The 288,358-nt window shown below is 41.5% G+C and overlaps 2 protein-coding genes and 1 non-coding gene across 5 annotated transcripts; all 3 read left to right on the top strand.

The window, feature by feature from the left end:
- Positions 1 to 20,854: 20,854 nt before the first annotated feature.
- On the top strand, positions 20,855 to 199,029 carry CDC14A (cell division cycle 14A). 3 transcript variants are annotated; one of them, XM_058659647.1, is made up of 16 exons: positions 28,483 to 28,624; positions 29,398 to 29,488; positions 47,796 to 47,871; positions 62,179 to 62,271; positions 94,237 to 94,316; positions 111,035 to 111,101; positions 117,352 to 117,414; positions 128,082 to 128,169; positions 135,663 to 135,893; positions 141,892 to 142,030; positions 163,098 to 163,257; positions 172,698 to 172,813; positions 174,684 to 174,731; positions 180,078 to 180,200; positions 180,908 to 181,241; positions 198,888 to 199,029. In XM_058659647.1, the coding sequence occupies exons 1-16, from the start codon at positions 28,576 to 28,578 to the stop codon at positions 198,915 to 198,917; spliced, it is 1,788 nt and encodes a 595-aa protein (XP_058515630.1). In that variant the 5' UTR covers positions 28,483 to 28,575; the 3' UTR covers positions 198,918 to 199,029. The 3 variants fall into 3 exon arrangements, with proteins under 3 accessions (XP_058515637.1, XP_058515630.1, XP_036350549.2); XM_058659654.1 differs by lacking the exons at positions 28,483 to 28,624; positions 198,888 to 199,029 and adding an exon at positions 20,855 to 20,991 and having other exon boundaries at positions 180,908 to 181,438; XM_036494656.2 differs by lacking the exon at positions 198,888 to 199,029 and having other exon boundaries at positions 180,908 to 181,438.
- On the top strand, positions 184,593 to 184,704 carry LOC118758666 (U6 spliceosomal RNA). Its single transcript, XR_004995767.2, has one exon. It is a non-coding gene; the product is annotated as a U6 spliceosomal RNA (small nuclear RNA).
- A 20,446-nt stretch (positions 199,030 to 219,475) lies between the features above and the next one.
- GPR88 (G protein-coupled receptor 88) lies at positions 219,476 to 222,663 on the top strand. Its single transcript, XM_004582006.2, has one exon. The coding sequence runs from the start codon at positions 219,604 to 219,606 to the stop codon at positions 220,756 to 220,758; it is 1,155 nt and encodes a 384-aa protein (XP_004582063.1). The 5' UTR covers positions 219,476 to 219,603; the 3' UTR covers positions 220,759 to 222,663.
- The last annotated feature ends 65,695 nt before the right edge of the window (positions 222,664 to 288,358 follow it).

Below are 288,358 nucleotides of genomic sequence, written 5' to 3' on the forward strand. Positions count from 1 at the left end.
AGCCTTCCAGAAATTTTCTAGCAGTTTATAAAGACATATAATTATTTTTTTTTTAAAGATTTTATTATTACTGGAAAGCCAGATATACAGAGAGGAGGAGAGACAGAGAGGAAGATCTTCCATCCGATGATTCACTCCCCAAGTGAGCCGCAACTGGCCGGTACGTGCCAATCCGATGCCGGGACCAGGAACCTCTTCCGGGTCTCCCACGTGGGTGCAGGGTCCCAAGCCTTTGGGCCATCCTCTCCTGCTTTCCCAGCCCACAAGCAGGGAGCTGGATGGGAAGTGGAGCTGCCGGGATTAGAACCGGCATCCATATGGGATCCCGGGGCTTTCAAGGCGAGGACTTTAGCCGCTAGGCCACGCCACCGGGCCCAAGTAAAGACATATCATTATAATAGAAAAGCAAATAAGCTTAATTTTTTTTCTTTACCTTCAAGGTTCAATGTCCAGGCTATTCCAAAATCCTATTTCAAAAGAGATGAATTTCACCATCCTTCTCCATTTCATCATGATTGCATTAGCATCTTGTGTCCTTGATTCTACTCAAGAATGGAGAGCCTTTCCACATAGTTATACAAGTAATAGCTTCTGCTGTTGCAAAATCCATTTGGAAGTATATCACCTATGGTCGTAGTATAGATGTATTACGCATACTACCTTAGTCTGTTACGGCTACTGTAATGATGTACCTGAAGTGAAGTAACAGATAAACAAAAATGGGCACTGGTAGCTGTCTTAGATCCCCAATGCCAGCACTACTCTAGCCCTTTGAGCTCCAATTGCAGAAGTGGATAAGCAGCATGGCTCAAGGAAAGCCAACTGCAAAGCATCCAGGAAGCAACAGTTCAAAGGCACCTGCGCCCTCTGCTGGAGAAGTGAAGAAACCTCAGCGCTGCAGGTCTGGGACTGTGGCACCCTATGGAAGTATAGGTTATCCAAGTCTGTTGAGATTCTGATTCACAAACTCTTCCCAGCATCTGGTGCAAGAATTTTCCCAATATTTTGAAACAGATCTGCACTTCTAGAGGCAAGCTACTGGTGCGTGCAGTAGGCAAGTGCTGCCTGTCTGGTAGGTCTGTGTCAAGATATCAACCTGTAAAAAAAAAAAATCAACGTGTGTGCTATCCATGCTAAATGTGTCACAATCACGTCAGGAGACACCCGGCTGGCACACCATGTATGTGGAAAACATGCTAGGAATCCAGTATGATGGGAAACACTGAATTTTCAATTTTTTTCTGTTCTTCCTTGTTAATGGTAGTATAATGCTATTTATCTTCCCCCCCCTCATCCCATGAGGTTTATGATTGCAGGTGGAAAAATAGGGGACAAACATCAGGTGTCTACAGTTTGATGCTTTCATTTCTGTGTTGGTTTGTTTTAATATAAATACAAGTACATAAAGCATAATGCAAGCCAATTGTCTCAGTGAACAAGTGTGAGAAGTTCAACTTTATCTCAATTATAAGTAAACCTGTTTTATTTCTCTGGACCATGTCTGCATTTGAAATTTTTAAAAGATTTATTTATTATTCCCTTGAAAAGCAGAGTTAGAGACAGAAAGAGAGAATCCTCCATCCACAGGTTCACCCCTAAATGGGAGCCTTGGTTAGAGCTGGGCCCCCGAACTGGGAGTTTCTTCTGAGTCTCCCAGGTAAGGAGCAGGAACCCAAACACTCCGGCTGTCTTTCGCTGTTTTCCCAGGCCAAAATACGAACAGGCACTTGTACGGGATGCTGGTGCCTCAGCTGGAGGCCCAGCCTACCGCGCCATGGTGCTGGCCCCAAGACCTGAAATTCTTAATTTCAGGAAGGAAGTCATCTACATTTTTAACAGTAACCCTATAAATTAGAAAGCCTTCCAAACTTCTGCCTACCTATATATATGTACACACACATATATACACATAGACAATTCATCATATACATTTCTCACACATATGCGATTTATTTCATTTTAACAAAATCCTTTTTACTTGTGATCATTTTATTTGAGAGGCACACACACACGGGGCGAGGGAGAGAGATTTTGTTTGTTGTTTCACTCCCCAGATGACAGCAACAGGCAGGGGCTGGATGAGTTAGGCCAAAGTCAGGAGCTTCATCTAGGTTTCCCAGTTGGATGGCAGGGACCCACGTACTTAGGCCATCTTCTACTGCTTTCACTTTCCCAGGCCATAAGTGAGGAGCTAGATTGGTAATGGAGATGCTGGGCTGTGATACAAAATGTTGCTAAACTAAATGCCTGCTCAATATATAATGCAATTTTTTATCTGTTTTATGTATAGGGTGCCTCATTTCACTAAGTGTTTGATGAGACTTACAATTAGCACTGACCATAAAACAGCAAGGAAATAAAGAATAAAAGAAATAAGGAATTAAAAATGAGGACTAGAGAAATGGACACTCGAGTAGAAAGTCATGTCCAGGCACAAAAATGGAGCACAAATGAACCACCAGAATTGAGTTCCTTGTTTGGGTTAGAGTTCCCAGTGGAAGTGAAAAGGGAAACATGATATGTAACCTTTTAGATACTGCCCACTCACCCCATACTGAACTCCCACAAACAGCCATTTCCATATGGGAAGTATATAGCTTTCCATCAAACATGATCCTAGCAGAAATTTCTGTCATGAGACTGTAAGTTTTGATTATCACTGCTTGCACATACCTTTGCATGATAAAAGCACAAATAAACTAAATGGAATCAAAATTTGAGTGAATCATTAACTTGTGCAAGGTTATGAAGGAAACAAGCAAGTGTGACTGGGACATGGCTTGAGAGAGCTTCGTATTTGTTTACTGGATTATGTCTTGGTAGCAAATGTCTAGGGGTTTAAGAATCTTCATTTGTGTGCTTTGTAAATCCGCAATCGCTTTATGCAATTGCATCACTTTTTGGTTGATAGGAAAATGGTTGATGTTTATGTAAGAATTCTGTTTGCCAACTTTGTGATTTATGTGTTATTTCATGGTGCATTTAAGTTGCTTCTTACATAATTAAATACCTTAATGTGAAGGGCCGCTGGGGAGGTAATTGGCCCCTGGGGAAAAGTTTTGTTCAGGGTATTTACCACTGAGCTGAAGGAAGAAAGAGTGCATTGATTAAAACCATAATAGCAGGATTGGAAGTGTGTGTGTGTGTGTGTGTGTGTGTGTGTGTGTGTGTGTAGGGCATTTGGTCTGACAGTTAAGCTGCCAGCTAGAATGTCTGCATCCCACAGCAGAGTGTCAGGGCTCCAGCCCCAGCCTGGCTCGTTATTGGAGCTTGCTGCTATGACACGCCCTGGGAGGTAGTAGATATGGTTCTGTAATTACGGTCCTGCCACTGTCCTAGTGGGCACTGCTGGCTCGGGCCCCAGGCCTGGCCTGGCTGTTGAAGGCATGTGCGGATAAAACCGACAGATGTCTGTCTCTGTCTCTCTCTTTTTTAAAATTTTTAAAAAGATTTATTTGTTTTTATTGGAAAGGCAGATATACAGAGAGGAGGAGAGACAGAGAGAAATATCTTCCATCCACTGTTTCACTCCCCAAGTGGCCGCTACAGCTAGAGCAGAGCCAATCCAAAGCCAGGAGCCAGGAACTTCCGAGTCTCCCATGTGGGCTCAGGGTCCCAAGGTTTTGGACCATCCTTGGCTGCTTTTCCAGGCCACAAGCAGGGAGCTGGATGGGAAATGGAGCAGCCCGGACTCAAACTGGTGCCCATATGGGATCATGGTTTATGCAAGATGATGATTTAGACACTAGGCTACCGTGCCGGGCCCTCTCTGTTTCTCAAATGAATAAATAGATGTTTTAAAAAAAAACTATAATGAAAGGAAACTTGGAAATATCAGTTCAAATACTGGATTTCATTGCATCTTGGGCTCTTTAATGAGCATGTACCCAGTTGTCTGAGACATGTTTAAGTCCAACCAGATGCATAACTGCCTGTCTATGGGATTTCTCTGGCCACTTCCTGTCCCAAGTCTCTGCTTTTGGCTTTGCCCCATGATGCTTCTGGCTCTGCCCTTATCATCCCAGGATGGGCCAATGTCCCCTTATCCACTGACCCACCTCTCCTGCGAGGTCAGTGGAGACAATTGATGCTGTACCTCTTTTTTTTAATTTAAGATTTATTTAACTTTATTGAAAACGCAGATTTTACAGAGAAAAGGAGATATAAACAGAAAGATCTTCTGTCTGCTGGTTCACTCCCCTGGTGGCCACAATAGCTGGAGCTGAGCCGATCTGAAGCCAGGAGCCAGGAGTTTTTCCAGATCTCCCACATGGATACAGGGTCCCAAGGTTTTGGGCCATCCTTGTCTGCTCCCCTAGGCCACAAACAGGGAGTTGGATGTGAAGTGGAACAGCCAGGATATGAACCAGAGTGGGGGGGACATGCAAGGCAAGGATTTAGCCACTGAGCCATTGAGCTGGGCCCCAGCTGTGCCTCTTACTCCTGTCCCTGAAGCTCTTTGGAAAACTTGCTCTTCTGCCTTCCCCTGCCTCCCTAAGCTCATCTCCCAGAGCTCCCTCAGGGGATGTGCGTGTGCGCACTGTGACTAGTCTCTGCCTCCATGGTGTGGTAACCAGAGTGAGAGAATGAGGAGACCGAGCTACTACTCAGACTTGTTAACCTAAACCGAGAGGCTCCATGGTCTGTTCACTCAATCACTGTCCCCTGTGTGTCAGGACTGGGAACACGGAAGGAATCAGGGCAGACACTGTCTGTCTTCATAGCACTGAAACAATGGCAAGAGACAAAGTGAGCCAAAAAAGCTTTATGACAAACACGATGCTCTCTAACAGTAGCTCTAACTTGTTCTGCACATGATTCTCAAACTGGAGTGACACAGCCATCGTACCCGCCTCCTACCCTGCTGTGGACACTGGGCAGTCCGGAGATAGTTTAGGGTGTCACACTGGAAAGTATTGCCTGGTGCCTGGAAGCCAGGTGTGCTGCTCCAGCTCCTTCAATGCACAGTGCAGTCCCCCAGGACAAAGACTGAGTTTAAAATGTCGGAAGTGCAGAGATGCAGAGACGCAGAGTCCTGGATTGGAGCAGGTGTGAATCCAAACGTTTCTGCAGCATTTGAGCAGCTGTTGAGAAAGTCTTCTGTAGCTTGGTTGAAGCTACTTTCCATGGCCTCCTGGACGATCCCAAGGTGAGGCGAAGGAGGGAAGATCACCGGAGAAAGGAGAGGCCCAGGAGTCAATGAACTGATCTGTTTGTTGAGTCTGCTAGTGAAGCTTATATGCAGAGTGATAACCAGGAAGCCCAGAGCATTAGTAACAGTGGCCTGATTGACTCCCCCTCCCCCATAGCCACCAATCAACTTAAAGGTCAGTTTTAGATACAATCCTTTCTTAGGAGAGCAATGTGCAAGCCTGAGTTGACCCCCAGCCCCTAATTGGTTCTCCCATTACCACTGCAAGGTGGGGTCCTTCCAAACAGAGGAAAACTGGGTATGTGTGTTGGTTCCTGGGCCACCTGTCAGCCATCAGTCAAAGCAAGGTCTCTCGGGCCCGGCGGCGTGGCCTAGCGGCTAAAGTCCTCGCCTTGAAAGCCCCGGGATCCCATATGGGCGCCGGTTCTAGTCCCGGCAGCTCCACTTCCCATCCAGCTCCCTGCTTGTGGCCTGGGAAAGCAGTTGAGGACGGCCCAATGCATTGGGATACTGCACCCGCGTGGGAGACCTGGAAGAGGTTCCAGGTTCCCGGCTTCGGATCGGCGCGCATCGGCCCGTTGCGGCTCACTTGGGGAGTGAATCATCGGACGGAAGATCTTCCTCTCTGTCTCTCCTCTCTATATATCTGGCTGTTATAAAATGAATAAATCTTTAAAAAAAAAAAAAAAAAAAAAAAGCAAGGTCTCAGTTTGCCAAGCCCCCTGCTGGTTTCCCAGGGGTGCAGTGTGCTGTGCTCTCATGACATCCTGTATAGGCCAGGAAGGCCCGGATCCACGGATGACTACCCACACTTGGTGTTTCTTGCTGTTACTATTAACTGATGGCTATTAGGCACTTTTCTGTATACCAGGCATTACAGTAAATACTTTCAGCACTTTAAAGTTGTTATCTTGTTTCATTATCAAAAACCTCAAGGGTGGGTGAGGGTGAGTGCTTTTACTAGCTATGTTTTAGAGATGGAGAAACAGGTTAGGTAGGGTTGAGATCTTGCCCAAGATCTTTTCTTTGCTAATAAATAGCACATCATGGAGCTAAGTCCAGGACGTCTGGCTCCTCATTCTTTAACCACCTACCGTCAGCATTTCTTACTCAGGTGCCAGGCTTAGTGAGTTAGAAATTGCTTCAGTGGCTGGCTCAAGTGCTTGGGTCCATGACACCTGCATGGAGACCAGGATGGAGTTCCAGCCTTTGGGCTTTGGCCTGGCCCAGCCCAACCCTTTGCTGCCATTTGGGCAACGCAGCAGCAAACGAAGAACTCTGTCTCCCTCACTGTCTCTTTCTTTGTAACTACCTTTCAAGTAAATCTTTTTTTTTTAAAGAAATTATTTTAGTAATTTTTTATTCACCATAGGCTTTCCTTTGAAGCAAAGGAGGAGGAAAGTATTAATCTAATGATATACAATTCACCCTACATTTGGGAAAAGAAAATTTTACATGTTAGAACATCAACGTGTTGTTTATGTGACTAATGGTTCTCTCACAAGATTGTGCAGTTGGCACATAAATCTGACTCGATTAAATAGAATCAGTCAAAATTGTTACGCATATCTAATTCATCTGTGGTTCTGCTGACACAGGGTAAGCCACAGTATCATAAATAGCAGGTGCAAGCTAATAGGTTGGAATGGTGTCAGCCATCATCATTTTACATGTTAGTATTTGGGCCTTCTTCCTTATTTTGCACTTCTGCAATATTAAGAGCTTGTGAGCAGTCTTCAGGAAAAAGCTCCGGATTAAATGCACTTTCCCTCCGAGTTTGGTGTTCTCTGAGGACAAAGCCAGCAGCCCACTGTCATCCTTCCCTTTGCTTGCATTACAGTATCTGAACACTCCTGGGCTGTAATTGATCTAGTTTCTTAACCCTATAATCTAGCCGCTGGAAGGTAATCAAATACCATGGCTGTCCATGTGATAGGGCAGCATTCTTCTGTCTTCTCACCTGAGTACAGCAGGCTTGTGCCACCCAGGAGAATGAAAAGGGAACTCAAAATATGTGGGATCCCTGTAGCCCAGCTGGGCATCCTTATGCAGAAGAGGAAGTATGGGCCCCACAGATCACAGGTCAGTGTGAAGTGAGTGCTGTTGCAGCTCCAGAATGATTCTAAAATGATCTGCCCTGAAAATGTGTGTGAGTGTGGATGTGTGTGCGCGCGTGCGCCTGTGTGAACATTCGTTTGCCCAGAGGTTTGGCTGTTTCCTGTGTAGATTCTGAGGAGTATGTGAGTATGAACATCTGTAGCATGTCCTAAGGCATTTCTAGAAAGAGTAATTTACCTGGTAGACTGTGAGTAGAAACACCCTTATAGGCAGGGCTGGTAAGTTGCTAGTGGATTTAATGTCAGGGATGTTGATTTCTTTCTTAAAAAAAAATTATTGTTATTTAAAATTAGGAACTTGACTGATAACATTTTTTTAATGTGTGTGAACATCCTTTCCCTACCTGTTATCAGCATGACATACTTTTTATGTATATCTATATCTACATCTGTATCTATATCTATCTATATAATCAGTAAGGCTTTCAGATACTATTCTAAATAATGACCTCTCTGAGTTCCTGGAATGGTACATGATTGCCTGGTTGTGTGTGTGTGCACGCACACACAGTTCTCTTGTCTTTTACAAGTCATGGAGAGGTTTAATATCTAGGAAACTAATGTCTGAACAATACTTCAGATCGTGAGTGTGGCTTTGCAGTTTAGATTCTTCAGAAAGGCTTGTAGAAGGTCTGCTGTTACTGAGCTTGCGTCTCGAACTGTCCGTTGATGCTGCCTATAAAGGGCTAACAGTCCAAACTGAATGATGATCTAGTCATCAAAGCAGCTCTCATTTGTTCACTGCAACGTGCCAGTCCTAGCGCTGCCTGCTGGTTGCCTTAACTGCACTCCTTTATTTCATTTCTGTAACAGCTCTATTCCCATGTGGGTGCAGGGTTTCAAGGCTTTGGGCCATCCTCGACTGCTTCCCCATGCCATAAGCAGGGAGTTGGATGGGAAATAGAGCAGCCAGGACACGAACCAGCACCCACATGGGATCCTAGCACTTGCAAGGCAAGGATTTGGTTGCTAAGCCATTGTGTCGGTCCCCACTCTCTCATTTTTTGTGTATTGTATTTGTTGAGGATTTAGACCAATGCATGCAAGATATTCTAAATTTTGGGAAATTGAAGAACAGATATTGCACGGTCTAGTGAAGCTGGTAATCACAGGCTTAAATGTCTTGGTTCTGGAGGATTTGGGCAGGTAGAGATCATACAAGAGGCTATTGAAGGCGTTCCAGACATTTCTAAAGCTGTGGCATCATGGGAAGCATTGATCTGTAACAGGGGCTTTACTTGTCCCGGGAAGAGTGAGCTACATGGAATGGAGAAGGCCAAAGACAGGCTTGCAGGGTGGCAGGGGATGCCTGGCCAAGGGCCTCAAATTCCAGACAAGGAATGCAGATTTTGTCCCATAGGCATACCTACCACTAAAACCAGGGGGACCTTACGCTCTGCTCCACTCACCGCCACGAATTCCTTGCTTTCTTTTCCTCCTACTTTCCCTGTTGATTGCTCTGTTCCATTCCCCTTGCTTTTATTTTCTTGCCCCAAGAAAGCTCAGATCTCACCATCTGGTACTTGGTGCTTCTTGGACCTGGACAAATCTTTCCCCAAGTGCTTGAGAGCTCACTCCTTTGCTGTCTTCAGGACTTTGTTGAAATACCACTTCATAGGAGAAGTTGTCCTGATTTTTCTGTAAAATAACACTCCCTAGCCCCGTGTCCTTGAACCCAGCTTTATTTTTTTCTCAGTTCATATTACCATCTGATATATTATTTATTAACTGTTCGTCTTTCCCTTATTCTCTGTCCCTTACCTGATGTGCCAATGTATTAAAACAGAACTTTGTGTTTTTTTTTTCTCTCTGCTATATTTGTATCATCAGGAATGCTGCCTGATACAAAGGAGATGCTCAATATACATTTGTTCAATTCATTTGCTCATTCAATTTGTTCAGTTCAATGAATTAAGTAAAATATGAATTCCTGGCTTCTGTTGCCCTTTAAAATGGTTTTCTTTCATGTGATTAAATTTTTTTATCTTTGATGGTTACATGCAAAAGGATCACGTGGAGCCCTTGTTTGTAAGTGTGGATTACTGGCACACAGCTCCCGGATACAATTATGTAGATAATCCTCAGATCACATCAGCAAAACAATAAACTTTACCCATTAGGACTCACATGCAGCTAATTACAGACAATAAAATGCAAGTGAACTCAAAGGTAAAGGACAAGTCTCCCCACCTTGTAAGGGCTGATACAGTGTTCTCAGCAAGTCCTGTTTCTAGCCCACTCTGCTCAGCGTTTCTTGATTGGGTTTATCCTTGAATTCTATGTGGTGCCAAAATGATAACTACGCTTGAGAACAATGCTTTTTCAACCCTCTCCACGCATCTGAGAGGAAGAAACAATTATCGCGAAGCTAATCTAGCACAGAATCTGAAATACATTCTCTCTCTGCCTCTTTTTACCCCCAACTCAGTTACTGAGCCTGCTCGGGTGGGAATTGTCATCCTTACTAAATCCAGGCCAAGCCCACTTCTAATGTTAAGGAGGTTGAGTGGGATAGAGAGTGGTTGAAGAGTGTTTCAAAGGAAAAATTGGGATGCAGTTGGAAGATTAAGAGGAAAACATATGCTAGGGGGACAGCCAGCACAAGATCTAGCTTCAGACTGACTTCCTCTTTCAAGTGGTTGACTTCCTCCATTCCTAGCAGTAGTGCCGATAACCACAATTGTGAACACTGGTTTCTCGTCTAAATAGGAACCATGTTTGTTCCCTGTTCCTTTCTGTAGATATTTCAAATACTCATCTCTCTCCCCCAAATCCTTCCTCTAGTAGCAGTAATCTGAACTCTAATTCACAGAAAATAGAAGTATGACTCAAGTAGATCCTGTCTCCCCTCTATTTCACAGACTTATTTACATCTGTGCTTATTCTCATCTACTTTCTTTCTAAGAGTTACCATTGATAAACTATGGCTAAGTGTGAGTGTGCCACATGCTTTTGTAGATACAAAAGTAACTGCTTTGTGCAAAGCATTTTCTAAAAAAAAAAATTATTTTTTTTTTTGAAAGGCAGATGTAGAGAGAGAAGATGAGAAGAGACAGAGAGAAGGATCCTCTATCTGCTGGTTTACTTCCCAAGTGGCCACGGTGGCTAGAGCTAGGCCAGTCCAAAGCCAGCAGCCAGGAGCTCTTCTGAGTGTTCTACGTGGGTGAGAGCCCCAAGGTTTGGGCGCATCTTCCACTACTTTCCTAGGTCACAGGCAGGTTGCTGAAAGGGAAATGGAAGAGCCGGGACATGAAGCAGTGCCCATATGGGATCCTGGCATATACAAGGCAAAAATTTAGCCATTAGGTTATTGTGCTGGGCCTTGTTGATTCCTGTTTTATTGCAAGATGGGATGTTCTTCAAATAGCCAAGGTGAATCTTATTTCCAATATCGTCCTCTTCTATTTTATTTGATCATTTAGGTTTTCCCTTCTATCTTCAGCTTCTCTAACTCTGTTTGTTGCTTTTCTTAAAAATGCCAGTGTGCTCAAAGACATCAACTTTTCAATGAAACATAACTTTCCCTTGATCAACCCTCCCCTGACTCCTTTATTCTCATCTTCCTTTCCCAACAAGTTTCTTGGAAGTGCTGCCTTCATGACTGCACTCATGTTCCTCACATTTTACTAACTCCTCAAACTCCTTGTTCTCACCATTTGCTGTTAGTTGATTAGTTAGCGAAATCAATCAGCTCATCAAATAACCAAATATGCAAGCGAAATATCCAGTAGGTTAGAAAATATTACGCATTACAGAGAGATATTGTTCAGGAAAGGGAGACAGGCAAAATTCTTGGGGGTTATGAAATAGGGGTTCAGTTTTTATTTTTTTATTTTTTTTTTTTTTAAAGATTTTATTATTATTGGAAAGCCGGATATACAGAGAGGAGGAGAGACAGAGAGGAAGATCTTCCATCCGATGTTTCACTCCCCAAGTGAGCCGCAACGGGCCGGTGCGCGCCGATCCTAAGCCGGGAACCAGGAACCTCTTCCAGGTCTCCCACGTGGGTGCAGTGTCCCAATGCATTGGGCCGTCCTCAACTGCTTTCCCAGGCCACAAGCAGGGAGCTGGATGGGAAGTGGAGCTGCCGGGATTAGAACCGGTGCCCATATGGGATCCCAGGGCATTCAAGGCGAGGACTTTAGCCGCTAGGCCACGCCGCCGGGCCCGGGGTTCAGTTTTTAAAAGGCTGGCCAGGGAGTGCTCACTGAGAAGATGAGAGCTGAGAAAAGACCGGAAGGAAGTGAATGAGGGAGCCCTGGCAGAGGGAGAATGAGAAAGGAGTGTCTGGAAGACTCGGGAACTACAAAGATCAGCATGAGCAGGAAGAATGACCAGGGGCATAGGGGGTGAGGTAGGTGAGGTAAGGAGGAGTGATACCGCTGAGAGCTTCTCATGCTGCTCTGAAGATCGGGCCTCTTCCTGTGAACCACCTGGGATAGTATGAACAGGAACCTGGCAGCTTAGAGAAGAGTCAGTTAGGAGATGGCTGCAATGACTTACAGAGGAGAGGGGATTGGAGAACGTTTCAAGTGGAGGTTTCCACACATTGAACGTTAGAAGTATTGTTAGAAGAAGCAGTAGAAAACCATTCGAAACTAAGTTAGTTAAAAGTATGCTTTCTGGACCTGGCACAGTAAACCAGTAGCTAAATCCTCACCTTGCGCATGCCAGGATCCCATATGAGCGTTGGTTCATGTCCCAGCTGCTCTATTTCCCATCCACCTCCCTGATTGTGGCCTGGAAAAGCAGTCAAAGATGGCTCAACCCTGTGCGGGAGACTCAGAAGACGCTATTCATTCCTGGTTTCAGATGGGCTCAGCTCCAGCCTTTGTGGCCACTTGGGGAGTGAACCAGCAGACAGAAGAACCTTCTCTCCGTGTGTCTCTCTGTATATCTGCCTTTCCAATAAAAATGAATAAATCATAAAAAAGTATGCTTGTTTTTTCCATTTTGACTGGTATTAACATATTCCAAGCATTATCAGACAACAGATGAGAGTAAAAGGTTAATTTCATGCCAGGTATATTAAGTTTTCTCTCTACAACCTCAGATTATGTAAAGTCCAGGAAATTATTCATTGGTAATGTTCAGGGCTCTTAAATGCTTTTCACTTTAGAATGTTATAAACATCAGTTTTTCAACCTGGGATCTGTAAGATAAATTACTGTATGGTTAGAGGAGTTATTTTACACCTCTTAGACTGATTTTGCACTGTGCTACGCTGAGCTGTTAAAGTACGAGATTTCTTTATGTGATAGACAACATTGGAACCCCCTCACTGATACAAATCTGGACACACTGCTTGTCTCTACTACAAAACCGGGAAGCCTTGTATTTCTGCAGTTCGTTGAGAGCCTATCCACTGATGTGATGTGGAGATTCCGGCACTAGGATTATGATATCATCCCTGCATCTCAGTGTCTGGGTTTTGCTATCTTTTGAGAAATGATTCATCATCTGGAGCTTTCCCTCATTCTCTTCTGAGAGTTCCTGTTTCTGTACCCGCATATTAAAGTGCTGTTCTTCTCTTGTTTGATTCTGGATTTTTTTAAAAAAATCTGTTGTTGCAGCTGCTGTCCCTTGTAGAAAACATTTATTTTTCAGATGTGATGTTTACTATGTGCTGTGCACTGTTATATACACTTTATGAGCACAATGGTTTCATCTTTATGCTGTTCTGCAGAGCGTCTGTACATTGTCTCTGTTTCATGGAGGAGGAGACTGAGGCACAGGGAGGTTGGCAATTTGCCCTTGTTTTGCCTACCGGGAAGGGAGGGCCCTGGCGCTAGAGTCAGACTCTTCCCAAAGACCCCCGTTGTTTATCAGCTCACTGTGCTGCTCAACTGGTAGATGGTAGCTGTTCTTCAAGTCCACCTGTCTCTCCACGTCAGATCCACATATTCAAACCCTTACTTAAGATGCACTTGCATCGGAGCTTGGCAGCGTGGCCTAGTGGCTAAGGTCCTTGCCTAGATCCCATATGGCTGCTGGTTCTAATCCTGGCAGCTCCACTTCCTCTCTGTCTCTCCTCCTCTCAGTATATCTGACTTTGTAATAAAAATAAAGTAAATCTAAAAAAAAAAAGATGCACTTGCCTCACACTGCTTGTTCTCTTCCCTGCACCCCATAAATGTTGTGTATCTGTTTTAGAAAATGCATCATCATCCATCCAGTTGAATAGTACCAATTTTGAGAGTTATCCTTAGATTGCTATTTCCCTGTCAAATCTGGTTTGCCACTATTTTGTACATTCTGTCATTTTCTCTGCTTAGAAGTGTCTTGAATTTGGTCCTATGTTCTTATTATCATCTAACATAATTCATAAAAAGATTTATTTGAGAGGGTTACAGAGAGAGATACACACAAAGATCTTCGATCTAGTAGCTCACTCCCCAAATGGCCACAACGGCCATGGGTCACTGATCTGAAACCAGAAGCTAGTAATTTGGTAATCTACTTCCAGGTCTCCCACATAGATGTAGGGGCCCAAGCACTTGCATCATCTTCTACCACTTTCCCAGGCACAGGGTTAGAAGTGGAGCAGCAGGAACTTACACTGGCACCCACACAGGAGGCAGGAAGTACAGGTGGCACCTTAACCCACTATACCACCGCACAGGTCCTTATGCTCATCATTTTTGTCCTGAATTACAAACAGTAGAGATTCCAGTTCATCAGAAAAAATGCCTATCACTGGGACTCATACAGGCTGAAGCATAGCAGCAGGTGTACTGGAGGGAAGGCTTTCTAACAGTCTATGTACACAAAGAGAAGTCAGTGGAAGGACTAAGGAAAAGGGGAAGTCGGCGTAATGGAAGGAGGAAACCAGGCCGAGTTTCACCAAAAAGGAAAGCCAGGTTTCAGGGTTTTGAAGGGAAGGGACCGTGCTTTTCCCTTGCATCTGTGACTCCAAACATCTTTCAATACCATTTTTGCTACATCTCATGGGTTTTGATATTTTTGTTCTTATTTTCATTCCTTCAAGAAAAGCCTATTTTTTCTTAATAATTTCCTCACTGACTCATAAATAACACAGTAGCATCATTTGCTTCAAGAAGGTTTTTGATTTTATTTTCCATTTCTTCAGTGACACGTAGGTCATTCAGTAGCATGTTATTTAACTTAATGCTATGTAAATATTTTATTTTTTCTTCCTATCATTGATTTTGTTTTATGGTTTTTCATTTAAGGGGATATACAATAATTGTGTGATAAAGACGATCATATCCACACATGAAGATACAGTACAGTATGCATCTCTACTTCCAAATCAAAGATGGACTCCCAGTGAATCTGTTAAATATCTTAACAATAGGGTTCTGGACTCTGCCATTGTTCATATTTACAATGAGAATGATGGACTCATGACTATACTATTGTAATGACATAGGAGAAATAAGTAAAAGGGGAGTGGAGATCTCCACAACTCTAATGTGGAATGTGAACATCTTAACCAGTATTTTTACTGCTTCATTCTTTAGTTATTTTTCTAAATTTGGGGGGGCTTTTGTCTCTTAGAAAATAATATTTTTTTGGCCCAGTGTGATAGCCTAGTGACTAAATTCTCACCTTGCATCTGCCCTGGGATGTTACATGAGCACTGGTTCATGTTCCGACTGCTCCACTTCCTATCCAGCTCCCTGCTTGTAGCTTGGGAAAGCAGTAGAGGGCAGCTCAAAGCCTTGGGACCCTGCTCCTATGTGGGAAACCTGGAAGAAACTCCTGCATACTGGCTTCAGATCAGCTCAGCTCTGGCCATTGAGGCTACTTGGGGAGTGAACCAGCTATGGAAGCTCTTTCTCTCTGTAAATCTGCCTTTTCAATAAAAATAAATACTTTTTTAAAAGAAAATAATATTTTTAAAATGCATACACATTTATGGTATATAATACCTTTAAAGAACTTAACACAGAATTTGATATAGAAGATATTGTAGTTTAGGGGATGTTCACAAATGTATTCTAGAAACCAAGATGCACTAGCTACGCAAATTTGGGCTCATTTGAACATCTCTAACTTGCAATATGACGTCTGAAAATTATTGTGTAGGATTAAATGTTAATGTTTGCAAATGGCTTGCCATATTATGTGAAATGTAATAGACAACAAAATGAACACCATTACCAATTTTTGCATATACATTCACATACAATTCCCAATCATCACTATGGCTTTTGTATAATAGACAATTTGCTAGATGAATTACTTATATTATATATAAGTAATTTAATCCCTCCATTTTAAATTTATTATGTTAAATACAATATATGCGTTATTCCAGTTTGCACTTCTTTGATTACTGAGGTTATTTTACCATCTGTTGCTAGATGGATTTGTGCTTTTAATCTTTTTTAAGATTTATTTATTTGAAAGTTAGAAAGAGAGAGAGAGGTTTTTCATTGAGATTTATTTATTGATTTGAAAGCTAGAGTTTGAAGGAGAGACAGAAAGAGGTTTTCATCTAGTTTGTTTCTCAAATGGCTATAATGGCTGAGGCTGCACCAATCCCAAGCCAGGAGCTATGAATTTCTTCTGAGTCTTCCACAAGGGGAGCTCACACTTGAACCATCTTCCGCTGCTTTACCAAGACCATTAATGGGGAACTGGATTGGAAATGGAGCACTCAGGGCACAAACTGGTACCCAAATGGGACTCTGTAACTGTAGGCAGCAGCCTAACCCACTACACAACATCAGTCCCTACTTTTTCTTTTTCTTCTTCTTCTTCTTCTTTTTTTTTTTTTTTTTGGTAAAACAATGATTCGAGGTATCTGTTCTGCAGCTAGTACAGGGTCAGGTTCAGTCTGTTACCTTCACTAGTCAATACACATACCAGGGAATGTAGCTGCCTGATTAGTTCTGCCCCAGTCCCATCTTTTACATGAACTGACGGGTGATGTGATCTAACAATACATTCCATTACAGACCAGTCTTCAAGCATACCAGCAGGTGCTGTGGCTTAGTTAGGGTAAACCTCAGTAACTCCCACCAGGCTTGTCCCCAGCCACAGTTTTTACATATGCTGGCAGGTCATGCAACCTAGCCCTGGCCTATCCTGTATCCCATCTGGCTCCTGTGCACAGCCATGGGTGCTGCAGTTTAGTTCAGCCTTCCAACTATCAGACTAGGCCCACATGTAGGTTGATGAGTATTACTGCCTTGACCAATCCATCCTGCCCCCACCCCTGACCCTCCTGCTCACTAGCTGGAGTTGCAGCCCAGCAGGGGAGTGCCCACAGTTTCCTTACCAGATCCCTCCCAGTCCCAGGTCTTGCATAAGCCAGCAAGTACTGCAGCACAGTCTGAGATGGTCTGCCCCTAGTATCGGCATTCACCATCAGGTGCTGCAGCCTGGCTCAGTCTGGCCTGCCCTTAGTCTCAGCTCTTGTTGGCAGGTGCAGCAGCTTAATCCAGCCTGGCCCACTCCCAGATCTAGCTCTCTTGTGAACTGACAGTTGTTGTGAGTCAATCTGGCCTGGCCTACCCCCAAACCCGGTTTTCACACTCACCAGTGGGTAGCCTATCAGAGGAGTCTCCAAAGCTCCCCCATGAGGTCTTTTCCCAGCCCCAGATCTTGTGCAGGATGGCAGAGGCTTTGATCCAGCCTGGAATGGCTTAACCACAGTCACAGGTCTTGCTGGCAGGTGTTGCAAGCTAGCCCAGTTGGGCACAGACTACACACTGTCCTGGCTATCGTGTGTGCCAGCCTGTCCTGTCCCCAGATCCGGCTCACCCAAATGATGACAAACACCACAGTGTTGCCTAGCCTGGCCACCCCCAGCTCCAGCTCTTGTGTGACTCAGTGAGAGCTGCAACGTAGCAAAGGAGTTCTCCAAGTTCTCCTACCATGCCCACTCCCAACTCAGGATCTCACATATGCCAGTGGATGCTGCAGCCCTGCTTGGCATGGTCTGCCCTGATTCCTGGCCTTTCCATATGCTGGCAGGTGCTGCAGCCTGGCCCAGGTTGACCTCCTCCCAACCCTGGCTTCCACAAGTTCCTGTCAGGTGAGTTCCTTCATTCAACCATGGCTTGGTGCATCACTACCCCCAGCTCCTGTGTAAACTGGCAGATGCTGCAGTCCCACGGAGGCAAGTCCACAAATCCCCTACAGAATCTGGCCCCAAATCTAGTTCTCTCATGTTCTGGTGGGTGCTGTGACCTAGCCTGATGTGGCCCACCCCTGTCCAGATGCTCACAGTTGGGCACTATGGCCTCGCCCAGGCAGGTGTGCTTTCCAGCCCCAGATTTCACTTGTGTTTGTGTGCTACTTAATTCAGGTCTCCCACATGGGCTAAAGCCTAGGCCACACCCAGACATGCCCTCCAGTTTCCGCTTCTAAATCACCCAGTCTCAGCTCCTTTGCCTACCTGAGAGTGCAGTGGTCTGGGCTGTGGAAGCTCCCAGAAGTCATTCCTGTCAGATACTCCCTCAGTCACTCCCACTTCAACATGTCCCCAGACCCACTACTCTGGGCAATCTACAGTGGGAGCTGGGGTAATATGTGCCAGTCCAGTGTTGTCTACTTTCCCCACATATCTTAAAAAGAAAATAGAATATGCAACTATACTAGCACCAAATTTGGCATTAACGAGGCCCCGAATATCCGTCAAATATTGGCTGCTCTTCTCCTAGCAGTGTAACATTTGCCTAGGTACAAGGCAACCTAGGCTGTTGCCTGCAGGTCGGTGACTCCTTTCTTCTTCTAAAAATTTTCTGAACTCACTGTGGCATAAAGGCCCAAAGTTATTTGTGTAGCCCATAATGCCATTCACACTTTGGCTATTATGTTGAGGAAGGAAAGTTTTATCAACACCTATGATTACAAAGCACAGGAACCTATGATTTGAACAAGAATCTTGGTTTGGGTTTGTATAGCCTCACCATACAGAGATGGGAAAGTTTGAGAAAAAAAAGAGGGACCAGGAATTTGACAATGTCCCTATTTCACTGATCAACTACCAGGCAATGAACACCTATATAACTGTTTCCAGGACATCATGAATTCTGAAAACAACAATGAACTAAAATGAGCAGCCTTAAGGGATGCATCAGTGGAGAAATTTGATTGGAGGTTTACCTGCTGATCAGAAAAGAAGGAAGAGTTTCGCAACTCTTAGTTATGAAATAGGTCTGGAGAAGTCTATGAGATAGCTTTTTGTCATGCTAACAAGTACCTGAGAAGATGATTTCTGAAGGTTCATAGTCCAAGACTAGGTTGCCCCATTAGTCTAGCGTTCAATGAGGGCAGCAAACAGTGGGATACTTAAGGAGCGAGGATGCCAATGGAAGTCTAGAAGCAGAGAGGATCAGGGAACACCTCATTGTTTATCCCTTATGTGAATTCTCCTTGCAAAGCCACTGTGATTCAATCATGGGTCTCCACTCTCATAACCTAATACAATTCACTCTCCAATGATTCAGACTCCATAAGGGGATTAAGTGCTATGCCTACTCCATTGATGTAAAACTTTGGGGAACAAGCCCTTCACACATGGGCCTTGGTGGAACACATGCATTGTTATCTAATCCATAATCTGTAAAAGGAAGGGATAAGGTTTGCTAGGGAGACTAAAGTGGGATTCAGGATGTATTTGAAGGCAGAGCAGGCAATTCATGTGAAGCGATTAGATGTGTGAGGTAAATGAAGCATGACTGCGAACTTGAAGCAGCTTCAGGAACTGGATGAATGCACTGTCCTGAAGAAACCCAGAGGAGGAAGAGGTTTAGGGACAGGGCAGAAGTTCTGTCCAGGAGTAGTTGCAGGCATGGGCTGTCAACTTGGCAGGTCAGTGAGTTTCCTGTCAAATGTATGTTTCTGTGTGTGTGATTTCGGTGGGCAAGTGGCTAACACTTGGGGTCACGGTGCTCTAAGTAAGTTTGCTTTCAAAAGACTCCTGTTGGGTAGGGACAGAGCCTAGTCTATTGGGAAAAACTGACTAAACTATCTTAGATCACCATGAAAGGTGCCATGAAATGTATAGCCAGTGCATGTCAGGTAAGAATTGTCTTTGCATGTTGATGAATGTTTTCTCTCAAGAAAAGATGGGCAAGCCTGGGGTGGCCTCCTGCTGGGGCCTATGAGGGCGGGGCACAAAAAGCCTGCAGGATAGCCACTCTGCTGCCTCCTCCTTTAAAAAAAATTTTAGTGACAGATCAGCTTCCTCTCTTAAGAAATCATTTAATCACTCACGTTAATTTGCTATTTCTGAAACTTAAAAAATTTGTGGAAAATATTTTCTCGCACATCAAATCACTTTTTCTAATTAAATATTTAAATAATCATAATTTTTACGTATTTGCCTGTGGTCACTTTACGAAAATGGCCATAATTCATAAGAAATATACATAATTTTATTCGCAATCATCTCCCATTTATGCAAATTATATTTTAGAAATTTTGATCTTCTTGTTATTTTCTGAGGTACGATTATCAAAAACTGTCTATTATCTACTTCATCTTTTAATAATGAGAGGTAAAATGAAAGAACAAAAGCTCTAGTGACGTGAATCTTAGTTTCTATTCCTGTTACGCTTCAGCTTCTTTGGGGATTGACGGAGTAAGCTGCAATTAGCTTACTTACTTGGCCGATTCTTTCTGGAAGCTTTTTCATTCCCACCTGATAAGGTTTTGCCCAGAAAATACATTTTGGTGATTTTGTTGTTTAAATAACGTCCAGCTTTTTAATCTGATATGCCAATGTTCGTTTCCCTCTACCCTCACTTTATGCCAGATGGGACTACTTCGGACGTCCACCTAATTGTTCTCTTGCTTCGCCAGCCTTGGTGCATACTGTCCACTCGGCCTTGGTGTCTCTTCTTTTTTTCCGTCTACAATCTGGTTCTCTCAAATTGCGTAACTCACATTTTTCCCTTCCTCTACATATGGATTCTGTGGGGAAATATTTTCTCATTCCTCAAGATTGATGCATCTCAAAAAACTTTCTAGTGCTTGAACCTGTCTCTATCTTATGAAGCCTGATTGCTCATCCATGGCCCTTCCTGGAATGCAGATTCCTTAAGCATAGAAACACTGCCTTAGGCTCTGCTGTAGTCCCAGCCACAAGCACGGTGCCAGAAAAACAGCAAGCAGCAAACATTTGCTGAATGAAGGAATACATAAGTATAAAGAAAATATAAATTTGATGGTATAAGAAATAAAATGTATGCATGAAGAGAAATGATTTTTACCCTGAAATATGTATATTTTAGGATACATAATAATAAACACTTCATGTTTATTATTATATATTAAATAAAGAAAAAATAATACAGACTGTTCACTTACCAGACTTGGTATATGGAAAATATAAAGTGTGTTGTTTTCTCCCATGGGAACTGATATAGCTACAGGTATTCTTAATAATAAGATCCATCACTAAAATTATGCAGAAATTCAGATAAAAATTTAAACCCAAGGACTTCTGTGAGTTTACTAAAAATCTGTGCAACCTTGGGCACTGGTAAATCCAGTGTTCCAAAGGTGCGCAAGTCACCACGGGAACCATAGGGAACAATGTTTTGTGGCCCTGGGCTTCTGGAACAGAAGAATGTGGGAGGCCAAGGGGAATTTAGGAATGCATTGAGAATGCCTGGCTGGGGCTGTTGGCTCCGGTCCAACCATGGAGAATGGTACTACAGTCAGAGGCAGTCAGGGATGAAAGATGATGGTAACTTGGTCCTTGTGGAGTTGTCTTTGGTTGACAGTAAGAACTGCTCTGTGAGTGCATATTTTACTTGTGTTGTTAGCTAGGAGTTAATTAAATAGCAATCTCTAGATACAAATGACTATAATCATTGGAGGCTTGCAAAAATTAGATTTTGGGAATGGGTTAGCATTTTTTAAATCTATGTTTTAACATGAATAACAGTTACTTATAACCTTTAGCATCACAGCAGGGTACCCTTATTTAATTCAACTATTATTTCTGCAAGTTAAAAATGATTCTTCTTATTTAACATCAGAGGATACTGAGTCCAAAATGTGTATGCAATGTTGGGAATGGGAGGAATGAAACCTGGGTTTTGGCAGGATTACTGCTTGCTAAGGAAACCAATTTAGGAGTCCATATGATGCACACACATTCTTTTCCCAGAAATTTAATCGCACATTTAAAAAATTTATTCTTCCAGCATGTTGATGCTCTGATTTGTGTCAGTTTTCTCATCTTTAAAATGGAGTTGGCAACAATGCTATGCCTCAAGACAACTGATGTCAGAACTGAGAAATAAATTGCTGTGCTTGGTTTCAGTGGAAATTAACTGCTATAATTATTTTCCTGATAGAAATATATAGGGCTCAATAGAGACATAAATGCATTTGGGAATAAACTTGCCATTACAATGTGTAACTCACAGATGGTATTTCTCAGACATAGTGGTGAGAGTGGGTGAGCATTGTCTGGGGAAGATTATTAAATTGTAAAAGTCAAAAATGGGCAAAAAGTTTACCTCTTAATTTTTTCTGTGATAGTGGGAGAGGCAAATGCAGTTGGATAAATTCTATTAGCTTAAAAAGCATACTGACTTGTTAGCCTATTTTTAAAATGAAGCAAACTGGCTAATAAATGAACTACTAGTGGATATATTGACTTGACCATGGATTTTTTTTTCCTTTACCTACTGAAATGGCACCATTTGTTACTGAATTAAGTCCAAGATGACTTCTGGATTGACCTGTTCAATTGGATGCTCATTATGTTCACTAAACCACTGCTTCTTATACTATGCTTCTTGGAATGCTTGTATCCTACTAAAAAGTCACAGGAGCAGAAAAAGTCCTTCAAGTTTTTGCAGAAGCCATGGGAGAACAATAGCCATGGCAGATAATGCAGCATCTTTTGTTTCACTATTAGCCTAAATTATCTCTAAATGGTTTGAAGAAAGTATGTTGATATAATCAGCTGTTCAGTCTGCTATGTAGCCTTTTCTCTCTCTCTTTTGTTCCTTTTGTCATGTAATGTTTTTACAATTGAAATATTTCTTTTTTTAAAGATTTATTTATTTTTGTTACAAAGTCAGATATACAGAGAGGAGATAGAGAGGAAGATCTTCCATTGGATGATCCGCAAGGACTGGAGCTGAGCCAATCCAAAGCCAGGAGCCTCTTCCGGGTCTCCCACGCGGGAGCAGGGTCCCAAAGCTTTAGGACATCCTCGACTGCTTTTCCAGGCCACAAGCAGGGAACTGGATGGGAAGCAGGGCCTCTGGGATTAGAACTGGTGCCCATATGGGATCCCGGCATGTACAAGGCGAGGATTTTAACCGTTACACTATATGCCGGGCCTTACAATTGAAATATTGCACAGAATTCCTGAGTTCCTGTCCATGGTCTTCCATCCTCATCCTCAGGGATGGACTGTGGTGAGTCCCTTGTACTACATGGAGTCGAAAAGTGGAACGATCTGATCTCTCAGTCCCACCTGGTTCTTACTGCTTTGATTCTGGTCTGGAGTTCTCTTTTTCTTTTCTCTTCTCCCCTCCCCTCCCCTCCCCTCCCCTCCCCTCCCCTCCCCTCCCCTCCCCTCCCCTCCCCTCCCCTCCCCTCCCCTCCCTTCCTGTCTTTCTCTCTCTCTCTTTCTTTCTTTCTTTCTTTCTTTCTTTCTTTCTTTCTTTCTTTCTTTCTTTCTTTCTTTCTTTCTTTCTTTCTTTCTTTCTTTCTTTCTTTCTTTTCCTGCCTGCCTGCCTGCCTTCTTTCCTTCCTTCCTTTCTTGATTTAGGGCCAGATTTACACAGAGAAGGAAAAACAGAGAGGGAGAACTTCCATCTGCTGGTTCACTCCTCAAGTGCCTGCAACCGCCAGAGCTGTTCTGAAGCCAGGAGTTTCTTCTGGGTCTCTCATGCGGGTGCAGGGTCCCAAGTCTTTGCCCTGTCCCTGGCTGCTTTCCCAGGCCACAAGCTAGATGGGAAGTGGAGCAGGCAGGACACGAACTGGCACTCATAAGGGATCCTGGCACATGCAAGATGAGGATTTAGCTGCTAGGCTACTGCGCCAGGCATTGTTTAAGAACTCTGGACACTAACCAAAGCAAAATTCACTCCCCCTTCTTTAAGTTCCCCTATATCATTACTATAGTATACTTCTTCATACACAGTCATATGTCCATTATTGCAGGCATGGACAATGGCAGAGTCCAACATCCTATTGACAAGATATAGTAAACAGTTTCATTCGGAGTTCATCTTTGTCTGGAAATAGAGACACATATTGTATTGTATCCTCACATCTGGATATGATAGTCTCCATTACACAGTTCCTATACATCCCCTTAAACAAAAAGCCACAATATAAAATCAGCAACAGGAAGAAAAATAGAAATTTACAATGCCATGAAGTTAAATAACGTGCTGCTAGGTATGACAGTCTCCATTACATAACTACTATACATCCCCTTAAATGAAAGGCCACAAAACAAAATCAACAACAGGAAGAAAAAAGAAATTAACAACACCATGGAGTTAAATGACATGCTACTGAATGACTAATGTGTCACTGAAGAAATGTAAAAGAAAAGGAATAGCACCCACCAAAACCAAAGGCAAATGAGAAGAACATCCCAGTAAAATAACAACAGAAGACTAAATCAATGAACAACCCATTGCTAAAATGACAGGAATGATTACCACCTATTTGTATTAACCCTGAATGTAAATGACTTAAACTAATCAATCAAACATCATGGATTATTCGACTGTATTAAAAAACAAAACCCATGTATTTGTTGCCTAGAGGAGACACATGTCACTAACAAAGATCAGCGGAAATTTTATCTCATGGATTTTGATTTTTTTTGTTAGTTTCATATCCTTAAAACACTTTCTTCTAAATTCAAAGTACTTATTTTAAAATTTCTTTTACTTGTGTGGATAACATCATTATTACCAAACAGCTGATGAGAAATGAGGATAATTTTTAGACTAGAACAAGTATATCTTTTTTTTTAAATTTTTTTTAATTTTGTTTTAATTAATATTTAGCATTATGTGACAGTTTCATAGGCTTTGGGAATCCCCCTCCCCCTCCCCTCCCCCCTGGTGGATTCCTCCACCTTGATGCAGCATTACAGTTCAAATTCAATCAAGATTCTTTCCTTGCAAACATATATTAAGCATGGAGTCCAGCTACTTATTGTCCAGATGGGTTGAACGGTTTCTTGGGGAGACCATTTCTGGTCCGAAGTCAGAGCTGCTATAATATCCTCACAGTCAATTAAGAGTCCCAATACAACATCAACAGCAATTTGCAATATTATGGAATTGACATAGTTTTGAGTAACCAGTATGTTAAAAAAAAAAAAAGAACAAAATAACAAAAAACAAGTCCTAACCACAACCTATGATTTGCTCATTGACATCTCAATTTTAGTTTATATACAGGACTGGACCGGCTGCTATATACCTTGAAAAGGCTATAGGGTACCATTCAGCTGTCTCATATCTATTTCATTTTAGTATTTAGCCATTTGTTGTGTTGAAGTATAATTTTGTTGATCTTGGCAGATCTTGGGATAATCTAGACTGGCTTGTAACTCTAACAAGATATTTGTCGACATTTAATGTGCAGAACATTTTTTTTTTTGGGGGGGGGTGTGCAGGAAAATCCTCAACACCATGGTGAGGAGTGACTAATCTTTGTGTCCCACCCAGCAAGGCATGAGCCAATCCATGCCAGCTCTTTCCTGTCAGATTTCAAGCTCTACTTTCTGTTGTTTGTCTATTTATTTTAGGGTTTTTTTTTTTTTTTTTTTTTTTTTTTTTTTTTTTTTTTTTTTTTTTTTAGTTTGTATGATTGTTTGTTTGCTGTGAGGGGTTTTCGAAGCGATCCCGATGGTCACTGCGAGGGAGGGCGGGGGTCCAGAGGTGGAGCCAGGCTCGGACCAGAGAAAGCTCTCCTCCCTGGTCCTGAAGGACATTAATTGTAGAACAAGTATATCTTACAACTGCTACCCTCTGACAGTGCCAGGCTCATTTTCCTTTCCATATTCCAGTGAGAGAATAGTCTCCTCTTTTCCTGCAACAATGTAACTTAGGTGTTTATTTCTTCCCTTCCTTCTCTCCCTCCTCATCTCCCTCTTTTCCTTTTTTTCAGTCTTCCTCTTGCCCCTTCTCTCAGTGCTGCCTTTGCTCCCATCTGAATCTGTTTTTTGTTCTGACGTCAGATCTGGTCATATCAACTTCTTACTGGTCTTTGTTCAGGTTGGGGACATACTTTATAAGACACAGGACAGTGTATTGCTGAGACTGGGCTGAAAGTGAGAGGGTGAGATACTACATAATAATAGTAATAGAAAAAGGTTGAAAAGATGGGGATTTTCATGTGGAGAATTCTAAGGGGGAAGGGGTGGTGAAAGAAGCTTCTTGGTGTTTTTGAAGACTTGTCATGGGTAGGAGAAGAATGACTAAGAGCTTTTAGGACAGCCTCAAGGAATAGAACCGGAACCAGAGGGTGTAGACATAACTTGACTTTGTCTAGGAGGGACTTATCTCTGCAGGTGCACATTCCTACTGCAGAGAATCCAAATGGTTGGAAAGAAATTTCTTCCATTATCTTGCTTCATCGACTCAAAAACATGCCTTTATTATGAAATCACAATCAGTAGGAACTTTGACCTCATAATAATCGAGACAATAATGTGCTTTATGATCTCATTAGAACCTTGGCATGTATGGGTGCTATATTTACATTATCTTGTTTGCATTTTTCTTGTGCAATTGCATCTTCTAGATTATGCACATTTGATTTAGAGAGGTCCTCTCATACTTATTTTTCTTGTTGCAACATTAAAAAGCTTAAGTACTTGTAGTGTCTTATTACCTTTAAAGATTTGCCATAATATTTATATTGTAAATATGCTAGGGAAAAATTAATCTTTTCATTTGGGTTTAAGGACTTCTATTAAGTAGCTTGCAATTCATTCTTTACAGCCAAAGTTTCTAAGAATTATCAAAGAAAATGCTTTTGTAAATTAATTTTAGAAAACAAATGAATGCTTAACTAAATTTGACTCCTCTTAAAGTGTAGATTTGGAGTTCTTATAATTAGACCATTTATTTTGTGAAATTAAAGGCTTATGCATTGAGAGGCTGAGTTTCTATTCCTAATGTACATTTTCTGGTAGAACATTCAGCTGAAACATGACTAGGGAATTTAGATGAATTTAGTTTCTACAAGGTTAAAACAACTGTGGAAACAGATTACTATTACTGAATTTATTCAGCCTTTTAAACAAAGGAGGTAAGTTTTATAAGAGACCTCAGTACTTCCGTTTTCATATCTTGCACATATAAAATCTCAGAGTTTTTCAATACAGCCATCTGAATTGCTGTCGTGACTTTTGACATGGCTATCTGGCAAGCTTTAGGCAGAATTCAATGCGGACATGTTTGAAAAGCTCCGTGCAGCAACTCATTCTTTTAGGAACGTCACAGTTTTAAAACGTATGACGACTTATATTTATATGGTTTTGGTTTAGGATTAAGATAGGAATGTTAGGAGGAGCTATGTTTTCAACTATTTTGCAAGATTATGTTTGGTTAGAATTACCGAGACGTTCAGGCTTATTGTACCAGTTAAGTTTTGGGGGGCTCCGGTGAAACAGATTCACAGGGACTGTCCCAGGCGGTGCTCGCTCCAAGCCAGCCGGCTCTCCTCGCGCGCCCCCTTTCTCCCGACAGGTAAAAAGCATAGTGGCAAGAAGCCCGGCGCAAGCCTCTCTCTTTCTGGAGAAGCCACTCAGGGCGCATGCTCCTCCGATGGTGGGTCCGAAGCGCCATTTTCGTATGGAAGGGACTGCCCCTTAATTAGGCACGGCCGTGGGACACCCGGCATTAAAGTTGTCCCAACTGTGGAAAGAGCTCGCAGAAAGAAGCCCCGGCACCTCTCTGACAGGAGCCCGGGCGGCAGCGCGTCGAGGCTACGTGAAGAAATTCTTTTGTGTTAAGTTTCCCTGTTGGACCAGTGGCCCTCCCGCCTCCCCTTCTCCCTTCCCTGTCCTTCTGGGGGCGCTGGCCTAGCTGCCCGCCTCGCCCTTTCCGGGACCCCTACAACAAATACCCACCTCGGGCATTTGTGATGATTTTGCGCTCACAGTGGCGTCCCCTGGGCACCCTCACTGGGTGGGGACGTTTTATAGCCGCGAGAACAAAGCCCAAGTTCTGCTCTAGTCTACTTCTGTGTGGAGAAAACCAGTTCGTGGACTTCTCAGCTAGGAAGTGGCGCTTTTTAAATTTCATTTTAAATAATTAATGTAAAGACGGAGACCCCGCAGTGGTGGGGATGGAGGTTGGCTGAAAGGCCAGCCGGGGGCGGGGGGGGGTGTTGAGGATTGGAGGTTTGTAAGTGCACTTGCGCGCGCGTGCAAGAGTTTAGAAGAACATGGGGGCGTGCGAGAGAATGAGAGAGTCTGACAGGAAAACCCCGGAGTGGGAGAAGACTTCACTGAGCACGGAAAAGGAAGGGGCGCCCGTGCCTGCAGGCCCCCGAGGCCTCAACAGCGCCCTCCCTCGGCGACTGCTACTCGCCACTGCCACCCCCTCCCCCGTTTCATTCATAAGTTTCTGGCCCTAAGGCCCCGCCCGGCTCCCCCTAGGGGCCCCAGGGCCCCGTTTCTCGTACTGCAATTGGTGAACGGCAACAAAGCCTTAGCAACTGGCTCCTAGTGACCCGCGGGGCGCCTGGTAACTGGGGCGCAGGCGGGCGGGGAGGAAGGACAGGGCTGTCCCTTTAAGGGATGGCCGTGGAGCCGTGAAAGTGGAGGGGGGCCGGGGGGTGGGGCGGGGAGGAAGGTCTGGGGGCGGACCTAGGGGGAGAAGGAGGAGGAAGAGTTGCTGCTGAAAGGAGGTGGCGGAGGAGGAGCCGGAGCAGCTGCTGCCAGCCCGCGGGCACCGGAGTCCTGCCCGCTGTCGCATGAGTAGCCACGGGCGCGATCGGGGCCAGCCGCGTCCTCCTCCATGATCACTTTGGGGGCCGGGGGAAGACTTGGCCCGGCCGTGAGAGCTGGTTTGCGTTTCCCAGGCGCGGCGGAGCAGCAGCAGCAGCAGCAGCCCGGGCCGAATCGGAGCGGCCACATCCCGGGGCGTGTGCGCCCCGCGCGAAGCGGGCTCGGGTTCCCCACGGAATGTTCCCGGGGCGCCCGGCGCGCTGACCCTGCAGCCGCCTCCGCCCTCGGCGCCCACGGCTTCCCTCGTCCGGGCTCGGTGTTTGGGACCACGAGTCGCCTGGTTCCCGGGCAGTGGGGAAGCCCCCGGGGGCGGGTGACCTCAGCTGGCCACGACCCAGCCCTCTACTGTGTGTATCTCGCTTAAGATGGCAGCGGAGTCAGGGGAGCTAATCGGGGCTTGCGAGTTCATGAAAGGTGAGGAGCAGCCGCCCCGCAGCCTCCTACCCTCCCCTACCCCCAACTCCTGCTCACTTCTGGCCGCTGCGTCCCGACTGCGGGCCCCCAGCTTCTCGCGGGTCCAGCAGGGTCCTGCAACAGCTGCGTGCGCTTATGTCCCCTGTGGCCACTCTGTTGTCCCCCAGGACCCCTGCTTCCGGCTTCTCCTTTCTTGCGTCCCTCGTCCCCTCCACAGTTCCCTCGGATGGCCTCCCCTGCCTCTGATGGGACAGCGCCGGCTTCTGCCCGGCCCGGCACCAGGCAGGTTCTTGTTCTGGGGATCTTGCCGCTTCAATCGATCCTTTCCGTCGCTTGGACCCTACCATTGCTGGTCTCAGTTTTCGGGACATCCCCATTGCTTCTTCCTTCCTCTTGAAGTGTCTGAAGCCCTGTGGGAGAGGCTCAGTTCGCTCTTCCCCTTCAGCAGTGGTGAGGTCCAGAGAGTTGGAAACCCAACTTGCATCTCCTGGTCTGCGGGGACTGTCGTCCCCACGCGGACCCTGAGAGCACCGGGATGTGTGTCTGCCACAAGGCTCCCAGGCTTCGGTCCTCCTCTCGCTTCTGTTACTGTTGTGCTCCTGGGTCTGCTTTCTGAGAAAGATGGGGTTTCTGAAAGAATTTTACGAGTTAATATGGGACTTTAAATTGTGGGTAGTAGATGTTATTTTGATCCTTCGGAATTATCACCACCCTGCACCTCTGCTTCCCTATTTCTCATAAGTTTTCTTCTGTCTTTTAAACTTGTCTTTCAGATCGGTTATATTTTGCTACTTTAAGGAATAGACCAAAAAGCACAGTAAATACCCACTATTTCTCCATCGATGAGGAGCTGGTCTATGAAAAGTAAGTTTCTATTTTTTTTTTCAACCATTTAGGTTGTTTGCTGTTTTCGTGCGGAAGTGCTGTGAGGTTTTTTTTTATATACATATTTTTATTATATTATTTATGTATCTGAGGTGAAGGGGGATATTGAGGGAGAATCCCCACCCAGTCTCCCACCTGCCCAAGGTCCCAGATGTGGGGCATGCTGAGATACTTGCTCAAGTGGTCTTAATAGTCTTCCAGTTATGGATCCCTGCCAGTCACATCCCTCCCAGCTCGATTAGGTCATTGAAGAAGCCACTGATTGTCACAGTGCTGTGAGTTTTTACAGAGGTTTCAGTCACTTTTCTCCCATGGTGCACATAACATCACCTTATTTATAAGGCTCAAATGTTTGGGAAGAAGTGAAGGGAACATTAACCTAATCTGAACCTGTCCACACCCCAGTCATTTGAGATGTCCATCTAGATCAGTTCTTACCACCAGAAGACAACAACTGTAGATTACAGATGCTTCCCAGAGTAGGGCCAAGCAGGTATATCTCGGTCGTTGCCAGACTGTAATTGGCCTGTGAATCAGTGGCCAAGTATTTATGAGACACCCACAGGGCTCAGGACTGTGAGCATACTACAGGCGCTGAAGTTTACAGTTCACAAGGCGTCTGTTGTAGCTTAGCCTTTTCTGATGGTGCAGTTCCTTTCAGAAAGTGGGGCACATTAGCTGGAGGAAGCTGTGTGCAAGCTGGATCTAGGAGTAAGATGCTGCCTATAGGATGACACTGATAGAGTGGTGCTGGTCGGGGACCCCCCAAAGTCATGCTCTTTCTTTGCCTCTGAGGAAGGAATGCAGAATTGTTGATTTGCTGTCTTTGGCTCATTTGCTTCTGTGGGATTAGGATTGAGGGCAGAAAATAAGGACAGGGAACTGTGATCAAGTGATAGGATGGTACTTCACCAAGTTCATACAAAATGGAATGAAAAAGAAAAGTTGATTTTGCTACAAAAATATGAAATCTGCGCATAGTTTTTGCATAATACACATTTCCAATGGATTTTTTGAAGACCCCTCATGAATTCAGTGAAAGCAGCCCATGATGAGAAAAAGAAGGCTGGATTGATTGGGTCATTTCTTTTAAGAAAAGAGCTGGTGTTGCTGAGGAGGTTACTATATTCTAATTTAAACATTCGTTTACTGTCTTGCTGTCTCAACCAAATGCACATTTGAATAAGCCAGGTAGCTTTCCAGGACTTGTCCTGTTATAAAGCATGTTGGACTGTTGTGCCTAAGGATTTGTGACTCATTTCAGGCTTTGAAGAGTAAATGTCCTGGGCCTTCCTTGAGCCCTCAATCAGTGCTTTGGAGGGGCTGCTGAGGATGTGAGGAGGGCTCTCTTTGGAAGCTGAAGTCCAGCTGGGAGTGAAGGAGCCCTTTACCTGCCCTGAGTGCCCAGAGCTGCGTCCTTGGTGTCAGGTTACAGCTCTGCTGCTGGGCGGAATGGAGCTGGGCTCAGCCTGCTCCCTGACCTTGGGTACCTGGGTGATGTCATTGCCAGCAGTGTTCATGGAGTGTTCATTCTGCTGTTGAGAATGTGCATTGTTGAGGCTTTCTTCCTGTGAATGTAGGATTTGGGAAGCTCTTGTGAGTCTGAGGATGGGGGCTGTCTCTATGCATGGCGTTTTGTTCCATTCTGCAGTGACCAACGTGCCATTGAACATGTCATTGAACATGCTCTGGTCCCTGAGATCTGAGTCACTCTTGACACTGTTGGCAATAGATCCAGCAGAAAATTACATCTAATCAACTGAACACAGCTCGCACAGACTTTTGATCCTAATATTGATATATAAGCACAATTTCGCATATGATTTTGATGATGGTTCTATAAGATGGGACTGCAAATTACATTTTTAAAAATGTTACTGTACTGTATTTCTGGTGTCTTCTAAGGAAGGTCTTGCTGGAGAGGGCATTCAGTTTGTGGATTTGGATGCTGTTTGAAATGATGACAAGGACTCCAGCCTGGATGGTGTTTTCTGCTCTTGTTTGCATCTGTGCTGCTGTGACGTGGCAGCACCTGTGGTCTCCAGCTTCCCACAACTCTAGCCTTTTTGTTGCTCCAAATTACCCTGTGCTGAGTGACCAGGGAATAAAATGATGGTGAATACATATATGGCATTCAAGGAGCTCCTAGGCAATAGTGAGGGTAACAGGACTGCAGATAGAGGTACAGCAAAGTTAACTGCCCTGAGAGAGATGTAGCCCCTATGCTTGGAGGAGTGTTCAGAAAGACCTGTGAAGGAGTTGAGAACACGACAAGGATGGATGGCGTTCAGCAGTCAGAGATGTGAGAGGACGGATCCTTCAAGAAAGACCAGTAAGGATGGGGAGGGAGGTGTAGGTTGAGTGTTCAGGAACAGTGGCTCCTCCAGGTTGCTTGATATGTGCAGGTCTTCTGTGTGTACAGGACTCCGAAGCCAAGAGATTGGTGTTGGTTGGACCCAAACTGAATGTCAGGATGAGGAATCTGTGAATTCCTCGATATGCCACAGAGCTCTCTGGAGGTTTTGGGAGCATGTATGGTATGACAGGATTTGTGCTAATTGTGAATATTGACAAACATTATTTCAGGATTTGAATGTGTGCCAGATGCTATGTGTGCTACAGTTATTCATTCATTTTATTTTTGCTTTCATTCTATGCGACTGGCACCATGATCATCTTTATTATACAGTGATAAAATAAGGTACAGAGAGGGTGGGCCACTTGCCTCAAGGCACAAAAAACACAGCAGAGTTGGAAGGTGAGACCAAGTACCCGGTTCCAGGGGACACCTACCCTCTCTCAAAACAGGAAGATGACAGTGCCTATGAAGTTGGATTAGACAGGCCCAGCAGGCCCGTGCTGAGATGTTCCTGGGAAGAAAACAATGCCTAGGCTGGAGTGGTGGCAGCGCTGATGGAAAAGAGGGATGTCCAGTCGTGAAGCTGGACAGCAAATCAGGGACTGTGGGTTGTGGGGACCCGAGGAAAAAGAGAGTTTCCAGCAGCCCTGAAGGCAGTCAGCATTGCTGTCAGCCTGGGGATCCTCGACTGGAACAAGGAAGTGGTGTGGTAGGACTGTTCTCCCTGTAAGACGTGGAATACTCAACACTACAGTTGGATTTGGGAGTTTCCTCAAAGGGGTGCTAAGGCTGTGTGAATGACTTAGAGTTCTGGGAAGGAGAAGATATGTGGGTCTGTAGTTTCACAGGTTAGGGCCAGGATGAGGGGCAAAGCATGCAGCCACATAAAGTGGGAAAATAGCGGAGGAGAGAGGAGAAAACGGACGGGAACACCTTGGCTTCATGGAAATGAGAGACCACAAAACATCTCAGAGGGCGTGAGGCAACCTGGGCTCTCTCAGACCACCCTGGAGGCAGCGGGGTCCCGACTGTCGTGCTTGAGTCCATGCCTTGCTGAGGACATGGGGGCCGTACAACAAGGGATCTTTACAGTCCTGGACTTGTGTAATTTTCTACCTTTCTGGCGAAATAGTCACCTGAGAAACTTTTAAAATCAGCAACTTGACTTGTTCAGGCTTCAGATTCTATGGACACAGCTGTGTTCTTCACAGATGTTTATTTGGTTGTCAGAGAATGGTAGCCCCCCCCCCCCCGTTCCCAACCCCCTCGCAGTTAAAATTGAAACCTTCTAAGAAGACGGTGGAGGAAGTTTAACCAAGTGGCCTCATGATGTTGGGCTATTAGGATGATAATTTGAATTTTCTGTTTTATTTTTACCTACTTAAAAATGATCTATTTGAAAAGTGGAGAAGTGGGGAACGAGAGAAAGAAGGAAAATAAGAAAAAAGAGAAAGGAATAAACAATCAAGCAAATAAATAAATCTCTTCTATCTGATGGTTTATTCCCCAATGCCTGCAATCCAGGTTTGCCACATGGGTGGCAGGGTGTGCAGCTACTTGAACCATCATTTACCACCTGCAAGGATACACATTACCAGGAAGCTGAAATTTGGAACAGAACCAGGACCCAAACCCAGGCACTCCTGTTTGAGATGTGTATTTCTTAACAGCTACACCAAATTCCCTACTCCTCTGCTTGAGTTTTAGATGGACCTTGTCTCAATACTAGAAAGACCTAAGCAATGTGAAAAAAAAAACAATGGATGATGAGAAATCATCTTTTGCTCTTGGGTTATGATCCATAGCTCTGAATAAAAATCCAGGGATAGGTTAACACACTTGTGGTACAAAGATAGCCCCCTAAAAGGGAACTTTCCAGAGAATTATGTATATTTGATATACTACAAATAACATACAACTCTCCAGAAAGGCTAATTTTTTGGTGTTGGACTTGGGCCCTATAATCTGAATAGAAGCTTACTTTTAATGACTTGGCTCATGAGTTAGCAAAGTCAAATATGTTAATTGTTAAAATTTTTGTGTGCCTCCCGGTAGGGTCATGGATAGAGAGTGAGTTGGTAATCATGAGGAAAGCCAGCTTATGGTGAAGAATATGTATGTGGTGTGTTTGTTTCCAGCTTTGTCCATTTTTGTTTCTTCTCTCTTTGGGTTTTCCAAGGAGAAGTCTTAAGGATGCCAGCAAGCTCTTCATGAAGCTACTCTGGCGACTGAATTTTAAGCAGTTCTCGAAGTGACTCGAAGAATTTCACCATGAGCATGTTAAGAATGAGCAGCCTCTAATAAGAACTAATTAGCTAAGTGGAAGACTTACATAATTTGAAACATTTGATTTTCATTTGAGTTTCATTAAAGTGGCCTGATATTAATACATCCAAGAATTCTTGGATAAATTATTTATTGAAGGGGGATTTCTTTTGTCTGTGGCTTATGTGGCATAGGTATCAGTTCAAAGTGTGTACGTGAGATATCTTGGAAGTGCAGAAAATTCTTGCCTAGACATCTTTGCAGGAAGGGGTATTTAGATATAGGTGAGAAGAAGCCCTTCTGGATTTTCAATTTCTATTTCAAGTTTAAATTTTCTATTTCTATTTCATGTAGCAAGTAGCATGGCTTAGTGGGAAGTTGGATGCCACTTAAGCAGATACCTGCATGTGAGTCTGGGGGATCTCTGCTCTCATTGTGACTTGTTTTGATATAGGCAGAGGAGAAAATTGGTGGAATTCTGAGACAGATGTCACTGTTGAAATGACAGTAAAATCCCAACAACAATAACAGCTGCAGCTGACTTGTATACTCTTGTACCAGGCAGTGTTCTAGGCTCTCTCACACGCTCTCTCCTTCTTTCTCCCCCAGCTCCCATCACAAGCCTCCCTCCCCAGAATCCTTAGAACAACTTTAGCAGATAGCTATTTATGTCACCACTTAGGAGTGAGGAAACTGAGGTCTAAAGAGGGGCAGAATATTGCCTGAGGTCACTCAGCTAGAAAGTGCCCATCCAAGCCACAGGCAGCCTGTCCTGGAGTCTGGATCTCAGGTTTCCATTTCTTCCCAGCATCCTGAGTCTGAAGCTGATGAGGAGAGAGGGGCAACGCTGCTCCTCCCTGCCAGGCTGTGTCCCCCTGATGGGGGTGATGATTGTTCTGAGAAATGTGCCACAGATAGGGTGTGCCTATACTATGTCCAGCTTGTATCTGGGACTATCTGGGCGTAATTAAAACTTGTTTGTACTTCCACTTTTGTGTGTGTCATTTTGCCTTTTTTAATCTAAATGTTCTGCCAAAAGGAAAGAAAAAAGAAATTGGGATGTTGTTATTTATTAGTGGGACATGTGAAAGTAAAAGCAGGCCAAGTTTTCTAAGTGTATGTGCAGTGCTTATGTGCTTAAGTTTGCTTATGTGTGCAACTATCGTTATTATGCAGTGCACATTACAGGAAGTGGACTTGTATGTATATATTCATAGTCAGTTCTGAGTTCTGTGACTCATTTGAGTCAAATTTTGCTTCCAAGATATTTAAGTATTTGCTTTTCTTTTTTTTTTTTTTTGATTTATATTTTTATTGGAAAGTCAGATTTACAGAGAGGAGGAGAGACAGACAGAAAGATCTTCCATGCACTGGCTCACTCCCCTAGTGGCTACAATGGCTGTTGCTGAGCCAATCCACAGCCAGGAACCAGAAACTTCTTCTGGGTCTCTCATGTGAATGAAAGGTCCCAAGGCTTTGCATCATCCCCTACTGCTTTCCCAGGCCAGAAGCAGGATGATGAAGGAAAGTGGAGCAGCTGGGATACAAACTGGCACCCACATGGGATCCTGGTGGTGCATGCACGGTGAGGACTTTAGGCACTAGGCTGTGGTACCGTTGTATTTGCTATTTTGACCTCAAGGCATTCACAGTATGTAGTCAGTCTCTGATCTTCATTGGTGAATTGTTTTTCAGTTCTTTCACTTTGTTTGAGATAAGCCTGTGAGCATGCAGAATTTAATCAATGTGCCAGGAGAGTGTTCTTCACAAGGCCAGTCCTACCCTGGCAGCCAGAGAGACAGAGACATGGAGGGAGTGGGAGGAGAGAGGGAGAGATCTAACTGGGCTGCAGGAGGGCTCAGAGGGAGCTGTTTGCCAGGTCACTACAGGGCAGCTTCATTATTTGGTTTGAAGTAGATTCCTGAGACATCAGATGTTCTCATTTTGAGTCCACAAACACATTCCAAGCTAAAAGTAAATGACTTATTTAGACATGGCTCAATACACCTTTGACTAAAACAAACAAACAAAAAAATGACTCAACACATTTTTATGGGAAGTGAAAAACAATTCAAAACATTTAAGTGGTTGAAAAGTGTTTTACACGAAACTAGCATAATCTAGGTGGGATAGATTCTGACACACTGCACTGTGTTTTATGAATCAACACATGTAAAGACACTTCAACAAGTATGTGGAGAATGGAATGGAAAGATAATGTGCATTTTGTGCTAACCTTATTGGATTGCTGTACTTAGTACAGGGTGTGGCATAGAGCTGGTGCTCACGAAATTAAAGTTGAATTAATGAATGAGGAGGGAAAGAAAGGAAGGAAGGAGGAGATTTCAGGCAAAGTCACAAGAAAAAGCACACGAGGAAAAACAAGGTTGCTAGGTGAAGCCCAATACTTGAATGGAATGTGGTCATGGATGAGAATGGACACTTGATTGGGTGCTGGATTGTGGAAAAGCACAGGGCCTCTGTCAGTTCTGCATGGTGATCAATGGCTCTGATTTAGGCCAGGCAATGGCAGGACTGTATTTGGAAGAAAAAGGCCAGGTGGGCAGAGGCTGGAGAGTGGAGATTGTCTCCGTGTGGGACTGAGAGATCTGGGAGGAGTTCAAGGAGAATTTAGTTTCTGGATTGGGTCTGTAGGAGAAAGTGATACCTCTAAGTAGGTGAAGTATGTAAATCAGAGGGCTTTGTTCTGTTTTGTTTGGTTTTAGGGATGGAAGATAGGGGAGTTATAATGGAGTCTTTATCTTCTCTGATCTTTAAGTAGAAAATCTGCCTGTTTAGACATTTACTTGTTTAAACTTGGGGGGGATTTGAAATTAATGTGGGGCAATTAATTTCAAATTTGTTTCTGGTTTTGTGGCGTGAGTTGGGCTGTCTGCATTTCATTGTGAAATTTGTTGTTTAACTTGTTTTTTTTAAAGTTTTAGCTGCTTTTATAAGTTTCTTTAAGTTTAAGGTTTTTTTAAGCTTTAAAAATATTTTGGTTTTGTTCATCAACTAAATCCTTCCAGAACCAACCAAGATTTATATGTTAAATAAGAGCCTTCTAAAATATTGTCTTTTTATTGAAAGTGTGTAATTAGTGCTAGTCCTTAACAACTTGAAAATACCTGATAAATGATATGGTTATTTGTGATTCATAGGGCATTCCTGTATAAGAAATAGTTTGTGTAAACTCTGCTTTTTGAAACAATTTCTCTTATTACTTTGTTATTTTGTTCTTTTAAAATACATTTATTTATTTACTTATTTGAAAGGCAGAGTTACAGAGTGAGGAGAGAGAGAGAGAGAGAGAGAGAGAGAGAGAGAGAGAGAGAGAGAGAGAGAGATTCCATAGATTCCATTTGCTGCTGCTTCACCTTCACTGCCCAAAAGACTGCAGCAGCCAGGGCTGGACCAGCTGCACTGAAGGCAGTGGACTGGAACTCTATCTTGGTCTCCCATATAGGAGTGGCATGGGCCCAAGAACTTAGGTGATCTGCTGCTTTCCCGGATATGTTAGCTGGAGTTGGACCAGAAGTGCAGCAGTTGGGACTTGGACTGGTGCTCATCCAGGATACCGATGTCTTAAGCCATAGCTTAATTTGCTAGGTTACCACACTAATCCCAGTGTTTTGGTCTCAAACATGTTCACATTCTGTTGATGCCGAATTTGTCCATTAATATTTCTTTCTAAAATAACATCTGATTTAATCTTTTTTTTTTTTAATTGGAAAGTCAGATATACAGAGAGGAGAAGAAACAGAGAGGAAGGTTTCCATCTGTTGTTTCACCCCCCAAGTGGCCGTAATGGCTGGAGCTGTGCCAATCCAAAGTCAGGAGCCTGGAACCTCTTCCGGGTCTCCCACACCGGTGCAGGGTCCTTTGGGTCGTCCTTGACTGCTTTCCCAGGCCACAAGCAAGGAGCTGTGTGGGAAGTGGGGCTGCAGGGATACAAACTGGCACCCATATGGGAGGCTGGTGTATGCAAGTCTAGGGCCCTAGCCGCTAGGCTACTGTGCTGGATCCTGGTTTAATCTTTTGAGGACAACAAAAAGCAGCTTATTTCATTCTTGCTAGATATATACTAGTCATGCATTTATTCAGGCTTGTTTGGGCATTTGGCATTTCTGTGAGGTCAGTTCTATAGAAAACTGGAAAGTTACATCCTAAAGTACCAAAGCTGATTTATCATTTAACTGTTTGTGGAGTGGTTGGCATTGTGGCACAGCTGGTAAAAATGTGTTTTCAGTACGGTCATCCCATATGTATCCCATGTGTATCTTGGCCACTTCACTTCCTATCCAGCTCCCTGCTAACATTCATGGGAAAAGCAATGGAGAATGGCCCATGTGTTTGGGCTCTTGCTATCCATTTGGGAAACCCAGATGAATTGCCTGGCTCCTGGCTTTGGCTTGGCCCATTCCTGGCTATTGTGGCCTTCTAGAGAGTGAGCAGCAGATGGAAGCTCTCTCTCTCTCTTTCTTTCTCCTATAACTCTGCCTTTCCAATAAATACATCTTAAAAAAATGTACATTTATAAAAATCTTTCTAAAATGAGTTCATATTTCTGTGTTTTTAAAGCATGTTGTTGATCATAATTTCCTTTTTTCCCCCTGTAATATCCAGGCCATATCATTATGGATGTGTGAGTTGGACACTGCTGTAATTCAGGGGTAGTTTTAGAAACTCCTGAAGCTATTCATGAAATGACCCTAGTTTGCTAAACATCGGTGTCTTTTCATAGTGTGAATCTGTTCCATTTTCATTGATCCTCCTGTTTGCTGAATGTGTTGTGGGTGCTGCTTTGTTGGGATGACATTGATGTTGCTGCCAGTGTACCTCCTGCTAGTGGCTCCTCCCTGTGAGCTGCTGGTGTGTCTGATAGTTGTGTAGAGAAAGCAGAGATCACATCTTGTTAGCATTTGCTACCAGATGAGCCTAACTAGACTCCAAGTGTTGATAGCTCGCTATATCTCTTTTAGAGATCCATTTGTTTATTTGAAAGAGTCTCAGAGGAAGGTGGACAGAGGAAGATAGGGAGACAGGGGCAAGAGGAAATAGGAAATGAGAGGAAGAGAGAATAGGGAGAGGGGGAGAGGACAGGGGAGAGGCAGATCAAGAGGGAGAGAGTGCGAGCAAGAGATCTTCCATCGTTGGTTTACTCCCCAGAGAGAGCCAGGGCTGGGCCAGATTGAAGCCAAGAACTGGGAGCTTCATCAGGGACTCCCACATGGCTGGCAAGGGCTCAAGTACTTCAGCTGTCTTCTGCTGCTTTCTCAGGCACACTAGAAGTGAGCTGGATTGAAAGTGGAACAGCCAGGACTTGAACAGGTACTTATATATAACATCTTTGTTGCAGGTGGTGGCTTAATCTGTTGTGCCACAATGCCAGCCCTGGGGCTCTATTATAAATGTGTGGCTCAAAGGCATGAGTTTTTGGAAGGCTTTAGAAGAAACAATATACTTAGTTTTCGGTTTGCTTATGATCCTCACATCTCAGATTGACGGTACTTCTAAATCAGGGTCTCTTGTGTAACTGACTTTTTGTTTCATGTATTTTTTCTTCCTTTTAAGGGAGTGTGGAATTCATATGCCATTTACAGGGGTCCTGGTGGTCAAGTGGTTGATTCCCAGGAGTGGAATTAATCTAATATGTTAATATCTATCTGCTGTTCATCTGTTTGTCATCTACCTGCTTAGTGTGAGCTAAAGAAAAAGGATGACAGGTTCCTACTGGGAGGCAGATGGGCTTGTAGAACAGTGCCCACTGGTTTGGTTCAGCCCTTTCTTTGGAGTGAGATATTGGGGTTTGTATCACAGTGGCCTAGAGCTGGTGCCTGTAGCTCTCAACAGCCTGAAGGGAAAGGCTTAGGCTGACTTTAATTTGTTCAGATTCACAAAGTTGAAGGAGCTCCCCAAAATAAAGGGATTGGATTGATGACAAGAGCAAATTGATGACTGAAGTAAATTCTTCCAGGTTGGGGGTAAATTACTTCTGTAGCAGGCTTTACTTAGAGTGTTCCAGTTATCAAGAGATAGAGCTGAAGGGGAAGGCAGTGGGAAGGGCCCTAACCTTGTGTTACAGGGAGGATGATATTGCCATTATCTGTTCTTTTACTGGCCCTTCCTTCTTGAGTTATTTTGTCTATCCAGTCTTATTTTGTACCCGAAGCTTATAAAATGTGGTCTGTGCTCTCTCTTCTCTGTGTTTAAACTGGCACATAGTTTAGGATGATAAGAAGGAAGTGTTTTGGCATATCAACAGATAGCAATCTTTCATTTATTTACTCAGTCATGTCTGCGCCAGGTGCTGCAGATACACTAGTGAGCAAATGTAAACCCAGCCCTGATCTCATGGTTTATGGTCTAGTGGGCAGCAATTAGGACATTAATTAAGCATTCAGATGTAAGATTACCTGAAGGTACTCTAAAGACTTACAGTTCTTTTAAAGTACCTGGCAGCGTGGAGCCGATGTGTGTGTGTGTGTGTGTGTGTGTGTGTGTGTAGAAGAGGGGTTAGAAAGATAGGGATGTGGTGGGGATAAGGAAGAATTCTCTGATAGAGTTTCCCTCTCTTTTGGTTCCTGATGCTGGGAACTGAAAGATGAGTGGCTGGAACTAAGGGCCTGAGGCAGGAACCAAAAGAAATCCTGAGGCTAGAGCTTAGTAACTGTAAAATGGGTGAAATGACTCCAAAGGAGAGTTAAAAGGGAGCTGGGGAGCCACACCCTTGCCGCCAAGGGGATTGAAGGCTTTGGTTTTAATTATAAGAGATTGGAGGTTTTAGAGTAGCTGTTTTCCTTTTGGGCCTCAGCTGCTTAGTGCAGTGTTGTGGGCATTAGTTTCAGGTGTGGGGAATCTGTCATCCTCCCCTCCTGCCAAAGCCTTGTGCATACTCTCTTACCTTCAGCATCTGCTATTGGATAATGGGATTAATTTACACTGGCTTAGAATGTGCCTGTGGGAGTGAACTTTAATCTTAGCATTCTTGAAGAAGTTTCCTTTTGTTTTTGTTAGTATTGCAGGGGTTTTTTACTAACTGACTTACTCCTCTGAGGGAATTCACAAAATTACACACCCACGTGCTGGCAGGTTCCTGAATGCCATCTGCTCTGTTGTTTGGCTTTAAGGGAAAAGGGCAGCACTTAAGTATTTTACCAAAGCAGCAGCTGAAGCCTCAGGTGACTCTGCAGCTTGCTGTGGGCTAAGAAGGTGCTGAGTAGAAGAAGGGATACTCAGGTTGCCATGGGGGAGCTATCACATGTGGTAAGGGCCCAGGATAGGAGCTACCTGGGTTTTCCTGCAATTTAGCATAATGCATCAAAGGAAGGGGTGTTACGATGAACACTTTAGGATGAACAAATGACAACCTTTATGCAGATAAACAAATGATATGAGGTTACTTCAAAAAGTTCATGGAGAAACAGAATTAAAAGATAAGTTTATATTGGTACAAAGGCAGTTTTAAAACCCATGCATGGGCTTTTCATAATATACATTTTACAGGAACTTTTTGAAGATCCCCTTCTCCCCCATAGCACACTAATATACAAAGGGGCTTTCTAGCTTTATTCTCCATCCATAGAGAAAGCATAGTGAGATGCAAGGAGAAAGCTAAGTTCTTCCCCTTTGCTGAAGAGGCATTGTGGGAAATATTTCTGCACCCTCACCCAATGCAGTGAGAGGATGGAATGCATGGTGAGTGAATAGCACTGGAGAAACCCTTGAATTATTGAATGGGCTTGTCTAATACAGAGAACGAGAGTTGTAGACTCTAGAATCTAGAATTAGGTGACTTCCAAAGTTCTTTCCTCTGGTATATCATGACCTATATATGTGATGTGTTTTACCAGCTGGCAAAACTTTAGGAGCCACCTAATTTGGTAGCTACCTTTAAGAGGCGAGGATATGGAGACAGAGAGGCTAATGCGCCAGGGATAGTGAGGGACCAAGTTGATCTGGAAAACCCTTGTATTCTGGGGATCTTTAGTTCTACACTAGACTGCTCTGTGCAAGGAAGGGTTGTTGGATGTGAACCGGCTTTTTCCCATAAATCTGGCATCAGTGGACTGTGGGTAGTTATTCTGTAATGGTTTCAGCTAAAACTCAAACCTTGCGCCCTCATCTTAGGTTAGTATTAAGGAGACAATTAAGCCTTTTTGAATGTGATAATTCTGAGTTTCACTAGAGGCATGTTGATAGTATTCTATCGATAGAGAAAATATAAGGTGGTCTGTGTAGCAGAGAGGCAGTGCTGATTGACTTCTGTAAGAGTTTATAGACACACACCCAATACTTGTGTAATCTTACTGTGCTTTGGAGGATACTGCTCTTTCAGCATTGATCACACGGTAATAATACCATCTCAGCAGGGGATGAACTATGGATTGGGATCAATAGCCTTTCAGTAAATATTTGAGATAGTGAACGAACAAAGTGTAAGTGTCTGTAGTGCCATAAAACAATATGAGGGTTGTCATGCTTTATAATCTCACAGAATTTCTTTAAAGCAGTTATGTATTTTTCTTGTATTATAAATACTCTTTGAATAATATGATAACATGTGATGCCTCACTCAGAAGAGGTGGTTATAAATTTTGTAGAATGACTAATGCTTGGAGTGTAGTTTATCTTTTTGCTGAAGGGTTGAGAATTTTCACTTAAAGTTGCAAATATGTAGAATAAGTCAAAACAGAGCTTCAAGCAATGATTTCTCTGTGAATGGGCTAACATATTTTAGTTTATTGGAAAAACCAAAGAAAAAGTAATGATGCAACATAAGCATAATAAGTCTTGTAAGAAGGGTTAAATATGCTGGGTATGTCGAAAAGACTTCTTGGCCCTTGTAGCTTCATATCCATGGAACCAGTGCTTGTATGTGTAGGTCCTCTTTGCTTTGGTTCTTGGTCTTCCATTTCTTTGTTCTCCCCATAAGGCAGTGACCCACTTGCAGGACTCAAGATACTCTACCTCTTTTAATATCTTCCTGTCAAGACAGGAGAAAATTTGATTTTTTAGTCATTTACACTCATTGTAAGACATAGTGGTTTTCAGTTAATAATGCATGAGTTTCTGTCCATTATTGATCCATAATTCATTGACGTGTTATAGAAAATTTACCAAGTGGTAGGGAGATTGATTTGTTTACTCATTTATTCCTGTGGAGATGAATCTGAGGGCCTTCTGGGATAATTAAGTCATATATCCCTGACTTTCCCTGCTTACAGGAGGCCAGTGTACTCCCATGCCCCCCAGGTAAAGGGTGGAGGGGAGGCGTACTTGCTTGTGGTTCTGCAAGCCTGCTCCTGGGAATTTCCAGAATGGAGAAGACCCTGTCCAGTGTTAGCAACTTCAAGCTCAGGAACCGCTCAGCTCTGCATTCGTTCACAGAGTCTCTGAAGAGTGCCACTCCACCGTCTCTTCTCCCTGTTTGCTCTCTAAAGTTCATGACCTTCCATTTCTTCTCTTCTACCCCGAGTTCAACTCCTCTCATTCTCTGTCTTCACTGCAAGTTGCTGAGTATGTCCCCCAACACCAACCCTTCTAGCATGTTTAATTTAGTTGAACCTTTTCTTTTGACATTTGCCTTCACCCAGTGGTCTATATAATGAATGTGTTTATGTTTTTCCCATGAGAATGAAGAAGATTCTTAGAAAGAAGCATCTTAGCCAAAGGTCTCTTTCTTCAAGGTGTTTTTATTTATACTGAAGTTAGCATCATATGAGTAACTATGGCTATGTTAGCAATTATTTTGACATTTCAGGCATTTATTTAGCTGGCTAGAAAACTACATCTGTGCATAGAAATGATTTTGAATGCATGACTATTCTTGTAAACGGAAACGCTGTAAAGATAGGATGTATCAAATGACCTTAAGATGGCTTCATGGCTTTGTCACAATTCTAAATCTGAAGGCTTTGCTAAATTTTTCTTGGCTGTGCAAAGTGCATGAATTTCTTAGTGTAACTTGTAGCCTGTCCCTCCTTTTGTGTGATATGAAGGCTGGTCTCTTAAGTATCATGATATGGTGGGCTGGGAAGTTCTTTGGGTTGAGATTGCTTGTTTTTGTTTAGTTTTTCCACATCCTTGACCTTGGGCTGTGGCCTGGAAAGAGGCACAGCTTTTTCATTGTCTTGTCCTTGAGTAATGGTCTGCTCTGACAGGAGTCTGCTTTGAGGGGAGATGAGAAAGGAGACTGGGAATAGAGTCTACTGATTTTCTGTTTGAGGACTCAAGCAGTTCTTCTCGTGAAGCCCAAGGGCAGGGACAGCTAATTTTAATGCTTCCTGGATCATAAATTCTAAAATATTGTTGATGTGCATATTACGGATGAGATATGCAAATGCAGTATTCTTTTTTGTGTTTCTTTTTTTAATTTAAAAAAATTTTAATATTTTTATTTTGAATTCTGAATTATGTGATACATTTTTTGTATAGGCTGGGATTCCCCCCTAAACTCCCACCCCTTGTCAGATTTTTCCCATTTTGTTACAGTAGTGTAGTCCTTCATAAGGAATCATAATTCAATCAGTCTCTTATTTAAGTGTACCCCTACACTGTTGGTACAGACAATGTCAGACAGTCCAGCATCCCATTGTCTACACATGTCCAACAGTTTCATTGGGAATCCATCTTTCGTCTGGATGCAGGCATGCATGTTCCATTATACCCCCATGTCTGTATATGATAGACTCCAGGACTCCATCACTATACATTACCATAAGTGAGAAGCCATGAAACAAGGTCAACAACCGGTATGAGTTAGAATAGCCACATCATCACAAATTCAGTATTTTTTCATTATCTAGGGCAAGTGACTGTTAGCACAGTTGATGTAGTGCAGTGATAAAGTTCATTATAACAATTTGAGTGGTAGGAAAAAAATGACCCCTAACATGGGGGTGTTTTGTAGGCAATTTTTTTATAAAGATTTATTTATTTTTATTACAAAGTCAGATATACAGAGAGAGGAGGAGAGACAGAGAGGAAGATCTTCCATTCGATGATTCACTCCCCAAGTGAGCCACAACGGGCCGGTGCGCGCTGATCCGATGCCGGGAACCAGGAACCTCTTCCGGGTCTCCCACATGGGTGCAGGGTCCCAATACATTGGGCTGTCCTCGACTGCTTTCCCACGCCACAAGCAGGGAGCTGGATGGGAAGTGGAGCTGCCGGGATTAGAACTGGTGCCCATATGGGATCCCGGGGCTTTCAAGGCGAGGACTTTAGCCGCTAGGCCACGCTGCTGGGCCCGTAGGCAATTTTTTAAAAAATTTGTTGATATTTAGTCAACTTGTAGCCTAGGTTACACTGAATTTAGAGCACTAGTGATCCCACTGTTCATAGTGAAGACGCGTTCCCTATTGTTTCTTATAAGTAAGGTAGACATCAGTCCCTGGCAAAGAGGCTTGCATTGTGGTTGAACAGGTACTGTATGTGGTAGCTGTGTGTGCTTGGTCACAGGAGTGACTCAGATGGTGAGTATTGAGACTTTGAGAGAAAAGTGGTTAACCCTATGGGGTGGTGGCAAAAACTTCATGGAGTAGGTCGGGTTGAACTAGGGAAGCTTTAGTGTAGTTTGAAGTGAAAAAGAGGGCAGGGAGTTGGATAAGAGTATGTATGGGGTACTTGGGAATAAGAAGAGAACAAGTTTGTTGCGATAAAGATTCCAAAGATAAAGTCATTCTGGAAAGTAGGATCATGTTGTATGAGGCTGTGAGTCCTGGGCCGAGAAACTATCTGAAGGCAGCCAGGTAAGCTCAAACATTTTTAAGCAATGGAAGAATATGTGAGACATGAGACTTTGTTTTAAACAAAATATTTATTTGTTTTTATGAAAGAGTTATAGGGAGGGAGGGGGAGAGAGAGAGGAATCCCCCCATCTTTGGTTCATTCCCCAGATGACTACCAATGGCTGGTGTTGATCTAAGTCAAATCCAGGAGCCAAGAGCTTCATCTACATCTTTCATGTAGGTAGCAGGGCCCAAGGACCTGTACTAGCCTCCACTGCTTCCTCAGGGCATTAGCAGAGAGTTTGATTGGAAGTAGAAAAGCCAAGACATGAACCAGCACCCACATGGGATGCTTGTGCAGATGGAAGTTTTACATGCTACACCACAACACCGGCCCTGAGACATGTTAAGACAGGACAGTTAGGAAGAGGAGAGAGAATTTAAACAGAGCAGGTATGAAATAAAGAGATCTGAACTTCTGTTGCTTAAGGTGGGCACAGAGAAGAAAAAGATTAATTAGTTGATATTTAAGAATTAATCTAGCATTTATTTGTCAATTGTATTGTGATTAGGAAAATTTCATGCTTGAGGAACTGGGAAAGTCAAAATATTTTTTTAGCCTAGAAGGTTAGTTTGAAAGATAGGCTGATTTTTAGGCATCCTGTTTCAGGTGATGGAAGGATCCGGCAGAGAGTTGAAGGAAGAGGCTGATGCTGTGTCTCAGGTGGAGGAGACATGCTTTTCTGCAGGATTGTCATGAGTTACATTGTGACAGTGGATAAGAGAAGATGCACAGATTGGAGACATAAGGGGTTAGGGAAGGGGAGAGGAGCCTTGGAAAATTCAAGGAGGATGCAGAATGAGAGGAGAAACCTGGGTTTTCAGGTACTTGAGAATTCAAAGTACTGTTTGAGTGGAACAGTTGGAGTTGGAATTCAGAGTATACTGGTGTAAAGAATTAAGTAGTAATCAAACAGATTCTGTCCAGTGTCAGGGGCCCAATACATCTGGAGCTATCTGTTCTGTTTTGCCATTAATTTAGAACTCCTTCCCAGATCCTTCATGACTCTGATCTGAGAACTAGAAATCTCTTTAGTGGGCCTGGCACGATAGCGTAGTGGTTCAAGTCCTCGCCTTGAACGCCCTGGGATCCCATATGGGCGCCAGTTCTAACCCTGGAGACCCCAGTTCCCATCCGCTCCCTTCTTGTGGCCTGTGAAAAGCAGTTGGGAATGGCCCAAAGCTTTTGGACCTTGCACCTGTGTGGGAGACCACGAAGAAGCTCTGGGCTCTGGACTTCGGATTGGCCTAGCTCCAGCCATTGCGGCTGCTTGGGAGTGAATCATCAGATGGAAGATCTTCCTCTCTGTCTCTCCTCCTCTGTATATATCTGTCTTTCCAATAAAAATAAATAAATCTAAAAAAAAAGTAGTGAAAAAATGACAGCAGGACTTATGGGCCATGTACGCATGTGGTTCTTCGCTTGCCTGCTTTTCAGTACTGTTACTGAAATGCTATGTCAATGAGATAAGAAGAATTGAAACCAACTACTGCTCAACAATTCCCTTTTAAGAGACTGGTTAGAATAACGGGAGGGCATTAGTAATGTGATAGCACGAGTTATTTGGATTGCTATGAATTAGATCTGTTACATTGTGGATCTTTATCCCAAATGTGATTGGAATTTGATTGTTAAGTATAATGAAATTGAATAGAAGTTTTGATGTTACTGAACATTATACTTCCAAGTACTACATTAAATTTCTTTTCTTTTTCTTTTTACTTTTAAGGAGTTTATTAATACATTAGATCATCAGAGTGACAGTAAATGCTTGATAATTACTAAAATACGATTCCCATCAAGTTTTATGTGAATGGCATTAATACAGAGAATGAAGTGCTACATTTTTGTTTATTTTTTATATCTCAGTTTCTATGCAGATTTTGGACCTCTGAACTTGGCAATGGTGTACAGATATTGCTGTAAACTAAACAAGAAGCTGAAAGTGAGTATTGAAGTGATGTTATTAAAAGGTTTGAACAAAGAAATCTGTCCACTGGGGTTGCTGTGCATGCACCATATAGTCAGGTGATCTTGATCTTTGGAAATTTATGTGAGTTAGTTCATTGGAAGTTGAAACTGATCCTTTTGATTATACCACAAAGGAGATGTTAACCTCTTTCATTTTTCAGGATGAGTTGCAATTTGAGCTGGCTGAAGTCATTGGAATCTAAGAAAGAAAAGCACAAATCCTTTTAGGTTATTGTTGATGAGTCTCTATCAAATTCCCTCTAAGGGTAATTTTTCTGAAACCTTTTCTGCTCTGTTTGTGGACACTGTTCCAGGTGGTGAAAGGACCCCTTGTTGCTGGACCTCTGGGGCATAATGCTGATCTGTCTGGTCAGGAGGGAAATGTTTGTGTTCTTTTTGTTTATTTTTTTTTAATCATCGCTGTAGAGTTAATAGGCAAGTGAAACTGATGGAATGACAGTTACAGAGCACGACCTTAGCTGATATGACAGAATTCAAGTCGGATATCCCGTAGATTTTTATATTACACAAAGATCAGGTTTCATTTTCTCCTAATCCATAGTTTCTTGAAGGATTGGATTTTCTCTTAAATTTTAAGCATATGAGGGAAGGTAACATGTGTAATCCTAATTTTGTAAGCTTATTTCATCATGTAGAAAGCAATATTTACCTATGGTTTTGTTTTGTTTTGTTTTACAATTTCTAAATGAAGACTTTAGGCATTTCAGTTTGGGAAGTAAAATGCTACATAGCATACCCTTTGAGACAATCATCGAATTATATTGGGCAGATATTTATTCTTTATTTTAGGTTAAATAATACTGGCTTTACAAAATATATATTAACTTGTATGTATTAACTACTCAGTGATTTTTCTTTTGGTGTTTTTAATTGAATGTAGATATACAAAACAGTCTGGACAATTTCTGGTACAATATATTGTATATTTGCGAAGTTACAGTTTTTGGTTATTGATCTCAAAGCACTAAATTGTCATGGGATGATATCAAAGGGATTTTTTAAGTCAATAATCATATAACAAACAATGTGTTACACTCAATTTTCCTAGGAATTGTAAGCACTATGTATCTTGAAGGATATATTAACTAAAGCAGATCTATGTTTTTCAGGAGACAGTCTACTGTCTGTTGCTTAGCAAACATGGTTTTGTAATCATATAAGAAGTAAATATCATTTTTATACAGAATGAACTTCTTAAAAATTAATTTTTATTTGAAATATTGATTTACAGAGAGAGAGAGAGAGAGAGAGAGGTACAGAGATAGATCTTCCATCTGCTGATTCACTGCCCAAATGGTCACAACAACTGGAACTGGGCTGTCTGAAGGCAGAATTGGGAGCTTCATCTGGGACTCCTGCATGGTGCAAGGGCCCAAGGACTTGGTCCATCCTCACTGCTCTCCCAGGCTGTTAGCAAGGGTCTGGATGTGACAGAGCAACTGGGACTCTTAACTGGTGCCCATTTGGGATGGTGGCACTGCAGACAGAGAGGTTAAACCTACTACCATGATTCTAGCTCCTATAACATGCATTTTAATGGTTGCATTAGCAAGGAAAGGGAAATTAATAAATGGCTGAAATTAATTTCTAACATCTGAGGGCCTATGAATTTCTTTGCTTTCTTGGTATGTAGTTGGTGTAACCTCGTTATTATAATTACCAGCCTGGTTGAATCCTGTCTGGAGTGACCAAAAAGAAAGGAATCATTAGGAGGAAGAAACCACTGATCTGATTCAATGTTTTACTTATAATAACTGCATAGGAATAGATGAGTTGACTTAAGAATGATGTTTTCTATTATTTCTTTCTTATTGTATGCTACTCTATAGAAGGAAATATATATGAAGATTTGTTTTAATTCAATTTAACTTATGATGCATTCTTTCAACGTCATGTAAACTTAATGAAGTCCAGAAAATCCCGTTAGTTCTCAAGGAACGTGTTGGATACCTGGAATGACATTTTTAGTTTTAGACCAGTTAGAAGACACTCTGGTAGTTGCTTGAAGGATTGAACTTCCAAAACCTAAATGTTAATTCAACATGCGTAATCTCAATAAAGCATCTCTCTGTTAGTGGAAAAAAGATTTAGATTGCTAATCCAAAATTACAATTGTTTCAGCCTTATGGAAACTCATTTCCTCATTGGTGGAATAGGAATTACCGGATGCCTATGCCTTCTCTGAAATGCTAGGGACAGAATTGTTTCCGATTTCAGATTGGGGAATATTTGCATATATTCAAGGAGCTATCTTGAAAACGGGACTTGATTTCTGACATGAATTTTTTATGTTCATATATACCTGATGTGCCTGTCCAGGACAGTTTCATACAGCATTTTTAGAGTGCCTGTATTTTGACTGTATCATCAGGTGAAGTCAGGTATGAAATTTTCAGTTTGTGGTGTTGTGTCCTTTGATCCAAAAGTTTCGGATTTTGAAGCGTTTTGGATTTTGGATTAGAGATGGTCAATCTGTGTAGAGTTCTTACAGGGTGATAATTAGGATTGTTTTAGAAATATATATGAGAGAAGATATTCTGTTAAGACCCTAACAGATTAAGGTCACTAATGTTACATTGCGAATTCTGGTAGGAAATCTAATAAAGACTTTCCTGAAATTTACGAATGCCCTCTTTGTAGTGTTAAAACAGATGGGAAAGCAGTCTACTATGCTTTTAGGAGTGTAAGTGACCTTTTAGTGAACACTGAAAGGGAGGCATGGGAGAGACATGTGACTTGTTCAAGGCTGTCAGGTGAAGCTGCTGCTATCTTTTCTGGCTCCTGACTGTGTCATTTCCTCCCTTCTTTGGTGGTCATCCCGACCTCTGACTGTCAGATGTCTAGGCTCACTCTCAACCTCATCTTGACCACTTCCCCTTATTGTGTCACAGTGGCTTCGAGGCTCTTCTGCTTCATCCACTCTGGTGACCATTGCTGCTACTCTGGCTGTGCCGTTTCAGTGGGGCAGATGCAGGCTTTCCTACTTGAATATGCCCTTCCTATGACACCTTGCTGCACACCATTCTCTCTATTATGGGGAGCTCTAGACTGACCCTTCACCATCCCCTTTCTGCCATTTGTTGGGTCCATAGGCATCCTGCTGATGTCTGTTGCTTCTACCCTTGGTTATTTTCATAAGTCCCCAGCGTCTTGCTTTTTTTTTTTTTTTTTTTTTTTTTTACTCGCCTTGCCAGTTTATCCCTGTTGCTTTCCCCAGTAATTTCCTGGGGAACACTGCAGCTCAGCTAGACCCAGCCTTGTTCCACATGAATTGCTATTCCATGCATTTGCTAGTCACACCCAATTTGAATAGAATGTATTTTCCCCTCTGGCTTAATGATTCCTTGTTCCCTAAAATTTTATTCTGGCTCCGCAAAGAAGCATCTCCTTGTCTTTTGGATTGGCTTGAAGGTGTCGTCTTTGTTTTTCTATAATTGTCTATGCTGATCGCTATTGTTGATGAGTTATAATTACCTGCGCACACCTGTCTTTCTTCCTTGACTATGGAAGTTCCTATAGGATGGAGAGCCTTGCCAGATTATCTCTGTGTATTCCCAGTGCCCAGCACAATCACCAAATACAATCAAAGTTCTGTTGACCTTGCTGGAATGCCCTTGACTTGCAGGTCCATTTTTATCACCTCACCTCACTGGTGTCAGATAGCTTGCTCTCAGCATGTTCACATGTTGGCTATTAGCTGATTTCTCAATCCTGTGCTAAGCTTTGCCTTCCCTACACTATGGAAAGCGCTGTAGTGGTCCTAAGCAGAACCTGGTGGTCTTTGCTTGGTCCTCAAGATTCTTCTCAGTAATTTGGCATTTTTGCAACCACTAAACTCACCTTGGAATTATTCTCCTGTGTGATTTCATAATTCCTTTAACTACATTTTCATTTTCTAGTTTTGAAATTTTTACTTCCAGTAAGGCTTTTATTATTTTTCCCTTGGTTGCATGTCTTATGAAGATAGGTAACATTTTACTGTGCATCCTATCCGATACCCAAATGTCTAATTTTTTATATGTTGAAGGTATGTTTCCATGTAGCTGATTTGAGGTGGCGACTTACTGCTGTTTTTCTCCATGTCCATATACACTGTACTACCAAGAGTCTTAGTTGTAACTGCGTTGATTACCGTGCAAAATTACCAATCAGATAATCTGCTCAGATAAAATATCCAGAAATGAAGTCCACCATCACCAATAAATCCCTGATCATTGTTTTCAATACACTCTAAGATATAAGTGTCAAGAAGTACTAGGTGCCTGTTTTGCTACTTCTGGTCTCTAGTTTCTATGATGGGGAAACAGTTAAGAAAGAGATCCATTAAAGTGTGAGAAATTTGTGAAATTGTACATTTAAAATGGAACAAGTGATGAGTGCTCATTTATCTAGAGCGGAAATTGTTAGTCATGTGCTTCGTGGGCTCATAAACCCTTGAAAGTAAGTGTAAAGGTTTGTGGTTTTCACATTTTCCTTCAGAATAGACATATGGCTTTTTGTTGTTAAAAAGATTTATTTAACTTACTTGGAAGGCAGTGTTACAGATAGAGAGAAGGAGAAACAGAGAGAGTGAGAGACCTTCCATCTGCTGATTCACTCTCCAAATGGCTGCAGTGGTGAGACCTGAGATGATCTGAAGCCAGCATCCAGGGGCTTCTTCTGGGTCTCCCACCTGGGGGAAGGGGCCTAAGCAGCTGTGCTTTTTCTGGCACGTTCCCAGATGCATTAGTATGGGGCTAGATTGGAAGTAGAATAGCTGGGACATGAACTGGCAGGAACATACCCTGTTAAGCTCTACTGCACTAGCCCCAAAAGGAGACATTTTCTAAGGTAGTGATTTTTTTTCTTAAGATTTTGTATTTTTTTTTTATCAGAAAATCAAATTTACAGAGAGAAGGAGAGATAGAAAGAAAAATCTTTCATTTGCTGGTCCACTCCCCAAGTGGCTGCAAAGGCCAGAGCTGAGCCAATCCAAAGCCAGGAGCTAGGAGCTTCTTCTGGGTTTCCCATGCAGGTTCAGGGTCCCAAGACTTTGGGCTATCCGTGGCTGCTTTCTCAGGCCACAAGCAGGGAGCTGAAAGGGAAGTGGAGCAGCCGGGTCTTGAACTGGTGCCCATATGGATCCTGGTGGATGCAAGGCAAGGACTTTAGCCACTAGGCTACCACACTGGGCCCTAAGGCAGTGATTTTTTTTTTTAATAATGCTGATTTGAATCAACAGGACAATGGCTGATCTTGAGAACTGTTTCATAAAGAGCTAAAAGAACATATGCAGAAATGGAATTTTAAATTTACGAAACAGTCCATGTAGCCTTTTCAGGATAAAGGGGCAGAGAGGTAAGCAGCAGGAAGTGAGGGTCTGGATTGAAGCCCTAGATGCACCTGGCAGAAGCGTGCAGTGTCCTTGCTGCCGAAGGCATCAGTGCAGGAATCCTGTCCTGCAATCCAGGCATCCGCCACTGCAGCAGAAGGTTGTGCGCAAGCACACTTTTGATATCATGATTAGACCACCTTATTACAACCACAAAATGTGCAGGAATTTCCTTCTGCACTTCTGTTTCAGGCTCAAGGGCTTTGAGGGAAGAAAAGCAAGCTATGTTTTGGGGATAATTCCGGTAGTTTTATGAGGTACAGAGAATTGTAACAGAGTTCACTCACTTGGGAGTGAACCTAGACAGGCTTTGTAAGGCAGGGATCCCTTTGCTCATCCAGGAATCCAGCCAAAAAGAACCCTTACCTACAACTATATTGACAGCATGATCAAACAATCTTTATGAGCAACTTTTCTCTGACATTTTGACTTTTACTTTAATCAGTTGTGTCATTTCATTAACGAAGTAACATTGGTTTTGAAACAAAGTGGATGGGACCGATACCTTTCTCTTGGTAAAGAAACAATTCAGCCTCTCTTATCACTCTCAATAAAAACATCAACCGTATTTTGTTTTGTACAGCCAAAGAAAATTTTCAAGAATGTCCCTTTCCTGAGAAAGTTGGAGGTAAAACATATAGAGGTCATGGCCGGTCGTGGAAAGACCTGTTCCTTTTGTCGCTTTTGCAATGAGATGACCACTGATGGCTATGGAGATGCTGATTGCTGCAGCTGTTCTGGGCAGGCCTAGTCATCTGTAAGAGAATGATGTCTTGGTCACCCTGGTTCCTGGGCTGTGATCTGCTTTATCTGCCTGATGTCACCTGCCAGAGCTTGCTTATGTAGGGAAATGCATGGGCTGTACACCTCATTTAAGAGCTTATTATCCAGGCTGCCCCAAGAGCTCAATCAGGCGCACACAGGCACACAGGGTTCTAACCAGATGACTTGAAGATTTTATTTGAAGCATGACAGCAAGTTTCCTGAAACACTGCTTAAATTTTTTGTACCTGACCACTAACTATTTTTGCTTTTTCATTATTTATTTATTTATTTATTGAGTTACTTATTTTTGGCTGAGAACTTAATTGCATCACCTTTTGTTGCAGAATGAGTATGTAGTTTGTGTTCTCCTGCCCTAAGCTGAATAAGTGCATGACTTGTGCATGTTACCATAATCTAAGGATAGCCTGGGCTGTGTTATTTGTGTGTCATTTTCCTTTCTTTGTGAGTTGCTTGGACTTGTTTATTCTAAGGAGTGAACCCACCAGCATGCGACTTTTCACAGAGCTTTTCCGAGATGGAACATGTGTGTCTGGGGTCAATGTTCTGTCTTAGTTTTTATGGCTCTGTTGTAGCAGAACATTGTACTTTGGTTTACAAGCACCATTAAGCATCATATGATTTGTTACACACTTGCCGAGAGTTACATGAGAGTGGTAAAACTTTGACTCTCAGGTAAGCAATATAGGTCTGGGAATTTGTATAGGTTTGCTTGTATCAATTTATAGATTTGAGTGTTAAGTCTTATTCTTATCAATTATTTTTATAGGAAATGATTATTGTGGTTGTAATTAAAATCCTTTCATTGATTCTTGTGTGCTCTGCGTGTAGTGTACCCATATGCAGTTATTTCCCTCAGTTTCTGATAGCTTTGGCTACCTTTTTGTATCAGATAATCATTTGGTTGTGAGTGCATATGAAGGTGGGGACTGCGGTTCTCTCCCACATTGATTCCGAAAGTTTGTTATGTTTGACACGTAACAGCTACTTAATTCAGGCTGTTAGAATCTTGAAGTTTGTAGCCACATTATCCTGGCACGCAGATTCAGCAAATTGGTTGCCAAGGGCTGCATTCAAGTGACAGAGTTATTTAGTTGGGCATGTACACTATTTTAAGAAATTTGATTTCCTATCCACTATATAGTTTATTAAAATTTCCACAAAATTTAAATGTTCTCTTTCTTTTACATATTACCATTTCTTAGGATTCTGGGATCTAGTTTCCTGCAGGGAGCAATGGGTTGGAGATGGGTGTGCTTTGGTCTGGGAGTGCTTTTCTCATTTGTCAACTGACTCCTTCAAATTGTTGGCCTCTGAGAGCATTTGGAAAAGCACCATGCAAGGTGTGTTAATTACAGAATCATTAAAAGAACTTATTCCAAAGACGATACCACCTACAAAATGCATGTAAATTGTGATAAATGTTTTCTGTGGTATTTAGAGACATCATTGAAAATACTCTTTTCAAAGGTGTGATTTAGAGCTTCTTACTAGCAGAGTTTGAAGTTTTTTGTTTTGTCCAGCTCCCAGAGTTCAGCAGTATCTTAGAGCAGTGCGCTTCAGGGTGCGGTCTCTGGATCACGAGTATCAGTGTCAGTGAGGAGCCAGCTGCAGTTACTGGGGCCCAGGAAAGTCTTTTGATATGTCTTCCAGGTGGCTGGCTCCACATTGGTCTCTGGGGAAAATGAACTATAATTCAGTCAAATATTTTAAATTTAGCTTGTTATGATTTCTGAAAAATTTCAGTAATATTGACCAACTCAACCTGAGTGTTATTGAAATTCTGAACCACAATCTTGGGGTAAATGCTCAAGTTTAGGGAGAGAGTCCTGGATTTTCCTGCCTCCCACACTTGCTGTGTAAATGGTCACCGCGGGCCCTCTCTGGCTCCAGGCTATGTCCTTGTGGTAAAACACAGTGTGCTTGTTTAGTTTCAGCCTTGCCCAGGAGCTCTGGGTTGGTAGACGCTCTGTGTCTGGTTATATCAGACCCCTCCGGCGTTGTTCCTGTTGCTTCAGATGAAGCTGGAGCATAGCAGGTGACCAATAAAGGTTAGCTCCTGCTGTTTTATGGAAGATCTGACTGCGTCCTCGTAGACTGTCTGCTCCAGTTTCAAGATGGGAATGTAATACATAGAGTGGCTAGCGGCTGCAGAATCTGATTTGTCTTGATTCACATGCAGCTTCATTGCAGAGCAAGCGAGTGGTCCGGAGGTCGTAACAGTCCTTCGGTGGCACCCTCTCCTCTATATCTCCTCCACTCTGTATTCTTCTGGGTGGGCCATTTTTTCTTTTATTATTATTATTTATTATTATTAGGTTTTTTTTCCTTTTTCTTTTTTTTTTAAATTTAGTTTTGGGCCAATTTCTTGATGTTACTGTTTTTGTCCTCTGAGCTTTTCAGGTAAAGCACAAGGAATCTCTAACAAAGTGTGAGTAGCTCACTAAAAGCCAGGCCTTAAAGCTTGACTTTACAAAGCATCTGTTTGAAGGCCTGGATTAGCACACCAGACTGCCGGGAGATGGAGCCTAGGAACAGGAGGCAGCTGTCCAGCTTAGAGGCATGATGTTCACTTGGCATGGAGGCAGAATCTTGAAAAAGCATCTCATGGGCTATCAGTTGAGTCAAGTCTTGCTGTTTCCCAATTATGCCTTTATTTTATGTTTAGCCACAAACTTATCATTTCAGTGCTCTTCATTTCTTTCTATGGGTTCTTCAACATTTTTTTTCAAAGATTTATTTATTTTTATTGGAAAGGCAGATATACAGAGAGGAGGAGAGACAGAGAGGATGATCTTCTGTCTAATGGTTCACTCCCTAAGTGCCCACAACGGCCAGAGCTGAACCAATCTGAAGCCAGGAGCTTCTTCCAGGTCTCCCATGTGGGTGCAGGGTCCCCTTGGCTTTGGGCCTTTCTTGACTGCTTTCCCAGGCCACAAGTAGGGAGCGAAGTGGGGCCACTGGGATTAGAACTGGCGCCCGTATGGGATCCCAGCACGTTCAAGGCGAGGACTTTAGCCATTATGCTATCGCGCTGGGCCCTCTTCAGCATTTTTTAAAAGACTTATTTTTAATTTATTTCAAAGCCAGAGTGACAGAGAGAGGAGAGGGAAAGAAAGAGAGAGATCTTCCATTTACTGGCTTTTCCCCCAAATAGCTTCAACAGCTGAGGCGAGTCCAGGCTCGAACAAGCCAGGTTGTTCTCCATCCAGGTGTCTCACATGGGTGCCTGGAGCCTTAGTACTCAGACTATCTGCGGCTGCTTTCCCAGGTATGCTAGTAGGGACTTGGATTGGAAGCAGAGCAGCAGGCATTTGAACTGGTGCTCTGATGTGGAATGCTGGAATTGCAGTTGGCAGCTTAACCCACAGCCTCACAAATCTGTTCCCTGAAATAATGTCTTTACCTGGGTGGTACGTTTCTTCCATGAAATATCTTTTCCTTTGTAAAGATGTATTTACTTATTGGAATACCAGAGCGCTCTCTCTTTCTCTCTCTTTCTCTCTCTCTCTCTATATATATATCGATATATCTAGATAGCTAGCTATATATAGCATAATATATAAATATATTTATATATAATAAATTATACAAAATATATTTTATATATAAAATAACATTTATATGTACATAGTGTATATTTATATATAAAATAAAATATATATTATATAAAAATATATAAATAAAAGAGAGAGAGAGATCTCCCACTGCTGGCTCACTCCTCAATGGCTGCAACAGCCAGGTCTATGCCAAGCTGAAGCTAGGAGCCAGAAGGTCCTGCTGGGTCTCCCATGTGTGTACAGGTACCCCAACGTCGGTGCAGGGACCCAAGCACTTGGGCCATCCTCTGCTACCTTTTCTCAGGTCATAAGCTGGGAGCTGGACTGGTAGTGGAACAGCTTGTATTCGAACTAGTGCCCCTGTGGGATGCTGACATCGGCTCCCCATCAAAGATCTTGAAGGATGAACTAATGTTCCTCTATAGATACTCATATCATTAGTGTCTCTGCTGGATAGTATTATTTGTTTTAGGGTGCTTTTAGGTCGATTTTTAAAGGTAGGGGAAATTAGTATTTAAAAAGAAGGAACAGATATGGGCATTTGGCCTAGTGATTTAAACGTCTGTATCCCATATCATAGTGCCTGTGTTCAACTAACTCCAGGCTCTGCTTCCTGAATCCAGATTACTGCCACTGCAGATCCTGGGGAACAGCAGGTGATGGCTCTCACGATTGTGTCAACATGACCCATGTGGGAGACTTGGATTGAGTCCCCAGCTGCTGGTTTCACATTGACCTTGCTCTGGCATTGCAGGTATTTGTCAAGTGAATCAGTGGAAGGAAGCACTCTGTCTCTGTTTTTGTTTGTCTATCAAATAAAAAATCGTTTCTTAAAGATTTAAAAAAAATTTATTGTAAAGGCAGATTTACAGAAAGAAAGAGAGAAAGATCTTCCATCTTCTGGTTCACCCCTCAAATGGCCACAATGACTGGAACAGAGCTGATCTGAAGTAGGAGCCAGGAACCAGGAGCCTTCTCCAGTTCTCCCATGCAGGTGCAGGGTCCCAATGCTTTGGGCCATCTTCTGCTGCTTTCCCAGGCCACAGGCAGGGTGCTGGATGAGAAGTAAAGCATCTGGGATGCGAACCAACACCCATATGGGATGCTGGTGCTTGGAGGTGGAGAATTGGCCAATTGAGCCATCATGCAAACCCCAATAAATTTTTTTTTTAAATAAAAAAAAAATCAAGTACATTTTTGTTAATCAGTCCAACCATATAGAACATCATCAAATGATTGATTAAAACCATTTTACCTGGTTTTCTGTGAAACTTTTCTTTTGGCACTAAATCTCCTCTCTCAAGCAGCATTCTTGTAAAATGTTGGAGCAAGATGACTCTCTAACAAGGAGACTGATTGTGGTGGAGAGAAATTAGGACATAGCCTGTGGCATGTAAGATTTTTTCTTTGTTGTCATTCACTTGTAGTTAGTTTTGATTCCTTGAGCAATAGTCCATCTCTTGGTGATCTGATCTGGTGATACCACCAGGCGGATGATTTTGCTGTGGTACAGTTGCAATGTAACCAAGAAAACAGAATTCCAGAAACACTTAAATGAGGCAAATGCTGGGAATTTTAACCGATTTCCTTAAATTCAGGAAGAAGTCTTTCTCTTAAAAAAATGTTAGGCTTGCTTTTCTCTGACAGCTTCCTGTAGGAAATATGTCATAGTAGTTTAAATTTCTAGGCAGATTTTATGAAGACCATTTCTTAGCAACTGTGATTTCTGAAAGGTTATAGAGCTTAAAATAGCCCTCCAAGGTCCTTACAATTTTAATTTGAATTATATTTACTTAAACACGGTTGTGAGTCTTGAGGAAGAAGAGAAGTGTGCCTGAGAACTTTGCCCTCCCCCAGATGGTTCCTGTTCCAGTTGGCCTTTGTATTCCATGCATGGTAGAACAAGGAGAGAAAACAGAAAACATAAGCTCAATAAAAATTCCAGAAAGAAAACTAGAAATGAAGTTGGTGGTGAAAGAACAACAATATGAGTTGTGCCTTTTGGCGAGTAGATTTGTAAAGTAAATATGATCCTACGTTATTAAGTGATAACCACAGCATATTATAAAATACTTTCTTAGGAGACTGGGCATCAGAACAGCCAATCTAAACTTCAGGTTGGATCACTTGATGTTGTCTTCCATACCAGTGTGTTAAGGAACCAAGGAGTGTAAACAGTGAGAGGCTGGGAGCCAGTATACCTGGTCTGACTTGTGTTTACACAGGGCCTCGCCCATGTCAGAAAGTCCTCAGGTATTTGAGATGCAGAGATGACAGGAAATACTTGGCTAAGAGGAGCCTCCAATCTCTTTTTGTCAAATGAATCATAATTTATTGATGAAGAATACTAGGTGGCAAAACCCAAGCAAACAACTAGAGGCAAAATAAAACAAAGCAGAAAAAGAGACATGCCTTGACAGCCAATTGTTCCAGATTTCAAAAACAAGGAGATGGTGTCAACAGCCTGTAGTGACCTTGAAGTCTGTAGCTATAGCTTGAGTTTATTAACTTGACTGACCTGAATAAAACATTGTACTTTTTAGTTTTTCATGAGCCAGTTGGGATACAAGGACATTGGTAATAAGACATGATCTTTGAGTCAAACACTAACTTTTAAAGTTCGGTTGAAAAGGCAATACAATGCTCAGAACATTTGAATTTTATTTAGTAAAGGAGTGCCAGCCTTGTGCTCATGCTGTGCTGGGACATGTGTGACTATGGTTCTGTGGTTGCATGCTGCAGCCAGTTTGTTGTAGTGTCCTTGTAGAATCAACTTCAGAGTGGGAGTTTCTTTGCCTTCAACACAACAGTGTGCTAAAGAAAGGTAGTTGAGCTATTTTTATATTTTTAAAGGGATTCTAAGCTGGTCAATACATAAGATACAAAATGTTGTTCTTTAGTTAATGTATATTTACAGGCAGATATGAAAATGTTCTTATGTGCTTATATTTTGGAAATCACTTGTCAAAATACTATAACTAATTTGAATAAGGAGGAAGTTGAGCCAAATGTCTTGAGCTGCATTAGTGCTCTTACTGCTTCATGTTTATTTGGTTTTTATTAATAATTTGATTGCATTTTGATAGATTTTTATTTACTAATTTATTGTTATTATTATTTTATGATACAGTTCCATGGACCTTGGGATTTCCTTCCTGCCCCCCACCCAGTCTCCTCTCTGCCACTGAGTTCCCCTGTATTATTACTATAGTATAGTTCTTCATACACAGTCATATGTCCATCATTGTGGCCATGGACAATGACAGAGAGTCCAGCATCCTATTGACAAGATATAGTAAGCAGTTTCATTAGTAATCCATCTTTGATCTGAAAGTAGAGATGCATACTGCATTGTATCCTCACATCTGGATATGATAATCTCCATTACAAGTTACTGTACGTCCCCTTAAATGAAAAGCCACATTACAAAGTCCATAACAGGAAGAAAAATAGAAATTTACAATGACAACAAGTTCTCAAGAGGTTTTGATAGTTCAACAGTTCTGAATTGTTGTCTATCCCAACACTCCAATCGCCATGAAATCTCTCCAGAATCCACTGACTGCTACTGTCTACCTTAGAGTCTCCCTCTGCCCAGTTATTCACCACCACCACTTGGTTGGAATAGTTGGTGAATTTGTTCTGTTCTCTGTCCTCTGCCATGTTACCAGGTGTCCTCTGGAGGCTCCAATGTACTGCCATATCCTCCATGTGCATTTGGATGTGCTGTCCTCTCTTTTTGTGTTTAGCATGTATACTATTTAAATACTTGAGCATGCAACATGTTGCCTGGCATGTAGCAGATACTTAATCACTGTTTCAATCCATGGATTTAATGAGTGATTATTAAGATGTTTGCAGATATGATCTTTTTGATAGTTTGTCTTTTCCCATTAGCCATTTATTTTCAGATCATTAAAAGGGGATTACTAGAGATCACCTAGAAAGAAAATATTAATTTTGGATAATAAGAATGAAAATGTTTAGAGAGGGCAACAAAGTGAGACATTTAAAAAGGCACTATGTAATATGAGATGTATAGCTAACTTTTGTGAGTGGGAGTGACATGTGGGGAGTGCAAAGGAATGAATGTATTAAAAGTGAGATCAAGAATAAAACATCAAAAATAGTTCCTATTAATACAGATGTCATCAATCTAATTATATACTAATGTATCAATCTTCTTTCTTGGTGAAAAATCTGCTATATCTGCCATATTTTTAGTTCTGATATCATGATGGGCTATCATTTCTGCCCCAAAGGTTCCTGTTCAAATGACATAGATATTGGAGAAAAAAATGGCCGACCATGGTGGGTTGATGTAAAGGGGGAGGCAGAGAGAGAGGGCCAAAAAGTGCCAGAAGAAGGAGCAAGTCTAGTTAAAAATAGTATAAACAGGTGTGCAAATGACATAGATATTAAAGTTCAAAGCTGTTCAATTTTCTAGATTGTGATGTATCTGAAAGTTGAGGTTATGGCTGTCTGTAGGTTTATTTCAGCACCGTCTTTAGGGTTATACTAACTTTTTTTTATCCCTTCTGTTTAGTCATACAGTTTATCAAGAAAGAAAATAGTGCATTACACCTGTTTTGATCAACGGAAAAGAGCAAATGCAGCATTTTTGATAGGTGCTTATGCGGTAAGTACTGTCTGCACAGCTATTTTCTATAATCAAATTATTTTCTGTAATGCTAACAATGGCAGATAAAATCCAAGCCACTTTCCCAGTAGGACTGTGAGATGATGGAGAGCCCTAGGGCTTGGGAGTTGATCTGGAATGACCAGAGCATCAGTCGGGTGTATAGTCTGTAGATTTTACTTTTTGGTAGTGAGTGAAAGAATCTTGGAAATGTGATCATGAGCTTGGACTCTGCACTTGTGTAGGCTTAATAAAAAGAACTCCTTGCCATGACTCTGCAAAGAAAAACTCTGTATATGTGTGTGTGTATGAAATAAATATTATGGAAGGTTTTTAAATGCAGGCGAGGTGTTCCTTTTTTGGGGAGAAGAGGAAATCCTATGCAGTCACAGGGAGGGATGATGGTGATGATGATGAACAATCCATTCATTCAAGCATATGCAGTTAAACTCTGCATATATTATAGTTTCCCTAATTACTAAAAAAGACTTACAGAAATAATTTTAATTCAAAATTTTGTTCCCTGTGAACACTAAAATTCCAGTGTGAATTATACATAGAATGAACGTTTCTGTAAAATTTCTATATGTGCAAGGGCTGGGCAAAAACTTAGAAGACAGAGCTGGTCAGGGCTAACAGGGACCTGCAACCTGTAATGGCTCTGCTAGGATGCATGTAACATCTAGGTGGGAATACACTGATTGAAAGAGAGCAAGCTATCATTTCTCCTCTTCTTTGGGGAGGGCTGGTGCTTCTCTGAAGCTGAAAAATCCTGCTGCCTGACCTTTCAAAGGCCTGTTCTGATTATTTTGGTGGGCAGAGCCTTCAGCTGTTAGACCTGACACTGTGCCAAGTCATCCTGAAAGTCAGGGGCAGGAAGCACAGTGGTGTTGGGAGGCTGTCGGTTACTGTGGGTGCAGGCTGGAAGGAGTGGCAGATAGACAGGCAGAGCATGGGCCAAAGCTTTGCTCTCCTGATGTAGTTGCAGGGAAGTTTTGGGCCATTGCTTGTGGTGGTTTTTTATCTTCGCCTGTGATCCACATGGTCCAGTATAAGGCAGAGTGTCTAAGAATCAGGAAGTTATGAGCTTTTCATTCTGAAGGAGCTCTGTGATGATGGTCAAACCACTTTAGCTCTCTTAGCTTTAGTTTCTTTACCTGTAGATAACAGGGTTTGTTGTAATGGCTCCTAAAGGTCTTCCAAGTTCTGAAGATGCTCAGCTTATTTGTAGGGACAGCCAAAGCCATTGCTTTAGTTTCCAGTGTGAAAAAAGAAAGCTGGCTATTGGTATGAGGTCCCGTGAAGTACAGTCAATTGAATCATCAGGTATGCTGGTTTTTCACTTTACATTGGTAATTACATTGGTAATTACTGATGCTTGACACTAAGATTAAAATATACTCATCTCTGGATCAAGTCATGAGAACAGTGTGTGTTTCCTGCAGGGTTTTGTGCTTCTTTGTGAGCCTGTTATTCATGGATCCTTTGTCACAAAGGATTGCCATCAGACAAGGATCATCTATCTGCTGCCCCTTGCCTGTCTTTCCTCTTCTATTCCTCCCTTGTCCCTCTTCTCCTTTCCTTTGCAGCACCTGTTCTTCCTGTTTTGTTGAGTGTGATCATTCATTTCGACCAGGCATCTGTAGAATTTTGAAAGAAAGTTTAGGTACATCAGTAAACATTGTGACAAAATATGTGTTTTGATGCTGAACTTTCCTCTCTGGCAACGAAGAGAATGGCTTGGTGGAGGAGGTCCTTAGAAAGCCTGGAGCCTGTCTTTTATGATTCTTGTATTGTCCCGGTCATTTCCCCGATTTGTTTCCTTTTCTAATGTAAGAAATATGCTCATTAAGAGAGCTTTAAAATTTTTTTATTTACTTTGTCTTCATTTACTTGAAAGAATGACTGAGAGAGAGAAGAGAGAGAGAGAGAGGGAGAGAAAGAGAGAGACTGACTGGCCTCTCATCCACTGATTTGCTTTTCAAACGCCTGTAAGTAAGCCAGAGCTGGGCCAGCATGAAGTCAGGAGCCAACATCTTGTTCTCCCATATGGATAACAGGTGGAATGAAGCTGAGTAGCTGGCACGTGGGAGTATGGGATGAGGATGTCTCCAGTGGTAGCTTAACTGTACCAAAATGCCTGCGTTTCCATGTCCCCTAAGAGAGCTTTCTGAAACAAACTTAATAAAATGGCACAAAAGATGCTGTTTCGGTTGCCTTCATTCCATACTGGAGTGCCTGGCTCAAGTTCTGGTTCTTCTACCTTTGATCCCGCTTCTAGCCAATGTGCACCTTGGGAAGCAGTAGGTGGTGGCTAAAGCACATGGGCCCAAGCTACCCAAGTGGAAGACCTGGATTTGAGTCTCTGGCTCCAGGTTTTGGTCTGATCCTGCACTTAATTGTAGGCATTTTGGGAGTGAACCACTGGGAGGATGATCCATCCTTCCTTCCTTCCTTCCATTCTTTCTTTATCCCCCTCTTTCTTTCAAATAAAATTAAATAAAGCATTTGATCAGAAAAAACTAACAACTGCAGTTTTTCCTTTAAGAGAATTTTATAGCTTTTGTTACATGTGTGCATTTAATTTTGACATAAGTCTTTTAAAAAGGTCATGAATTGTGGGTGTTATACATACATCTCAGATTTCATGGATGTTAGATTTCATGGTTGGATAGTCCAAACCTTAAGAAGGAATCTGGCTGTAAACAGCTGTTGGAACAGCCACGTAGACTACATGGAACACCTGATCAGGTGGGTGTGTTTTATCAGACAGGAGACCTCAGCCATGAATGTGTTTCTCATTTTAAGATTTGGAACCCATTATCTATATTAGGGGAATTGACTCATAAATATCTTGCAGTAAGGCAGGCCTTAATGTCAATAATATCATGGTATCCCAGTCTACTTTGAGGTTGGGTAACTGCCTGATTTATAGCTCTGTGTTATATATCCAAATGGTATCATATTTATTGTGATGGAACACAACTTTTTATTCCTTTCTCCTCAAACTGAATTGTCCCCTATTCAGTAAATGAACTATCATCAGTGACTTACTAAACCAAAAGATAGTAACTGCTTTGATTCTTTTGTTATTCCTTCCCTTTTTATACTCATGAGTTTGGTGAGCTCTACTTCCAAAATTTGAACTGGAATACTCTTTCCATCTTTTCTACTTATCTGGATTGTCACCACTGCTTCACATCTTTTTTTTTTTTAAATAAGACTTTTTCTTTTAAAAAGATTTATATTTATTGGAAAGGCAGATATATAGAGAGGAGGAGAGACAGAGAGGAAGATCTTCCATCCAATGATTCACCCTCCAAGTGACCACAACAGCTGGAGCTGAGCCAGTCCAAGCCTCTTCCTGGTCTCCCATGCTGGTGCAGGGTCCCAAGGCTTTGGGCTGTCCTCGACTGCTTTCTCAGGCCACAAGCAGGGAACTGGATGAGAAGCAGGGCTGCCGGGATTAGAACCGGCGCCCATACAGGATTCAAAGCGAGGACTTTAGCTGCTAGGCTGTTGTGCTGGGTCCTGCTTTAGATCTTGTTTCCTATCCTTACTTTCCTTTCATTCAGGGTATAATCTTTTAAGACTGTAAGTTAGAACATGTCATTCTGCCCGTTGATTGCTCACTGTTCTTGGCATCAGATTTATCATTCTTACAAGTACTGTTAAGAGTTTTTCCTGCCAGGCCTTAGGTCTATGAGTTAAGATAGTGGTTTAGATAAAGGTATACCACATTGGAGTACCTGGACTCAACTCCTGGATGTACCTCCTGATCCCAGCTTCCTGCTAATGCAGGCTCTCAGAGGCAACTGTGATGATCTGGGTCATTAGCTTGCTGCCACCACATGGGAAACCTGGATGCTGCTTCAGCTTTTGGGCTTGGCTCAATGCTGCTCACTGTGGGGTCTTGTAGAGTGAATCAACAGATGGGAGCTTTGTCTGTCTGTTTCTCCCTAATTAAAAAAAATAAATATGATGACTTGATTTTCTCCCTGTCTGCCTTTATGATCTCCTTTCTTAAGTACCATGCTGATCCGCTGTGAAATTTACACAGTTGTTTCTCCACAGATTCTTGATGTTTCTGTTCTTTGTGTTTGGAATTTCCTGACATCAGACCTTTGCGTGCCTGATTCCTCCTACTGTTCTTTTCTTAGAGAGGCTTTCTTTGGAGTCTGACCATGCCAATTAACACCCAAATCAATTGTTGTCTTTTGATGTTTTATTTATTATTATTATTATTTTTCACTTGAGATAGAAAATGAGAATTGGGAGAGAACTCCCATTGCTGCTTTGTTAACTAAAGGTTTGGAACGGCAGGAACTGTGCTGGGCTGAGAGTTGAGAACTCAATCCAGGTTTCCCATGTGGGTGGCAGGTCTCGAATTACTTGAGTCATCAGAGCTGCCTCCCAGGAGCTGACGGTGGGAATTGAACTGAATAGATCTCTTACGTGCAGTGTGGTGTCCCAACCAGCTGCTTGACAGCTGGACCAAAAGCCTGCTCTGTTTCATTTTCTTCATTACACTGTACTATTTGAAATCATACTGGCTGTGTATTATTATCTCTTTCCCACACTAGAAGGTAGGAACCTTAGCTACTTTGTTCATTGCTTGGCTTGAAGATGATAAAATATTTAACAAGCGGTGAGGCCCACACATTCCTTGTCAAACTGGTAGCAGACTGCCAAGCTGGGGCAGAGTCCTGGAGACTTGCTGTTGTAGTGAATCAGGGCAAAGTCTTGGGTGTGGCGTGAAAGGGGAGCCCAGTTGGGGGTGGGATATGGTCCTGGGGACAGCAGCTATTTACCAGTTGTTGTGGGATTATTTTAGTTTTTGAACACAGAATGTTAACTAAAAAGTGTGCCTGGAACATAGTAGGTGCTTCATGCTGAATGAATAACAGGATGATAAAATATGAAAGAAATTCTCAAACTGGTTATGTTGGACATAAAGTATAAGATGATGTCTTTCTTGTTACCAGAATATTTGCAGTAGTAACTGAGCCAACTGTGGTTTTCAGAAATAGAGACTCAAAGCAATAATCATCAACCATGGGTGTACCTGGTATGCAAACTTACATCATTACCTTGCTTCAAATTAAACTTTTTCCCATTTTTTATTGTGGCAAAATATACATCGTTAAAATGTGCTGCACTGGCCACTTCTAAGTGTGCAGTTAGAGGTGTTAAGTGCTTTCTGTTATGTTGTCAGCACCATCATGCCTGCTGTTTGAGTGTGACGTCTTGTGGTGAGCATGCCTGTTCACAGTCATGGCTGTACCTGTGGTTTCTCTATTCGGTGGTGACTTCATGTGTTCCCATTCCCTTGTCTGTAAGTGGATGAGAGTTTTTAGATTTTGTATCTCATAGAGCTGCTCAATAGGAAGCCCACAGAGCGGGGAGTTCTCTGAGAATGATGTTAAAACCAGGGTTGCTGCAAGGCTGTGGCTGCAGTTCACAGCCATACTGGTTGGATGGTGGACACCTATTCCAGGGAAGTCCCTGAGAGTGAAGGACATCTACTGTCCTTAAGCTGTCACGTGGTGGTCATTGAGATGCAGGGGTCAGATTTTAAAAAGTTAGCTTTGTCATAAACCTGCTTGCCTTCCAGAGTGACACTCAGTGCTGTTTTTTTTTTTTTTTAAATTTTTTTTATTAATTATTATGCATTATGTGACAGTTTCATAGGCTCTGGGAATCCCCCCACCCCTCCCCACGCCCCACTCAGTGCTGTTTTAGAGTGACAGAATTGAGGTCATCATAGCATCCAAAACACACTCATGAGTTTGAAGAAAATGGCTGAAAAATTAGTATGAATTGGATTCTTAAAGACTAAATCTTTGCTAATACTGGTCTTAATGTATCATTTTCAGTTTATTAGCCTATAACAATGGGGTCAAGGGGAATACAAATTAGGCTTTGATGATTGAAGAATTGGAAAATAATATGTGTGTGAAGTTGGTATTACTGAGCTTAAGAAATTGGGTTCAGAGTTAAAGAAGTAAGATTCTTGCCCCAGATACATAGAGTATGCTTAATGCCATATGTCATTGTGTTTTCTTTCATCCACCTGTTATGCCTTTGCTAAATGAGAGGTCTGCATTTTGGACTCATTGGGACTAGACTGAGTCAGATGCCATTGAGGATGGCAACGCTGAGGTTTGTAGTTTCTATCCATGACCGTGTCTACTTTTCAAGGCCTAAATAGGTGTCTTCCACAGCTGAATCTGCTACTAATTGCAAAGAAGCCATTCATTCTCCATCTGGGACTTTAGCAAATCCAGAGGTTTGGCTTTGAATCCATTGTTAATTGTATGTTTTGAGCAAGTTGTTTCACTTATCCAAAATCCTGTGCTTTTTTTCCCCTCTTTAAAACAAGGGTAATAATAGCCCATCTTTAGAGTGGCAGGTGAGGTCTGAAGGAGGATCATGTGTGATACTTAAAGGTGTCATTGGTCCATCCTGGTAGCCCTTCATATTGACGTGTGGCCTTCCAAAAAGTTGGCTGAAGCAGTCTCCTACTTCTTTTACCCCTTTCGTATTACATCCTTGGGGCTCCCCACCAAACTCTTCCCCTATTTTTGCTTATCTTCTTTCCTGGCCAACTCATTTTGTACTTCAATCCTTTCTTGGCTCCGTTACTCTAAGATGGTTGTTAATTTGACTATTGCTTAGCATAATCCATTGAAAGATGTATGAGTTTTATTCCCCTTCTCCTAAGATGGTATTTACAGTTTAAAGAAAGAATTTTTCTAATAAAATGGATTTCTCATTTGTGAGACATGTAGTCAGATATATCTTAGATCAGTGAATATTTATTTAGTGTGTATGACTCCATGCTTAGCACTATGTTGGGCTCTGAGGAATAACAAAGAATACCTACTTTAAAATGAGTGACAGACGTTGGGCCCACCTATGAGGTGGATGCTGGGTCCATGAGCCCCAGTGGTGGAGGGTCGGGCAGGGCCCGGGTCACCTGGCCCAGGTCCTTGGACCCACCTGTGCAGTGGATACTGAGTCCATGAGCCCAGGGAACAGAGGTCTGATGGAACCCAGGTTGCCTGGCCCGGGTCCATAGGTCCATCTGTGAGAACTGGTCCTCCTCAGTGTAAAGGATGGAGTGGTGGATGGCAGGCCTTGGTGTACAAAGAGGACATGGTAGCTCATTGGGTCCTGCAGAGGACATCTGGTACCACAGCAGAGAATGGAGAACAGAATATTTTGGACAACTACCCCAATCAAATGATGACAGCAAATATCTTGGCGATTGGAGACACTAAGGTCGACTGTGTCAGCTGATGAACAGTGGAAGGGTTTCCTCATTCATAGATTGGTGAGATTGACAGCATTTCAGAACTATTGCATTCACCTGGGCAGAACCCTCAGAGGATCTGCCACATCGGGACCATGGGGTTGAGAGTGGGTGGCTTGGTACTGGGGTGGTTGGGAGGCTGGGTACAATTCTCCCCTTATCTCTCCCCCCCTCTAGAAATGGGAAGAAAAAATAGAAAGTTTGGAAATAATGATCACACCCACTTTTCCCTAACCCTGGATCCTTCCCACCCTGATCACCTATGTAAACATCATCTAAAATTTAAAAGAAAAAAAAGATTGGCAGGTGAACAAAAATTAAGTATGCAAAAATATGGACTAAGTGCCAAATTTCCACTAGTATGAATTTATTCAACATATATTTAAGAAGATTATCTACTTATATATGTTTATTTGAAAGGCAGAGAGACAGAGGGCATTCTACTCAGCAGTTTATTCCCCAAACATCTACAAGTGCCAGGTCTGGGCCAGGTGGAATCAGGAGCCCAGAACTCTTGCTGTGCTTTCCACGCAGGTGGTGGGACCCTCCGGACTCCACGCAGGTGGTGGCCCCTCCGGACTCCATGCAGGTGGTGGGACCCCCAGGACTTATGCCATTGCCTGCTATCTCCTGAGGTACACATCTGCAGGAATCTGGAAATGGAGCTGGAACTGGGACTTGAACCCAGGCATTTCCAATATAGGATGGGGGTATCTTGAGTGACACTGTAATAGAGATGCCAAATTCCTCCTTAACTGACTTTTTTTGAGGCATGATCGTGCCAGTGTTGTTTCAGGAGTTGCAGGTACTCAGGGAATGACTGACTCCCTTGCCTTCTGCTGTGGGCTGCCGGAGAAAGGAGGATGACCAGCCCCAGCAGGTCAGCTTACATGCATGAAGCTGAGTTTTTTGGGAGTGGAAATTGAGAAGGTTATTTATGTTATAAACATCTAGTTTGAGATAATTTTGTGAGCAGGAAGTTGTCTCTTTTTTTCTCCTGAAAATTAAAAAAATTAACAAGAGGCGCATAGCATGTTTTAGAGGAATAATAGGAACATTCTCCTGCAGTTCTGTCTCTCAAACTTGAACCACAGTGTTTGTGCAAGTTTAGTCGCATTGTGATTGTGTGAGCCTTTTTTCACTTAGCTTACTTATGTTTTGCTACTTTGCTACTTCAGATGACCAATGAGTAGTCTGTGTAGAGAGTGTACTATTGTATCTATTGTATATATATGTTAAAATAAAATATCATATTAAAATATATTTTGTATACATTTTGAAAGTATAGATTCCTCTCAAAATTTCTTGTAAAGTGGCAGACTTTTTTCTACTTTATCTAGTTCCTTTTACAGATTTTTGTCTTTAAACTGCCAGAAGGAGGACTTCAAAAGATGAGCAGTTTAAAGCTTTTGGAGCATATTGATATATCCAGTTAGTTCATACTAAATTTGCTATCATGTGGAATCTCCAGTGTCATGCTCCTTTGCATATTGAATGTGAACACTAGAGTTTTACAGATTTAAAGGGAGAAAACTGCTCTTATTTTTTGATGAATTATTTTTTTCCTTTCTGCAGCTGATACTTCTGGTAGTTTCATTTCTAGGTTCGCTTTTTGAAGAGCTCATGTTTTTAAATTTGTTTCCTGTATTTGGACCACTGAAGAGTCGAAAAGTGGCTTCAAACTTTTTTTTTTTTTACGAAAGAAGCCACTTCCTTGTGTCTAACTTGTTATTAATAGACACAGATGATTAAAGTCCCACCCATCGGTCTGAGCTTCTGTAACACGGTGGGACGTCTGTGGCTCTTGAGCCTCGTGACTCGTCAAAATACTGTGATGATAAACACTCCTGTGTACCTGAATACAAAGATGGCAGATTAGATACCCTGCTAGCCAACCCGTTGATTGCTCAACATGAGGGGCTGTTCTGAACTATATTCGGAACAGCATCACTCACAAGCAGTTTGTGTGGAAAGTGATGCCTGTGAATTTATTCTGGTTTTTATTATTTGGATGAAGCACATTAGTTTTCATTTTTTCCCCCTAACTCCCAACTCACCCATGAATAGTGATTTCAGAACTGCTTTGTCATTAAGAAAGAATAAACAGCTTTCATTTAAAGTAAAAGTAAAATGACGACAACTGGGTCAAAATAATAAAAGCATGTGCTTTATAAATATGTGTTAAAACAGATGTTTGGCTACTTACGTTCTGTGCCCCTTTGTGGTGACTTCTTGGTAAACTGGGAAAGGAAGGGAGGAGTAGCACATGGCCAGGGCAGGGCAGTTTCCTGTTGTAGTTCCTTCCTTTTATAGTTTGATGGACAAGAACCCTCATGTGATATTGCCTGTGTAAATGGGCCAGACAACTTTTTATGCTTGTAGGCTTGTATTTTTGATGGCTTTGAAACAGGTGGGTCTCTCTCAGATCATGTCAACATTGTCAGTTTCAGGCTCGTTGGGATCGGGAGTTCTGCTGGCCTTCTCCGTGGAGCAACATCAGTTCTTAGTCACCTCTGCTTGTGTTTCTTTTAGCTGTGGACTAGGAGGTTAACTGTATGCCTTTCATTTGTGGAAGGGGTCTCAAATTTCTCTGCTTATATCTTTTCCTCTTTTTTCATTCTTTTTCCTTTTTGGCATTCATATATCATACTTTGTGCTATAAATAAGATTTCAAATTTATATACAATCACATATGCAATATATTTAACATTATGTATTGGTACTTAGTACTGCATGTGTTTTCAGTAATTTACTCACACATTTCTGAATCTTATTAGTAGACTTGGATTGACATTTAATTTCTGTTTAAAAATTTTATTTATTGGGGCTGGTGTAGTGGTACAGTGGGTTAAGCTGCAGCCTGGAATTCTGGCATCTTGTGTGAGTGCTGAATCAAGTCCTGACTGATTTAATTCTGGTACTATGTGCCCAAGTCCTTGGGCCTCTGCCATGTACCTGGGAGACTGGATCGAGTCATTTAAAGCTGGAGTGCTTAAAGTTGAAGTCAATGTTAACTGTAAATATAACAGCAAGAATCAGTGCTTTGAGGCATTATTTTTAAAGTCACTGATCAAAATAAGGTGTTTCATATAGAGCTGAGATGGGCTTTATTCCAGATGCAAACATTTGAGATTAGTATTACGAGTGATAGTCTTAATTCTAGTGCCAACTTTGTTTCTATTTTTGTTTATTCATAAACGTGGTTACCAGTAAATGTAGGAAATTTTAAAAACAATTGCTCTTACAAATCTTAGGGTTATCTTTGGTAGTAAATAATTCAAATGATTAAAAGGAGAGTCAGAAAAATTAATAAAAAATTGAGAAGCAGAGACACACAGAGAGGGATGAGACAGAGCCTCCACCTGCTGAGTCACTCCCTAAATGCCTGTAATAACTGGAGCTAGAATGGGCAGAAGCCAGGAGCCAGGAACTCATTCCATGTCTCCTATTTGAGTGTCAGGAACCAAATTGCCCAAACCACTAGTGCCGCCTCCTATGTTCTGTATCAGTAGGGATCTGGAACCAGGAACCAGAGCTGGAAATTGAAGCTGAGTATTAAAAGATTTATTTATTTTCACTGGAAAGTCAGATATACAGAGAGGAGGAGAGACCAAGAGGAAGATCTTCCATCTGCTGAATCACTCCCCAAGTAGATGCAACAGCTGGAGCTGAACCAATCTGAAGCCAGGAGCCAGGAGTCTCATCCTGGGTCTCCCATGTGGGTGCAGGGTCCCAAAGCTCTTGGCCATCCTTGACTGCTTTTTTAGGCCACATGCAGGGAGCTGGATGAGAGGTGGGGCTGCCATGACGTGAACTGACACCCAAATGGGATCCCAGTGCATGCAAGGTGAGGGCTTTAGCCACTAGGCTACTGTGTCAGTGCCCTGATTTTATTTTATTTTAATGGAAAAAGCAGATTTATGGAGGGAATGAGAGACAGAAGGTCTTCTGAATTTTTTAACCAGAATTGAATCTTTAGAGCTTTTAACAGTGTGCCTTCATTACAGAAAACAACCAGAATAGAGGCACCCCAATTCTGAAGACATGTGTTTTCAGAGTGTGACTTGAAATGTATTTGCCATATGTGATATAAAACATGTCCTATATGCGTTGGACATCTCTTGGCATTTACTTGATTTGGGGCCATTGCTGTTCAGATTCATGCAAATACCTGGACAGAGCAGGCTCACGTTGAGACATCACCTAAGTGCATACTACAAGCTTCCTAATCCATGAGATGTTTACTAGAAAACACACATGCAGAAGCGAGATGTAGTCCTGCCAAAATTTATGCAAAATGAGGTTATTTGACTGCCCAATGTTTGCACCTTGATGAAACTTGATACTGAATGCATTTGGTTGTGTTAACTGTTTTTATCTCAGTTTAAAAATAAATATATATTGGGTCTGGTGCCGTGGTGAAGCAGCTTAAGCTACCATCTGCAGTGTCAGCATCCTATATAGGCACCAGTTCAAGTTCCAGCTTCCCTATTTCCAATTCACTTCCCTGCTAATGTGCCTAGAAAAGCAGTGGAAGATGGCCCAAGTACTTGGGTCCCAGCAACGCAGGTGGGAGACCTGGAGGAAGCTCTTGGCTTTGGATTGGCTCCTGGTTCCGGTTTGCTCCAGCTCTGGCCGTTGAAGCCATTTGGGGAGTGCACCAGCAAATGGGAGATCTCTCTCTCCCTCTCCTGATTTTCAAATAAATAAATATCAAAAAACCCATATTAGTGAAAAATAAACCCACTTTTGCAGTATCACTGAATTTGACCCCCAGGAAGCTGGCAGGAAGAATTCCTGCCAGGGACTTGCTCCTGTTTCACTCGCAGAACCTGAGCCTTGAGAGGTTGTCTGAGATCTGACCCAGTTAGTGGAGACAGACTAGAATTCAGAGTCTCAAGTTCTCAGGTGGAAGCTTTCTGCGTTCTCAGGGGAGTGCCTGAGCAGGGCTAGTCTTGGGGTAGCGTACTGTCACTAAGCCCTACAAGTCTGCAGAAGTGTGAAACAGCCCATAGTGTGGACGGGTAGGATGCTCCGGTTGGACAGCAGTGTTACTCTAGTCCCTCAGATACACCAGTCACACCCTTTCTTTTCCAGGGAGCGTTTGTAAGATTTTGATTCTGGCTAATGGGCTAGCATCTTTCGAATACCTTTTTGTAGCAGTCAGGTGCAGTGGTAACTCTTCTCATGCTTTCTTTGGGGATGTCCTCAGAAGTCTTAGGGTAGGTCCAAGTGTGCAGAGAGATGGAGAATAGCAGGACTAAGGCATGGCTTGAGGTGAATTATGCTGCTATGTTGGGACAGAAGTTTCAATATTTTTCATTATAATCTACACTTGATCTTAGCCAAAAGGCCGAGAAGCGATTTTTTCATTATAATCTACAAGATGAAACCCATTTTACTTTGTAACTTAGTGCACACATACACACAACATGGATCTTTCATATAATCAAAAGGTTTTCAAAACAATTCTTATTGCATATTTTTAAGCCTACTAATATTTTATAATCTGGTCTACATTATTAACAAAATTGTCTTCACTCATTAGATTGATTTTGCAATTCATTAATGGGTTGTGATGCACAGTTTTAAAAATTGCTCTTGGGGAATCTACTTACTGGATCCAAAAGTTGCTTACACATTTTCTAGGGCATTGAATTTGACACTGAATGTGCGCATGACTGGTGGTTCCAGTGTAGTCTATAATTGCCATCAGTCTTCATTTAACATGAACACTTTAAGAAAATGCCTCAGGGGTCCATATCTTCATAGCAGGATGCACAACTGGCCGCAGACGCTAAAAATTTAGTTGGTACTTGAGTCTTAGGCACAGGTGAATTTGTAAAATGATTTATCTTATTTTGATCTAAATGATTATGTTACCCTCAAATTCCTCCTATAGCTCCTCTTTCTTCCTGGCCACACAAATGTGCATTTTTGTGATTGAAGACAGCCCCAAATAAGGAAAGCCTGTGCTTCGGTCAGCACAGGGGCCCTGAAGAACTCCACAGGGGACTCCGTTTCTAAGTTTGGCCTGACGAATTATGTAATGCCCTGTCACCTTACCACAGAGAACCTTACAACTTAGCTAAGTTTTTTGCTTGCATATTTTTAAACTATGTTCATTTTACTTCAAGATATTTTTCTATCTGATCTAATGATCCCTTATGGAAAGGGAATTGATATATTAAAGGCCCTCTCCATAACTTGCTCTTGCGAAGTTTTAAATGGAGGAGGAGCTAACCTTGTCACTGTGTCTTTCTGAATTATATTTCTTACTCTTTTGACTCGTCCTTGCTTCCTCTGTTCCTGCCTTCCACCACCCCACCTTAGTAAGCTTTTGTAGAGCCTTTGAGTTTTCATTATGGAAGTTCAAGGATTTAATTGATGAGCATCTAAAGCCAGGGGTCTGGTTAGACAACCAGTTGACAGGTACTAAAAGTACACCAGAGGACTGGGATGGTATAACCTCAGTGTCAAAGAAATATTTGGATAGCTGCAGCACCTCAAAGAATGATTTAATAGGGAGGCGAATAACATGCGTGCTTCACAGTTTCAAATTAATGAGCAGACAGAGGAGCCTTTATGTGTGAATATCCGCACTGTGGACTGACTCACAGTCCCAATGCTTTTGAGAGCGGGTATGTGAGTCATTTTGTAGGCCTTGCTTTGGGAAATTTCTCAGTTAATTAAAAAAAATAATCCGTTTCTCAGATAAACTTTCCCTGATGTTTTCTCTCTAATTAGTTTGCCTATACCATGCTGTCTTCCTACTCCCAGCTGTTCACTTCATCATTTTCTTATGACTTGACCCAGAATAGAATAACGCTTGCTTATAGCCTTTCTCACCTTGTCTTGCAATCAGTTGTGCATAACAAAGTACTACAGTGAGCTCCTGGCAACTGCTTGCTCTGCAATCTTTCTCCTATTAGAATGTGCTTTTTGAGTAAAAGAATGTCTTAACTCACATTGCTGTCCCAGTGCCCTATATAGTGCTTATCTCTGCTGTTTTGTTTAAGACTTATTTATTTATCTGAAAGGCAAAGTTACAGAGTTAAAGAGAGTGAGAGAAAGAGGGGAAAAGAGAGAGAGAAAGATGTCTTCAGTCTGCTGGCTCTCAAGTGCCAGGACTGAGCTGGACTGAAGCCAGGAACTTGAGACTCCAATTGGGTCTCACAGTGGGTAGCAGGGGTCTGAGTACTTGAGTCATCTACTGCTTTCCCAGGCACATTGACAGGGAACTGGGCTGAAAGTGGAGCATCCAGGAATCTCCTATTAGATGGCAGTGCTGAAGGAGGTAGCTTAACCTGCTGTGCCATGGTGCTGGCCCCTTTCTGCTGTATTCTGGATTGAAAAAATGAAGAAAATGGCAAACAGCCCTGGAGGGAATTTAGATTTGCCGTGGTAATTGAAATCAGGTTAAGATGTAAGAAATAATGCAGATGGACTTCAAGCTTAGAGTCACTATTATACAGCAGTAGGCCACTCTTCCGCATGTTTTTATTTCTTGTAGTTCCAGTTACACACAGTAAGTCCTGCTTCACAAATGTTAGGTGGAAAATTCCAGTAATGAGCAATCCCTAAATTTTGAATTGTATGTAATTTTTTCTAGAGACACATTTGTGAAATATAATGGAAATAATGACAAACGGGGTCAACATTTTAAAAATTTCTTAAATCATTTAGTTTTCCTGTCTGTATGTCATCTATAGAAATTAAAAAGATATCAGGACTTTTAGGATATCCTGGCATTAGGTCTGTGCTATCAATAGAACATAGTTAAAAATATATTAGATATTATATTTTGTATATGATTACTGACTGATGAAAATATCTTACTTCTGAATTCATGGAAGAGGAAGTCCTTGTACTACTATTAAATGTTTTTGAAATTTATCCAGATGAGTATCTTAGGAATTCCTCTTTTTAACGCCATTGTGCTTTTTTTTGAAAAGGTCACATTGGTTGAGCTGGTCCTTGGGCTAGGACCCTCATGTTGAGATTGAGTGTCTCTGCCTTTTACCTGTCTACCCTCTTTGGGACAGGTGTGAGCAGTCCAAAGGCTAGGCTGCCTTGTGCAGAGCTGACTGCTAAAGGGGAGCTAGCTGTACACAGTGATTTGTCATCGGGTTAAAGAAGCAGACACACATGAGGGAGGTGCACTTCTTGCCTGCCTATCCCACACCTCACTGTCCTCACTGTGCTAGGAGACCCAGAGGAGTGAAAGGACTTGCCACAGGAGGTACAAGTGGCGTGTTCCAGCCTCCATCCTCAGTGCCTTGGCAGTCCTTAGTTTACTTTTTTTTTTTTTACATTTTATTGTTGTTATTATCATTTTATGATACAGTTCCATAGGCTCCTGGCATTTCCCTTATCCCAGCCCCAATTCCGCCCCCCCCCCACCTAGTTCCTCTATATCATTACTACCATATAGTTCTTCATACACAGTCATGGCAGTCCTTAGTTTACATGGCCATCATCCCAGTACCACCGTGGTGTGCTGTTAAAGTTACCACATCTTTTGTCTTCTGCTCTGTGCGCCTCTCTGTCTCCATTTTGGTTTTCCCTGTGTCTTCCCCTCTCCCTTTCTTCCTCTGTTCTCATCACTTCTCTTCCTCTAGCTTTGCTTTTCCTTCTTCCACCTCCTTTCTTAATTAGCTCATCTAGCAAATAGGACTGGTATCATTGGAGCTTTTTAGTCACTCCTAACAAAAACTGGCCCTGAGGTACTGAAGCTCATAACTTAATCGTCAGTTTCCTGGCAACTTAGACAGAAGGGGCAAAGTGGAGAGTTACATAGTCTTTCCTGTTAAGAACATCCACTATTTAATGCGATATAATCCTTTCTTCTATCTTTTTAGCAGTTTCATTTGTTTGTTCTTTCATTGAACAAATATTTCTTGAGCACACCTGTGCCAGATATGTTGGTGGTGCAAGGGTATAGCAATGAACCAGACTGAGAAAATCTCTGTTCTCATAGACAGACGGAAGGCAATTACTTCTTGGCCAGGTGTGACATGCTGGTAATTGGCTGCCTCTTTCTTATAGGAAGTCCAGAGAAGTTTTAAGTGGGTGGTGAGAGTTATAGTGATAAAGAGGAAGAACATTAGAGGTAGAGAGAATAGCACGTGCAAAGGGTTTAGACTGGGAACACATCTGGAATGACTGTGGCTCATGGCAAAGCCCAGCTGGCGGGAGCACCCAGAGTGAAGAGGCTGATGTGCAAGGCAGGCGACCCGAGGTCTCTGCCAGGCTTGTACATGTGATCATGTTTGGACTTTATCCTCTGTTACATGGAAACCGTAGAGGCAGAATGATCTGGTGTGCACTGAGACAGATGTTTTGCTTTTTAAACACTTTATTTCATTTTTTAATGCTCATTACAAAGGCGAGGAGCCTGCAGATAGCTCTGGGCCACCGACAAGGAGAGGGTCAGGATGGGTGGGGGAGAAAACGGAGGAAATGCCTCTGCCTTCCCTCCTGTGTCCAGGGGGAGAATAAGAGGGGAAGGAGGGTGTACCACTCCTTGCTGTCAGACCACAGCAATGCCAGGGGATGGAGAGGGTTTCCTGCTGCTGCCTAATAGCCCCTGGGTGTAGAAAGAATGGCCTGGAAGTGTTCCTTGAGTGGCAGCTGGGAGACACTGACCTAGAGCGGGTGCCAGGGAGATAGAGGGGTGGGAGAAGAGGTGTGGCTTTTGGCCTGTCACCTTGAGCTTGCTTCCCAGTTAGTTGTCCTGTTTCTGACCCTCATCCAATAGATCACTGCCTAGATACCTTCCCTTCAGTAGGCATGGCTGTGTCCCCCACATCAACCTGATTGGGTTGTTGGCTTTGTCATGGTAGAGTTGTCCAACTCCATCTGTCCTCCCAAGTGCTCTTCATTGTCCTCTCTGTGTAAGTTCTAAGTCTTGCTGGCTATCCATATCTACCTCAAAGTGTCCACACATTTAGGTACTTGCTGTGAAACTTGGCCTGAAGTGTTGTTCAACTTGCTTTTCCTTCCTCCTTTTGAAGAGGTACTTGAGTTTTTCTGTTGGATTAGGGAAGCTGGCTATGTTGTCATAAGAAAGACTTTTAAAATACATCCTTTAGAACTCAACTTGATGCTCTCCATGATTCAGATTCTTTCATACTATATCAAACTGATATGATTGTTCTCATATCTGACTTTCCTGTTAGTTTCATTTTTATATTCCTCAGGATACAGTGTGGTGGTACAAGATGATGCATGAACAAAGAGGTGGATTTATTACATGGCTTGTAAAGGACATTGGCTAAGCTCATTGATGTTCTCATGGAATCTTATCTGGAGTTTAGATATTCTTTCTTGTGTCAACTGTCTCTACAGATAAGGGAATAATGTTTACTTGTAGTTCTGTGATATAATTCAGGTTATTAGCCTCTGACTTATGTAAGGGCAGCGCTTATAATAGTAGGCATCAGCTGTGATTATAAACCAGGACTACCCATGAGCCAGAGCTCATATTCGATGGCTTGTAAGTCAAGGAGAAATTATATCTGTATCTAAAGACAGCTTCAAATATTTTTTCTTAATAGAACCTAAAGTTAGGACTTCTTGGATTAGGATAGTGGAGAAAAACCAAGAGTATAGTCATATTTACCTTGCTCCTGGTGTTACCCATGATACCTGGTACCAGAAACTCTTACATGAAAGAAGAAATGAATACCTATACTTAGAACTAAGGAGAATTCTCTGCTGATCTCCTTTTCCTATCTTTTTCCTCTTCCTAATTTTCCTCTTTCATAATAAACTGACAGTATACATCTTAATTGCTGATCCAAAGATTTGAACAAGAAATTGCTGACCAAAGATGAAGGGGGGCTCTTTTCTGAAGTAGTGAGATCTACCCACACCTGTTAGCTACAGTAGGGCTGGTGTTGTGATACGGTGGATTAGGATGCCACTTGTAATGCTGGCATTCCAGCGTTTCATAGAAGAGCGCAGGCTCAAGTCCTGGCTGCCCTGTTTCTGTTCTAGCTTATAGATAGAAGATGGACCCCTGCCACCCACATGGAAGACCTGGAGTGAGTTCCAGGCTCCTGGATTTAGCCTGGCTTGCCCCAGATATTGCATTTGTTTGGGAGAGTGAACTAGCAGATGGGAGATCTCTCTCCCTCTGTTTCTCTCCATCTCTATCAATCTTTCAAATCAATCAACTGATTAGCCAGTAAATATAGCTTTTAAAAAAGAAAGTATAAGTAGCTATACATAAGGTAGCTGGACTTATGGTATATTAAATATTTTTGGTATGTATGCTCTAGATTTGTTGGTTTGATTTTAATCAGTTGGAGTTATCTTGTCTCACTTCTACTGCTTATTGAATTTAGTAAGCTAACATATTTAGGTAACAAGGTCACCTAAAAAAACTTGTGCATGTTTAACAAAAACTTTATGCATGTTTTCTTCTGAAAGCACAACCATGTCATGTGGCATGTGTTTGCACTGTTCAGCCCAATGCATAGGAGAACTGTCACAGAATCCTTTCTGCAAACAGCTGACTGAGGGCAAAGGCAAGGCCGTTGTTACTCCTTCATTCCCTAAGCAACAACCCTTTGGTAAATATGGAAAGAGAACAACCAGTTCCTTGTTTGCATTTGTTGTTGGTTTTCTATTCTTGAGTGAGTTCAAAGAATAGTAGCCTACAAGTTATCACAAGATCCTAGACCTGAAATAGAGTTTGCATGCAGTGTGGCTTATGTCTTACCTGCAAAACTTCAGACAATTTGAAAGGAATAAGTTGAAGATATTTGAGAAGCCTTTAATTTTTTTAATTAAAAAGTCCATTTTTATTGAGTAATTAGGAAAAGGTCCTGTAGGTTCATGCTGTAATTAATCTGATAAATTCAGTGGATTGTGCAGTTTCTCTCCTTGCCTTGTCCCAGGAGACAGTAGTTTACAAGGTGCCCTGAAACAGTGAGAAGAAATCTGCATGCTACTCCCACCCAACCTTAAACCAGCTTCCATCCTTGACAAATTTGTTGTCCTCCTCTTCCCTGTGGAAGTTTTTGACCTATTTTTCCCCCAAAAGAGAGTTTTATTCATTTGCTTGAAAGCAAAATTATGGGAGGCTAGCCGAGAGGTACAGAAATAGAGATAGCAATAGAAAGGGTTCAGAAAAGATCTCCCATCTGATGATTCACTCTCCAAATGGCTAAAGTAGTCAGAGCCAGGTCAGGTCAAACCCAGGAGCCAGGACCGGTGTCTGGGTCAGTTACAAGCTTGTCAGGGGCCTAAACCCTTGGACAACAATGCTGCTGTTTTCCAGGCACATTAGAGAGAGATGAGAAGTGGAGCAGCTGGGGCTGGATCTGTGCAACCCAGGTGGAGGCTTAACTTACTGCACCACAATTCCAGCTCATTGTGACACTTTTAGTTTCAGGTATTTCCTTCCAGTTACAACAAGAAAAACTTCTGATTTGCCCCACTCTCCACCGCCTCAGATGTGAAATCAATCCTTAATGTCAAATACTGGGAAATATATGGATTATAATAAGCAGAATTAGACATGAGAAAAAAATCAAGGACCTGGCACAAGAGCCTGGTGGCTAAATCTTCACCTTGCATCTGCCAGGATACCATATGGGTGCCGGTTCATGTCCTGACTGCTCACTTCCCATCCAGCTCCCTGTTTGTGGCCTGGGAAAGCGGATGAGGATGGCCCAAAGTCTTGGGACTGTGCACCTGTGTGGGAGACCTGAAAGAGGCTTCTGGTTCCTGGCTTCAAATCTGCTCAGCTCTGGTCATCAGTGGCACTTGAGGAGTGAACCAGTAGATGGAAGATTTTTTTTCTTCTGTATCTCCTTCTCTCTGTATATTTGCCTTTTCAATAAGAAAATAACTCTTTTTAAAAAAGAAAATGTTAATCAAAATGTTTCAAATTAGTTCAAGATTTACTTTAGAGTTCTTTTTCCTTTTTTATACATAACTATACATAACTGTAAGGTGTTAGCATCAGGGAAGAAAATGTAAAACAAATCGCATTCAATAATTTAAATTTTGGTTTTCAAAATAATACTTTCTACTATGCTTTATTTTAGTTATAAGAGTCATATGACCATTTTTGGATTAGCCTTAGAAACTACTAATTATCCTACAATTTTATGTTTGGCAAAATATTTCTAGAATTTGAAATGTTAGCTTTTACAAATTGACTTCTGAATGATAATTCATTTTCAATTTAAGAACTTTCTGTAATTAATCATGAGTCTTCAGAGAATTCACACATGGAACCATGGTCTATTGTGATGGATCTGTCATTAGCATCTTCATTATAAATAATGTATGATTCTTTGTCTTCGAAGTTCAATCAAAAAGCCCTTGACTTAACGCCTTCTTCTATTTCACTTTTGAAATAAAAGTTATACTATAACCAGAAGTGAGCAGTGAAACTCAGGAGTAGGGGTGTTGAACATGAAACCATTTGGCTTGAGAGGTTGTTATTTAAGCAATATTCTGGGGCAAATATGAGTTTGTGTTGTACACAACTGCATTCTGATGGTGAGTGGTAGGTGAGAGACAATTTCTGTGTGTTGTTCCACAACAAACTTCTGCTCTGCTTGTGAAGGAGCAGACACACAGATGTTCTTAGGTGCAGAAACTGTTTCCTTCTCCTCCTTCCCCCCTTTCATGGACTTCTTTTTGACCTCCGTGTACTGAGAACCTTGACTGGCTGTTTCTTGTTCTGTCACTTCAGCATGATCATAAGCAGCTCAACCTTGTCTGTGTTGGGCTGTGTGTTTGCCTCAGGCAGAAACAGGCCATGGTGTCAATGAGAGAGTTTTATAGAGAGATGTGTTTTTGTCCTGGCTGTAGCTGCCACTTCTGGAAGGACAGCTTTGCAGGCTGATTATGAAAATTCTGAGACCCTTCAAGTAAGACAGGAGAAGCACGTGGTGCATGTTGTCTGCACATCTCCATTGCTGATGAGCCCTCCACCTGCCTTCACTCTAATTACACCTCAAGATGAGCAGAGGGAGCATTTTCCATTCCGAATCATTTCTCAAATACACAGAATAAAGCCTGCTGCTTATTGACTGTACATCAAATTTTGACTTCCAATTAGAATGTAAAGTAGTGATGTCACAGGGGAGTGTTTCAGAGCAAATAGCACCTCACACAGAAAGGACAATCATTCTTGACCTTGCTTTCAGAAAGCTGCAAGATTGTTACCTATTCAGGGTAGAAGTGAGTGATGGAGACACTTGATGTCAGATTCTGCCTTATTTGTATTTTTAAACTGGTTTCTATATTTGTTAAGTGCATGTATTGTCATGTATGTTGCTGCCCTCATATTCTGTGATTTACACAGATGCAAGACTTGAAGAATAGAAAGAATGACTGATTTCTTTTACCATGTATTCAACCAAGATGGTTGTTTTATCTTAAACGCATCAATTCTTCTTCAATTAGATGACTTAGCTTAAAACAGGTCCAAAATAGACTAAAATATGTGTTGCGTTAAACATATAGCTGTATGTCACGTTGGTTTCTCACCAGATTTTCCTGTCTAATTGGTAAGTAATTGTTTAACATTGAGGGTAGCTTTTCTATAGCAATTAGAACTAAAGAAGAATCTTTTGTGCATTTGAGAAGTACATGACTTTTTCATACTTAAATTTATTGTTGACGACAGATGTTGTCTTCTCAGCCACTGAATCTAATGAGAGGAAATGATTCGAAGGAAAGGTTGCTGAAGGGGTTTATTCTTTTTGTTGTTGTTATTGCTTATATATGATAACTAAACATTTAATGCTGTCTTCAGGAAAAAGCAGTTTGTAAGTGAAATGCCTGACATTTAAGAATTCTGAGAAACAAGTCTTGGAACCCAAGGCAGAAGAAAAGCTTTATGTTTCAGCACAATGTCGATGTGTTGCTTCATAGTGTGTTTTGAGGATGTTCTTGTCATGAATTTCTGTGGTTTGTTCATTGCAGGTCACTGCTCATTGCTTTCCTCTAATAGCAAACTCAGCTTGGTAACCTTCTTTTGGTTATAGGAAGTTCAAATGTGAAGAGTGAGTACAGTACTACTGATATCAACCCTCTTCTATTTACATGTATTTTGCTGGAGAGAGGCATGGGCCACCTCAGGGATCCATTGCTATTTTCACAGCAGATTGGATAAAGCAGGGTCTACTGGCATTTGTTTTCCGGTTGTTGGTATTAAGGAACCAGGAGATTTGGGAGCCTGTTTGAAGAGGCAGAGCTGAGGATAGAATTAATGCATGGCCTTTAAAATGAGAGAGTTGAACTAAATGATGGTCTTCATGTTACAGTTTTGGTATGTTGCAATCACAAGAGATAGTTAAAGCCTTCTGTTTTGAAGTTTGTATGCATAGGCAGGCTTTAGGGCTCAGGTGGGAGACATTGTCATGGATTTAGATTCACATGGACACAGCTGGTAAAAAGGAGAAATAGTTACTTTGGGATCAAAATTCATGTTTCTTTGTTCTTTTGCTATAGATGAAACTGTGCAACATTCAGTTCTGGGCATTTTACATTCAGTATTAATTCATTTAGTTTTCCCAGCAAGAGACTTTATGAGGTAGCTACAGTATGTCTGTGTTTATAAGGGAACAGACACATTTCACAGGTGAGCTATTGGCAGTGAACCTTTGCTGGTGGTTTCTGGAGGCCTCACTGTTGCTGTTAACCTACCCCGTCGACTAACAATCAGTGCTCTGTGCCTGTGTTGTGCTTCTTCTCCCATAAAACATCCTCTTGTCTTTCACTGCTTGCTTGGGTAGCTATTTGTTTGAGTGTGTGCGGTGTGTCAGGCACAGTGTTGTGTCCTGCAGGTTGGGAAGCGATGGAAATCCCCTCATTAGCCTGCAGCCTCACTGAGGAGAAAGACCAAATCCAGTCACCACAGAAACCAACTAGAGTAAGAACTTGGAGAAGGACAGAGAGCTCTGAGAGCCTAGGGCGGGGGCCTGAGCTCATCTCATTGCTGAAGAAGGCTGCTTTGCATGCGCAGCAAGGTCCCAAGGCAGGGAAGGGAGTGGCCATGAAATGCTATCACGATACAAGGCAGACCAAGGTCTAGTCTTTCCACATCACAGACCGTTCCGCAGACTCCCGTAGAGTGTCAGTGTCTTAAGTTTTAGTTGTCATTTGTTTGCATGTCCCTGTGCCAGTTGTCAACATTAAGTAAAAGACCTGGGGGCTGGATTATTGTTGTCTCTATCTTTTGTATTGTGACTCACCCCCATTGGTTGCCTTTTAGCCTGTGTTGGAGTAGCTTAAGAATACCCTCACCAGAAGGGACAGACTGACACTGTGGGAACCAGGTAGTAAACTTTGACTCTTAGTATTTATTTAAAGATGTATTTATTTATTTACACATTCATTCAAATGGCAGAGTTACAGAGAAAGGGAGAGACAGAAAGAGATAGCAAGAGAGATCTTCTCTGTGCTGGTTCACTCCCCAAATGACTGCAACAGATAAGTCTGAGCTAGTCTCAAACCAAGAATCAGGAACCCTATCATAGTCTCCCATGAGGGTGGCAGGGCCCAAGCGCTTGGGCCATGATTTCCTGTCTTTCAGACACGTTAGCAGGCAGATGGATTGCAAGTGGAATAGCTGGGACTTGTTGCAAGTAAGGTCTTTGTTGCTGTGCAGTACTGGCCCTGCTTTTAGCTTTTAAATTAGCCTTTGTTACTTTCTCTTTTGACCCCTTTTTGAAGAATTACCTCTGCCTAGTTTGATACTTTTTTTTTTTAAGATTTTTTATTATTATTGGAAAGCCAGATATACAGAGAGGAGGAGAGACAGAGAGGAAGATCTTCCATCCGATGTTTCACTCCCCAAGTGAGCCACAACGGGCCGGTGCGCGCCTATCTGATGCCGGGAACCAGGAACCTCTTCCGGGTCTCCCACACGGGTGCAGTGTCCCAAAGCTTTGGGCTATCCTCGACTGCTTTCCCAGGCCACAAGCAGGGAGCTGGATGGGAAGTGGAGCTGCCGGGATTAGAACCAGCGCCCATATGGGATCCCGGGGTTTTCAAGGCGAGGACCTTAGCCGCTAGGCCACGCCGCCGGGCCTCTAGTTTGATACTTTAATGCAACTGGACTCCAGTGAATTTTCCAAGTCTCTGTGAGCTTACACTAAGGTCTCAGTGACGCATTTTTTAGAGCTTTCATTCACTAATTAATTAAGATGGATTCACCCTGTGGGAACGATGCAGTGTCATTGCTTTACAAGATTAAAGTGGTCACTCACAGAACATATGAAGGAGTCTCCAAAAAGTTCATGGAAGTGCAAATTGTATATACCAAAAAACTTCAAGGATTTCAAAACTACCGAGCATCTCTCTGGCAGGGTGCATTGGAAAAGTTCACAAGGTGAGAGAAACTGGGTTACTGTATTCTTGGATCTTTCTGCTTTGGAATCAAGGAAGGTGATCCCAGTGCAGCTGGGAGGGGCTCACGAGGAAGTGCTTGTGGTATGTCTGTGAGAAAGCTGGGATGCCTAACTCCTCTGCATTGTAGTTGTAAGACTGTGAGCAAGTGATTTGCAGCCTTCGACATGTGAAACCGAAAGAGAATGAAGAGACCTTCCTATAGGGGTAGGGTGAGAAAATCGCTGAGCCAAATATGCCTATAATTGTGGCTGACACATGATGTGAACTATGGAATCCTCCCCAACTGGTTACCTTTGCCAGGTTTATTATTTCTGCTGGAGCTGAGTGTCCTGTTTGGGAATCTAGGAGGAAGGGGAAAGATGGAAGACTTCCTAGCTAGAGGAGAAAGCATGGAGACTGAAGTGCTTGAGTCAGGTCCCATGAAACAGGGATAATTTTCATAGGAGAGATGTCAGTGAGAGAGGCTTCTGGGGGAAGAGGAAGCCTCCGAGGCCAAAAGGCATCAGGCATTTGTAGGGAATCATGAGGAGCCTGGGTTAATAGGTAGGGTTCACTTAAGGAGCAATGAGAAATTCACCTATGAAGTTCACTGGGGCTGTGTCTTAGTGAAAGGTGGCGCATCTGGGTTAGGTTTCTGAACAGGATGGGAGCTCTGTCAGAGCCAAACTCTGGAATTAGAGGAAACATACAGGACGCCCTGCAGGAAACCAAAATATGCAGATGCAGAATCCTATATATAAAATGGTGTAATATTTTGTTTTAATCCACATATATCCTCTTGCAAACTTTGAATCAGCTTTAGGTTGTCTCTAGTATTTAATGCCGTGCAAGTATGGTATACATAGATGGTATATTTTTTAGGGAATAATGATAATAAAAGTCTGTATAGTATTGATACAGTTGCAATTAAAAACATTTTTGCTTGTGTCTTTGGTTGGTTGATTCCAGTTATGTGGGGTCCGAGGTTGTGGGAAAATATTGGAGCAGGCAGAGAGTGATGGTGTCAGTCCCAGGGTTTAGTGATAAGTGTGTGAAATAAAATGATAGTGATGGTAAGGAAAGTAAGGTCCAGTGTAGACTCACTGGGGAACTAGTGAAACTTAAGATTCAAGGCCCCTACCTGTTTAGATTTCTTTCTCAAGCCTGTTAGACTGACTCTGAGAGTATTTTTTATAAAAGTTGAAAAGGTAATTTGCATCTTCCTTTTTCTCTCCCTGAGTCATGTGTTTCGCAAGTGTGGATCTTGTGTCTCAAGCCATTGTGGACAAACTGGAGAGAGGCTCAGTCTGGGTATGGACTGGATTTAGGTCGGCACAGTGCAGGAGACAACAGGATCCAAGACACCTTTTGAGATTTTGATTTCTCTTGACTGGAGGGATTCGTAGCTTGAAAAGGAGGATGTTGGGAGAAGCCAATTAGCCAGGAAAGGGTTCAGACTAAGTTGAGTATCTATACTGGTTAGCATCCTCAGGACCAGAAACATGTTTTTGTTCTTAATGTATGCTTACCTCTATGTTTGACTGCTGTCTTGCAAGCATAGGAATCTTAAACTAGATGAGGCTGAGGAAGGGATACAGCATGAATGCTAAACAATCACCCGAAACTCACCTCTCCGCAGCATCCACATTTAGTTTCCGTGTGCGCTAAATGTGGTTGTCTGAAACTTGTTTAAAAAAAAAAATCTTTCCTTTTTGGCATTCAACTTCCTTATTTGGTAAATCTTGGTGCTTCTAGACTGTTTGTAAGTAATCACATCTGTCTTCTGGAAACTTCTATTTTGAAGAAATTTCATTGTCTCAGAGATGATTGGAATGCTAATTTCAAAGTTGTCTTCTAACTTCAGCGGCAGTGCCTAACTGGAAAAGCCTATTCTCAGCATTTGTTTCCTCCTAAACAAGTAAACTATTAAATAACAGGAAACCAACTGCCAAAAGTGATGAACACTCTCTGAGATGGCCTAATGGAGCCCTGTGAGTATCTTCCTTTCCAAATCACAAAATACGATACACATAGTGGCAAGAGTTTAATTTTAACATATACTGTGTGTGTGCGTGTGTGTGCGCGCGCTGCTGTTTGTGGTGAGGCTTGTCTGAGGAAACAGTAGGACCTAAAAACAGAGCCACACACACGGTTAGCTTTGAGGTGTCCCCAGGGAAGGACTATTAGCAATTCATGACCTGGAGTCTGGTTTAGACTCTATGTTAAGCCATTCGTTGTTTCAAAACTCACTCCTTGTGTATCACAGGGATTGAATTATGTGAGTTGGAAAAAGATGAATGAGGTTGTAAATTACAAAATGCTCCTGAAATTCATATATGTTATTTTGGACAGGCTTTAAGGATTTATTGATCATAGGATTTAGCTTGAAAAGAATAGATTTAAAAGTATTTTCAGATGAATTCTAAGCGAATTTTTATTTAACTTCCCATATTGGGCTGGTGGTGCTCTGTAAAATCAGTACAAACTTGGTATTTTTTACACTTTGCGGTGTATATAGACAGTTAAGATTTTAAAATATTTATTTTTATATATTTTCAAAGATATACAGAAAGAGATGGAGGGACACAGATTTTCCATCCTCTGATTCATGCTGCAGATGGCCACAATGGCCAGAATTGGGGGTTGGGCTGAAGCCAAAAGCCAGGAGTTTCTTCTGAATCTCTTACACATTAGTGAAGGGGTCCAAACACTTGGCCCATCCTCTGCTGTTTTCCTAGGCCATTAGCAGGGAGCTAGATGGGAAGTGGAACAGCTGGAATATGAATGGTGCCCATATGGAATGCTAGCATTGCAAGCAGTGCCTTTACCTGCTATACCACAATGCTGGCTCCACGTTAAAAACCCCGAGTTATATATGTTAATGTTAATTCATGTGTAGATTCAGTAGCAGGTTTTTCATGTATAGCAACTATGTAAGATACCTCACATCAGAAATGGTATAAAGTATTTCGTATATAATTAAGGCGGTACTTAATTCAAAACTGGGAAAGTTAACATTTGATTCATTGGACTTTGGGTGTCACTCACCTATTGGTGAGTATTACTAATTATGTTAGCTTGTAGTACTGTGCATATGTTTTAAATAAAGTCCTTGCAATTATTGATAATATATATGTTTCAATGTTAGCTCTCTAAGAATGTTACTAAAGCAATTGAGAGGTATTTGGATCGTTGATACTGACATCAAAATTAATTGAAAAGAAAAGAATTTTTATTGGCTGATGCCTGCTCAGTTAAACATAAGGAAATACATGTTAAATGTTATTCTTCTGAGATAATTTCTGATGGCACAGCAGATAAAGCTGCTGCCTGCAATGTGGACATCTTACATGCTGGCTAGAATGCCAGTTGCTCTATTTCTGATCCAGGTCCCTGGTAATGCACCTGGCAAAGCAGTGAAAGGTGGCTTAATTGCTTGAACACCTGCTACCAATGTTAGGAGACTTTAGGTAAGTTTCTTATTCCGACTTCCTCTCGCTTGGCCATGGCCATTGTGACTCCGGGAGTAAAATAGCAGGTGGAAGATCTCTCTCTCTTTCTCTCTCTTGGTTTCTCTCTGTCATTCTGTAATTATGATTTTGTTCAAGTAAATAAATAAATCTTTAAAAAAAAACTCAGCTTCCAGGACTTTCTGCAAAACTAGGGTAATTTTATAGTAGTAGTACACATATGATTCACAAACTGCTTTTGTTAAGTTTTAAAATTAAGTTTGGGAACATTCTTCCAGCTTGGATTTTCATATATGCTAATATCTAGTGAGAAGAGCACGAAGCATTTTTTTTAACTAGAAAAGAAAAAAAGATGGTTGTTAGATGTTTTAAAACTGATTTTGTGCAGAAAATATTTTTAGAAATATTAACATATCTGATAATACACTTTGAACATTATATATTTTTTAATGTATAACCTTTAAATTTTTGTTTGAAAAGCAGAGATAGACATACAGAGCAAGAGAGCAAGGGAGCGTCAGGATTTCCCATCACTGGTTCACTGCCTCAGTGCCTGCAACAGGACTGGCTCAGGCCAAAGCTGAAGCTAGGAAGCCAGTCTAGGTTGCCCATGTGGGTGGCAGAAATCCAAATTCCTAGGGTGTGTACCAGCAGGAAGCTGGCTGGAATAGAGCTGGGGACCCACAGGCAGGTGTTGTGATATGAGAGGCAAATGTCCAAAGGACACCTTAATCACCAGGCCAATCACCTGTCCCTGAATTTTACTTTAAACAAGAGCTCATGTTTCAACGTTTCAAAGCTGATTTAGTCACTTCACCTTTAAAACACACATTTGTGCCCATGTGTCCAAAATCCAAGGAACGTGGTCAGTTTAGAACATATCTGGACAATTCTTGTTTCTCCACGTAGTCCTTCCCACAGGCATTACTCCTTAGAGATGACTCCTCTGAAAGGTTTGAGGTCCCTTAATTGTTAAAGGTAAGTGCAATGGCCTTTGGTAAACAGACTGGGATTCCCCCCACCTCCAGCTTTTTAGACTCAGATTTGTGTTCAGATGCTGACATGATCATAGAGCAACAGTGAGAGTTTAAAAAGTGAAGCTTAGATTCCTCCACAGCAAGGTTGAATGCATATTAGTTTCCTCTGAACTTTAGATAGGTGTAGTCTGCTTCTCTTCCCTCTCTATTTCTTTGAACTCAAGGTTCTTGTCCAAGAAGAGCTGACAAAGCACAGCAATGTTTCCTCTTGGGAAAATGGAATTTGGCATTTTAATGGCCCAGAATGTATTCACTCAGTGCAACAATGACTCATCTGGAGAATTTGCACCCATTCTCCCCAGATACCTATCTTCAGGTTGTAAAAGGTCAACCTGTAAAAGATGCCCCAGGAATCTTCCTGGAATTTAGATGGCCCCTGTTGGGTTTCACTTTGCACTTACTAATAATTTAACACTGGGATAAAAATAAAAACAAAGGCTCTCATCTTACAGTGTGAGAACATGGGTCCCTGTGTGCTAAGTCATGCAGGTAAGATGAGGAGCAAAGCCCTGTGGAGGCCTCCCAAGCACTGTTTCCCGCTGGCTGGCCTCCCTCCTGCTGAATGACTGCCTCCAAATGAAAGGGAATTAACGTAATTGCTCCCGAGGTGGGAAATGTATTTTTGCTTTTTCAAAGGTTGTTGTATAAGCATTAATTATCTAATCCAAACACAGAGGCTTTCTACTAGCTGTATACCCTTTTAGCAGCTGTAGTCAAAACTTTCAAATGCTGCAACATAAGAAATCTGTGTTGGAACCAGCTGTTATATAACCTGCTTGTTAGTGTACTGCGGATTCCTGTTGTTAACATTGGTTACTGAAAATGGACTTGAAATGTGGGGTTGTTCGAAATGAGTTTATGTAATTTGAGCTTCAACTAAAGTCATGATTCTTCCTTTGTAGGATCTGTATGGTTTAGCACTTTCATGGTTATTCAATTTTTAGTGCTTTTTTGTTTTATATGTAGTCCTTCTTAATAAAAGATCAGACCTTCCTATTTACTTGCTAAATGAATGTAGGGCCTTGTTATTAAAGTCACAGGTATTTTTTAAACCTGTGGATGTTAGTTTTCTTTCTTTAGATAATTCAGAATTGGAATGTTTTGTGGTCCTGAAATTGTTAAATGAACACATGTACTATATTGCTTGTAGTATAGCTTCACGCATACTGATGCTTTGTGAATAGAAATGAAGTGCCTACGTTTGAGAGCTGGGGCTTTGCCATTCTTATTGAAATGGCATAATAAGGAAATGATGACATCAACTCTAGGTAGAGGATTCAGATTTATGGCAAAGTGGATAAGCTACCATCTGTGGTGATAGCATCCCAAATGAACACCTGTTGAAATGCTGATTGCTGTGCTTCTGATACAGCAGCCTGTAAATATGCCTGGGAAAGCAGTGGAAGATAGCTCAAGTACTTGGACCTCTGGCCTCCCATAAGGGAGACCTGGATGGAGTCCCAGGCTCCTGGCTTCTGGCTGTCTCAGTCCTGGCCATTGTGGCCATTTGGGGTAGTGCACTAGAGGATGGAAGATTTTTCTGTGTAACTTTGACTCTCCCCTTCTCTCTGTAATTCTTCTTACAAAAATAAATCAAATAGATCTTTTAAAAATGTAATTCTGGGTAGAGAGGATTTTAGGAATTAAATGAGATTGATGCTATAGAGGAAAAAGACCAAGTGCCCTTGACTCAGTATTAAAATATGAAACTGTGCTCAAAATAAAACCAAACCCTGCCTGTATTTTTGCAGTGCTCCTTACATTCTGCTCAGCTTCTTCCTTCCCTTGTATTGGTTCCCTGCCAGGCTGACTTCTTTTCTGACCAGCTCACCAAGTTCTTTCCAGCATCAGGACCCTTGTCTTTGTCATTGCTGTATCTGGAAGGCCCTTCTCTCTTTCCGTGAGCCCTCCCCATGCACGCCCCATCTGGATCTCACTGTACAGGGCATTGAGACCACCTGACTACTGCCTCAAGCAGCTTCTTTCTTTTCTCTGTCACTTGCTTTCTGACATAGATTTCAGGGGGTATTTTCATTAACTTATCTAATCTCACAAGCGTGTGAACTCTGTTATGGGAATGTTATGGGAATTAGCATCCTGACAGGGCCTGGCACAGACGACACAGGCAGTAAAGGGGCCACATGGAAGTCGTTCACAGGTTTTGAGATCTCCTTTGTGTATGTTTCTTTAAGAGTAGTTCATTCCGCCAAGCTACAGGGAGGGATTTGAGCATCACCTGTGTTGAGGGTGAGTGAATGCAGCTTGCTGTGCTCTCACCTGCATCTCATTGGGTATCGCAAGTGGCAGCTTCCCTCCTGTTTTTATAAATACTTGAATGAGTAGATTGCATTGTGATTTTAATGAATTTTAAGAGAGCAACACTGCTCTTCCTCAGAGCAGAGCGCTCTGTAGATTAGATATCTACTGTGTGCTCTGTGTCTTCTAAACTTCCCCCAGGCACTGAATTGATCCTGACTTTCTATGGAGGGCCATGGGCCCTGCACTGAAGTGAGCCCATGGTCTAATGAGGGACTGGTGTCCCTGCCGCTATGTCAGCCAGCATGTCATACATTGCCCTGGATGGTTTCTTCTGAGCTTGTCCCTTGAGCTCTTATCTGCTTGCTCAGCTTAGCTGCAAAGGGCATTCTGGCAGCTTAAGTTGCTGTCTAAACACGCATGACTGTTGTTACAGTGGACGCAGTGTAATGCAAATGTGGTGAGTAATTGGTCTTGTGCCATTCTTTAGCAATGTTCTTATTTTGTTGTTTATTTGTCTTAGGTAATTTATTTAAAGAAGACCCCAGAAGAAGCCTACAGAGCACTCCTATCTGGCTCCAACAATGCCTATCTTCCATTCAGGTATAACTGCTTCCATTTAGGTCTAGCTACTCAGCTATGCAGCACTTTGAAGAGCTCACTCCTAAGTGTTAGATGATGTGTTTTTCAGTTGTCTTAAAGCTGTGATCTTAGTGTTACATGAAATGAAATGAGATGTCATTTATCATTATTTCATTTGGCAGAATTTTCCTCTTAGCTGGTAAGAATAAAAATAGTGGCAGTGTTAATGACTCTCCCCCAGTTCTTTTTAAAAGGATTTATTTGTTTATTTGGAGTTAGAGTTACAGAGGGAGAGGGAAAGATAAAGAGAAATCTTTCACCTGCTAGCTCACTCTCCAGACAGCCACAAAATAGCCAGCCCTGAACCAGCAAAAAGTCAGGAACCCTGATCTTCATAAGGGTCTGCCCATCAGGGATACGGATCCTGGCACTTGAGCCATCTGTCTCATATTGGAGTGCCTAGGTTGGATACCTGCCCCTGACTCCCGCTTTCTGCTAATGCAGACCCTGAAATAAAGTGAGGGTTCAAACAGTGGGGTTCCTGCCACTCACCTGAATTGCATTTCCAACTCCTAGCTTCTACCTGGCCCAGCCTTGTCTGTTGCAGGCCTTTTGGGGAATGGCTCAGTAGGTGGGAATTCTCTGTGTGGCTGTATCTCTGTCTCCATGCCTCAAAAACAAAAAAAAGCAAAAAGTGTACAGACAGAAGGAAGATGAATTCTGACAGAAATTGAGGAAACTCACTTCAATTGAACTTTATAGGTGGGGAAGGAATGGCAGATGGAGATGTGCTCTCTGGAAAGTGCTAGAAGCATGTGTGGTATGAGACAGCTCTGGAAGTCCTCTGTGGTAGGAGCTCAGAGAGGAGGCACTGACTGTGGAATGACTGATGCCTGTTTACTGCCAGCCGACCTCTTTCACTTGTTTTTTGAATTAGAAAAGTAGTTGTAGTTTTTCTATTGTTATTTTAAAAATACATGTGTATCTGGAAATTGTAACACTCATCAAATTGTAATATCAGTAAATAGGCCCAATGGACAAGGTAGCTATTTAAAAATTTGTAAGTAGAATGTATATAAATACAGTAATTTTTCTGCTGTGGTATCCTGGGCAAAGAAGATATATATCCCTTTCACTAGCTAGGTGAGGCATAATATTGTTATTATCAATTTAGATGAATATGTTGCAAGAGAAGGTAATACATTCTTTACATATGATTGCATTTTTATCTTTCTTCTCCTGGGTATTGGTTTCCTAAGAAGTAGAGTTTTTGAATAATCAATAGGCCTTAATGGAAGAAATAATGGTCAGCAAATTGTTATGGTACAGGGTAGAATTGAATCAGAATAATCACCTCTGGAACCCATTTTCCCACAGATTTATTGAAATAGTTGAAAATATAAATAAATTAACAATTTAAAAATTAAAACAAATAAAGAGGGTTTATACTGACTTTCCCCCTTTTCCCCTTTGATCCTCATGTGTTTAGTCCTTTCCAGATAACCTCTGGTATCAGTTTATTCTGCACTATTCTGGAGCTTCATTATGCATATATAAGCAAAGAAAGATCTGCATTCTCATTTTTCCATTTTTGTCGTATAACAGAGTATACCACATACACTGTTTTGTGCCTTACTTTTTTCCCCCACATAGCTTGTCTTGGATATCTTTACTTACCAGTACGGAGAGAACTTCCTTCCTCATTTTCTCTTACTCCTATGTAATTTACAGTAGGACTGTGTTAGTCTCTTACAAATCAAACAGACGTTGTTACCTAGCATTTTAATTGCACCTTTCTTTGTCAGTGTCAAATGCATTTTGAAAGGAACTGAAAACGTGCTGGGAAGAATGTTATAGCATTATTGTTAGACATAAAGAGATTTAAATAATGTTTACATAAATATTCATTATGTGAAAAGGTGTGTTTAACCTGAGTAGGAGGCATTTGTTCCTTGGTGTAGGCACTCATTTTCTATCAAAACTTTGACCTTGAATTCAAGTTTTGAAGGAAATTTATTTGAAAGACAGAATTACTGAGAGGCAGAAAGAGAGAGAGAGAGAGAGAGAGAGAGCGAGAGAAAGAGACAGACAGACAGACCATTCCCCAGAAGGCCTCAACCATCACAGCTCGGCCAGGTGTCAGCCAGGAGCCAGGAGCATCACCCAGGTCTTTCATGTGGGTGATAGGAGCTCAAACACTTGGGAGCTTCTTTTGCTACTTTCCCAGGCAATTTGCAGAGAGCTAAAAGAGGGAGGTGTAGCAGCCAGGATGCAAACTGGTACACATATGAGATGTTTCACCTGCTCCACCAAAATGCTAGCCAAACTCAGTTCTTTAAATTGTGTTTTCTGATAACTTTGGGACAGCAATAACTGTGTGTTTGTGTTTGTGTAAAGCTGCATCTTTAAATCTAGACTCTTGACAGAACACACATTTGAAGTGCAGATGTCAGAAATAGTACATTTAAAATCTAGTGAAGAATTTAGACCAAAGAATATTACCAGTTTTCTGGAATTTGACTGAAGAAACCTTTTTTTCCGCCTCATGCTAAGACATGAGTTGTCTATCTATAGCACAAATTGACCTTTAGACCAAGGGAATATTGTTCAGGCTCATCTACCTATCAGTGTTAGTCAGCTGGCAGTGTCTGGGCCTTCATTATAACCTCGGTGATTACCTGCCAGTTCTTCTTAAACCCCATTTGCTATTAAATTATCCTTTTTTTCATGGTCTCCTTTTTTCTTTAACTGCTGCTTTGTTATCACTTTTATTAAAAATAGAAAGTCTGGAAGGAACTTCCATTTAAATGCAGTTGTTTTATTGTGTACAATTTAAGGATGAAGACTTTTTGAAAGCTCCCTGAGGGTATGGTTGATGTGTCATTCTTCACTGTGTTATATATTTCAAGTCTTTCTAATAAAAGGGCTTTGCAGCCGCTGTGAATTAAAACAATACTGTTCTTCAGGCATTTATTTAGCAGGCCATTTTCCCTGAGCAGTCACCTCTGTGCAGCCTTTCCTCATTTATCCAGAGAAACTTGGCAGGTCCTTCACTTATAATTCCCCATTACAGCTTATATATTACAATGCTACATGCTCCATTAAAGCGTGTGTCTTCCAATATAATTATTTATTTGCATGGCTGGTTCTTTTTTCCTACTTGTGTCTCAAGGGAATAAGTACATCAGATTGTTACTTGTTCTGTGCCATTCATTGAAAGTCCTGTGGATGTAAGGTGATTCAGTCAGCCGAGGACTTTGGAGTCCAGCATGTTTAAGCGTATAGGCAGAGGACCAGTTCTGGTGCATCATTAGTTAGGAGACAGGTGTAACAAGAATAATAAGGAAGATTTAACTCTGGAGTTGGGCACTGGAGATCTTGTTAGGAGTAGGTCCTGGAGAAGATCTTTCTGTTTGGGATAAAAGCTGTAGTTCTGATTTTAGGTGCTGTTAAGGTGTTTAATTGTGTTTAAAATAATGGTATGTTAGGTAGGATCTTATATAAAAAGATGTTCACAATGTAGGTGCATCCATTGTTATCACCAAAAAGTGTGGTTCATCTGATTTTTTTCTATTTGAATTCTTATTTAAAAATTGTAATTTTTAAAAATTAACCTTGTGAAAACAGTGAAAATGAGGTGAGTTAAAAAAAACCTGTTTGGCTTTACTGCTTATTCCTGATTAAATTAAGTATAGTTGTCTTTAGAGTTGGGAATGGTTGAATTTCTGGCTTGGTGTGACACACCAGAAGGCTTGTGATGTTACTGTTTATGAGAGAGTCTTAGGGTGTTCCACTCACTTGTAAGGTGGTGTGTCAAAAACTCTACTTTTCACTTGTATTGAGAACAGCCAATATGTTTATCAAGAGCAACACTAGCTGAAAATTAGAGGAAAGGGTATTTTTTTCATCTGCTGAATTCCTTCAGTGCATCCATCTTGAGTGTTGTTTTGGCAGCTGGCCCTCAAGGGAGCAAGGGCTTCAATTCAGTTCTATGTCCGAGTCAGCAGAGCTTGAATTGGCAAGTCTGGCACAAATATTAGGATTCTCTCCCTTATGGTGCAGTGCCAAATTGTAGTGTAGATACCATTGACCAAATATACTGCAGAGTTGTATTAATTCCAGCATGTCAACATCTTGTAACAATGTAACATCACTGGAATGTGGTGGATACCTAGATGGTTTTGGTGGTGGTCAGTGGCAGTGGTTTTCAGATTTGTATTTTTAGATGCTCATGAAACAGAATTTTCAAAAATTTAAAGTCTCACAAGACATTGAGAAGATAAGGAATTAAAACTGCACAACTTTTATTGTGCTTCATGTATACTTCATTGTTCTTTGGTCTGTGTGTATGAGTTTGGTAACTTCTTGGTATTATGATTGTTTCTAGATTTGCCAAAAATTAATTTCTGGTTGACCTCCAAAATTATTCCGGAAGTAAACAACATCCAAGGGCCTACTTCTTTTTAAAAGATTTATTTGTTTTTTCTTATGGTCAGAATTATAGAGTGTGGGAAAGACTGAGAGCGATCGTCCATCTGCTGGTTCACTCTCCAAATGACCACCATGGCCAGAGCCAGAGTGGTCTGAAACTGGAGGCAGGAGTTTCTTCCATGTTTCCCATGTTGGTGCAGGGGCCCAAGGCTTGAGATATCCTCTGCTGCTCTCCCAGGCCATTAGCAGAGAGTTGGATAGTAAGTAGACCAGCTGGGACATGAACCTGTGTGTTGTCTGTAGGGGACACTAACTCCTCAGGTGGAGGAGTAGGCAGCTTACACCACCACACTGGCCAGGGACTCACTTCTAAAAAGTGAATGAAAATGATGGAATGAAAAATAATGACTAGGTATGGAGTTGAGGTTGGAGGTAGGGTGTTGTGAAGTAAAGCTGGTGGAACTCTGGATGTCCTATTTCCATTTGTTACTTTTGGTTTTGTGCAGGTCTCCCAGATAGGCTCAGGAACATAATTTTGTGTGGCTGCTGCTTTATTTTACTTTGGAGAAGAGCTAGGATTAGTTGATTGGTGGTCCCCAAAGTGATGTCAGTTCTTCAATTTATCTGCACAACTGGGAAGCATTTTAAGAACTATTGATATGTGGGTTCCACTCTCAAAAATTCTGAAATAATTGGCCTGTAATGAAGTCTTGAGTGCTAGGATTTTAAAAATAACTGCTTATAGAATTCCATTTTGTAGGGTGAGAAGAATTGCTCTATGAGATGCACCATGATTTAAACAAACAAACAAAGTCCATTCAATGATCAAAAGTAAGTTTATAACTCTCCCTTTTAGAGAATATTTAAAAAAATTTTTTTTAAATTGGAAAGTCAGATATACAAAGATGAAGATCCTCTGTCCGATGATTCACTCCCCAAGTGGCTGCAGCAGTCAGAGCTGAGCCGATCCGAAGCCAGGAGCCAGGAGCGTCTGCCTGGTCTCCCGTGAGGGTGCAGGGTCCCAAGGCTTTGAGCTGTCCTGGACCGCTTTTGCAGGCCACAAGCAGGGAGCTGGATGGGAAGAATTTTTAAAGAGTTTGAAAGATTCTAAAAGTCTGCTTAGGATCTCTGCCTGCTGCCTAAACACGCTCAGTGAACCCTGTCCTTTGAAGAGAGAAAGGCTTTGTTATTTTAACTCCCCAGTGAGGAGGCAGGAGAACTAAATCTCAAAGCTATCTCCCAGATTAAGGGACATCTTTATAGAATAGATAGAAGCAAGCTGGTGTGTGGAAATACCCAGCAAGGCAAATCTTGCTGGAGAAAGGCTGAGAGTCAGGCCAGCCTGGTAAAATAACTATTAATTATGTATTTGTTTGAGAGATCCTTGGCCTCAAAGGGGTCTGCTGTACCCAGGTTCCAGTGTTCTTAGGTCCCAGTACGTTCCAGTAGATCCTCCCATCTCTTCCCATGCTCAGACCTGCAGGACATGCAGTGCCTACTCCACTCCTGCACACCATGTTCTGTCTAATAGGCAAGGAATTAAGAAGTATGACCAGAGCCATTATGAAAGCATAAAATGAGGAAATTCCTTCAGGACGATGGTGGGGAAGTGTTCAGGGAGGTTTTTCAGTTTGGGCTGGTTAAGGGGAAGTCCAGGAGGAAGGGTGGTCTGGTGTCAGTTCTGAGTAGTGAAATCACCTGTTTCTCTTTGTTTAAACACAGAATTTTCCAAAGTACTGCTTCCCTTCCTGCAGTTCTTTTGAAACACTGGGTGGCACGTTTCCAGACCCACACCTGTGTGGAACAAAAAAGACCTCTTGGGTTCAGAATAATATGCTGTTATTTGTGGAACTCTTTTTTTGTGCTGTTTCCTGAGTCTTGGGAAATAGGAGGCTTACCAAAAAGTGGTGTTTTATCTGCTGTGAACAGTGATATCCAATGCTTTTTTTCCAGAACAGTTGTGAAGCCAGACTATCTACTGTCACAAGACTCCAAAAACTTCTCATTGACACTCCTTTAGTGACATTTGTCCTTAAGGTGGACCCATGCTGTTTGCCTTCAGGGAGGTGTCTGCTGTGTGTTGTGGAGGACCCTTAGTGATGGCCAGGCGGCTGAGCTTAGTGAAATCTCTCAAGCAATTATCCTAGGTCTCCTGGGCTTGCCAGGACTTGCCTGTCTTCTCATAAAAACTAAAAGGGTCAAGGACTCAGAAGTTGGCATCAGGATGCTTTCTTTCCTCTAAAGTACAAAGTAAACATGCACTGTAGGTGTTAGATGCAATTAGAAGATAAGCCTGCCTTTTCACAGCTAACCTTGAATCAGATGCTTGTTAGCGTAAGTTTGTAATTTTTGTCTAAGTTTGTGTTGTAATAGTTTTGTGTTTCAAGGGAGTATATTCCTTACCTGGGTATCACAACTTTATTTTATGTTCTTTTTTTTTTTTTTAAAGATTTATTTATCTGTATTGGAAAGGTAGATTTACAAAGAGAAGGAAAGACAGAGAAAGGTCTTCTGTCACCTGGTTCACTTCACAGGTGGCCACAATGGCTGAAGCTGAGCTAATCTAAAGCCAGCAGCAGGTGCAGGGTCCCAAGGCTTTGCTCCACTGCTTTCCCAGGTCACCAGGAAGGGAAGTGGAGCAGCCGGGATCCTGGGTGTGCAAGGCAAGGACTTTTAGCCAGTACTCCATTCCAGCAGGCCTGAATTTTATGTTCTTCAGATGTTTGAGATGTTGGTCTTCAACAACAGTCACAAGTCCATTATTCTGCTATTTAGACATGTCCTGACATTGCAGGTATAGACAATGGTAGAAAGTTCAGCACCCTACTCTCAAAATATATTTAACACTTTAATTGGGATTCCATTTTTTATTTAGCTGTATAGATACAATCTGCACTGTATCTTCTTCACTGCTCAATATGCTAGTCTCCATTATACAGTTTCTCTAGATGAATATATGTACATACATGTTTACCTATGTATATATACTTTATATATATGTATACACTACTTATTATTATTATTTCATTTTATAACACAGATCCATAGACTCTGAGATTCCCCCAACCCCTCCCCAAATCCTCCCCCCATATTGATTTCTTCCATATTAGTGCAGTGTAAAACTCATAACCAGTCATAATTCACACACTACTTTTTTTTTGTGATTCCATTTTTGGTGGAATCTTACCAGACTTTCTTTCTTTTTGTTTTTTTAAATTATTTAATTTTATTGTAAAGTCAGATATATAGAGAGGAGAAGAGACAGAGAGGAAGATCTCTGTCCAATGATTCATTCCCCAAGTGGTTACAACTGCCGGAGCTGTGCCGATCCGAAGCCAGGAGCCAGGAGCCTCTTCCAGGTCTCTCATGAGGGTGCAAGGTCCCAAGGCTTTGAGCTGTCCTCGACTGCTTTCTCAGGCCACAAGCAGGGAGTCAGATGGGAAGCAGGGCTGCTAAAATTAGAACCGGCGCCCATATGGGATCCTGGCACATGCAAGGCGACGATTTAGTTGCTAGGCTACCGCACTGAACACACCAGACTTTCTTGTGCTAAGTTTTAGTATTAGTATTGAATTTTCAGGTGTGTATTTCCTTAGTCGATCAGGTGGTCGGTGCACAGCCTGACGTTCGTGCTGAAAGGTGGGGACGCCCGTGCGGTGTGTCGTCAGTGCTGGTTGGTGCTCAGCCTCTGGCTCTGCTCTGTGAAGGCAGTGAAGGCATGCACTCGCTTCCTCATGGCTGGGAGACACAGTTGCTCTCCTGCTGTTCTGCTTAGATACATGTTCGTATTATAGCCCCCCATGATGTCCTTGCTGAACTCTTTCTCTTCCCTGTGGCCGACACCACATATTCGTCAGAGAAACTGAAGTGAGGATGTTCTTTGGGCAATTTTGTCAATTATTGTGAGGCATTGTCTACTTGCCTGTACACCTGGGCTAAAAGGTTAGTATGGTAGCTGCTAGTTACCTGTGATAGTTTGTGAAATTGGTCCAACTTGAGAGTTACAGACTGTACATTGCATTTTAGAGATTTAATATAGGACAATGTAAAATACCTTATTCTTGATTATATTGATCTCATGATGAAATGATAATCCAGCTATACTAGATTAAGTACATTATTACTAAAATTAATTTTACTTATCTTTATATTAATATAATTATAAAAGTTATAGTCACAGTTGTGGCTCTCTTGTGACTGAGATATTCCCATTACATAGTGGTGATCTAGAGTACTTTTTCTATTGTAAACAGTTTATAACTAAATATTATTTTATATAATTTCTTTTTGGAAAGGCTAATAGTTTTTTAGCCAGAGAATGCTTAGGTAGAGGTGAATGAACTCACACATTCCTTCAACAGCGTCTGTAACATTGTGAAGTGCCCTACTTCCTGAATGACCAGGTGTAAGTGATGCTTCTCCTGTCTCTCAGATGCCATGATTTTGTGGCGACCATGGAGTGGCAATCGGTTCAGTGCTTAAGGGCTCTTGGATGGCCTCTGTGATCCTTTCCAACCCATTGCTCTGCAGATATTTGTGCACTTCCTGAAAATATGCCATTTGGAGAATCTACAGTGAATCTTGGGATCAAGACATGTTCACACATCATGGTCATTTCCAGTCATAGTCCATTGTCCGTCAGTTCTGTTTTATAGCTGTGTAGGTACTGCCCTTTGTTCTCTGATGGTTCTTCATTTTGAACCATTTCATTGCCAGAAATGCTTTCTTCTTTTTTTGTGCAAATATGTTGTTTCATCTCTGGTTTCATCATGTAATTCTGGATGTTTACAAAATTGCTTCAATCTGAGTGATTTCTTAGATTTTATTCAGGCTATTCACAGTGGTGTGTTAGTGCCTTTGCTAGTAGGAAAAATGTACTGATTTCCATGGTGTCAGTAGTTTGCCACTGCTGGCTGAGGCTATGAAAATTTCTGCATGCTTATCAGTTAACTATTTTACACTAGTGAACCAAACTCTTTCTTTTAATATCCAATTCTGGGTAGTAATTCTAGTTTTCTTTGCTTTTCCTCAAAATAATACAAAAGAGGGCCCGGCGGCGTGGCCTAGCGGCTAAGGTCCTCGCCTTGAACGCCCCGGGATCCCATATGGGCGCCGGTTCTAATCCCGGCAGCTCCACTTCCCATCCAGCTCCCTGCTTGTGGCCTGGGAAAGCAGTTGAGGACGGCCCAATGCACTGGGACACTGCACCCGCATGGGAGACCTGGAAGAGGTTCCTGGTTCCCGGCTTTGGATCGGCGCGCACCGGCCGTTGCGGCTCACTTGGGGAGTGAAACATCGGATGGAAGATCTTCCTCTCTGTCTCTCCTCCTCTCTGTATATCCGGCTTTCCAATAATAATAAAATCTTTTAAAAAAAAATAATACAAAAGAGCGCATGCACATTCAAATACCAATTACTCCTTCTATTAAAATATTTATTTAGTTTTTATTTTGGTGGGTATTTATTGACCTCTCCTAAGGTCACAGTTACATAGATTTTTATAGTCACTTAATAATAGCTTTTTAGTTCAGTTAACTGTTGTGCTCAGAAGTCACCTTTAGAAAGAATTGCCAAAATGGATGAAGTTTAGATGATCAGGCATGAGGCTGAGCTAAATTTGCATTTGGATGTCGCAAGACAGCTGCTGGCTATAATATTAGAAACACATGATTTATTCTCCAGCAAAGATGAATGATTAGAAAACCTGAATATTTGGGTATTGCTTTATCTCCTGAATGAAGAGGAGCCTGTGTTTACCTGTTTGACTATCATGACCGATAAGGGTAAGAGCTGTAGTTGTCCCAGGTGGTAAGGAGTGTACAGACTTTTCTTTCCTCTGTGCGGGGGATGGAAAAATACAAAGATCCTCTTGTTCCACTCAATAATATTTGACTTAATAAATCTGAATAGATGAGTGCATGGTGGAATTAATGAATGAAAACGTAAACCAGGAGTGAAGTAAGTACCTGGTCACTGTAACTGCAATCAAAGTATGGGAATTTATACTGTTTATCTCCTTACTATGGTGACTTAGGTACTGAATACTGTTTGCAGCTTCTATAAAGCAGTTGGATTAAAGTATTGTGTCTCGTATCGTAGACAACAGGAGAGAAAACTGCCTTTGAGTATTACTGCTTTTACCTTTATTCAATTAATACTCTGGCAAAGGGAACAGAAGGAAATGTTCTTATTGGCTAGAAGGGATTTTGGATTAATGTAAGCAAAGCTGCTTTTTTGGGAGAATTGATTTTAACAAATGTGGTCAAAGAATATACCAGAACGTTGTCTTGGGATGAGTTCCCAAGCTCCTGTGCCTCTGTTAAGCATGTATTTGCATAGATTTCATTAAGCTTTAATTTTGAACCATGTTCTAAGGAAACAGTGAGGAACAAAAATGTGCAAACGTGAATCTTGCCTTTTTAAAGGCTATTCAGGAGAGAGAGAGAAACTGCATAGGACCAACGTAAGCATAGGAGGATATCATTTTTATAAATGTGATTACATCCAATGGTAAAAAAGTTTGGGGATTCGATCCAACTAGTGTGAAGTTAGAGGTTTCCCAGCTGATATCTGGAGGGTAAGGAGATACAGCCTATGCAAAAGTAAGTAGGAAGAATGTGTCACTAGCAGAGGCAAGGTTTAATGAGAAAACTGGGTGTTCCCTCATAGAACTCAGGCCAGGCCGTTGTGGCTGGGCACAGAGTGAGGGGACCATGGGAGGCAGGAGGCTGCAGGGGCAGGCTGAGCAGGTATTGGAGGGCCTCGAGGCAAGTCAAGGATTTGAATCTTGCCCAGAACGATGACAGTTACAGTCAAAAAGTGATGGGATCATGCCTTCTTTTTGAAAGTATCACAGGCCACAGTGCGGGAAATTGATTAGAAAGACTAGTATTGGGTGTGGAAAGGTGGTGGCAATGGACTCAGTAAAATGCATTCAAGAGGTACATTTGGGAGAGTAATGATCAGGTAGGTTAAGGAGAATGAGAGCTGTAGAGGGTTTCTTTTTGCTCAGCTTGTGCTGTCTCTTACTGAGTCAGGAACTGCTGAAAGACCAAATTATTTTTGCTATTGGTTTTGGGGTTGGGATACATTTGAGAAATGTTTGCTATAATGAGTTGGAGAAATGTGTAAGACACTTAAATGGAAATTCTGTGTTAGGTGTTTGTGCTATATTGGAATTATTTAGCTAAAAAATAGAAAAAAAACCTTAATTACCCACTAACTGATGAATGGATGGAGAAACTATGGTGCATATACACAATGAAATCCCATTCAGCCATAAAAAGAATGAGATGTTGTCATTTGTAACAACATGGATTGAACTAAAGATTTTTTATGTGAAGTGAAATAAGTCAGTCACAAAAGACAAACACTGCATGATCTCATGCACATGTGATATCTAAAAAACTTGGTCTCAGAAGAATAGAACGGTGATTTCCAGGGTTGGGTAGAGAAGAGAGAAGGGAGGGTTTGAGAGATTGACTGATAGGTGTTATTAGACAGGAATAACAGATTGTGGTATTCTGTTGCATAGTAGGGCGAACATAGATAATAATAATGTACTATAGATTTCTCTAAAAATAGGGAGATTTTGAATGTTTGAACCCCAAGAAAATGATAAATATTTAAGAGAGTAAATACATTTTCCCTGATCTGAACATCACACAATGCAAGTATTGAAACTTCACACAGTATCCATAAAATATAAGGGGTCTTGAAAATTTTCATGAAAATATGTATCACGAAAGCCCTTTTTATGTGTTTAAAATTTTTTTTTACCAAATAAATTTGTCTTTTAATTCTATGAGCTTCATTGATTTTGAAACGTATAAGGATAAAGGGGGAGTAACCATGTGCTGGGTCCTTTCTCTAAGCCTGTACTGGCCCTGGCTGGGCCAGGTTGCAGACAGGAGCTGGGAACTCAGGTGAAGCGTCCCGTGTGAGTGGCCAGAGACCCAGTTGCCTAAAGCATCACATGCACACTTCCAGGGTATGCGTTAGCAGGAAGTTAGAACTCAGAACAGAGTGAGGACTCCAGCCCAGCTATTTTGATATGTCGTGTAGGTGTCCCAGTCAGCATCTTAACATTACACCAAATGCTCGCTCTCTCTGATAAACTTTTTGAAGTAGCCTTATGTGTACAAACTTATGTATCAGGAAAAAAAAGGAGTTTGTGCTAGAGATATATTTGAGGGCATTAGCAGATAGTGATCATGGATGAGGTTGTCTAGGGCAGCCGCTCTCTGCTTGTTCCTGCTACTGGCAGCTTTGGCAACTTGGGAGAAATGCAAATTCCCCTGCCCTGTCTTAGGGTTGAAACTGTGAGACCTGAGGTGGGGCCCAGCAGACTATTTTAAAGGGTTATGCGGGTGATGTCATTGCAACCTATCATTTGATAGCCTGTGATCTAGAGAGGAAGTATGAAGAAGAGGAGATTTGCTTCGGGGGTCTTTTCCAGCAAGTCTTTGCTTACATCTGTTTCTTGCAGTTTCTCCAGTGTTTTTTTCTCCTTGATATGTTTTGGGTTGATGTATGTATAAGGTATAAGGATTCTTGCTTAATAATTTTGTACACATAGATACAATTATCCCAGAACCATTTTTTGAATAGACTATCCTTTCGTCAGGGATTGGGGGTCATTGTACTAAGATTCAGATCATCTTTCAAATATTAGTTAGCAGCAGATGCATGGACCAGTTATTGGGGTTTCTATTCTGTTCCACCGGTCTACATGTCTGTTTTTGTGCCATTGTTAGGCTGTTTTGATTATGACTGCTCTGCAGTATGTCTTGAACTTTGAGGTTATGATATTTCTATCTTTGTGCTTGCTGTTTAAGATTGACTTGGGGGTGTCTTCTGTTTCCATATGAATTTTAGCATCCTTTTCTCTAGATCTGAAGAGAATATCATTGGTAGTTTGATTGGTATCTCATTGCATCTGTACATTGCTTTTGATTGCATGGCCATTTTGATCTTATTAAATCTTCCACTCCATGAACATAACAGATTTTTCCTTTCTGTGTGTGTGTGTGTGTGTGTGTGTGTGTGTTTATTTCTGTTTGTTTAACATTTCACAGTTTTCATTGTAGAGATCTTTCACCTCCTTGATTAAATTTGTTCCAAGATGCTGGTTCTTTGTTCTTCTGTTTTCTTGGTATTCTGTTTGTTTACTACTCATTCATCTGATTTTCAAGTTTTAAAATCCATGATTTTCAGAATTCAAATTCCCATTCTTTTTGTCTTTTCTTTTATGCTTTCCCTCCTTGTAGGATTTCATTCTTTAAAAGTGCTTTTAAAAATTCTCCTTTAGTGATATTTTAGTAGAAATAGTTCAGTCTTCCACCTTTATCCTTTCTTTGCTAATTTTTTTCCCCTCAGAAAAAAACATAATGTTTTTTGGTGTTCCTTCAAAGTTAGTTTCCTTCCTATTACTGTATTCAGTAGGCCACCATTACTATTTTTCTTTTGCCCACTCTGCCAGCCAAGTTTTGTGATTATGCTGGCTTTAAGTGGTGCCATATAGCTTCCTGTAGTAATGTATATGAATAAATGCATTTTATAGTAGGTAGTCAAAAAAGATATATCATCTTTTTTCAGCCCAGAGTACATGCTTTTAACTGCGTTTCTTATTTCAGCTTGCACACATTTCACCATTGTTTGAGCCTGCAGGACTGCTTGTATCTTAATTCTGTTGCATGGCAAATTAGCTCTCAGGCCCAGCTGTGCAGTTCTGCACTTTTGACCACAAGGTCACGGTAACTCTTTTTAGTCTTTGGTAACAGTTATAAGATAAGAGGACAAGAGATATGATAGTCTCAGCATTTTTACAGGCATCTGGAGAGACTTGGTCTGGAGTGTCAGCCACACTTTGACAGATATTGGCCAAATTGTTTAACACAGTCTCTAAGTGGAAAGACATCCTTTAAGGAAGAAGTGTCACCTCCATTTTTCATAAGTATTTCTTAACTTTTTCACTATAGAAGTGTTTTTTCCCTGAATAAAATAAAGCAATAGTTTTAACCTAGTGTTTAAAGAGATAATTCAGAGTCAGTCAACATAAGGGGAAAAAGTCTGTATTTCTTCTAACTTTTAATAGGATTACATTCAGTGACAAATGAGTCCTGGAAATAACCCCTGGAAGTGTTAGCAATATAAGCAGCTTTGTCACAGTAGGAATCACAGACATTCCTAATATTTTATTAAAGTTAGGTCTTAAATATTATTTATACTCATTTGTTCAAAATTATAGTAATCAGACATCATTAGAGCTTGTTAGATTGTCTTAATTTTAAAATACATGTTGGGCTATTATCAACTTGTCTTAATATTTTGATAACTTTGTTGAAGTTTAATTTAGTATCTGTTACTCCTATCTATTTTGTTTTATGCATTTAAAAACATTCTGAAAAAAAAATGGATCCTCAGTCTCACAAGGCCATTGAAGGATCTAAAGACATTGAAATACTGACACCATGCCCAAAAGAGATGAGTGTAATGGAGAAGTATGAAGTTTTTAAAAATATAAACTAGCATTTGATCTTAGGGCCTCAGCTATCCTTTTCTCTGGGAAATTCCTTTAAAACTTGCTTCTTGTCAGTGATTCATATTTTACCAGGGAGCTATTTTAACTGACTCATGAATTCAGAAGTTTTTTGAAAAACATCTGAAAAACATCAAAAAAGCTCAAAAACTTGGTATCAGATGGACTTCAAGATCTAGGATAACCCTCTTTACCACTAGTGAAGTTTCAGAATTTTCAGAAACATTTCTTTTGAGTGGCTTTGCTGACTTGATATATTTCTATTAGACTATCAGGATGCTAACACTCAGGAATGACCAAGTTACATTTTAGTTGATGACTTAGTAGCCACAGCTTCCTTACCTTGGGTGGTAATGATACTAAACTTGTTTTTGATGTTCAGCCTTCTCTGAACACTGCCTCCCGGCACCCTCTGTGCTGCTCTTGGCAGAGGTGGTGTGGTATGTGGTTTGACTTTGTCAGGTCTGCTGCCTGTTTCTTGGGTCAGCGGTGGGGGCTGAGTGGGAGAATGAGACACTGGAGGTCAAGTTTCTTGCCTGGAACACCTTGGAACCTTGCTAGTGTTAAAGTGCTGTGCCAGTTTTTGCTTAACTGACCCAAACTTGATACTTTAGTTTTATGTTGCCTGAAGCAAGTCTGTTAAGTTGCTCTAAAAACTTAAATAAAATATGAAACACTCTCTTTTCAATGCAGTTTCCCATTCCTTTTGATAGGGAGCACTTGGTGCTGTCTTGGAAGCTCTGGCGGACCCGGTGACTCTCACAGTCAGGAAGCGTGACTGGTGTTTTCCTCTGCTTTTGTTTTTGTTTGGCGGTGGGGAGGAAAGACTTTCAATCTGTGAAAACAACACTGTGGTTCTGTTGAAGTACATTGTATTTATGGTGTTCTTGACAGGAGATTGTCCTCCGCTAGAAAATTTCTCATGCTGATGAGTATTATTCTTAAAGAATCAAGTTCATTGCTAGTAAGAACTGTCATAGTGTTTGGCAAGCACAGTGTCTGTGCCATATGCTACATGAAGAACTTCATATGCTTTTTCATTTAATCTTACAACAATGCTGTGGGTGATGGCTCCATCATGGACTTCCTTTCTCAGATGATGATCCTTTCTCAGATGATGAAACTCGGACTGTAAAGGAAGTTCTTTTCTCACATTCCGAAGACAGTGTGGGACAGAGCCAGAAGATAAGCCAAAGCGCTCTGACTTTGGGGCTCAGCCACTTAGATCTGCACTCTTCAGTCCATTGTTTCTTGTTTTTAAAAATGTGTTGTTTTTTGTTTATTTGAAAGGCAGATTTTTACAGAGAGAGAAGGTCTTCCATTGGCTGGTTCACTCCCCAAATGGCCACAATGATCATATGAGCTGATCCAAAGCCAGAAATCAGGAGCTTCTTTCTGGGTCTCCCACGTGGGTGTAGGGACCCAGGGAATTGGGCCATCCCCTGCTGCTTTCCTATGTCATAAACAGGGAGCTGGATCAGAAGTGAAGCAGCTGGAACTCAAAGCAGCACCTGTATGTGGTATCAGCGTTGCAGACAGAGGATTATTAGCCCGTTATGCTACCCAATTCAGCCCACTGTTAAAATGAAAGCCATTTCAGAAATGCTCTAGATAAGCCACAAAAGCAGTGGAAGGATTGATGTGTTACATGAGTTTGCCAGGTTGACAACTGTGAAGCCAAATGAGCCTGTTTCCAACTGACTATGGTGTTGTTCATTTGAACATTCTGCATGCAAGTTGTTAATGTTAAATTTATTTATATTTATAGGGATGCTTCCTTTGGAAATTGCACTTACAATCTCACCATCCTCGACTGTTTGCAGGGAATCAGAAAGGTAATAACAATTCTTGAGTAAATTGACACAGTAGACCAAAATATGAAAAAGGAATCATTCTCAGTAGCCTCGTTTGTCGAAGGAGTGAAGGGTGGTAGTAAGCGAAAGGTTTGCACGTCCTGAGAGGTGACTGATTTATAAAATCCAGTTAGTCTCCCTTACCCATGGGTTCTTGGTTTGGGTTTCCAACTGAGCACAACTGAAAAATATTTGAAAAAAAAATGCATTTGTATCGAACACGCACAGGCTTTTTTTCTTGTTGGTATAACCTAAATGACATAGTATTTATACTGTATTAGGTATTATAAGTAATCCAGAGGTGATTTTAAATATATGGGGGGGTGATATGTGTAAGTTATATACAAATACTGCAGTATTTAATATAAAGAACTTGAGCATCTGTGGATTTTGATATCTATATGAGTTGGGATCTGGAATCAATACTACACACACACACACGTTTATATATTCGGAGGGAAGACTGTGTAGGTAGTAGGGCAGTTGCAGGAGGCAGTGGAGGGGCCTCCCTTTGTCATTTAAGTTGTTTGTGTTCCAGGGCAGATTTACCACTTCTGTCTGCTGTTATGCCTGTGATATTGCCTGTCACCCATTTAGCTTTATTATCAAGCTTGATCTTGAGGTGGGAGAGGCAGGACATGATCTAAGCCACTGTTCTCCTCAGTCAGTCGGTGCCCACCCCAGGCTGAATCACAAGCCCTGAGGCTGGCCTCCAGCGTACCCACCCCATGCTCTCTGAACCCTTCAGAATTCCTTCAGGTGATCTGATGCACTTGTAGTCACCAGCTTGGCATGGAGGGTTTAAGCATAAAGCTTTTGTGAACTTCTGGACCATTTTTGAGATCAGTCGTTTACAACCTGAGAAGTTATGTAAGGGAAACTGAATTTAATAAAAGCTCCAAGTACATAATTGCATATTAAACCTAAAGTCATGATTTGCTATCAGTCAATAAATAAAACATGCATTATCTAAACTATAGGCAAAAGTATCATGGGTTATATGGCATTGGTAACTCTTCTAGCTCAAATATTCTCTGTTGTAAAGTTGACTTTGCTGTGTTTTGAGTTGTGAAAAGTCAGTGTGATAAATATGCTACCTGATTTATGTATGTTTCTGATGTTTCTTTTTGAAATAAATTTGAATACTCTAAAACTTAAAATTGTTTCCACACATTTTTCCTTTTGCTTAAAAACCGTAGAGGTATTTTAGCCCACTCTTACAAATAATATCATCAAAATGTACTCCTAGAAATACCGGTAAGAGCCTCCATGGAGATGTTACCCAACATATAATGTGGTATCATAGTGTTCAGAAAATATTTAGGGGTGGAACAAGTACTGTATTTATTGTCACTATTATTATTTTGTGATTTGAGAGGTCATTTATAAAAAAATGACACGCAATTCAGAATGATTTCTCACTGGAACAGCCCTGCCTCCTTTTACATTTACTGATATTTCAGTTTAGAAATTTATGTTATCTTTCCTGTTGTACATTTTTGTTGTGACTTGTTATGAATAAAGTCTCATGTAAACGTACTGTTTCATCAGTTGTTGGGGTTTACACAAAGAGAGATCGAAGTCAGAGATTGTTCCTTGCATCCTAAAACAGCTGACACATATTGTAGGCTCTTGCATGAAATATCATTTTCTAGGCTATTTTTTGTCATTAAATAAGAATGCATAGTTTAACCACATTTTTGGTCTTTCACAGGAGAATATTTCCCTGGTTTTGATAGTTTGCCTTGAGAACAGAGAATTTGAGCATTATTTGACCTTGTAGAGACATTCATAAACATACTTAGCAAAGTGAATTGTTGAGGATATATTTTCTCTAGAGTGGTACATATGGTAAACTTAGTTTTTTTCAAAGGTGAATTTAAATAACTTGTTGTGTTTATTCTGGATAGATTGCCTCAACCTACTGTCAGAACTTAATGTTTTTAAGAATTGCCTCGGAGGCCACCATCATTGCACGGTGGATGGGATTGAGGAGGGGGCTAACTTGGGACCTGGGGATTAAACCTTCCAGCAGCCTGTTGGCTGATGGTGGGTGCCAGGCTGGGACCGTCTTCATGCTTGGAGCCCCTATTCTAGCCACCATGTACACGTGGTGACTTGTCCCTGCTCTGGGGTTTTGGGGCTTTGAACTGCTGCTTAGGTAGCTCCATGTTAAGCCCACTGTACTTCTGGGATGTCAGTCATTCCTAAAGACTCCCAATGACAGAGTAACTTTTCCTTTGAAGGTAAGGGAGGGTAATGAGACCTGGTAGGTTTGAGGAGAGGGACCAGATGATCTTTATGGAAAAGTCTGATATACCAACCTCCTATAAATCCTGTGTAGAACTTGTAATCACTGAACAAAGCTGAGCACCAAATACTAGTCCATGCAAAAGCTAAGGCTCAGGGCTTGTCTAGCATGACCATATCCGATTACCTGACATGATGATGGATCAAGAGACAAGTCTCATTAGGCAGGGCCACGACATTAACTAGCACACGAGAGAGCCAAATCCGGGAGTAGATTCTGTGGGGGATGTGTGGACCAAACCTTGTGGAAATACTAGCTCACTGGTTAGCTCAAAAGTTGGGGTAGTGATAGACTAAGCTAGGTGTGACCAAGGAGCCTTCCATCACTCATAGGTAAAGGAACTGACAACAGTCTGGACTGGTCAAGGCAGCAGTACCCGAATATGCATCCTAAATTGGGTGTGGGATGGGCCAGGCTGCAATGTTCACCAGCTCATACAAGGCCAAATGGAAGGCCAGACTATGCCAGACACTGGCCTAAAACCTACTGGCATGTATGAGAACTGGGTCTGGGAGTGGGTCAAGCAGAGGAACTTGAGAAACTCCCCTGGCGGCTCATAGCTCCTATTAGTGAACATGTGGTCCAGACCTGGGGGTCAGACAAGCTGGGCAAAGTAGCTCCAATGGCTGGCTAACGTGTGGATTGGTAATAGAATGGAGTGGACCAGGCAGGACTGAGCTAACCTTAGCCCACAAGCAAAATTAGAAATCAGGATGGAGCACAGGTCATGTTGAGCTAGGCTCTTGCGCCTATTGGTCTGCATGAGCCAGGGATGCTAAGCCACAGCATCTAGGGCAGGGGCCGGGACAGGTGAGGGATTGTGCCAAGCTGAGTCATAGCAGCCACTGGCATGCACGTGATCTGTGGCTGGGAACAGGCCCGGTTGGGGAGCAAGGGGATACCCAACTGGGTTGAGATTCCCACTGAGGAATGCAGGGGCTGGAATGGGGGCTGCGTTCTGATCTGGATATGGCTGTAGTCTCCCTTGGCACAAGTGTGGGCTGGGACTGATGATGTGCCAAACTGGACTAGACTCCAACACCATCTGGTGCTCTGGAGGACTAGGGTAGATGTGGGACGGACTAGGCTAAGTCTCAACCCCTACTAAGCCCTGTGTGAGCTGTATGTGGGTATGGACAAGCTGTGGCTGGGCTGAAACATCCAACAGCAAGAACCAGATTGGGTTGAAGGTCAGTCAGGAAAAACCACTGTTCCTGCTAGGACAGGAGGTGAACTGAGTAGGGCTGGCTCATGGACCTCCTGGTATGTGTGAAATCTGGCATTGGAAAAGGTTCTGATGGAGGAGCCTGGGCAACTCCTTTGGCAGGACACAGTCCCTGCAGGTAAGCACAAGAAGCATGAAAGGAAACAGCCCAGAACAGGCCATGGGAAGTTTCCCACTGGCATACATTTGGCATAGGTCGGGGGCAGACCAGGCTGAAACAGTTCATATCACCCACTGGCGCATCCGAGCACCAGAACAGAATGTGGGTCAGGCCAGGTTCGGTCGCGACAAAAACCAGTGCACAATACGGAATGCCAAAGTGAGGTTGCCTGTACTGGATGTGACTGCAGCGCCCAACCAGTACATGTGAGAACCAGGGAGGGAGGGAGCAGAGTTGGCAGAGGGAGTATGGGAGTGCTTCCCTGCTGGACAGCTACTCCCATTGGAGAGCATAAGCTGGGATGAGGGCAGACCAGGCCAGACTAGGCAAGGTTACAACACCTGTGGGCCTCATGTGGACTAGATCAGGGAAAAGCCAGGCTGGGCTGACTGTTCTTCTGGTGCAAACAAAAATTAGAGTGGGTGAGGGTTAGTTGGGCTTAGCTGCAGCATCAGCTGGCAGAAGCTGGCACTTGGGGCTAATTCTGTCAAGTTACACTGCAGAACCACCCGAAGAGTGCATAATCCAGGAGTGAGAGTGGCCTAGAAGGGAAATAGTGGGCTCCTCCATCTTGGGTTACCACCCCCATGGGAGGGCACGAAAACCAGGACAGGGGCTAGTGTGGCTAGACAGAAAGGCACCTGCCAATATGTGTGTGGGCTGGATAGTTGAGCTGGTTGGTTGAACTAGGCTTCAGTGCCTATTGACATGTATGAGAGCTCAATGGGATGTGGGACAGACTGGACTAGATTGCTGCACATACTGGCAAACCAGGATAGGGGGCCGGCCTGGTGGTGGTTATTGTGGGTCGCTCTGACTAGGGTGCAGGTTCCACTGGTTTATGTGAGGGCCGAGAGTGTGCTGAGCAGAACCAGGCTGGACTGCAACACCCATTGGTTCCAGTGGAAGACAGGGCTGGAAACAGAACCAACCCAGCAATTGCAACCACCAGCTGATCCTGGGCGATGGACTGTGCCGGGCCCTGTACTGGCAAGTACACACAAGAATCTGGTCTGGGAACACCTTAGACAAAGTTTTTTTTGGGATCTCCCCAATCGAACAGCCGGACTCAGAACCCTAACCATGAAAAGACAGAGGACAGAACAAGTCAGTCAACTACCTCAGCCATATGTTGGCAGTGAAAAACTGGGCAAACGGAGACTCTAAGATGGATTATATCAATCGTTGGATTCTTCAGCGACCTCATCGTGCTTGGAATGGCGAGATTGGCAGCAATTCATAACTGATGAACTATCAAAACCACTTGAGCAAATATCTCGGAGCATGCCCCACATCAGGGACCTGGGATGGGGGGGAGACTGGGTGGGGCTTCTCCCTTTATCCTCCCCCTTTACCCCAGATACAGGAAAAAAACAATGTGGAAATAATACTGTTACCCACTTTCCTGTAGCCCTTGAACCTTTTTGCCTTAATTATCTATGTTAAGAATGTCAAAAATAAAGGAAAAATATGAAAAAAAGAAGAATTTCTTGGGAAAGTATATTAAAAATGCTAGTTCTGTGCCTCATCTCCAGGGAATCTGGGACCGTGTTGGGAGTGGGGAATCTGGGGCTTTTTTTTTCTTTTTTGCAATACAAGCTTGTGTTTCCAACATAGGGAATATGTGTTTTATGTTTTGAGAAAACACTGCTCCCTGAAACACTTTCAAAAAGACATGAACGGGGCTTGGAATACTGGTTTCTTTTTCTATTTTTAATGAATTGATCGTGTAATGTTTCAATCTATCTGAGGTTTTGCATTCTATTGCAATTTCATAGCTTCATAGTTTGTAAAATAAGAGCCTTTGTCTTGCTTTAAATATTAGCTGTGAGGCAGCTAGATGTTTTCTTGAGTTGTAAAGTATTAGAAAAAGGAGTACAACCCCCTTGGGTGGTGCTAAGTTGTAACAGCAGGGAGGGATACCTTTACTTTATCAGAAACTGTCACTGTGAAACAAATTGTCACAAGGTAGAGTTTTAAGAACAAGTTAGGGCCTATGAGTTAAAATGCTGTCATTTTTGGCTTAAATACTTTTTTATGAGAAAAGAAAAATAAATTTTTGTAAGAATAATTGATCCATCTTCCATCAGAGGAGTTAATCACTATGAGATATTCTAAGGTATGTAGTTCCCAGGAGGTTTTGACTAGAAATCACCCAATATGTTCCATTTTCTAGATGTAATTATTTTACAAACAAACTGGCATATTAGAATTCAGGAGGTTTCTTCTGTGGAACATGTTTTGTTATTACTCTGTTTACTGTTACTTCTTTTCTTTTTTAAAAAAGATTTATTTTTATTTTTATGGGAAAATCAGATACACAGAGAGTAGGAGAGACAGAGAAATGTTTACCTTCCTTTCTAAGAGAATACGAAGACAGAATTACCACTGCTATGAAATGATTTCTAAATATACATTACCAGCGGGTTCAAGCTTTCAGGTCCATGGGGATTATTTTATAAGTAGGATTTCCAGAACTGACAAGTAGATTTTATCAACATAAGAGAAAAAAAACTAATCAAAATTCTACTTTCAGGGATTACAACATGGATTTTTTGACTTTGAAACATTTGATGTGGATGAATATGAACATTATGAGGTTTGTACATTTAAATTTTTTGTAACGCTTTGTGTTGATTTATATATATTTCGTTTAACACTCAGGATTGAAGAGCATAGATGTTAAATGAAAGCATTCTGGCTTTTGTGTTAAACAAATGTCAAGCTTGTCCTTTTTAGCGTTTGAACCAGGAGTCAGAAAAATCTTAAGAACAACTTTTATTATCTTAACAATCACTTTATACTTTCAGTTTATTGGAAAAATAATTGGAGAATAATTGGTAGTAAAATTATTAGTTACTTTTATCTTAAAACTCAAATTTTAAGACAAAACCAGATATGTGTTTTATAATATTTTTGTTGTATACATTTTATTTTGAAGCATAGCTGATTTTACTTAGTTCTAAGAGTTGGTATATTCTGCACCCCAGCCCATGTAACCGTTACAAAGCCAAGGTAGTGTTTGGACAATGATCAGCCTAGCTTTTTGATTGTGCCCTAAGGTGATGTTGAAGGAGAGAAGGTTTGTGTAAGATAAGAAGTAATCCAAAGTGGTTAACTTCTCCTGAAAGATGACATTCTGGGGAGTGGGAGTGGGCACAACAGCACTTTCTGAAGCAAGGCTCATCTGTTAGGCTTCTCCAGAGGAGTAATAGAATTTATCTGTCCTCGGTAAGGGTAGCCTCATATTTTGGGCTCTAGTTCAGGATATACTGCTTATATATTAAATTTAACATCTGAACGTGAAGTATACCTATCAGGATCATAACTGGTAACTTATAGACAAGAGACTCGAATCAGCATTAGACAATAGCAAAACTGCAAAGGCATATGGGGGAAATCAGGAGCAATCCTAACAACCTCTTAACAGGAGGTCATATGCATAGAGCAGGGAGGACTCCAGAGTGGAGCAGGCGGACAGGAGGAGGCTTGTATCCCAAACCTGAAGACTCCTAGATCCTCACCAAGGACTATCAGTACGAGCACCGAGAACTACATCCCAACTGCCAAGGAGACCACGGGGAAATGGAGTGCCTTCAGAGACCAAGAACTCTGAGGTCACCCACCCCCATTTGGATCTACCACATGGGATGGAAGAAGCCCAAATCCTGCCTTGCAGGATCCAAGGTCTTTGGAACGACAACCAGGAGCACTGAGCGGTCCACAGAAACAGAAGAACAATAAACTTCCTTCAGGACTAGGGAGAGGAGCTTTCTGTGGTCCTTACTTGGTTCCAACTTTGGGTCCCCATCCTCTCTCGTAATGACCATCAGGATCGCTCCAGAAACCCCTCAAAACAAACAAACAAACAAACAAACAAACAAAAAAACTAGAATAGATAGAGAACAACAAGGAAAGCTTAGAAGCAGACAGGAAACGGTCAGCGTGGATGCACTTATAACTCACTCGGTGGAACATAAAGATTAGTTTACTCCTCACTGGGGTATTGAAGATTTCTCTGCACAGCCCTCCTAAAATTGTTCACCTAAACTGTTGACATATGTCTTGTTAGAGTTATAGAGTTAGACAACCCGAAAAACAGCCAGGTTCAGCAAAATCATACTTCAACGCTATAAACTGCTAAATACTAAAATTAAAATAGACATGAGACAGCTGAGTAGTAATCTATAGCCATTTTAAGGTGCATAGAACCCAGTTGTATATAAACTAATAATTGAAATGTCAATGAAGAAGTCACAGGATGTGGTTCAGAACTTGCATTCTCTTTTTTTTCCCCTTTTAACATATTGGTTACTCAATACCATGTCAACTAATTCCATACCGTTATAAATTGTTACTGATGTAATGTCGGGGCTTTTATTTGATTGGGATGATACTCTGCCAGCTCTACCTACAGACCAGAGATGGTCTCCCCAAGAAACCGTTGAACTTATCTGGACAATAAGATGCTGGACTTTATGCTTGGTAAATGCTTGCAATGAAAGAATCTCAACTGAAGTTGAACTGTGGTAATGCAACAAGGTGGAGGAATCCACCATGGGGGGTGGGGTTTGGGGAGGAGTGGAGGGAATCCCAGTGCCTATAAAACTGTGTCACATAATGCAATGTAACCAATAAAAAAAATTTAACATCTGAAAACAAACCGAACATCTTCCAGTTGAGCATGGTTTTCTGCTTCATTCATCTGAGTTGATGACATCATCATCCTACAGTTCACCCTTTTCTTTTTGTCTGAGCTTGTGGGAGTGAATTCCCTGCTGCTGATGCGGCTGGATACAGCATATGCGTGTGTCTCCTTTCCTCCCTTTGTCACTTCCTTCCAGCTGGCACAGGTGTTACATCATCTCCTCTGGCCCCTTTCCTCACAGGCTGTGTCACACCCACCTGACTAATTGTATGCCAGAGTTCTCATCCTCTCTTGTTTTGGGGCCTCTGGCTAAGCATGGAACACCTAATCTGTGCTGGGGTGCAGCTATGATGTGCTCCAGCCTGCCTCTCCAGACACCCCTCTAGGTAGCTCTTCTGAGATCCAGTCCCCCGGAGCTGCTGCTGCTTTACTGTTGAGTGGTTGTCTGTGCCCTGAGTGTGCTTGCTTGCTTCTGGGTTCCCATCACCATGAACATTCGTTTGTCTGTTTCACGTGTGTTCCCCTCCTTTCTGATTGCCTCTCGCCTCTGGAGCATTCCTTCCCCTTCAGTGTCAGGCATTGCAATTGGTATTTGCTGCTTTTCTTACAGAATGGCTGCTTGCACACGGCTTTATTTTCCTTATTACATTCCAAATTCTCTGTTGTTGGGATATGACCAAATGGAAAAATATATAACAAGTTCTTAAACAGAAAGCCTTAATATTGTAAAATTGCTACTTCTCCTCAAATTAATAAACTTAGCACAATTTGTTAAGAAATTGTAGTTTACAAAGTGAAATTTTATTTTTATCCACAATTTGTGAGTTTACAAGCCCTGATAAGGGGATGTTCAGGATGGAGCTTTTCAATAGCACTTCTTTGAGAAGTTCCACCTAACATTTACTATGGAAAAAGAAAAAACCTAATGCAAAACAAAACAAAAAGAAGACGAAAGAACAACAATCAAACAAACAAAAGAAAAAACCTAGTCCGATGAGACTGTATGTGAAATTAAATGGAATCTCATGGGAGAGACTGGAAGAAGCTCTTGGCTTCTGGCTTTTGGTCTGGCCCAGCCCGAACTGTTGAGGCCAGTTGGGGAGTGAACCAGTGGATGGAAGATCTCTGTGCTTTTCCTTCAGTCTCTAACTCTGCCATTCAAATTAAGTAAATAAATCGTTACAAGAATAAAGTCAGTTTTATCAGAATGCCACTTGTAAATGTTACTAAAATGAGGTCATTAGATCATGACAAATATTTACATGACATCTACAGCGAAACCTTTACTCATGTGTATAAGGCTGTATACATCTTCCTCCCACATCAAGGATCTAAAGCAGCACTATAGCAAGATAATGGCATTCATATATTTTTGAAATATTATGTAGCAAAAAAAGAATAGAAGAAATGATGAAACTTATAACATGCATTTTTGACACAATATATTCAAAATATTTCAAATATATAATCGATACAAAAATTATTCATGAGCTGTTGTAAATAAAAGCAATTAATGTGTGAATTTCTTTGTATGGTTTATGCTATGATGCATCTTAATTTGGCCTAGCTATAGTTCAAGTGCAGAGTAGCCACGTATAGCTAGAGCACAAAATCTGGAAAACAGCAGTTTCATCCATGTGCCACTGTTACCCACCTGTGACATGGAGCCTGGGAGAAGCAAAGCACATTGTATCTCCTTGCTTCATGTGATCTAATTGTTCATATGAGAGCTAATTTCAAAACCCTGTCATACTTAGAAGTCTTCACATCACCATCAGAATGCATGTTTCAAAAACTCAGACCAAACATCCTATCCCCCTGTTTTAAGTCTTCTGTGGGCTCCACATTGTTTAAGTAATGGAGGAAATGCAAACTTTTCCATAATGCCCTTGTTAACGTAATGCCCTTGTTAACATGAACACTTTTGTCTTTCATTTACCCCAAATTCTGCTGTTTCACAGACAGCATCCATTCTTTGTGCATTCCCTGCCTGTGATCCTTTCTTGCTGGATCACTGTATTTCAGTGCTGTTGTTGAGTCCTTCTGGTGCTTGTGAAAGCTGTCCTCAAACAAGGAGTCCTTGTGCTCCGTGGGTTCTTCCAGGCAGGAACTGTGTCTTACTCACCTTTACTTGAATAAACCCAGCAGCCCAGGATTTGCATTGTAGGCAGTCGTTCAGTGTTTCTGGTATGAATGAATTAATGGGTCAGTGAGTCATCAAATTGCTAAATACAGGAGTATGGCACATTTTATGTGATCTGTTATCAGTGTCAAGTGAGATGTGTTGGTTAAGAATCCCATTCTGACTTTGAAGCAATACTCTAGGAGAGATTTACTGTTGTAGACAACTTCTGCAATGAGGTTTCTTTCTCTCAGCATCCGTCTACACTGTGAGAGTGAGTTGTCTTACAAATTCAATCTTTTTTTTTTTTTTTGCAACAGAGATACTAGCTATTGTCTTCTATGCCAGATTTCTGTGTAACATCAACTTTGTTATTCTGTGTCTGACATCTCCAAGTTGATTGGGTCATCCTTCATTGCACAAATAACTTGTTCGCCTGACCAGGTGATATAGGCTTCTGGCCATCCCTGGAGAACCAGCAGAATTTGTTAGGTCTTCCATCACTCAATAAATCACTCAGGTCAACAGTGAGAGTCAGTGTTGTTTACTGACACGTGTTCCAAGGCTTTGCTTTGGGCTACATTATGTACTGCCTCATTCTGCTTGATATTGACCTTCCTGGTCACGGGTTGGGAAAATAAAGGTGAAAATTCTTGGGAACAGGAATTGTGTTATAGTGGATTCAACTGCCATTTGGGATACCCACATCCCATTTGGATGGAGTGCTTGGTTTGATCCCAGCTACTCTGTGCTTCTGACCCAACTTCCTGCTAGTGTGCTTGGGAGGCATCGGGAGGTAATCTGAGTACTTGGGTCCTTGATGGGGGAGCTATATGGAGTTACTGGCTCTTGGATTCTGCCTGGCTTAGCCTTAGCTATTTCAGCCATTTACAGAGTGAGCCAATAAACAAACACATTTTTTATTTTTTTAAAAAAATTTTTTAAAAGATTTATTTATTTTGTTACAAAGTCAGATATACAGAGAGGAGGAGAGACAGAGAGGAAGATCTTCCGTTCGATGATTCATTCCCCAAGTGAGCAGCAACGGGCCGGTGCTCGCCAATCCGAAGCCGGGAACCAGGAACCTCCTCCAGGTCTCCCACGCGGGTGCAGTGTCCCAAAGCATCGGGCCGTCCTCGACTGCTTTCCCAGGCCACAAGCAGGGAGCTGGATGGGAAGTGGAGCTGCCGGGACTAGAACCGGCTCCCATATGGGATCCCCGGGGCGTTCAAGGCGAGGACTTTAGCCGCTAGGCTACGCTGCTGGGCCCAGCAAACACATTTTTAAAAAAATGGAAATTCCTGTCACAAAACTACTAGGGTCAAGCAAGTCCTGTAATGAAGTTACAAGGGTGTGTCTTCAGCACCTGCAGCAATTATTGAAGGTGTGCCTCCCACAGTTAGACTATTAGAACTATTAGAAGCCTTCCTCTGAAGCCACCTCATACTATTGGTTGCACTCCCAAGGGCCACCAAGCTAAGGAAGGGAGATCTCTTCCTGTCCACTGCAGCTGCTCAAGTGGAGGGACACAGTGTTGTTTCACATCAGCTCACACACTGCACCTACAGTGTTGGTTCTGAGGTCTTGATTGGTTGGTGCGGGATGTAGTGTTCCGAGGTCTACCTGTCCTGAAGAATTTGTTTCCTGCTCTTTGATGATTGATTTCTGTGCCTTCTTTTCCCTCTGAATTTCTTGCAGTCTGAGCTCTGTCATGACCACTCTGCTGAAACTGTTTTTGGTAACATGAGATTTAGCAGATCCAACTGGCTGTGTTTGGTCTTCCTCCTTGATTAACTCTGTGGCCACTTTAATTCTGGAAACTCACTTTCTTTCCTAAACTTATAACTGCTATTTCTTAGGTTTCTCCTTTCCCATCCTTGAGAATCTTTCTTAATTTCTCTTGCAAGTCCCTCTTGCTTTGTGCACCTGAGGAGCTGCTGCTGCAGGACCTGGTTGTTTCTGTTTAGCATACTTTCTGTGATTGAGTGCACCTGTTGCCAGGTTTCAACCGTGTGCTTGTTGCGGACCCCAAATCTTCGTGGCTTGAGCACAGGGATGGTATCTGCGAGCAGGCGCTGGCTCTGCTCCCTGCCGTAGCCTCATCGAAGGTGCTCTCGGCTCTGGGCTGTTGGTGCAGTCTGCTACGTGAGCTGTCTTCCCTGCAGCTGTCTTCCCCACCACAGCTGTTCTGGGCAGAGGTGATGTAATTATCCCCTTTCCCTCCATCCCAGTGTGTCTCTCCAAAGCAAATCTAAGTTAATAACCTAGAGTTTGATTAGTAATTAAAATCAAATGGCATGGCAACTTAATTTAAGCCAAACAACTCAAATATTTGTTCTGTGTTAAGCTCATAAAGTGCTAATCCTTATGACATATTTACTTTTATGTAATGCAGCTATAGTGATAATACTATGCTATTATTTTTAAAGATTAGGAAAATATCGGGAAGACATTTTCTTAATTAAACATTTCAAATATTTGCTTATTTGAGTGACACAGAGAGAGAGAGAGATGGAGGGAAAGAGAACAAGAGATAGTCCATCTGCTGATCCATTCCCCCAAAACTCTGGGGCTTGACCAGGCTGGGGTTGGGAGCACAGAACTCCATCTGGTGGAGTTCTGGTGGGCGGTGGGGGCCCATGCAGTTTGACCATCTTCCGCTGCTTTTCCAGGCACATTAGCAAGGAGTTGGGTCAGAGGCAGAGCAGCTGGAATTAGAACTTATATTCTGCTATGGGATGCTGGTGTTACAGACAGTGGTTTGACGCACTGTGCCACAGGGCCAACCCTCAAGAGGAGACTCTAATGAATTAAAGAAAAAAAAAGAGAGAGACATTGAATTCTGTCTCCTCAATTTACAAAAAATAGCCTTTATGTTACTGTCATACCTCTTGTGGACTTCCATGACAACATATATCCAGGTTTCATTTATCTTTCTTTTATGGGTGGTATGCAGACAACAGTAGTGCCTATCTGAGAGGGTTCCAGTGAGGGTCAAATGGGTTGTACAAACACAGTGCTGCCTTGAAAACAGCCAGTGATACAGATGTATTTGCTGGTACTATCACTGTGATTGGTCATTCCCACTTGCCTTTGGCCTCTTGGAGCATGCTTATTATTACTGTACATGTGACACCAGCTTACTGTTCTTACTCTGCAGTAAATGCTTTTCAAATATTTGGTTGTTGAATTATAGTTTAAGATTGTTTGCTTATGTTATATTAGAAAAATTAGGTGCTAAAAAGAATTTGTGTTTTCATTGTCAACCTCAAGAACTATTTTTTGTATCTCATTGTATGTTTATTACAATGGTAAGTAGGTGAACTATTTTTCACAGGCATAGGTGTGCTTCTTTTAGATATAAAAATTCATTATTTCAAATAAATCCTGTAGTATTAATTTATATTATTTTTGAATGGTTTTGTGTTATATTTTATTTATTTGAAAGCCATATGGGGAGGGAAGACAGGGAGGGGAAAGGGAGGAGAGAGAGAAAGAAAAAGAGGTGGGTCATAGATCATCCATCCATTGGTTCACTCCTTAAATGTCCACACAGCTGAGGCTGGGCTAAAGCAAAGCCAGGAACTCAGTTGCTGCCTGCCATACAGATGTCAGGTGTCTAGTATTGAGCTGTCACCTGCTGCCTGTAATTGCATATGAGCAGGATGCTGGAGCATGAAATGGAGCTGGGACTTAAACCCACACACTTTGATATACGCACCCCAGGTTGTGTTTTAATCACTGTAGCAAATGTGCATCCTCCAAATTCTATTCTAAATGCTCCAGGAGAGTTAGTTATTGAAAAAATCTGAATATTTTGTAGACTGAAGCATCTTATAGTAAAGTGGATAATAATAGCACCTATAAATACATTAACTTCAGGAATTTGGATTTCTATTTTGGAGATTTCTTCTAGTAAATTCATCTGCAGCTCTACCAGGGAGTATTCGATGTGGAGTAAGCTTTAGAGCAGCAGAGATCAAACCATAGACTTACTGCTTCCTTCTTCAGATATTTATTTATAAGATGTGGTAAAGTTGGAAAGTACCTGAAGTTCCATGTAATATAGATTTTGAAGTATGTGTGTTTGATTAGAAAAGTTAATTTGTACCACCTAAAATATTCTATTAATAAATGTTGGGAAGTATATGAATAATTGTGAAAGAAAATGCAGTTATTAATTTTGAAAGATTACCAAAGTAGGCTTATGTTTTATTGGGTCAGTTAAAAACTATACCGTTAATTTTTTTCCAGATTTAGGTCTTATACCTAAATCCTTTTGTTTACTCCCTCAACCATACCCAAGGTGATGAGGGTAGCCCAATAATATCTAATGTTCATCTTTTCAGATAAGGAAATTTGCAAGCATGTTCTTTTGACTTGAATGAATGTATTTTAGTGAAGCCATTGCCTCTCTCTAGATATTTATTCAGATGGATATCTATTGTTTCAAATAAAATGATACAGCACAGTATATTTATCTCACTTATTTGATAACAAGGATGCAGAAATAGTAAATTTAGAAATCTGTTTTTATTTACTGCCCCACAGAATTCATATTTGTCTTTTGATGATCAGAACATACCTTTATTCTTGAATTTCTGTATAGCGTTTTAAGCTTAATAATCACTGGAGAGAGATATAGTTAAAACAATAGATATTTGATTGTGATGAGCTTTATTAGATGCTTGATTCAAATTATTTTAAACAAATAAAAGGGGCTGGAGTGGTGGTGTTGCTGGCTAATTCTCCACCTGCTGGAGCTGGCATTCCACATAGGCATTGTTTTGTGCCCTAGCTGTTCCACTCCTGATCCAGCTTTTTAGTTATGGCCTGGGAAAGCAGCAGAGGATGGCCCAATTTGGGAGACCGGGAAGAAGTTCTTGGCTCCCAGCTTTGGAGTAGCCCAGCTCTGGCTGTTGCGGCCATTTGGGTAGTGAACCAGCAGATGGAAGACCTCTTTCTCTCTGTAAAATCTGACTTTCAAATAAAAAATAGATAAATCTTTTAAGAAAATAATTATGTTTCAAATTTAAATTAGTGTATGCATTCTTCTTTCTTAGTGTCTCTAATGTCCTACTTGGGGCACTATGACAATATTATGTTTGTTACTATTTTATTAATGCAATTCAGACATTTATAAGGTGTCTTGGAAAGTTTAATTTGTAAGCTTCTTGTAACTGAAAAGAAACATCTATACTTCTAGATTTAAAATTCTATAGTCAAGCTTTGGTGTTCACAGAAGCAGTAATGGATAATTTAATCAGCGCAGTGTGTCCATCTTTCCTTTGCAATGTTATTCTGACTGGTTTAACACATTTTGAGTTCCTCCAGTACTACACAGACTCTACACCCTTGAGGTCTTGTCATATAGGGGAGGGGAGAGGGACGGTCACATGGCTGCATGGAGAGAACACAGCTGTGTTTCCTCACTGCCTAGAGAATGGAGAAGGTCCGAAGGCAAACGTGAATCATTCACTTCTTTATTTGAAATGGGGTGAGAGGAGAGGGCCAAGCCTGGGCCAAGTTAAGTAGGAACCTGGAACTGAGTCCCAGTCTCCCATGTGGGCAGCAGGGACTGATGTACTTAAGCTATTGCCCTGCTGCCTCCTTGGCAGGAAGCTGGATCAGGAACAGAGCCAGGATACAGGCTTACCCACAGATCTGCATTCCAGCCTCCCATGTGGTGTCCTAACCATTGTGTCCAATGCCCATTCCTATTTTGTGATGCATCCCACAACTATCTCTCAATTACTTGCAAAATCTTAGGTGACCTTGGTTCTACCCCGGTGTTCATGTGTACAAGGGCTCAAGCAGAAGGTAAAAAGTGGAGGGGAGCTGGAATAATGAGGAATTGCTTGATCCCGTTCCAAGCACATTTGTCTTGTGTCACTATCTGACCTTGTCTGGGTTGGCAGCCAGCACCCTAGTTTGTGGTATACCTTGAGGGCTTACCGAGCCTCGGTCCTCTACTCCTGCTGCTTCCCAGGATGAATATCAGCACTGACAACAGATCTAAACCACAGAATCAGAACAGCTCTGACAGTGTGTTCGTCATGAGCCTGATGCCGATAGATGGTTTCCTTTGTTTATGTATATTTACCATGTTCATTAAAAGTGCTCATGTTTTCCATTTTCTCTCACCTCCATTTGTTTATTACCAAGACAAGCAGTGTTTGTTTTCTTTTCTTTGTGAGTGGCCAGAAGACAAAATTATTTTAAGCACATACTTCTCCCTTAGAAAAGAAGCTATTTTTTTTTAATATGGTCTAAACTTTCTGTAGAGTGTAAGTGAAATTTTTCTATGTTAAACTGAAGATAAATAGTATTTGAGAATCAGTACATGTCTTTATTTTAAACTTTATTACTTATGTCTTCATGTTTGTCCAATTAATATAAAACTAATACTGTGAAAAAGATTTTTTGTAAGGGTTTCCTAAATTGATAAAGAATTATAAAATATTTTTCTGTTTTTTTCCCCACAAAATTCTGCCAGCGAGTTGAAAATGGTGACTTCAACTGGATTGTCCCAGGAAAATTTTTAGCATTTAGTGGACCACATCCAAAAAGCAAAATTGAAAATGGTAGGTTTTTCTTTCTTTTATCATCCAAAAATTAGTTTTAGTTCATCTTCTCTTATTTCTTAATTTTCTCAAGTAATCCTTTCTTTTGATACTGTTTTCCAAAAATTATCTCTTTATAGTTAAAGCAATTAAGCAGTGGTAGCTAGTTTATAAAATATATGTTTCTGCTAGGTGGGACTATAACCAGTGTTTTAAATAGCAACTTTCTTAGAATGCCATAAATAGGACATTCACATTATGTTACCAAAGAAGACATCAGTTACCAAAGAAGAATCTGAAAGCTCAGAAGCAGATTGCTAAATCCTATCCGTAATTCCTGATTTCTACTAGTGCTTCTCAGATTTATTTGGTAGTCGAGTAGCAACATAATGTTGAATACTACTAAAGATGCTTCAATGTCATTGAGTACCTACTAGGTTCTGGTTACTAGCTCATTGCAGTATTATCTCATTTAATGCTCACACAACTCTGTGAGATGTAGATGCCATTACGTCCTTTTTACACAGGGAAAATTGAGGCTTATTATCAGAAAATTTTCCCAAGGTCACAGAGTAATAGGCAGAAATGATTATTTCAATTAGAGCTGAGCTCCTGAAGAATGCAACTAGATTGATCTTTTTTTTTCAGTTCCATTGTGGCTATTAGGAACAATTTTCTAGCTGAGAGTAATTTAACTACTTCTTTGCAGAATATGCATGGCCATGGTCATATATATATACATATATATATACATACAGACATATATATATAAGAAGCAAGTGCAAAACAATAAGTAAACATCTTGAATGAAAGAAGATCAGCTATGCTAGTTTGCATTTATGATTTTTTTTGTCTGTCAGTATTCCCTGGAAGATGACAAAATATAGGTGTAACAGTTTAAGATGAGTTTATGGAAAACATACATGATCAAAAATATTACTTGTGACCTCATTAGTTTCTTTTTTACTGTTTCTCTAGGTGTAGAGTTGGGACACTAATCTTTTGAGTGAACCTGATTAGAAGCCCTTGCTTCAAATTTATTCTTGTTTCTTCCCCTCCTCCTCTTCCTTCTTCACCATCATCATCACCATGCTATTTCTGCTGCAATCTAGTTTCATTGTATATTGCAATCCATGCATCTGGATTTGAACATTTGCATACAGATACAAGTATGATCATCAATTCATGCCTGTGACACACCCATCAGGAAACTCCAGGTGAAGCGTGGTTTTCACCTGAGGACAGGCAACCCAGGACTAGAGGACCAAGCTAGCCACAGAGGACAGAGTCAGAAGCAGACCCGGTTTGAGTTGGCTGTTCAGGCTCCTTACTCCAGATGTTGATTGATTGACCTCTGTCGGGTTGAGTTAGGAGCAATGTGTTGGGTAACTGGGGTATTGCTTTACAAGTGGTGCAGATGAACTAATAAGGAAATTGCAGAAGCAACCTGTAATTTTACCCCAAGTTTACTAGTTGTTGGGGGAATTATTGGTGGTATTAGTTTCTCCTATATTTTCCTTTGTAGTTTCTACTTTTGTATATTTTAGCTGGTTTGTGGTATACACATATCATAAATGTGTGCATATTCACATCCATTTATAAACTTTTTAAAGAGATTTATTTGAAAGGCAGAGGTAGAGAGAGAGATCGAGATATGTAGTGAGAAACCATCTCCTGGTTCACTCATTAAATGGCTGCAGTGGCTATGGTTACACCAGACAGAGCCCAGGAACCAGGAACTTCTTCCAAGTCTTTTATATGTGCAGGGCCTGAGCACTTGTACCGTCTTCCACTATTTTCCCAGGCCATAAGCAGGATGCTGGTTGGGAACTAGGGGCAAACTGGTGCCCGTTTGGACGCCAGCAATTCAGGTGGCAGCTTTACTCACTGTACTACAACTCTGGTCCCCTTTTTTGTTGTTGCAAAAACAGGGCTGCAACACAATTTCTACCCAATGACCAGAATTTTTCTCACTTCATGTGTTACAGACTTCTTTCCACGACAGTAAATGTAGAGCCATGTAATTGTTTTCCATGCCTATACCATAGTTGCTTCGCTGTATGACTGTGCCATGATTTTGTTGATTTATTTTTGCATGTGATCTAAGTTATTTAAAGTTTCGTACTTTTAAAAACTACTCTGGTTTTCTTACATATGAATACACCTGCCTACAGCTCTCATTTCTTTAAATTCTTTTGGAAGTAGAATCACTAGATAAAAGGGTATATGTATTTTGTGCTATAATTATGTGAAAATTCTCATTTGTCTAGCTTCATGTATTAATGTGGGGGAACAACTATGGCTGCCACTTGTTTTTATTCTCAAATGGCACTGAGCCTAGTGCGCATGTCATCCTCCGTGTGATGGGAACTACCTCTGGGACAGAACCACTTGTGTTATGGAGGAGAAGGTGGTGACACAGAGGGGTTCCCCAACTTACTCAGTTTCACACAGCCAGTATGTAGGGGCAGGTGGATTCAAACTTAGGTCTGGAGAAGTTGAAATGTTGTGCCTTATTTTTAAATTGGTTAACAAGGTCATATAAGCTCAGTATGGAAAATATTTGCAAAATAGGAAAAACCCTTTAAAATCATATCATCTGGAAGCAACTACCTTTAAGATATTTAATTTCTGTCTGTACAGAAGCACTTCAAAAGTTCATGGAAAACGATATTGTTTGTATTGGTGCAAACATTTTGAAATCCAGTCTTAGTTTTTTCATAGTGTGCATTTTTCATTTATGTGGAAGTCCCATTTTTTTTCTATGCAACTGTTGTGCCTTCTCATATGGAGAAAAAAGCCCTGGAAATGCTGCTTACCTAATACTTGGTTTTCATGATGACTAGTACAATTTCACTAATGACTGCCCTAGGTAAAGTCTTGACATTTTACTGGGATGCCATTTGGGAGATCTGATATTCACTAAGGGCGTCTTCATCAAAAGGAAGCCCTCCCTCCCACCCCCCCATCCCTTTGTATAAAGGGCTTTGATTTTGTGAAAACTTGCTGAACTGAAGATGATAGTAGAGAATAATTTTGTGATGACATTAGTAAGCTTGACTCCACCGCAGTGAGATCTTGGGATTTTTTTTCTTTGCTTTGAGTTGTGAAGCCCTGTGTTTTCTGAGGAGCTGGGAAGTCCTTCTAGAGGTCTGTGAGTAGAAAAACTGAGATTTTGGAGGTGTGAATGATGACGTGGCTGTTGCTAGCATGTAGCGAAAGGGAGCCCTACCACGCTGGGCTCCGGGCAGGAGAGAGCAACCAAGGCATTCCTTTCAGCCAGTCTTGACTCTGTGTTAAGCCTGAAGGAGAGAAGAAAGAACTCTACTTTGATGTAGTTATGTTTGGTTTAGTAATTTGAATGACCATAGAATGAAATATATTGTGAATTTCAAATTTACAGAAAAAGATCTCGTAAGTAGCAATTCCATTCTTTATTTAGCCAGACTCTACACATGCAAAGAAAATGACTTGAAGCAGGGAATTCCACCAGTTGGGAACATCGGCCTGCTCTTTTTATGAGAGGGAAGGAGGGGGGGGGCTCTGTGGTAAGAGGCTCTGTGCGTCATCCCTTTCTGGGCGTGAATGCTAGTGACTGCTGCTCTTTCTCAGTTGTCACAGTGGGGCATGGACATATTACAGGAGCTACTTTGCATCACTTTGAGCACTTAAAGGGTGCTTGTTCGATAATACATATTAGGGTTATTTTTTCCTCTTTTTAGAAAAAGATTTTATTTATTTATTTGAAAGGCAAAGTTAGGGAGAGCGGAAGAGACAGAGAGATCTTCCAACTGCTGGTTCACTCCCCAAATGGCCACCATCATGGGAGCTGGGCCTGGAACTTTTCCCAGGTCCTGCCTGTGGGCATGGGGACCCAAGCAAGTGGGTTATCTCCAGTAGCTTTCCTAGGTGCATTGGCAAGAAGCTGGATTGGAAATGGAGCGCCAGGCCCCTATGTTTAGTTTTTAAAAAAGATTTTTGCAGGGCCTGGCATCATGGCTCAGTGGCTAAATCCTGTCATTGCAAGTGCTGGGATCCTATGTGGGTCCCTTTTCTTGTCCCAGCTGCTCCACTTCCCTTCCAGCTCTCTGCTCGTGGCCTGGGAAAGCAGTAGAGGATGACCGAAAGCCTTGGGACCCTGCACTTGCATAGGAGACCCGGAAGAAGCTCCTGGTTCCTGGCTTTGGATCAGCTCAGCTCTGGCCATTGCAGCCACTTGGGGAGTGAACTAGCAGATGGAAGATCTTTCTCTCTGTGTTGTCTTCTCTCTGTAAATCTGACTTTCCAATAAAAAGAAATCATATATATATATATATATATATATATATATATATATATAATATATATATATATATATATATATATGAAAGGCAGAGTGTCAGGGAAGGAGAGGGAGAGAATTGGTCTTCCACTTGCTGGCTCACTCCCCAAATGGCTGCAACAGCTGGGTCTGGGCAGAGCTGAAGCCGCAACTGGGAAATTCATCCTAGTCTTGTGCAGGAGCAGCGGGGACCTAAGTCCTTGAGCCTTTTGATGTTGCCTTTCCAGGTTCATTATCAGGAAGCTGGGCAGGAAGCAGAGTAGATGGGACTCAAACTCACATTCCGGCATGGGTTGCTATCATTCTACGCAGCAGTTCAACCTGCTGCATCGCATGCCAGCTTCCGTGATTATGTTTTTGTCATCAGTAATCCTAATTCTCATATGTATTTTTTTGGTTATCCTACGTTTGCCTACTCATTGTGCAATTTTTTCTTTTAATACTGACTGAGTAGGCAGTCATTTGAATCTTCCATTCTTCAATTTTCTAGCTTTAAGTGAAGAGCTGGGAAGAAATGAATTTTGTGTTTTCTGATAGCTCTGTTATCTGTGGGTAGCTCACTTCTGTGGCTTCTGCCTGTGTTTCACCAGTACCAGCGCGCCATCTAGTGGGCAGAGGTAGTAAGGGTCGGATGTGGCTTGGTGGGATGGATTCAGGAACAGTGTGCCTTGCTGAAACCTGTCCCGGGTACAAAGTATCCAACTAGGAGTGGCCAGTTAGCCTAGGAGTTAATACGTATGTGTCCCCTATTGGGATGCCTGGATTCCATGCCATGCTGGGGCTCCTGACTATAGCTTCCTGTCAATGTGCAGTGTGGAGAGAGCAGGTCCAGGAGCCTGCAGCACCATCCAGGTCTCCCATGTTGGTAGTGGCTAGGGGCCAGATACTTGAGACATTACCTGCTGTTTTCTCAGGTGCATTATCAAGGAGTTGGATCAGTAGCAAAGTGACCGGCACTCAAACTAGTGTTCTGCTATAGAATGGTGGTTTAGTCCACTGAGCCTAAGTGCAGGCTGGTCTTTCTGACTCTCACAGTCTTTCACAAAATCACCTGAAGACATTGGTAACATGCACAAACAGTAGCACTGAGATCATTTGTTTTGTGTGTTTTGTTGATTGTAACTGACCTGAAGCACTTGTAAGGTATTTTTTTTTGTTTGTTTGGTAAGCTGCTCGTGAACTCTAGGAAGTATAACCCTAAAGTTTGCATTCTGTTACCTTACTTGGAGGCTTAGCTGGCAGAATGAAGTGGAGGCTTACTTGAAGTCCAGGACAGGTGTAGGAACCTGGCGGGCAGGGCTTAGCTGCTTGCTCTGCCTCTTAGTGGCGGTGTATGAGCCAGTTCATCCTTGAAGGCATCAGGAACCGAGTGGTTGCAGGATTTAACGAGACAGTCCTGCAGAAGCAGCTGGCATCCTGCCTAGCACACGGTAACTCAAGCAGCGTTAGGTGCAGTGATTGCCATTGTTGTTCCAGTGCCTGTGGCCAGATGCGGACAGTTCTGTCCAGTGTTCTTTCCTCAAACGATACCATTGTTTCTCTAAGAGTCAGGTTAGCCAAGCTGTCCTGGTCAAACCCTCACTCCAGATGAAAAGTCACATATGAAAATAGAGAGGGAGAAACAGTTGGGAGTTGGTGCCGAAGTATAGTTCCTAGAACTCGGGGGCTCAGAGAAGGAGTCATGTTTAGACTTCTGACCATGCAGCTGAGAGGAGGACCTGGAGCTGGCCTCCAACCTCCAACCTCCAAGGCAGGTGCCGCAGGATGGTGCTGCGTGTGCCCGCCCAAGCTTGGAGCTCTGGCCGCTCCTGTCTTCTGCTGCTGAGGTGGTGCTGCCAGGAGCACAGCCAGGAGCCCTTCTCCCCGCAGTTGCCCTTCAGCGCCTCCTGGTTTTCGAGGCAACTGCAAGTCAGCTAGAAATGTGGTCTGGGAAATGTAATACATGGGCCTTTGCATCACAGCGTGGAGTGGAGCTGAGAGGAAATAAGAAATGTTCAGCATTAGCGTAATGCAAAGGCCAAGGTTGTGGTGCACAGGGGATCTGACGCATTGGCAGGCTCTGCTGCTGCCACCCTGAAGCCAGTTCCTGGGGAGATGGTCCCACTCAGTTGGGGTGCAGTGATGAGTTGCAGAGATGGCGGCATCAGTGCACCCAGAATGGGGTGCAGATGAGTTCCTTGGGGTGTGAGAAATCAGCCTGCTTCAGATCAGGGCTGCTGGGGTGGCCTGCATGGTCCAGCCCCTCACTGGGTGCCACTCTGGCTGGCCAAGACTTAGTCTGTACCCGAGAAGGCTCTGAGCTCCCAGAAACACATGCCCACGGTGGAGCTGCTGCAAAGCAGAAGGGAGTTCATTGCTCAAGAAAAGGATGTTTACTTACGTCTATTTGTAAAATATGGATGTTAGCTCTGGGGGGAAAAAAGGCTACTTATTTGGGAGGCAGACCAGGAGAGCTCCCATCTGCTGGCTGAAGCAGAACCTGGGAGCAGTGAACTCCATGTGGGTCTCTCACATAGGGGGCCGGAACCTAGTTAACTGGAACACTACTGCTGTGTTCCAGGGTTGGCATTAGTAGGCAGCTGAACTCAGGGGCCAGCACTGTGAATCAGCTCCAGGTACACCTATACACCTGTGCAGGATGTGTCTCAATGCTGGGCTAAGCCCCAACTCTGTATTTTCAATTGACAAAAATTGTCTATGTTGTATAATGTGTTTTGAAATATATATATATATATATATATGCACATATAGACATATCACAGAATAGCTAAGCCAAATTTCACATGGATCACCTTGCTTGTCATTTGTGTGTGTATAATCTACCTTTTCAGTTACTTTCAAGTATTCAACAGGTTGCTTTTAACTAGTCACCAGCTGTTACACAGTAGACCCACAGAATCCTGTCTCATTGAAATTTTATATCCTTTGACCAAGGTCTTGGGACACTCCCCCTGCCTGCACCTCTCTCCTTTTAGCTTCTTCATCTAGAGCTTCTATTTAGCTTCTTCCTCTAGAGGTTGGGCTAGGATTTGTGTCCCTTTTTTCTCCCCATCCGAGCGGCCTGTGCTGTTTGCAGCGCCGCGCACGTGGGGGAGCTGGCTTGTATGGCGGGGAACCCGGCTGTCCCCTACGCCCTAGGTCAGGGAGGGCTCCGTGTCCCTGGGCGCTGCTTACTGTTCCTCTTCCCCTTCAGGTTACCCTCTGCACGCCCCGGAAGCCTACTTTCCTTACTTCAAAAAGCACAACGTGACTGCCATCGTGCGGCTGAACAAGAAGATTTACGAGGCGAAGCGCTTCACCGATGCCGGCTTCGAGCACTATGACCTGTTCTTCATCGATGGCAGCACGCCCAGCGACAACATCGTGCGCCGGTTCCTGACCATCTGTGAGAACACGGAGGGCGCCATCGCCGTGCACTGCAAAGGTGGGCGGGCGCCGGGGGCGGGACCAGCTCAGAACAGGACAGAAAACTGGAGCACCATTACCCCCCTCTGCGCCTCCTCCAAAGCAAAGGGTTGCTTGGTATGGCCAACTGGTGCTGGCGTGTCTCTAGGCTCCGTGTCCCTGTCCACTGGCTGACAGTGCCCCCGGGGTGCGCGTCTCCTCTGCTCTGCTCTCCTCCACTCCCCTCTAGTCTCTCGGTATCGGCCGGCTTTGGCTGCTGTGGTGTTCCTGCTTCTGGAATTGAATGGAAAGGTTGGCTCGTGCAAGTGAACCCCTGGCCCATGGGTGTGCATGCGCCCTGGTAGGCAGGGCTGTTGAGAATGTAGGAGGTATAGAGTTGCCCAATCAGTGACCACTTCTTGTAGTACAAATATGAGGTGTCTCGCAAAGTGCGAGGAGAACAGATTTAAATGAGAATACCCGATTAGAGTTTTGAGGATCCCTTCATAGGTTCCCAACACTGCACAGGACACAGTCCTATATTTTCTCTGACAGTTTCTCAGAGCAAGTCAGAAAATAGGACATGGCATTTGCTCTGGGCTTAGTAATTAGACTCCAACGAAACTCAGATTTCATTTTGGCTTGTTTTAGAGTGTATGGACTGTGGAAGATCTTTCTTGGGGTCTTTGACGTTCCTGGCGTGGGATGGAGCCGCTTGGCGCCTCGCACGCCGCTCACCGTGCGCCGCTAGGTGGCGCTGTGCGCGCGACGTCCGAGCGCTCCTTGGGGCTGGCTTCCTGCTGATGCTCCCGTTGGAGGGCGGCGAGATGGCACTGTGCTTTCCGTGTTCCTGGTGCTGCTCTGACTGACTTATTCAGACGAGCATGGCTTTGGATCTGACAGAAGTTAAAGTACCATTTTATAGGCCCTTGTTTCTATGTTTAAGATGCGAGTAGGTGGAGGTACTTTGCTGAACATGTGAGCAGCAAAGTGAAGCTGCGTTTTCCCAGAGAGCAGGAGGGATGGAGAGGGAGGCACGTGGCCCCCTGTGGCTGAGGGCGCCCCGGGAACCGGGCTTCGCCCGCCTCTGGGTGCTTTTGAGGGTGCACTTACCTCCCCTCTGGCTTGCTAGCAGGGTGGAACCAGGGTCTGCAGGCAGCCCCCTCCTGGGAGGCTGGACGGGGGCGGGAGGATGGGGAGTGCTGGAGGGGGAATGATAGGTTGAGGAAGGACTGTTGGGTGTTGGGAAGGTGTGTCTTGCTCACCTTATAGGTGCTATTCTCAGGGGGTGATCCATTTGCACCCCCAAGATTGTCTTCTATCCCGTTTTATTAGAAATTGCCCAGGTCCCTGAGCAGTCCGCAGAAACAGAAGAACAATAAACGGCCTTCGGGACCAGGGAGGAGAGCTTTCTCTGGCCGGAGCCTGGCTCCACCTCTGGACCCCCGCCCTCCCTCGCAATGACCATCGGGGTCGCTCCGAAAACCCCTCATAGCAAACAAACAATCATACAAACTAAAAAAACCTAAAATAAATAGACAAACAACAAAAAGTAGAGCTTGGAATCTGACAGGAAAGAGCTGGCGTGGATTGGCTCATGCCTCGCTGGGTGGGACACAAAGATTAGTCACTCCTCACCATGGTGTTGAGGATTTTCCTGCACACCCCCCCCCCAAAAATGTTCTGCACCTTAATTGTAGACAAATGTCTTGTTAGAGTTACAAGCCAGTGTAGATTATCCTAAAATCTGCCAAGATCAGCAAAATTATACTTCAACACAACAAATGGCTAAATACTGAAATGAAATAGGCACGAGACAGCTGAATGGCACCTTATAGCCATTTTAAGGTATATAGCAGCCGGTCCTGTATATAAACTAAAATTGAAATGTCAATGAGCTAATCATAGGTTGTGGTTAAGAACTTGCCTTTTTTTTTTTTTTTTAACATACTGGTTATTCAAAACCATGTCAATTCCATAATGTTGCAAATTGCTGTTGATGTTATATTGGGACTCTTAATTGACTGTGATGATATTCTACCAGCTCTAACTTCAGACCAGAAATGGTCTCCCCAAGAAACTGTTCAACCCATCTGGACAATAAGTAGCTGGACTCTATGCTTGGTATACGTTTGCAAGGAAAGAATCTTGATTGAATTTCAACTGTAATACTGCATCAAGGTGGAAGAATCCACCAGGGGGGAGGGGCGTGGGGAGGGGTGGGGGGATTCTCAGAGCCTATGAAACTGTCACATAATGCAAAATAATTAATAAAAACATAAAAAATTTTAAAAAATAATAATAATAAAAAAGAAATTGCCCAGGTCCGAGAAAAAGCCTGCGTGTCACACGTTTCAATTATCTGTGGAGCTGGAGAACTCAGAGAGAAGGCAGCCACACTGATCAGTAAGAAATGCCAGCCACTGTTTCCAAGTTTGGTTTTGTTAGAGAAATCGGTGTTTCTCCTGAGATTAATTTAGCCTGGTTTCCTGTTTGTTCATTGTGTGGTCACTAGGTCACAGGCTGTCTGCAGATGGAGTCCATATCTTGGCCTGACACGTTCAAGGGAGAAGTGAGGCAACGTTTTCATTAAAACTCACCATTTTTAAACTTATGTACCTATTTGAAAGTCAAAGTTACAAAGAATTCTTCCATTCCCCAAATGGCTACAAGTGCCAGAGCTGGACAGGTCCAAAGCTGGGAGCCAGGGGCTTCCACCTGGATGTAGGGCTGGCCAAGTACATGGACTGTCCTCTGCTGCTTTCCAAAACCATTAGTAGAGAGCTGGATGGGAAGTGGAACAACCAGGACTTGAACTGGCACCAATATGGGATGTTGGCACTTCAGGTGGAGGCTTAGCTTGATACACTGCAGCTCCAGCCCCCACATTCAGCATGTTTATGATAGTATTGCTCACCTAAGAAACAGTTTGAAAGTAAAAACGCTAATGTTAAATATTTTTGTAACAGGTAATGTTGTTTTTACACCCTTGACTTGTGTTTGACTTTTAAGAACTAGAACATGCATATATTTACGTGTAGTTTTGCAGAAGTTTGTATATTCTTGTCTAAAATCAGAACCTGGAGCATGGAGCCGACTTCTTAGGCAGATCATGTGTGGTGACATCTTTCTTAGGTGTTATTTCATTTGCTTGCATTTGTACACACGTTCTTTTAGCAGTGTTATGTCTTTGGTTTAATTACAGCTGCGTTGCTTTTAATAGAAGACTGATCTAGCATAGGTCTGTTAATTATTTTTGACATCTGCCCTGATTAAGTCAGCTTAATTTTCTGAGACTTGAAGCAATGATCAGTAGAGGAGGGAGAGAAAGAAGCTCATCCTCCATCAAGTGAAGTTTGCTGGCCACTGGACAGAGAACGAAATTGGTCATGTGTCAGCCACGTGCTGAGCACCCAGATGGCCTGGGAAGGAGTGTGTGAAGCCTTACAAGCACCTGCTGTCTGTAGGGGTGGCTGGGAGTTCTTGAGCTTCTCTAGCACAAATAATAATCTGAAATACAACCACACTGTGAAACTCCACTGTGTGATTATTGGTGCTCTATAGGGATCTCAGAAAGCGGCTGGAACTATAAAGCAATTGGTGTTTGATGGGGTATAAATAGAGCACTTTTCAACATCTTGTCATGCTGTGCCAGGGAGCCCTTTAATTATGAATGCTTTAAGAATTTTGCTCAAGTTTTTATAGAAACTTAGTGAAATGTTCCTATTCTGTTCAGTTGCGGTAAGAGCTCCGAACTATTGAGTGCTAAGTACATTCTTTTTATAGATCTAAATTATAGACTCTTTTTTAAAAGGGGGATGCAACTTTAGTTCCAGTGAAATTTGAAAATTTTCCTGCACCACCTTTCTGGTTGAGAGAGTTCCCCCAGGATGGCAAGGGAGGGAGCCAGGTGGCTCCTTGCACAAAGAGGGGGAACAGTGAGAGGTGGCGTGGTCCCCAGACAGAAGACTGTCTTCCACTTGGGCTGGTGAGCCGAGGAGGGACTAGGGGCTTCAGGGCGCTCAGCTGTGCTTTTTCTCTGTGGTTCCCTTACACTTGTCAGGATGTAGGGGCTTTGTTGCAGTATATCTCGCTACTCCCAAATAAACGAAGGATTCCCAGTGAAACTGTTAAATACATCTTGACAATAGGATGCTGGTATCATGATACTCTTAAGTAGCAGAATGATGGACTTGTGAGTATTGCTGAAGGACTAATAATATGGGGGGAATAGTATGGGAGAGGAGGATGGGGAGGGTGGATGAGGACATCCCTGAGCCTATGGAACTGTATCATGAAAAAAAATACTATACTTAAAAAAAAGTATATTCTGTTTCTGGGGGAAACAGAAAGGCCAAGTATTCTTTGTTTTTAAATTTATTTTTAATTTTTTTAAGATTTATTTTATTTTTATTGGAAAATCAGATATACAGATAGGAGGAGAGTCAGAGAAAAAGATCTTCTGTCCGATGATTCACTCCCCAAGTGACCACAACGGCCGGTACTGCGCCGATCCAAAGCCAGGATCCAGGAACCTCTTCCAGGTCTCCCACGTGGATGCAGAGTCCCAAGGCTTTGGGCTGTTCTCGACTGCTTTCCCAGGCCACGAGCAGGGAGCTGGAAGGGAAGTGGAGCTGCTGGGATTAGAACCGGCGCCCATATGGGATCCCGGGGCGTTCAAGGCGAGGACTTTAGCCGCCAGGCCACGCCGCCGGGCCTGAGGCCAAGTATTCTTAACTGTTATTATTAAAGGAAGCACCTTAACTGAGAGCACAATTAAACTTCACTCTTTTCTAAAGAATGTTGGCATTTGCTCTGAGGTGTAAGTTACTTCGCTTGAAAACAGGATGCACACACATATACACATCTCATCTGATAGAAGAATGTGTCTGTTCTTGAAGGACTAATGCAATGGGATGTGTGTGTAGCTCAGCAGGTGGACCCTGACTGGGATGACTGCATCCCTGATCATGAGGGTCGGCTTGTGCCTTCCATCCCGGCTGCTCCACTTCATCTCTGGGTTCCTGAGAGGATGCCAAGGGTGGCTCAAAGCCTTCTGTTGCTGCCGCCAAGCAGGAGATGCTGATGGAGTCCAGGGCTCTCCTGCCTGGCCCAGCCCTGGCTGTTGCAGGCCGTTGGGGACTGAATCAGCAGATGGCAGGTGCGCTTTGTCCTGCAGCTCCCCATCCCACCAATCTCACTGCATTTCAAATAAAATGAAAATAAATATAAAAAATTAAGACATATTAAATTGGACTAGTCGTGTGTTTTAAAGGTTTATTTCTTTGCTTTTTCAAAAACACAAAATGACAGAGAGAGGGAAACACACACAAAGAGAGTAAGCGAGAGAGATCATCTATTTGATTTACTCCCCAAGTAACTGCAGTGGCCTGGGCTGGGCCAGGCCAAACACAGGCACCTGGAAATCCTGCTGGATCTTGCATGTTGGTGACAAGGGCCTAAGGACTTGGGTCATTTTCACTACCTTCCCAGTTCCATCAGCAGGGAGCTGGGGTGTAAGCCAGGACTCGAACTGGCACTCATGTGGTATTGGTGTTGCAAGTGGCGGCTAAACTCAGTGTGTCATAATGCCAGCTCCATCCTTATTCTTTTTAAAAAAACTATTTTCATGGATAAAATTGATGTTGTACCAGTTTTTGATGTCAGAAGTATCAGTTATCTCGAACTGTTGCTGTGGCCCATTTGAAATGCATTTCTCATTGAGCTGTGCCGATGGGTGCCCCCGGCCCCCTCACATGGCCTCTGTTCATTCCAATCCTGTGGTCTGCTGCTCTCAGACCCACCTGCTTTTATTACATCACCTTCTTGTCCCTAAATCTATGGCAACTTCATTTTACCCTTCCTTTGTTTAAAGTAAAATACAGCTGCCTGCACGCTGGCACCTGCAAGCTGATTAGCTATTGATAGAGTACTGCACTTGAACCCAGTGGGCTTCTGGGCAGGGTTTGATTTGGGTGTTTTTTTTATGTGTGGGTTCATTTGGCATACTTTGTATTTCTTGGTTCTCTCTCTTCCAGCTGGTCTTGGGCGAACAGGGACACTGATAGCCTGTTATGTCATGAAACACTACAGGTTTACACACGCTGAAATCATCGCTTGGATCAGAATATGCCGGCCAGGCTCCATTATTGGACCCCAACAGCACTTCCTGGAAGAGTAAGTACATTGGCTGCCTGTTTACCCTCCTTGTTGCTGCTGCTCGCTGCCCGGCCTTGCCCCGGGCTGTGGACCATGCCAGGCCAGTGGCTGCAAGATGGCTATGTTGCTGGAGAAGCCTCTGCTTCTGCTAGAATGATGCTGATTTGACAGCTAATGCATTCTAACTTTGTACCTTTTATATCTCTTAGATCAGGTGAGAGTGAGAAGAAAATCACAGAGCCATCTCTGCCTACCCTTTTTCTGTCATTTTCTCTGTGTGATCTGGCTACAGTGCAATTTTCTTATGTCATCCCACTTGGCACTTTTCATTCTTTTCTTTTGTTTGCATGTCTAAAAGCAGAGTTAAAGGAAAAAAACCCACCATAATTAGGGTCACTCATGCTCTCCTGACAACTAGCTGAACTGCTGGCATAGTGACAACTTACAATACACCTGAGAAGTTTGCAAGGAAGGAAAAATAATACGCCAGGTTTTACCCTGACCCTGTGATTGGCTTTCTGACTGTGATTTTAGACTACTTATAAATTCACGTATTCACTCGTTCATCAAGTCACTTGTACACTGATGAACTTTCTGTCTGTCCCCACCCGAGGAGGTGCAGAGGTGGAATCTCTAAGGTGCATAGGTCTTTCTGGTCCACATAGGTTTTCCTTAAAATGCTAGAATTTATCATTATGGGTCCAGGATGATAGCCTAGTGGCTAAGGTCCTTACCATGCACACCGAGATCCCATATGGATGTTGGCTCTAATCCCTCAGCCCTGCTTCCCATCCAGCTCCCTGCTTGTGGACTGGGAAGGCAGTGGAGGATGGCCAAAGCCTTGGGACCCTGCACCCGTGTGAGAGACCCAAAAGAGGCTCCTGGCTCCTGGCTTTGGATTGGCGCAGCATCGGCCATTGCTGCTACTTGGGGAGTGAATCAACAGATGTAAGATCTTTCTCTCTGTCTCTCCTCTTCTCTGTATATCTGACTTTCCGATAAAAATAAAATAACTCTTTAAAAAAGGAATTTATCATCAGTTTGCTCATTAATAAAACAAGAATGTGAAATGAACATCAGTTGATCCAGGTCCAACTCTAATGTTATAAATTTGTGATGTACTGAAAATGATTTTTTCCTCTTTTTAAAAAAAGTATTTCTTATGAAAGGCAAATTTTTTTGCAGAGTGGAGAGGCAAAGAAATTTTCCATCTACTGATTTACTCCCCAATGGCTGAAACCAGGAGCCAGGAGCTTTTTCTGGTTTCCCATGTGGGTGCAAGGGCCCAAGGCTTCGAGCCATCCTACGCTGCTTTTCTAGGCCGTATGCAGAGAGCTAGATCAGAAGGGGAACAGCCGGAACAGGAGCCAGCATCCATTTGGGATGCCGGTCCTTGCAGGCGGATTAGCCCACAACACCACCATGCCAACCGTGATGGCTTTCCTTTCTAGGCCAAGAAGGCTCTGTTTTGAGTACCAATGTTATATTTCTTCTCAATTCAAATCATTTTACGTTGGTAAGAAATAAATGATCCCGAATTTCAGAGAATGGTGCTATATCCAAGCTCTTGGCATCTGAAGTGATAAGGAAAATCAGCGGTTGAGAAACTACTCCTGGGCTAGTTAGTTCGTCAAGATCTGGCCATCATGAGCTGGAGGAATGTTCCTTGAATAGGTGCCTTGCAAACATTCACCTGGCACCAGACACTGCTTGGTGTAGTGTGCAGTGAGGATGTGTCAGTGAGAATGCTAAGGTCAGAGTCACCCAGGGTCCTCAGGGGTCTTGTCTCATGCCTGCATATGCTTTCCAAATGCAGATGTCTCTTTCCTCTGTGTATGTCAAAATCCTAACAAGGGAAATAACAGCAGAAGGCACAGGCACCCTAGACCAACGGAAAGTGTTTCCACTTAGAGACACTTCAGCTTAAGATGTAGAGAGTCTCCCTTGATGTGATGGACAGTATGGCTTATCCCAGGTTGGCCATGAAAAGGGGCGCAGGAATGCCTCACTTGTGCAATCGCTGGACTGTCATAGGCCATTTTAGCACTTAGATTAGAACCTTCCTGAAACCAGGGCTTTTCTTTTATTTTCTTGTTTTGTTTTTGGTCTTCGGCACTGTAACTTTTGTATTTCATACTGCTTGTTAAGAACTCACATGGAGGGCCCAGCGGCGTGGCCTGGCGGCTAAAGTCCTCGCCTTGAATGCACCCGGAATCCCATATGGGCTCCGGTTCTAATCCTGGAAGCTCCACTTCCCATCCAGTTCCCTGCTTGTGGCCTGGGAAGGCAGTCGAGGACGGCCCAATGCTTTGGGACCCTGCACCCGCATGGGAGACCTGGAAGAGGTTCCTGGTTCCTGGCTTTGGATCGGCACAGCACCAGCCATTGTGGTCTCTTGGGGAGTGGGTCTTTGGATGGAGGATCTTCCTCTCTGTCTCTCCTCCTCTCTGTGTGTCTGACTTTGTAATAAAATAAATAAATCTTTAATAAAAAAAAAGAACTCACATGGAAAAATGCCTTTGTTAATTGTGCCTTGGCTGGGCTTTCTCAGCTCACCGCCTGCAAGACGCGTGAGTGGCACCACAAGTAGTGTTTTTACTTTTTACTCTTACTCTTCCCTCCTCTTTCCCTCATTCTTGCTTTAAATAAGATTTATTAGTTTGAAAGGTAAGATGCAGGGAGAGAAGACAGAGCGAGAGAGACAATTGATCTGCTTGTTCACCCCTGCAAATGGCTGCAACAGCAGGGCTGAGCCAGGTCTAAGCTGGAAGCCTGGAGCTCCAGCTGGTTCTTCCACATGGGTGACAGGAGCCCAAGTGGTTGGGGCATCTTCTGCTTCCTTCCCCAGGCACACTGCCAGAGAGCCGAATTGGAAGTAGAACAGACAGCACTCAAAGTGATGCCCAAATGAGGCGCCAACATCACATGTGGGAACTCAGCCTCCTGGGCCATTTCCGTCTTAACATAGCTGTTGGGAGAAGACTAGTGCGTGAGGGACACTCATTTGTTGCACAGATGCTGATTGGCTGCTCTTTCTGGGTCAGCCAACATTCCTGGCTCTAGGGATACTGCAGCGAACCTGCCAGTCGAGGTTCGTACTCGGAGTACTTAGATGTTCAGTGGAAGAAGCGTGTATGTGGATATTCAGGGTGGTTTCTGCTGTGATGAGCGCTGTGAGGATGGGGTGGAAGCTGACTGAGGGGGCATGCTGCAGCACCGGTTCTCTAAGGAGACCTGGGGCTTGTGTGGGGAAAGGATCCAGTTCTGGCAAAATCAGCATAGCATCCCTTGGGGCTGGAGGGAAACAGCATTTTCACGCCAGAAAGACTAGTGTGGATGGGACATAATAAGTCTGGAGCTGGAGGGCTGAGCTATAAGTTCAATGACCTCTCACAAAGCGAATCCACCCGTGTAACCTCTCCTAAATCAAAAAACGAAACATTACCAGCACGCTAAGCCTTGGCATGTCCTTTCCATTTGCTACTGATTCTGCCAAAGGAACTGCTACTTCATTGCTGGCAACACCAAGGAATTTTTCCTGTTTCTGAGCCTTCTACAAATGAAATTACACAGCATCTTTATCAGGCGGCTTTTAGGACACAACTGTCTTCGCTGTGTCAAGAATAGGTTGTTTATTTTCATTGCCTAAGTATGTTCTCTTGTTTGAAGACATGAGAAACCTTTACAAAGTTTGTATGAATTGAATTAAATGATGAGCAATTTTTGGTGCAGCGATGTTTAAATCTATGCCTATGAGGATCTTCAAAAATTTTGAAAATGGTGTGCACATTAGGTCTAGGGGTTAGATTACTGGCTGGGACACCTGCTTGTTACACTGCAGAGAGTGGGCTTCAGTGCTTTCACTGTTGAAGGATATTTACATTGTTTCTAGGTTTTGCTGCTTCTCTGTCTTTTGCCATGCTTACCTGCTGTGAGTGAAACTGTGGCTTTGTGCGTGTTCAGCAAAGCAGCCGTGCATCTGTTTATATTCTCAGCCATGACTTTTTAGCCTTTTACATTCAAGTTGTTGGATTTTATTAGTAGTGATTGTTAGCTTTGTAGCTTTAATTTACCTTTCCCTGATGACTAATGAGATTGAATGTCTCTTAATTTTTAATAACCATTTGTATATTCTGTTTTGTGAAGTGTTTTCTCATGTCTCATGCTTTTTCTGTTTAACTTTCCCTTGGTGATTTGTTAGGCATAAGAATAGTCTGGAAACAAGTGCAGTATCCTTTATGTGTAATGTAAATATGCTTTACCTTCTTTCTTGTGCATTTTCACTCTATTTGTGAAAAAGACTTGTTTTATTTGAAAGGTAGAGATACAGAGAGAAGGGAAGATAGAGAGGACAGTTTTCCATCTGTTGCTTCACTCTCTAAATGGCTGCAGCAGCTAGAACTGAGTGATCTGAAGCCAGGAGCCAGGAGCTTCTTCTGGATCTCCCATGTAGGTGCAGGGGCCCGAGGGTTTGTGCCATCTTTTGCTGCTTTCTCAGACTGTAAACAGGGAGCTGAATTGGAAGTAGAGCAGCTGGGACACAGACCAGTGCCCGTATGGGATGCTGGCACTGTAAGGCGGAGAATTAGTCTGGCTAACCCAGCACACCAGTCTGTGTCATTGATTTTTTTTCCCCCTCAGAGGTAGTGCTTTCTGTATACTACTGAAGATATCTGTATCAACTCCAAAGTATGACTGTAATGTTTTATGTTATGTTCCAGAATTTCTGTTGATTTTTCTATGACATTTGGATTAGGTTAGCAGAATTAACTTCAAAAATATCTCATAAAATGAAATGAAAAGTATCTCCTTCTCTATCTTCTGACAAGAAATGCGTAGAAGATGGTATTTTGGGAATGAAAAATTTTGTTGATGGAATCAAAAGAAGGTGAAGGTCTATTGGAAGTGTCGATTGGCTTATGTGACAGAGGTAAACCCAGGGTATGGCCTTAACTGAAAGTTGCTTAGAGTTGGATGGGGATAGACTGCAGACTGCAGGCCACCAGGTGGCCTTGTTTCCACTGCTGTGGTGTTCCTAGGTGGGTGGTGAGCAGACTCAGCTGTCCAGGTGATGTCAGCTCCAGTGCCGCTGGTCCCAGGGGCCCCAGGTACCCTGGGAGCTAAATACCGTGTTTGTTGTCTTCACTGACATATGGCATTGTCTTTGCTTTCTTCTGTGTTAAAGATTTATTTATTTGAAAGGCAGAGTTACAGGCAGGGAGTGAGAGACCTTTCATCAGCTAGCGCACTGCCCAAATGACTGCAACAGCCAGAGCTGGGCCACACTGAATCCAGGAATTCTGAAATCCTGGAATTCTGTCTGAGTACAGGGTCCCTGCGACTTGAGTCATCATCCTACCCTGCTTTCCCAGGCACTTTAGCAGAGAGCTGGATTGAAAGTGGAGCAGCCATGACTCAAACACACACTTGTGCAGAATGCTGATGCCAGTGTTGCAGGTGGAGGCTTGAAGTGCTACATCGCAGCACCAGCCCTTGATGTCCCTTCTTCTGTCCCTTATAAACATAACCTCAATCCTTCTCCTAAGCTGTGTTTTATGCCAGTTCTGGTTATCATTTTGTCCCTATGTGTTGCTTTTGTTAGCTGATAAAGCTTGGTTTCCCTGTTAAATGGAAACCATTTAGAAGACAGGAGAAGAGTTTGGTTTGGTCTACCCTTCTTTCAGCATGCATGAAGGCTCTTAATGATATAACTTTTAAATAGTTATTTCTCACTTTGGACTTGGCTGTTGTAATTGTCTGTTGGTTTCAAGCCTTTTCAGGAACCTTCAGTTCACCTGTCTGTATCACTGAAGGCTACCTTTGACATCATCTTACAGGTGGCAGGGATCTCCCCATCGCTGCCCCGCCTTTTCTCTTTTATCCCTTCCTCCCACAAATATGACAACCACACTATGTTAGGCAGTGTTCTAAGGCACCTGGGAAATTGCAGTAAAACTAAAAAAAAAAAAAATTCTGACCCATTGGGTTTGAGAGAGAGGAGGAAATGGGAGAAGATGTTAATAGACGAATGTGTAAATTGCTTCGTTTGTCTGATGATGGCAGGTGCTGTGTAGCAGAAGTGCTTGGGGCCAGTGCAATGGCTCAGCTGACTAGTACTCCATCTCTAAGTGCCAGCATCCTAGCTGTTCCACTTCCCATTCAGTTCTCTGCTTATGGCCTGGGAAGGCAGTGAAGGATCCTGAATGGGCGTTGGAGACCCAGAAGAAGTTCCTGGCTTTGGGTCAGCTCAGCTCTGGCCATTGCAACCAATTAGAGAGTGAACCAGCAGGTGGAAGATTTTTTTTTCAGAGTTAATGCACTTTATTTTCCTTGTGTAGAAAACCATGTTGTAGCCACAGCTGGGGTTTGGGTCCACTGCACCAACACACAGGTGTGGGTTTTCATGTGATGGTCCGTGACTTCCTGGTAGGTAGACTTGGTGAACAGGATTTCTTTTCTTTTTCTTTTCTTTCTTTCCTCTTCTTTTCTTTTCTTTTCCCTTTTCTTTCTTTCTTTCTCTCTTTTCTTTCTTTCTTTCTTTCTTTCTTTCTTTCTTTCTTTCTTTCTTTCTTTCTTTCTTTCTTTTCTTTCTTTCTTTCTTTCTTTCTTTCTTATTATTTTATGATACAAGCCCTGGGATTTCCCTTATCTCCTCCCCATAAATCCTCTCCCCCCACTGATTTCCCCTATTTTAATACAGAATTATAGTTCTTCATAAACAGTCATAAATCCACCATTGCAGGCATGGACAATGGTAGAGTCCAACATCCTATTGACAAGATATAGTTAACAGTTTCACTGGGATCTGTCTTTGATCTGGAAGTAGAGATGCTTACTGCATTGTATCCTCACATTTGGATATGACACTCTCCATTACACAGTTACTATACATCCCCTTAAATGAAAAGCCACAATACAAAATCAACAACAGGAAGAAAAACATGCTACCGAGTGACTAATACGTAACTGAAACAATGAAGAAGAATATCAAGAACCTTCTTGAAGGCATGGTATGACTTATGAGTCAGTGAAGAAATTAATGAAAAAAAAAGCTGCTTTGAAGAAATGAAAATAAAATCAAAAACATCAAAATCCATGAGATATAGATTCTGTTTATCTTTGTTGGTGAAATATGTCTCCTGTAGGCAACAGATAAATGGGTTCTGTGTTTTTAATCCAGTTACTAATTTATGCCATTGGATTGATGAGTTTAAGCCATTTACATTCAGGGTTAATATGAATAGGTGGTATTTTGGCCCTGTCATTTTAGGGTTGTCCATTGTTTGATTTAGTCTTCTGTTGTCATTTTACTGGGATGATCTTCACATTTGCCTTTGGTTTTGGTGAGTGCTATTACTTTCTTTTTTTAAATGATTATATTTAGTAGTTTATAGTATTCAAGTGAGATTTTACAGAGCTTCATGCATTTTAGGATAACCAAACTGATTTATAACTCTAACAAGCCATATATTAACAATTGAGGAGTAGAACAGTCTTAGGTGGGTGCACAGAGAAATCTCCAACATCTTAGCTAATGAGGAATAACTGAACTCTGCATCCTCCCTAGTGAGTTCTAGGAGAGGCCAAGTCGGGAGCCTGACCAGTAAGGCACATGCTGAGTAATTATAGGCCAGCTGACTTTTTCCTATCTGTTCAAATCTTTCTGTATTAGTTTCTTTCTGTCTATCTGAGCTAATTATGGGGATCCTAAGCAACTCTGATGGTCATTGCCAGAGAGGATTGGGAGCCAAAGCTGGAACTAAGAACGGATCAAAGAAAGCTCTTCTCCTGAGTCAAGAAGGAGATATACAATTCTTCTATCTCTGAGGACCTCCTGGGACTCCTGTCTGTTGTTCCAATGTCATCAGACCCTACAGCATGGTCTCTTTCTGTAGGTCAGTTCTCTCTCTGTCTTTCCTTTTCTGTGTAAATTTGCCTTTCCAACAAAAATAAAATAAAAATAAATAAGTAGATAGGTGCTGCTGAGTGGGCTCTGTGCAAACACACTGAGTAAAGGTGTCAAAATGCGAGTGTAGATATTGTGGGTAATTTTAAAAACAATTTCTGAGTTTTTCTTTATATTTAAAGTGACAAAATTATATGTATGGTGTATATATATGGTGTGTATATATAGTGTATGCCATGTGGTTTAGAAATATGTTTATACTACTATTGTGGAATGGCTAAATCATATTAATTAGATGTGCATTACTTCAGTACCTTTTTTTGTGGAGAAAACACTTGAAGTTTACTCTCAGCAGTTTTTCAGTGTCTGATATATTGTTGCTAACTATCATCACCAACATTAGATCTCTTGAGCTGACTCTTCTAACTGAAATATTACATTTGTGACCCTCTCCTTGATCCTTTCAACCAAAATGCAACCCCCCAGCCCCGATTTCCTGTCCTCATGTGAGAGCATGTGTTATTTGTCTTTGTATTCCTGGCTTTTTTTCTCTGATCATGTGTTTCATTTAGGGTAATGGTTCATCCATGTTGTTGCAACTGATAGGATTTTCTGTTTTTAAAAGTATTTTAATTTCCTGTTTATCTAATGTTTGTCTTTTAGTTGAAAGGCAGAATTACAGAGAGAGGGAGAGACAGAGAGGTCTTCCATCTGCTGGTTCACTCCCCAAATGGCTGCAAGGGCTGGAGCTAAGCCCATCAGAAGCCTGGGAGCCAGGAGTTTCCTCTTGGACTCCCATATGTGCGCAGGAGACTAAGAACTTGAATGATCCTTTGCTGCTTTCCTAGGCCATAACCAAGGAGTTGGAAAGGAAGTAGAACTGCTGGGACTAGAACTGGCACCCATATGGGATGCTGGTGCTATAAGAGGAGGCTTAGCATACTACACCATGGTGCTGGTTCCTCTATTAAGTGTTTATCTGCTTGGGGTGCATGCTGACAGAAAGAGAGAAAGGGAGAGAGAGAGAGAGAGAGAGAGAGAGAGAGAGAGAGAGAAAGAGAGAGAGAGAGAGAGAAGAGCAGGTGAGCATTCTTCATCTGCTGGTTTAATCCTTAAATGCCTACAGTTCCATCTTGACTGTTGGCAAGTAATGCTGCAATGAATTTGGAGTTTAGCTATCTCTTTAAATCACAGACTTAATTTCTTTTAGAAATATGCCAAGTAGTGGGATTGCTGGATCATGTGGTGGTTTTAAATTATTTCTGAGAAAGCTCCATACCTGTATTCCTCATTTGGGTAGTTTGGGAAAAATGGTTATGGTTCCACATTGAGAGAACAACAGCTGCCGAATGCATTAGCACATGCTGGAGGCCATTGTGACTGGGTGGGAGAGCAATGTGTGATGAGGTCAGAAGGTAAACGGGTCATCTCACTCCATCTTCTAGACCTTGCAAGGCTTTTGGCTTTTCTTTGATGAGAGGAAAAGTCAGTGGAAGGCTTTGAGCAGAGGAGTGATGTGATCTGACACATATAATCTATCTGTAAAATTTTGATGTAATTATAGATTAGCATTCAGCTTTCAGAAGTTATACAGTTGATCTCAGACAAGAGTAGAATTGTGATTTTAAAAGACTGGGGCAAGAGAGAGGGAAAGGAAAGTCCTGATCAATAGGTATTAAGTTACCATGAGAAAGGGTATGTGTTCTTGTGTTCTGTCACACAATTGGGCGACTGTAGCCAATAGAAATGCACTATTTAAAAAAGAATCTTGAAGAAAGGGATGTTTGCATGATAAAAAATCATGTTTGAGGAGGAGATGGATATGCTTACTTCTAGATGAATGTTACACAATGTATATGTATCCAATTCACATGTATGAGGTACCCATGGCACCTCAAATTTACACACATTTTTTTGTGCCAGTTAAAAGGGAAATGATATACATCTCATGTACTCCTTACCCCATTTTCTTAAATGCTAACATCTTCCAACTATACAGTAATTCTACAACCATGGTAAGTGCATTCATGTAGCCAAAACATTCTGAAACACACACACACACTCACAAGTGTAAGACATTGCATCATCGCAAGGGTTCGAACATGCCTTTTGGGGGACTATTTACGTGTTCTCTCTTTGTGTGTTTTCTCACTTGTAGAAAGACGCTAGGTTTAACTATTAAAGGACAGACATATGAGGGAGAGAGGGAGAGACTGACCTTCCTTCCTCTGGTTCACTCCCCAAGTACAGATTTCTCATGAGGGTAGCAGGGACTCAACGACTTGAGACGTTCACCTGCTGCCTCTCAGGGTCTCTATTGGGAGGCATCTGGAATTAAGCCCAGAGCCAGACTCAACTCCAGGCACCCACATGTGATAATGGGTGTCCCAGGATACATCCTAGCTACTGTACGAAAAAAATTCTGTACCCCAGAATAACGGTCAGATAGTTCTAACATCCCTGTTGTCTTGGTATTGGTGTTTAGTGATTGCCTGTTTTCATTCAGTCAGTGTCAGAAAATAACAACTTTGATGTTTTTCTGGTGTATAATGAGACTTGATCTTATGGAAACTGTTTTGCCTGGTTTACATTACTCCAGCAGGATAGAGTGCTGAGGTGGAGGTGGAAGTCTGAGTTTGCCATTCATCCTCATTGGTACCCAGGATCAATGAGCTGCTTGTTACTATAGGCTGGCGTGAGAGTCCAGCTTCCTCATGTGGTCTCCATTGAGAAGGCAGCAAGGGTGACCTTGGGAGGAGTGAAAGTCTGCACTCTCCGCTAGTTTTTTTTTCTGGCCAGTAGGGGAGGGATGCCTAATACTGTTGGTGTAGGAGTAATTGTATCTGGCTGCACAATTACCATTTTAGTGAGGAGTGCACTCAGGGTTCAGGGAAGGGTAGGGGCTCATTCCTTGGGTTCCCACTTGGCCAGCCATCTTTAACACCTCCTAGTTGGGAAGGGTGGGAATTGACCTGTATTGTGACAGCACCATGCAGAGGTGGGAATAGGGGATCTCCACTTGGCTTTTGTGGGCTGGCTTCGGTAAGGCCTCTGCCACTTGCTGTGGAGTCTGGATAGAGTAGAACAGTTACTGTCTGAAAGCATTCTGTCTTACTGAGGAATCTTTTTCCTGGTCTGTGGGCTAGAGAGAGCTAAGTACTGTTCTGTTGGCTTCTTAGCACCAAGGCAGGGATGTCTACATGCAAAAAAGCAAGCCCTGGGACTTTACGAGTCTCATGATTCTTAACTAGCCTGCCTGCCTTCTCTATTTTCTCAGCTCCTTATATTTATTCTATGAATAACATACAGCATTGTAAGTTTTACTTAGTGGGCTGAGCAGGAGAAGGTACGTGTAGTTCTGAGGAATGGTCCTATTACCTTAGATTTTAAGATAATTAGTCTGGCTGTGATGTACATCTTGGTTTCAGTATCATAGTGTCTCCCCCAAATACATGTGCTTTGTCATTCCTGGGAAAGAGGAACTTTGCAGAAATGGTTAAAATGAGGTGAGGGTTCTTCTGGATCATTCGAGGGGCCAACTGTAGCCACAGTGCCCTGGGAGAGTAGAAAGTGAGGAGAGGACAGAAGCAGAGATTTGAGTGCTTTTGAAGACTGAAGGTGAAAGAGTGGGCCCTAGGACACATAGACCACTGGAGCAGCCACTGGATGCTGCAAAAGGCAAGGAGCAAATTCTCACCTCTGAGACTCCAGAAACCAGCCCTGCCTACCCCTTGATTTTAGCCTCTTAGGATTCAGTACAGATTTTCTATGCCCAGACTACAAGAGAGTAAACAAGTGTTCTTTTATTATCACTCATTTGACAGGGTTTAAGAATAATTTTCCACAGTGTGAAGCTAACAATCTGCTTCCAGTGCAGAGTAAACATGTACAGTAGAATGTACAGGTCCTAGTGACGAACGTGGAAATTCTGATCATCGTCTTTTATTCATCACGCTTTCTAATTTGGTGTATTTGATGTAGAGGAGTCGTGTGATCCAAGTGTTATTTAAGGAAGATGGGGCTACAGCAAAGTGTAAGATGGGTCAGATGGATGGGGTCAGAAGCAGAGGAATGGAAACGAGATAGTGTAATCCATCTTGGAGAGACAGGGCCTCATTGCAGGAGCTAGAATTTGAGCAAAAGACCTGGAAATGGGAACTAGGTTCATTTCAAGGGGAAAAAATGCCAGGCTTTCAAGACTGACTAATGATACAAGAGGTGAAGAATGTGAAGTCAATGGTGACGCAAAAGCATGAATAAGTAATGTTCACTAAGAAAGCAAGGAGAAGGTAAAAACGTGTTCTGTTGGGTGTGCATCTGCCAGCAGACTGATGAAGTTGAGGGGACTGTGTTCTTTTCAGAGGTGAAAAGCCAACCAGTGCTTTGTAGGTAATGTTCCTTCTGATCCTGTGCCTGGAGAAGAGCTGATTGATCACATCCTGTGTCCTTGGAGGCCTAAAATATGTTCAGGTGTCTGATTCTGTGTGTTCAACTAACATTCCTCCTATGCTGCTGGCAGTAAGGGAGATAATTATTAGCATCCTTTTGAGCTTCTGGTAAGTTTGTGTTGTGGTAGGTCCACTCTTCTCCTTTGTTACAGCCTGACGTCCTGTATTTGAACTTAGCATTTAAATAAAGCTTCCTTTGTGCAAAACCACCAGCGTTTTTCTTCTACTTAAAGAGCGATGTTCTTGAGCTAAAATTACTATTCTGAGCCCCAAATGCATTTCCTGTCAAATGTCCTTAAGTAATGTGAGGCATAAACATCTTTTTTTTTTTTTATTGTGGCAACTCTGAACTTCTTCTCACAGGTTGAGTTATATCAGTGGGGGTCAGGCTGCCTTTACAATTTGATTGATTCTATTGGTTGACTGTTCACTGTGTGACACTGTGCTAATCTCTGGGTCATGTAGTGGTGAAACTTTTCTTTAACGTAAAGGGAATAAATGGCACTGAGCTCCCTACTGGGACTTTGAGCTCATAGAGATCCTTCAGTTGGGGTTTCTGCTGTGATGTTGTTTTTATTTTATCCCTTTAAAACATTTATTTATTTGAAATGCATTGCTACAGGGAGAGGGAAAGAGAGAGAGAGGAAGTGGGAGAGAATCTTCCATCTGCTGTTTCACTTGCCAAATGACCTCAAAAGTGGGAGCTGTGCCATTTCAACGCAGGAGCCTAGAACTTCATCTGGGTTTCCCACATTGGTTCAGGGACTCAAGCACCTGAGCTGTATTCTACTGTTCTCTGTGCATCAGCAGAGAGCTGGATCAGAAGTGGGAACAGCTGGGACTCCAGGGATGCTGGCACCGTAGGCGATGGCTTTACCTTGTATGCTACAACACTGGCCCCTGTTTTTATTTTAAATCTCCCACTGACACAGAACCCTCATAAAACTTAAATCTGCGCCCAGCAAAGTGTATTTTTTTATTTTGAATGAAGCTAATTTGTAAGAAAGCACAATTGTGCAATGGTGCAATATTTTTCACTTAAAATTTCATTTATTTGAAACCAATTGAGAAACAGGGACAAAGATGTTTGTTTTAAAGAAGATTAAAGCAATAGCAACAATAAAATAAAAAATACAAAAAAGATTATTTATTTGAAAGAGAGTTACAGAGATAGAGAGGGAGAGAAAGATCTTCCATCCGCTGATTCACTTTGGCCCAGGCTGAACTCAGGAGCCAAGAACTCAATCTGGGGATCCCACATGTACGGCAGGGGCCCCAAAGCTTGAGTCATTTGTTGCTGGTTTCTCAGATGCTTTACCTGGCAGTTTGATTGGAAGTAGAACAGCTAGGATTGGAACTGGAACTCAAATAGAGTGCAGGTAATGACAGAATCCACAATGCCATAAGGCAGAGTTGTTCGATCTGCTTGCTCACTCCACTTGTTTGCAGCAGTCAAGTCTGGGCCAGACCAAATTAAGAAGCCCAGAGTTCCATCTGGTTTTCCTAAGTGAGTTGTAGGGACCCGAGTATTTCAGCCATTGTTGCTGCCTGCAAGGGTGTGCATTAGCAGGAAACTAGATCGGAAGCAGAGTTGGTACTCAAACTCGGGCACTGCAGTGTGTGATGCTGGTGTCCTAAGTGGCATTATAACTCCTATGACAGATTCTTGCCCATTGTTTTCATTTTAAATCTAAAAGAATTCCCATTCTGTGTTATTTTCATTAACTTCCAGCCCAAAAGTTAATAACTTGTAGTGTTTTAATTTAACCATAAGCCTTTCATTGTCTTCAGTTCTTCTCAAACATTTGAGGGCATAAGAACCATGTGGGGGTCTTATTGAAAGCAACTTAAAAAAATGTATTTGAAATGCAGAGTTACAGAGAAAGCAAGAGAAAAGAGCGTGAGATCTCTCATCCCAGTGGATCATTCCCCAGATGACCACAAAGCCTGTGCCTGGGCCAGGCTAAAGCCAGGAAATAGGAGTTTTATTCTATCTCCATGTGAGTATAGGGTCACAAGGGACTTGTATCTCTTCTTCTGCTTCCTAGGTGGATTAGCAGGGAGCTGGATCAGAAGTGGAGCAGCCAGGACTCTGGGGGAGTCATATCGGATAATAGCATTATAGGTGATGGCTTAACTCATAATGCCATAGTACTTCCCTGTTTTAAATGCAGTTTCTAAGCCACTGGATCTGCTGTGGAAAATCTGCATTTCTAATAAGCTCCCAAGTGATATGGGCTGCTGGTCCTTGAACCACATTCAGTAACAAGGAGTTACAGTTCCTCCTTATTCTAAGACATGAACTTTTTAGAAATGTACTTTTTGAATTTATATAAGGTGAGCAACTATCATGCATTTCATATATACAGTTTTTTTAAAGATTTATTTATTTTTATTGGAAAGGCAGATATACAGATAAGAGGAGAGACAGAGAGGAAGATCGTATGTCCAATGATACACTCACCAAGTGGCCACAATGGCCAGAGGTGTGCCAATCTGAACTCAGGAGCCAGGAGCCTCTTCCGGGTCTCCCACGTGGGTGCAAGGTCCCAAGGCTTTGGGCCGTCCTCAACTGCCTTCCCAGACCACAAGCAGGGAGCTGCATGGGAAGCAGCCACCAGGATTAGAACCAGCACCCATATGGGATCCTGGTGCATTCAAGGTGAGGACTTTAGTCGCTAGGCTACCACGCTGGGCCCTCACATATACCATTTTAAGAGCACAATGATGCTTCCCCTCATTCTCCCTTTTCTCTTTTCTTTCTTATTTTTCTTTTAATTTTTAAAATTCTAATTTACTTTGTAATTGCGAACCTAACCCTCACCCATTAAATAACATAATTTGGCAAGTTAGTAGATAAAGCACCATGTGTAGATAGAGCTATAAATGATAATTAAGTCTCAGAGTGCCAGTTTCGCTGGCAGATCTTCTATTGATTGATGCTGCATCTCAGTTTGGTGCTTAGAACATTTGGTAAATTTCATGGTTGGGTTGAGCTACGTCAGAAATCAATAATTTAACCATTTTATTTAACTGATCCATTTTATTTCAGGAAGCTACCAAAAACATGATTAGGAAAATCTGTCTAGGAAGTAGAAAAATGCCTCAGAAATTCTCAGCACACAGTTTATTTTGGGGCCTGATACTGTCAGTTTTAGTTGAGATTGTCTCCAAATGATTCTCCTATAGATATGTCATAAATCAAGAGAGAAGAATTAACATTTTTAAGGATTTATGTATTTTTGTTGCAAAGTCAGAAAAATGCAGACAGGAGAGACAGAGAAGATTTTCTCTCTGATGAATCACTCCCCAAGCGGTCACAATGGCCAGAGCTTAGCCGATCTGAAGCCAGGAGTCTGGAGCTTCTTCTGGGTCTCCCCCACGGGTGCAGGGTCCCAAGGCTTTGGGCCATCCTCGACTACTTTCCCAAGCCACAAGCAGGGAGCTGGATGGGAAGTGGAGTAGATGGGACGCGAACTGGTGCCCATATGGGATCCCAGGCGTGCAAGGCGAGGACTTTAACTGCTAAGCTATTGTGCTGGGCCCAGAATTAACAGTTTTACAAATTATTTTAAGGGTTTAAGCTTTTACCTTCTGTAAAATACAAAAATTAAAATGTTAAATGTATGCAAACAAGAATTTAACAAAGAAAACACTGTGATTTGTTAGAATTACAGGCATAGTGGTTAGAGATTTTGCAGGTGACATGAACATTTCCAGAACTTCCAAAAGTTTCTGACTTTCCTTTCAATATTTACTTACTGACTCTCAGTTGACATTGAAACCTCTGGCTAGGGATGGCATTGCGGTGAAGTGGGTTAAACTGCTTTCTCTCTTCCTTTGTTCCCTACCCCCTTCTCTTCTTTTCCACACAGGTGCAGGATCCCAAGGCTTTGGGCCATTTGCTGCTTTCCCAGGTCACAAGTAGAGAGCTGGATGGGAAGTAGAGCAGCCAGGGCTCAAAACAGCACCCATATGGGATCCCAGTTGAGCCACTGTCCCAGGCGTCCTTACATACTTTTTTTTTTTTTAGGATGTTTACATAATTGATCGGGGTGGGAAGGATGGAGAGTTAGGAGAAAATGGGTGAAATAATTGTTTCCACATTTTCTTTTTCTTTCTTCTGTATCTGGGGGAAGGGGAGAAGCTGCACCCAGCCTCCCAACCGCCTCAGTGCCTATGATGAGGAACATTCACCACAATGTCATGCCAGGGTTCCCAGTGTGGAGCATGCTTTGAGGGTTCCTCTCAAGTGGTTTCGATAGTTCTGAAATGCTGTCGAGCTTGTCGATCCAAGGATGAGGACATCCTTGCAACGTCCATTTGCCAATGCAGTCCACCTTAGAGTCTGCATTTGGCCAGATATTTGCTGTCAGTGCTTGACTGGGGAAGTTGATCAATTTGTTCTGCTATTCTTCATCTGCTGTGGTACCAGATGTCCTGTGCAGGCCCCAGTGGACTGCCACATCCTACATGTGTGGCTTGTCCACTGCTCTCTCTTACCCACTGAGGAGACCCAGCTCTGACACATACACTCCATGATAGTCCACCAATCCTCCAATTCTCCCTGTGGTTGGAGTTCTGAGTCTTATGGTTCAGCAGGGGATTGGGGGGGAATCCTCAGCTAATCTGAAGTGAAGTGATCCCAAACTTGACTCGTGTGTGCTTGGCAGTATGGGGTCTGGCTCAGTCTGTCACCCATATCAGCCTGTGAATAGACTGTTAGTTGCAATTGCTGGGTCAGTGCTGTCTCCAGCCCCATCTCCTATGCAAACCAATGGATGCTGCGGCCCAGCCTAACCCAGGCCAATATACACTGGGCTCTCACACCAGTGGGAACCGCAGCTTAGTCAGAGTGACCCTCAAAAATCGCCACCAGGCCCACCCTCACCCTGGTTCCTGCTTGCCAGTATATTCAGCAGACTGGCCAGTGTGTCCCAGATCACATTCAATGCACTTTTTAAATTAATAATAATTGTACATATTTATGAGCTAAAGTATGACATTCCAGTACACGTAAACCTTGTGTTCTGGGCAAAACCTAGAAATCAACATGTCCTCATCTGTCATTACTTCATGAAGGGAGGCTTGGCATTTCTTTTTCTGCTTATTCATGCAATGCGTACCAGAGTGTTGTGAACCATAGTCTCCCCCTTGGCTGTGTCAGCTAAGCCTTCTTCCTTTCATGGAGCTCTGATGTGGTGCCCCATTACTCAACTCCCTCTACCCTCCTCACTCTTCCTGGTCTCTGGTTATCATTGTGCAGTCTTTCGACTGAGTTTTTTTTTTCCCCTTTTCATTTCAATTTCCACAGATGAAGGTAACATGATATTTGCCATTCTGTGTCTGGCTTTTTTCACTTCACATTATATCCTCTAGTTCCGTTGATGACGGCATGATATTGTCTCGTTAATATATACCACATTGATAATAGGTCAGATGGTATCTCAAATGGTATTGTGGCTTTGGTTTAACATTTCTCAGAGGCCTAGTGATAGTGAGTATTTTTTGGCTATTGTGTTTCTTCTTTTGAGAACTGTCTATTTAAGTCCTTTGCCTGTTTGTTAACTGAATTGGTTATTTTTAAATTATTGATGTTTTGAGTTGCTCATAATTCTGGATGTTAACTAGCTTGCAATTATTTCTTCCATCTTATCAGATGTCTTTCGTCTTTCTTGGTTGTTTCCTTTGCTCTACAGAAGCTTCTAAGTTTCATGTAATCCCATTTATCTAGTTTTGTTTTCTGAACTTTTGGAATCTTATAATAAAAAACAATTGCTTATACCAGCGTCTTAGAGAATTTTCTTCTAGTAACTTCACAGTTTCACATCTTTCACATAGATCTGTGATCTCTCTTGAGTTGTGTTTTACAGATTTTACCTATTTATTATTTATTTATTTGATAGGTAGAGTTACAGACAGAACGAGAGGAAAACAGAGCTTTTCTTCCATCTGCTGGTTCTCTTTCCAAATGGCCATAGTGGCTGGACCTGGGTTAGGTTAACGCCAGGAGCCAGGACCTCCATCGGAGTCTCCTGCATGGGTGACAGGGTCCTAAGTAGTTAGCCCCCTTCTGCTGCTTCCTCGGATGCAATAGCAGAGAGCTATAGCAGAAGCACAGAGTAGCAAGAATTTGAACTGGCATGTGGATATGGGATGCTGGTTTTACAAGTGGTAGCTTAACTCTGTGCCACAGTGCCAACTCCTCCCCAGTTCTTTAAGCGAGGAACTACAGTACTTCTGTTTACATAATGATGCTTGGGATATTAGAAAAGGAGGGAAGTATACGTAACAGATTGGTATTCACATGGTAGCTGGGAAAGACTCAGGCTAAGCCAGAAAGTCAGTTTGATTTCTATGTGAAGTGACCAGATAGTGGCATTGGATGGATATTAGGCCAGGGTTGTGTTCTCTCAGAAAAAAAAAAAAAAAGGAAGTGTTCCTAGAATAAAGGGAATGATAAAGATGAAAATTAGGATGGTGTAAAGATAGAATTAGGGTGGGTTTAAGGAGGTGAAGAACAGGTCAGCCACAAACAGAATCAACAGCAAGGTAATTTCCATTGTGTTTTGGATTCAAAACCTACATATAATTGTAACACTGCAATTGATTAGTGGAATATTAAAAATATATTAATAAATACCTGTGAAGGCTTTATATAAGAATCATATCTTAACGTAGCTCACAATAAATAAAGCCCAGGTATTTTAATTGTTTCCTTAGGCTTCGAGCTTGGCTAGCTGAAACCTGAATGACTCAGGGCTATGATACACTGAAAAGGGTGACCTAACCCCGCTACTGTCCTCTACAAATCTGTTGAAATCAGGAACATCTTTCTTTTGGAAGCACCTGTCCTATCAGCAGAAGACCAGATATCTCATGCTTTCTTAGAGAATGTGGTACATTGTTGCTGTTGTAGCTTCAAAAGATTAAATTTTTAAATGTTAAATACTTAAAAATACATGTTTTGCTTCTTTTGTTTGAGATGAGAGTTTTAAGGCATAACAGACACCATGGTAAAAGCCCTTGGAGCTTTTATTGTCAATAAAAAAGTGTTTGCGTGAGGTGCTGCTTCTCTCAAAAACATTTGCGTATGGCATCGCTTAGCAACATAGACATCGGCTTTGACATCTTATTCATCGTTCATATTCAGATTCACACCCAGTCTTTCCAGGGAAGGGACAGATCCATTTCAATTGAGCAGGTGAAAGTTGTTTCTGTGTGTTTCATCTTTGGTAGAACCTTCCACTTTCATTTTGTAACTCATTTTGGATTGGCAATTTTACCATTTAGCCTTTTAGTTCTCTTTTCTCTGCCTACTTTCACTTCATGTTGAAAAGGTTATTATTATTATTATTCCTAGGTACGCTTATGGGGTCTTACTTTTATTTTGGGGTTAAATATAGGTTCCTAAACCTGGCATGCAGGGCTCTTAACAAACCAGTTTCTACCGCTTTCTCTCATATGCTCTAGTTCAGAGAAGCCCAACAACCTATTTCCTAAAGAGGCATTATTTTTGTAGTTACTCTTCCCTGTTGCCATATGTATGTCTCTCACTGTCTTTCTAGCAGCCATGTACTATTTCATTAAATGGATCTACTGTAATTTAATAATTTGGATTTCCATTAAGATGTCTCTACTATTTTGCTGTTGCAAATTTGCTTGATCAAACATTTTTGTATTTTGTGTACAGTGTGTGTTTTAGTAGGATGACACTTAGTTGTGGAATTACATTGTTGAAGGAGTTCCCATGCATATTTTTCAGTGATTTGAAGGTTAACTTTTCCTGAAGGTACTCAGCAGTATTTAACCATAAGTGATACTATTGTGATTTGACCATTCCAATAAAAATAAATAAATCTTTAAGAGCTTTAAAAAATCAAAATAGAATACAACAGTGGGTTGCTGAGTTCCATGCTGTGGCTTTCCATACTGCCACACAGAATGTGTTTAATACATTTTTGGCAATGTCTCTGTTTAGCTCTGGTTCTTTTTTTTTTTTTAAAGATTTTTTTTTTTTTTATTACAAAGTCAGATATACAGAGAGGAGGAGAGAGAGAGAGGAAGATCTTCCGTCCGATGATTCACTCCCCAAGTGAGCCACAACGGGCCAACGCCCGCCGATCCGATGCCGGGAACCAAGAACCTCTTCCAGGTCTCCCACGCGGGTGCAGGGTCCCAATGCATTGGGCCATCCTCAACTGCTTTCCCAGGCCACAAGCAGGGAGCTGGATGGGAAGTGGAGCTGCCGGGATTAGAACCGGCGCCCATATGGGATCCCGGGGCGTTCAAGGCGAGGACTTTAGCTGCTAGGCCACGCCGCCGGGCCCTAGCTCTGGTTCTTTCACATACATTTTCAAGTTCAACTCATAAATCTATATTTTTAAACAGACATAAAAATTTCTATATGAGAAATAGCTTATAGATGTCTTTCATATTTGCACAACACATGATCTTACATTTTTAATCGCTGTTGGATACATTCTAAACATTTGAGAATCTCAATAGTTAACCCATGTATGACTTCATAGATAAATAGATAAGGGTGGGTATTTGTGTTTATATGAAATTTTGATTCACTTTAGTGTTTAAAAGTGACTTATTTTTACTGTGAGATTTCATAGTCGTTCTAGTCTGATTTATGAATGTTTATCTGTTAATCTTCAATTTATCCATTATATTTTGATGATAGTACATTATTTTAGAGTTTATTTTCTCTCTATTTTTACAGAAAACAAGCATCATTGTGGGTCCAAGGAGACATTTTCCGATCCAAACTGAAAAATAGACCATCCAGTGAAGGAAGTATTAATAAAATTCTGTCTAGCTTGGATGATATGTCTATTGGTGGAAACTTATCTAAAATACAAAATATGGAAAGGTTTGGAGAGGTGAGTATTCCCCAGAGAGAGTCTATCTCCTTCGACTAATACCATGAACTCATTACTCAGTTGTGTTTGTATCACACAGCTGTATCTTTTCTCTGAGATCCCAGGAGTAACGGAGTTTTAGGTGTGTAGTCATCTATCTATAATACCTGAAGTGGAGCAAAGAAACCAATTATCCTAAAAAGAAAAGAATGTGTAATTTAAAGAGTACAATTATCTGTACGGAGACTATTCTGGTATGGGGAATATTTACAGAAAGAAAATAGAAAAGCACATTTTCTACTTGCTAACTGAAGTATATATCAAGAAGAAAAGATTTAAATTGGCCGTTGAAGAAGTATGTGCAACAAATGATGCTCTGAAAGCTTCAAGTTTATGCTGATTTCTGAAGTAGTTGCAGAGTTGAAAACAGAATTAGGCCAACTTTTTTTTTTAATTAAGATTCTGCTATAAGTGTATACTTTAAATAGTTGTTTTATGTTGTCTAGCTTAGTCTGCATATCCACCTGATGGGTACGGTAATAGTATCTCTATTTTATGGTAAAAACATATCATAGATATTCTAGCCTTAGTATATTAAAGCATGTTTAAATCATATGTTTGATTTCAAAGTCACATTTTTTCTTATACATTTTGTTTATATAATTTATTTGAAAGAGTTAATATAGTTAAATAGACAGATGAATGGGTAGATAGATAGCTTTTGTAAAAATCCATTTATGGGCCCAGTGAGATAGCCTAGTGGGATCAAGTGGGATAAAGTTCTCACCGCACGCACCAGAATCCCATGGGGCGCCAGTTCTAATCTTGGTGGCCCCGCTTCCCATCCAGCTCCCTGCTTGTGGCCTGGGAAAGCAGTCGAGGATGGCGCAAAGACTTGGGATCCTGCTCCCGTGTGGGAGATCTGGAAGATGCCCCTGGCTCCTGGCTTCAGATCAGCTCAGCTCCAGCAGTTGCGGCCACTTGGGGAGTGAATCACCAGGCAGAGGATTTTCCTCTGGGCTTTCTGGGGCTAAATCAGGTAGAAGCCAGGAGCCAGGAGCCAGGGATTCAGTGTAGTTCTCTACGTGGGTAGCAGAGACCCAAATACTGCAGCCATCACCAGCTACCTCCTAGGTGCTCATTTGCAGGAATTGAGCCAGGAGCAGAGCTGGAATTTGAACCCAAGCAAATTGATATGGGATATTGACATCCCAAACATTGTCTTAGCTTCTGTGCCAAATTGGTGCTTCCTCTATTATACCCTGGTATGTTGGAATAGCAATAGAAGTAACTTATTGAGAATTAGGATCATGGGATCTGGCCTAGTGGCTAAAGTCCTTGCCTTGCTTGTGCTGGGATCCCATGGGGTGCCAATTCACAAAAGAGCTTCCCATCCAACTTCCTACTTGTGGCCTGAGGAAACAGTTAAGGACAGCCCAAAGCCTGGGACCCTGCGCCCGCTGTTGCGACCACTTGGGGAGTAATCGACAGATGGACGAACTTCCTCTCTGTCTTTTTTCCTTTCTGTGTATCTGATTTTCCAATAAAAACAAATTTAAAAAAAAAGCAAAAAGAATTAGGATCATGAGCATTTTTGGAACTAGAAGCAACCTTGAAGTCATTTGTTCTATTTTCCTTCCTCTGTCAATAAGAAAATGGGACCCCAGAATATTTTACCCAACATCAAGTGCAGTTTCGTAGTAGGAGCCTTTATGAGACGTGGGCATCTGGGCTGGTGCTTTTCTGTGGCTGATTAAACTGCCATCCATAGCGCATAGAATGTATATAATATATACATTATATATATATAATGTGTTTGCGTGTGTATATGTATATGTGTCTGTGTAAAATCGATTCTCTAGAGGAATAAAGATACCTGCTAAAATATGTGAACCACAAGTATGGGTGAGCACTCTTTCAGTATTCCATCACACTTGGGCAGGGATCTGAAGCATGCTACTGTGACTACTGTGACTCAGATTTGCCCCTCAAGAAACTCAAACTGGGAAGAACACCCTAGTTCTCTTTGGTCAGTGATAGCCTTAACTAAAGATACCGAACATGTTTATTATAGTTAGAGCGCTTAGAAATCAGGGGATTGAGTTTTCTTCAAGGATAAAGAATGGAGACCACCAAGGGAACTGTGTTTTCATGTTCCCTCGGACAACCACAGATGAAATGGTTTTCTAGTGTGGCTCATTTGTCCTGATTAAATGTAAATCTTAGCCAAGGTCGTGCCAATGTTCAAAGCCTTTTGTTGACTTTTTCTTGTCTCTGTGTTGTAGCTTGGCCCATTAAAAGCAAACAATAAAGGATCTGAACTCACTTGAATGTGATACGATAGTTAAGGAAGGATTCTTTCTTGCTCTGGTTAGCATTTCTGTCCCAGATTGAGTTCCAGTAAACAGAGCTTTAAGTTATGAATTCTGAAAAGCAAGCACAAAATGTATCACTCTTCCTGAGAGACATGTTTACATTGTGGGAACATAGTGCTTTCTATAACATAATTTATATGAAATTAATGTCGTGTAGCTGGGACACTTCATTCTCATGCTCTTTTTAGGCACCAATTTCTTGAATTTAAAAGTAACACTTATGTATCACTGGAAGGGTAAAGAGTACAGTATGATTGTATTTTTTAAAGTTTATTTGCTTATCTGAAAGGCAGAAAGAGAGAGAGAGAGGGAGACAGAGAGAGAGAGAGAGAGACAGGTGGAGGAGAGAGAGAATGCACTTGTATTTAGTTACTTCCCAAATGACCTCAATAGCTGGGGCTAGGGAGCAGATAAAGCCAGGATCCAGTAATTCCATCAGGGTCTCCATGTGTGGTGGAAGTATTTGGCTTAAGTACTTGGGTCATCTCCTGCTGTTTTCCCAGGCACATTAGTAGGAAGCTAGACTGGAAACAGAGTCACCAGCACTCTGATATGTAGGGCACTGCTAGAGATTGCCTTATTTTTTTTTAATAAAAGATTTAAAGTAGGCTATTTTTTGGTTTCTAAGTCGACAGAAATTTTCCACATTTTTTTTTTTACTCACTCTGTTAGTTCCATTTTTCATGCACTTCTGAAAGTGTCCTCATATTCCTGGTCCACAGGATCTTAATGAATACTACATGAATGAATGAATAACGCTTACAGTTTCACAGAAAAAAGATAAACATAGAGACATGAAATTGGTGATGATCTAACCTTGGTAATGACACTTGGTGCTGAAATATAAACTGGTCCTAGCAATAAGTATTCATTTTGACATTTGGGAGTTTAATGTCCATCATGGATGTGAGTTATTTAAAAATTGCTTTAGGAGATGGAATTTAGAGTACTTTATTTAAAGTGCAAATGTTTGAGTTAAATGAGGAGCCATTGTGGGAACAACTCAAATAGCATGTACTGTTTTCCAGAAATGGTTCTAACTCCTTTACATCCTTATAATCCTTACAAAAACTGAAGCAAATAGCCGTTGTTACTGGACATGTGTTCTTAACACATAGCTATGGTAGGGAAAGTTAATCCCTTTAGCCAAGACCGCATAGCACTTGGCACAACTGTTGCTTGAACCCAGATGCTGCAGCTCCAGCTTCGGCCGCTCTCCCATGAGGCCTCTTGCAGCACACAAGCTTCTCCACAAGGTCTTCAGTGTGGCTTTAGAATATCCCATACAGCAATTATGAACAAAACCTTAACTACCTTCTCCTGAAATCTCTCTCCCACAATTACAATATTTTTACCTTCCTTTTCCTATTTTAGGGCTATAGGTCAGTACTAGCACACGGATCAGTAGATGCTTTTGACTTAAGAGATATGAATTAAATAAAGGGCTACTAGTGGTCAACCATAAATTGACAGTCAGGTAAGTAAGAATGCAGTGTTTTGAGCACACGTTTGAGCTATTGTGAAGTGTAGTCCATTGTAAGTACTTGCTGAGATCACTCTGGCTGCACTGTGGAGTTATGATTAAATAGATTCCACGTGGGCAGGGGTGGAAGACCAGGAAGTTAATGGCAACCAGAGGCAGTGGGGAGGGAGGGAAGGCGAATTTGGAGGACTCTGCTAAATCTAAACCTTTATTGATCAGAAATAGCTTGAGGATCCTGTTAAATCTAAAACTTTATTGGTCAGAAATGAGTAACTATAAAGAAAGTATCCTTGCCTTCTCCCTGCCTTGACATCATACAGGTTCAACATCTGAGAGCCAAAAAGAACTAAAGAGGTGATCCAGTTGTCTTTTCTAGCCAAATGACTTCAAGTCTGCTAAAAATTCCATTATCTCTATCCTCCAACCCTTTCACTGCTATATTTGTTCATTTCTAATTCAAACTCTCTATTTATATCTTTTCCCATTACCTCCCTTCCATCTTTACTCCCTCAAGTGCCATATTTTCTTCTGATAGATCATTTCTGAACAGTCCATTCCATAGCCTCCCCAATAGCTTACTCTGCCGCCATTTTCTTGATGTGTTGGTTAGCAATTACTTTACTCAAATGAAATCTATGGGTACAGTTTAATTTTTAAAATTTTGACCTTCATTTCTATACAGGTAGAACTACTGGTGGAATAAAATATGTCTGTAGGTTATTCTTTTTTAAGTGAAAAAGTGCATCTTTAGATTGTACTTCTCTAGGTATTTTAGTTTTCTGTCACTTTTCTCCATTTATACAGGATCATCTGATATCCAAAAGAAAGAACAATGATGCCTAGACCTCCGAAAGACAATTGCCGAAGCAAGAAATCCCCCTTGTTCCCTTTGCAGGAACAGAGACATGAGGCTCTTCCCTTGCCTCAGCTTCCTCATCATGTTTCGGCAACAGTCATGTAGCTTAATTTCTTTTCTGTAGATTTAGGGGTGAGGGGCTCTGCCGGTCCCTGGTTAGCTCAGGGCAAGCACATCTGTTCTGTAAGTCCTCAGTGTGACAGGTTGTACCCTGAGAGAAGGGAGAACAAGGTTGGATTCTCTACGTTGGTATTGGTGAATGTATTCATTTATCATGGCAAAGAATGATTTTGGTATAAAGGAGGCCTAACGGGGCCTGGCACAATGGCTCCATTGGTTAATCCTCCCCTTTCAATTGTTGGGATCCCATATGGGCACCGGTTTGTGTCCTGGCTGCTCCAGTTCCCACCCAGCTCCCTGCTTATGCCCTGGGAGAGCAGTGGAGGACAGCCCAGTTCCTTGGGATTCTGTACCCATGTGGGAGACCCGAAGGAGGCTCCTGGTTCCTGGCTTTGGATCAGCTCATCTCTGGCTATTGCGGCCATTTGGGGAGTGAACAAGCAGATGGAAGATCTTTTTCTCTGTCTTTCTCTCTTTAAATCTGCCTTTTCAATAAAAAAGGAGGCGTGACAATCTCTGATGGAAAAATCTGCCAACTGCCCTAGTTTGCCAAGTTATGAGATCAGTTTATACCTCATATTATGTGGAACTGCATTTTCTAATAAGCTCTTTCCGTCCTACCCAGCGCTTGTGAACTGGTAAATGTTACAGAACCAGTCACCTATTCAGTATAACATTTGGTTCTGTTAATGTCTACATCTTATTCAGTGTTCCAAGAGTTCAGAGTCCTTTTTCATGTATCCTTTCATTACTTAATTCTGTAATTTAAATTTAAATATAAATATATTTTGAATAACAAGGAGTAGCTGATCTTTTTATTACGAAGTTTAAGGGTATTATTTTCCGTATTAGCCAGTATGTATTGAACACATTGATTTTTGCTGTGTACTATCTTATTGTATCTTCACAACAATGAACCTGTGATATAGACATTAGCCATGATTATATATTTCAAATGAGACAACTAAAGATTATCACTGTTAGAAATTTTCCCTTAGGACATGCATTAAAATGGAAACATCAGTGTTTGAAATTAGGTCTGTCTGATACAAAATCCTAAGTTTCTAACACATTTGCACTTACAAAGGATCATAATAATATTAAATGAAACTATGAATGGAACAATGCCAAACATATTTTAACCTTCCACATAAGTAAAACAGTTGTTAATCTTAGTAAGACTCTTCAATTGTGTGAGAAAGTATTTGTTTCCTTTTGACTTAAAGAAATTTAATTTAGAGTCTGGTGCTATGGCGTGGCAAGTTAAGCAGCCACCTGTAGTGCTGACATCCCATATGGATGCCAGTTCAAGTTCTGGCTGTTCCACTGCTGATCCAGCTTCCTGCCAAGGTGCCCGGGAAATCAGTGAAAAATGGCTCAAGTGCCTGGACCCCTGTTTCTGTGTGAGAGACCTGGATGGAGACCTGGATGAATCCCCACCTCCTGGCTCAGCTCCTGGCTCAGCCCTGGCTCAGCCCTGGCCCAGCCCTGGCTCAGCCCTGGCTCACCTCCTGGCTCAGCTCCTGGCTCAGCTCCTGGCTCAGCTCCTGGCTCAGCTCCTAGCTTAGCCCTGGCTGTTGTGGCCATTTGAGGAGTGAATCAGCAATGGAAGACCTGTCATTCTACCTTTGCATCCCCCTCTCTGTAACTCAGCCTTTCAAATAAATGAGTAAATGACTAACTGAATGAATGAACAATTCAAATCAATATTACCTAGAATTTTGTAGTTTATAGGTTCTTTAACTGTTAGTCGTAAAAATATTCCAAAAATTATACAAGTAGTCACAGAAACAAAAACAAGAGATCTGTTGAGATTAAAAAAGAAAAAATATGATTGGTATTTCAGTTTGCATGCCTGGAGCTTTTCCCCTTCTTTTCACTTACCCCAAACTTGACTCTTGACTCTAGTCATCTCTCATCAGACCAGTGCAGTAGCTGTAACACCTGTAACATCTACTCCCACTCTCGATCTTGAAATCATCCACCCCACAGGCATCAAGTGGGAGGAAATATTTCTAACATATGTAAATGAAGTTTTAAATGTATGAAGATCTTATTGCAAATCAATGTGAAAATGCTATGTATACAAATTAAATATTATAGAACCCTCTGTTAAACATAAAAAGAGTTCTATGTGCCTAAAAATTGAAGAACCCAAATTAAAATGATGAGATGTTATTGTTGTCTATCAAATGTATTAAGGACATGTGTTCAGTATTGGGGTTGGGAACTATAAGGCTCTTAAATGCTGCTAGTTAGATGCATAGAAGGGTACTTTGAATTTAAGAAGGATACTTTGAATTTAAGAAATCCATTTCCATGGATCTGTCTTGGGGGAGATAATAGGACAGTTCTTAAACATCATGGTGTATAAGAAGATGTGTCCTGGGATTGTTGATAGTCATGGACAAGAGAATAGCCAGACCTAGCATATAAACTCTCCATAACTAGTTAATGGAATTTTATAAAATGATATGGTAGAGGTCTTTATTATTTGTTCAGAAAAACTTTCACAGAATATTTTTAAGTGAAAAAAATTATGGGACAAATCATCACGTATTATAATCCTCTTTTTATAAGGCAGAAATAGGTGATTTATGTACAGCATAGGAGGAATTCCAGAGGAATTTATATCAGACATGTCTTGTCATCTCTTCAGTTTGATCCCTAGTTTTCCTTGATCTCTGTTTTTCTTCTTCTTTTTTTTCCTCTGAAGCATGTGCTACAGTGATTTACTTAGAAAGATTGCATTGGGGGCCAGTAAAAATATGTATCTTTGTTCTACCTTTACATTTTATGGGATATTTAATTTTAGAAGTACAGACTGAGGATCACTTTGTCTTAGAATTTTGAAGGGCTCACAGAGGTGTGAGCACAAAGAAACTCCAAGTTGGAGGGACAAACAAGTTTCCCTTCAGATGTCCACAGAAGCACAGAGTTGGCAATAAAACTGGGATAAATAAGGATCCAATCAGGTTGTCCCAGAGCCAATCCTGGCCTTTCTTAAGAGAGCTTATGTACTTCTTGGTTCTGTTCCCTATTCTACAGACCCTGGCTATGTGTTGATCCTTTTATCAGATAGAAGAACTATTTGGTACCCCCACCCCCACTCCCTGTTCAGTGTTTGCTGCAGTTGGATGAGGGGAAGCTGGTGGTCTCAGGCATATCATCTCACTGGCAAACCTGATTTCTACTGCTGCAGGCTTTCGGGGTGGTAAGGGCTTCTTTTTTAACTGGGGTTGTTTGGATAGAATTGAATGGTAAAACAATTCCTGGAGACCTTTAAGAGGGTCAACTTGTGACTCTAAGAGATCTCTGTGACTCTAAGGATCTCGCTTCATGATGATCTTGGGTTACTGGCCTGCTTTGCCTGTCCTTTTTCTTTGAGACTTAGCTATAAGGGTCAGGGAGTGAAGAGGTGTTTCTATCAGGACAAGTAGAATATGACTGGTTTTTTGTGTATTTTTCATCCAGTAAAAGTTCTTCTGGTAGCCATTGTCCATATTCCCACTAAACCAGGGTCTTTTTTACTTTTTACTTGTTAAACTTCTTATTCACTAAAATATTAAGCCTTTTTATTGTAATGTAAATTTAATATGTTATCTCAAAAATTTAAAAAAGGAAAGGAAAGAAGGTGTGTATGTAGGAGGGTTAGAGGGGAAGGGGAGGAGGAAGGGAGTATTATTGTGTTCTTAGAATTGTATCCACAAACCACACTGAATTTGTTAAAAACTAATTAAAAAATTAAAATGAAAGAACTCTTGCTCTAACAAGGGAAGGGGCTGTTATGATTGGAATGGAATTCAGCGACTTAGGCCTTTGATTTTTCAGGTGAGGAAAAAGGCAAAATTCAGTCTTTGCTGGGACAGTATTATTGTGTGATGACTTATATTTTGGAATGATCACTGCATCTGGGCACAAGAAATCCGATTTAAAAATGCCCTGACATTTAAAGTCTGGGGAGCAGTAGAGATAATCATAAGTTCCAAGATTATTTTTTTTTTCCAATCTATAGATTTAGGATAACAAGTATCTTTCTCCCTGGGTAGTTGTGAGAGCAAAACGATGACTGTATTTCTTATACTTGCTTCAAAGAAAGCATGTTTTCTTATCTAGTGACTCTAAGCCTTTGACTGCTTCTAGAAGGTTCTCAGGTGCTTTTACTGAGGGTCAGTAATGTTAATGAGCTCCTGTGTAGATATGCTAAATTATTTTATCTTGTGTCTGTAAACAAGTTCCAGAATTTGCAATTGTGGCTTCTGGTAGAGTCTGGAAGCTTATCTGTAGTGTATCTGCGGAACCAGTCTGTGTCTAGGCTGTATTCTAGACTATCATTGTGTCTATGTGATAGACTCCTTGCTCATGGTTCTTTGTAATACACAGCTACTTTTATTTTTTTTTGTATTCATACCCATATTTCTCTAACTTTGAGTGTGACGGTCAAATAGACAAACATTCCTTAGTATAAATTTGGTTAAGGCTGAAATATTCATATCTTCAACTAACTTAAAAAACAGCATGTAAAATGTTTCTATAATACACAATCTATTCTCTGTTAATGAAATTTATATAAAACAAAATTTTTGTCAATGACTTTCCTGTGGAATATGTGTTTTTTCCCTCCCAGAATAATCTAGAAGACGATGAAGATGTGGAAATGAAAAACAATATAACCCAGGGAGACAAACTACGTGCCTTAAAAAGTCAGAGACAGCCACGCTCCTCTCCGTCCTGTGCATTTAGGTACATCAGTTTTACACATTTAAATTCGTGGTGTGTTTCTATTTGTGCACACACATTGTCTTCCCAGAGTTGAATGTCACTCTATAAATACCAAGTTTGCTGCATATATTTCTCGTTCATTACTTTTTTGTGGTGTTTATTTACTATTTTTTTTCTATCACTGTTGGAATAGCAACATTTTAGAAGTTTGTTGAAAGTTAATTGTGGCATTGCATTCTCTGGAATTGTACCCTTTGCTGCTAGGCAGTTATCTCTGGGACTTGATCCTAAATCTTGTTTGGAATTTTTGTGGGTGGAATTTTAGTCTTGTGGCAAAGTCTCTTTGGCGTTCTGAGATTTTTGTGGTAAAGTTGGAGTCTACGGAAAAATATGTTATCAGTCTTTGATATCTCCTAATTCTTGAGTTTACCTAATTCTTGAGTTTACCTGGCATTCTGAGAGTTAAACAAGTGTCTTGTTTCTACCTGTGAAGTTCTAAACCACCTTGGTTTTGAAGTCTGAAATTATTCGTCAGAATCTTAGTGGACCTTAACTGCTGATCACAATGTTTGGAAAAATGTTTTTTTTTCTTTAAAGGTTTAGAGATCATTGTAGTTATAAAAATCTGTAAATACAAATATTCTTTACTGCAATATAAAGTGTAACAAGACCTTACTACACACAGTAACTACTTTGACTTATTTGGTGAAGGGTATGGATAGGAGGAAGGATGCTTTGCCAGCATGATGAACATTAAATAGATTCCCAGTAAACTGAGCTCCCACGTGTTATCTAAGAGGATCCTAACACTTCAGTTAGGTGAGTCCTTGGTGCCTGGTTTGCTGATGTAAGAGCAAAAGGATCATTAGGAGATAGTGGTTTTCTGTAGTACCATGAGAATGGATGGCAGGGTGGTGCTTAGTGATAGTTGTGAGTTGCTGCTGGAAGATTGAGAGGTACCCTTTATTGAGCACCTGCTGTGGGCCAGGAACTGTGATAGGGTTAACAGATGGTTAACAGAGCCAATGCAGAACATGTGCCACATGACCCGAGTTTGGGTTGCTTGCTTGATGTCAAACAGGTTAATGCACTTTCCATTGAATTGGAGCAAAGGCACTATGGATATTGGTTTGTTAAGTGTATGGAAGGTTCTTTGGATTAGTTTATGTGAACAGAGATTTTTATTAGCCATTTTTCCTTCAAACACTTCACTTATCTTACACTGGTTAAAATATATGTCAAACAGATTTATATTTGAGGATATCAGAGGGAAAAAGCAAAGGATAAGTCAGAGAAATTTAACATGGCAAATAAGTACAGAGAAGTGGGAGAATTTAATTTACATAAATTTTAGAAAACCTGTTACATTAAGTGTTTTAAAGAATTTTCAAACGTTTTCGAATTTCTTGGGATTTAGTTTTCCTAACAGCAGCATGAATTGCACCCATTATGAACTGTCTTCCCTGAGTGGATACAATATTACTCTCTTCTTCTTTTTGTTATATATATATTTTTTATTTTGAATTTTTGAATTATGGGTACAATTTTGTATAGACTGAGATTCACCCCCAAACTCCTACCCCTGACAGATTCTCAGCATTTTGCTACAATGGTATAGTCCTTCATAAGGAATCATAATTCCATCAGTCTCTTATTTAAGTAGTACTACTGTATTCTTACAAAGCAAAATGCTTTCAGATGAAATGAAGTGACTAAAATGTATTTACTGCTGGTTTTAGGGTTTATTTTATACAGCAGATGACTACTAACATCTACTTGCATGTTTTTTCCTTTTACTAAATTTCAGATGTTTACTGGTCTAATGCATAGATGTGCCTTTTGCTGTGTGTGAGGCTAGTGATGTGAGAGCATTTGTTTTTGTCCTCTGCAGGTCAGATGATGTGAAAGGGCCCCCAAGAGCAGTGTCCCAGCCTTTCAGGTACTTTATCTTTTAGAGATATTTCCCAAGCATCAAAACTCTGACAATAAGTTATACCACACTCTTTGCCTTTAAGTTTCATGCTGTTGCAAGCATTTTATTCATAATACTGACCCCGAAAAGGGGGCTGTTTCCCTGCGCTGGCTGTGGTGGTGACATCACTATGCTAGCATTCTTTACTCTTATGGCAACATGTGTGAGAGGTCTTAATAAAGTTCATGGAAAATATGGATTATGAAAACCTGGGCATGGGCTTTAGAATATTTTTGCATGAAAAGAAACTCATTTTTAAATTCCATTTTTTCACAAATGTTTTGAAATACCCTTGTATTTGTTCCCCGTTTTATTTTCTTTTCCATCGTCCACTTGAGAAGGAAGCATCAGTGATTTTATCTGGAGAGCTGTCACTTGATTACTCCCAGAGTGGTGACAGGTACCAGTGATACCAGATTCAGTATAGGACGTGGTGAGGACTGTATACAGGTGTGGCCAAGACTATTGGCATGATGTAGGGAAAATGCTAATTCACACTTCACCTCTTCATTCACAAACACGCTTAGGTTTAGGACTGTTCAGTGGGAGCTTTCTGGAAGTTTGAATCTCTGCTTATATAATTTCTCTCTCTCTTTTTTTTTTTTTCACAAAACATGTCCCAAAGCTTTTGTTTGGATTCAAAATAGGATAGATGATGAAGGGAAGAGTCTACAAGTAAATAAGCTGGTTTTTTTTAAGCAGATAGGAATGCACAATTCAACTACGCCAAATAACTTGCTCAGAATAAAATCTGAGTGAGCTTGGTTGTCCAGCAAATGCTTAAACATTTTCTGAGCACCTGCTCTCACTCTTGTAGAGACTGCTGGGGATCAGAGTGAGAGACGACCATTTGTGCTTCAGAGGCATATATCAAGTGAGGGGAATTGATGAACATCAGACAATGAAAGGGAAAAGATGTCTGCTTTATTATGATAATGTGAAGGTACTTCAAATGCTCTTGGGAAAATGAAATCAAAAGATAAGTTTATTTGCGAGCAAAAAAATCACAAATTTATGCAGTTTTTTCATACATGCATTTTCATGAAGGTTTTGAAAACTCCCTCACATACATGGATTTTGAATATTTTTAAGCTCTCCTTTGAATTCCATTTCCTATGAAAATTCTGAGGTATTCCTGTATATGCAGAATCAGGATGCTTACTTGCTTAAGGGTCACCACATGAGGTAACCACTGGGTAAACAATTAAAGGATAAGCAACAGCTGAAAGTCAGGAGAGGTGCGAAATGGAGAGAGATGAAGATGCGAGGAGCTTGTCTTGTCTATCTTGGCAAGGAAAATAGCAGGTGCCAGCTGGACACAGATGTGGGAACAGTCCATTCAGGAAACTCCAGGCATTTGTGTGGGTGGAGGAGCCTGCTCAGAGAGGCAAGTGTCAGATTTTGGAGGAATTTTATGTATTTATGTATTTATGTATTTATTTTAAATTTATTTTGCATTATGTGACAGTTTCATAGGCTCTGGGATTCCCCCCCACTCCTCCCCATGCCCCTCCCCCACGGTGGACCCCCCCCACCCCAGTCTCGCCACTCCCAGCTCGATAAGGTCATTGCAGAGTTCACTGGTTGACACTGTCTATCATAGAGTCTTCATTAGCCCATTTTTCGCTGCCAACATATATCTGAGATGGTTGATTGACCCTCTCTGTCCTCTGTCTTTTCTTGGCTAGGGTTCTGAGACCAGCTGTTCATCGCCTCAATCAGCTTGTAGTTGCAGTTCCTGGGCTGGTTCTGTTTTCGGACTTGAGTTGCACTGGAACCAGTGGGTGTTGCAGACCGGGTTGGTTCTGCACAGCACGCACTCGGCACTTGCATCAGCCAGTGGGGGCTGCAGCCTAGTTGGGGCGACCTACAATGATCCTCGCTAGGCCCGTCCCCTATCCTGATTTACCTGTGTGCATAGCAGACTAGTCCAGTCTGTCCCACTTCCCGTTTAGCTCTTGTATTTGTCCCTGGGTTTTAAAGCTTAGTTCTAACCCACCAACTCAGCCATCCAGCCCCCACAGATGTTGTTGAGAGTTCTTCTCTGTCTAACCACCCCAGGTCCCTTCCATGTTATCATGTCCTCCCGCGGGAGTAGTGATCCAGGAGGGGGGAACCCATTGTTTCCCTCCTAGATCTCTCTCTGTCCTGATTTATGCACTCTTCGGGTGGTTCCGCAATTTGACTTAACAGAATTGGCCCCCAGAGCCATCATCTGCCAGCTGGTGTTGCGTCTAAGTCCTTACAACCCTCATCCATCCTAATTTATGCTTGCCCCAGCAGGGGATAATTTGCTCAACCTGGCTTTTCCCTGGTCTAGTTCCCATGCGGCGCTCAGGTGCTGTAGCCCTGCTTAGTGTGGTCTGTCCCCAACCCAGCCCATGCTCTCCAGTAGGGGTAGCTGTCCGGCGAGGGGACCAGCCCCTAAATCCCCATGCCGGTTCTGCCCTTCCCGGTTCTCACGTGTGCTGGGTGGACGCTGCAGTCAAATCCAGTACCGGCAACCTCGCCCTGGCATTCCACATTGTACGCTGGTTTTGTCGCGACCAAAACCGGCCCAACCCACACTCTGTTCTGGTGCCTGGATTAGCCAGTGGATGACATGCACTGACCCAGCCTGGTCCGCCCCCGTCCCGTGCCAAATGCATGCCCGTGGGAAATTTTCCATGGCCTATTCTGGGCTGTTTCCTATCATACTTCTTGCGTTAACCTGGAGGGTCTGTATCTTGCCAGAGGAGTTGCCCAGGCACCTCCCTCTGAGCCTCTCCCATTGCCAAGTTATGCGCATACCAGGGGGTTTTTGAGCCAACTCTTCTCAGTTCACCTCCTGTCCAAGCAGGAACAGTGGCTTAACCTGGTTGGCTTTCACCCCATTCTGATTCTTGTTATAGGATGTCCCAGCCCAGCCATGGCTCGTCCACACCCACATACAATTCACAAGTGGCTCGGTAGGGGGTCGAGACCCAGCCCAGCCAGTCTCATGTCTACCCTGGTCATCCAGGACACAAGACAGTGTTCGGGTCCGTCACAGTCCGGTGCATCCAATCCCAGCCCACACTGGCGCCTTGGGAGACTACAACTATTTCTAGGTTAGAACACAGCCCCCATTCCAGCACACGTTCCCCCTGGAGGGAGCCTAAACCCAGTCAGGGTGTCCCCTTGGCTCCCACCCTGGGCCTGTTACTAGCCGTAGATCATACGCCTACCGGTGGTTGCTCTGACTCAGCTTGTTTCATTCCCTCATTTGTCCTAGCCTCAGCCCTAGACTTTATGGCTTCGGGTCCTTGGTTCAAGCAGAGTAGCAGGTGCAATGGCCCAACTTGGCTTGACCTGTGCTCCATCCTGGCAGGCCCGGGCACAGTTCGCCTCGAGCACCTGGTGGCTGGAGTCAGGATCTGAGCAACACGCCTCATCCTGCATCCCCCTGGCAACCTCCCAGCTGCCAGAGGTTTGAACCCCCGGGGCCTAGATCGCGCCATTTCCCAATCCCGTTCACCATCCAACGAGGGCGGGGGTGTGTTGTCCTAGAGATTCAATCCTCTGTACCTGGATATTGCAAGGAATCCTGTCTCCCCTATACCAATGTTGGGCCTACTGATGGGTGTCCCCAAATAGCTTTCCACATTGTAAAAACCTCCGAGTTCGCTGCTGGGCGGCCAGCAGGCAAAGCCTGGCACCACTTGGTGCACTGGCCGCCCAGAACAGAGTACTTGCCCACAGCCTCCCTGCTGCGGGTTTGGCAAATGGAACTCATCCAAGGTACCCTGCTCCCGCCTAGCTGGAGCAGGGTGGAGCTCAGGCCTTAGCCTGGCTCTGAGGTGGACCCCATGGCTGTGAACCTGGGGTCTCCGTTGCCCCCTGGGTCTGGGGGACCGAGAACTCACCCGCGGGGTTTGGCGCCGTTCTGCGGCCGAATTCCATCGAATAGGGGCACCCCCGGCATACCGCAACCTTGCCAAGGTTTCAATCTGCCCCCACCCTAAAAATGGAACTCACCCGAGGTACCCTGCTCCCGCCTAGCTGGAGCAGGGTGGAGCTCAGGCCTTAGCCCGGCTCTGAGGTGGACCCCATGGCTGCGAACCTGGGGTCTCCGTTGCCCCCTGGGTCTGGCTATGTATTTATTTTTAAAGATTTATTTTATTTTTATTGGCAAGGTAGATGTACAGAGAGGAAGATCTTCTGTCTACTGGTTCACTCCCCAAATGGCCTCAATGGCCAGAGCTGAGTCAATCAGGAGCCAAGAGCTTATTCCAGGTTTCTCACATTGAGAGCATGGTCCCAAAGCTTTGGACCATACTATACTGCTTTCTCAGGCCACAAGCAGGGAGCTGGAAGGGGAGTGGAGCAGCACCGGGATTCCAGTGCATGCAAGGTGAGGATTTAGCCACTAAGCTATCATACCGGGTCCTTTTTTATTTTTTTAAAGATCTATTTTTGTTTGTATTTGAGAGAGAGGGCTTGGAAGAGAGAGAGAGAAAGCGGTGTTCTGTGTACTGTTTCACTCACCAAATGGCCATAATGGCTAGAATTGAGCCCATCCGAAGTCAGGAGCCAGGAGCTTCCTTAGGGTCTCCCATGTGGATTCAGGAGCCCAAGGACTTGAACCACTTTCTGCTTTCACAGGCCATAAGCAAGGAGCCAGCTTGAAAGTGGGGCAGCAAGGACTCAAATTAGTGCCCATGTGGGATGCTGGCTCTACAGTGGAAGCTTAGCCTTCTGTACCACAGAGCTAACTCCATGATTCTGGAGAATTTTAAAAACTAGGCCAATAAATGAATAAATAAATATATAAATAAGGCTTTATGGGCACTTGGGTTTAAGCAATGAAGTGACATATGATTACAGGTGTTCCATTGAATTGTTGAGAAATAAGATCAAGAGTAGTCAAGGATAAGTAAGGATGACCCCACCCAGGGCAGGTGCAGGCAGCAAAGGAGAGATAAGTCTTAGAACGTGAAGAAGCAGAGTCAGCAATAGCTTGAGGAATCCATGGGAGTGTAAAGCTTGGTGGTGACCAGGGAAGACTTGAGCCCTGAATTTAGATACCTGCTCTGCCATTTGCTAAGTGAGTCGTTTTGAATGGGTTACTTTCTCTTTGTGCTTTGGCATCAGCTCCCTCCTTTGGCAGCTGTGGGCATGAACTGTGTCCTGCAGCCTGTCAGTGTTGGTGGCTGAGGTTGTCACCAGGATTAGGGTCTGTCTTGGTGTCTTTAAGGTTTAATACTCCATCTTGTCCTAGCAGGTTGCTGAGTGTTTAAACTAACGTAGCTTGAGTGTGACACGTTGTCCATTTTTTTCCCTTTCTCCTCAAAGATTAAGCTCTTCCCCGCAAGGATCTGCAGGTACTCTGAAGACCTCAAAAGTGGCTTTGTCCCCTTCAGCGACAGCCAAGAGGATAAACAGAGGTACTTTGTCCTCAGGCGCCAATGGCAGAAGGTAATTTTTTCTCCCTCTCTCAAGGTACTGACTAGATGTTGGGATAAAAAAAGTATGTAGCAAGCAATGACTTTGGCTGTGGTTTTGTCAGACGAGAGAGGGGACAAAGGAAAAGGAGAGAAACCACACAAAAAAGTTGGTCTTGATGAGGCTCTGTTTCTGTCTCGTATTGCAGGAACCAGGCTGTGGAAGGGCTGTTGTAGGACATTCTGGCAGACTTAGGGGGCCCAGAAAGAGTTCAGTTGCTCATAGGATGATAAGTAGTGTAAGCATTTCTCACTTGATGTAGACGAGAGCTAACTACAATGGATGGGGATTTTTGATGTAGTGAAACTGAACATGGCCAATTTAACTCTTGTATTTATGTCTGTCTTAGACACTCCTTATAAAGTTATTTTCATACACTTTGCTGCCTCAGGGTGAATACAACCTGCTAGATTTTTCTAGTTCCCAATTGCCAGGGTGTTGTAGCCAGCCTGTAGAAACCTTTTGACTAAGGAACCTGCCACATATAACTAAAGGACACCTATGATAATACTACCCAGGGTGATTGAGCAGCCATTCTGTCCCCGTGTGCATCGGCCAGAGTTGTCTTCATCACAGTCCCTAAATGTCATGCATACGCGTCTTGGGAGCGCAAGCTGTGTGTGAATAGACTCGTATACTGTTGTCTGTGTTTTCTCCCCTCCCCCGTGTCTTCCATCCAGCTTTTCCATAAACTCCCGGCTAGCCAGCTCCTTAGGGAACTTGAATGCTGCAGCAGATGATCCAGAAAACAAAAAGACCTGCTCATCCTCTAAGGCAGGTTTCATAGCCAGCCCGTTCACCAACCTCTTGAATGGCAGCTCCCAGCCGGCCACCAGAAATCACCCAGAGCTCAACAACAACCAGTACAACAGAAGCAACAGCAGCAGCGGGGGCAACCTCAACAGCCCCCCGGGCCTCCTCAGCACCAAGGCCGAAGAGCCCACCACCATCTTCCGACCCTCCTACCCTGGCCTTTCCTCATCTTCAGCAAGATTCCTGAGCCGTTCCATCCCCGTAAGTTCGCAGACACCATCTCTTGATCCTCAGAATCCTGACCGCAACCTCTGTGCCTTACCTTCCCAGCTGAGGCTGCCACCAAAGAAGTTTAATAGTGCCAAGGAAGCCTTCTGATTGGTGTCCTCCCTCTGGGCTGTGAAACTGTCCATGAACTACATTCTGCTGGCTCCTCGTCAAGTAAATGCCAAGTTTCAGCTGGGGTTTCTTCCTTGCTTCTATCCCTCCCTCTTCGCTCCACTCCTTTTTGAGTGGTTTTTCTTGGGAGGGAGGCAGCTTTCATTCCCTTCAGCATGGACCCTGTTGATTTAACTTACCTTTCAGTTAAGTTTCAAATCAGCTTGAATATCTGCTAGAAAGCTAGGTGCTGGTTGGTATTGGCTAGACCACATTTTCTTTGGTTGTATTGGTATTAAGGGTGATGGTTTTTTCCATATCCTGTATCAGGGAATGGATTTTTGGTGTCTTGACACCTGGCAGATGCTAAAAGAACAGTATTTTCCCAGAAGCAAGTGTCAGACCCTGAATAATTCACTTCCTGCAGGGAACTGACTACGCCTCAGGTGGCAAATGGGATGGAATGGCTTAGAGGTAGCCCTCTGGGCTGCAGGGGGAGGAGTAGGCAGAATACTGGGGAGGTGGTGGAAATCCAGCCATCACCGTGCTGGAGACAGGTGAGATCTCCAGGTATGTTTCACCAATGAGTAATCCAGGCCAGGGTAAAATATGTAGGTTAACTCCTTGCTAGGAATTGCTGTTTCATTGCCTCAAGGACTATTAAGATTTATACGAATGTGACTCTTGATTTCAGAAGAACGAGGAGCACATGAACACACACACGCACACACTCAAAAGGGCGGCAGGGAGTGGGAGGGGAGAAATGTAGTCTACCTGTTGAGGAGTCAGTTGACACTGAGGGCGCCTGAGAACGCTGCGCTTGTGCCCCTTGTCATCTCCCCATTGTCATTTTCCAAGGAGCCAAAAAAGAAGAGAAATAGCACTTGGTGGCCTGTGCTGCTCCTCATCCACTCAGCAAAATGGTGTCCCGTGGGTAATCCTGCCTGGAACCCACTTCCCTTACCTGTCAGTTTAGAAGCCATGAAGGTGCTTCCTCACCTGGGGATGCGCTCTGTACTCATGTATGTGTTTCTTCACATCGGGGTGCGTTGGACACATTCCCACGCCCAGCCCCACCTCAACCTGATGCTTGGATGCTGCTTACACTTCTGTCCACATGCAGCACTTCCCTTAGAGGAGTTGGGCACATGTAATTGTTCCCATTTTGTTTTAGTCCCACAGATCCTTTTAAGCATCATTGTAGAGTTTTTTGGTGCATTAAGGCTCCAGGCGACTGTCAGTCTGTTTACCCCTCTCCCTTGATGGGATGCTACACGTTGTGTAACCTGGCTACATGTTTATCATGAAAATTTAGATCCATGTAACCGAGGATTAGATGTGAAATAAATGTATTTGAGTTTTCATCACTGTTTATAAGCCACATACCTCACTGCAGGGATTCTGCTAATATTTTTGAAACTGAATTGAGGATCAGCCTCTTTTTAAGACTACTGTGTAGATACTTACTATTTTCAGAAAACTCATAATAGATAAATGCATAAATGTCCTGTAGATTTTATCGCTAAAGGTTTTCTGTCACACATGTTTATAAGTGTGTGCCGGAGCATTGGTAACTGAACAAGAATACCATTTTACCTCTTCTGGTTCTCAGTTTTTCTGGTGCAAGCATGAGGCTTCAGATGGTCCGTTACCGCCTCATGATGTTTATATAACTGAAGTTTGTTCTAGTTCCATATTTTGTTATTTTTCACCTCTCCTCCTTCTCATCCCTCTTCTGGCTGCAATAAAGGGATTTTTCCAATAATGGAGTTTAAAATAATAGTCTGTGTGGGCAACTGCTGCTCCCCCTGGAATTTGCCATCTTGTTGTAAAGAGAAGCATTTATAAATAGAATTGCCAGCCTGACTACGTTGTCTTTCCTCTCAGCCTGAAAAGCAGTAAGAAGCATCCGGTCTCTCACAGGAAAGCCTACGTCTTGCTTCTTTGCTTAGAAAGTCTTCTGCAAGAGGGAGGGTGGGTAGGAAATCTAAGCTAAGTAGGAAATTCCCACTTCCTAGGGAATCTAATTGGAGGCTATGCATCGTTTTTATTGATGATCCAGTGCAGATTTGCTAATGGTTGTGGATTGATGTCCCAATAAGAGTGTCCATTTTTGTGGTACTTCTGAAGAGGAGAGCTTTAAAATCTTGAAGAAATGGAAGCAGATTGTTCAACAAGCATGACTGTAGACCTTTAGGTAGGAAAATGAAGCATGCCTGGCAATATTCTGCTAGCACCTTTAAGAAAGACCTAGAAACTCTTAGGGGAGGAGGATGATGACGGGTATTTAGAGGGAGCCTAATATTTTAAAAGCTACAATTAGCATCTCTTTTGAAAGCCGCAATTGCTCTTTCACTCTACAGCAGTTCAGCCCCCAGAAAAAATGTAAAAATGATTTCCTTATTCTGTCATTAAATGGTTTGACACAGAAAACAAGAATAAATGTTCAGGTATCCTTTTGATTGGGACAGAATGCTGAGAAATAGGAAGGCTTTTAAAATATGTGATTAATCCGGCCTCTCCTGGGGGCCCTGTGGGTTCAGTTGCCCAGCACGTTGCACGAGCTTTTACCCACTCACTGCATAGAAATCTCGTTCCCTCCCTGACACTTAGAGGAGGTTTCAGATGAGGGACATATAATTATGGCGTGGGCAGGGTGGAAGTATTTTATTAAATTAAAATTACTTGTGGTATGTGTCTTGAAGATTTGCTGTGTTTTATTTTTATGACACTTGCTGCTGAATTGCTGTTTGCTCTGCAGCGTCCTTACCTGACCTGTGAGTCTGGATTGGATCATGGTGCTTGCTCCATAACCTTTCCTCCATGCCACCTGGGATTTAATGACACTATCCCCCCTTGGAACTTTGTCCTGTCACTGGATTGTCAACCAGGCAAGGGCAGAGGTGGCACCTCTGACTTTCATAATTCTAAGCCCTGTGCCCTGCATATGCAGGCATACCTTAAGGGTTGGGTGATGGAATAAAAGGATGACTGGGTGTTTAAATGAATGGAGGTGCTAAGAATGATCAGTTCTGTTTTCAAAAAGAAGCATCTTGAGGGTCTCTGAAGTTTATGTTTTGTCTGAGGTTACAATGCAAATATATAGCAGAATCATCATTTGAGCTTCGGTCAGTTCGACTCCTCCAGAAGGCATATATTCTTTTGATCACACTGTGTTATAGACAGGGCTACTTAAAAAGGTTCCTGAAAAATGGGATGAAAATATAATGCACAGTGCTCGCTTCGGCAGCACATTTACTAAAATTGGAACGATACAGAGAAGATTAGCATGGCCCTTGCGCAAGGATGACACGAAAATATAATGCACATTTCCAACAACATTTATGAAGACCTGTCATAAATACTGTTGAAGATAGCTAAAATAGAGGGAGCTTTAAAAAATTTATCTGTTGACAAGAAGTGTCAGGGAGAGCTGTGAAGAAAGAGTGGTGTTTTAGTTGGGTTTGGAGGATGAGTAGACACCTTCTGGAGATCCACTTATGAAATGAAGTCAAAAGGGCAGGAATGGCTGTTCCAGGCAATGAGATCAGCAGGAATAGTGATGCAACCTTAGTTACACTCTTGGATTCTGATGACTGCCAGACTTGGGGTTCAGAGCTCACACGTGCTGCTGTGTGTTGCCAAGGGGTTCAGAGCTCACACGTGCTGCTGTGTGTTGCTAAGGGGTTCAGCTGGTTGCTTAACTGAAGCCTCAGCAAAATGGGACTAACAGTCAAGGGCAGATGTAACTTTGATTTGTGTGCATCCTGAAGTATATAATATATACCCATTTCTTCATTTTTATTTCTGATGATCTTTTAAAAAAACATGTCTTATTTATTTGAAAGGCAGAGAGTGGGGGAACAGATATATTTTTCATCCACTGGTTCACTCCTTCCAGGACTAGACCAGACCAGAGCCAGGAACCAGGAACTAGGAAACTCTTCCAGGTTTCCCACATGGTCCCAAACTCTTGGGCCGTTTTCCACAACTTTCCCAGGCACATTAGCAGGGAGCTGTATCAGAAGTGGTGCAGCTGGGACTTGAACCAGCTCCCATATGGATAGCTGGCAGTGCAGATGACTTAAGCCACTGTGCTACAGTGCCAGCACCTTTGATCATCTTTCTAATTCCATCCCTTTCTGCCTCTAATTTACAGTTTAAAATAAGGACAACAAACTTTTTAGAGAGGATCCAGATAGTAAATATTTTTTAAAAGACATTTATTTTTATTGGGAAGTCGGATATACAGAGAGGAGGAAAGACAGAGGAGAAGATCTTCCGTCTGATGGTTCACTCCCCAAGCGGCTGCAACAGCTGGAACTGAGCCAAGCTGAAGCCAGGAATCAGGAGCTTCTTCCTGATCTCCCACACGGGAGCATGGTCGTAAGGGCTTGGGCCATTCTCAACTGCTTTCCCAGCCCACAAGCAGGGAGCTGGATGGGAAGTGGAGCTGCCGGGATTAGAACTGGCGCCCATATGGGATCCTGGAGCGTCCAAGGCAAGGACTTTAACCATTACGCTATTGTGCTGGGTCCCCAGATAGTAAATATCTTAAGCCTTATTTTTCAGTGTACAAGTCAATACATTAATGATGGTGTGTCTGTATTCTATTAAACTTTGTTGATGAAAACAGAAGCAAGGCTGAATTTGGAAGACAGGCTGACATCAGGGACTCCTGTTTTGATGTACTGTCAGGCAAAAGACATCAACATCCCATCTTTTTGTTCCGAAATCACCAGTGATCTTCTGCTATTAGAACATTAATCTTGAATTTCTTTGGGTCTGTGCTCTTGCCTATGTCTGTGCACCTTCATGCACCCTGCTTGCCCCCAACAGTGTGTCCCCCTGTCTTGTTCCTCCATCAGACTCTCACATAGTTGCCTTTGGGATGTCCTTTCTAACAGGCCCTTGCCATCTTCATAAATTTCTCATCTATTAAGAGATATGTGGGGCCCGGCGGCGTGGCCTAGCGGCTAAAGTCCTCACCTTGAAAGCCCCGGGATCCCATATGGGCGCTGGTTCTAATCCCGGCAGCTCCACTTCCCATCCAGCTCCCTGCTTGTGGCCTGGGAAAGCAGTCGAGTACGGCCCAATGCTTTGGGAACCTGCACCCATGTGGGAGACCTGGAAGAGGTTCCTGGTTCCCGGCTTCGGATTGGCGTGTACCGGCCTGTTGCGGCTCACTTGGGGAGTGAATCATCAGAGGGAAGATCTTACTCTCTGTCTCGCCTCCTCTCGTATATCTGACTTTGTAATCAAATGAATAACTCTTTAAAAAAAAAGAGAGAGATGTGGCTTTCTATCCCCCTTGGGGATCCCTGCTTGATAAAAAGGAAGGCATTTCTTTAAAAAGTATTTATATATTTATTTATGTGAAAGGTAGAGAGACAGGGAGAGAAAGAGACACAGACATAGATTTTCTCTGCTGATTCACTCCCTCATTAAATGACTGCCCAGGCAGGGCTGGACCAGACCAAAGCGAAGAACCTGAAACTCAAACCAGGTCTCTTGCAGGGGTGTTACAGGCCCAATTACTGGAGCCATCAACTGCTGTTTCTCAGGGTGAGGATGAGCACAAAGCTGGATTGGAAGTAGAAGTGGGATTTTTTATATGTATTGAGGTGCATCCCAAGAGATGTCTTAACCTTGGCACTAAATGTCTTCCCCCAGCAAGCCTTTTTAGCTCTATCACCACAGTGAAGTGAGTACTTAATTTTGTCAATATATAGTATGGTATGTACACGAATATCTAGATTTGTTTATATATTAACATATGTAAGGTTTGTTTCTAAATTTTAAATCTTTTTTTGTGTAGACATTTCATTAAATTCGTTCATAACTCATTGTTCTTTTGTTTGCTTTTATTTTTAGATATTCATTTATGTATTTGAAAAGTAAGGTTGGCACCACGATGTAGTAGGCCAACCTTCTACCTTTGGCACCAGCATTCCATATAAATGCTGGTTTGAATCCTGGGTGCTTCACTTCTGATCCAACTCCCTAATTATGGCCTGGGAAAACAGCAAAGAATGGCTCAAGTCTTTACATCTCTGCACCCATGTGGAAGACCTGGAAGAAACTCCTGGCTCCTGGCTTTGGATTGGTTCAGCGCTGGCCATTGCAACCATTTGGGACTCACTGTTTCTCTCTCTCTCTCTCTCTCTCTCTCTCTCTCTCTCTCTTTCTCTCTCTCTCTCTCTCTTTCTCTTTCTCTTTCTCTCTCTCAGTCTCTCCGTTTACTGTAACTGACTTTCAAATAAAAATAAAGATGTTTAAAGAAAAAGGTAGATCAGTGATGGATTGAGGTAACAGAGATGTAGAGAGATCTTTCACCTACTGACTCGCTTTCCAAAAGTCCATAGCAAGCATCAAGCACGTCTAGGCCAGTACAAAGCCAGGAGACAGGAACTCTATACAAGTCTCTCATGTAGGTGCCTTGGCCCAAGTTATTGAACCATCCTCTGCTGCTTTTGCAGGTGTATTAATAGTAAGCTGGACTGGAAGCCAAGGGAGCTGGCACTCTAGGATGCTGACATCAGAAATGGTGACTTAATCCATTTTACCGTAATGCTTCCCCTATCTCATGATTTCTGACACAGTACTAGATAAAGAAGAGAATTAGAACAGTAAATATTCATATACTTAACATTGAAGGGAAAATTCAAATTAAATGTTTGTGTTCTTCCTTTCCTGTAGCATTAGTATTCCGTGGTTGAAGCTGGCTTTCATAGTAGTAGTTCTCTAATCTAGTACTGGTAGTGGTTTTTTGACTCAGTTTGCTGGTGTTGCTGTTTGGTTATGAAGACTCTGAGCATGAGGTTTCTGTGTCACATTTGATCAGCGTCAGAACAACTTTGAGAAACTCAAGTGTAGTTTAAATTCTTCTGAGTTCTACTATAAATTATATGTGTATTTGTAAGGAATTTGGTCCTTAAAGTATATCTTGGAATATGACCAGTATATCCACTGTCACCTCGCAGATACCCAGTTTAATGAAAGTGTACTGAGTGATTAGCATGTGAATCTAAGCATACTTCATTTTCACTTAGAATAATGTTAGTGGTGACAAGGATGTACTTATTGATTCTTTGAACAGTCATTCCAGCAAAATGCTATTTTACAACACATAAAATAGCTTTTTCTGATTTAATCATGACAGTTTTTCCCTTTACCCATTTTAAAAACTGCCATCTTTTTTGATTTTAAATATTACTAGTATTTAAAATTGTTTGATTAATAGGTTTAATATCTAATTAAAGGGTAAACATTATATTTAGTTTTAATAGTGAAGATTAGTACTGGCTTTATGTTTATTTAAATATCTTTTTTTCTGATTTTTCTAATACTGTAAAGACTGTGAATATTGAGCTAAAGCTTTGGAATTAGTTAAATGTTGCTCTTTTGTTTCTTACACAAGGGTACTTTGGACAGTTATTTGACAAAGCATCAAATTGCTTTGATGTCAGCATGTTTCAAACAATGACTTGAAATCTACATATAAGATATTTATGCAATCTTTGCAGTGTATACCTTGCTGTAATTTAAATTTTCAATGTTGGGCCCGGCGGTGTGGTCTAGCGGCTAAAGTCCTCGCCTTGAAAGCCCCGGGATCCCATATGGGCGCCGGTTCTAATCCCGGCAGCTCCACTTCCCATCCAGCTCCCTGCTTGTGGCCTGGGAAAGCAGTGGAGGACGGCCCAAAGCTTTGGGACCCTGCACCCTCGTGGGAGACCTGGAAGAGGTTCCTGGTCCCGGCATCGGATTGGCGCGTACCGGCCCGTTGCGGCTCACTTGGGGAGTGAATCATCGGATGGAAGATCTTCCTCTCTGTCTCTCCTCCTCTCTGTATATCCGGCTTTCCAATAATAATAAAATCTTTAAAAAAAAAATCAAAAAAAAAAAAAATTTTCAATGTTATGGTAGCTTTCATTAATTTTCTGTGCAAACCAAATCAGCTGATTTGTTTTCAACATTTATTTTTATTAGAAAGATATACAGAGAGGAGGAGAGACAGAGAGGAAGATCTTCCATTCAATGATTCACTCTCCAAGCAGCTGCAATGGCCAGAACTGTGCAGATCCAAAGCCACCAGGAGCCTGGAGCCTCTTCCGGGTCTCCCATGCGGGTGCAGAGTCCCTGTGCTTTGGGCCATCCTCAACTGCTTTTCCAGGTTGCAGGCAGGGAGCTGGATGGGAACTGAGATTGTTGGTATTAGAACCAGCTCTCCTATGGGATCCTGGCACATGCAAGGCAAGGTCTTCAGCTGCTAGGTTACCGCACCAAGCCCCAGTCAGTTGTTTTGACTTTCCATTTTAAACAAAACTTGCTTTAAGTGATAAAGCTGACCAGAAATATATAGCAGTTAGAATTGGTTTATATTCTCAAATCCAATGGGTTTTAATTAGTTTGGTTGCTTAATTTTAATACCTTCTTTCCTACATAATATTAGCAGTACTGCAAGGGCAGTAGAAAAAGTGTTGTTGTAGTCTTGCCTGTGTCCTTCTGCCCCACTTCCCCCCTTTTGGCTACTAAAAAATAGATGTTTTTTATATATGTATAGAAAGTTGTTTAAGTACCTAATTTTTATGAGTGTCTATTATGAGCTCATATTGATTTGGTGGAATGGCGTAAGACATTGGTGAACAAGGCACCGTTGCGTTGGAACGAAGCAACCTGCAGGCATCTTCTGGCAGAACTGATCTGCTCTCAGTTCTGCCTTGCCACAGGGTAGGTCCCATCTCTGCAGTGTCATCCAGGGCCTCTTGGAATCTCTGCCAATCAGCTTTTCTTGCCCTTTCCCCTTTACTCCTGGGCATGAACCTTCTGTTGCTGTCCTGTGGAGTTCCTTATGCCCTGAGCAGGTCTTTCCTCCGGCTGCTATCCTCACTGCCACAAGCCACCTCACTGCTTGGTCTGCCGTCCTGCTTCCCTTTGCTTTGCAGACTCCATCAGGAGCTGCTCTAAGTTCTACCTCTGCATCAGCGATATCTTTCTTGACTCCATCTGACTGTAACAATCATGTTTTTGGAAAGTCATGCTGTTTGCTTTGATCGTTTGGTCTTTATCTTCCTTGAAGGTCATGGATGTAATCGTTGAATAGTCCTTCAATGGATTAAGGTATCTGTGATTAGCCACATGGAGTTAGAAACTATAGTCTCTTATTTTTGTTGTCTCCATAGCATCAAATCCTGGGCTATGCCTACCCTCTTGATTGTGGATTTTCTTATTTCATACTTTCATCTCTTCTAGTATTAGATAAGTCATTATTTCATCTAAAAGTTTGAAATTTAGGGTGTGTACGTAGGATCTTTAACTTAGAAAGGCATGTTTTTATTACAGCCTCTGTCACACACAGACATGCATGTGGATGCTCATGTGTGTAACAAACAAGCCCAGACATCACATGAGCATTGCTGGTAAGATGACTGCACTGGCCCCCGATGAAAGTCTGGTAAACAACAAGGATCTCCTTGTTAGTGAAGGTGTAACCTGCCCAGTGTCACACCTGCGGGAAACCTGTTTGTCTACACAAGCACAGACTTTCTGATTTTGGGCTCTCTTGTGAGCCTCTCTGTCGTCTGTTATGAAAAATAAAAGTGAACCAAAGGAAAAAGTAAAGAAGTTTCAAATTGAAAGTGAGCAAAATGAGGTTGGTGCACCCCAGGCTGCTAACCCTGATTCATGCCTTAAATGCAAACTGCTTATGCTCTGCTGGCTCCCAGATCCTCCCACTTAGGAAGCACAGGCTGTGTTGGACTTCATCGCTTCTCTGCTCCAGCAGTCGCCTCCCTTTTGAATCCACCATTGGTGGCATGAGGCTCTTTCTGTCCTCATCACTGTTACCTCATTTATCTGCATGTTTGGGGGATTCTGCTTATACTTTTACTGCCAACATCAAGGACAAACTTTTTCTAATCATCACCGTCTTATTTGAATTCCTCCTCTGTGGCAGGCGTTATATTGGGTATGTGAAAGGCATGATTTTATTTACGTAGTCCATAATTTATAGATGAGTCTTTCAGAATGCAAAGGTGATAACTTGTTCCAGGATATCTCACAATGGCTCTAATTAAAATTTCTTTACCTCTAGAGATCTTTATATGTACTTACTTGGAAATTTACTTAGTAGATTTCAAAGCATTGTTTCTTTTACTAAATATTTGCTTATTTGAAAGATAGTGTAACAGAGAAAGGCCTTCCATCTCTGGTTCACTCTCCAAATGCATGCAATAGCCATGACTGGGCAAGGCCAAACCCAGCAGCCAGGAACTCTGGGTCTCCCGTACGCGTTCTGGGAACAGCAGGAAGCTAGCCAGGCAATTCTAATGGTGCTCTTCTCTGCCTCAAAGTTAATCTGCATCTGGAGCGATCCTTCTTGTTTCCTTCTGCTGCTGTTTTCAGATGGAATCTCCATCTCGTCAGGCTTGTGTTTTCTTTCCAAACCATTCCTGAAAGTTATCCCATCTGTTTGCTTCATCTCTAATACCGACTGTCTCTCTGCTTCCACTTGTAAGCATGCACATTCCCTCCAGAAGGGCTGGTGGAGGGCGGAGAGGGGGCTTCCCTCAGTCCACCTCTCTTCTCCCTGCTGCTGCTCTGTCCTGAACCTGAATATGGTCCCCGTTCTGGTAAAGGATCTACAGGTGACACTGATATTCCTAAACCCACGCTTAAGGATCGCTTAGTTCTCATCCTCCCTGAAACTTTCTGCAGTATCTACCAGTATTGCTAACCCTCCCTCCTTGTAATTCTTCCTTGATTTTGGAATGTCACTTTCCACTTAAATTCTTGCCTCTTCCTCTGCCTGCCCCTTACTACCTCCATCCCAGGCGTTGAGCTTGGTTCCTTTGTCTCTCTGGGTAACTTCCTGCACATTGGATCTCTACTCCAAACTTCTTGAGAGCATTCATTAGGATGGAGGAAATACCTTCTATTTTGTTTTTCTTTGGTTTCCTGGCTTTCTAATCCCATCTTATTCATCCTATTGCCAAGGTAGCCATTTAAAATCATCTTTGTGCTTCCGCCCTTCTCTCTGTCGCACCTGTTAAGTCCTTGCAATTCTTCCTGTGAATCATTTGTGTTCTCTCCCCTATTCTTGCCATCACTGTCTTGCGTGTCTTTTGTCTTGGTTCTCTCCCTTGTACTGCTCATCATTCTTATATTTGGCAATGTTCAGCACTCTGCTGTGCTCCCAGCATCCAGTCTGAATCTCCAGGCTTTTGGATGAGGACCCTTGCGTACCTACCTGCCTGCCTTCTCCCTGACTGCTCTACCTTGCATGCTACCCATGTTGTTCTCCAAGAGTGCCATATCCTGTATGGAGCCTCACCCCTACCACTTAATTTTTAAGGAAGATTTATTCCATTTTTATTAGAAAGGCAGATGTACAGAGAGAAGGAAAGACAGAAAGATATTGCATCTGCTGCTTCACTCCCCAAGTGACCGCAACGGCTGTTGCTGAGCTGATCTGAAACCAGGAGCTAGGAGCTTCTTCTAGGTCTTGCATGCAGGTTCAAAGTCCCAAGGCTTTGAACCATCCTCAATTGCTTTCCCAGGTCACAAGAGGGGAAATGGATGGGAAGTGGAGCAGCCGGGACATGAACTGGCACCCATGTGGGATGCTGGCATATGCAAGTTGAGGATGTTAGCTACGGAGCCATTGTGCCAGGCCCCTTACCACCTGTAATTTACACCACTTTCTTTCCTCTGCTTTCTTTTGTAATTTCTGGCCCAGCTCAATAGTTGCCTTTTGATAAAATGTTTGTGATTCCTCCAGGCAGGGTGTCTTTTGCCTCTTGCTTCTCATAGGGCTTTATTCCTACCCCTGTCACTCTCATGTTATACTTTTATGTGATTCTGTGTCTCTCCCAATCTTTCTTCCTGAGGTTCTATACTGTAAGTGCCTAATAAGTATTTATTGTACCAGAACTTGGAGAGAAGATGCTTAATTTTGTGAATGCGAAGTTGAGGAGCTTAGGGGGCCCATGCATGATGGTGTAGGAAATAGAAATAAAGAACAAACTGAACTTTCAGTGTAAGTTTTAATATACAGTAATGTGGAGGTTGTATATTTTTCTAGAACTTTGCCTTTAGTAAAATAAGAGAAAATAAATTTAAACTTAGCTTGCATCAATATAATTTTGGTGTTCAGATGAACTGAAAACACTCATGTAATGGTTGGCTGAGTCAAGCGGGGTGTCAACAATCTGTCATGTAACAATTGAGCTCTTTGTGATTGTTGAAAAGTATGTATTAAATTCCCCCAGAAAATAGGCTTTCTTAAAAAATCATGTAGGAAGGTGAAAGAATATTTTATATAGCATTTTAGTTCAGCAAAATTGGCCTGTTAAATTTTGGGGTCTCTGAAATTCATGGAAAACTCTATAGAAAAGGGTGCACACCCTTTTTTTAAAAGTTGATTTTTTATTATAAACATTAGCCTTCTGGGGTTAACATAATGTTATGTATTATCTTAGTAGAGGACAATATTTTCAGTGTGAGAAATCGCATTTGTGGAAACAGATTTCAGTGTTCACCTTTTGTGAGTTAATTCTTAAGCAATACTAAACTGCTGGGTGGGGCTTCTCCCTCAGTATCCCCCTTTACCTCAGATACATGAAGGAAACAATATGGACATAATAGTCTTACCCACTTTCCTATAGCTTTTGAACATTTTTTACCCTAATTAACTATGTAAAGATTGTCAAAAATGTAATAAAAAATGTAAAAAAAGAAAAAAAACCTGGAAATTCCACTATAAAAGGCATAAGGATATCAGGAACATAGAAGCAGTTATACATAATTTAGTCCATTATTGTGTTTGTCATTAAATTTATTTTTTTATTTTTTTTAAAGATTTATTTTATTTTTATTACAAAGTCAGATATACTGAGAGGAGGAGAGATAGAGAGGAAGTGGAGCTGCTGGGATTAGAACCAGCGGCCATATGGGATCAAGGCAAGGACCTTAACCACTAGGCCACGCTGCCAAGCCCTTGTCATTAAATTTAAAACACTAGGTTTGTGTATAGAATAATGTATTACCAAATGTTTTTCTCTAATTATCATTCTGAAGCAAGTCATTTTTTAGGTGTTTTTTTGCCTTTGTGGTTGAATTCAAGTCAAGTATTAAACAACTGATTTTTTTTTTTTCTCTAAAGGGCTTGGAAAAACAGGGAAATACAGGAAAGAAAAAGTCAGTGTGGCGAAAGTCCATGAATATTTTGAGCCAGAATTTAGACCTAATAGGAGACTAACAGTCCATGCTATTGGGCCCTTTTATTGAAGTGTTTGAGCATTAAGGTCTTGCTTCATTAATTTATTGCCAAAGATCTGAATCTTTCACTTTTCTTTACCAGTTGATGTTTCCATAATCAGCTTATACTTAGTAATGATTTGTACCACTTTTCTCCTACCTCGATTAGGTAATGGGGCGGTTTCAAAAGAAACACCTCCAGAACAGCTACATTGTTAAAGTTCATACTTGCATCTACAAAAAGTATGAGCAGATTTCCAGAACAAAACAAATTGTCTTGATCTCCTTGCCTAACACTTTGTTTGCTGTCAGATTTGCTTCCACGGTAGACTTCCTGATGGAGGCTTATATTTTGATGTAAAATATTGGAAGGTTGCAACTGTGAGCTAATTTCCTTGTTACTTTCCTGGTTGGATACTACTGCAGTGTTAATTTCATGCTATTCATATCATAATAATATTATATGAGTATTACAAGTTTGAACTGGTTTAACGGCTTATAACACTCTGGAATTGCTATTCAGATGAACTGGAATATCATATTTGATAAATTAAGGTCTCTGGTTACATGAACAAGTACTAATGTAAAGTGAGGTTTTCATCTCAGGTCTCACTTCCTTCATAATCATTTTGATTGTCATTGCTTTTTTTGCATTTCAGATGCATTAGTTATTACTAGTTGTTATGGTAATAAAAAACATTGGCTAAGTAGAATTAAAATTATAATTAATTAAATGGGCTCATAAAATGTCTGGGTTTCTTTTTTAAGATTCTTTTTTTGTTGTTGTTGTTCTTGAAAATTAGAAGTACATAGAGAGAGGAGAAAAGAGGGATCTTCTATCTGTTGGTTCTGTCTCCAAATGGCTGCAATGGGCTTAATCAAAGCCTGTATATAGGAGCTTCTTCGAGGTCTCCCCAGTGGGTGCAGGGGCCTAATGACTCGGGCCATTTTCAGCTGTTTTCCCAAGAATAATAGCAGGAGCTAGATGAAAAGTGGAGCAGCCAGGACTTGAATTGATACCTACACAGAATGCCAGGACTGCAGAAGGTGGCTCAACTTGCTCTGCCACAACGCTGGTTCCTTTAGTTTTTTTAAATTGCGAATATTACTGAAAAGTCTTTTTGGTTCAATACTGATGAAAATAATATGAAATATACATTTTCTTTTCCATAATAGATGTTACATTGTGAATTTAATATTTCTTTGCTCACTCAGGATGTTATTCTGCATGAGGCCATTATTTGGCCATGTCAGGTTGATGGAGAATGTTGGATTGTGTATATGGTGGTTGGTGGTCAAACACTAGACATTATGTTGAGGCCTTACTCTATGATGGCCAGGGGTCTGGGTTTCAGAGTTAGAGTACAGTATTTAAATTGCAATTCTATCAATTCCTAGTTGTATTACCTTGATAAAATTATTTTTGTTCCTCAATGTCCTCAAAAGTCGGTTTTCTATACTTAGCTTATTGAATATACTCAATAAATCTTAGAATGATGGATCTACCAAGTGATATATCTAATTTAGTAAGAACTTGATAGTTTTCCTCCAATTAATCTATTTTTTAAATGGTAACATCAACAGTAATAATATTATTTATGGAATACGAAGTAAAATTTCTTGTTTTACTATAAATATTAAAAATTCTAACATCTGGCTAATGGCTTTCTGTAATATTGATATGATATGTGGACATTTGAAAGCATTTTATATGGCTGGTAGTTTCATTGTGACAGCAGAGTTTGAAATTTTTGTTATGATGTGTGATGGGTCGAACCAGAAACTCAGGTGGTTTATCTATGTATTCTGTATGTTTTGATTTCAAGTGGGGAGTGCTGGTACTTATTCCAGAGCTTTCCAGAACTGTAGATGAGTGCAAATGATGTGAGCTAGCGTCCTTCTGTGCAACCCCTGGCTTGAGCATGTGATCTCGAAGTCAGAATGTTCTCAGTTAGCTTGTACCCATGGTTCCCCAGGGGAAAGGCATCACAATGTTCTTAAATTTTTTTCAAGCTTTTCCTATGTTTGTACATGAAGATTAAAATTGAAAGGAAGTCAGCTGCAGAATATGGAAGGCAGAATACTATGGTAGACCTTTTTGCTGATCTTTTATTCTTTGTAACTTTTTTACACACATAAGGAAGCTATGACAGAGCTTTGTTGGAGCATTTAGTTATGGTTTTTCAGTCCTCCAGGACCTGGTATCTGTAACTGATATTTAGTAAGTGTGGGATGACTAAACACAATATTCATTCTTTGGTCACATTGTGCTCTCAATTTGTCATGGCCTGCAGTACCAGTTCTACAACATTCTAGAGCAAATGGGCTGGGTAGGAAAGGAAGCAGTGAGAACTGCTACGGACTGTATTTGAGGCTAAAGTTTGTGAGCTTTGCTGTGTAAGAGCAAAGGTTTTGGTCAAGTGACTAAAGCATATATATTGAATGTTAAATGTAGATATCTTTATGGTATTCTAGGTTATTTCTTTTATACGATTTAGTGGGTATGTATATGTAGATGCATATTTACTCCCTATGTATTGATACACATGTAAATCTTTACCCTAGAAGAAAGTTAATTGAAGATCACATTTGTAGCATTTTTTTGCCATATCTTTACCATGTGTTTTTTTTTCATGATTTGGTTTTATAGGCAGAGGGATTCCCCGTTCACTACCCTTCGTATTCCTCTCACCACTTGTTTATTAAGTATTGATGGAACTTCAGAAATGTTAGCAAAATGCAGCTTTGTTCTAAATGTTGGAGGAACAGAAGCAAAAACTCCTGGTGATACTTAACATACATTTGTGGCATTCTTGTAGCTTGGGCATATTTATATTGTAGTACTCAAATTCTTGTTCATTTCTCTCCTGTTTTGAAGCTCCAGCATAAACTGCATCTGGTAGAGAATAGCAGAATAGCAGGTTTTTTTTTTTTTTTTTTTTTTAACCTTTTCCATTCTTCCTAACAGCAGCTCTTGATATATAACCACATCCTGGAGATTTTAGCCTGGAGAATCTCCCCTTTTCCTTACAATCCCTTGTTACCATCCTGTTACTGGCATATAATGTCAGTTTTGCACTCTGTACTTTGCCATTTCATGTTGACACTTGTATCTTTTCATTTAGATTTTTTTAATGAACACATGGTCTTTTTCCCTGTAAGGCTAGGGACTGTTAAACTTTCCCTCTTACTGTGTTAATGGGTATTTGGTAAATGACTATTGGTAGGATGTAAAATTCAGGGATTTTGAAGCTGAACAAAGATAGTTTAAATCCTTTTGTGTGTTGTTTGGAAAGTGTACAGACTGTTTTTCACTGTTAGTACTGTCATCACCAAAATAGATGAGCCTCAGAATTGATATGACCTGGTAATGAAATGCTGCAGATTAATTCAAAAAATCATTTCTGGATGGGAGAAGAGGGCATTGAATAGAAAACCAAGCAAGCTTTCGAATTACAAGTATTTGATTAGAGGAATTATGCAAAAATTCAATGCGTAAATTAATTCCTGTTCCTTCTTTCTAATCATCATTTGCTGCTCCTAAATAACTATTTGCACACTTTCTCTAGCTCTCTGTCTTTTCCCGGTTTACGTTTATATCCATGCTTTCTGATTGTTTATCTCAATCTTCTACCTTTTATATATATAGCATCCAGTGTGAGAAAGGACGAACATGTACTGTTTAACTGAACATTGATTTCTGTTTATTAAGTTATAATAAGACTCTTCTGCATGAATACTTCTGGGTTTCAGGATTCCATTTTAAGGTCTGTGTTATTTAGTGTAATTCTTTCCCTTAACAGAAGGAATTTGTATGGCATTGAATAAATTTGAGCATTATTAAGGAATTTATTCAATGCCAGTTTTACTGCCTTGGAAGCATTAACAAACCATTGAAATGCATGGAATTAAAAATATGTATCTTCTCAGAGTATATTCTAACAGTCTTTAGTTTTAGATATTTTCAAATTTGGAGCTTGACACTGCAAAAAAAAAGCTTATAAACAAGTTTAAATTAGCTCTCAACTTTGGTTAATATTTAATTTTCATCACTGTCCATTTACTAGTAAGCAAACACTTTATGTACCTGATTCTGTCATTATTTAGCAAATGTTTTGTTTTCGTCTATTTTTTCCGTTTTTTTTCTTAGCTTATTTTAATTACGATATGCTAGTCCCAAACTGCCTTGTGTTGAAGGAAGAAGCTGCATGATTTGCTAGAAATTTTACACGTGATAGTCTTTAACCTCAGTTTATGTCTCTCCCTGTGCAGTCCCTTCAGTCTGAATATGTTCCTTACTAAGGCCCTGCCACCCCGGTGATGCTGCACCAGCCTTAGACACAGTTCCTTCATCTGGACAAGCAATGTAGAGGGAAAACAGCTGCTTGCTGGAAGAGTAGCTCTGCCTGCTTACCTTAAAGAGAGCACTAAGATAACGCCTCCGGGAGCCTTGAAACCAGAAACCTGGTTAATGACTACTATACATGCACTGAAACTAAGCTTATGGAGATTTCAACACTTTTTAAGAGAGTTTTCAATGTTGACTTTGGTATTATGAAAGGTTATTTTTAAATGTGTTTCAATAATACATTTGTTATTACATTTACATGTACAGTGTTACGTTATGTATGTATTGTGAACTTTGAAAGACTATTTTGATAAATTTATAAACATATAAAAACTGGACTATATTTTGATTTAGATCTTCCTGCTGTTTGTTACCAAAAATTTCTATTTTCAATTTGTTTAGTTTTGTCAACAATGACTGAATAATTCTTCCTTATTAATAAGAGAAAGAGAGGGAGAACATTTGTAGGAAGTGATTCTTATGTTCCCTCCATAAATACAGCAGATCAGTTCATTCTTTTGGGAAGTTGATTTGGTTTACTGAGTTCATTCACATTTATCTCTACCAGGAGCACTGTTGCTATGGCTTACTAAGCACAAAGCCTTTTTCTTTTGTCGTTTCTTGTTGCTGAGCCATTTAAATTGGTTTTGCATCTTTGGAGGCTTTAAAAAAATTCTAGCATCCTGCTGAAGATCAAAATTCACCAGTTGTCTCCTGAAAACATGATTTTCTTCTGTGCTATGATTAAACATTCCAAATTCTTTTATTTCTTTCATTCTTTCAAAAGAGTTCTCCTTTTGAAATGCCTTATATTTTCTCTCTTACATATGCAGAGAGACACGTATTTTAATATCTATATCCAAAGTCACCCAGAACTCTGTCACTAAATAAATGTACAAATAGGATTTGAATTAGCAACAAAGCACCTCAAATCATTCACCCTAATTAAAATATTCTGCTTTTGGTACAAGGTCGTTGTCTTGTTATCATACATAGCCTGATGCCAGTTTCAAGTTAATGAGGAGGAGGGAAAAAAAAAACGGAGAAAGATGCTGCTAAGTGGTTCTCCGTATTCTGGGAGATATTTTACAAATAGCGTGCAACCACCTGGTGTGCACACTGTTGTATTGGAACCTAACAAGAAAATGAAAGGGCGACCTTATGGGTATTCACAAGCCTTTTCATGTAAGCATGATCTTTAATTTAGGTTTCCAGAAGTCTGCAGGTGCCAGTTCTGTGAGCAGGGGTTGGGATGGGGTGGGCTTAGATCCTGGCATTTTGCCAGGCTGTTTAAGAAGGGACTACTCCGACGCTGAAAGTGCTACTTGAATAACTTCCTCTCGAAGTGTTTTACCCGAAAACCATTGAGCTACTTATAATGTATTTATTAAGCGAAGGTACCTTGAGATGATTATACATGGTTCAGCAAGGCATCTTATTCATGTCTTATGTTTTGTAAAAAGGCATTTGAATGAATGTTTGACTCAGGTTTGTTAACCTTCAATAAAGACAGTAACCAAATAATTGCACTCAACTGATGAAAAAATAAACTGTTTTAGGGATCAACAACTAAAATAAGTGAAATTAAATCGTATATCTTTTCTAAGCTGAAAATAAAATATTTTTATTATGAGGTATTGTAAAAGAGATTGGTTAATTGTATAGGAAAATGATAGTATTTTTTTCAAATGATCATTGTAAAGTAATTGAGATGATGTTTGCAACGTAGGAGAAGGGGAGCTGTTGATATACTTAGTTCTGTGAACACTAACTTGTGTGCAGCTGTTAAAATGATTGTAAAGTTGACTACTGTAAATTTTCCTGAATTATGTGTGCATATGTCACATATATCCACACATGTATGTCTTAAAATTAGTTATACATGTTTGAATACATGGACACACAGAGATGTGGATGTATATAATACAGAAAGTATATAGTAAAGTAATTCTACTCTAATAATAAAAATTGTTTGACATGTATTTTGTTATTAATAGTTTACCTTCTGGAAAATATTTTGTTCTATTTTAAAGTATAGAAGAGTACACTGCTAATAAATAATAAACATTTTGTGAAATTTATTCATGGTCTTTATAATTTGGATTTTAAATTATCAATGTACTGACTTATCTTTATAATTTTATTTTTTGATTGAGCATTGTTAATTCCTTTTGCAATTCTCAAAATTTTCTTTCTGGCTTTTTAGTTTATCTTTTGTTGACTTTCTAGCATGAAACTGTTGCCTAAAATACATGACAGTGAGCTCAAAGAAAACTTATTCTTTGAATTTCACAAAAGTCAGATTATAATATTCACTCTCATTTTTTCTAATTTTCCTTCCTGTTAATAAAATAGTGACCATGGATTCTGCTTGGTCTTTTATGATTATTGATGACTATTGATTATTATTGACAATGGGCATCAATTCCTTTTGGGGAAGAATGGCCATTATTTTTTTTCTCAGAGAAACTGTAGAGCTAAATTAGATGACACAAACCTCACATCTGTAGGACTCACATCCTGAAGAACTGACTTATAAGGAAGACACTTTTTGCTTGAAGTCATGTTACGTATTAAATTGAATCTCTAAGCTGTGATGTTTCAGGTGCATGTCCATGTGTGTTCCTGTGGTGTGTGTGTGTTTATATTTTTCAGAATGCATTAAAGATGTGGGTTGGAAGGCAGCTTTTCAATCTTTCTAGAGTTGAGAACCTACAATTTGCTGTTCTCAAAACACTGAATGAAACTGTTGGTATACTGCATTTGTGGTGGTAGATTATTTCTTAAGAATCTTTTTGAAGGGCAGAAAAACATTTTTTCTGTACCTGAGCTGTTATAAAATAGTAGCAACAAAGTTTTCATATGCTGGTTGTTGAGTTTACAGTGTTAACCTTAGGTATAAAGTGGTTTACAAATGTCAAAGTACACCTGTAAATGTTAATCTTTTTGTCTCACCCTCACTGATACACAGAGCGCGGGGCTAGGAATCTATCAACTATTAACTGCATACATGCATTTCCAATATTGTTTCCACTTACATAATTTATTTAAAAACATGTTTAATCATTAATGTGTTAAACGTTTCTGCTTAGCATAATTGGTGCATAGGTTGAGAAATAATCTATATTGTTTTGTATCACACGAAAGATCTCTGCTCGTTCTCAAAATACCATTGGAAGGGAGAGTTAATGACACCTGCAAAAGCCCTGCAGCTCTCTTTGTGACATTCAGAAATATAAGAATTTGCTGCATGTCTCCTCAGAAGATTAAAAAATAAACCCAGTTATAGCAGGATATGATTTATAGCATACAATGAAACACTTATTTACATGTAGCTTGCATAGGAGTGGCAAGCAAGGCATATAAAGAAAAGTGGAAAATAATTGTGTTAAGTTATTTTGAGCTGAATTGAAATGTTAATATATTCCCACCCAGTTCCTCCTCTATGGATTGAGTTAATGTAATCATTAGCAAGGAGAAAAATAGACTTTCTAGAGAATTTAAAATTTGGGGAGGGAGGTGTAAGACCTAGTAGAAACATTTTTTAAAACCATTTTAATCAGAATGTATTTATTTGGAAATAGCTTGAAATGGACAGACGCAAAGTACCTAACCTTTTGCATTCCCTGTACCTTGTTAAAATTGAGGTATATCACATCACCACCTGCTGTGTCTCCTTTGAATTAAGTGGGCTAAAAGCAGTTTAGAGAAACTGAACTGCAAGTGAAACATTGAACATGATAATAATTAAAAATAACAGATTTACATTGAAACTTCAAAGTTTGACATGATAATGTGCCCATTATATTTTGTTTATGACTCGTTTCTAAAAGAGCCTGAAGTATTTTCAAAGAACATAGAGGGTGGACCACAGATGAGCTAGTAGGGACTGTGAATTCTCAAATTTGAGACAACAGATGATGGGACCCAAATACAACAGGAACGGGCTTCACTGTGTAATTCTCTTCTTGTCCCTGATGGGCATATTTGTACTGAATAGATACTGTTAAGTCAACTCCAGGACTCCTCATGGGGATGTATTTCAATGAAACTTTAAGAAGTTATGGACTCCAAGTGAGATTGTCAATTTTAACATCCAGATTCCCCAGCACAGTTATGTAAGGTACATGAAATTAAGTTCAAGAGACAAATTGAAACCAGTGATAAAAATATCATGATGGGGCCCGGCGTGATAGCCTAGTGGCTAAAGTCCTCGCCTTGCACTCCTGGGGTCCCATATGGGTGCCAGTTCTAATCCTGGCAGCCCTGCTTCCCATCCAGCTCCCTGCTTGTGGCCTGGGAAAGCAGTCAAGGACGGCCCAAAGCCTTGGGACCCTGCACCCATGTGGGAGACCTGGAGGAGGCTCCTGGTTCCTGGCTTCAGATTGGCTCAGCTCCAGACATTGCGGCATCTTGGGGAGTGAATCATCGGATGGAAGGTCATCCTGTCTGTCTTCCTCTCTGTATATCTGACTTTCCAATAAAATAAACAGATCTTTTAAAAAAATAGCATGATGATAGTTTATCATCAATCTGTACCACCATCATTTATCTCAACCTTATATATGGCCTTCAATCCAAACTGGTTCTTGCTGTTGGATGTTTCAGCCCAGCCACGGCTCGTCCATACCCACTTACAACTCACACATGGCTCAGTAGGGGTTGAGACCCAGAGTTAATGTAAATTTAGTAGGTTTAATGAAAATACAACGTTCCAAATGAAAAGGGGTGATCCGTCTTTAACAAAAGCAAAGCAAAAACAAACCACAGACAAGAGGGAATTCGTTCATTAAAATCTAGATTTGCAGAGATTTTTAATGTCATATGGCACATGGTTGGAGAGATATATCCTAAGAGGTGTTTCAGGCACTTTATGAATTCTAGCAAGATCTAAGTAGATAAGTCTTCAAACAGCTTGTGGCCTCTCTGAGTGTGACCAGCAGGGTCAGCAAGAACAGACATTTTCTGAGTTAAGGAAATGTATAATTTTCATGTTCTCTTTCTCCCATACAAGAACACCAGCCAATCCCAGGTTTCTGTTGCTTCAGGTCTAGCTGGCAGCGTACTTTTCCATGTAGGTCACATCTTGAAAAACCAAGAAATGGAACTGAGATGTTAGAATAGTTGAGTCTATTTTAAAGTCAAATCTGTTGGGAAAATTATCCTTAATTAAAGACTACTGTTGAAGTGACAGGTAGTTAGGATAGTTAATTTTTAAGGTAAAGTGAGAGAGGAAAAGTTCACCCATCTGGTCTGCAGGAGAGAGAAGTCAATTACTCAGCATCGAATTGTGTGCTTGTGGGGTTACCAGGAAGAACTGTGTGGGAGATTCCAAGGCCACTTTGCATTCAGTGGTGAGAAGCACTCAGAGGACTCAGCATATAAGAGTGTGTGCATGCACAGCTAAGATTTGTGACAGTGAACAAATGCAAAGTCAAGTCAGCAAAGAAAAGCGGCACATGTAGTGAGGTCCAGAGGAAAGCAGGGAAGATCTTCCATGAGCCCTCGCCCAGTGGTGCTGCATAGGCCATGTCTACTTAATTCCCCATAAGCAATCAGTGAGGCAACACATGGGCAGGGTTGTCTAAGAGGGATCCTCGTTAGAGACTAAGCAAGGTTTCTATTTAGAGCTTGGTCATGCAGGCACCTTGCGCCTAGCATGAACCAAAATTCCTGACTCCTGTAAGGAAAGCAAGCGCTCATCATAAACCACAGCCCAGCACAATGAGCCACTTTTACCCTAGATGTTTTACACCAGTGTGGAGAGCATTTACAAATCAAGTTCTCAGGTGCATGACAAGGCCAAATTTGCAGGTAAGTAGTCTTAGGCCTGTTATTTAAGCATGTTTCTGTTCACTGCATCACGGCCAATTCTGCAATAACTAATACTGCACATTTAAATGAATGTGTACTTCTGCCTCATGAACTTGACCCCCAATTTTTTTCAGAAGACTTTCTTTACTCGAGTAGGGGGAGAGTGATGATTTGCTGACAGGAATTCTATCATTTTAGGACTCCACCAGAGTTTGAGATTCTATCTTAATTTTAAAGATATGAATTCGGTGATGCTTTACCTTCTCCCCCTAAAATGCCCTACTGGCCAAAAAGTTGTTACTATCCTCTGTCTCCAAAATCCCAATCTTCTTCAGGTAGGAAAATATCCCCACATCTTCCTCATTTTAAGAGAAAAATGGGTCTACATTTTTTGCTCTCAGTATCTCCGATTTTTCCCTCTGCCTTAGAAAGCAAAAGAGAAGCAGTTCATATCGCTTTAAAAGTACTGCAATTTTTAAAAAGTCAAAGGCAAAAGTGGTTGCAAGACAGACAAAAACACCCTTGAAATTTTTTTTTTAAAGATTTATTCATTTTATTACAGCCGGATGTACAGAGAGGAGGAGAGACAGAGAGGAAGATCTTCCGTCCGATGATTCACTCCCCAAGTGAGCCGCAACGGGCCGGTGCGCGCCAATCCAATGCCGGGAACCTGGAACCTCTTCCAGGTCTCCCACGCGGGTGCAGTGTCCCAATGCATTGGGCTGTCCTCAACTGCTTTCCCAGGCCACAAGCAGGGAGCTGGATGGGAAGTGGAGCTGCCGGGATTAGAACCGGCGCCCATATGGGATCCCGGGGCTTTCAAGGCGAGGACTTTAGCCGCTAGGCCACGCCGCCGGGCCCCACCCTTGAAATTTAAAAAATATGCATTTAATTTGAGGTATAGATAAAAATGATAAACACATTGTCTCTCTCAGGACTATTATAAGATAGTCTAGAAATCACTTGCAGTTATGTGCTTAGTGTGTCACCTTGCTCACAGTAACTGTATTATTAACGTCACTGTGAGTCTTCACAGCTTTCACGGATCTACAGATGCTGGGCTGGCCATCTAAGAGCAACAGTGTTGAGCTGACAAGAATAGTTACCCTGGACTATTCTCCATGGGGACTCTGATGCACGAAACCAGCACAGGGTGGCACACCCTGGGCACCAGCATGGGTGGGAGGCTTGTGGGCATCTGTCACTAGCCCTGCGCAATCATCCAGGTGGTGCAAATCTTTAATGACTTCAAAAAATTTATTTTTAAAATCTGCTCACATACTTTCATGTAATCCACAAAGTCAACATTTTCAGCAGTTTACTCACCTGCCACCTTCTTTGTGAAGCCTCTTCCACTCAGAGCTTGATACAATAATTTTCCCCTCACTAAGCTCTGTGTCCTCAAGTAACAGTGTACAAGTTTTATTGTTGCAACCCAGGCAACTGCCTCAGGATAAGCACAGTTTTAGATTTTTTAAAATGTTTCTTTTCGCATTTTCCCTATGTTCTTAAAAAATTGGTACCTAGATTCATTTTTTATTGGTAGAGCTCTAGCTATTGGAGCTAGGAGTCAGGTGAAATTGGGTTGATGAAGCTTTCTTCAGGACACGGGGCTTTGAAGAGGCTGTATCAGAAAGGATTTTGGGAGGTTTAGTGGGCTAAGGCCTCTGGTGGCCAGAAATGGTTGAGGCAGTGGGAGCACTTGAATGGTAAGAACTCAGATTCACCCACAGAGACTCAAAGTCTGTGGCCTGATATTCTCTCTCAGCAAAGTGTTTTGAATGGTGACTGTGGAACAACAGGTAAAGTTAATTGTCACGCTCAAGCTCATGATCTGCTGAGCAGGCAAATAGCAAACTCATGGGGAAAACAGGATCATGTTGGTCAGTGGGTATAAACTGAAAGTTATAATAGATGAATACATCATAGATGTTTATTCAACAATGTACTTATAATAACAATGCAGTGTTGAGAACTGAATTTGTTAAGAGGGCAGATCTCAAGCTATTAAGGGTCTCAAATCTTACACATGTGTGCACATACACATATACCTGGGACACACAGAAACTTGGAGGTAATGGATGTGTTTTTTATTACTATTGTTGTGATGATCTGAGCAGAGACACATTATAGCTGAGATAAAAAAGATAAGATTTTTTGGTCACCAATGGCTGCATCAGTGTGGGAGAAACAGGATGGCTATGCCAGGTCATCTTGTTTCCTAATAAGCATCATTTAGACTTTACATGGATAGGTGATGGAGTTACAGCACAGCATGTTAAGCCACTGCTTGGAATGCCTGCATCCCGGGTAGGAGCAACTGGGTTCAAATACCACCTCTGCTTCTAATCCAACTGGCTAATGGCACAATGGGAAGCAGCGGGTGAAGGAAGCTTCAAGCACTTGGGTTCCTGCCACCAAAGTGGGAAACCTACATAGCGTTCCCCCAACTTGTGACTTCAGCTTGGTCTGATTCTGGCTGTTGTGGACACTTGCCTGCGGGTCGTCTGTCTGTCTTGGTATCTATCACTGTTTCAGAAAGAATTGCATGAACAGCTTCTTCAATATCTCTTATTTTGTTTGTGATCATGTGAGTCCTGTTTTGCCCTAACCCAGGATGAGGATAGTTATGTCCAAGTGTCTAAAAGTGTGTAATCATTTCCCCCATCAGTATTATATGTGAGAAGACACACACACACACCAGCACAAACTCCCTCTCTTTCTCACATACACACAACACTTTCAAACCATTTTGATAAATTACAGTTCATAAATGCTTGAAAACACAAAACCCTCTCCATCTAGTTTCTATCTGTATCAAACAGAAATATTTTTAAAGCAGATTAAAAAAAACATTAAACCATTTACTGGAAAAAAGTCACTTTTGGATACTGACCAAGCCAAAGCAATTTTAGCTCAAATTGATTTTCCTGGAAATGCTGAAATTGTAGTACAGAAAAGAAATGTCTTGGCAACTTCACAAATCAACACTCACAAACTAACAAGCTCAGCAGAAACATCCTCACTTCAGTGATTCCCAAGTATTGACATGGCAAAGCATCACCTGTTTCTTGATTAACAACAAAGCTGGGTAAAATGAGGATTCTGGGCCCAGTCAGTGGAGCCAAACCAGACAAGACTGGATTGAGCAGAGATTTGAAGTTTACAACTCAAGTAACTCAGAAAAGACAAAAGCAGAGATTCAAAATTAATGAGTAGAATGAGGAACTGTATTGGGGAAACTGCTTCCTTGCCTGTTCCAACAGATATCCGATGGTCTCTGGACCAGGGGATGACCTGGTACGAGGCTCTATCACTGTGTGTGTAACTTAAGTATTCACAAGCAGCTGGAAATAAAGTTATGCATAACTGAAAATCAAGAAGCAGTTCATGTAGTTTGAATGGGATCACATGACGCTTGACTCTGGGCTGTGATTCCTAAACACCATAAAGTGGGCAGCTTATTAAGCAGAACTCTATTAGCCCAGCTGTGGAGCTGCAAAATCCAAGGTTGAGGTACTAGCAGGTTCATTGTATGGTGGGAGCACTGTAACTTTGTAGAAACCACCTCATCACATGGTACAGGGAGCCAGCTGGTTCTCAGGGATCTCAAAAAGGCACTGTTCTGTGTGTGAAGAATTTTCCTCATTTAATCACCACCCCGATGATCCCACCTACTAATACCATCATCCTGCTGTTTAGGGCTTCAACATTCAGAGGAACACAACATTCAAAGACAATATGAATGGTTCTTAATATTCCAGAGATTACAAACTCGAGGACCCAGTAAAATTCCTTAATCTTTTGTCCAGATAAAGATATGAATATGCATTTTTGCAGGCAAATGTAGGGATGGTCACAGTTTCCATAAAACATTTGCATGGACTTCCTGTGGCAATGGTCTCATAGGGGGACAACTGGGATTACCCTAGTTTTATTGTACAAGCTCCCCCAAGCCCATCCAATTCTGAGTTTTCCTGTTAAGGAGTTGTGGCACTTCCTGTCTGTGCTGGGGATCATAATTTTCACTGTTATTCATTGCATTCTTGTAGTAAGTGCTGGCGACTTTATGCATAGGCCTAGCAATTTTAAGACGACCACGCAGATAATATTACCTAGTTTTACAAGAGAAAACTGATGTTTGAAAAAGTAAGATCAGGTACTTAAGGTCACATGATTAATGACAAACATTGAATTTGACCCTATCCTCTTCACCACCATGGCAGGATTTCTCAAACTTGGAGCCCAAATATGTTTTGTTATATGCTGCAGTCCTGTGTGGTGCAAGGTGTTTTATAGCAGCCCTGGTTTCTACCCATTGGATCCCAACAGTGTTTCCTCACCCAGGTTTCAAAAACCAAAATGTTTCTGGAAATTGCCAAATGTACCTGGGATGAGCGAAACAAGTGCCAGTTGGGCATTTCCTCTTTAGGGTTCACTCCCTGTCATGTCACTCCCATCAGGAGTTCAAGTCTTGCAGAACAGGAAGATGTGGAGAGCTGACATCACAAGGTTTCACACACTCCAGGTGTAAGATTTTGAGATAAACAAATGACAAGTCATTTCCAGTCTGATGAATCTATTAATTCCTAACATTCTCTAAAAAGCTTGATCTTTAGATTTCTTGCGCTGGTGAATTCTTACATGCAGTTGAAGTGCTTGCCAATGAAGCTATAAAACAACATGACCATGCTGGGTATTTGAGAGACATACAGTCTAAATGGGCCCACTCCAACAAAATTTTCAGTTGTGTAATGTCTGAGAGACCAAGATGTGAGGAAATACAGCTGGAATTTGAAAGGGGATTTTTCATTGAGCCTCAGATTTGTGCATAGCAAGACTGTCCTGTGGCTTGGCCAACGCAACAAAGGAAGAAACAGGGTGTGAGCAATTTTTTTTGCCACTATTATTTACCCTTTGGTTTTCTCAAGTAAGAAAGCTAGTAGTGAGAGCATATTTTGGAGGGTCATGGAATTCAGGGCTAGGAAAATTCATATTGGATTCTCTCAAGGGTGTATGTGGGTTTTGTGATTTTTTAAGCCTTCGGTTTAAAAATAATGTGGTAACACAAACCACAACGATGTGGTTATTTGAAACTTTTCAAGTATTTTATCAAAACAAGCATTTACAATACTCTGTCATAGCATCTCAATGCTAGTTGAAACTTGGGAAACATAATTAAGAGTGAAATCTTACAACACATAGAGAAGATTCCTGGTTAAGTATTTGCAGTGTGGGAGGCACATTGATCAATGGAGGGCAATGCCCTTGATGGCTTACCATTTGGAGGGCTAATATCCAGTAGAAGTGGTGATAGATTCAGGTGCTATGGGAACATACAGGTTGTATAATTTGATCAAATGTCTTAAGAAAGACTTCCTGCAGGAGGTGAAGATGGTACATGAATTAGCCGTCCCCTAATTCAGACAAAGTAGCAGCTAACAAGACAACTAACAGGCTTTTCTTTTTTTTTTTTTTTTTTTTAAAGATTTACTTATTGACTCAAAAGGCAGAGTCACAGCGATTTAGGAAGAGATACGCAGAGAGCTGCTCCATCTGCTGGTTTATTCTTCAAAAGGCCACAACAGCTGGAGCTGGGTTAGTTTGAAGTCAGGAGCTGCTTCTGGATCTCCTACGAGAACACACGGCCCAAGCATTTGGGCTATTCTCTGATGCTTTATCAGAGAATGGGAGCTGGACTGGAAGTGGAACAGCTAAGACTTGAACCAGCACCCATAAGGATGCTGGCTCAGCCCACTAAGCTCTAGTTCTGGCAACTCAACAGGCTTTTAATAAGTGAGGATACCTGAGTGGGACAAAAGCAAGACTGAGGCACACACAGGGATGGTGAATTGCCCGGTGTGGTTGGAGTACAGCTGGAGGAGGGAGGGTCAGGTAAGGAGGTCACCACAGCACTGATGTAGAACTGTCTTACGGCGCCTCCAGACCTGGACTCTTCTGGAGGCTCTGTCCCATTGAATGTATCAAAATACACCCCAACTACACATGAAGATAATGTATAAATAGTGAGAAATTTTCAACAATAATGAATTGCAGTTGGTGAATAACACATTGATTTCTTTTTTTTTTTTAAATAAGATTTTATTTTTTTTGGAAAGACAGATTTACAGAGAGGAGAGAAAGATCTTCCATCTGTTGGTTCACTCCCCAAGCGGCTGCAATGGCCAAAGCTAAGCCGATGTGAAGCCAGGAGGCTAGAGCTTCTTCAGGGCCTGTCATGTGGCTGCAGGGCTCCAAGGCTTTGGGCTGTCTTCTACTGCTTTCCCGGGCTACAGGCAGAGAGCTGGAAAGGATGTGGAGCAGCCAGGACATGAACTGGTGCACATATGGGATCCTGGTGAAAGCAAAGTGAAGTTTTAGCCACTAGGCTATCATGTCGAATCCTAGCCAATTAATTTCTGCTTTGAAGCTTTCCTTTGATGTTTCAGATCTAGTAATCTGCTTTTCTCAGACAGCAAGCATTAAAATGGGTCTTGAAAACTGACAGGCTCTAGCAATGTTTTCTTTTTAAAAAGATTTATTTGTTTATATTTGAAATGCAGATTTACAGAGAAAGAGGACATACACACACACACACACACAGAGAGAGAGAGAGAGAGAGAGAGAGAGAGAGAGAGAGAGAGAATCTTCCATCCGCTGTTTTATTACCCAATTGGTTTCAACGACTAGAGCTGGGATGGTCCAAAGCCAGGAGTGAGGAGGCAGGGGTTTCCTCTAATTATTCCATATAGGTTCAGAGGCCCAAGCACATCAGAAGTAGAGCTGACAGGACACTAACCAGAGCCCATATTGGATGCTGGCACCACAGCTGAAGCTTAACCTCACAGTTTCAGTCCCAACAATTGTTCTTAAAGTCCCCAATGATAAAACATATATGCCTATGTGCTCCAAGTCTGTGTGTTATACAAATGTCACTCCAACATCCATGCTCTCGATTGTCCTGCCCTGCAGACTTCTGATAGGACACATGACCACTACAGAGATAATTTCTTAGGCAACAAGGAACAGCCATGGGACCAAAGTTTCAGTTTATGAGATATGCACAGAGTGATGTGTGAAAATTTTCTGATCACTACCTTAGAAAAGAATCTGACTGCCCTCCCTTCTTCTTCTACCTCTCTGAGATGGAGTGTGGCTTTGGTGGAGATGAAAACACTTCAGCCACATAGAGATAAGCTTGATGTGCATCAGAGCCACCTTGAGAGTAACATGGAAACAAATTGCTGGGCTCTCTCTTTGGAAGTTCTAGTTTAGTGTGTCTAAAACATTTTATGTAAGTTCCTATGTGTTGCGAATGCTACAGGTCAGGGTTACACTTTCAGTCCTACTGCCCTAGGAGACATATCATGATATGAGATGACTCTAAAATTTCCTTTTGGGGTTGATCTGCTTTTCACTCGGACTATACACTCTCACTCTACCCCTGTGGGAGATGCTCTGTTATTTACTTTTTTGGCTCACTGTGTTTTGTGGTTTTCCTGTGATAGAAGTTAAGTCACAGTATGGATTCAGACTTCACCAGGAGGCCATGCATTGCAGGGGTTGACTATGGGCCCAATGAGTTTGAATCCCAGTACGCCTACTTCCCAGATAAGGGATCTTGGGCAAGTTAGTTAACCTCTTTGTGACTTAACTTTTGTATCTATTCAATAGAACTAGGGAGAAAGACTTCATTTTCTTTTTGCACTAGATTTAGTACCAAGACCCCAGACTTCTCTGCCCTGGGTTTCTGAGCATGCTTCCAGGGTCTGTGTGAACATCTGCTCTGGATATGTGATTCTGAGAGTGAAGCATGCCTTCAAGACACCGCCCTAGGTCTAAGATGCTGCCAAGGAGAGGCTCTGGGTATGCATGAGACTTTAGTGGGCAGGCTGGAATGTGCTTCATTAAACGCAAGGTCTCTCTGGGGTGTGACAGTGGAGAAAGAGCTGGGGAAGAAAGGGAGTGGGCTTGGAGGCAAGAGACAACGTAAGTCTGAAGATCCTGTGTTTTAGTGTAACTTCTAAGTAGTAATTAAAGGATGTTTATAAAGTTGGGAAAATAGAACATATTTTTTAGTAGTTCTACGGCTTGACTTAATGATCGCAAAATATTTAGATCATGGTTTGTGAAGTTTTATCTGGACGCCTGCTCTGGCTTGCAAATTTAGGGATGGGGTTGGATACCTCATAGGACAGGCATGAGGACTAATAAAATAGAAAAACAAAACAAAACAAAATAAAACAACCTATCCCACTGCCGGGATTGTGCAATCACTATGGAAGTCAGTATGGAGAGTGTTCAGACAACTGAAAATTCATCTACTGTATGAGCCAGCAATCCCACTCCTTAGAATATATTCAAAAGAACTGATATATATATATATATATATATATATATATATATATATATCTCAAGACATATTCTGATATATATATGAGAAAGCAACCCACATTCCTATTTTCATAGTAACACAATCCACAATAGAAAAAACATGGAAACAACCCAGATGCCTATCAAAAGAGGAACGGATAAAGAAACTGTGGCAAATCTACTCCATGAAATACTACTCAGCCATTAAGAAGAATGAAATTCTACCATTTTCAACAAAGTGGTCCCAACTAGAGACCATTATGCTCAGTGAAATAAGCCAATCCTAAAAGGACAAATATCAAATGGTCTCTCTTATAGAATTTTCATCCAAAATACAAAACAAAAAGTTATATAGCTAAAGAAGCATACATTTGTAATTTCATAAATGAGCTGTATAAAGGAGACCAAAGTACCAGGAAGCACAGAACTGCAATATACATCACTACTCCTGAATGAAAGAAGACCCCCAATAAAACTGCTACAGACAGTAACATACTAGATTTTTACCATTGCTTATCCCCACAATGTCACACCTCATGTAAAGAACAAAAAGCTGGAGTTGAGGCTATAGCTGAAGGACTATATTATTGTAAAATACAAGGAACAGTGTGGAGGGAGAAGGGAAAGGAGGAAAAGGAAGGGAAAGGGAGCAAGTTGTAAACCTAGAAAACTGTATCATTGAAAATAAGAATAAAAAAGAAAATATGGAGCTGAGTCAATCTGAAGCCATGAGCCAGGAGCTTCGTCTGGGTCACCCAGGTGGATACAGGGTCCCAAGGCTTTGGGCCATCTTCAACTGCTTTCCCAGGCCACAAGCACAGAGCTAGATGGCAAGTGGAGCATCCAGGACACAAACTGGTTTCCATATGAGATCCTGGCGGCACTTGCAAGCAGAGGATTAACCAACTGATCCACTGTGTTGGGCCTACATGATGGTTCTTGTGCCATAGGGTTAAGAATGAGCAATGCAGCTCATCAGTTCCCCAGGATAATGTGTAGTAGTGGTGGAAGTTAGACAATGAGTCCCCAAATTAAAGAGAATAACTTAGAAAAATCCATAGCCTTAAAATCCAATAATGGATATTGATCTTCTTGGTTATATGTGGGGAATTTCGGTTTCATTTCCTTAGAGAATGTAGAGGCTACTTTGCACAAGGTTTCAGAAGGCAAAGACACATGTGCTTTCATACTTCTTGCTTTGGATTTTTTGGAATATACTATTTCCAGTAATATTTTCCAAAGCCAAGTTTAATTCTGCTTTGTCTGAGGAACTGCCATGTCCTACCCTTCTTTTAACGTCGTTAATAGTTTCCCTTTCTGTAAGGCACCTTGAAAAAAAATTGTTTTTTGAGTAACACTTATTATCATGTGTGCTGTGTCTAGGCCTTGCCCATGGATTCTGGGCCAATGTGATAATGGCAGTGGCAATTAGTAACAGCTATAAGAATCCAATCTTGAAGATTCAACACAATTATCCATCAGTACATTTCCTATAAACACTTTCCTGACCTGTAGGAATTTGAGAGAGTTCTTCTGTGACAAGTCTCATAGCTTCTTATTTTTAGCATAGCTTCCTCATTATAGCACCGAGCTCATTACCTGACGACTGTTTTGCTTGCCTATCTGCTTATTCTTCTGTATTTTCTATGTCCACCACATAATGGAGGCTTAATGCATTTGTGTGAGTACATGTGTCTCTCTGTATTGGTAAATAGGTAGATGTATAAGTAGATGTGAGTTATATCTAGACTATACCTCCTTAAACAATAAAATGTATAATTAGAATATATACATAATAATGATAAAATGATAAAGGAATTAAACAACTAGATTTTTATGGAAAAGTACAAAGAATCAAAACGTACTGTAAAATTGAAACCTGAATATTCTAATAATTTTAGGTAAATTGATATGGTAGTCAAAGATCACTGCATTAAAAAAAGTCACAGCCCCAGACAATTTACACATAAATTCCAGAAGTTTCTTTTTTTTTTTTTGCATTTCCTTTTTTTTTTTTAATTAATTACATTGCATTATGTGATACATTTTTTATGCACTGGGATTCCCCCCCGCCCTTCCCCACACCCACCCCTCACGGCGGATTGCTCCACCTTGTTGCATTTCCATAGTTCAAATTCAGTTGAGATTCTTTCATTGGAGGTATTTACCAAGCATAAAGTCCAGCATCCTATTGTCCTGGTAAGTTCAATGGTTTCTTGGTGAGACCATCTCTGGTCTGAAGGTAGAGCCGGCAGAGTATCATCCCAATCAATTAAAAGCCCCAACATAATATTTCCAACCAGTTACAACATTGTGGCATTAATTGACATGGTATTGATTAACCAATATGTTAATAGGAAAATGCAGGTTCTCAATCACAACCTGTGACTTCTTCATAGACATTTCAATTTTGGTTTATATTCAACCGTGTTCTATACACCTTAAAATGGCTTAGATTGCTATTCAGCTATCTCATGCCTATTTTAATTTTAGTATTTAGCAGTTTATAGCATTGAAGCACATTTTCGCTGAACCTGGCTGTTTTTCAGGTGGTCTAACTCTAATTCTAACAGGATATATGTCAACAGTTTAGATGAGCATGTTTAGGAGGGGTGTGCAGAGAAATCTTCCATACCCCAGTTAGGAGTAACTAATCTTTGTGTTCCACCCAGTGAGGTATAAGTGCATCCCCGCTGACCGTTTCCTGTCTGCTTCTAAGCTTTCCTTGTTGTTCTCTGTCTATCTATTCTAGTTTGTTTGTTTGTTTGTTTGTTTGTTTGTTTGTTTTGAGGGGTTTCTGGAGCGCTCCTGATGGTTATTACGAGAGGGGGTGGGGACCCAAAATTGGAAGCAGGCAAGGACCAGAGAAAGCTCCTCTCCCTAGTCCTGAAGGAAGTTCACTGTTCTTCTGTTTCTGTGGACCGCTCAGTGCTCCTGGTTGTTGTTCCAATGACCTTGGATCCTGCAAGGCAGGACTTGGGCTTCTTCCATCCCATGAAATTGCACAAGTTTCATAAAACATTCTCCAGAAAAAGACAAAATCACTCTTTTTAAAATTAATCTTTTGCTGTTTTCCACAAAACATTTTTGTAGGTGCGGGGATTCATTCCTCCTCCTCCTCTTCCCTCCCCGTGTTTCCCTCCTATCAGAGGATTCCTTTTTCATTTTGTGATTTCACCTTACACCGATACCAAGAAAGGATAGAACAGTATAAGAATATTAAACTACATGGGTTTCACTTATGAGGCAAACATTAGACATATTAGCAAAGAGAATTTCATAGCCTATTGAAAAGTCTATCATGACAAAATAGGGTTTGTCATTGGAATCAAAAGATGACCTAATTTTTGAATTTATATCCTGAAGAGCCCACTATTATTAGTGTTAAAGGGAAAAGCACTCATATCATATAAAAACTCTGCCTGTAATTATACAAATATCCCTCACTTAAATAGATCAGAATGCTACAACATATTCGATGGTGAATGGTAAGGAATAATAGGGAATGCCACAGGAAAGTTATTAACTGAAGCAGTGACCACAGGAGAAACAGCAGGACAAAGAGAGAGAGATGTACCAACCTAATGGAGAGCTCCAAGCAGTGTGCAGATCTCAGAAGTAATAGGCTGGGAAAAAAAGCCATGATGCTTTGGAGGCAAAAATGAAGAAATGGAATTGGACGAGAAAAAGTAGACAGAAAATGAGAATCTAGAACATACCATCCAGGAATACTCTATTAACAGACCTTTAGTTTTCAAAATAGCAAGTCACCGATTCATCCTCCCTAGTCGGTTCCATTAACACACAGCTGGGCTGGACTAAATTTATCAAGTCATGCTTAACTGTAACTCCTATCTGAGTTCTGAATGCTCATTAACTAACCATGGTTTGGCTATGTAATCACTTGCCCCTGCATTTGCTCTTTCCAATATGGCAGCTACCATGATGTGAGGTAGCTAAGCGGGGAGGGAGGCTTACCACAGTGTTTGAGATTTCAGATTCCAAAACTGAGCTAAATAGATCTCTTTTCTTTATGCACAGCCCAGTCTCATATATTTTATTACAGCAACAGAAAACTAGGTATGGCAAGGATTCACAGACAATTTGAGCATATGGGTTTTTGAATGTCTTGAGTGGAAATTCCTGATAAGAACACGATAAAAGCAACCCTCCCAAGAAGTTAGGGATGCTCTGCTTGGAACGCAGATGTTCTGGAGCCCTAGCCAACATTCTCCTCATCATGCCTTGTTGCTACATTCCGCATCAACTGCAATTATCAAATAGATGGCTTTCCCAGTGAAAAGTTTATGTGGGAGAATGCCTTCCTATTATAAAAACAAACAAACAAACAAACACAAACAAAAAACACTTTCCATGTGGAATGGAGAAATGAGCATTTGCCCCAAAGAAGTCAGCAACATCAGATTGAAAATCTCTACCATGAGAAGTTTTGAGGTGCAAAGCAACTTCTGTTGTTTACACTGTGGATTACACAGTCTCTTGTTTTCCTCATGAGAAAAACCAGAGTTTATATCTCAGAGTTCCAAATCCAGAAAATACAAATGAAAGGTCCAGAGATATCACACTACCACTTTCCTGTCATCCAACATTCATGATCAACATCTGTGATCAGCACCTGCAGAGTGGTTCATTAGTTACGGCTGTAGAGGCGTAATGCTCAGTCCATAGATGCCACTAGGAATCACTTGAATTGTGCATCCTGTGGCTTAGACAAGTTGATACTGATGGGTTTATTTGCCAGTAGACGGTCCTAGAGTAGTTTTTGTGTTCTACCTGTCTATGCTTCCCTTCCGACCTCACTTTCTCCAGAGGGTTATTTGTGTGAATCCTATAGTGTGCAGCCTTTTCAAGCTGACTTCTTTTGTGTAGTAATCCATATTAAAAGCTTCTCCACACTGTCTCATGGCTTGACAGTTCTTTTCTATTTGGTGCTGAACAATGATTATTTATGTCCATATGCCCCAGGAGTGACATCTTTGTTCATCTAGTCTAGCCTCTGTTGACTGGTGTGAGTAAAGGTTTTGCCTGACACATTTTTCCCTTTGTTTTATGTTCCACGGACACCTCCTTTAAACTTTCTGGTTACTTTATTTTTGATTCTCTAGTCATTTTATTACCCAAACAAAAACCATACTCTGGAGGGGAGATTAGTGATGGGGGGGGGGGAACAAAAACCTGAAATGATGCTTTACAAAGAAGCTTGGGAATTTCTGTGGATAATTACCCATGTCCCACGTGACCAAAGAAAACTAAATTTTAAGTAGGATACAAAGCAGTTTTCTCCTGAAATGTGACAATGAAGAAATTAATCCTGGGTTTTGGGAGTGTCTGGGAAAAATCTTGCCTCCAGAATGCATTAGCTAAGTGTGTGTGTGGGGGGGGGGGGTGGGGGGGTCATTAAATTTCATTCTAACAGTGAAGGCAAGCTGGAAGAAAAAAAATGGAAGGAACAATGATACAGTGGAGCAAGGCAATTGGGAGAAAAGACAAGACAAACGTGTCATCCGCAGGACTTTCTGAGCAAGATATTTTTCTTTCTTTCACAAGTTAGAAGCTATTGAATAATTCATGGCGAGCGTGGAAAGGCTGTCTTTCCCCTCCGCTGATGTATCACTGAGCAGGAGAGAGCGTCAAGTGGGTTCACATCAGCCGCCGCTCCTGCCTCTGAGCACACGCACGGTGCTCCCCTGAACTCAGCTTCTCTGCTTCGGTAGCCCCACATCTTTGCTCCTGCCTGCCCACCAGGCGTGCAGCCTGCTGCTAGACTCTCCCCTGCCGTGCGGCTGCTGGCTTCTGCCTCGACTATGTGTGTGGGAACTACCAAGGAGAAGTGGGCACTTGCTCCTGGCACTGATCCCAGCTGAGGCTCTCCTGTTGCCTGCCGGACCACAGATGCTGCCGCTGAGGGGGTTATTCCTGGCATCCTTCCCTCTGCGAACGCCAGCCAACGACCAAAGCAAGGTACCCTCCACTGCTTGCCCCTGCCATTTGTCCCAGCTGAGATATCTCTGCTTTCCCTTAGAAACCAGGGGCTCCAACAGGCAGTATGTCCAACTGCGAGGGGTGTGTGCATGTGTGCATGTGTGTTCATGAGTGTGTATTTATGTGTTTGAGGGAGAAGAGATCTGTGATCGTTCTTGGCTTCGCTGTGCCCTAGATCTTCCCGGGGTGCTTGCTGAACGCTAAGCGGTCTTTCTCCTGGCACTGGAGGCATTTCCCAGGCAGGCACCTGTCACCCGCCACCCCCGTTCTCCATGCGCTCCTTCCCTGCCCAACCCCCCCCCCCCCCCGCCCGCGACTCTGCTCCAGTCCTTTGTGTCGGTGGCAGAGGGCTAAAGGGTGCCTTCGCCCTCCCGCCAGGCAGGTGTCAGCATGGACCACGCTGCGAAGAGAAGCCAACGCTAGCGAGGGAGGTGTGAAGAGTTGGCCAGGATGACCAACTCCTCGTCCACGTCCACCTCCTCCACCACTGGGGGGTCGCTGCTGCTGCTCTGTGAGGAAGAGGAGTCGTGGGCGGGCCGGCGCATCCCAGTGTCGCTCCTGTATTCCGGGTTGGCCATCGGGGGCACGTTGGCCAACGGCATGGTCATCTATCTCGTGTCGTCCTTTCGAAAGCTGCAGACCACTAGCAACGCCTTCATCGTCAACGGTTGCGCCGCCGACCTCAGCGTCTGTGCTCTCTGGATGCCGCAGGAGGCGGTGCTGGGGCTCCTGCCGGCCGGTTCTGCCGAGCCCCCCGCGGACTGGGACGGCGCTGGGGGCAGCTACCGCCTGCTGCGGGGAGGGCTGCTGGGCCTCGGGCTCACTGTGTCCCTCCTGTCCCACTGCCTTGTGGCCCTGAACCGCTACCTGCTCATCACCCGGACGCCCGCCACCTACCAGGTGCTGTACCAGCGGCGTCACACGGCGGGGATGCTGGCGCTGTCGTGGGCGCTCGCCCTGGGCCTCGTGCTGCTGTTGCCACCCTGGGCACCGCGGCCCGGCGCCGCGCCCCCGCGCGTCCACTACCCGGCGCTGCTGGCCGCCGCGGCGCTGCTGGCACAGACGGCGCTGCTGCTGCACTGCTACCTGGGCATCGTGCGCCGCGTGCGCGTCAGCGTCAAGCGGGTCAGCGTGCTCAACTTCCACCTGCTGCACCAGCTGCCCGGCTGCGCCGCCGCCGCCGCTGCCTTCCCTGCAGCCCCGCACGCACCGGGCCCCGGCGGCGCCGCGCACCCAGCCCCAACCCAGCCCCTGCCGCCCGCGCTGCAGCCGCGACGGGCGCAGCGGCGTCTCAGCGGCCTGTCCGTGCTGCTGCTCTGCTGCGTCTTCCTGCTGGCCACGCAGCCGCTGGTGTGGGTGAGCCTGGCCAGCGGCTTCTCGCTGCCTGTGCCCTGGGGCGTGCAGGCGGCCAGCTGGCTGCTGTGTTGCGCCCTGTCCGCGCTCAACCCGTTGCTCTACACGTGGAGGAACGAGGAGTTCCGGCGCTCAGTGCGTTCCGTCCTGCCCGGCGTCGGCGACGCGGCGGCCGCCGCTGTAGCCGCCACGGCCGTGCCCGCTGTGTCCCAGGCGCAGCTGGGCACCCGCGCTGCGGGCCAGCACTGGTGACCCCGCCCGGGAGCGCGGGCAGCGGAGATTGCCGCCTTCCGACGTCTTTGGCCACCAACGCCAAAGATTCTCCCGTGGCGATGTATCCCCTGCGCCCCCACCCCCCCCGAGATCGCTCCAATGATGAGGCCCCATAAACTTGGGTGAACATTTTGCCTCTGACCCCAGTGAGATTCCTGAACCAAAGTCTCCCTGAACAGGGGTTCCGCTAAGTCCTTCTGGACGGCCACCTGATTCTTTCCATTTGTCTCTGGGTTTTAGACAAATCCTAAATGAAGGCAGTGCACGCTGGAGACTTAAAGAACTTTCAAACTGGCGTTTTAACTGAAGTGGTTAATTTATTTCAACAGTGTGTTTTTCAAAAAGAGCTTTTGTAAATCGTAACACTTCCCATCTTCATAGTCTTAGTACATATATGAGCGCTTTGAGTGTGTTTGTGTCGAAGGAAACAATTGAGGAAGGAAGTACTTGGTGAGAAGTGTTTTAGAAAACAACCTGTCTTGGATATTGCGCCTGATATAAGTGGGCCTTTGTATATTCACACAGGAGGCTGAGGCCGCACGCATGCAGCACAGGATGAGCTGCCAGGAAGGTTCTAAGCCCTTTATTTTTAAAAGGGCTTTATAAAGTCATTGTCAAATAAGCATATTAGCTGACAAGGAAAAAGTTACTGAAATGAATTACTTCACACTTTTTTTTTTTTTTGCATTCTTAAAACTGAAAATTTGTATTTGGGATTCTAGTGAAGGTTTCTAATTTGCTAAGGGAAGGCCTGAGCCAGCATTGGGGTTTTGCAAAGGGGTACCTCCTTGGGGTACCAGCTTCGTGTTCTCTGTAGCATGCACACTTGTTGCTACCCTCACTCTGTAATCCACTTACTTGCCTTATAAATGTGACTGCAGCTTTGAACACTCTGTGCTATAATGATTGCTAAGGAAAAGAAATCCTTCTGTTTTCTCTTTAACATTGAAAATATCTCAATACACATGGATAATTAAACACTAATAATACCATGACTGCATACCTGATATTAGCTGCTATTGCATGCTCCTAGATGCTAGAACTTACTGGGCATGTGGTATACTAAAGCAGTACCTAATAGGAGACAAGGACATATGACTTCTTCCAGACACCAGAAGAAATGACTGCCATTATTTGAAAAGGGACAGAGGTACCTCTGGCTACTTAGAATTCTTGTTTCGACGGATTTATGAGAGCAGTTCCCAGCTGGGACTTCATCTCATAAATGGGACCACAGTCAAAGTGGAACAGCACGATGGTTTGGCTCTGCAAAGCCATCGTTACTGTGTTAGGGCTTAAATGAACCATACGTTAGAATGCAGCACTGTTTTTTATGTAGTTCGCATAGATTACTGTAATACTTAACCATGTGCCGTGTCTGTTGAAGGAGGTATAATAAGCTGTTACATAATGAACAGTCCGGAAGGGGATCTGCTCTGGACTGTGTTATCTGTGAGTTTTCACTTTCTCTTCAACTTCATACCTTTATTTGGGAATATTTGAAACGCAAAATCATGTGAAAGCATCTCATAATATAAAAATGGGAAGAAAATCGCTTTAATATTTATATCAGTGCTACGACTGCTAATTACATCCAACCTGGGGTCAAATATTTTCAACTGACTGCATAATTTAGGAGCGAAAATAGCACTCTTGGACATTTTAAGTAAGAATATAAGCAATACCTCTGAGTTTGAGTAATCATTGGGGTTGCAGGAGATTTTGATATTTTCAATAGTAAAATGAAAGAAATATGTCATCACCAATAACAGAGCAGCAGTCATCTTATTAATCTCTCCCTTCTGTGCATGTACCATTTTTCTCTTATTAAGGTTTCACCTGTTACCATTTTCCTGGGCTCAAATATTCAATTAAAGTTCACACAACCGTACCTCTGAGGTTTTTTTTTTTCTCGTTTCCTTCTGTCTCTGATTTTCTTGCACAGCTCCTCAGGAACATTGTAACACAGGATGACATTCCAAAACACTGGCGAGAACAGCAGCTTCCGTTTATTTTTAGTTTTTAAAATTATTTTACTTTATGGCATCCAAGATAGTCTGTCTGCCAATATTCTTAAAATTAATTATCATTCATATTGTTTACCACAATGCAATTATATAGGAATAGGAATTTTCCCTTCCCCTCCCTTTCTTCCCTCCGTATTTTTCCCCACATGGCTACTATTCCACCAACGGTTACAGTAGTATACATCTACCAGTATTAATATATTTACAATGTAATATAACATATATATGTATACAGAATACAATATTAAAGACAGGGACTGGTATTGTGGCACAGTGGTTAAACTGCTGCCTGCTATGCCAGCACTCCATATGAGCCCTGGTTAGAGTCTTAGCTTCTCTGTTTCTAATCCAACCTCTTGCTAGTGTGTTTGTGGAGGACAGCAGAATGTGACCCAAATGCTGTGCTACTGCTACCTGCACAGGAGTCCAGATGGAGTTCTAGGCTCCTTTTTTTTTTTTTTTACATTTATTTATTTTTATTAGAAAGACAGATGTAAGAGAGGAGGAGAGACAGAGGAGAGAAGATCTTCCATCTGATGATTCACTCACCAAGCGGCTTTAACAGCTGGAGCTGAGCCAATCCGAAGCTAGAAGCCAGGAGTTTCTTCTGGGTCTCCCACGTGGGTGCAGGGTCCCAAGGCTTTGGGCTATCCCCGACTGCCTTCCCAGGCTATAGGCAGGGAGCTGGATGGGAAGCAGGGAATCCTGGATTGGAATCAGTGCCCGTATAGGATCCCGGTGTCTTCAAGGTGAGGTCTTTAGCCAATAGGCTATCATGCCAGGCCCAGCTCCTGACTTTGTTGTCACCATTTGGTTCACTTTGAATGAACCAGCAGATGAAAGAGCTTGCTCTCTTCAAATATGCAAAAACTAAATAGCTCTTTAGAAAAGAAAAAAAAAGTAAAAGTCCTACAGCATATATGCAGAGTGCTTTATTTTCTGGGGTCGGCTCATTTTTCTGAATCTCCATTAAAATAGTCATCTTTTAAATAGGGATTTATCCTCATTTCTCATTGCAGATGCTGCAAATAATTTCCCACTCTAATCCTATCCCTCTTTGCCATACGTACAAGCTTAGTTTTTTTCAGAGTGCACCTGGTCTCTTGCAATGTTTCTGTCAGCCCTGGGAAGGAGCTTACGCTAGCTCCATGTTGTAAGGAAGACCTACTTTAGATTAATTTACTGGTAATTAACTCCACAGGGCTGATTCACTTTTAATTTCAAAGCAGCAATGATGTGTCTAAAAATGCCTTTTTAGGGCGCTAGCCGGAAATGTTGGAGTTACTGCTTTTACAAATTAAGTTAATGGAGATTGTGTCCTTGTTTAAATGAAACCACGTATTATCCACTCAGGAATAAAAAAAATGATAATTGCTGTTATGGGCTGCCCTAGTTTGCTTTCTTTACTTTTTTCTCCCTTTGGTATATGCCTGTTAAAACATGAAGCAGACGGCACACTTGCTGGTGTATTTGAGTGGCTAAATTTTAGATGTAGCTAGTATCACTCCTAACACTTCCGTTCTTTGAAAATCAGGTGAATACAGAAGCATCCATAGATGTTCTTAGCCCTTAATGGCTATGGGGGAGTTTCAAGATCAGACACATTCCATTGCATCTCTGAGTCAGGGGGAAAAAAAATTCTAGAATGAGGTTGTTTTATTCAAGAGGATCCAGTGGGAGGATGAAGTGGAACTGAGAAAGAGAGAGGGACTTTAATTTTTGGACAGATCTACTCTGTAGTAGACTATTGGTCTGCTTTGAGCTTCGAGTGCAGGAGATCACCATTTCATGCATGAGCTTTACATCTTCTCCCAGGGTCTGAGACGATGCTCATGTGGTTCTTTTGGCAGTCCTCTGAGCTGACTTGACAAAGGACAGCAGTGACATACATTCAAATGTGGGCATATTGATAAAAATGATAGATATCTCTTACTTGTGAAGCCTGTCCTTAAAATTTGTAAGTTGTGGGATAAGAGAGGAGGTCCGCGTGGAGCTCCTGGTCTGTGGGAACAAGGGGGACCTTTCCTCCCTCCCTTCCTCCCTCCCTCCTTCTCTCTCTCTCTCTCTCTCTCTCTCTCTCAATACCTGTAAGAGCCCTGTGCACATGGTGCTACTCAGTCCATAGATCCCAGCTCTACCCACCTTCGTCTTGTTGTTGGTCATCTTACCCACTTCTGGGATCTTGTAATACAGGCACAGAAGTCAGCGAACGCCTTGTAGGTGACATGCAGACATTTGAGCAGAAAAATCCTGGGTTCTGGGAACCAGTACCTATTGCAGGAGGTCCAGGCCCCTTGTGAGCATATTTCTCAGGACTCCTCTCCCTGTTGGAGGGGTGGGCAGATGAGGGTAGAGGCAAGTTTTTCTTTTTCAATAAAATAATTATTTGAAAGAGAGAGAGCATGATTCCACATGCTTCCATCTGCTAGTTCATTTCCTAAATGCCCACCTTGGATAAGTGTAGGTCAGGTCAAGCCAGGTCTCTCATATGGGAGCTAGGGACCCAACTTCTTAAGCATCATTGCTGTGTTTCAGGGTCTGCCTTACCAGGAACTGGACCAGGCACTTTGATGTGAAGTGTGAGAGTCTTTTTTTTCAAAGATTTATTTATTTTTTTTTATTGGAAAGTCAGATATATAGAGAGGAGGACAGAAAGAGAGGAAGGTCTTCTATCCAATGATTCACTTCCGAAGTGGCAAAAATGGTCAGAACTGAGCCGATCCGAAGCCAGGAGCCAGGAGTTGCTTGCAGATCTTCTACACAGGTGCAGGGTCCCCAGGCTTTGGGCCACTCTCGACTGCTTTCCCAGGCCACAGGCAGGGGGCTGGAGGGAATTGGAGTGACCGGGACTAGAACTGGCACCCACATGGGATTCTGGTGCATGCAAGGTGAGGTCCTTGGCCACTAAGCTACAATCCTGAGACCTTGTGAGAGTCTTAATCAGCATCTAAACACTAGACTAAATGCTCACATTTGGAAATGGGCCCTTTGAGGCGTGAGGTTGAGTTGGGACTCCAGTTTCTCCAAGGGCACATTGCTCTCACTACTGATTCTTTTCTCGTATTTTTAAAAAAAGATTTATTTATTTTTATTGGAAAGTTGGATTTACAAAGAGAGAAGGAGAGACAGAAAGATCTTCCATCCACTGGTTCACTCCCCAGGTGGCCACAGCGGCCGGTGCTAGGCTGATCTGAAGCCAGGAGCCAGGAGCTTCTTCTAGGTTCCACACAGATGCAGGCTCCCAAGGCTTTGGGCCATTCTTGACTGCTTTTCCATGCCACTAGCTGGGAACTGGATGGGAAGTGGAGCTGCGTGGATACGAACTGGTGTTCATATGGGATCCCAGCGCATGCCACTAGGCTACTGTGCTGGGCCCCCTTTTAATTTAATTTAATTTAATTTAATTTAATTTAATTTAATTTATAGGTTGTTTACATAGTTGAGAAGGATATATGTTCATATGGACCACTAATTAGGGTGGGAGGTTGAGGTGGAGGAAGGAAGGTGGGACAAATGTTTCCAATTTTTTTCTTTTTCTCCTGTATCTGAAGGTGTCAGAGAATGGGGAGGGGGCTTTTCCTTAATGCAAAACTACGTCAGCTTTCATTAGCGGGTGCTACAGTGCAGCCCTGACTGGCTCACCTCCAGACCTGGCTTAAACTTGGATCGGTGGGTACCATAACCTAGCTCAGACAGTCCTGGACCTATGATGGCTCATTCATTATCGCTGCTACATATAACCTCCTCACCTGGCCACCTTTCTTCTCACATCGCCATTGTGGCAGCTTTTTAAACCAGTGCCACATATTGGCTCTTCTTCGATGTTTGAAAACACAAGGCCAGATGCAACAAGAGGAGGATGGTGAAGAGGAGGTGGGAAGATGTAGAAGAACTAGGAGGTTGGTCACTGATGGTTGTTGAAAAGGAGAGAGTGATGGGTCCTTGGTGATGTGCTTCACAGTTCTCTCTGCCTTGTGAATGTCTTGAAATTATTTCTATAATGAAACTTAAAATGTGAAGTCAAACTACAAAAAATAGAAGAAAGGAAGGAAAAATGATAAGAGATTAATGTGCTTAAGACTACATAGGAGGCAAGATTAAAAACCTAGTCTGACCTCAGAGCATGAGTCTGTAATTACTGAAGTGTGGAACAAAATGACAAGTGTTTAATGAGGTGTAGAATTTCTTCTGCAATGTAGCCATTTCCTAAGCTCCTAACTCGATCTCTCACTTTGTCCTTGGTCTCAGGGGTGTGTTCCCTGCCTTCTACGCATGACCCATGCCCTGGGTGGCAAGGACTTTCTGGGGCGTCCTACTTCCCATCACTGATCATAGGTACTTCCATTGTTTCCTCTAGGGAGGCTAATGCCATGTCTTCCTCCTCATTAGAGCTCCCCACCCAGCCACACACTCCGCCTGCACAGAACACCCACCACACATTTCCTTGTAGCACATCTTCCCTCCTTCCTTCCTTCCTTGCTGATTTCTCCTCTTTTAAATTGGAAAATCAGATTTATAGAGAGAAAGAGAGACAGAGACAAAGATTTTCCATCTGCAGGTTCACTCCCCAAGTGGCCACAGAGTCCATGGCTGAACCAATCCAAAGCCAGGAGCCAGGAGCTTTCTCCAGGTCTCCAACCTGGGTACAGGGTCCCAAGACTTTTAGCCATCCTCAATTACTTTCCTAGGATACAAGTAGGGAGCTGGAAGGCAGGTGGCACACACACATGTGATGCCCACATGGGATCCCAGCGCATGTAAGGCAAGGACTTTAATTACTAGGTTACCGCAGCAGGCCCTATCACCTCTTTTATTATTATTATTATTATTACAAAGTCATATATACAGAGAGGAGGAGAGACAGAAAGAGGAAGATCTTCCGTCGAATGACTCACTCCCCAAGTGAGCACAACGGCTGGTGCTGTGCCGATCTGAAGCCAATCCAAAGCCAGGAGACTCCTCCGGGTCTCCCACATGGGTGCAGGGTCCCAAAGCCTTGGGTCGTCCTCCACTGCTTTCCCAGGCCACAAACAGGGAGCTGGATGGGAAGTGGAGCTGCCGGGATTAGAACTGGCGCCCATATGGGATCCTGGTGCTTTCAAGGCGAAGACTTTAGCCACTAGGCCACGGCGCTGGGCCCCCATCAGCTCTTTCTCAAGATGTCTACCTTTTTTTCTTTTCTTTTTTTTTTTTTTTTTTGAGGGAGCTAATCTTCTATGCATTTGCTTTTTTTTTTTTTTTTGTTAAGACACTGTCTTTTGTTCTTTCGTTACCAGTCACCTGAAATATATGTTGAATATACATTTGCAACTGAAGATAGTAATTTTAAAAGGAGAAATATTTTGTGATGGTGTGCACACTAGTCCTCAGCCTGCGGTGCTGGCATCCCACTGGGGCACCAGTTTTGTCCCCAGTACTCCATTTCTGATGAAGTTCTCTGCTTATGTCCTAGGAAAGCAGTGAAGGATGGCTCAAATCCTTGGGCCCCTGTACCCATGTCAAAGACCTGGAGGAGGCACCTGGTTGGTGTCTGGCTTTGGATTGGCTCAGCTCTGGCTGTTGTGGCCATCTGGGGAGTGGACACACAGATGGAGGATCTCTCTTTCTATCTTCTGTTTCTCCTTCTCTCTGTGAATCTACCTTTTAAATAAATGTAAAAAAAATTGATAAGTGAGAAATACCTATTTTTCCTCCTACATATTTATTTTTTATTAATGAAATAGTTCTAAGAATAAACATCAGCTCACAATTCATATTTTGCCAAAGGAATTCCAGAATTGTAATGTATGGTATTGTGAGCCACATACATAAATCATACACTGTTAACATTGTCATTTGAGGGTAATGTATAATCTTGTCACATCCAAGTTCTTTTTACACCCTCTAAAGAAAGTAGCAGTAAGTTTAAAATCCTAATTACAACCTTACATTTGAGCTTGGATTGCTCAAGATACACCATGATTTTTGAAGTCTTGCATAGAAAGTTGATTTACGAAAGTCTTAAACAATGTTAATAGTAGTCAGGGAATTTTTCTAGATTCCTGGTAGAATCAACATAGACATGCTTTTTTTTTAAAAAAAAATAAAGATTAATTTTTATTGGACAGTCATATATACAGAGAGGAGGAGAAGATCTTCCGTCTGATGATTCACTCCCCAAGTGGTCATATTGGCTGGAGCTGAGCTGATCTGAAGCCAAGAGCCAGGAACTTCTTCCAGGTCTCCCACCATGGGTGCAGGGTCCCAAGGCTTTGGGCTGTTCTTGACTGCTTTCCCAGACCATAAGCAGGGAGCTGGATGGGAAGTGGGACTGGCAGTATTTGAACTGGTGCCCATATAAGATCCTGGCGTATGCAAAGTGAGAACTTAAACCACTAGGCTACAGTGCCAGGCCCAACATAGTAATGCGTTTAAAAATATTTTGTAAAATGGAAACAGTGGGAGAAAGAGAAAGGGAGAGATAAAAGAGAGAGAGTGCTCTTTCAGCTGTAGGTTACTCTTCATTGTTCCTACTAGTGCAATCTACAATTAGAGTGGGTGAGGGTTGTTGGGGCTTGGCCGCAGCATCAGCTGGCAGAAGCTGGCACTGGGGGCTAGTTCTGTGAAGTTAAACCACAGAATCACCCGGAGACTACATAATCTGTGAGATCACATATTACAGTGAAGACCTTCTTCAGCTACCTCCATGTTTCTAGCCAACTTAGCTTAGTGGTTATTGCTTACCTGCCAGATAACTCACTTCTCTTGTGGATGGACTGAAAAACAAGAGGGCAGGTGTGTCCAGTGACAAATCTCTTCTCAGGGAGACTGGAGCAGTGAGCAAATGGCATGTACGCTGAAAGCACACTCTCTTAAATTATTTATTGAAAGCGCAGAGCTTCAGAAGAGGCGGGGGGGGGGGGGGTGAAGAGAGAGAGAGAGAGAGAGAGAGAGAGAGAGAGAGAGAGAGAGAGAGAGAGAGAAAGAAAGAGAAAGAGAGAGAGATTATCTTCCATCTACTGCTTCATCTTCCATTTACTGCTTCACTCCCCAAATGACTGCAACAGCCAGGACCGAACCAGGCTGAAGCTGGCATCCAGGAACTCCATTTAGCTGAACCGCAAGCATTTCCCTTCTCTCTCAGGCAGATTAGAAAGAAGCTGAACCCAAAGCAAAACAACTAAGTTTCAAACTGGTACAAAATCACTGATTTAACTTCTGTGCCACAAAGTCGGCTCCCTAACCCTGTGATTTTGAATGATGGTACAGTCAGGTGGGACAGACAGGCTTATGGTAGAGTCCTTCAAATAAGCCAAGGGCCTACATTTTAATCCAGTTTTATCAATTAGAGGAAATTGCTCTCAGCTTCTAGCCATGACTAAACTATCAGTTATGCCAGGGAGTATTAACCATTTAAACTAGACCCTAAAAAGAAATTGAGGTTGTGAATAAGTGTGGTCTTAATATTTTGGAGAAAGAGGAGACAATTGGAGGAGGAAATGATCAATGTGGAGAAGAAAAGATTGAATGGAAAAACACGACTGGTTTTAACGATCTGAAACAGTATCAAGCAGAATAATAATCACTAGCTTCTGTTTATGGATAATGGGCTATGTGTCATACACTGTCCTATGAATTTTACTTGCACTATCTTTTCTTATTTTCACAATCATCCTATAAGACAGATATGACTCTAGTTTATTATTGAAAATATGTATTTTTGAATTTATTCATCTACTTGAAAGATAAAATTACAGAGAGGAGGGAGAAAGAAAGGTATAGAAAGGGAGAGAGAGATATCTTCTATTTGATGACTCATGCCCCAAATGGCTACAACGGCCAGAGCTAGGTTGACCAAAATCAGGAGCCTGGAACTCCATGTGGGTCTCCCATGTCTGTTACAGGGCCCCCAAAACTTGGGTCATGTCCTGCTGTTTTCCCAGGAACATCAGCAGGGAGCTGGAAAAAAAGTGGAACAGCTGGGATTTGAACTGGTGTCCATATGGGATCTGGCATTGCAGGCAGCAACTTTGTCTGTTGTGCCACAGTGCTGGGAATAGAAAATCTTGATTTCTTATGAGATAAACTTGCCCACAGCTACTGCCAAAGGAAAGCGTTAACTGTTGAATTTCAATCCGATTGGCTCTAAAGCTTAGTCTGGTAAATACAAACCAAACTGCAGAAAATGCAGTAAATTAGAAATTATAGAAACAAGAATTGTGTTAGTGGGTGGCAGATAGATTTCAGCTTAATATGAGAAAAACTTTATCTCAGTTACAGAGGCTCAAAATAGTCTGGGATCTCTTAGGAATCTGTGGTTTCTCCGACATTTGAGGAATTCAAGCAGGTTGTGGGAGGCTAACTCTGGTAGGGACGTCTGTATTATTTAGAATTGTTACTGTGTTAACCCTGGGATGCCTTTAAAATGTAGTTTCTTTGTTTATATAGTACTTCTTCTGCCTGAGAGTGACAAAGTCTTTCTTGCCCTGAGTCTATAACATTATAAATGATTAGTCAGAAGGAAAAAATATGCTAGGAAAAAACTGTACATACATCAGTCAGCAGACAGACAGGACTAGATGGAAAAGTTTGTCACTTCTTGGACACATGGACATAGACATGCCACATTCTTAGTGACACTGGATCTCCCTGTCAGGCTCTATTTTGCTCCCAGCTTATTCCCAGGCCTTGTAGCCTGGAATGGAAAACAGGGAAGAGTCTAATTTATAAACCAAACGTCTGCACTTTACATAATCTAGATGCAACTGAAAGTCACCTGCTCTGAGGTGAAACCATTGAGCCCTGTGTCTTACTCAATGTGAAATTTAATGCTGTGCCCCAGATTTCTACAAGACCTTGGGGATGAGGGAGGCTCATGTCTGCTTCTCCTTGCCTCTTCCATCCTGAAACTCACTCCACTCCCATTAATAAAATTCTTTAAAAATCAAAAAAGTAGAGTAGAGTAGGTTTTTGGTGTAGCGCTGAAGATGCTGCTTGAGAAGCTCCAATCTCATACCAGAGTCCCTCTATCCAAGTCCTGACTCTGCTTCCAGTTCCAGTCTCCTGATCATGCACAGCCTGGGAAGCAGCAGGTGTCAAATATTTATTTTTATTGGAAAGGCAGATATACAGAAAGGAGGAGAGAGAGAGGAAGATCTTCCATCCAATAGTTCACCCCCCAAATGGCCGCAACGGCTGGAACTGAGCCAATCCGAAGCCAGGAGCCAGGAGTTTCTTCCGGGTCTCCCACATGGGTGCAGGGTCCCAAGGTTTTGGGCTGTCCTTGACTGCTTTCCCAGGCCACAGTTAGGGAACTGGATGGGAGGCGGGGCTGCTGGGATTAGAACCGTCATCCATATGGGATCTCAGCGCGTGCAAGGCAAGGACTTTAACCACTAGGCTATCGTACTGGGAAAACATTTGGTATTTTTCTCCATTTTTTCAATACGGTTTGGCCCTGTGATATCTTTTAGACAATGTGTATTACTAAATGTGGCAGAAACAGGAAGCTAACTTGAAAACACCATCATGTGAACAAGACTTAGGTTACTCAACTATTCAAACACTGGTCCAGCCAACAGTCAGTCAAATGCCAAGCAGGTGTGTGGACCATAGAGTACCAGCTGACTTCCACACTTATAAGTGAGGTCAAGTTTAGCAAAAGAATCCATCCAAATTGCTTGCTAACCCATAGAATCATTTGTCATTTTAAGTCTTTCTTTTGAGGTATTTTGTTAAACAGCAAAAGGCAACTTATGTATAGCTCAATACTTCTCACTGAGCTATTGAACAAATCCTGATGATGATAACAATGAAAATAACAGTAACAAAGACAATAATGATAGCTATATCACTCTTGGCAGTAAAGCAAGACCAGTGACATCATTTTCACATTTTAATGCAGGAGTATTTCAGTGCTTGTAAACTGAGACATTTCCAATGATTTGCTCACATAGATTGGAGAGTACAGCATCTAAAGATTTTAGGGTTACACGCATGAGGCTCTAAGTTTGCTTTTTAACAAATCCAAAATAGTTTTTTTGAATTGATGACTGTTAGTATGTCAATGTATCTGTCATTTTGTCAAAACACTGAGAAGAGCCAGATTATTATTGTGCTGTGCTGATTCTGACCACACAAATGAGTAGGTGCTGTTTAAGATCTGTTTGCAATTTTGTCACACGCAGCCAGGAACAATCACCGAAAACTGTCATGTACATGACAACCAGTCACGGTTTATTTATAATCCAAGCAGTCTTCACTGAAGTCTGCTTAACTCCCAAGAGAGCCATCCAAAGCTTTGTACCAGGGGAAGGCATTTAACAAAGCAGCTCAGTCAAATTGGAGTGCCTGTGTTAGAGTCAGCCCTGCTTCTGATCCCAGCTGCTTCCAAATGCACACCCCAGGAGGCAGCTAGTGATGATCCAAGTGTTTGGTTTCTTGACACCCATGTGGAAGGCTGAGTTCTGGGCATTTAGCTTTGGTCTGACCCAGAGAATGGAGAGCTCTTCTCTCTCCTCGCCTTTCTAACAAATAAATAATTAATATTTTTAAACTAACATTGAAAGATATGATAGTTGGTATCAAAAATAATCATTTAAACTTTTTGCAATACCTATAAAACCACTATTTTGGCTCTTGTACATATAAACCACTAAAGTGAATTAGATTGTGTACTAAGCTTCAATATTTAGCCTGAGCATGAAATGCACTTCTTTTAGCCTATGTAGTCAGGACTTGGATAGAGGGACTCTGGTATGAGATTGGAGCTTCTCAAGCAGCATCTTCAGCGCTACACCAAAAACCTACTCTACTCTACTTTTTTGATTTTTAAAGAATTTTATTAATGGGAGTGGAGTGAGTTTCAGGATGGAAGAGGCAAGGAGAAGCAGACATGAGCCTCCCTCATCCCCAAGGTCTTGTAGAAATCTGGGGCACAGCATTAAATTTCACATTGAGTAAGACACAGGGCTCAATGGTTTCACCTCAGAGCAGGTGACTTTCAGTTGCATCTAGATTATGTAAAGTGCAGACGTTTGGTTTATAAATTAGACTCTTCCCTGTTTTCCATTGATGCCTTCTCTTTTATGCACCTGTGGATCAGTGGGAAGTAGTGTGGTCTAGTTATGTCGTAAGTCTAACTAGCTAGAGAACTTGGATATGATGCAGACTGGACTGGCCCTTTGCCAGGCAATATGCGGTATAATGTGCCTATGCTCTTTACACATAATGTCATATTTTCCTTACAAACATTCATTTTAAAGGCTAACACACTGACGCTTAGAGAGATTGTCAGGAAGTAAGTAAGTTAAAATTCAGATTTGAGTGATGCCAAACTGGTCTTGACCTTGCATAAAACGGCAAAGAATGGCATGTGAAGTTTGTTTCATTTCTGGCTTCATTTTGTGATAATTACATGTTAATCCATTTGTATGACTACGTTCTATCTTATTATTAAGACAATAAAGGGCTTCAAGTAGGCCTTTAAGATGGGAAATAAAAATAATTTTTAGATTTGAACTGCGGATGAACTTGACATATTTTTAGCAGGACTTCGTGAGTATCTAGCAGAGCCTGTTCCTGTTTCGATTAATACTGGAATTTGAATTGCAGTTGGATTTTCAAAATGCATTTCCAAACTTCTCTTTTCTCTGTCTTCTCTTCTTGTCCCAGCCATCATCTCCTGGTCTTTTTGAGGGGGGGATCTGGGTTACATGATCAAGACCACAAACGTCGCAGAGGTTGTTGCATCAGCATCTCATGCAGCAATGTGCTTTCCAGGTGGCCACCCCTCTCAGCCTTCCCAGAGACGGCCTTGAGGTGCTGCAGTGTATGCACCAGCTCCAGCAGGAGGGAAGCTGTAAAAAATAATGACACCTTATACTTTCCTGATTTCTCTTGTTTTGAAATGTACAAGTACATTATTTTAGCCAGCAGTAAGAATCTTCAGATCTATCTTTCTGAGGAAGAATCACAGTACTTCCCTTTTCCTGTGTTCATGGGTAGCTATACCTTATTGAACAATGACATGCATTTTGTAAACTGAGCAGTCTTGTTTAACAAGTCCTGTTTAACAAATCACCTTAGCAGTAAAGAAGTTGTATTAATCTTTACACATGAGGAAGAAATAATTTGTGCATTTCACTGACACGAACAAATATACATTAGCTTGTAGTATCAAAAAAATCATAGGAAATCAGTTTCTGAGTAAGGGAAGACCCTCATACTGGAAGTTAGAAGACAGCAACCCCACTCCCGCCCAGGGTTCTAGGTGAGAACCCATTAAATATTGTGTATTTTGCTGGATTTGAGAACATTTTCTTACAAGAAAATTTAAATTTTTTGATAATTGTTGGTGGACATGTGATAGTTTTATTCAAACAAAAGCAACTTCAATACGTTCTACAATGTAAGTGCTCCTTCAAAATTATTTTCTTCTTTAAAGATTTCTTTTCTTTTTATTGGAAAGTCAGATATACAGAGAAGAAGAGATATAGAGAGGAAGATCTTCTGTTGGGTGGTTCACCCCTCTAAGTGGTAGCAACAACTGGAGCTGAGCTGATCCAAAGCCAAGAGCCAGGAGCTTCAGGGTCTTCCACATGGGTGCAGGGTCCCAAGGTTCTGTGCTATCCTCAACTGCTTTTCCAGGCCACAAGCATGGAGCTGGGTGGAAAGTGGTGTTGCTGGAACATGGATCACAGCCCATATAGGATCCATAGAGGGTGATGACTTCAGGTGCTAGGCTACCATGATTAGCCTTAAAATAATTTTCTAAAGAGGATATATTGTGTGTTAGGATTTTTACTTGCATAATCCACAGAGATTGACATTATCTATAATAAGAAAGTATACTGTGAAACCACGCTGTATTGTACTGTAATGATGGATACATAACCTGTGTTTTGTAAACCCACAGAATTTTACAACACAAAGGTGAATCCTAACATAAACTATGAATTTAAATTAATAATATTGCATCAGTATTGATTTATTAATTGTAAAAATGTATCATGCTAATGTCAGATGTTTGTCTAGTTTAAGTTTGTGTGTGTATGTGTGTGCGTGAGCTGTGTTGGCAAGTAGAAGGAATATATTTATGTTCTGCTCCACGTAAACCTGAAATTTCTCCCTACAAAATAAAGTCTCTTGATTAAAAAAAACAAAACATGAACTGCAAATAATGAAGACAGAACCACGTGATTTGGGGATGAATGTAATTTACCTGGTTTCAAGCTCATCCTGTTCCTGAAAAGTTTCTTGGAAGTCAAAGCATTGAATTTTGGAAATGTTTTCCAAAGCTTGTTGCAGAAGGTAACATCGGAGAAAGTACAACTAGAAAATACTCATTGAGAAAGAGTTTCTGCAGCTGTGATAAAATTAGTTACAGTTGTCATTTCTTTCCTCGTGGCTTTAATGGGTGATTATAGCTGCCATTTGTTCCAAAAAGGGGACTGGACTGCCACCTAGGTGCAGACATTATCAATTACCTCGCCTTAGGGACTGATGACATTTCTTTTACCAAGTCTGCAGAAAGGCCTTCTCCCTCAAGCATCACAAGGTCCTTGGTCTTTTGGTTACTTATAAACATGGCATACATTTCCCAAAGGCTAGATCAGAGAATGCCAAGGTACCTCCATCAAAAGTTGGTCTAAAATGCACCTGTCTCCTCCAAAAACCAAAGTCTTAGGAACCCTCACTGTCTATTCTCATTCCATTACTCATCCCATTCCCCACTCCTTGGACCCAACCGTCAGCCCCAAACATCATTTGTCTTTTATAAAGGGAAAGAAAAATAGTATCTTGAAATATGTCCTCCTCATTGCTATTGAGAAAAGCTCTGATATTTCTGGGTGACTTTGGCTCGTGTTTCACATGAGTCAATCTCGTCGAACCCTCTCATCACATGTAAAAGCAGAAATGCAACACTTATTTCGGTAGCCTTCTGTCCTATAAAGGGAGGTGTTTTTAGTAGAAGTAATATATTTTTCACGTGAGTTCATGACAGCTGACCTTATCCATTGAACCTAATAATTCAGAATGCACCTGGGTTTCTTTTTAATACACTGTTATGGATTTTTATCCATTAATTAACATATGCTTTTCCTTGGACTTGTTATGTGGCTTCCATTAGGGAATTATGAAGTATTTCACTAATACAAGTGGAAGAGTAACAGCCTGTCCATGCATTAATCATTGTGATTTACCTTCCTGAGGGTAAAAAGCTAGAGTCATTTTGTACTTTAGACTTCCTTGTGGGAGTGTTGCTGATACAGAAAACCTGGCTTTTATTCCATGGCTTATATTTATAGTTGATTTGTAGAAAACCATGGTCCATTTCCCTGAAAGCATAATTTAGATTTTGAGATTTCCCATGGTCTTGGAACTGAATATGAAATAGTATGCTTATAGCAACAATGTGCATATGAAATGATGAAAGTGCTAGGGTACAGGGTGACTTTTTGTGCATGGTAGTCAAAATAAATAGTGAAGGGAAACTAAAATAAATAAGTAAAGGGGAATGAGACAGAAACAATAAGATAGCACTGACTAGGGAAATGAAAAGGAAGGGGAGGAGTAGAGAAACAGGTGTGGTAGCTGCAAGAAGATGAGTTGAATTTGCAGGCATATTGCAGAACTGGATTTGAGCAAATAGTTCAGTTTACAGGAGAGAACAGGAGGGGTGGTTAAAAACTGTAAACCTGGGACGGGATCTTCCATCAACTGCATGGATTTTTTTCTATGCAAAGCATCCTTGTCATCATGATTGTTATTCTGAGATCGCCTCAATTTCTCTGTAGATTTTAGGTTTGTGTTTTGACATAATCTCAAAGTTACTCTGATGTTAACCTCCCACCCACCCTTTACCTGACTTCTGAATCGCATCCATATCATACTGAACTTGTATTTGCCTCTGTTGAGCAAGGTGCTGAAGGCCGTTGGGACCCAAATTAACATCCCCATTTAATTAAATCAGAAATCTGAAGGGCAGAGACATTGCAGAGACATCCTGAGATTCCTGTGGTGGGGAAAGTGCAGGGAAACAGCTTCGGTTCTATGGGGGGAGGTGAGCCTGAGTGCCATGTTTGTTTCTGTGGTGAAACTCCAGGGACTTCTGTGAAACAGATTGTTCCTGTTTTTAAGGCAAGAATGTTGAGAGTGCAAAAATCAGCCTTTAAAATAAACATCTCTCTGGACAAGAATCTCTCAACTGGGCAAAGGGTCTTACATATTGGAATCAGACAAAAGGTAACCAAAGAGGTTTGAGCTTGAGCAAATGGAGGGCGTTTCTTTTTCAGTTCTTTTTAGGTTCTTTCTTTAAGGAGAAGAATGCCCAGTTTATACATTGGTAGCAAATTCTCAGTTACTACTTTTACTTGTAGATAATGTCTGGCAAAATAGAATGCTGATCAAACCAGTGTCTTCTGGTTTGAAGGGTACTGGCCTAATCTGGTGTCTCTCCCAGTCTCTTTATTTTGCATAAAAGCATTTCAACTAGGATAATTTAAATGCTAATGTATTCTATGAAGTCCTGGGTAAATTAGTGACATTTGTAAGTCAGTTATCATTCTGTAGAATAGGGCTATGGTTTACATGATGTGAGAGTTAAAAAAAATTCTGGATGGAAAAGTTCTACTACATAGGAAGCACTCTGAATATTAGTGTCTTTCTTACTTCATCTCTTTACCAGCTGACTTCATCAAGAGACAATAAAATTGAGAACAAAAATCTAGTGATCTTTTTGGCTAAAAGGGAAAGACTTGCTAAACAATTGTTCCTAGAGTGGTTTTCATGTGAAGGTACATTCTAGGCAATAGTGAAAAGGATGAAATTGTATTGTACAGATTCCATATCTTCAGTGAATTCTGGTGTAAAAGAGTGGACATGAATGTCGTTTGGTAAATGGGTAAATGATCAATGCAGTGGAGTGTGTAGGAAGACAAAGGTTGTTTTTGGTTGGATTGTGCCCAATGATGGGGTAGAATGGAAGCAATAGTCTTCCCGTCTTCTCACCAAGAGCGTGAGATGAATACATGTGTGTCATCTTATGTAGTCCTAAAAATCTTGGGTAGTATTCTCCTTAGGTCCATTTTACTTAATATCTGAGATCAAACACTTGCAGTTGCAATCATGGAGTTGGAACTCTAAGCCAGTTTTATTTGGTTTGTATACTTTCCTTAACTCACACTGTTTCAAGGTCTTAGAGACAAATGATAATTCTGGACAACATGGACAGTCTTCATGGGTGGAGATGGTGCAAATGCAAGTAGGTTTTTTTCCCTCTCTCTCTCTCTTGCAGGTCAAAGAAGAACATGAAGAAAATCCAAGGACAAGACAGGATCTTTCCACTTCTGGTTGTGTAATCTTTGAACAAGGCAGATCCACCAAATAGCTAGATGTTGTGAGTATATAACTAGGAAGACAATTTTGGCATCATCTAGAGCTTATGGAAATGCTACTGAGAAACAGTGAAAGAATTTCTGTCTGACACCATCATCTGAACACCAGAGCAGAATTCTGGCTCTGCCATGGACTTTGCTGAGGCTCTGAAGTTCCATGAACAAAGACTTTTCTCTTGTGTCTTGGCTACCCTTCCTCTTCAGGCTCCAGATGAAAGATTGTTTTGCCTTGGTTGTTTATTTTTTTGAAGAAATCTCCTTGAATTTTCTCCTTCCTATTGCTGCTCTGTTCAGCTTCCAAGGACACAAAATTGCGAAGCCATTTGGAGCCTCTCCAGGAACACTAACCTGCTCTGAAGGGGGTTGCTCCTAAGAGGACAAATGCTTGCTTTTCAAAATACCTCCTCAGGCAGGACATCAGCTGTCTGGTTTTTCGCACAGTCAGGGAAATTTCATCCACAGATAACGGATTTGATACTAGTTGGCTATGATTTCCTAAAAGCTCTGCAAGGACAAATACTCAAAACACAATCACTCCCCTCCTCCTCAACCCAGGGGCCAAGGTCTTTTTGTTTACACCACAAGTATCTTTTCCTCTGTTCCTGTGCTATTTGTACACTTCAATCTTGTGCCCTGTTCTAAGTCTGGGAAAAATCACAGGCGCTAGAAATAAGCATTAAACAATCTCCAGGGAATCAACACACAGTCTAACTTCTTCCTTTGCTCACTAATTTGATAGTTTGTCCAGTCATTTGTGGATTTATTCATTCATCTGTGTAGAACTTTCAAATGTTAGGAAACATTTGTTACACAACATCAATATTTTTTTTAACTGCAAATCATGGAGGGGATGCAGGCTGGCTTTTTTTTTTCTTCCTCTGAAGAAGCATGGAAGCAGAAGTGTCAATAAGTTAAGTGCTTTGATGAATATTTTTTTGCCTTCCATCCAATGTATCTCTTTTACTGTGGAAACCCTTGGGAAAATGCAAAGAAACAATAAGAGGTTATAAGCAAGTGGATTGAGATTTAGATATTCAGAAAAAATTGCTTTTATGCAATATCCATCTAGGAATCTTCCTTCTGACAAATGCACCCTTCTGAGGGCTGAGGGCTGGTTTGAAGACACAAGTCATCTGCTTTGACATTCCCAGCCTTCTTGTTCGTCAGTCCAATAATAACATCATTTCATATTTATGTATTAATAAGACATTTGTATATCATTTCACACCCAAAGCATCCTCAGGAATATGGGGATAATAAAAGACGTAAGGCGAGTGTGTATCAAGAACTTCATTATAAATGGTGTATCATGTAGAAAAGAGACCATTTGCTTATACCCTGAAGGCATTTAAGGGAGTTTTCACAGTCATTTATCAAATCAAAATTCTGCTAGGCTACCTTTATGAAACACAAGTAACTCAGTGAGGTGAGCAATCCTAAGGCAAATGTAAAATAGTTAAAGTCACCAGTTAACTTCTTCCAAACACCTTATTTCTGCTATTCCCTTAGACAGTTATATTACCGTCCCATACTCTTTGTTGTCTTTCCTTTTTAATCAAATATGCAATATCCACAAATTATCTGAAACTTATGCCCTTTAGGCATATGAAATAAAGTCTTAAATAAGAGATTCAATACTTCTTGTGGCACAGCCTTTAAGAGATAGGAGATTTCTAGAGCCCACGGGATTATGTACTGCAGCTGATCTAACATCCCTGGGGTGGGATGCTCAGCAGCACCTGGCATATTGACAACTCCATTTCTTTATGCAATCCTCTCATGTTTTGGATTTTGTGTTTTCTCACTTTCTCCATCTCACTGTCCAAAGCAACTCAGGTTCCTTTGATGGGTCATTCTCTAAACAATCTCCAAACACTGTTGTCTCACACTGTCTGTATTTTTTTTCTTAAAACTCTCCCTCCAGGTTGCCTTGTCTATTCTTGTGGTTTGGAAGCCATTCTTGTGCAGATGTCTTCTAGATGTTTACATATGTCCCTCTGAGCTCCAGACTCATCCAAACATTTACTTACATGTTCAACTTAAGGAAGAAACCAGGGCCTTCTTACCTCCAAATCTTGTTTTCACTTTCCCACCGGTTTTCTGTTTCTCAACAAATGATAGCACCGTTCACTGTCTTCCTTCCTTATGCTAGAAATTTGAAAATTGTCTTACATTTTTCCCCCTTTTCACCTATATCCACAGCATCATCAATTCCTAACACTGTTACTACGCAAATACATCTAATATCCATCAGTTTCTCTCAATTTCCACTGCCATCACTCCCTAATTTGTGCTACTGTTGTCTCTCCCTTCACCTGCAATAGCTCTTTGACTAGCATTTCTACCTTTCTGCTTGCCCTGTTCACCACACCACCATGAAGATTGTGCTTGTGTGTGCATGCACACATACACACAAAATTCTTATAGCCAGCACTATAACATAGCAGCTTCAGCCTCTGCCTGCAGCACCAGTATGCTCTGTGAATGTTGGTTCAAGTCCCAACTGCTCCGCTTCTGGTATAGCTCCCTATGGATGTGCCTGGAAGAGCAGTAGATTATGGCTCATCTTTTTGGCCTCTCCCCACATAGGAGACTCCAAGGGAGCTCCAGGCTCTTGGCTTCAGACTGACCCAGCAGTTCCAGCCATTGTGGCCATTTGGGAAATGAGTCAACAGATGGAGGATCTGTGTGTGTGTGTGTGTGGGTTCTCTGTGCCTTTCCAATACAGAATAAATTAATATTTAAAAAGAAAGTCAAAATTCTTAAAAAATTTTTATTTTTATTAGAAAAGCAGATCACATTTATAGAGGGAAGAAGAGAGGGAGAGAGAGAGAGAGAGAAGAGAGAGAGATTCCATCCACTGGTTCCCCAAATTGTCACAAAGACAGGAAACAGGAGCTTCTTCTAGGTCACCCACACAGGTACAGGGTCCCAAGGCTTTGAGCCATTCTCTACTGCTTTCCCAGCCCATAATCAGGGAGCTGGTTGGGTAATGGAACATCCAGCACACAAACTGCCCCCCAAATGTGCTTCTGTCAATTACAAGATGAGGATTTAGCCATTTAGCCATTGTGCCAGGCCCAAAAGATTGAGATAGAAGGAATTTTAGGAGTTTAAGCAGAGAAGTAACAGCATCTAAATTGTTCAAAAAAGATGACTGTACTAACTAGGCTGTAAGTTGGCTCTAGTTGGGCAGGTATTGGAAGCAAGCATGTTGTCAAACTTGAGCCTGCCAGGAGGCCTTATAAAGTGCACTGACTTCTGGCATCCCAAACGGCATTTTAGACATAATTGGCTTAGAGCAAGACTAAGAGTTTTCATTTCCAACAATTTTCTCAGTTCTCTTGTTGATGCTTTATGGTCTATGTATTGGGAGTCATTGGCCTAGAAAGAGGATGATCTTCCTAAAAAAATTTTGCATCTTATATTTTGTGTGAATATATGTAACAAAACCAGGCCGTAATCCTTTTATAAGATTTCTGGCCTTTCCAGGTTTTATTTCTGTGTTGTAAACTGAAACATCTTTTTAGCAAGTCAACATTTTTGCAAGCTTTTCTCAGCAACCACATCCAACTCTCACCAGACTTTCCCTCAGGCATTTGAGCAAAAACACAATACAGCTGGTGGCAATGTGCATCTTGAGACTTAAATAGTCGCCAAGTTACCATACTCAGAGAGTGCCAATGTCGTTGCATCCAACTTTCTCCTCTTTAAAAAACAAATAAGTGTGTTTAATTATTTGTATATAGTGCATAGATTTCATATATGCAGTTTTAAGAACAAAACAGTGCTTCCAACTCTTTTTTTCATTTTTATTATTCTTTTAATTTTTGATAAAAATTTTTCAATTTAGTTTATTATCACAGCCTTAATCCTCCACTGAAGATTTCACCAAGTAGAGAGGAGAAACACTGCTGTTCCTCAGAAGTATTTAAAAGGACTATAAACAATCAAACAACCAAATCTCAATATGTCAGTTTAATTCATCTACATTGCATTTTAATACTCTTTATATAGCTATCACATATCAGGAAAATATGCATTTGTCTTTTTGGGATTGGCTAAGCATAATAGTCCCTAATTGCTTCCGTTTTGTTGCAAAAGATGGAATCCTCCTTTTTTATGCTGGAATATTATTCCATTGCATGTACGTATATACACATTTTCTTTATCCAGTCATCAGCTGATGGACACCTAGGTTGATGCTGTATCTTGTGAATTGAGCTGCATAAACCTGTAGCATAGATAAATCTTTCATATGCTGATTTCATTTCGTTTGACTGGGTCACATGGTAGATCAATTTTCACACTTCTGAGACATTTCCATACTTTATTGCATGGTAGTTGTAGTATTTTACATGCCTACCACCAGTGTATTAAGGTACCGATTTTGTTACATCCTCATTAGTATTTATTATTTTTGGATATTTGGATGATCGCCTTTTTAGCTAAGCTGAGAGAAAGGAAACCTCATTGTAGTTTTTATTCGCATTTTCCTTATGGCTAGTGATTCTGAACATGTTTTCAACCATCTGTTGGTCATTCATATTTCATTCTTTGAAAAATGTCTATTCATATCCTTAGCTCTTTTTTGTTTTAAAGATTTATTTATTTATGTATTTATTGGAAAGTCAGATATACAGAAAGAATGAGAGACAGAGAGGAAGATCTTCCATTTGCTGATTCACTCCCCAGGAAGTTGCTATGGCCTTAACTGAGCCAATTTGAAGCTAGGAGCCAGGAGCTTCTTCGGGTCTCCAACATGGGTGCAGGATCCCAAAGCTTTGGGCCATCCTCCACCGCCTTCCCAGGCTACAAGCAGGAAGCTGGTTGGCAGCAGAGCTGCCAGGGCATGAATAGGCATCCATATGGGATCTTGGTGTGTGCAAGGTAAGGACTTTAGTCACTAGGCTACTATGCGGGGCCCAGCTTATTTTTTAAATGGATGGGTGCTGTTGAGATTCTTGAAGTCCTTACATGTTCTGAATATTGATACTTTATCAGAAGTATGGTTTGTAAATATTTAGCTTGACTCTTCACTTTGTTGTTTCCTTTGCTGTGTAGAAATTTCTTCCTTTTTTGCAGTAGGCCCATTTATCTGTTTTTCCTTTTATTACATGTGTTTCTAATATTTTATCCAGGAAATTCTTGGTCGTACCAATGTCTTATAGTGTTTTTCTGGGAGATGCTGCGGCAAATATAGGGTTACAGATCCCCTTCTCATATGCAGCTTTCACTTCTATTGGGTGTATTCCTAGGAACGGGATAGCTGGGTCATATGGCAGGTTTATTTGCAATGAGGGATAGTTTTTTAATCATTGTATTCTTGGTTGGTGACTGTTCTCTTTCAGTGGTTTGAATATGTCATCTTACTCCCTTCCAGCACACAAATTTTTTGCTGAAAATTCCCACTTATCTTAATGCGAGTTCCCATTTGTTATACAAGTCATCTTGCTGCTTGCCGATTTCTCTGATTACTATTGACTTTGGGTGATTTGATTACAGTGAAGTTTGGTACGGTTCATTTTATTTAATGTCATTGGGCTTTTAGGCAATTATGTTCATTTTCTTTAAATTTGGAATTTTTTCAGTAATTGATTCTTTGAATATGCTTTCTGATTCTTTTTGTCTCTTTTTATTAATTCCCGTCATATACATATTAGCTTTCCTACTGACGGCATGTAAATTCTTCAAGCTTCTTTAACTCTTTGTTCTTTTTTTGTTGTTGTTCTTCTGACTAACTGTGTCTATTGACCTATCTTTGAATTTGCTGATTATGTTTTCTGCTTGCTTTATTCTTCTGTTGATGCTGCCAGTTAATTTTTCAATTTGGTTAATGTTTTCTCCAGCTGTTTGCTTTTTTTTTTAGCTCTGCCATATATATATTTTGTTTTATATCTGTTGAGTTTTTCTTTCTGTTCATTTATCTTTTTCTTGACTCCAATGAGGATCTTTATGGTAGTTTTCTTTCAGTTATATTACTGTTTGATTAGGTCCAATTTCTGGAGAGTTGCTTTGTTCCTTTGTTTGCCACACGTTGCCTGATTCTTCAGTTGTTGACTGAGTAGATACCTTGTCCCATCTTTACTGCTTGGCAGAAGATTCCCACAAGAATGGCAGTTTGGGAGGAACACAACCCCAATTTTTTGTAACTCCAGAGAGAAGCTCAGAGCTTTGCTTTTTTGTCTTCCCACTTTGTGTTGAGCCATTGGGTGGGAACATGTACAGTATCTGTCAGTATAAATCACCATTTCTGTTCTCTAAGATGCTAGCCTCCACTGGACCCAAAGGAGCTATAAGATTGGAAAAGTAAGCAAAAAGTTGGAGTACTAAATACATAGATCATGTCTTTCGCTCTCTCAGGGGAAATCTAGAGCTGTTTTTTATTATTATTATTATTATTATTATTATTATTTTGTCCGTTCACTCTATGCTGTGCAAGGGGGAAGATGCATGACATCCATCAGCTCAAGACACTCTCTGTTGCGGTTTGACAGTAGCAGTCTTGTCATAGCTCTAAGAACTGGTTATTTGAAAGCCCTTTGCTGAAGTTGGGGCACAGAATGTACGAACTAATGTCTTGCCTTCCCTGGATAAGCTGGGAACTGGTGGGGGAAGGAAAATTCTTCCTGATCATATAGTGTTGTGCCAGGGGTAGGACTTCTGGCAAAAAGGCATCCTGAATTCCCCTACTTATTTTTTTCTAGATTTATTTATTTATTTATTTATTTACTACTTATTATCGTAGAATGTTAAAGGAAAGATATGAAAAGTTAACACGCTGGTGAACTAATTTTATAGTCAGTTGCCTTTTAAATGTTAACTCTGCAACTGAATAAAGTGATCTAAGCATGAAAAGCAATTATCTGTGCCTGCCATATGCTTTGCAGTTACTTATTCAACATATTCTGCATTATTTTATCCACAATATTATCCAAATACATGCCTTATATCTCTAGCAAAAACTTGAAATTGTTCTTTTATGGAGTTACTGGAAATAAAAATACAGAACTTTATCCTGACCAAAAAAAAATTTTCAATCTCTCACCAGGGAATTTGCTTTAAAAAATCTTGATGAATTGATTACCTTTTGTGGGGAGAAAAATGTTTAAACATTTCTACTTTGCCATCTTCCTAAAGTTGCTCTCCTATCAATTCTTTAACAGTTGAAGAAACATCTGCTAACCTATGTTTTCCAAAGTTTTATTTCTTAAAGAAAATTTATCTGTTTATTTGAATTACAGAGAGAGGGGATGAGACAAGTGAGAGAGATCTTGGCTCACTCCCCAGTGACCATAATGGCCACAATATTGCCAAAACAAAGCCAGGAGCCTGGAATGCCATTCTGGTTTCTCACAGGATTAATAGGGACCAAGTACTTCAGCCATCTTCCACTGCTTTCCAGGCAAACTGTCAGGGAGCTGAGTTGAAAATGGAGCAGCCAGGCCTGAAACAGGTTCCCATATGGGTTACCGATATAACAGGCAGTGACATAACAACAGTGCCAGCCCAGCAAGTTTTAGTTTTTCATTTTAAAATTCATTTTTGCTTACTTGGTTGATGCTTTACTTAAGTTACATGTTAATATATGTGGTAAAGCTGAGCACGGTGTTATAAATAATCTTGCCTTTTTCATTTGTTTTTTGACTTGAATTATATTAGCATAACGAATATAGGGAAGTCATTTATTATTGTCTTCCCTTTACACACACTAATAAGAATTCAATCATAACCTTTTCTTGGATCCCTGTATTACCCTCCCCAATAATTTCTTAACAGATACTGGACAATAGATTTTCCTATTTAGAATGACCTATATTTTCTAATAGCAGCAATACAAACCCAATTAGAAATGTACTTAAAATATGACTTCATTAATTTCTCTATTGTACGGATTTTTAAGCCCCTGGAACAACCTTGGGCTCTTTAGTTCATCAAAGTACAGCAAGCACATTCCTGAGATTTTTCTGAAAGAAGGATGAATTTAGCAAGCACCACATAATTACAATGTTAGTGTTAGTCCCAATGCTGCAACATTTCTTGTATTTCTGACACAGTTTCTTATCCAATTATCTTGTCTACTACATTTATTTTTCTTGAAGATATACTTTGTTTTTACTGGAAAGTCAAATTTACAGAAGAAGGAGAGACAGAAAAAAAGGTCTTCCATCTGCTGGTTTACTCCCCAGGTGGCAACAATTGTCAGAGCTGAGCCCATACGAAACTAGTAACCTCCTCCAAGTCTCCCATGTGGATGCAGGGTTCCAAGACTTTGGACCATCCTCAACTACTTTCCTAGGCCACAAGCAGGGAGCTGGAAGGGATCTCAGCATATGCAAAGTGAGGACTTTAGCCACTATGTTATCATGCCCGGCTCTACTACATTTTCTGTACCCCAAATTTGTCATCCATCTAACTATCAGTTATCCTTCCTAACTACCACACGTTTAATTCTACCATTCATCAGTGCCTGACATCTTTAGCCTTCTGTGGCCCCATATTATCCTCAGGATGAGTCTGAACCCTTGTCAAAGTATACAGTGTCCCCTCATGGTCTACAAGCTGTGCATTTCTCCAACCTTATGCCCTTCCAATGCATATTGTTTGTTCAGCCACATCTACAACATGGTCTTCCTGAAATTAGTTGTTAATTTTTATCTGTGTACATCTGTTGCCCCTTCTTCTGCAACATTCTTTTACTCCTTTTCTATAGTAATTGTCTTATCCTTTATAAATACTCCTGTGCAATACCTGCTAGCTATGCTTCATGACAGATACTGGTATACTATGTGTTCTGCAAGCCCCACTTGTATTTCCCTGTGAGATCATACTTGGGTCATACTCCTAGACTCCTCTTCCCACCTCCAAGTTACAGATGGCCTAATAATAGAGTTTCTGTGAAAGGGAAGTGGAATAAAGTGATTTTTATAACTTTCAGATCTGACCTCTAAAACATCCCATATAATTCTCCATGCTTTTTTCAGTTCCTCATTTTCTTGCCAGATGGAAAGTATCCAGAGGAAAACCATATGTTCCCAGGGGATGGGAGGACGCCTTACAATGGGAGTCTGGTCTCTCACTTGGCCATGGGACTTGGAACACTCATGTGGGACAACAGCCTGAGGAAGGAACAAGCATTTATTAGCTAAAGTCCCTGAATTTTGAAGTTGGCTATGGGATTTAGTTCACAATGAATAATACTTTTCTTTTGTGTTTAATTTCATCCTGAGAACTCACTGTGAATAAAATTATTTTTCCATCAGGCCCATGTCTAGCAATTGTTTATAGACCTAAGCAGAAAAGATAGAGTTTTTTTTCTTAATATTTGTATTTTAGTGGGCAAGAAAGATAATAACTGCCTAATGAGAAGATAAAATGTAATTTCAAGTAATGATGAGTATAGTGATGCAATATAAAACTGGGTTGGGGGAATGTATAATGAAGGATAGTGGTCTTTTAAAATAATACATCAAGGAGGTTTTCCCAAGTATGCTATATTGATCAGGACCTGAATGAGGTAGAGCTAAGCCATGTGTAGTTTTGGACCTGGATTGGACAACAGAAAAGACTCTGAGGCTTTACGTGGATGACAATGGGTGTTAGGAATATCAGCAGCCAGAGGAAGAGCAAGAAAGCCCATATGTCTGGAGTGAGAGAGGTGGGAGGGAGTAGATGGAGGGAGGGAAGAGCCTCAGTTCAGGGAGAAATTTGAAGGGCCTTGGAATTCATTTTTATGGAAAAAGAGAATTACAGGTAGACTCTGAGAAGCTAAGTGACATTCAAAATAATCCCTTTAACTTGTCAGAAATGCTGGTTTTTTTTCTATTTTTCGATAAAATAAGAAGTAAATCTTTAGTTGAAAATCAGAGTTGGGAATATTTATTGAAGGAAAGAAGTGACTGATTCACTCGGAGCATGAGTAAATTTACTAGGGGAATTTAGGGACTTTTGTCCTTTTTTTTAAAGAATTAAAAAGGCATTACTATACTATTATAAAAATACGTGGAAAATTGGGGTGGGAGGGACTTTGGGAGAAGACAAGGGAACTCCCAGGGCTTATGAAATTGTATCGTAAGATAATTTTTAAAAATAACAATAATAAAATTCAAAAGACAGAATGTCATTATTTAAAAAGGCATTATTTAGGGATCAGTCATTATTCATAATATGTCAATAGAGGATTTATAGATATAGTCCTTCAAGAAATACAGACAAGTTAGCAAAGCAAGGACTTAGGCATGGACATTGAACAATCATATTTAATTGATTCAATAACTTAGTAATTCAATAGCAATTTGCCATTATTATTATTTAAAATGTTTTTCAGTTGTTTGATAAGCTGAAAGACAGAGAAGCAGAGAACGAGAATTCTCCGTTAGTTCATTCCTTCAAAGCCTTAGCCAGTGGATAAGCCTAAGCCAGAGCCAGGAGTGGGAAGAGCTTCTAGTTCCAATTATCTGAGCCATCATGCTGCCTCCCAGGATCTACACTGGCAGGAAAATGGAACCAGAAGCCAGAGCTGGGCCAGGCTTCATGTGGGACACGAGTATCTTAACCATTAGGTCAAAAACCTCCCTCATTACTCAGAGTCTAAAAGGGGAAAAATGAATTGTCTTATGGAAATAGGTGCACAACTCTTTGAAAACACCATAGAAGCTGCTGTTGAGCTGATCTGACGGAGGGAATGTGCACTGTCAGGAACAACCGCAGTCAGCTGATTGTGCTCTCTAGGGATGAATAAGAAAGTCCAAGTAGATGACTGTAATAAGCAGGTGCTTAATGAATAGAAAAAAATCCAATAAAGAATTCAAAATACAATGTAGTTCAGAAATGAGATTAAAATTGGGTCTTGATGTAGCTAAGGAAGGCTGGATAAATGAGGTGGTACTTGAAGGGAGAAAGAATTTTAAAAGGAGAAAAACAGAGGAGAAGATCTGAGGTTGGGCAAAGCATATAAAACAAAGGTAGGAATATTCATGATACTACTGGGGGTGTGTGTGGTCACAGCCTTAAGCATCACACACGGTACTGGCTTCTTTCTCCTTCTGCAGAGTGTTGCAGTGGGAGAAAAACTAAGCTGGTGATGGCACTAGATCACAGATGATCTCACTCAGCTCCTGGTAAATCTGATATTCAGTTGCCTTTGCATGAATATGAAAGGAAGCTTATATTCCCACTGTCAGTTTTTGTCTCACAAAACCTAAGAGCTTCTAATTTCTTAAAGACTTTTGCCATCTCAGACTGGACCGCTCCTCCTGTGGCATGTAGAGTACTCAGGGTTGAGAACTGGCCAAGTAGGGGAACTTTGGAGACTATCTTGCTGGGTCACTGACTCCACTGGTTAGAGATGGTACTGGGGTGGGCTAGGCTGGGCTAAGCCACAGCAATAGCTGACAAATGCCAGGACTGATTGTGAATCCTGTCAGGATGGACAGCAGTATGACAGGTGCAAGATCCAGGTCTGGGAGCATGGCTGGTAGGGAAACTGTGGATATTCGCCTGCCAGATTGTACCTCCCATTGATGAGCATGAGAACCAGGACTGGCAGCTGACAAAGCTGGATAAGGTGGCAACATCTGTTGGCATATGTGAGGGCCAGGTCTGGAGGTGGATCAGGCTGTGCTAAGCTGCAACACCCGTGAATGTGCCCAAGAGCTGGATGTGATGTTGGCTAGGCAGAATTGGACCACAGTAGAGGCTTGCACATGCAAAAACTGGGGCTGGGGTGGGTCTAGTAAGGGTTATTGGGAATTGCCCCAATTAGGCTGTATCACTCACTGGTATGCATGAGGGTCTGTGGCAGGCTGGCTGGGGTGGGTCATAGCACCCATTAGTTTGCATGAGATATGGGGCTGAAAAAGACCTGACTAGGTAGCTACATACACTAGTATGTGTGTTGGATAGTGCAGGCAACAGATTGCATTGGATCCTGTGCTGACTGATACACACGAGTAAAGTCTGAGATCACTCCAGGTGAGGTTTCTTGGGGGATTCCCCACCCCAAACTCTGCACTCAGGTTCTGTCGACCCCAGAAAACCCTAAGGTGATCTGACCTTGGGGTGTATGCATTGGAACTATGCCTCCTTAGTTGCTCATGCTTGTGCAGTGGAAAACATGTCCAGATGCACATGGGGAACAGGACGGTCAGCTCATTTAGGGCAACAGGGGATATCCACTGCCTCGTTAGAGGATGGAAAGCAGAACAGGTTGGATGATTCTCCTGGCCAAACTATCAATGTGTTCCTGGGTCTATGGAAGCACGAAGGTGGACTTGATCAACTGAAAGGGCTTGGAAAGATTTTCTCAACCCTGGTGCAACGAAGCTGACAACTTCTCCAAACTATCAAGAGCACTCAAGCAACAACATTGTCGGTACACTCTTCCCCACATCGTGGTCTCTAAAGCGTCATCAAAGGACTGTCTCCCATACCTGGGTGCTGATGCAGTTTGGCAGCAAGGAGTGGTACCTTCTTTCTCCTCCCCTGTAAACACAGGAGAAAAAAAAAAGAAAAGAAAAGCTGAAACATTCACCCCACTCACTTTCCTTCATACCTGACCCTCCCCATCCTAACTGGAGGCCCACATAGGCATTCATCCTTCTCAATTATGTAAACAATATTAAACATAAAATACAGAAAATTCTAAAAAATTCTAAATAAAGTTTGGTCTCTGTCCAGCATCGCCCATCAGGAAAGCTAGGTGGCACTCCTCTACTGCCCAGGCACTACTGTTTAGGCGCTGCGCACCACTGGTCTTAAAATTTAATGAATATAAAATCATTTGGTGGATCTCTGTGGTAAATGGCCTAGGAAACCTTCCCAAGAATGGGGATTCCTTTTGTACAAGATGGATAAACTGTTACTGTCTTGATTTCCTTGAAGTTTCCTTCTGATAAAAGTAGCCTTAAAATTTAGATTCATTTAATAAGACCCTGTACCTCATATGGATAGATTGCAGGTTTAGAAAAAAACATAAACAAAAATATGTTAACCTGTACAGCATAGTGAGTTGGGGAAGGTATTATGTTGGATATAGCATTTTGATGTGAGATACAGATTTGCTTTTGAGAAGTAGAATGGAGAACATACAGCAGATTCATCTAACGATGTACAGAGTCTCCTACATTAAAGCTTTGTCCTCCCCACAGTTGGTTTTTTGTCTTTTAGTTACTACTGGATTAAATTGTGTTTTCTAAGTCAGTGCTATGAGCAAAACATTTCACCATAAATGTTTTAATGAATGCATTAATCCCAGAACCACTGATTGCAGGAAACTACAGAGCTGCGTGGCTGCTAGTTATAGATGAGAACTTACTGTGGGGCAACTGGAGTAGGGTTGATTTATAAACCTCCCAAGATCATACTGTACAATGTGGAGAGGTCTGGGATCATGGTAATCTTCAAAATGCAGCAGAAAATAGAGGAGCTTGAGAGATCAGATCCTACCTCAGTGCATGGGATAGCGTGGGATTATAATCGATAAACAAAGCTAAAAGCCTGGGGATCATGATTGGAAGTGGAAACAGGACAAGATCAGAGAGGAGAGCCAGCAGGGACTGCAGTATCAACTTTAGGGTATGGGTGGACTGGTGAGGACTGTTTTCTATGCTCTTTCCCGGTTGTATGCTGACGCTTCTGTTTTTACATGGCTGAAGTGATCACCTATGCTTAATGAGTGTGATTGTAGTCAACATGATTTTGGATAGCCCTTTGTCTTATTTTTCACTGAACAGTTGTTGAGTATGGCATCCACAGGATTATTTTGAAATTCCTGCCTCTGGGCCCCAGTTCCTTGAAGAAGGTGGAACTATCTTGTCCAATAACAAAACTGACCATTTGAAACTCAGAAAGAAATCAGGAAACTCTACAAACTTACAGCTAATCAGATAAATATGGTAGGCAAGTATTCTGTAAGAAAAAAAGAATTTTAAGAGTATGATTTTAATTAAGTAGAAGATCCAGAAATAAGACAGCATTTTTTGCTATAATTTGGCGTGTATGCTGACCATTTTAGGTAGAAACCAGTGAAATATGGTGTGAAAAATCCTGAATGCTTCTCCATGGAATAAGAATATCATTTTGAAACAAAGCAAAAGTAGGGCTGGCTTTGTGCAGCAGAAGATTGAGAATCACGTGTCTGCTTTGGGAGTGCCTAGTTTGAGTAGCCACTATTCCATGCTTAATCCAGCTTTCTGTTAATGTATCTAAGAGGAAGCCATTGATGGTCCAAGTACTTGAGCCCCTGACACCCACATTGGAAACCTGGATAGAATCCTATCTCCTGGCTTCAGCTTGACTGAACCCTGCCTGTTGTAGTCATTTGAGAAATAAAATAATAGATGGAAGATCTTTCCTTTTTTCACTCTACCAGTTAAGTAACTAGGTAATCTTTTTTTAAAAATAACCAAAGAGAAAAATAAGAACTACAAACAAAATACAAAGAAAAATTTTTGTTGTTTTTCATATTTAGTAAAAACTTTTATTGTCAAAATATTTCTTTTCCCTTAAATTACAATTATTCTCTGTTTATTCTCATGGGTAAATATTTCTTTGCCTCACATAGTTACAGAAGTCACAGAGTACTTAACCAACCTGTAAACCTCATGACTTTACCATTGGATAAATCATCATAATAACTTTATGAAGGAAGCTGCCAATTTTGTGAAATTCAGGAGTCTCATGATATCATGTAAGTATATTAACAGCTTCTAAATGTCCTCAGTTATGAGGTTTGCTTTGAAGAAAATGTTCTATGGATCTCTGAGCCTCACTGAAGTTTCAATAAGACTCAAGGGCATCTTGTTCTTTGGTTTCCAGTGTGACCATATCACTCCAGCAAGGTTAGATTAATTACACTTTCAGCTGCTTCACTGAACAGCACATTATTGTCTATGGACTGGGAAAAGGTTTGTTCTGTTCTTTTGAAAATATAGAATTGTGCATTTTTATTAAAGTTCAAGTTAAGTAACTTTTCATTCATAGTAGGCCAAAGCTAGGCGGTGCTCTGGTTACAACTTTCTGTGGTTGTACAATACTGTTCAAAATGGACGTTGTATTGTGACTGCAAACTTCTCTGGAACTAGTCCTTAGAGCCAAAGGATGTGTTTCATGTCAGCCAGTCCCTCTCCTTCGCTGCTACAGAAGAGGGCAGGGTCACCACCTCAATTATTAGGGCTATAATCATCTTCTATAGCCATTCAGCCCTGACCTTGGTTTCCCACTCAAACGACCCAGGAGAATGTGTTCTTTTTCAGTTTGGCAGAATTAGTGTATGGCTCTTGTCAGCCAGCTTTCTCAGATGCCTACACCCTTTCAAGTTTTTTCTGGTATCTATTTCTTACATGATAATCATGAAATTGAGGCCCATGGAAAGTATTCATTCTATTTCTGGTGTCAAGAGAGAGTCCAAAAGCTTGGGATCCATGTCACAACTTCACTGGTCATCAGATATGGGATCTTGGAGCAGTCAATCTTTTAAAACCTCAGTCTCCTCAATTTTAGACATCAGGAAGGTAGATAAAACACTATAACAATAGCAATATACTCTCTGGAACTTAGGGCCTTTTTAGTGATATTTCTTTTAAAAGAACAGAACAAGCCTTTTCCCAGTCCATAGACTATGATGTACTTTTCAGTGAAGCAGCTGAAAGCATAATAAATTTAGCCTTGTTGGAGTAATGTGGCCACATTGGAAATCAAAGAACAAGATGCTTTCTTCAAGTCTCCATTTGTTTTCTGCATGGGAAAGATTGGAACTTCAGTGAGGGACAGAGATACTTACAACATTTTCTCCAGGGCAGACTTGAACAGAATGGGTGGCCAAGGTCCTCACATGGTGTTTCTTGTTTAATCTTCACAACAGCATTAAGAAGCAACTGTTATCATCCCATCTCAAAGGAACTGACTGAGAAATGTTTAATAGTGTGTAAGTACTGAGACAATACTTGAGGTCAGGACACCTGTTATTTTTCTTGGATAATCTGCAGGCCATTAGCATCCAAACACTTAGGAATCTGTTCAAAATGTGAATTATTGGACATGCTCTAGATTAATTGAGTCCAAATCCTTGGATGAGGGTTCTAGGAATCTGTGCTTTAACAAGTTCTTTGGATAATTTTAATGTATATTAATATATTTATTATATATTAAAATATGAATAAATGTAAGTAAATAGATATATTTATTTATTTCAATAGTGGACAGAAATCTGCACCAAACCAAAGCCAAAAGCTTGAAACTCCATCCAGGTTCCCTGTGTGGGTGGCAGGGGTCAAAGGACCTGAATCATCATCTGATGTTTTCTGGGCATATTAGTAGGGAGCTGGATTGGAAGTAGAGCAGCTGGAACTCAAAATGATATTCTGATAAGGAATGCTAGTGTTAGAAATGGTGGCTTGATCCATTGTGCCACAATGCCAGTTCCATGAACTTTTCAAAAAGATTTTATTTTGCTGCCAATCTCGCTGTTCCAAGCACGATGAAATCTCTTCAGAATCCACTGGCTGACATAGTCTCTTCATGGTTGGGGGTCTGAGATCAGTTCAGTTGGAGGGATCCAGCAATTAGAACTGTTGAATTATCAAAACTGCATGAGCAGCATCCTCGGAGTATGTCCCACGTCGGGGACCTGGGATGGGTGGGAGGCTGGGTGGGACTTTTCCCTTTATCTCTCCCCTTACCCTGGATACAGAAAAAAAATTATTGTGGCAACAATTGTCTTACCCACTTTTCTGTAGCCCTTGACCCTTTGTGCCCTAATCAACTACGTAAAGATTATCAAAATAAAATAATTTTTAAAAGATTCAATTTAAATTTTTTTATTTATGCAGAGAACTTAGTTCATGTATTTTGTATCGAGTTTTAAGAGTGTAATGATTCTTTCCACTCTCCCCTCTCTCCATCCCTCACTCTCACCCTCCCCTTCCTCCTTCTTTGTTACTTTTACTTTCAATTTGTACAATGACATGTTTTCAGTTTACTTTCTAATCACAAGCTTAACCCTACGAAAATCACTGTTATTCAGTAGCATAGACAAAGGCTATAAACAATAATGAAGTCTCAAATTGTCACTACATGCTCATGTACATTACTTTTTATATTATGTAAATTGGTTACAGAAAATCAGGGAAAACACCAAATTTGTCTCTTTGAGTCTGGCTAATTTCAATAAGCATAATGATTTCCAATTCCATTCATTTTGTTGTGAAAGATAGGATTTCTTTTTTTTTTTTTTTTAAGATTTATTTACTTTATTGGAAAGACAGATATCCACAGAGGAGGAGAGACAGAGAGGAAGGTCTTCCATCCGATGATTCACTCCCTAAGTGGCCACAACGGCCGATGCTGCGATGATCCGAAGCAGGAGCCAGGAACTTCTTTCTGGGTCTCCCACGTGGGTGCAGAGTCCCAAGGCTTTGGGCCATTCTTGACTGCTTTCCCAGGCCACAAGCAGGGAGCTGGATGGGAAGTGGAGCTGCTGGGATTAGAACCAGCACCCGTATGGGATCCTGGCACATTCAAGGCAAGGACCTTAACCATTACTATTGTCCTGGGCCCAAAAGACAGGATTTCACTATTTTCTTGGCTGAGTAGTATTTTTTTTTCACATTTTACATTTGTTATTATTACATTATTATTATTAGTAGTATTACTATTATTATTTAATGATACAGCTCCATAGGCTCCTTGTATTTCCCTTATCCAGCCCCAAACCCCTGACCCCCACTTAGTTCCTCTGTATCATTACTAAGGTATAGTTCTTCATACACAGTCGTATGTCCATCATTGTCCATCAAGGACAATGGCAGAGAGTCCAGCATCCTATTGTCAAGATATAGTAAACAGTTTCATTCTAAGTGCATCTTTGTCTGGAAGTAGAAATGCATACTACATGGTATCCTCACATCTGGATATGTTAGTCTCCATTTCACAGCTACTGTACATTCCCTCAAATGAAAAGTCATAGTACAAAATTAAAATGAGTTTTCTGAATTCTGTGTCCCCCATTTTCTTGATGTCTTTCTCAGTTAACTCTGAGGTTGGCATAGGGTTTTGCTCCTTTGCAGGGGAATTTTCAGTAATATTCATGGTGCCTTTGTCTCTTCTTTTGCTCTTGGCCATTGTACTTCTGGTTAGCAGAGTCTTTTCCTTGGGGCAGAATTCTAAGCTGGGTCACCCACAGGTCTACAGTTTGATTTTACTTATTGCAGTTGGTACACAACTCTTGGCTTGCAGCCAATTGTGCCACAACCTCCAGTGAGTTCCAGGTCTGGGTTCTTATGTCAGATTTCCACCCTGGTCTCCACAGCCCCAGCTCCTGGCTCACCACTCTCCACCTCCTTTGATGCCGTGCTGAGGCTGCACCATTGTCTCTGCAACCTTTCTCCCACTTTCAGTTAGAGCAGGTCTCAGGATTAGAGAGACACCAGGTGTCCTATAAAGTTAGGTTGTTGGTGGCACTGATTTTGCCGGAACCTGTTGGACGTTAGGTCTGGATGCCACATGGACCTATTTTGACCCATATGATGCCAAACTTTGGTATTATTTTCCCGAGGGACCAGTGCAATCCACGGAACTCAGTGAGTTCTTGTGAGCTCAGCACATGCGCAGTTCACTGTTGTCTCTGCAGTCCTAAAGCTTTTGCCACAGTGTACAAAATGGCGGCTGACATGCCAGTACTAGAGTTCTTGATCTGCTGGCTGTCAGGTCTGAGGACTATCCAGACCTGTCTTGGGTGGAACCTGTAGAATGCCACGTTGCTGCAATTCACTGAGTCAGAAATGAGTTCACTCCTAGCTCAGCGTATGCTCAGTGCTTTCCCTTGCCCTTTCCTCCTTACATAAAATGGTGCCCAATTCAGCTCTAGGGGACTGACTGGGCTGTGAAATCCACCCTGTTCTTGCACTGGCTGTCTGGGATCTGCTGCTCTGTCTCTGCTCCTGGTCAAATCAAACGGACCAGCAGGATGGACAGTTCTTTGTCTGGGTTTACCTCCCAAGCTCCCAGTGAAAGTCCCTTCCCACCTGGTTGCTGGTGGAGTTCCGGCTGCTGGTGGAGTTCAGACTGCTGTTAGCTGAATGCTGCTGGAGTATCAGTCACTGCAACACCACACTGTTGTTTCCGCTGCTTTCCTCTGTCTGTCAGTCTCTCTTTGCTGTTGTTCTGTCCTCTCCTACTTCCTGGAATGTGTCCACTCTGCTTCATCCTGATTAAATGTTTCTCCATCGGTTTATATGTCTCCTTACCCTATTCTGCCATCGTGATCCCCCCTGAGTAGTATTTTAAAACAGCATTTTACAAAGAGATGAGGGAGGAAGACAGAGTGGGAAGGATGAGTGAGTGAGTGACTGAGTGAGAAGGGGGAAAGGAGAGACAGAATTTTTCATTCTAACCACTGCTTTACTTTCTTAATGACTACAACAGCTAGGTCTGGCCCAGCCCAAAACCAGAAGGCAAGAGCTCTGGGTCTTACATGGGTGGCAGAGACCCAAGCCACTTAGGCCATCATCTGCTGCCTCCCAGACACATTATCATGGAGCTGTGTTAGAAGTGGAGAAGCTGAGACTTAAGTTGATGTTTTGATGTAGTCAGTAGCTCAATCAGTTGTGCTACAAAGATCCCTGGATAATTGTAATGTACATGAAAGTTTCAAGCTCCTTTCTAGAATATACGCACCTGGTGCCTGTTCGGTGTTTCTACATTCCATGAGCTACAGTCTGCATTCAGACATTTCTGCATTCAACGTCTGGAATTGGCCCCCTTGCCTCTGGTGGGTTCTATGATTCTCTGTCCTCTTCCCTGATTTTGTGTGTGTTCATTCCTGTTGCTTCCAATTTGCAACCCGCAAAATGATCAAACATTGAGATTTCTTTTGAGTGTGAGAACTTATGCATGTTAAATATGCTTCCCCACATGCCTGCCAAAGGGATAGACTATCTGCTATAGAAGATTTTGAAACTTTCAGCTATGTGAATGAACTTCACATTTCTCTTTCTCTAAAAAAGGTCACATATGTTCATGACATCAGTGATGACATGCTGCAAATATAGCACCTTGGTTTATAGTACAATTGTTATACAAACCTTCAGTGGCCTTTAAAATTTTTAGGGGAAATAAAAATCACACAAAAAATTAAATTTCCCTTTTTGCTATGTGACTTACAATCTATCCTTGTATCCATAACACATCATATACTAAATATATATGTTCCAGAATTCTGGATTTCTTTCATATAACTGTAAATAGTGAATAATATAATCATAACTGCTGCATTTGCAGAATGCTAAGGGAGATATGGATATAAAATACAAAGAAAATTACAGCAGGTAGGAGAACAGTATGTTGATATATATCTTTTCGGCATATAAAAATGTTGTTTTGTTTTTACCATCCATGGTTATGATCTTGGTCTCTCCTTCATGCCTTTGTATAAGGCTAAAAGAGTGACACTGAATATTTTGACAAACATAAAGTGGACTCCACCAATGACCAAGTGCAGCAACCAGAATGTTTTTGTGTTCCACAATCAGGTTTGAATGACCATCATTGAGTACAAAGGCTGTGACAAAGGCTGGTCTTCATCAATGGGACCCTGACACATTTCCAATGGCAGAATTTGAGTATTTTGTTTCAACTCTTACTTTTTCCAGGATAATTCTCTTTGCATGAGAAGCACCACCTAAAGGACTGGCCTTCGAGGCTGTGCCCAAATAAACTTCTTTATACTGTTTATCACACCATGTCTGGTTCCACTGATGAAACATTGGGGCTTCCTGACAGTACCATGATGCTTGTCTGTCTGAGCTGAGCAGAGAAGCAATACTTATATCCTTTAAAAGATTTCTTAAAGATATAATTAGAAAAATTGAGTAAGTATGATAAAGGGGAAAATAAAGCTCAATTGCACTCATAGCAATCAGTCTTGTCATTAATGTTTCCTTGTGTGTTTACTTCTAGACTCTTTGTTTTGCATACATAGACATTTACACTTTAGATCCATATTTTGCTGGAAGCTATGTAATAATTGTAGTTCTCACTTCTTTTCAACACATATAGATATGCATAGCTTTCAAGGATGATGCTTCAGACCAAGAAGACTTTGTAGTAGTTATGCTTGCACTTTTGCTGTTATTGGCTCAACATATCAGATATGTGGTACCTGCCTGGGACATCATCCAATGCCAAATGTGGGGAAATCACCAGGCATGTATGAAATGCCTCTTATATTTGGTCACTTCTAAACCAAACAAAATGGCTCACTTGAAGTTCTCTATGACTCATTCTAATGTCCAAGGTCTGCTCACAGACTTGCTAAAAAAAAACCTCACTCACTAAGTACTTTGCAGTTCCCTGTGGAAAGTTCAGCATTAAGGCACATTTTCTGTGATTAGCTGCTCCCTCCTCTTACCAATACAGATATCTCAAAAAAGGTCTGACTTCATTTCTTTTGTTCTTTTTTTCTTAGGGAAATTCTACCCTAGGAAAGCACTTTCAGGGAGATTCCAGGGGTCAAATTCAGGCCTTTTCGAGTCCTGTCTTAACTATTTTGTTATTAGGAATAAATAGAGATAAAATATTTACTGTAACTTGAAAAAGACCTAGATTTAGGCCGTACCTACTCATAAATTGACTTGAGGAAGGAAAATGACCACATGTAGGGAAACAGTGATGAACTGGTTACTCTCTGGGTATGATGGCTTGCATTTTCAAGCTGCTTTTTGAGGTGGTTAAGAGCACAGGCTTTATTTTGTGGTTTTTCTGCTTTTCAAACAGAAAAGGTTTACAATCCAAAAGTGCTTTGCCAAAAGATATCTAACCCATTTCTTATATGGATTGTTAATTTTGATGTTATTGAGTTTCTTGAGCTCTTTGTGGGCAATGGATATTAACCTTTTATTAGTTGTATCGTTTGCAAATATTTTCTCCCATTCTGTCAGTTGCCTTTTCACTTTGTTGAGTGTTTTTGCAGTGTAGAGCCTTCTTAGCTTGGTAAGATCCCATCTGTCGAGTTTTGCTTGTGTTGCCTGTGAACTGGAGACTTTTCCAAGAAGTCTTTGTCTATGCCAATGTTTTGCAGAATTGTCCCAATGTGTTACTTTGGTAATTTGATAGTATCTGGTTTAGATCCTTGGGGTCCATTTAGAGTGCATTTTTTTTATTAAGTTATAAGGTAAAGAGATCTTATTTCATATTTCTGCATGTGAAGATCCAATTTTCCAACCACCATTTCTTAAAGATACTTTCCATCTTTCAGATATTGATTTTTAGCTTGTTTTTCAAGAATTAATTGGTTGTAAATGCATGTATTAATTTTTGGGGTTTCTATTCTGTTCCATTCTTCTTCATATCTATTTTTTTTGCCAGTACCAGATTGTTTCTACTATAACTGTCCTGTGATATATCTTGATATTTAGTATTATGATGCCTTTCCTTTAGTTTTTGTTGTTTAAGATTGTTGTAGCCATTTGTGAAATTTTGGGTTTCCATTTAAATTTGAGTATATTTTTGCTACATTTGAGAAGAACACCTTGACATATTTATTCTAATCACATTTAATCTATAAATTGTTTTGGTATTATGAACACTCTTAGGGTATTAATTCTTTCAATCCATGAATACGGAAAACTTTTCTTTCCTTTTTTTGGTGTTTTCTTCTGTCTCTTTTTTCAAAGTTTTCGTTGTGAAGATTTTTCAAATCCAATTTCTTGTAAGCTAGCAATAAAAACTCAAAGCAGAGACATTAGCACAGAGAGTGAGAATAATGTTTATTTAAGAGAGTAGAGATATAATTGATACATGAGTGTGAGCACTTGCACTTGTAGAACTATCTATTAGTAAGCCAAAAAGTTGTCCATGAGAAAACAACGTTGGATGACTCCAGAGAAGGGTCCAAAATCAAGGTCTGAAACTGAAAAAGCAAAAAAGGCTATTCTCAACTGTTGGTACTTTTTAATGGAACAGAGTACCTAACTAAATATACCAAAAAAGTGTCTGTCTAGATATTAACTCTTTAGCATTTTTCTAATTATAAGGCTCTAGTTAAAGCCTTAAGTGTACTCTCTTGAGCTGAACCATTGAATGATGGTGCCTGCTGGGATATCACCCAAGCAAGATTCACTCATTATTGCATGCCCTCCCTTTCCACTCCCTGTTTCATGAAATTGCTTCCATCAGTGAATGATCCAACATTTGCCTTTTCCAGGGTTTCCTCTCACATATTAAGCCTAATGTAATAGACTAGCTCTATGGTCTCTATGCCAGAGTGAGGTATCTTCATATGGCAGAAGAGTAATTAGATTAGGATTTGGTATGTTAGAAGAGTATAAAAGAACATGTTGTTTACTAAGGTATCCTTCCGTAAGCAATTGATGTACTTTAATATCTAGACTCTTAGTGCTTGGCATGGGGTTTGAACATAAAGTGGTTGGCCCTAAGTCAAGTTGGTGGTTTCTGTCATTAAAAGCACTGCAGCAGGGATTTTAAGTGGGAAGGCCAACCTGTAGCTCCCCAGTCTAGTTTATTAGAAAAGCAGGCCATTGTTCAGAAAATGGGCCCAGTTCCTAAGTGAACATATCCAGAACTATTCTCTATTTTTCTGCCACAAACAGAGTGAAGCACTGATCTAAATTAGAGGCCACAGAGCCAGAGGCCCAGTTAGCAGGTGCTTAATATTGTTTTCCTGCCTTTGAGGAAGGGATCCTGCTTGGGAATTCAGTACAGGGAAAGTGACTACTGTGTATCTGTTGGAATTTATATCCTTGCCTGCAGTGGCAGTAGTTACCTAATGTTTATATGATTTGTGGGAGTATTTTAAGACCCCAGGACCCATACATGTTCAGATAAGGCCATGAAGGAATTGAGACCTCTGTTTGCATTGCAGCTAAAAATACAATTCTCAATGACTGCCTCTCTTACTTTGGGGATATGGAATAGGTGGCTGTTCAGGCAGTTAAATCCCTTGTGCCCATGTCCTGGATTCCCACATTGTTTTACTCACCACTCAGTCATAACAGAATACCCTCTGAGTGGCCTCAGAGGCAACTGAGTGCTGGTTACAAGTGCCACTCTACAAGCTTTGGTCTGGCTGAGCTCCAGCTATTCCTAACATTTGGGAATGAACCAGTCTCTCTCTCTCTCTCTCTCTGAATTTCAAATACTAAATAAATAGATAAATTTAAAAGGATGTTTGGGGCCTGGAGTGATAACATAGGGGTTAAGGTCCTCACCTTGCACGCCCGGAATCCCATATGGGCTCTGGTTCTAGTCCCGGCAGCTCCACTTCCCATCCAGCTCCCTGCTTGTGGCCTGGGAAAGCAGTCGAGGACGGCCCAAAGCTTTGGGACCCTGCATCCATGTGGGAGACCGGAAGAAACTCCTGGCTTCGATTTGGCTCAGCTCCAGCCATTGTGGCCGCTTGGGGGGTGAATCATCGGGTGGAAGATTTTCCTCTCTGTCTCTCCTCCTCTCTGTATATCTGCCTTTCCAAAAAAAAACAATAGTTAAATCTTTAAAGAAAAAAAAAAAGGATGTTTGTATTCAGCTTTACTGAGAGATGTAAGATTTATACACGAATTAAAGCACTATAAAACTCCAGTTAGGAGTAGGAGCTTTTAGGGTCTTGTGTAGGAGGACTTGCCAGGGAAACCTCTGAACTCCCACACAGCAGGAGCTGCCCTTTGCTGTGCCTTCTGAAGCAGAACAGATGTCAAGTTGCTGCACACTGTTGTTGACAACTCAGGAGGACACTTCTTTCTCACTCTGCATCCCCCAGATGTTATTCCCAGCCATGATATTGAGGACATTGTGGTTAGATTTCACTCTTCAAATGACTGACTTCATTTTGAACTCCAGTTCTCTTAGTAATTGGACAGATTATTTAACCTTCGAGCATCCGGCACTTCATCTGTGAAATGCAGATAATAATAGATGCTACCTCATAGGCCTGTTGCTATGAAGGTTGAATGAAATGATGCTAGCACTTTGTCAAGCACTCAAGAAAGCTATTAGTTATTACCATATAAGGAGAAATCAAACTAAGATTGTGCATGCTAGTGGTTTCCACTGAATCTGAACCAACATTGGCCCTGTTTCCACGGAGAGGAAGTTAGGTTGATAGACGCGACAGACAATGTGTGAGTCTCAGCAAGCCCTGGACGGCTGCATGATGCACCTGGTCACACTGATGCAGCTCAGGCAGTGGCAGAGATGTTCTGACATTTTTTCTACTCCCTAGAGGCTCAGTGCTGAAGTGATGACATGGATGACAGGTTTTCATTCCCCCACCCCCCAATTTTCCTGCCTACTTGGTTAATCTAGGGACTCTGTCTGCTGCACCTGATGAAGTTACGAAATTCTAACAGAGATGTCTAAAATGAATTACATTTTTGCAGCCAAGAACATTGTATTGAACATTCTCCTAAGACTCTGGTGTGTCAGATAAACATACATAATGATACCATACTCTAGCATTTTAAGGAGTGGCATTCGGAGCCCATTAATTTGAGCTTTCACTACATTTAGACAAATTCAAATTTTTAAAAAAAGTCACTGCAATAGTCATTAAAATTTGAATTAAATATTGAACAGAGAGCAAATTCTCATTTCCTTGAGGTGATACAGAAGCAATATTACCTAAAGGAAAGATGAAAGAGCAGGACTTTTTCTGAACTTCCTTGCTTTCACAGCCCTGCATTATAAAAGCACACTTCCATAAGTTCATAGAAAAATACAATAAGAGATAAGTTCATTTCCATGCAAATATCGAAATCTATACCTTATTCTCTTAGTATGTATATTTCATGAACTTTTGAAAGTGCCCTGAAGGGTCTTGTTCAAATGTCATGTTGGTCATTCCATATGGCATCTCAGACACACTTGCGTTTTTAACCATACCTTCCGTGTGAGGTAGACTGAATCAATATGTCAACAAGTTGTAGATCTATTTCTATCCCCATACTCCATGTGATTTAAAATTGGAAAGAACACTAAGCATTTCATGGTGATTATGTCTCAAACTTGATAGCAAACAAATTTTATATTTTATGTTCTACATTTTGTTAATTTATTTGTTGACAATAGCACTGGGATATCCCATGGGCATTTCAAATCTCATGGGGCTGAAACCAAACTTTGTGATTTGCTCCAATAAATTTATTGTGTTACATCTTGCTAAATGATACCTTTGTCATGTCAGTTGTGGATTTTGTAGTTGTTAATTTTATCATTTTGCTTATATCCCATATCCAATCTATCAGTAAGCTTCTATCTGTAACAAAACCATAGAATCATTCCCATCTCTCTCCAAATCTGCTTTTATTGTTATAGGAAGTGACCCTTTAATATTGACTTTATCCTTCACATCGAGCATTATGATAATACGATTCACTCCAATGTAATCAATTTACTCCAAATTCATTATACACAAAAATAAACTTTTGTCAACAATTTGCTATGAAATACCCGTAAAAAAAGTTGGAATGATTTTTCAATGAGCTTTCAAATACGTACCACCAAGATTCTATTACTAACATTTTTAAAAAAAGATTTTCATTCATTTTTCTTGGAAAGACAGATTTACAGAGAGAGGGATAGATAGAGAACAAAGAAATTCTGTCTGCTGGTTCACTCTCCAAGCGGCCACAATAGCCAGAGCTGAACTGATATGAAGCCAGGAGCCAGGAGTTTCTTTCAAATCTCCCACACAGGTTCAGGGTTCCAAGACTTTGTGACTGTCCTCTACTGCTTTCCCAGACCACAAGCAGGGAGCTGGATGGGAAGTGGAGCAGCTGGAACATAAATTGGTGCCCACATGGGATTCTTGTGCATGCAAGGTAAGGATTTAGCCATGGAGCCATTGTGCCAGGCCCCTGCAACTAACGTTTTACTTAAATTCATGCTCATTGCTGCTCATTCATTCACCCTCTCCATTCTTTAGTTAATTTTATTTTGGAGGGTTTCCAAAAATTGCAGATATCATTACTCTTCTTTCTAAACATTGTGGCATGAAAATATCTAACTGAAGTCCATATCTGTCCATTTCTTATAAGAATATAAAATTTAAACCATAAACATATATTTGTTGAGTTTTGATAACTGCTTATCAAGGATAAAATGTTGAGGTCATTTCAGACTTTTTTTAAACTTTTCCATGAAATCAGATTCCAGAGGAATTTAATATTTCTAAGTCTTTTCCAACGTAGATTACTTTATCTTGTTCCAGAACGTTAAATAAGTGAATCATATAAACTGTTTTTGCTTAATCTAGTGAACTCATTCCTTTTTACTGCTGAGTAATGGTCTGTTCAAGAATATGTCATGGTTTGCTCATTATTTTATTGATAAAATAAGAACTATTTCCAGTTCCAGCCTTTCTATAAATAAATCTGTGAACATTTTTTGTTTGACATTTTATGAATGCATGTTTTCATTTATTTTAGGTAAATATCTAGATGTAGAATTCCTGGGTGGTCGTGTGCTTGTTTTAAAAAGGTAGTGACCTTTGGAAAGGTAATGTAAGTCTGCTGGTTACAATTCTCCAATGACTTGCTATTGTGATGAATTCCTACTACACTAAAATTGTGGTGAAGTCCTACTACAGTAAAAGGTTAAGCACATTAGAGTTCTTTCTCCATCCCAGTTCAATCTTATGCAACTCCTCTGACCACATCTTTACCACATCTCACCTTTGAGCTTGTCCCACTTCAGCATATTCCTTGAAAACAAGTATGTCCTCAACTTGCTCACACTCTTGTCAGCTCAGCCAAGAACATTATGCTTCCAACCCATTTTATGAGTGATTAATTATTCAGGTGTTAGCTTAAATGCTGCCTCTTCAGAGAACATCAAGATTACAGAGGTTATATTCCTTAACCAATTTTACATAGCTTGCTGGGCCAATATATAAATCCATGGAAACAAGTAGTCTAATCCTAAGTCCTATCTATGGTCACCTGGATAAAAATTTCTTTTGCAATAGTATGCAGTGTGATGGCCTCTTGTTTTGTTCCAGTTACCATTCACTGTTAATTCCACTTTCATCATTTATTAGTTACCTTTCCCTGTTTCTTGAAAATGTTCCTACCAAAGCTATTCATGAGCACCTCTATTTTAGGCCCCCATGATTTTTCCTCTATCTGGCATTTGGTATTATTGACTATTTCTTTTCCATGTAATATTGTATTTAGCACACAAAATAGTTTTTCATAGTTTTCTCCATCTTCATGTCTCCAGGTTCTTTGGCTTATTTAGGGTCTCACTGTTACATTTTTTTTTTACACTTAAGGTGCTAATATTCCAGGGTTCTTCCTCTTAGGACATTTCACACATCTTTTTGGTTGATCTCATCTGTGCCTGTGTCTGTAATCATCACCTACATATTGATAATTTCTTCAGCTGGATCCCTAATTCAAATACATATTGAACTGTATTTGCGTTTCCAAAAGCACTGTGTTGGTTTCCAAGTATGGATCCGATAAACAATCTTTCCTAGTCTTCATGCCCTATAGAGTCCACTGTGCTTGCATCAGGGTTGATTTTGTGACTCCCTCTAGACCAATGGAGTAAGAAAAAGGGACACTATGTTAGTTTCAAGGTTAGGTCAGTAGACTTGCAGCTTTTGCCTACACCTGTTTTGCATTAGATGCTATCTGTATAGTGAACCTTCTCAGAAAACCAGCCCAACAAGGCTTCACGTAACTGTAGTCCAGGTGACATCAACAGAAACAATATGAGAGATATCACACTAGAATTGTCCAGCTGGGGACAGCATTGTGGCACTGCACGTTAAACCGCCTCCTGTGATGCTGGCATCACATATAGGCACCCTATGGGCTACTCTACTTCAGACACAGCTCCCTGCTAATGTCAGGGAAGAGTAGCATAAGATGATCCAATTGTCTGAGCCCGTGTACCACCAACTTGGGAGAATTGAATGAATTTCCTGGCTCCATCCTTTAGCTTGGCCTAGCCCCGGCCATTGTGACAACTTGAGGAATGAACCAGCCAACTGAAGATTCTCTCCTTCTCTCTCTCTTTCTACTCCTATAACTTTGAGTTTCAAATAAGTAAATAAATCTTCAAAATGGAATTGTCCAGCTGATCCCTGTCAACTCAGAACCACAAAAAATGATCACCAGTTCTTAAATTACTCAATTTTGAAGTAGTTTTTATAAAGTTTCCATGAAGTAGCTTTCATATAAGCCTTAGATAGTTGGAGCAGATATCCCATGTGCAATCATCTCAGACTGGACAAGCTTGTCATTCTCCTCTCCTGGATCTTCCTTACATCCCCTCTGCTTGCTTACAACACGGCTATAGTTTCATCCTAAGCATGGAACTCATCATTCTTTTATTTGTTTCTGAATCAACTTCCACATTCAGCCAATTTTTTCCTGGTTCAAGAAATTCTATCACCCAAATAGCTCCAACAGAGACACCTTTCTTTCAGCCCTCTTTCTACTCTCTTAGTTGCAAATAATGACTTGAATGTGCCCCTCTTTTAAGCATGGTGGAAACTTAATCATCGCTGTAGAAGCAGGAAATATTAAAAACTAGGATCTTTTAACAGGTGGATAGGCAATAAAGGCTCTGTCTTGATAAATACAGCAGGGCTGTTATTACTGGAGTGTGTTCCCTATAAAAGGATGTGTCTGGCACCTGCTTGCTTGGTTTAACTATCTCATTGCTCTTCTGTAATGGATTGACACAACAGAAAGATCTCATGCGATGCTGGACCTTCAGTCTTGGGTTGTTCTTCCTCCAGAACCTGAGACAGTGTGCTTTTTTGCTCTTTATATGTTACCTTGTTTCAGGTGTCTGTGATAGCACAAAACAGACTAAGACCAACTAAGACAAATACTTGACCATTTCTCATGTGTGCAGTAATACTATTCTTTTAACTCATCTTCTGACCCCAGGTTCCTCCCAAATACATACTCTACTCCAATTTCACTCATCCTTGTAATATGTGGATTTGTTCTGGAGTGTAAGGCATTTCATGCATCCTAAAAGCTATCAGGATTACATACACGTTTTGACAGGTAGGCAGATCCTCTGTAATCTGGTCGATTATCTTCATTTACTTCTGCTGCTGCCCCTGGCTGCTTGATCTCATTCATATATACTCCTGTTTTCCCTAGGAGGCTCTGATGTCTTTATTTTCTACTATGGATCACATAAGACTGACATAATCGTTTGGTCTAGTCCTGCTAGGCCAACCACAGATTGACACAAAATTCAATCAATCTACAGCAGGCAAAATTTGCTGAAGGACTATCCGATTGTAATAATATAGGAGAAAACAGTGTGTGAGGGGGAATATGGTAAGTGTGGAAGGGGAAATCCTTGAGCCAAAGAAACTGTATCATGAAAAATTAAAAAAATTCTAAAAAATATTTATTTATTTCAAAAGCAGATTTGCTGACAGAATGAGAAACATAGAGAGGAAGAAAAAGAGATAGAGATAGATAAATAGATAGATAGATAGATGATAGATAGATAGATAGATAGAGAAATGTTTCATGTGCTAGTTCACTCCCCAAAAGGTTGCAATGGATAAAGCTTTCCCAGGATTTCTACCTGGGTGCAGAGGCCTAAGCATTTGGGCCATCTTCTGTTTTCCCAGGCAATAAGCAGGGAGTTAGATTGGAAATGGTTGGAAGTGGAGCAGCCAGGACTCAAACTGGAGCTGATGTGGAATGCTGATACTGTAAGTGGAGGATTAGTTTGATATGCCACCATGCCACCCTCACAGACTGATTTCCAAGTTGCCAATTTTGTATGTAATAGATGATGTTATGTCCAAATGGTCCTTGACAGGAAAAAAGATTCTCCACTGGCACCTTTGCATTTATCTTTCTTGCTGTCTTTATTTGGAGTGGTCTCTGGACCACACTGTAGCTTTGTCACTATCAGTCTGTATGTCATTTTGCAGAATGTGAAGAACAGTAAAGACTACCCTTCATGGTTCTTGTAAGTCTTAAAAATTAGCATATGTTAAGGGATTAGTGTTTTTAAGGACATTTGTGCCCAAATAGCATGTGTAATTGTGGGCTGCTACTGTGATTTTATTTCTTTTGCTAAAATTCTGTTCCTTGTAATCTGTTTCTTTCCCTGCCTAACTTCTTAGAATACCTTATACATCCTGCCAGACTCATTACTTGTGTTTTACTTTTAGTGAGATCATCAATGACTGCTCTGACAGAACTCTTGGTCCTGCTGTGTTTGGTTGGTGCATTATCATTTGTACTTGCCACTCTACACTTTAAATGTCTCATTTTTAGAAAAAAAACACCATGAAATTGAATCCCAATGACTGGTGTTTGATAGGGTCTCAGTAGGTATGTATTTGCTGAGGGGATGATGGATGGTCAGATGAACAAAGAAACCAGCATAGTAGCTTGCTTGGGGAAGTGAGAATCAGAAGAAATGAGTAAAGGAGGGCGATGTTGGATGGAGAACATTTTTGTGTCAGGGAAACTCAGTCAGGAGATACCAGAATCCATTATTATATTTTTTTTCTTTTCCAAATCGGGGTCAGTTAAACTCACAGTAACACAGATCTCATCTTGAATTTCATCTGCTTGCCCACTGTCCTATCACTAGGTAAGGTTAACAATCTTAATGGGTAGCAGTCGCATTGCTCTGAGTTATCCCGATGGTCTACATCAATTCAGTGTATGAACAACCGAACGTCTTCCTTCACTGGGAGATGGCTGTGACGTGTCTGCAATTTATGCTGAAGAGACATGAGGAAAAGGTCCTGGAAGAACGTGCTTGCTGATGATTCACGAGTACTCAAGTCAGAGCTGCTGAGACGGAATGTCTGGATCAGAAAAGGGACCTGACTGCCAGAGATCTGACACTGTTCCTAATCCAAGGGGAGAGAGCTCTCGTTTCAAAGAGTTTGCAAATAAACGTGTTATGAGGAAACAGATTGTCCAGGTATTAGAGGATGCATACATTTGTCTTCTTCAAAAAACATGACTTGCTTCTTCTGAGATTGTTTTGAACTTTCTATTCTTGATGACCACCAGCCTTGAAATTGGACAATTTGAGGAAGGAATAAGATCTACTACACCTAAAGAGCAACTGTGGTTCACTCATGGAAGATTGTGACTCCTAGAGCAATTTTTTCAGTCCAACTGCTGCTTTCAGGGTGGGATAACATGGGGGACAGAGGCCTATGCTACAGCTTCCATGGAAGTGGTGCTGGGGCCTTGGAGCAGTTGCAGCAACTACTATCTTCCAAAGCAATCATGGGGGTTCCATAGCACCTCAAAGGAGAATTTAGCCTTTGGTAAAGATCACAAGAATTCATACAATGCCACATTTCTACAGCCAACAAGGGAGTTACACAGTGAAAAGTAAGCCTCTAATATATTTTACAAGCACTTGAAAAAAAAACCTATGAGGGGGGCATTCAGTTAGTTTTCTCAACAAATATCTTGTGCCAGATCCACCTTACAGGCAACAATTCCTCTTATTTACCTTTGGGTCCACAGCACCTGGCAGATTGCTTAGTCTAAATGATATTGATAATAACTGTGTACAATGCCACTTCCCAGAGTTCAGGATGCAAATGATAGCTGGAGTCATGAAACAGACTGTGTTTTTTCTTTGGGCTAGACAAACTCTCATGAAACATGATGCTTAAGATTTCAGCCTTGGTTTGGCATGGTAGCCTAAGTTCTCATTTTGCACATGCCTCGATTCCTTATGGGCGCCAATTCTAATCCCGACATCTCCACTTCCCATCCAGCTCCCTGCTTGTGACCTAGGAAAGCAGTTGAGAAAGGCCCAAAGCCTTGGGATCTTGTACCCGTGTGGGAGATCAGGAGGAACTCCAGGGCTTCTGGCTTAGGATTGGTTCAGGTTCAGCCATTGCGGCCACTTGGGGAGTGAATCAATGGACGAAAGATCTTCCTCTCTGTATCTCCTTCTCTATGTGTATCTGACTTTCCAATAAAAATAAATAACTCTTTAAGCATATTTTAGCCTTAATCAGCTGAGTTAACAACTTGATCAAGTTAAGTCAGTAGAACAGTGTTTATTTGGAGTGCCAAGATGTTATTTAGTTATTTTGTGACTAAGCTTTTTGAAGTTGAAACTTTTAAAAAGCTAATTGGCCAGAAATCCTTGTTAGATAAACATTGCATCTCCCTTGAAAATTCTGGGAGTTCCAGTTTGGTTGCTGACCTTTCCTTACCGTTTATCTATTTGTTTAGCCTGGCATTTCTTAAGCCACTAGTGTATACAGAACACTGCCCTGGATTCTGGGAAATATAGCAAGCTTCTGTCTACAAGTTAGGCACATTTTAATTGGTAATGCAATAAATGACACATCACATAGCTTAACCATTATAAGCAGAGAGCAACAAATCTTCTAGGCAATAACCTTGAGCAACTCCAGGTACAGATCTGGCCAACTGCTTGGCAGTGGCACTGCTCTCTGTTAAAAGAAGAGTAAAATGTGGGAAGATTGTCAAAACATCATTGGAATAATGGGATGTTCCTTTTAATTTGATGTCCTTCAATAGGCTGTTTTCTCTCCTTCTCCCCTCCCACACGTATATTATCTAGCTAACTACTGTAAATATCAAGAATGCTTAAATGCTAGGAGCCCTTGGCTACCATTAGCTTCCACTAACACATGCACACACCTGCAAATACAGAGAGACATAGAGAGAGAGAGAGAGAGAGAGAGAGAGAGAGAGAGAAAGGGAAGAGAGCTGTCCTGTTTATCGTCCTTTGTGGTCTCAACAGCAAACCATAGTGCCCAAATATGATGGCGTTTAGCATAAGCTGTTGTGATTGCCTTTCATCTTTATACCCCTCCTCATCTAACTGCATTGCAAGTTCTGTGATCGCAGCAACTGTATTTGTCTTGCTTATCATTATATTTGTGGCACATAAAAATCATACAATAAGTTTTATTGAATTTTTTAGTGAATGATTGAGTCAATGTTAGAGCTAAATGTCTTGTTTAATTACCTTGAGTTATAACTCCCTGGATATTTTTGGATGTCCATTTCTGTGAGTTTTGTAGGTGGAATACAATTGTGGCAGTGATGTGTTGTATGTTAAAGTTCCCTCTAAGCTTTAGTACTTACTGTAGGAAGAAGGGACTATGATTGATAGGAAAATCATAAGCTTCATCCCTTTATACGGCAAGTGGTTTCTTATCTAGACATCTCCACTATAACTTCAGATACATCTAGAATAGTCATTTTCAATGTGTGTCATTCACTGTGGTGGCAACACAGTTCAGACACAGTAGAAGACAGTATATAAATAACTTAGAATAAGTTACAAAAAGAATCCCAGGGATATATGACCCATCAAATTTCTTTTTAAGTGAAAATCAAAACAAAATTTTATGGAAAGGATGAAGAACATCTTCCAGAAATGCTTCAGGAGAAATGAGAGCTAAACAACTAACAATATTTAATCTCAAGTAAATTAGTTTTATTTCAAAGAGCAAAATAGTTAAATTACAGTAAGACTTCGTTTTGAAGTGTCTTTCTTGAAGCTCATCAAAATAAGTTTCAATTTCATTTCCTAAATCCAGTTTTTGGCTTTGTGGATGATTAGGGATTTTTTTAACAAACAATCTATTGAAGCCTCTGGACTTGGCCCTGCTGTTTTCCATCTCATGTTTAGTTATCCGGAAAGTGTTTCTTATCTGTGTTGAAGACTGGCAGCCTAGAAGAGTGGTACCTCCGGCCTAATGTATTTACCACATGCTTTCCAGAATCTTACAGATTAAGACAAATCACCATTGATGAAACAACCCAAACAGAAAACACAAAGGGTTAGTTCATGTTTATTGTAGCCTTCAGAGAAAGCTCTTTATCTGGTTTATTTGTTCTTGAAAGGGTGCCTTCCCTTTCTGTGTAGTAAGAATAAGCCAGCCAAGCTGTCAGACTTCCACTACCCTATCAAATAACAGTTGTTAAATGAGAGAAGAGACATTGTGTCTCTGAATCCCTCCTGGTACAAGCCACATTGTTTTTATGGGTGTTTGGTAAGTAAACCCACCATCTCTAAATAAGACTCTCTCATCTTCTTTGTCTGTTTTTTATTCTGTTGAAGTGACACTACATTTTGGCCTAACACATTTGAATTGGTAGTTCACATTGATCATAAATTAGTAATTACTCAGCTGTAATCAGTTTCATATGCTGTTACAGAGATTGTTGCAGTGAAAAAATCTTTCCATAATCACAGATTCAGTGTATGAATGAGAAAATGGGTATCAGGCCTTTGGGTGTCTTAATCATAGTATGATCCATCATACATTCAAAAGGAGACTGGAGAGAACAGCTTATAAACAGCATGTTAGGCCATCACCTGTAATACCGTTATCCAATATGAGCTCCAGTGCAAGTTCTGGCTGCTCTACTTCCAGTCCAGGTCTGTGCTAATGCTCTTGGGACAGCGACAAAAGAGACCCAAGTATTTGAGTTCCTGCCATCCACATAGTATACGAATGTCTGTCACCTGCTGATGACAGACACTGTACGGAAGATGTTAAGTTACAAATTTAGACATGTATCAGATAAAACCTCACCTCTTCTGCTTATGAATTTTGTGACCTTGGGCAAGTCATATGACACGTGTAAGACAATCTCTTAAAAACTAAAATTTAAACATAATAATATTCCCTAAGCCAAAATGTTCCTATGAGACAATAAAATAGTAATTGAGTTGAACACTTGAGGAATTAAATGAGATAATACTTTTTAAAAATTATGGCACAACCAGGGAATCCTGTAAATGTTATCTACATGTATGTGTGATGAGGATTCTTATTTAAACTTGACCTGAGTCCAAGAAACAAAGAGTGGTTTTTTGGCTGAGATCAGCTACCAGGAAAACCTGTCCCAACAAGGGCATAAGCACCAAAAGGCTACGGGACACTAATATTGTAATTTAAGAAAATCAATTTCTTATCATTTAACAAATCAGAGATCTCACATGGATACCAATAGAATGCACATTCTGGGAGAGCCAAAGCAGCTTTTCCTAATATGAACAAGTTGTCTTCATAAAAATTTTGTTCAGATTAAGTTGATGGGACATGCTTTAATGAATAAACTGTTCATCCTTGCTAAGGTAAGGCAATATGAAAAATCATAAATACCTTGAGAGCAAACTGACTAATCAAACAATTTTGTTTTTCTAAATTTGCAATTGCTTTATGCTGTATTTATTCCCAAGTCTAAAGTTATTGTTTCTTAAGTTTCTTCTGAGATGTCTTCTGATTAGGAACCCTTTGATTATCTTCTGTGAAAATCATCTCAATGTGGCACAGGAAGCTTATACACAGTTTAATGTAACCATGAACTCTGTAGGGACAGTGACACATCTTTGGTGGTTTGTTAAATAACCAGAGAATCGGAATCCAAATTCTTAAAGTCAGCATTAATCTGTATATTAACAGGTGTAACAGAATTTCAGCACTCTTTTTGGGCCAAGAACCCTGTGTCCAGCCCTATTGTTTGGCCTGGGCACATTTACCACCTCTACCATTGTTAACAATGGAATGCAGGTAGAGATGCTATCTTCTGGGAGTGAAGTGAAAGCAGGTTGCCACAGTCCTTACCATCGGTGATACTGTCTAAGTGAATACCTTACTGAATCTAGACTGGAGTGCTAGTCAGAGGCAGGTTGCTCACCTACCTCTTGAAAGCAGAGCTTGTTTCTCTCCTCTTCCCCCACACATAGGTGCCCACTGACTAGCAGGAAGAAAGTGCTCTGTTAACATGAGTAGAGGTAGTGGTGGCTCACATGTATATGTTAGTAGGGAATTTTATGAGGGATATATCTCCATTTTCGGCTGAATTTGAGTCTGGCCTGGAGGATTATCAGAAAACCAGGCACCCAGTTAGTACTGTGAGGTGCTCCCATCTCCCAACTCTATCCCAGGTTCCTGGACTCCAGCTGCCAAGGTGGAGCACACACAGGCAACTGGTTCTGATAATACCTCTGCTCTTTCCATGGCTGGGGAAGCCTCCAAGGGCTGAGAGTGGATCTCCTGTGCTCCATGACTGTGGGAATGCTGCAACTCCATGATAGGACACAGGCTGTAGATGGTTCTTCAGGCAATCAATATGAATGACTTCGGAGACTCAAAATTTCCTGATTGCTTGGGAAGGACATTGCAGAGGGCTCTGTGTTCACACTGAAGACCATTTCTTTTTTGTTACTGTTTCTTAGTAAATGAGGCTGTAGGCAGTGAAGGCTAAACCCAGGCATATATCACCTTGGCAAGGAAGGTTTCTGCAGCATAGGGGTTATCATGTTTTACCTTGACAGAGAGGGGCTGAGGCTGTATGAAAACTGATGTGATCATGTCCTTCTGCTTGCTGACAATAAAGGATACCTGCCATGAGCAACATGGGTGTCAACATGGAATCTTGCCCTGTTCTCCGGCATTGACCAGAGCTCCCTGCCCCAGACAGCACATGCCTCCCACTGGGTATTCTTCAGATTCCCACTGAAGAAGCACATACTCTAAGCCATAATAGTTCAAAGACAAAAGGCATCAGAGCTGTAAACTAACATATGTATCCACAAATAGCTAAACAGAAATCCCAAGAGGAATGTAACAACACTTGAATGTTAGAATGTGAAGATGAAGAGATTGCTGAAATTCTTAAAAAAGAACTCAAAACAATGACAGTAATATTACTCAAAAACACAAATAAATGAGGCAATAAATTCAATACATGACAACTACAAAAATTTTTACCTAGCGATCAAGATATAGAAGAGAAATCAAACTGATATTTTAGCAGTGGAGTATTCCATATATCGAGTATCAAATTTGGTGGGGAAGCATGGGAAGCATTTTTACTAAGATCCACAACAAGACAAGGAGGTTCACTTTCACAACTTCTATTTGTTGTATTCCTGGAGGCTTTAGCCAGAGGCATTTGGCAAGGAAAAAGAAATGAAAGGGATACAAATTGGAAAGGAGGAAATCAAATTATCTCTGTTTGCAGATGAGACAATCCTCTAAATAGTAAAATCAAAATACTAAGATATCAAGGAGGGTGTGTGTGGAACATGGGCCGAGTAAGAGTAGGGTAAGAAGAATCACTACACTTATAAATTCGTTGTGATGTGCTTGAAAAATTTTCACTTTATATAAATTAAAAAAAATGAAAAAAAATCAATAACCTCTATGTACACAACAATGCCATTACTAAGAATTTGCAAGATCGGTTCCATTCACATAGCCAAAAATAAATAAATAAATTTGAAAAATTAAATACCTTGGAAGAAATTTAACCAAGCCTATGGAAGGTCTCTACACTGAAAATTATAAAACATTAAAAAGGAACAGAAGAAAATAAAAACAGAAAAATATGTTAATGGACTGGAAGAATTAATCAGATCTAGAAAAAGGATGTTAAAATACATGTAGCAGCAGAAGAGGTCCCTATACCTAAAGAAATATTAACAACAAAAGCAAAGCCAGAGGCCTCACAAGAATAAACTTTAAGATATTACAGGGCAATTACACTCAAAACACTTTGTCACTGGCACAAAAAAATAAACATGTAGACCAATGGAAAGAATAGAAACCACAGAAATAATTCATACATCTACAACCAATTAATCTTTGACAAATGAGCTAAACTCAATGCCTAAATAATGAACAGTCTCTTAAACAAATTATGCTGGGAAAATATGCATACAGTAGTACTAAATGAGACCTTTACATTACACCATATGAAAATCAACCCTAAATGGATCAAGGATCTGAATCTGTAACCTGATATCATCAAATTACTAAAGGAGAACACTGAGGATATTCTGTAAGATGCCGGTATAGGAACAGACTTCTTAAAAATGACCCCTGGGGCCCGGCGGCGTGGCCTAGCAGCTAAAGTCCTCGCCTTGAAAGCCCCGGGATCCCATATGGGCACCGGTTCTAATCCCGCCAGCTCCACTTCCCATCCAGCTCCCTGCTTGTGGCCTGGGAAAGCAGTTGAGGATGGCCCAATGCATTGGGACACTGCACTGCACCCGGAAGAGGTTCCTGGTTCCTGGCTTCGGATTGTCGCAACACCGGCCTGTTGCGGCTCACTTGGGGAGTGAATCATCAGACGCAAGATCTTGCTCTCTGTCTCTCCTCCTCTGTGTATATCTGGTTGTAATAAAAAAAAAAAATGACCCCAGAAGCACACAAAATGAAAGCCAACTCAACAAATGTGATTTCATTAAGCCAAGAAGCTTATGCCCTGCAATGGATACCGTCTACAAAGTAAAAAGAAAACCAAAAGAATGAGAGAAACCATTTGCAAATCACAGGACCACCTAAAGAGTGCATAAACCGGGACAGAGAGACCTGGGAGGGAAAAAGTGGGTTCCCCCTTCTTGGGTCACTATTCCCGTGGGAGGGCATGAAAACTAGGACGGGGGCTGGGATGGCTAGATAGAGAGGTACTCAACAATATCTGTGAGGGCTGGATGGTTGAGTTGGTTAGATAAAACTAAGCTTTAATACCCATTGACAAGTACCAGAGCCAAATGGGATGGGGGACAGATTGGTCTTCTGCTACACATACTGGCAAACCAGGGTAGGGGGCGGTCTGGTGGGGGTTATTGTGGGTCGCCCCAACTAGGCTGCAGCTCCCACTGGTTGATGTAAGGGCCGAACCAGACTGGACTGCAACACCCATTGGTTCCAGTGCAACTCGGGACTGAAAACAGAACCAACCCAGCAATTGCAACCACCAGCTGATCAGGGTGATGGACTGTGCCGGGCCCTGTGCTGGCTAGAACACACAAGAAACTAATCTGGGAATACCTCAAAGTATCTTTGGAGATCTCCCCACTTGAACTGCTGGACTCAGAATTCTAACCAAGAAAAGACAGAAGACAGAATAGGACAATCATTCATCTCAGCTACATGTTGGCAGCGAAATATGGGACAAATGGAGACTTCATGATGGACCATATCAATCAGTGGACCACCTCATCGAGCGAAACTGGCAGTGACTCATAACTGGAGAACTACTAACTCCACTTGAGCACATATCTCAGAGCATGCCCCACATCCGGGACTTGGGGTGGGCGGGAAACCAGGTGGGGCTTCTCCCTCAATATCCCCCTTTACCTCAGATACATGATGGAAACAATATGGACATAATAGCATTGCCCACCTCCCTATCCCCCTAAACCTTTTTTTTTTCTTTTTCTTGTTTTTCCTTCAACTATAGTTAACTATGTAAAGATTGTCAACAACAATACAATAAAATGGATAAAAAAAAAAAAGAAAGGATTAACATCCAGAATTATACAGAGATCAACAAATGCAACATCATAAAACAAAAAATCCAGTTAAGAAATGGCCAAAGGACGAAAAGAGGCGTTTTCAAAGGATGAAATACAATTGCTTAGTGGACACATGAAAAAAAGTACTGAGGATCACTGGCCATCAGGGAAATGCAAATAAAAACTACAGTGAGGTTTCATCTCACCTTAGGTAGAATGATTATCATCCAGAAAATCAAAAAACAATCAATTATGGGAGGATGTAGGAGAAAAAGTACCCTAATGAATTATTTGTGGAAATGCAGACTAGCGTAACAGTTATAGAAGGTAGCATTGGGATTCCTCAGAAATCCAAAAAAAAGATCTACCATTCATTTCATTCCTAAAAATTTGCCCAAATGAATCAAATAAACATGTCAAAGAGTATCTCTGCTTAGCTAAGAGAAGCAACCCATGTGTCCATCAGCTGTATACATACATTGTGGAATAGAACTCAACTGGCGCGGTTTTTTTTCATGGTGCTGTAATTTGTTGTTTTTGTTGTTCTTGTTGTGGCTGCTGTAACTCAAACCGGTTGTTGACCTTTTTTCATGGCTTCTCACTTATGGTAATGTATAGTGATGGAGTACTGGGGTCTATCATATTACAGACATGGGGGTATAATGGAACATGCATCCCAGCATCCAGACAAAAGACGGATTCCTAAAGAAACTGTTGGACATGTGTGGACAATGGGATGCTGGACTGTGTGACATTGTTGTGTTCCAACAATGTCGGGGTACACTTAAAAAAGAGACTGATAGAATTATGATTTGTTATGAAGGACTATAGTATTGTAACAAAATGGAAAAAATCTGATGGGGGATGGGAGTTGGGGGGGGGTGTTCCAGCCTATACAAAAGTGTACCACAATTCAAAATTCAAAATAAAAATATATTTTTAAAAAAATATATAATCTTGTCTCTGGCAACCAAATGATGCAACAAAATTATGCTCATTGATATAAACCAGTACCCAAAAAAAATTTCATGTATTCCTTCTGGTTTGTGGTAACTAATCAAGAAAGAATATTTTGTATATGACCAAAGTTGACATTTTGAGGTTTGATTATTATTTGCAACCCTTGCCTATTCTCTTGAGGATCAGTGATTGTTCCATTAAATATTTGTTGAATTTTTAAATTATGGAGGATTAAGCTTGTGATTATAAAATAAACTGAAATTATGTATTGGTAAAAATAAAAAGAAAAATGGGACCCAGTGTGGTGGCCGAGTGGCTAAAATCCTCACTTTGAGTGCCAGAATCCCAATATAGGTGCCGGTTCTAATCCTGGCACCCCCACTTCCAATCCAGCTCCCTTCTTAAGGCCTGGGAAAGCAGCTGAAGACAGCCCAAAGCCTTGGGACCCTGCACCCATGTGGGAGACCTAGAGGAAGTTCCTGGCTCCTGACTTCGGATTGGCGCAGCACCGGCCGCTGCAGTCACTTGGGGAGTGAATCATCAGACGGAAGACCTTCCTCTCTGTCTCTCCTCTCTATATATCTGCCTTTCCAATAAAAATAAATGAGTATTTTTAAAAATAAAGAAAAATAAGAAATGAAGGAGGAGGGAGGGTGGGATCATGAGTAGGAAGGATGGCAGGGCAGAAAGTATTACTAAACTCTTGCAACTGTGAAATATATACATTTATCTACCGTGTGTGTGTGTGTGTGTGTGTGTGAAGCAATGGAATGCACACATTGCTTCTTTACTGTGTTAACTTTCCTATTTTGTACCTTTGGGGCACATATACTCTTGATGGTATTGGCAATTTTTCAGGTGATTCTAAACCTCTTGATCTTCATAAATTTATGGGATTTTCTGGGCCAAGTGAACAATGAACTATTTTCACAGCTCACTTGAGGCCACTTCCAGGAAGAGTAGCTCTTATTTCTTAAAAAATGTTTTTATCCATTACATCAAGGTTGTAATTCAAGACATTGAAAGTCTCTCTTTCGTGAAAAAATAAATTGAACTTAGCAGTTTAGAATCGAATGAGTTTTGAATATAATCCTACATTTAAGAAATGAAGTTGGGAAATAAAGTGTGTGTTAACTTTTACTAAATGTGTAGTTGATTGAAAAGTTTATATGCTTTAGGACTGATTGGTAAACAACAGAAGAATGATTACTTCTCACATGGAGAATAAAACAGGACTTAAGCTTTATTTCCACCATTGATTAAAACTGTAACCTAAAAAGTTTCCTTACAGTTTTGAACTTTTAATTTTTGAAAGGCAAGATGAAGACAATATTTGCCACACCATTGAATAAAGTAGATGCCAAAAACCTAAGATTTTTGAATGCTTGAAATAAATTATAACACTACCCAGCTATCTTTGATGTTATCACTTCCTTCCTCTGCTTGCTCATAGAGTGTGACACTTAGTTTTCTTTTCCATTTACTGTGTTAGCTTATGAAATAGCTGAAGGTAATGTCATTTTTTTTGAGTGTGTGAATTGTGTGTGCATTATCAAGTCTTATTCAAGCCAAGGCAATAGAACTAAACATCGTCATCTGGTTTCCTAAGTAATATTTCAATTCTGAATCCTGAAGACATTAGTAGACACGAAAGGTATTAAGCCTGGACATGTTTTAGAAAGGAGTTCCACCTGAAATTTTCAGTGGAGAGGGCTGAATATTGTTCTGTTGAAAGCAGGTTCAGTGAATGATGAGGCGTAGACCCTGTATCCAAGGCCCTTCTACCATCTGAAGAGAGGAGATCTGAAAGAGAGGCACCAGAGCGCTAACAATGACCTTTGCTGGAAACTCCTTGGCATAGCATAAACCATTCTTTTTCATGTTCTTCAGTTTCCTTTTCTTTAAAGTGAAAGTTGCTTTGTTACAAAGCACACAATGATGTTATGTCTGAAACTACTGAAATTCAAAGACAAAGTGAAGAAAAAACACACAAGGGTTTGAAACTTCTTTTTACTTGACTGTAAGAGGAATGGCAGTTTTTACTCTTGGCAGTATTGGGAATGGGCAGTGCAAAGAAAATTTGTTGGTGGAAGCCAAACAGGATAAGGAATTTTATTGTGTTGATAATGGGCAAGGGAGCTGGGTCAAGCTGGGGTTTTCTGGAATAATGAGCTAAAACATGGCTTTGTGTTAGCAGCTTGGGAATTTTAGAACTGACATTCTCAAGGAACAAAGTAACCCTCATAGGATGACGAGAAACTCTCAACTTGTCTCAGTAAGAGTAAAAAGTAGGTACTGGTTCTAGTCTGGGTGACTTAGGGATTATCTTCCTTCTAGATCATTCTTATTTGGTTATGTGCGATTTCTTGGCTTATCATGAGGCAAATGAAACATAGATAATTTCAATAATGAACCGAAAATGAAGTAAGTAAAATGGTATTTTTAAACATGTTTATTCATTTATTCAAAAGGCTGGCAGAGAGTGAGAGAGAGAGAGAGAGAACCCTTCCATCTGCTGGTTTATCCCAGACTTAGCCATGCTAAAGCCTGAAGCCTGGAACGCCATCCAGGTCTCTGATGTGAGTGGCAGGGGCTCAAGCATTTGTCCATTTTATGTCTTTTGAACCACATTAAAGGAAGCTGAATTGGATGCTCACAGGATGGCAGTGTTGCAAGCTGTGATTTAAGCTGCTGCGTTAACCCTGGCTCCATAATGTAGTGTTTTTTTTTTTTAAGATTTAGTTTTATTTTTATTGGAAATTCAGATATACACAGAGAAGGAGAGACAGAAAGGAAGATCTTCCATCCACTGATTCAGTCCCCAAGAGGTCGTAAAGGCTGGAGCCAAGCCAATCTGAAGCCAGGAGTATATAGCCTCTTTCGTATCTCCCACGCTGGAGCAGGGTCCCAAGGCTTTGGGCCGTCCTGGACTGCTTTCCCAGACAACAAGCAGGGAGCTGGATGGGAAGCAGGACTGCTGGGATTAGAACCGGTACCCATATGGGATCCTAGCATGTTCAAGGCAAGGACTTTAGCCACTAGACTACCATGCTTGGCCCCATAACGTGGTATTTTAAAGTAGGAACTAAGATGAGCTCAGGGAGAGCCCTGAGAGGAAGAGAACTAATGTACTTCAAATTAAAATTAGTGTTTAGGGGGCCCTGGACACTTTCACATCTGTGCAAGTACCTTATTATAGCCTTGCAAGGTAGTTGTTATATGGATCTGAAAATGAAGGCTAAGAGCTAAGAAACTCATCCAGAGACGGGGAATGACTGTGTTGCTGAGTTGATGTTTCAACTTGGTGGAGAGTGTTATGTTATTCTCCTTTAGCCATTGCTACAGACCCAATCCTTTTGGCAGGCATATCTTAATGAAATGTCTCCACTTGGAGATGGGAGGGCCCACACCCAGATAGGTGACATACTGTTAGCATTACCAGAAGCTGTTACTCAAGACACTGAGATACAAACATGGTCATGTGAGGTTTCCATCGTCACCGTATGATGCCTGCTGGCAGCTGCTTAGTAAGGAAAATCATGCAAGGGTAGGATGCTAAGAATCTTTAATCTGCCAGTGGGAAAAAACCTGAGGGAAACTTGGATGTTTAGTTTCCACAGACAGATCTTTTGGAATCTGCTTTGATGAACAGAATTTCAGAGCTAAAGAGACCTTTGAGATAGATACCTTGTGCTGTCTCTCAGTCTATATTAGGGGAAAGTCAGGGCAGGAGTTCACTTAGGGGCCTCTCATCTTCTTGCTCAGACTGTTTTTTTCTGTCTGCAGTCTTGAGTGCATGATTAAGTTATTTAACCAATTTCTGAATTTGGAATCTATGAACCCAAGGAAGGGACATTTATCACTTGAATCATCCAAGAAACATGTCAGAGTTGAGGAGGAAGAGAATATCTCTGAAAAATTCCAGTCCAGGTTACTTAAGGTGATGACACTTGCCTGCTTTGGAGAGAGTGGGGCATGCCTTGCTGATCCCTGGACTGAGTTTTCCCAGCCACAGTGAACTCGGAAGTGTGAGCACTGAAGGTTTTGCTTGATGGTTCCCATCAAGGGTAAAACTGAAAATAGGAAGCCTTTGCTTGCTGACTGAGATAAACTTGCTTCAACGGCTGCCAAAAGCAGCAGATCATATGAAAAGCCACATGACTAACAAGAAATAATTGAAGCTTGAAAGATGCCGGAGTCGATGAGTAAGATCTTTTTCACCATAAGATTTAGTTAAAGCAAATGCACCCACTCACAAGCTCTTAAGTCCCATTATCTTTTATCCTGGAACATTTCACTTGCCCTTTGTGGCAAATTAAATGATTCCATTAATACATAATTGTCAGGCTCTATTGACTACAACTGGATGTTCATTTATTTCTGTTTTATTATTAATTCATTTCTCTATTCAACACATCTTTGAAGCCTTCTGCCTGTTAGATGTGATAGAAAGAAAAAAAACACTTATTTCAGGCAAATTTTCCTGATTCTTCCAATGTAACCTAATAGGACCTAGCAGCTCCTTGTTTACAATTCTCCAATCAGATTTACATTATGTTGCTCTGTGTTGTGGCAACTTGAGACAATGTCTTAGATTACCACACAGACTTCAGACAATTGCTTTACAAATTTTCAGTGTTTAAGTGTTTCTTGGCACTTAAAGTAGACTTTGCATATGGTTATTCTTAGTACTGTGAAATGAATGACAGAGTGAATATTTGTTGGATTGAATAAGAAATTTATTTAGCTTAGGCTAAATTATACTTCCACAACAAATAGTTTCCAGATTTTAGTAACTGACAGCACGAAGATCGATTTATTCCTTATGCTAATTAATTTGAGTTAGGTTCAGCACTGTTCCTCCTCTTCCTTCTAGAACCTGGGCAGGAGAAAGAGTCACTAAGTAGGACAAGCAGGTGATGGGACTAGAAAACAAGAAGTGGGAGATACATTAATGGATCACAAATGACATGTCATCACTCCTGCTTAATTACATTGACCAGAGTTGAAGAGTAGATAAGCTTCATTCTCACATAGGAAGACACTGAGATTTTGGCAAAAATAATATAATCCATCAAATAGATCATTCCCAGTGTAAACTATAGTTGAGTAAGTAATCGCCATTGAAACTTTCAAAAGTGATGCAACCAACACGTTAACCACAGGTAAGAGGAAGAAGAGATAGGTTTGCCCCTAGATTACTCACTAAATGCCAAATAATTGTGTATCCTGTAGATGAGGCATAAAAGGCAAGATTTTGTGGGATGAAAATTGGGAGGCTATAAGTAGGAATGCATTAAGAAAACTATGAATGTACTTAACAAATATATACCCAGACAAAAAGTGAGAAGCACACTTTGGGTGAAAGGTAAGTTAGCACATGAAAGAAGCAATAGTGCTTTACATTCCAAAGTGAGAAATTTAAGTCTAATTCAGCAAGCAGCGGCAAACTGCTGGAGGCTTTGGAAAGTGGTTGAAGAATGAGATTGAGAGAAGCTGAGATATTTATGAGGCTACTTCAAGAGTCAGAAGATATTAAAAACAGAACCATGGCAGTGACAAGAGTGAGAAGGACAGAGAATACACATATCAGCTGAAAAAAAAAGAATGAAAACAGTTTGGGGGAGAGAGAGAGAGAGAGAGAGAGAGAGAGAGAGAGAGAGAATGAATGAAATGATGAGGTAATGGTAGTATCATTAATGGAATTTAAATAACATGAAACAGAACTGAGTTGTGAAGTAGGGAAACAAGTTTCATTTTAGTAATAGTAACTTGGAAGAATCCAAATAGAAATAATTTATAGGTCTATGGAGCAATGGAAGTAGAAGTTAGGAATGTGGTTGCTATTGAAGATAAAGTCTAGAGTGATTCCTCATAGATGTGGCAGTTTAGGCAATGGATTTAAGTAAGAGTCCCAGAAAAAACAGTGACTGAAAGGTAGATTCTGGTGGCTATCCACAAGAAGAGTGTGGGAAGATGGAGATAAGTCAGTGAGAAACACTGACAGGAAGGAGAGGAGAACAGAATTCTGTAAATCCAACAGTGATGCAGATTTGAGGCTGAGGAGGAGGAGGAGTTGAGCAATGTCAAATCATTTGGAAAGTTCAAAGAGGGTGAGAAGGTAGGAAGTGGCAGAGTGGCATTAAATAGATCACTGGTTATGACTAAAGAAACAGTTCCAGGAAGGAATGGAGACTTTGTTTTGAGAAATTTGATCATGAAAATTACAGCAACTGATGGGGGAGGCACAATCAGAAGGGGTAGAAGGAAGAGATTAGTGAGTGCAATAACCTTAGAAAAGCAGGTGGCTATATTCTGTGAGAGGAGGAAGAAGACAAAACAGGACAACTGCCAGTGAGGAGGAGTGATGTTAGCAGGCCACTTACCAAAGCAGAGAATAAAGGCTATGTTCATTCTTGAACGTAGGCAATAACATTTATTATTGAGAAACAGTAACAACTCAGGAAAAGATAACAGGCCCTTCCAAGCAACTATATGACACTCATTTTTTTTAGAATATTTTTTAAAATCATGGAAAAGAATTAACATGTTTATTTTGGTGGGAAAATGTTCAGGTCTATAGAAGTTTTCAAAGCAATCATTTTCCATAGACTTTTTGAAGTGTCCTCGTATATTCATTATCTATCACTGGGCAGCCAATTATTCACATACAATGCACATTGATTGGGGAATATATTGGTGACCTTCAGGAGTGATATTTTTAGGATGGTTGTTTTTTGATTAAGCATTTGTTACTCATGCTAGGAGCCTTTTTGTGGGATAAGGGCACGTTAGGTCTTTTATAAGAAAGTCACCCTTCTTGTAAGTGAGAATGCTGCTATCTCTTCAAAATGACCAGTTCTTATATTTCTACTTCCTGGGTGCTGGGTTTCTTTCTTGGTTATAGGAGAAAAGAAATTTCTTCTGGAAACCACATAGCAAATTATTATGTAGGATCTTTTCTCTAGTAATCCAGAGAATGACTTATAAAGTTGGATATTTTTAGAGGACCACAAATTGACTCTCGTCTCCTTTTAGGGAAAAAGAATAAGGATATCTACCAGATAGTGTGCTCTTGTTACCCAATAAATCATAGATGTGTAAAATTTGGTGATCTCCACTGGGATTCCCCACCATTAATACTACAAGCCTCACGCTGTGATGTGCCAAACACTTTGTGGATTGTGTGCTTTATATAGAAAATTCACAAGCACACTTTAAAATGTATACATATAGACATATTACTAAAGTTAGAGGTAAAATAAATAGAGAAAAGCCAATACATTGAATATGGAGAGGGAAACCCAGAGATAAAATGCATTGATAGGAAGTACTTGGTCCAGATTCTTGCTTGTTCTGAACCTTTGAAGCCATTTGTTTCCGTTATCTATTGCCGTATAACCAATAGCATTAATGGTAAATCGCTTTTAAGACAAAACTTTATTATTATCTCTTCTAGATTGGGAGTTGACTGGGCTTATCTGGACAGACTTCACTTGAAGTGGCATGACTGAAGTCACTACAGCTGCAACTATGTAATATCTAAGGCTGGAACTTGTGAGGGCCCAAATAGTCTGAGTGTTCCCAATGGCTTCTTTTTTTAAGATTTATTTTTCATTGGAAAGGCGGATAAACAGAGAGGAGAGACAGAGAGGAAGATCTTCTGTCCGATGATTCACTTCCCAAGCAGCCGCAATGGCTGGAGCTGAGCCAATCCGAAGCCAGGAGTTTCTTCCGGGTCTCCCATGTGGGTGCAGGGTCCCAAGGCTTTGGACCGTCCTGGACTGCTTTCCCACGCCACAACAGGGGGCTGGGTGGGAAGCAGGACCACTGGGATCAGACCCAGAACCGGCGCCCATATGGGATCCCCGGGCATGCAAGACGAGGACTTCAACCACTACGCCATCACGCCGATCTCCCCAATGGCTTCTT

This window comes from Ochotona princeps, chromosome 2, assembly GCF_030435755.1.
Source record: "Ochotona princeps isolate mOchPri1 chromosome 2, mOchPri1.hap1, whole genome shotgun sequence".
Classification (NCBI taxonomy): domain Eukaryota; kingdom Metazoa; phylum Chordata; class Mammalia; order Lagomorpha; family Ochotonidae; genus Ochotona; species Ochotona princeps.

Bases quoted from the DNA above. Each gene is read 5' to 3' on its own strand.
- CDC14A (XM_036494656.2), top strand. From the start codon at position 28,576: ATGGCAGCGGAGTCAGGGGAGCTAATCGGGGCTTGCGAGTTCATGAAA. The intron at 142,031-163,097 runs GTAAGTACATTG...CTATTTTTACAG, and splicing joins CAACAGCACTTCCTGGAAGA to AAAACAAGCATCATTGTGGG. The intron at 172,814-174,683 runs GTACATCAGTTT...TGTCCTCTGCAG, and splicing joins TCTCCGTCCTGTGCATTTAG to GTCAGATGATGTGAAAGGGC.
- GPR88 (XM_004582006.2), top strand. From the start codon at position 219,604: ATGACCAACTCCTCGTCCACGTCCACCTCCTCCACCACTGGGGGGTCG.